The sequence below is a fragment of the Rhinolophus hipposideros genome (genome assembly GCF_964194185.1).
Source record: "Rhinolophus hipposideros genome assembly, chromosome: 12".
NCBI classification, from domain to species: domain Eukaryota; kingdom Metazoa; phylum Chordata; class Mammalia; order Chiroptera; family Rhinolophidae; genus Rhinolophus; species Rhinolophus hipposideros.
In genome coordinates, this window is record NC_138058.1 from 66684330 (window position 1) to 66972687 (window position 288358).

General features: G+C 38.7%; 4 protein-coding genes and 1 pseudogene across 10 annotated transcripts; 2 read left to right on the top strand and 3 right to left on the bottom strand.

The window, feature by feature from the left end:
- Window positions 1-3478: 3478 nt before the first annotated feature.
- On the bottom strand, window positions 3479-31072 carry GEN1 (GEN1 Holliday junction 5' flap endonuclease). Of its 2 annotated transcripts, XM_081069236.1 has the most exons (14): window positions 30643-31072; window positions 22632-22807; window positions 21774-21960; window positions 18427-18603; window positions 16842-16952; window positions 15185-15258; window positions 12424-12515; window positions 10908-11058; window positions 10583-10619; window positions 10417-10497; window positions 9377-9507; window positions 7671-7732; window positions 5394-5534; window positions 3479-4859 (listed from the first exon to the last, which is right to left on the bottom strand). In XM_081069236.1, exons 2-14 carry the CDS (start codon window positions 22790-22792, stop codon window positions 3577-3579), a joined length of 2688 nt encoding a protein of 895 aa, XP_080925362.1. In that variant the 5' UTR covers window positions 22793-22807; window positions 30643-31072; the 3' UTR covers window positions 3479-3576. The 2 variants fall into 2 exon arrangements, with proteins under 2 accessions (XP_080925362.1, XP_080925361.1); XM_081069235.1 differs by lacking the exon at window positions 30643-31072 and having other exon boundaries at window positions 22632-24874.
- Window positions 31073-31157: 85 nt separating this feature from the next.
- SMC6 (structural maintenance of chromosomes 6) lies at window positions 31158-96048 on the top strand. Of its 5 annotated transcripts, XM_081068526.1 has the most exons (28): window positions 31158-31376; window positions 31847-32078; window positions 37587-37729; window positions 42297-42414; window positions 44496-44601; window positions 50396-50532; window positions 51145-51206; window positions 54628-54708; window positions 55381-55482; window positions 58637-58756; window positions 58850-58948; window positions 61856-62002; window positions 62278-62366; window positions 62542-62706; window positions 63214-63392; window positions 64462-64666; window positions 67420-67534; window positions 68736-68896; window positions 73533-73668; window positions 74570-74650; window positions 75654-75824; window positions 80212-80349; window positions 81388-81533; window positions 84629-84754; window positions 87848-87953; window positions 92322-92474; window positions 94161-94258; window positions 95543-96048. In XM_081068526.1, exons 3-28 carry the CDS (start codon window positions 37592-37594, stop codon window positions 95655-95657), a joined length of 3294 nt encoding a protein of 1097 aa, XP_080924652.1. In that variant the 5' UTR covers window positions 31158-31376; window positions 31847-32078; window positions 37587-37591; the 3' UTR covers window positions 95658-96048. The 5 variants fall into 5 exon arrangements, with proteins under 5 accessions (XP_080924652.1, XP_080924653.1, XP_080924655.1 ...); XM_081068527.1 differs by lacking the exon at window positions 31847-32078 and having other exon boundaries at window positions 31163-31376; XM_081068529.1 differs by lacking the exons at window positions 31158-31376; window positions 31847-32078 and adding an exon at window positions 31442-31709.
- A 6383-nt stretch (window positions 96049-102431) lies between these two features.
- VSNL1 (visinin like 1) lies at window positions 102432-188124 on the bottom strand. Its single transcript, XM_081068530.1, has 4 exons — window positions 187726-188124; window positions 153896-154062; window positions 104933-105148; window positions 102432-103489 (listed from the first exon to the last, which is right to left on the bottom strand). The coding sequence occupies exons 2-4, from the start codon at window positions 154055-154057 to the stop codon at window positions 103292-103294; spliced, it is 576 nt and encodes a 191-aa protein (XP_080924656.1). The 5' UTR covers window positions 154058-154062; window positions 187726-188124; the 3' UTR covers window positions 102432-103291.
- Window positions 135128-135447, bottom strand: LOC308505812 (large ribosomal subunit protein eL36-like; annotated as a pseudogene). Its single transcript has one exon. The product of its transcript is annotated as a large ribosomal subunit protein eL36-like (transcript).
- A 24468-nt stretch (window positions 188125-212592) lies between the features above and the next one.
- Window positions 212593-279199, top strand: RAD51AP2 (RAD51 associated protein 2; the record flags this gene model as incomplete). Its single annotated transcript, XM_081068858.1, has 4 exons — window positions 212593-213702; window positions 214840-215836; window positions 216179-216262; window positions 279036-279199. The coding sequence occupies 4 exons, from the start codon at window positions 212593-212595 to the stop codon at window positions 279041-279043; spliced, it is 2199 nt and encodes a 732-aa protein (XP_080924984.1). The 3' UTR covers window positions 279044-279199.
- Window positions 279200-288358: the final 9159 nt, after the last annotated feature.

Sequence of the window (288358 nt, forward strand, 5' to 3'; positions counted from 1 at the left end):
TATTTAGGATTCCCCTTATGCAGAAGGATTTTATATACAGCAAGTGCTCTGCCAACATGACTTTTCTAAAACAAAGTGAAACCTGATTCAAAGCATTTTAAATACCTTCAGTGGAATTAAAAAACAAAAACAAAAACACAAGTAAAATCACAACTTCAGACAAAGCACAGAAATACAAAAGTATTCCAGGTTTGAATCTAATTTTACAACATGGCATAATGTATTAGGATGGTGCAAAAGTAATGGGCTTTTTTTTTTTTTTAATATTTTATTTAAGTGTTTTTCCAAGATCCATCAGCTCCAAGTCAAGTAATTGTTTCAATCTAGTTATGGAGGGCGCAGCTCACAGTGGCCCGTGTGGGGATTGAACAGGTAACCTTGTTAAGAGCACCACACTCTAACCAACTCAGCTAACCGGCCGCCCCGTAATTGCGATTTTTGCAATTATTTTTAACCTTTTAATAAGTACTAGATTAATAAAACAAAATTTCATCTCCAATCTTGAGAAAATCTCTTCACCTCTCTGGACTTTTCTAATCCATAAAATAATGACAGTGCACATGTGGAGTGAGGCTAGACTATATACATTTTAGATATTAAAAAGAGCTTGGACAGGTAAAATTCTACACAATTTGTTTTTAAGCCAGCTTTATTGTGATATAATTCACATACCATAGAATTTGTCTTTTTTAATTACAATAGAGACCAATAAATACCACAGAATTTGTCTTTTTAAATTACACAATTCAAAGCTTTTAGTATACGCATTGTTTTGCAAATATCACAATCAATTTTAGAACATTTTAATATCACTACCCACTCATCCCTCAAACCCATCTCATTGGCAGTCTTTTCCCTTCTCCCTCCTTAACCTCCATCCCCTCTCACCCCATCCCAGTCCTTGGCAACCATGAGACTTTCTGTTCCTATAGATTATAGATTTGCCCATTTGGAACATTTCCTATTAATTGAATCATACATGTGGTCTTTTGTGACTGGCCTTTCACTTAGCACATTTCCAAGATTCTTCATGTTGTAATATTTATCAGTACTGCATTTCTTTTTATTGCCAATATTCCATTGCATGGATAAACCACATTTTGTTTATCCATTCACCAATTGATAGGCATTCGGGTTGTTTACACTTTTGGGCTATTATGAATAACACTGCCACGGACATTTGCGTACAAGATTTTGTGTGGATGTATGTCTTCATTTCTCTTGGGTTTATACTTGGGAGTGGATTTGCTGCATCATATGGTAACTATGTTGAACTATTTAAGAAACCACCAGACTTTTCCAAAGTGGCTCCATTTTATATTCCTACCAGCAGGTTTGAGGGTTCCACTTTCTCCACATCTTCACCAACAGTTGTTATTACCTGTCTTTTATATTCCAGCCATCCTATTAGGTGTGAAGTGGGATCACTGTGGTTTTAATTTTCAGATGACTAATGTTGAGAATTTTCTCATGTGTTTATTGGTCATTTGTGTATCCTCTTTGAAGAAAAGTCTATTCAGGTATTTTACTCACTTTTATTTGACTTAATTGAGCTATAAGAATTCTTTACACAAGTCCTTCTAAATAAGTCTTTTATCACATTTAAGATTTGCAAATATTTTCTATTTTGTGGATTTTCTCATTTTCTTGGTGCCCTTGAAATAGTTTCTATGAAGTCCATTTTACCTAGTTTTTTCTTGTTGTCTGAGCTATGGTAACAAACCAAAGAATTCTGGCCTAATCCAAAATCACAAAGATTTATATCTGTTTTCATCAGTTTTATAGTTTTAGTTCTCGAATTTAGGTCTTTGATAGATTTGAATTATTTTTGCACATTGTATGAGGTAGGGATCAAACTTCATTCGTTTGCATGTGGATAACCAATTTTACTAATAGAATTTGCTGAAAGACTATTATTTCCCCCTTAAGTTGTCTTGACACTTTGGTAGAAAATCAACTAAACAACGATGTGAGGGTATATTGCTGGATCCTCAATTGTATCCCACTGATCTACATATATGTCCACCTTTATTCCATGACAACACTGTCTTCATTACTGTAGTTTTGTAGTAAATTCTGAAATCAGAATTAGGAAGGGCGAGTCCTCCCATTTCTCTTTTAAAGATTATTTTGCCTATTCTGTGTCCCTTAAATTTCCATATGAATTTCAGAATCAGCTTGTCAGTTTCTAAAACCAGCTGGAATGGATGGGATTGCAGTCTACAAATTAATTTGGGGAGTACTGTCATCATAATATGAAGTCTTCTGATCCACGAACATGGAATATCTTTTCATTTATGTAAGTTTTTAAAAACTTCTTTCAACAGTATTTTGTAGTTTTCAATGTATAAATTTTGCACTTTTTTTGTTAAATCTATTCCAAAGTATTTTATTACTTGTGGTGCTGCTGTAAACAGAATTTTCTTAATTTAATTTAGTGTTATTCACTTCAAGTGTATAAAAATACAATTGATATTTGTATATTGATCTCATATGCTGCAACCTTGGTGAACTCATTTACCAGTTCTAAGTTTTTAGTGGATTACTTAGAATTTTGTATATATAAAATCGTGTCATTTGCAAGTAATGATAGTTTCACTTTTTCATTTCCAATCTGCCTTTTTGAGTTAAATGAATATACAACTTAATATTTGGAGATACTGAAGTCAATATTGCACAGATTTATTTTTTTAAAACAAAAGTAAGGTGAAGAAAGAAGTGCTTGAGATAAAAAAGTGAAAACAGAAAAAAAAAAACCAATAAATTAGCAGGCAAGAAATCTGGTTCTCACGTCATTATTAATTAGCTGTATGACCCTGAACAAATTTCTAATTCTCTTCTGGATATCTATATCTATATGTATATATATACACATCTATGTATATGTGTATATATATGTATATGTACATATATATACATATATATATTTTTTATTTTTCAATTTGGCATAACTGTTACCTTCTGAGGATGTGTAAAGAGTAGTTTTCTTTAATTTATTCAGCATTACAAGCATGATTTTTACTATATATATATTTATCATCTTACTCCTTTTCCATTTTTTCCCTTCACAAGAGAGAGTAAAGTTACCCAAAATGAAAGGATCCACTGAAACTATCTTCACATTGAGAGAAAATATAACTCCCATGAAAAGCATAACAGAAGACATTGCGAGAGTGCAGGCAACTATAAACGGTTATTCTCTTGGGAACAAGCTGAAACATAAATACTTCGGAGGCTTGTGCAAGAAATGAGTAAAATGGAGTAAAAGGATGAAACAGTTACTCTGCCTAGTGCTATACTAACATTTTAAAGCTATCACTGAAGAATCACAAATAAAGATATAAAAGATGGCAAAAATGTTTTAAAAATATACATTATCTAAAGTTTTCACCACAAGGATCATCTTTTAAAATTGAAGTTTTAAGTAACTGTTTAAAATTACAATTTTAATTAAAATGGCAAAAGTGTCTCCTGACATTACATTTTTCTGCTAAAGATTAATTGGACACCTTCCGTCTACCTCTGGTAATGCTGATGGTAGTAGAATAGTTACACTTCCATATTTTTAGTTTAATTTCAAGTATTTTGGAACCTTAGTTTTAATCTCTGCCATAAAGGAAGAGGACTATCCAAACAGGCATCGTTGTTTTCCTTACGACACTGCTGAAAACCCAGAGAACCCGTCCCTACATCTGGGAAATAGTTTTCTTCATTTCTAGCTGTTTTATAAGCCTGGACGTACTGTTCAGGTTTTTGAATATGTATCTGAGGGTTACTCGATGTGTTGACATCCTTTTTCTTGAATTGGGCTGGTTTATGCTTCTGAGAACTCTGCTTTATTTTTTGAGTTGCATTCTTAGCTTTCCCAAATACTGGGACACTTTCCTCATCAGAGGAGTGTCTGTCAAGACAAACACTTTTCTTCATTACAATTTTCTGAGTGTTCTGCATATCAACTTTTCTTCTCTGATCTAAAAAGCTATTTGGTGGTCCAGCTCTAATGTTAGAGGCCTCTACTATCACATTATTGACAGAATAAGGTATAGAAGTATTCACTTTATAGTTTTCTTGAAATGGCTGGTCTCCTTTTAGAACTTGACCGTTTCTAGATTCATTTTGCAAATAAATTCCTACAAGACTCTTTGAAAGATGTGATGGACAATCAGAACTACTGTTAGCAACACAAGATTCTTTGACTGTAAGCAGGGACAAGATGTTCAGGTCAAAATCTGGTTGTACTTTCTCCTGAGGATGCGATGAGTTTCTAAGCATTCGCTCCTTTAAAGGCAAATCCTGAAGATGTAAGTCAGTGAGGCCAGAAAGCAGGTGCTCTTCAGGGTTAGTCTTTCGAAGATCGCAACCCAACACTTTATTAATGTTTGTGGTGCACCATCTTGGTTCACAAGACAATTGTCCTGGGGTAATTTTAAAGTTATTAGGGATGGGTGTTTCAAGTTCTGATTTGAAACCGTGAGAGAAAGTGTTCCTTGAAATAGCTGGAGAATTACTAAAAGAAGTACCTTCCCAGTCAATGGTGCTCAAGTCAAGATCAGCAATCGCAGATACATTATGGGGTGAGGTATTGGGTTGACTAGATTCTGAAATCAAAGACTTATTGACAGCTTCAATTTGCTGCAGAGCCAAAGGTCTTGAAGAAGATATTAACTGTTCTTGTGTATTCAAACCGGAAGAATCTTCAGATAAAAGCAAACTATTCAATGATGCAGAAATAGATTTCTGCGGTAATGAAGAATCACGGAAAATTTCTAAATTTAACTTAGAAGAGATTTCACATATGGGTTTTAAAGTCATGTCATCTGTTTCTGGCAAATTGTTTTCTTTAGACTTGGTTTTCATGCCTGAAAAGAAAAAATATATATATAATTAAAATCAATTTTATTTAACTTGAGTAAATAAATAAACTAGAGATCAGACTGAAATCTTCTATATGAGCAATATTTGCATTTTTGTCTCAGTGCATTCCAGGAAATTGTGTTATAAGTAATTACAATACGGTAATTACTAAAAAATATTACAAAATATTTTCTTGTGGAAACAATGTTATAATCAAATTATTTTCCTCACCAAGCTCTGGAAAACAAAGAAAATATATTTACAATCCAAAATACATTACACATAATAGCTGCTCAGTAAGTGGTTAGTATAATTATTATTTTTAATATTTGGTTAACTTATCAGACACAGAGCAAAGCTGTTTAATTTTAGCTTTTGAGCTTTAAAGAAAGTAGGTCAAGACAAAGAAGTAAGGGTTCTCCTGACTCTTGATTTTATAGAACTTTCAGCAAAATTTAGACAAGATAGATTCATATAGAACAGATAGCTCCCTATAACATTTGTGTATGGCATAAAGAACTATTAAATGTGATACTTACTTTTTTGTTTCTTCCCTTTAATTTCTAACTTTTGTTTTTGGTAAATAGCAACAATCTCAGGATAAGCTGCTTCAAATAATGATTCTTCTTCTAATGTTTGTAGAACTAATTCTCCATGTTTATCTTCTATAGCATAATGTTCTAAAAGATTAAAAATATAGTAAAACAGCCTTAATTACAGATTTGAAAAAAAATAATTTTTCCAGGTAACTAAGCTTACCAGGTAAACTAAGTACTCCACAAATGGATAATTCACTGCAAATCTTGCTTTACAACATCTCTGTTCTAATAATTTATTGTTCTAGTACAGAATTGATTTTCTTCTGCCTGTCAAGAGCTGGAAGGAGATTAGTTTTTAATTAGAACTTTAAATTCTCTTGCTTCAGAGATAGTAGGAGCAGCTTAGAGGATAAAAACCTTTGTTTAGATAAGGTTAGTTGGTTTTAATTTACTACAATAAGTGTTAAAATTCCACATAAAGAATGGGAATACAGTTGCCAAAAACTTCAATATTAACTTTCTTTAATGGTGTCTCTACACAATTTTCCCTATACATACGTATGTATGATAAAGTTTAATTTTTATGTCAGGCACAGTAAGAGATTAACAATAATATTAATAATAAAACAGAACAATTATAACAATATACTATAAAGTTATGTGAATGTGGTCTCTATCAATGTATCTTATTGTACTTTACTCACGTTTTCACTTAAAGGAAGCATGTTATGCCTTCCTTTGGCATATCTGAATTGCCAGCATCACTACTCTTGCAATTTGCGGCCATTGTTAAGTAAAATCAGGGTGACTTGAACACAAGCACTGTGACACTGTGACAGTGAATCTGATAACCAAGATGGCTACTAACTAATGGGGGTGGGGGGTTGCATATACAGCATGGATTTGCTGGACAAAGAGATGATTCACATCCCAGGAGAGACAGAGTGGGAAAGCATGAGATTTCATCATGCTACTCAGAATGCATGGAATTTAAAACTTATGATTGTTTATTTCTGGAATTTTCCATTTAATATTTTTGGACTGCAGTTGACTGGTGCTTGTAATTGAAACTATGGAAAGTAAAACCATGATAAGGGGCTTCTATTATACTATTTTCCAGATTGTTGTTTCAGAGGTTATCAATCTCTTGAGGATGTACCCAGGTTTAGGGGACTCACAAGCAGCTGATAAATGAAAATGGAAATGATTATATGGAAAATACAATAAGATACATAAGTAGAAGACTAGATTTTTCCATTTATCCTATATGAATGCAAAACTGCATGAGAAGTCAAACTATAATGAAAATATTAGTTGATGAGTTTAAAGCAGAAACAAATGAACATAGGTAAATTTAAAGTGTTTCTTGGTTAAACTAGCTTGGGTCCATTTTCTCCCTTTAAGGGATAGTTCCCACAAAGATAAATGAAACTGGGCACATAATTCTCAGTTCTAAACACAGGAGATGCACTGCTAAAGTAGGTTAATGCCATTTTCTTTCCTGAAAATATACTACAGTAGTGGAACTGTTCTTAAACAGTTTTCCAAATTCTTCAGCTTCTATTTTGCTATTACTGCTTAGAATGGTTTATCTAATTCTTTAATTTCAGGCTTCAAAGTTAATCTACAACTTAAACCTTCAATGAGAAATCAGCTTTCTCATTCACACATAACCATACAATCTAATTTCAATGCCAAATATAAATGAACTTGGGATTCTTTTCCATTTTAAATGATCTGGTGCTTTCTTTGTCTTCAGTTTTGGAGCTAATTCTAAGAGTTCACTGTATTTCTGTCTGTAGCAAAATAAGAGGAATTTGACAATTATAAATTCCCATGAAAACTAAATAAATTCCCATGAAAACGAAACTATTTGCAGACTGAGTCAAGAAAGGAAAGAAAAAGTACGCAGATGACCCTCAGCAACTTTGATTTCTTTAGACCCAGCTACATGAGGAAATCCAATGACCAGACCATTTGTAGCATCATTTTCTTGAGAAATATAAATCAAAATTATTTCCATATTATTTTCTTAAACATTAATTACAAAAATGCAAATTTAAGACATGAAAATAAAATTACTTAAAAGTTTTTCATATTTATTATTAGTCAAAACCTATTTAAATAGCACAACTAAACTATGAAATTAATCTTTGGTGCATATGATAGATTTCTTCTTTATTTCTTACACACACACATATGTTTTACATATGTGCACAATATTTGCTAAACATACATGGTTAAATTTTATAAACTCTCCTTAAAGTGAATACATACCAGGCTTTTTCCATTCTATCTCAAAGCAGTGAACTCCATTTCTGATCCGGTTTTTAACAATTCTGAAAAAACAAATTCATCTAATGAGGTCCAAATGCACAAATTACTTGGAAATTTTCAATTTGCAAATTGAATAGTTCAATTTTCATTGACTTTTATTCTATTTTTAGAATATCTTTAGAATATTGTAAGAAATACCACAGTTAATTGACTAACTTATTCAAAAGACAATTTTATTGTTAGGTTCACAGAGCTTATAATTATTAGATCCTATGAGTAGATTGTTCCTTTCATTATTGTTCAGTATTCCTCCTTTACGTAATAATTATTTTTGTTTTAAGGTCTATTTTGTTTTTGCTAATTTTGCTCTATCACTTTAGTAAATATTTACCTGGTAAATCTTTTAAATCTCTTCATTTTCAAAATTTGTGTAGTTTTATTTTGCATATGCCCTATCAGCAGAATATTGCTGAATTCTGTTTACTCATCCAATATAATGCCTTTTAATAGATGAGTTTAATTCACTTACATTTATTTGATTACTGACATAGTGGGACTCATTCATACATCTTATTTTGTGTTTTCTGTTACCAAGCTTTTCCTTTGCTACTTCCCCCTTCCTCTTTCCTGTATTCTTTTGATTTGGTAGGGTCTTTTCTCCTATTTTATGTATTGGTTTGGAAGAGAGAGACTGTATTTCTAATGTTTTAGTGGTTACCCTTATATGTTGACATGCATACTTTAGGTGTTTCATTTGATTATCATCATATACAGAGGGTGCCAAAAAAAGGTATACACATTTTAAGAAAGGAAAAAAGGGTATTAAAATTGTAATACTCAATATATACTGATAACAAAAGATGAATACAAGTCAGGTATATACATTTTTTTGGCACCCCGGTATTAATCATCAAGCACTCTGCAGATATTCATTTACGTCCACATTTTTTTCAGTCAGGTTATTAAATTAGCTAAATATGTTTTATCAGTTTTATGTTGACCACCGTTTCTTGTTATCTACAGCTTCCCTCTGGGTTCAGTTTTCTTGTTGCTGAAGTACAACCTTTAACAGTGGTTTTAATAAGGATCTGTGTGTGTAAACTCTCCGTCTTCCTATGTCTGAAAATGCCTTACCATCCAGTGAGTAATATTTTAACAATGTCTAGCTTGTCAATTACTCAAAGCTTTGAAATATTACTCCATCATCTAATGGCATCTATAACTGTCATGAATTATGTGTGTTATCCAATTGTCTTTTCTTTGTAGTTTATCTTTTTTTGTTGATACTCTCCTCTATACTTTTTATTTTGGAAGGCTTCAAACTTTGAGAAAAGTTGTAAGAATAATACAAAGACTATTCACACACCCTTCACTGAGATTCACCAATTCTGTTTCAGTCCCTCCACTCACTTTACATTTTTGTTCCTTTTCTGGTCCATTGAGATAGTTGTCTGATTAAGCCTAGCTATATCTTTTTATACTTATTTCTTTTAATAACCTATTATTACTACGTGTTTGAAACAAAAGTGTGTCAAAGCATGAGTTTACTATGTTCTCTTGACTGCAGGCCCTGAAAAAGCTTTCATTATTCCAGTAGACCTTTTCTTCATCTTTATAAAACAAATATCCCACTACTGAAGATATTAAGAATATTTTAGATCTTATATTCAAATGGAATCACAGAGCTTTCTTCATACAATTCATACCGAATAGGCTGTAGTTGATTAGAGTTCCTTCTACCAAGCTTTCTTTCTAGCATGTCATAGTGGGTCAAAAGCACCAACAATTTCTCACATGCATAGTGATTGGGCCACTCCATTTTGTCAAGAGTAAATCTCTATAAACACAATAAAAATAAAACAAGGTTTTGTTATGTCTTGGAGATGAATAGCACTCTCAGTTCAGAATTAACACAAGTTAAGGTAGTATCAATAAATATTCCCAGAAAGAACAAGGAGGCAATATTACGTACTAATTAAGTACGAGGGGGTCTCAGTTTAAATGCCAGCATGGTATTTCCCAGATGTTGAGTAAATTACTTAACTTCTCTTAGCCTCAGGTTTTCCATCTGTAAAATACACCCAGCTCACAGGTTATAAAGATTAAGTGAGATTACATGTAATGTGTTAAATATAATAGCAGTGAACATTTTAATGTTTAATAAATGTTGGTTGCCATTATTATAACTTTGTTGGGAGGGGTGAGCAATAAGTAGTTACAATTTACTGAGCCTCTCTGTTTCCCTAGCCATTATATTAGGGGTTAATATAAATAATCTAATTTAATCCTCAGTGACATTATGAGATAACTAATATTATTTCTGTTTTGAAGATAACACATACCCGGTGTCACACAGTAAGAGGCAGACTGTCCAATTTTAAATTTAGGTAACTGACTACAAATTCCAATGTCCTGGTACACTATACTGCTTTCATAACAATATACTTGATCCTGACATTCTCTGGTTGTTAGCCCTTCTCCCCCAACAGATCCCTGAATACAATATATCTGTATATGGTATTTAAGGTATCTTCTAAGAAACAGCATAACTGTGATTTGTCTTATGGTTTACAAAGTATGATTACTGTGTGGCAAAGGAATGAAGACTAGAAATTGATGCTGAAGAATATCTGGGCAGTCAATAGCTGTCTATTTTAAATCTCTCAGACCTATCAAAGTGATTATCCCTTCTTATTTTCCTAGTATCCAACTTCATACTGTAAAGTAAGAACTTATTTTCAGATACCTGAAACAATAACAAATCAGGTCTTTGGTACCTGATTTCCTTGACCAATTTATCCTTGTTCAAAAGGAATTCTTCAATAACCTAGCAATAGAAAAGAAAATAGAAATTGAGGCTTCAAACTTTTTGTAATGCTTCTGAAATAAACATTTTAATTATTAGTTATTACCTCATGGAATGGGAATCCCTCACAACTGCAAGCTTTTCTGAAAATAAATTATATACACGTTATTAATACAATCAGATTCTGAAATCATCTCATCCAATCTCATTTAATGAACAATGTCCTTGTATAGTATCCCAGTCATAAAGCTTCTCTTTGAATCACTATTAAATAACTGTCTTCTGAGATAGCCTAATTTTTGAACAGAATAAAAAAAGGATTTTGTAAAATGTTACTAATTTAGATATGGGGGAAGATTATAAGGAAATAATTCAACCACAGGTGTCTAACTAGGTCATGCCAGAAAAGAATACATTAATAAAACCCTTACTTCCTGATATTGTTCTCCACGGCAACCAGCTGCCTATCATACTCTGTACGGTGCCACTCACAAGGACAGCGGGATTCACAATCATGAGGTTCACAGGATTGGTCAGTTTGACATAATTTGCATCCATTATGTTCGTGATCCTTAGGTGAACCTTTATGGAGATACAAAGAAGTATGATTTTTCACTGCTTTTTAGAATTATCTTCCATACACATTTGTGTGTGTGTGTGTGTGTGTGTGTGTGTGTGTGTGCCTTTACCCGAATTCTCAAAATTGAATACTGCCTAGCACAGTGCCTAGCATATAAAATGGTTTCTATACATTTAGTTTGAATAGAGTAATAACCACTAAGTAATTCTTAGGATAAAGCAGATCCTGAGCTATTACTCTCACATGATACTATTTTTTTGTTTCTGTAAATTACTCTGCAATCTGAAACTGTTAATTTGTAATTTAAAATTATACATTTATAATTTGGAATTATAATTTATAAAATGGAAAATATTGTGGTTTATTTGGTAGCTACATACAAAGAAAGTAGGATATAATCAGTAGTAGTAAAAAGATTATTTACTTAATAGAGTAATTCAGGAAATGGTTTCTTTAATGAGAATATTTAAAAAATACAGCAATTAATTACCTCTGCTAGTGTCTAGCTCTCAGTTACCTGTACAGCTATTTTTAAACTATGCTTGAACATGAACAAATTATAACTGTGGCATGAGTGTGCAGTCCTAGTTCCCTTCAAAAGGAAAGCATGACTACCTTCAACATTGTTTTGAGAATACAGAAGACACACATAATGGATATGACCTAAAATCATCATTTATAAGGTATCAACAAACCACAAAATGGAATCTTATCTACAAGAACATTTATTCTTTCATGATTTAACAATGCTAATGAAAACATTTTACGACAAATAGATAAAACAATTTCTTTTAAAAGATGAGCTAACATGATTTCCTAATCTCTCCTGGGTGTGAAAGCCCTTCTTATCTACTACATATCAGTGACATCATTTATTTTTTCCTGCCAAGACTAATGAAGAGGAACCAAGCTATTTTTAATAATAATGAACATGTATTAGAAATCAGTTTTAATGCATTATCTTCACACACAATAAAAATGCCTATAGGACAATTAAAAATCATTTAAGTATATAAATACAAATCACTGATATAAAAAAAAATGATTTAGCTGCACTTTCCCTTAAGACTTACTAGTATATTTTTTCTTAAAATGGATTTCTAGATTGAAAACATAATTTTAATATCTAAATAATTTGGTATCATAGTTTAAAACTGCACTAATCCAACATTTATCATTTGTGTCACATTATTTCATTCAATTAACATTGATTGAGCACGTACTATGTAATGAGACACAATTCCTGACTCTGAGGATTCCCAGTCTAATGGGGAAGATATGTATATAAAATGTACTAGAAGAACAGGGGTGAAAACATGGGTATCCAACACTAACACTCTAAGATATCATTCTCTATATCTGCTTACCTGGATGGGAACACACAGAACAATGAGCCAGTTTTTTAATAACTAGTGGTTGTTGATTAGAGTAACAAGATTTTTCATTCCATTGAGTAAACCTTTAAAAGAAGATGGTTTAAAAATATATATATACAAAAAATAACAAGGTCATCAAAATGCCATGTTCTCAAATATCAAGCTGTTCTGTTCCCTTCTACCTGCCTACTTATTCTTCCTTTGGTGGTAAAGTTGCTGGCCCAGACTGGGAAAACCCTCAATTTTAAAATGTGGCCTCAAGGACAGAAGAATTCCAATAGGGGAGGAGAGAGAGAGTCAAAGGTGGGTAAAGGGGAAGGGGGAGAGTTGAAGAGGGGAAAGGGAAACAGGGAGGGAGGGGGGAAGGGAGAGAAGGAGAGAGGAGTCAAGGGAGAGAGGGGGAGAGGGAGAAAAAGAGGGAGAGAAGGAGAGAGAGAAGGGGAGGGGAGAAGGGAAGGAGGAAGGGGAGAGAAAGAGGATGTGTGTATGGGTTTGTACTCATAAATTCATTCAGCCTTTTTTTGTAAACAACAGTGACTTAGTCATACACATAGGGAGAATGATTTGTATGTCTGTTTTTTTATCTCTTTTCTGTGTGCCAGAGTATAAAACAAACAGAATCATGTATATGAACGCTTCTGTATATCAAAATAAGGGTGAAAGTCAAAGTATAAAACTAAGTAAAACATTAAGCTTTTGGGTAAGAACTATTTAAAAAAATCCAGACAATTTGAAATTATAATTTTCTTAATCTCTTACGCAAACAGCAAAGACATTATCTGTTTAATGAAAAATTTTAAGAAAAATGTATACTACTGCTAAAATATCTACTAAAAAAAAGTTAACTTTTGGCTAAAGTTCCAAGTCAACATAAAACCAGCAGGAGGATAGTTAAGTATTTATCGTAAGATGTAAGTGTTCTGAATTGTTTCTCTACTTAAAGAAGTTAAAGTTCTAATTAAAAGCTAAATTATCTCTTCAGTTCATTGTGTAGTAAACTGGTACTAAGAATTACCATTTAGCTTTTGGAATTTCTAACTCATGTACTACAAAGATCAAGTACAAGCGTGCTAAAAGTTAGCATTAATTGCTGCTGGCTGCTGGATAAATAATAAATAGAGCTTCAAAAATTAAAAATAGGGGGAAAGTCAGTCTAAATTAGTCAAAATTAAAATCACAGATAATTATAAGAAGTGTAATTTCATTATTTTCAAATATTAAGACCAGCATTTACTAAAATGTTGCCAAATACACGAATTTGCTAATACTGTTTCTTTTTTCCTTTTTTTTTTTTTTTAAGGTGGGCGCAGCCCACAGTGGCCCATGCCAGGATTGAACCCGAGGACTTTGGTGTTATTAGCATCATGTTCTAACCAAGTGAGCTAACCAGCCACCCCAAGCTGATACTGTTTCAATAAGACAGGTTTGTAGTTAGCCAAGTACCACATTTGCTTGTTTTTCCTTCTTTATGTTACTTTTCACAACTCTCAAGTGATTCCTTAACTCACCTCCATGCCCAAGTATACCTTTCTTCCTGCTTTGGCATAGTAATCACTGATATCAATAATGGATTTATTAAAGTCTTACATCTATCAATAGCTCTATAGCTGCAATAGAAGCATTAAAGGAAAGAGCACAGTGACTTGAACGGTTTTTTCATGGTCATGTCTTCTTGATTTCTACAATTATTGTTTCCTTTTATGTGCTCACCATCTCAAACCTACTGGAGACCAAGAACGTTTTAAGTCTTCCAGTATCCTACTGTGTTTCCCCAAAAATAAGACCTAGCCAGACCATCAGCTCTAATGAACCTTTTGGAGCAAAAATTAATATAAGACCCAGTGTTATATTATATTACATAAGATGCGGTACTATATTATATTGTATTGTATTGTATTGTATTATATTAGATTATACTCAGTCTTATATTATATTAAAATAAGACCGGGTCTTATATTAATTTTTGCTCCAAAAGACTCATTAGAGCTGGTTGTTTGGCTAGGTCTTATTTTCGGGGAAACACGGTAGTTCCTTTCTTTTCTTTATTCACTCTACACTTTGTCATCGTTAATATTAATTTTTGCAAAACACTGCTTTCATCAAGTAAATATAATTCACATGCTTTCAAAACTAAATAGCAGTTTGTAAATTTCAATATATTCTGTATCTTGTCTCAAATCCTTAATTTATGGTTTGAATTAATTAGACTTAACGTATTATTAAATGTATTAAATTATAGATGAAAGGGCAGTCAAGTAAACATTTTGATAAAATGTTACTATTAAATATTTGTAACATCAGGCATTTCATTTATAAAAAATAAATTCAACATTAAAGGTTTCATATCAAAAATAATTTTAAACGTAAAATTATTTTACTGTTATGTTATCTTAACATTAAAATAGTAAAATGGTAAAATAGTCTAAAATAGCCTGTGACACATGCCCATGGTTATAAATAAACTCATTTGACATCTTATTACTTGTGTTTGCAATGATCTAATAACATTGAAAAAATACAGTATGTCTTCGGATATACATATGTGTTAATTATATATATATGTTATATATATTTTCATCCTTTCTTTGGAAAAATTCAAAATAAATAAAAATAAGTGATTTCAAATAAAAATATAAATCAGTTTAAAAACACAAACTCCTTTTTGGAAAGCATAATACTTTTTGTAATATTCACTATTAAGCTCAACAAGAATAATAGTCTAATGTCACAAGAAAATGTAATTTTTAGTTACCTCTGTAGTAAACTTTGCCCTTTTAAAATCTGTAAAAGTTTTAATGCTTGCTCTTTTCCAACGCCAGGGACTCCCTTTTAGAAAGTGGGAAAAGAAATTCGAATGTTAGTCACTAGGTAATGAATAAATAAAGTATAGTAAGGCCATTAAATAAGATTGTGCAGCTGAAAGAATGAGGTAACTCTAAGCAAGGAGAGGAAAAGACGTGCACGAAACATTGCTATGTTAAAATACTTCCAAACTAGTTAGTAAATAGCTACTCCCCAAGCATACTGAGTGCCTGCTGGCAAAGGGTCCTCCTCTCTAACCTTAATCCTGTTCCCAAATTACAAGGATCCTGCTACTATTAATAAAATGGTAGCACAGACACAGTCCACAAGCCTATGTCTTTGGCCTACCAGTTATACACCACTCTTCTTGTATCAGCATTTAGCTGCATCTTAAATTTCTGGAAAGCAAATCATGTTAGTATGTAGTCTCAAAAATCTTTAAGTAAATAATATAAATAGATGGCAGTTTTGGTTACAAAGCATACAAAAGGTCAAAATAGCTAAGACTAATGTACAATGTAACTCCACTGTAACTAAGGTTGCTTTCTATGAGTTCAAGTTTGCAAATCTTTTCTCACATCCAACATTGGGCTGTTTCTAGTCTTCATAAATACATATGGGAAATAGGAATATTCTACTGCAGAATGACAACTGAAATAAAATAATTTTTTGTGTTATTTAAAAGTCTTTCCCTCGTGCTTCCTTTATTTACTAGTTAAAAAGATGTTGATTTCTCTATCTGGTCACCAATGACTAAATTAGAAATTAGGGTTAATAATTTTACTATCCTGCTAGTTTTTCCTCTCTTCTAAGCTCTGGGGAAAAATAATTCTATGTCCTCCTTCTCTAGATGTCTCTTGGGGATAGAGTACACAGTATTATAGGATAATGAGGGATTTAGTAAGGATACAGAGATGATTAGTAGAGACATAATGATGGGACCACATGGTAAGAGCTACAAGTCATTTTATATTTTTAAATACAGCATTTAAGAATGGGGTTATCCTCATAATTCTTACTTCATCACTCATCTAGTACACCTGTTTGTTACAGTATACTATGTAGTATATCTTAAGATATAAATAAAAGGTTTTTATAACAAAAGAGAATGGGATGCTAAGAGGCATGGAAGGATGAATGGCTTATCTCAATAGTCATGTAGCCTAGCAACAGTAATAATAACACTGAGCATGTGCACAGTGGGAAAGCCGGAAGAAAACCAGAAACAGACAAAACAGTGATAGAAACTAATACTGGCATGATAGAAGAAAAGAGTAAGCCCTATATTTCTTTAAAAGGTTAGTTGAATTTGAATGTGAATCTCTTAATCTAGTCTAAAGTAATGGTTTACTGAGATTCAAGCTGTGGTTCTAGTTGTTATTCTTTCTATTCTCCTTTATAACATTCAGTGTCACAATGAGCCAGCTTTTCAATGCCATTTGAAATGCTGATTATTTTAGTTACTGAATAGTTTATTGTGCCAAAAATTATATTCTAAATTAGACTGTTAATCATATAACCGCATTATATTCCTATTTATGCAGCATGTAAGGTATCAAAAAAGACACACTAGGACTAGTAAGCAGATAACGACGATTTCAGGGTACCTTTGGAAGATAATCGCAGCCTAGTAGTATTGCTAGTCCCACCAGAGCATCTCTGTCCAGACCTAGTTTACTTCTGATAGACGACATTGTGTAACAGTCAACGTGTGGGTCCTAAAAGAAGGTACGGATTTAATTTAATCTTCAAAAAGTAAATATTTATACATTAAACAACATTACGCAACATAATTTGTCAAATTTATCTCTAAATGTTTATTCCTAAAAGTTTAAATAGGAAAATTATCCTGATCACCAGAATTTTCATAGAATCTAACACTTTAATATCTGGAAATAAAGTCATAGTTTTAAAAATGGCTTAAAAATAAATTATAGTATTCAATTTTTTCCTCTTTATTGTTATTTGGTATCTACAAAAGTAAATTTTCATCTTGCAAAATGAAATACTATAAAATGTATATTACTGAAAGTAAATATTCCCTGTAATTACATTATCTAAAGTTAACTGTTATTAACAGTATGGTGCATATTCTTCCAAAAAAAACTTTCTTTAATACACATGTACAAATTATTATTAACTATATATACATATTTTAAATTAAATGTATTGTGATGATAATGGTTAGTAAAATTACATAGGTGTCAAGTATACAATTCTATAATCCATCATCTATATATCATATGGTGTGCTCAGCAACCAGAGTCAGTTCTCCTTCAATCACCATATACATCGACCCCTTTAATCCTCTTTTACTACCCCTCTCCCCTTTTACCTTCTAGTAACCACTAAACTGTTTTCTGTGTCTATGGGTTTTTGTTTCTTTCTTTCTTTGTCTTGTTTACTATATTTTTAAGGAAGATTGTATAAAAGTAGTATTTTGCAACATTTTTTGGCCACTAACATATCTGGATATCTTTAATGTTAATAACGCATACTTTTTAAATGACAGCTCACTCTCACATTAGGCAGTATTTCTCACTCTGAGGCAGTATTTCTCAATGGGGACACTATCAGCATTTTTGGAGAGATAACAGAATTGTCTGGCAAGAGATTCAGCTTCCCTGGCTCCAGTCCACCAAACGTCTGTAGTCTCCCTCTTGCCCAACCTTGAAAGGCCCGAAATGCCCCCTAGCAGTACCGCCCCAGCTGAGAACCATGTCTGTATTCAACCATTCTCTATCAATGGACATTTGGGTTATCGGCCAAATTTTTGTAATTACTAACAATGCTGCAATTAATATTCTTGTACATATCTTTCCTTGTATATTTGGAAGTGTTTTTGAAGATAAATTACTAAAAGTAGACATTCTGGGTCAAACCAATATATTCCATAAGCGATTTTATAATACATTGTTGAAACTGATTTAGAATTAAACCATGTGAAACAAGTCAAGAACTTAGGAGAGAAATGAGCATTTCAAAGAGAATGAACTATGTGGCAATGATATACATTTTTTTTAATTTAACAGACTTTATAATTTTAAATTATAGTAACCATTTTATTTAGCCATTGCTATGTGCCAGGCTTTATGGTAAGCACTTAAATGCATTATTTCATTTAATTCTTTAATAATCCCTTTAAATGAAGTGGTTTGTAAAACAAATGCTGACAGAAAAGGAAAAAAATACCTTGGTATTCATAGTGAAGTTCCTATAAACTGTCTGGGCCCCATAAAGGAAAGCGTCTCCATCATTGGTGAGGCAGCCATCCACATAACCACTGGCATTGAGGTACGCACACATGGCTTCAGCTTCCCCAGCAGCTTGGACCCAGGGAATTCCTAAGCATTCCAGCAGTTTGAGACACTGAAAAGAAAAAGTAGATGCAAGAACATTTTTATTGCTGATTTTGTCAGCATTTAACTTATTTCTATGTTACAAATATTAATAGTCACTATTTAGGTATTTTACAAATTGTGATATCTAAGAAGCAATTGGAAACTTGAACACTGATTACTTTATGGCATTAAAGAATGATTGCTAGACTTTTAGGTGTTATAATAAAATTTTTACTATGGCTATGTTTTCCTTTATTTCTTACGACTCCTTATCTTTTAGACAAAGGTACTGAACTATTAAGAATGAAACAACTTTATATCTGGTATTTATTGCAAGATACCATGGGAGCAGGGGAGTTGAGGGATAGGAAAACAAGATTAGCCAAGAGTTAATAATTGTTTAAAATGGAGAATGAGTTACTTTTGTGTTATTTTAAAATTTTCTGTAATGAAAAGTTAAACATTTTTAATGTCAATTAAGAAGAAATACATATTCAATTAGAAATTAATTTAAAAGTTACTTTAAAAAATAATGAATATTCAATTTTCATTGTTTTGCTGAATGGTAGGTACCTCAAGATTCTGGAAATTATCTTTAAATGATTAATAATTCATCACATTAAGATTTACATCTGTAAAACAACAAAAATTCTTCTCACGTGATGATCAACCTAATAAGTCTTCCACAGAAGATGCAATTATACAATTTTAGCTTGAAGCCTTAAAGTTCACTTCTTTTTCTCCTATCTCTTCTGTAAAAGCAAACTCTCAGATTGCGGGACAGCACGTAGAAGTCAGTCAGTTATTGATGTGTTCCTAGAAAGTCAAATATTTGTGCAGAACATTCCTGTCAATCTGCTGATGCATAAATAATCCTCTGTGAGTTTTTCTGGGTTATGAATTTAATCCAGCTGAGCAGCTTCAAGTTTAGTCTCACAGCCTAGCACATTCTTTTTGTCATTCTCATATTCTATCATTGAAGAATACTGGGTAGGGTTAGGAAAAGAGACTACTTGTAGTTTCTAGAGACTGATGGAATAAATATCTCTTTTGCTTTAAACTAACTGCTTGCATGCGATGTTATATGAGTCTCTGCCAGATGTTGCCCAAGGTGGACAAGGTTCAAAAAGACAAATTACTATGTCAACAAAAGGTACTTTTCAGGACTTTGACTGGCTGACTTTAGGGAGGTAGTTTTGTTACAGGCATTGCAACACCATAGTTGCTTTGACCTTCCTCAAATAAGAAGTAGCCTTTCATAATAAACAACAGTCTGAAAGTTATCTCAGATTCCTGTGCCATTTGTCATTCTAACTCTTTTCAAAAACCAGCACAAAATTTGTGCTGAGGCTGGTTGTAAATTTCCCTACCCTACGTCTCCATCATACAGGGTGGAGGTGGTACTGGAGGAAGACTTATCTGAGCTTTTCATGCTTATACCTAAGTTTGTAGTGGATTAGGACAAAGTAGGACCTAGTAAGTGAGGGTATAGAAATACGAAAATTAATAATGGGCAGGTAACGCTGAACAAAACACTTAAGAAAACCCCGATTACTATAAGAAAGAAATAGGAATGAAGCAATTTTCTCAAAAAGAGATGGACATCTTTTTGCTTTGTAGTGGCTATTTAATGCCATAAGTATGTGGACCATGTTTATTTCTAGGAACTGATTATACAACAAATAATTAGAATCCAGTACAGATATTTTCTTCAACTACTGATAAGGTGGAAGACTCACTAATTGAAAACTATTTTCTAAAAAATCACCTAACAATAAAAAACAGAATTTCAAGAGAAAATGATTATTTATACAATGCCTTTTAAAAGAAATGAAAATTTTAACCAAAATTAAAAAGAAAAACAGGGATATGAATTAAAAGCAGATATGACTAAAAGTTTATAACCTTAATATGTAAAGAACTTGAACAAAAGAAAAAATCAAAACCTCAAGAGATAAATGGGGCAAAGAAATGATGGCCACCATCCATGAGGGGCTAAAACTAGATTAAATGTTTAACCTCACCATTAAAGGGGCAAATATATATTAAATACTATGTATTATAAGCATTTTTATGTATTACATAAACAAAGAAATATCTTTGATTTAGGATACTAAATAATACAAAGATAAACCTCTTATCACCCAATATTCTTGTGGGTGAAAAGAAAAACTGAAATTGTTTATTTCAGACCTTTACTAGTGAGTAGTAATTGGCAAGAGCTACAAAATCTTGCCAATTACTTTCTTTGGTCTATCCATCCTACTTTGGGCAATTTCATCTTAAAAATCCCAAATCACAAGAAAAAGCTATGTACACAAAAAATGTTTACCATAATTCCACATGTAATAGAGAAGAGCTGAAAAGTAAGTAATACATACAATTATGGGGAATGATTTTATAGCTTCACATTTGTTGCACAACCATTACAAGTTACGAATTAGAATAGAATGTGGCAAAAGGGAAATATGGATAAGATACATTAAGTGCAAAGTCCAAAATAAAAATTATTTATGCACTTTTATGGCAAGTTTTAAAATATACATATATACATTTGAAAAGAGACAAAATAAAATGTCTAAGAAATAGTAGCTTCCTATCGTTTTAATAACATTGTATTTCTTTATGGATGTCTCTTAACTTTTATAAAAATATATAACATTTTATAATATATAAATATATTAAAATATAACAATAAGTACTTTTAAAAATTACAAAGCTCAAAGGAAAGCCAAATATGTATTCAATATATGAACTAGCATCAATCCTGAATGAGTGAAGTATGAATTAATGATATCTCTCTCTATTCTGGGAATTCTTTAAGTGCTAAAAGATGTCACAAAAGGCAGCATGTATCAAGTCCCTACTATGTACTCGTTGCTTTGGTCACTAGATGTTTAGATATTTTCTTTAATTTTTACCACATTCCTGCAAAGTATTACTAGCCTCATTTCACGGAGTAGGAAATGAGGCAGGTACAAATTAAAAATCTTGCCCAACACCTGAGAGTGTCAAAATGCCAAAGCCAGAACTTGAACTTAGGTCAGTTTTACTTCAATATAAACTCTCTTCTCTATGCACTGGCCGTTTACATACAATAAGGTCAGTGAGTATTACAGATGATTGTGTAACAATCTTTATCAGAATAAAATGTTCTAACACATCACCAGAATTATTAAATCAGATCTGAATGCTTACCTCTCTTAAGACTGATTTAAAATGTGATCTTCCTGTTTTCTGGGACCATGTTTTTTCAGAAGGCCCATATCGAATCTGATTCCTTTTGCTTATGACTTCAGCTTTCAGCTTTGGGGGCTCCCCTTCCATAACGAATACTAGTTTTACATCCATTAGTGTTAAGTATGAGATACGAAAAAATAAGTTCCTGAAATTTAAAAAGTAGTAATATATTAATCATCATATAATGATAATAAAAGTCAACATAACAGTATGACATAATGGCAAGAACACTAGACTAGTATCTAAAGGGCTATAAGCAATAACATTTTATTACGATTTTACTTTCACTGGCCTGAGAAAGTAACGAATGTTCTTAAGCAAGGGAGATGTATGATTATTCCACTTGCTATGTGGAAAATGGTCTGGAGTTGGAGGAGACTGAGAGACGAGGGAGGGAGTTGGTGAAGATGTTATTTCAGCAGTAAAGAAAGCTGATGCTGGCATTCACTGAGGAGAACCCTCTGGACATCGAGAGAGGTTTATGAATACAAAGTATATTTTGCAAATAGAACTGGCAGGACTTCCTGATGGATTGGACATGGAGCTGGGTAAAATAGGGAGAGAATGGCTCCCATATTTCTGGCCAATGGTCACTGAAGCATCCAAGGGGATATGTTAAACAGGCAACTAGATATGTGAGTCTGGAACTCAAAAGGTAAGAGGCACGAATTTGAGCCATCAATATAGAGATGGCAGGTCTAGATATGTTAATATATTTTAAAATCTCAAAATGTAAAACAAAAGAAAGTGAAAACAAAACCAAGACATCACTGCTTATTCAATCATACATTTATATTCTAAGAACTTTTACTATACCTGAGGTGGGGCTTCATGACTGTTCCAATCATTTTTTTGACTGTCTGTGCTTCACAGACCCAGAGACTCAGATCCACGGCAATAGTTTTCCCACTAAGACTATGCAAGTGGATGTGTTGCTTAACAGGCTCCAAAATTTGCCACAAGTCACTCACTCCCATTCTGGTTATTATCTGCTGTTATTTGAAACACACTTTCAAAAACTGTTAAAAGACACAGAAGCTTAGAACAGGAATTCAAAAACTATATTATGAGCTGGTTTGGGATAATTCAGAACTATTGAATCAAGAACATCTGAAACATTAAAAATGGTGGTAAATGACTTACTGACTACAAAAATACTGAGGCAGCTAATGAATTAAAAATTATTTGCAGATTGCAGTGTTTTAAATTTGTCCTTAAAATCCACTCATACGACCAAATATGGGTTTCTCTGCAGTACTGAAAAATAAAGTTATTTTTAAATGTAATGTAGCTCAAATATCAATGGTTCCCCTTGTCCCTCCTCATTCTTTCCTGTTGTTTTCTATGTCCTCTTTAGCAGTGGCCAAGAATAAAAATTTCCACATGGTTACCTTAATATTGTATGAAATTTAGAAAAGAAAAAAATTATCCCCAACCCCCCCCCAAAATGGTGATAATTAGTTGTTCTAGCTAATAACAAGAGCTAACAAATGTGAGATGGGTAGAAAAACAGGGATGCTGTAAATCATGTATACTTTCTTGAGAACTCACTCCTTTATTTACATGCCTAAGGAGGGAATAGGAATAGTCTCTATCGTAATCAGGAAATACAAAACAGTAGCAACAACAACAACAGAAAAACAAAAGCAAGGAAGCATGCAAAGAAGCAAACAAACCAAAGAGAAAAATAAGAGGTTAATGAAGGAAAACTCATGAAGACAGAAAATGCAGAATTGGAGGAATACAGAATAATGTTTTTAAAAAGAGCATTGACTGGCTTTTTAATTGCAAGGTCACACATGTTCGTTATGGAAAAATAAAAAAATCTTTTAAAAGAAATAAAAATGTTTAAATTACCTATATGTGGTATGATAAAAAAATATAGTGTTTAAAAAATTACTACAATAAAAGACACACTGCCATTAATCCCCCTCAAAATACTCCCTTCGCTTCAAACACACTTATCCCATTGTTCTTGCCAATTTCTGAAGCAATTCTGGAAGTCCTCTTTCGTGAGTGTCTTCAGTAGCACTGTTGTGGCTGCCTCGATGTCCTGAATCGATTCAAAACATTTTTAACTTTCATGGTCATTTTGACTTTGGGAAAGGGCCAAAAGTCACATGGTGCCAGATCCGGTGAATAAGGTGGATGAGGACACCCATAATGTTTTTATTTGACAGAAATTGAAGTGCCAGAAACGATGTGTGACACAGAGCATTGTCATGATGGAGGAAGAAACTGTTTGCTCATTTCTCAGGTCGTTTTCTATATTGTTTCTTAAATACTTTAATAAGCCCTTACAATAGTCACCATAGTGTTCCTGGATACAAGCTCAGCTTGTATCATTCCATCAAGGTCAAAAAACACAACTACAAGTAACATCACCTTGATGTTGTATCTTGATTGACGGCTTTTTTCGCACGATGAGTACTGGATGATTTCCACTGAGAACTCTGATGCTTGGTCTCAGGATCATAACCATAGACCCAAGTTTCATTTCCCGTGATGACATGTCCTAAAAAGCTGGAAGTGGTTCAATCATGCAACTCCAACAAAATTGACAAACACTGTTGCTTTTGTCTGATAGTCAAACCCTGTGGAACGAATTTCGCACTCACTAGCCTCATGTTCAAATCCTCAGAAATTTCCCTAATAGTTAGTCTCCTGTTTGACTGAATCATTTCGCTTACTCTTTCAACATTCTCTTGGGTTTTTGATGTTGAAGGACACCCTGATCTCTCCTCTTAAACCGATTCACAACCATTATGAAATAGCTTGAACTGCTTGTGAACAGTCTTCATGGGCACCACAACATCACCATAAACTAATTTTACATTTCGTTTCTTTAGCACTTTTTTGCAGTTTGAAACAAAATATCATGTGAATGCCTTGTTCATGATGCACGATTTAGGGCACACTTTAAAAAACACCTTCTCTCAACCGTAGCTCACACCCAACTGACCCCACTGAACAAGGTGAAACTTGTCACAAACAGTTACTAAGGTTCAATATGCTGTTTCCCATATTGAGGATCCCTGCCTTTTGATCACACCTCATATACAGATTTAAACACAGAGAAAGCAGTAGGTAGTTAATAGTAGTTCAGTGGCTCATATTGTCTACTTCACATCAAGAAGCCCCACTGGTTGAATGGGCATTGTAGCATAAATTTAGAGTTAAGATTTTCTCTCTTTGTTCATGTAAAAAGTTGCAGTTAATTCTGGAAAACGAGTGGGGACGCATATATTTTCTAAGGCATTATTATGAAGGGAAACAAGACTTAAATTATTAACCATCAGAACACACAAAATTTTTAAAAATATTTAAGTTTTGGAGTAAAGTTCTTGTTAATAGTTTTGCTTTCATTTTGTTTGTGACTCAAACTGGATACTGGAGTGAATTAGTATTGAAGGAAATTAATGTACGTCCTCTCTCTGGAGGAACATTATTATAACTGATCTTATTTCATTTAAATGTGATCATGACTGTCAAAATTTTAAATGCTGGTATCTTCTGATTTAGCAATATCTCTCCTAGGAATATATTTTAAGACATGCTCTTAGGTTTGGGAAGATTTATATACAAAGATATTTATTGTAGCACAGTTTATCACAGACACTAAGAAGAACCAAATGTCCATCAATAAAAGTCATAACTTTAAGTAAATTATGGTATGTTCATACAAAGGAATAGGTAATGCAGCCAGTAAAAATGGGATAGATTTATATGCACTGATAAAAAAAAGTCTTTAAGTTTTAAAACTAAAAATATGTACAAAGTAGGTTACATATTAAGGATGGTTGAAGGTGAGGGATGAGAAGAATTACTCTTCAAAATGTATTCCTTTGTGCTGTTTATTGTTTTAAATAACCATAAAAATGTATTATTTTCTAATTAAAAAAAGTTTTAAAAATCTGACCCTATTTGTAAAGTGTTGGGAAAATAAAAATCTTTACACGGCTTACTTCCTGCCTAAATAATAAGTAACCAAATATGGATACAGTTGTTGGGCCAAATTAAAATGCAATCTTCTGCAAATTTATGTATACCTGAATATCAAATATGAATTCAGTATGGCTTTTCAAGAAATAAAGAGATTCACACGTGCTGGTTTTCTTTAGAATGCCTAGAACCTCATCATGGGGTCTTAGGCCAGGAGCATCTTTTCTCTGGCTCTTCCAGCTCTAAGTTCAATCCTTCCTCTCATATCGCTAATGCTTGATTACATAAATTGACTGTAATGTAAATGAATAGAAAAAAATGACGATCATAATGTAGTGCAGTATTGTTTATGATGGCACACATAAACACACATTTATATATAGGACTGTGATGTAGACGGTATTCCTTCTGAGGGTTGTGGAAAGAAACAAAGAAGAGAAACACTAATGAGGTAGACTCTTAATTTTACAAACCTTAGTTCTCTAAGTACTTGAAGCACATTAGGATCATTTTGTAAAGGATCACCTTGTAAAGATTTTTATGTATAATAATATATTATTCAGTGGGGCATGCCTAGAAAAATATAAACCCAGAATTGACTTTATTAATGCGTTAAGGTCCCTTAAGTAAGATAAAGAGGGCTTTTATCCAGGCCCATAAATAATATCCTTACTATAACATGATCATTACACTTAACACTTAATTCGTATTACTCTAGCTTCTTTTGTCTTAAATAACCCTGGTTTGAAGAATGAGCATTCACGGTTACCTTACAGAACTAGAACTGGTAGTCCAACAGATTATCAGTGATGTCAACCTAGGACATCGATTTTGGCTATTCTTTTATTGTAATATGAGCAAAAGACTACAAAGCTGTAACAACAGCTACTTAAACACAAATGGTACAAACAATGTAAGCAAAAAGAAAAGGAGTCAGTAACAGAATTATCTGTTCGTTCCCAGAAAGTAAAATTTGAGATAGTGTTCTCTCTCCACGTTTCCTTAGTTACGTGACATTTCTAGATAAATGTTTCTTTCATTGCCAATCCCGGTCACCATATTTTTAAATCTATCTCAAAGCCTCTTAAATCACTTTGGCATCTTAACCTAGTCCACACATATCTACTGAAATGGATTTGAAAAAGTTTAGAGTCTCTTTTGGGCTCCCTAAGCACACTCCTATAAAGTAGTAATGCTCCGCTATGTTTCTTCACAACCATGGAAGGATTGCTATTGTGAAATAAGCTTTTTTCCCACTGTTTTCTGTGAAGGATGGGAATCAACGGGACAATAGGACAATAGGAGCTAGCCTCTCTCAGATATGCCCCAAAGAATACTTTTTCTCTTAACAACTTACTATTAATGAATTTCTATTAGAACTCCTTGAATCACTGCAAGACTTTTTATAGCCTTCACTACTTTTAACCAAAAAATAACAGATTAAAACTATGCCAAACAACAATATTTAATGTTGTTAAATATTGGGTTGAGGGTAGGGATGGGAATTGGAAAGTGCGCAGAAAGACGGAAATATATTTAGAGTGACTGAGAGGCAGTTTACACTGGAAAGGACATTATTGCTGAGTCCCCTTTGAAGACTCTACAGTGAAGGAACTTTCTTTTATTCTCCCTAATATTATTTATCTCACAACCTCTGATAACTCCTCTAAGCTCTTGACTAGAACATCTAATCCCTACTTTATCTTCACATGGATGCATAAAATGCATCTAATTCTTGATTTCAAACGCTCTCCTCTAAACTGTTTTACCCTTAGTCCTTCCCAAATATCCGGGTGCTTGGGCCCAAAACCTAGTCATTTCTTATTCTTTTCTTTGTTTTGCTCTCCAACAGCAACTTACTCATCAAGTCCGCTATCTCCAAAATCTGTACTAAATCTCCATTTCTAACGATACTCTCCTCGTGTTACCTATATATGACTGTAACAGTCGCCATATGACTGGCCTTCTGCTTCTACTTTTTACTGTGTTCCACCCCACACCATCATTCTCCCCATAGAAGCCAGAGTGATGTTGTTTAAAACCCTAAAACATTAAAATCATCACCTCTCTGGTAATGGATAGTGAATTTCCTTAAAGGTGACAAAACCTCTGTTTGTCACAAGCTGATTTACTTCTTCATATACGGTGCTATCTTATAACCAGTTGTAAAATGCAAAAATAAAAACAAGTAAAATAACATAAGTTTTTTAAACGTAATACATTCTTTTAAAATACTATTTTAGGAGTATCTTCAGTATATCTACAACCTAAGTTATTTAAGTTCCTTTTAAAAACCACTCATGTTCCTTATGAAAATTACTCACAAAAGCAAAATAATGTTTAAAAGAATACCTCAAGAGTTCTGAAAGGATCAAATTATGTAAAATGTATATTTTATGAAAAATAACACCATAACTTATTTTAAGAATGCAGAAGTAAGACAAAATGTCTCATTTCCATAATCTATTTTTCTTTCTTTGTCACTTTCTTTGTACCAGCCGTTCCTCTGAAGTGATATTAAGTAGAAAGTGTAAGACTGTAAAAGCATGCAAAGTTCTAAAAAGGGACAGAATGCAACAGCTTTTAAGATACTCAAGTACAACTACACACAAAGACAGAACAGATGGTTCTTGCATGAGGTCATGATCAACCTGATGAGGTTACAGGAAAATAGCTCAGTATTAAATAAAATTTAAAAATGCTGTACATATCAAACTCATCCAAAACTCTGTATAATTGTTTTGCTTTTAAATTTTTAGTAGGATGAAATTTGAAATTTTTGTGGTGTGAGATGTGGTTAGTCTCTACTCATCTTTTATAACGTAATAATTTTATTGACATCAGTATGATCATGCACTCAATGTATATTACATATAAAAATAGTCTACTAACATTCACAATTAAGAATTACTGTGACACAGGAATACTTATGTGAATCAAGTCAGAATAACTCATAACAAATAACTGTGTAACTTACTAGTGGCTTCAGTTTATTTAGTTTAGAGAGAATGCTGGACTTGGGAAAGGAAACCTAGGAAGGTATTTAACAGATCTTCAAAATGATAGGTATTAATCCAGATATCCTTTGAATCTTATGACCAATTTTGGTAGCTTGGCACTAAAAAAAACACCCAAAAAACCCAATCACTCCATTTTGGATATTATTGCTTGATAGAAGAAACATAAATTTCTAGTTTAAAGAAAGGACTTAAAAATCCACTTCAGGTTAAAACAAAAACAAATCCTTTGATGTAACCATATGGTGCCCATAAATCAATTTATGTTCCTAAACTTCCTTAAAAACTAATAAGGTTTTATTGGTTAATTATAAAACGGAATGAGGTGAGAAAAGCACAAAACCTTGCTAATTTCACTAATGAATCAAATTAAAGAACATAAAAAGGGGTCAGTGGTTTGATTTATGCAAAAATACACATTTTATCAAACCAAGTTTTCCAAATGCTTTAAGCAAAAACATTAGAAACAAAACTTACTTTAACAATAACGTGGGAAATACTTTAAATTACCTTATTCCCATTTAGATGACTGTATTTTCATATAAAGACTAGTAAATAGTGTAAAGTTTACTTCCATACAGAATTGTACTATGTGGGAATTCCCATATTACTTCAGTAATTAATGCTGTTTTTCATTATTTCATCAGTTTTATTTTCATATGAAATTAAACTCTGAAGTATAATAAAACCCAGGCTTAACTGCCTTGTTATTAATAAATATTTATTAAATGCCTTCCATTTACCAGAAATTCTTCTAGGTGCTGGCGATACCACAATGAAAGATCAAGCGCTGCACTTAAGAAACTTAGTTGAGGGAAAGTAAAGATAAAAGAGAGAATTATAACAATGTGACAAGTACAGGCACGTAGGCAAGGAGAGTGAACTAGCGTATGTAGAAAAAGAGGTACCTTGGCTGCAGCGATCAAGGAAGGCTTCCTGAAGGAAGTGGGATCTAAGAAGAAACCTCCCAGCATTTCCCCGTTTACCAACAAGGACCCCTTAGGCCAGACGTTGTTCTGTACTTTGTCATACTTATTGTATCAAAGAAGAGCCACAATAGGAATACAATGTATGTTGGCTTAGCTTTAGAAAGGAAGGGGTGAGTTCGGTGGAAGAAATGTCATCACCGGAGACCAGGCGTGTGACCCCCGTGTCCCCGGGGGTGGCGGGGGTAACGGTGAACGCCCCTTTGCCCCGTGCGGACAGGCGGACAGCGTGTCCCGTGAGAGTCGCGAGAAGCCACTAGCGGCAGGTTGCAGCCGGGCGGAGAGGGCCGCGCGGAGCGAGGCCAAGGAACCTAAGCTTCACCGGCGCTCGCTCGCTCCCCGTCAGTCCCGACACGTGTGAAGGCGGTTCACAGCCGAGGGCTGGCGCGGCGTAAGGCGGCCGCAAACACAGACGGCGCCCTCACGGAATCGCCGTCACGGACGCGTCCTCGGACCAGGACGTTCACGCCGAAGAGGAGGCACACCCTGCGGGGACCAGACCCTGCGGGGACCAGACCCTGCGGGGACCAGACCCTGCGGGGACCAGACCCTGCGGGGACCAGACCCTGCGGGGACCAGACCCTGCGGGGACCAGGAAGGCTCGCGCGGGACGGCCTCGCACAGCGCGGGAGTCTGCGCCACGACGCGCGCGGGGGACGGCCACGCCGGGCGCAGCGGCCTCGGCGGACCCGGCCGAGCGGGAGCGGCGGGCAGACTGAGTCCTCCCCGCGGGAGCGCGCAGCGGCGGGAAAGGCGCCAGGCCCGGGAAGCCGGCCGGGGACGGCGGGGCGACGCGCACGCAGAGCTCGTCCCTGCCCCGCAGGTCACGGAAGCCAGTGGCAGGCCGGCCGGTGCCGCCTCTCCAGGTTCCGCGGGACTTACCCGGACAGCCCTTGCCCTTTGGTTTTGGAAGACGCCTCTCCGTCGTTCAGCAGTTTGGCGGGAACCCTAACTCAGAACCTCCAAGTTTCTGAAGGTTTTCTTACCCAAAAAAGTTTTTTTTAAAAGAAAGTAAAAAAGAAAAAGGGAAAACTTTCTCGTCCCTTTCTCAGACTAGCGTTTGGGGCTTAGCACCCCGACCCGGAAAACTCCAGGAAGCACTTCAAATGTAGCGCCTTCTCGCACACGGCCCCGCCTCTTCCGGGAAGTGACCGTTCGGGCCGCGCGCTCGGCTGGGCTTCCAGCCTGCCCGTTTTACGCATGCGTAGAGCTGTTGCGTGGGGCTCCGATTCATCTTCCTCTCATTTAGGCAAATCAACACCGCCCCGCCGCACCCTGCGTCCTGCCGCGGCCTTGCCCGACACTTCTACCCACTTACCCCGGCCGCCCAGGGGCACTTCCGGCCCCTCCTTCAGACCACAGTGGCGCGAAAACTGCGAACCGCGCAGGCGCGGGCGGAGTCCGGCGGGCGGGGGGGCGGGGCGCAGGCGCGGAGCGTCCCGCAGTGGGCGCCGGGGCGGCCGGGCTCCTGCGTTCTCCCGCCGCCAGCGTTCGGGTCTCGGTGGGCCAACGGCGTCAGGCCGAGGCCGAGACGCCCCCAGGGGGGCTTACCCGTCCTGTTGTACCGCGACAGTCCCGCCGATCGGGTTCTTTGGGGAGTCTTCGACTTGTTGGAGGTAGGGTGAGGGCGCGCGCCTTCGCTCTCCCTTGCTCCCGATCCGGCCCCCTGTCCCTGCCCCCGGAGCTGGCAGCCCCCGGTCCATCTGGTGGCTGCCGGGTCACCGCAGCTGCCGCGGGGTCCAGGGTGGGCCCCGTGGCCCCGGCGGGCCGGGACCTGCGCGCTCTGCTCCGCGGGCGGCACGGGTCGCCTCTGCCGCGGGAAACTCGCGTGTGTGCGCTGGGCCCTCCTTCGGCGGCCCCTGCGGCGAGGTCGCGGATCCCGCGTCGGGCTTGGGACCGGCCGCCCGGCCCCAAATGGCCCTTCGGCTTTGAGAAGCAGCTGGAAGAGGGTGAGGGCAGGGGTTGAGACTGCGCTCGGGAGTCGGGTCTTAACGCGAATCTGATGATACCTCCCAAGCAGCACCTTACGTGTGTCTAAGGGACATAGGCAGACATCACCTAAATTGGATTTGTGGTTAAATCCCAGTTTCGTGAAAAAGCAAAACGGTGCTCTCTAGAAGAATTAAATGGTGATGTTTGGAGCTTTCGTGATGGCCTTTCTTTCCCCGCTTGTGGAAGTTAACTGGAGAACGATCCCCGTTGGGAATTGCGGAATCCAGGACTCCAGGGTCGCGAAGGCGCTGTAGGACCAATGGTGCTTGATGCAATTTTGTGACGATTCCTAGAGACGGCAGTTACTTGGTGTTCACACCCTGAAGGCAAGTTTTGTGAGCGCTTGCAACCCTGAGTATATTTCACGCGTTGGAGATTAAAAGCGAGTGTTTTAAAGACAAGCTCTTCCGGAATGTATAGTCAAAAGAAAAACAGTCAATTTCTGGCTTTTAGATGGCTGCTGGGCAGTCTTTTAAAATATCCAGTGGCATATGCAGTGGCCTGAGGATGATTCCACGGGGGTGCGGGTGGGGACGGACCATATTAGAGCTTGCATTATACTTAGATTTACTTCATCGCATTCTATTGCTGTATGAAATATACAGGTAATTTCATGGTAGAATGTGCATTCAAAATTTCTGGAGTGGGTCTAAGTACAAAAAAGTTTGGAGATCACCAGACTGTAGCTTGAAAACATGTTTTTGTAGAAGACAGAACCAGTGTCGTGTGACCCTGGGCAAGTCCATACCACCTCTTTCAGTTTCAGTTCTTTTTCTGTAATTGGAGAAAATAGTATAGTCCATAACTCACAGGATTCTTAAATATGTTAAGTAGGGGAGTAGAGTGAGAGATCGTTTTAGTTATACCTCCATCTGTAATTAGTAGCATTAATTGAGTCTGGCAAAAAGTAAGTACAAACGACTTATGAAAGTTGTTATAGTGAAAAATAGATTTTATTCCCCAAAGGTTTATTTTATCGAGTGCCTGGACGTAAAATTTTATATAGAATCTGCCTGAATCTTGACTATCATTTTTAGACCTGGGTTAGGAAAATCAATCAAAGCTGCCCTTGGCTTACTTTCAGGAGTTAATAAGTAACACAATTTTACCATAATAAGTATGCATTATATTTAAGGCTATTTAAATGTTACAGTTCTATATACACACATATTCAGATATCCAGATGACTGAGGGTCACGTGTAGTCACTTACATTAATGTTAGCATTTTAGGTTCACTAATGAGACACATCTTTTCTCACTGGACGTCCTTTGCCTGGCGAGCAAATTCAGACTAATTTCTGTAGCTTTCTCAGCTCTACTCCCCAGTTCACCTCTACTGCAGAGTACATTTTGCTACCTACTGGCGCCTCCATCTCAGTATCGTAGGAGCACTTCATGCTCAGTGGTTTCAAACAAAATAAAGATATTATTTATCTTCCCTCCTTGCCAAACCCGCTTTGTCTACTTACAACGGCATTTAGCATTAAGTGTGAAGATTGTTTCTGAAAATTAAGCACTAAGTATGTTGCTTAATTCTGATATTTCATTGTAAAGAAACAAATATTAAAAACTATGAAGAGCTTTGCGGGTGTATTGAAAATCCCAGAGGTATTTTTCCCTCCCTTTTTGTGTATTACAGAATATTTAAAAAGTATTTTTGAGTGGAAGGGCATCTGGAAGCAATTTTACTGTTTTGCCCATATCTAACTCTCAAGACATTTATGTGTTTATAAAAATCCATTATCATGAAATTACAAAGTGATCCCTATTTTAAAAGGTAGGGTCCTTCAGTGTCTTTTAGGTGTGTGTTACCATGGCAACCTCGTAGCAAACTGCACATCCCACGCTAAGCACAGCAAATAAAAACCATCATTGCCATGTAGTGCACTATCTTCTGTGTAGTAGAGAATCTTACATTCATTGTAAGAAGCTCATCACACTTATCTTTGTGTACTCCCCAAATTTACTTGAAAAACTGCCATTTTGTATTAATGGTAAAATATTAAAATCAGTCAGCTGATATCTGAGTGCCCACTAACTGCAAGATCATGTATTAGGCATTAATAAAAACAGTGTCTAAAAGGCATTTAAGATTGTGAAAACCAAAAAGTAATGTTTCTTTTTTGCTCTTCTGTAATAAATTTCTACTCAGTAATTGAAAAGGGAATAGAGAATAGATGAGAGAGAAGAAAGTGTTGGGGGAAAGTGGCCTGGTGGTATTCTAGGGAATTTAAATTAGCAACAAGCTGAAACTAATATACATTGATTCTTAGTATTAAATAATTTGAGAAGTATATTTGATTTTCAAGTTTTGAGTTGTATAGAGATTCAAAATAAACAATAAATTATTTGTGAGAAAAATGTTGAATGTTATGTACTTGTGACTCTAATGCTAATATTGTCTCTAAAGGCATTTGTTTAGGTGAAATGTCCTTTGGATCTTAACTAGTATACCTTTTAAATGATATTTAATTTATCAGAATAAAGTAGGTTCTTCATTGCCTTCAGGATAGGATCAAGTCCACGTGTTTTAATGTTGACAACAATTCTTCTCAAATTTCAATATGCTTATGAATCATCTGAGATCTTGTTAGAATGAAGATTCTGATTCACTTTGTTTAGGGTGGGTCCTGAGATTCTAGTACATGCCTGACATAGGAGATGTAAGTGCTACTTGCTGGTCCTTGGACTACACTTGGAATGTCAAGTCTGCTGGTCATTCTCTGCCGCTCTAACTTGCTTGCTTGCTAGCTATGCCTCGTAATTTATGGCACTGTGTCCTAGACTTGCTTATAGAATCCCCTACTACAGCAGCAGTTTGCAAAGTATGGCCCAGGCATCTGGGAGACTCTTTCGCAGGGTCTACAAGGTCAAAATTGTTTCATAATGATAGTAAGATGCTATTTGTCTTTTTCACTTTGATTCACTTACACTGGAGTTTTCCAGGCTTTATATGAGATGAGGTGATGTCATTGCTCTGATGACTGATACAATGTGTACTTGTGTGTTTTTTGTTTTAAAAGTTTATCAGTTGTATTTTGTTATATGGTAAATATTGATAAATATAAACAAAAGCTCTTTGAGTTCCTTAGTACCTTTTAAGACACCACCTTTGAGACCTGCTGCCCTGTGGTATTGGGCCGTGGACACAGAGACTCCATCTAGAACTTAACCAGAGCTCTTTCCTTGGTGGCAGGGACTGCTGAGCCAGAGTGGGAGTTTCAGCTGCCCACATGGTCCCGGTAGACACTGTAGTGGTGTGGCCTCCTTACCTCTCTGGGCCGTGGTAAAAGGCCTCCTTTGACACCATCAAGGGGGAATGGGAGTAAGTAGCACTTTATTACTGCCTGGTGGGGTGGATGTCTAATTTCTCTAGGTGGTCTCCACTGCAGCCATTATCGTGGTTCCCTACTTGGCCTCTGTAGCCTTCTCCCATACAAGCCCAGTGGGATGTTGAGATGCCTCCGTCTCAGGCTTCACCAGGGTGGAAGTCCAGGTTACCAACATGGCCTTTGCTGGCATGGAGGAGCGGAGGAGGAGTTCACTATTTTTTCAGTGATACTTGGCTGGAGTAGAGCAGTTAGTGCCTGAAAGTTTTCTGTCTTGTTAGGCTGACCTTTTCCTGGACCTTTGGTTAGAGAGAACAAAGCTTTCATCAGCCCCACACATACCCCTACTTCTCCTTCACCTGTTGGTGTTTCCCCAGTTGCTATCTTCAAGTCTGGGGTATTCGAAGCAAAAACTCAGGGGAAACATCACGGTGTCATTCCTTGGGTACTGAGGTCCCTAGCCAATTTACCTCCTCTTTCAGAGTTTTCTTGTGTTTGTTTTATATATAATTTCTAAGGTTTTTAGTTTTACTAAACAAGAGGAGGAATAGGGAAAGATTCACCTAGTCTTATCTTCCTGGAAGTGGAAGTCTCTAATTGCTTTTTTTTTTTTTTTTAACTCGCACTGTGAAAGAACTCTAGCCCCACTACATACCCCTTGTATTTAGTTGTATAAAAATTTATGAATAAACATTAAAATAGTCCCACTAAAGAAAAACTAGATTTGATAAAGCAAAGAACTGGTATTTGGAGAAAATGTTGAAAATTTCATTAAACAGTATTTGCATGACCGGAGTCCTGACTACAGTTGACGATTTTACAAAACAAGGTAATTTTGTGTAATAAGTTTGGGGCTTTAAATTGTTAATATTTTGGAAAATAAAATTATGGAAAAAATGATTCAGGAAGATACAGTGAACCCATAAAAACCAGTATACAAAATAGAAATTAAAATGATTTTATAAACCAGCTTTCCAACAGTATCCCCTGTCTAATAGCTTTAAGCCTATTTCTCACTTTTCAAAAAACCTTCAAGTGTGATGCCATAGAAGTGATTTCAGAGCATTAAAAAGATGGGGAAACTACTCATTTCACTTAATGGATTGTCAAAGATTGTTCCCCAAAACAGTTGCTCCAAAATATATATAGAGGTTTGATATTTCTGAAATTGGTTCTGACAGGATACGTTTAGAAAGCAGTGGTTAAAAAAAAAAAAAAAAAAAAGAATCGCTGAATGAATACCTCTCTGTCACCCTCCCTTTCTCTCGCATTCCTCCTTGGTTTCAGCCCAGTTCTGTTTCTGCCCAGCTACTTCCTGCTCTCTGTAACCCCACTCAATAGCCTCTCACGCTCCCAGCACACACATACGCTGAAGACTGGCTTTCTACCCTGTGTTGCATGTCATATCCTCTAGGGAGGCCTGACTAGAATCTTTCAGTTGAAATTCATGAGAAAGAAAATCTCATTTATTCTTCTGCTGCCTGGGTACCTGCTACAAACAGGGTTGAGATCGGGTATTACTTAGGGACTTCACTGAGTTGAAACTAGAACTATTCTCATATTCTTTTCTTGTATGTTAGAAAGTTATGATTACCTATGTCATGGATTTTTCTGTATTTATTCAGGAAACAGTTATTAGGTACCTATCTGTTGCGGTCTTAAATGTATTTTAAAGAGAAAAATGAAAGAGGCAGTCAGTAGTCATAACCTTTAATTTCAATCACAGACTATCAGCTTTGACTTGAGGTGCAGTATTCATAAGTTTAGAAAATCTTGTATTATTTTAAATATATTAATTTTTTAGGTATAAATTTTATACTCTTGGTAAAAAATAGGCAATGAGTATGAACTTTCTTTAGGGAACAGTTAAGGGAGACTACTGGTGCTAGGCCACACTGCTTCAAAATATGCTTCTTTGGGAAACTAATTTAAAATTGAAAGTTTTATCTGATTCAGTATTACTTTATAACTCATAAAAGTTGGATAATTGCTCTGGGATAATTTTAGAAGGCATTTTGCCATCTCTATTCATAGATCTAGGAAACTAGAAACCACGGTTACACAAAACGTTTTTTTACCTTTTGTGAGGTTAGGAGTCAAAATGTTTGGGTAGGCCCATATCTATAAAGTTATGGCCATGAGTAATTGAAGTAAAATCAACTACTGTAACACATGCAGATAATTTAAAACACACACAAATTTACCATCTTCTGTAGGTTAGAAGTCTGGCATGCCTTCCTGGGCTAATATCAAAGTGGCAGCAGGGCTGTGTGTTCCTTTCTGGACACTCTAGGGTAGAAAGTTTCCTGGCCTTAAGTTCGTGGATCCCTTCCTCCATGCAAATGATATTTTCACTTTTTTTTTTTTTTTAATAAAAATGAATGAACAGTCATAAAACCTAAGTTTTGTCTGGTTTATTTTAATTTTAATGTATATGGAACAATCATATGGATGCTGTACTTGATTTACTTCATTGTTACTGTAATATTTTAATATTTGTTCAGACCTGATGGCCAAAAGAAAGGAAGATAATTTCTTCTCTCCTGAAAATGCCAAAAGACCAAGACACGAAGATCTGGAGGATTTTGATAAAGATGATGATGAAGATGAATGTACACCTTCTTTCATTAATGGTACTTCTACTTTGGTAAGTATAAAATTACAAAATTATGGTTTTTGATTAGCATGTTTCTCATGTCTGTATGGTATACATGTCATACTCTTGATAATTCAGTATCAGGAAAAGCAGTATGATTTTTAAAAAGCTGAAGTAAAATAACCTTATTTTGAAGGTTTTGTTAATTAGAAAAAATTAGTATGGAAAACAGAGATACAAAGAACGGGTTCTTTGGAAAAATCAATAAAATTGACAAATGGCAAACCTCTAATGAAACTGAAAAGGGGGGAAAAAGAGAGAAGGCACCAATTTCCGATATCAGGAATGACACAGTAGCTATGACCACAGACCCTGAAAACATCAAAAGGATAATAGGGGAATATTGTTTACAACTCTACACACATAAATTTCACAACTTAGATAGAGTGGACCAGTTCCTTTAAAAGCGCGACTACCACAATTTACCCAGTATGAAATAGATAATATGAATCATTTTACAAGTATTAATGACATTTAATTCACTGTTTAAAAACTCCTATTAAGAAAACCTTCATGCCCAGTTGTTTTGACTGCAGATTGCATCAAACATTTTAAGAAAAATGAATGTGAATTCTACTTAGTTTCCAGAAAATAGAAGGAGAGGGAACACTTTCCAATTCATTATCTTGATACCAAAACCGGGCAAAGAGGGTAGTAAAAAAGCAAACTACAGACCAATATACCTCATGGATACAGACAGAGATTATTAGCAAATAGAATTTGGTAATATATAAAAAGAATTATACACCATGATGAAGTAGGGTTTATTCTAGGCATGCAACCCAGGTTTAGTATTTGAAAATCAGTCAGTGTAATTCACCATTTTACCAGGCTAAAGAAGAAAAATCACACGATCATATCACTTGATGCAGAAAAAGCAGTTGACAAAATTCAACATTCATTCATGATTAAAATTCTCAGAAAGTAGGAATAGAGGGGAACTTCCTCAGTGTGATAAGGAGCGTTGACAAAAAACCCTACAGCTTATGTCATACATAATGAACTGTCTTTTTTCCTATGATCAGGAGCAATGCAAGGATGTCTGTTCTCATCACTTTTATTTAACATAGTACTGGACAATCTAGCCAGTGTAATAAAGCAAGAAAAAGAAACAAAAGGTATACACGTTGGAAAGAAAAAAATAAAGCTGCCCCTATTTGTAGATGACCTGATTGTCTGCCTAGAAAATCTCAAGGAATTCAAGCAAACAAACAAACAAACAAACAAAACCAACCTCTTAGAACAAATAAGTGCATTCATCAAGGTTGCAGGATACAAGATAAACATTCTTTTTTTAAAAAAGTCATTTGTCACTAGCATTGAGCTTCAAAATATAATACCATTTATAGTCGCTCAAAAAATGAAATACCGGGCTGGCCAGGTGGCTCAGATGGTTGGAGCTTAGTTCTCCTAACACCTAAGGCTGCCGGTTCAATTCCCACATGGGCCAGTGGGCTCTCGACCACAAGGTTGCCTTTCGATTCCTGCAAGGGATGGTGGGCTCCGCCCCCTGCAACTAAAGATTGAACACCGCACCTTGAGATGAGCTGCCGCTGAGCTCCGGGATGGCGCAGTGTGTTGGAGTGGTCTCTCAACCACAAGGTTGCCTGTTCGACTCCCGCAACAGATGGTGGGCTGCGCCCCCTGCAATTAACAGCAGCAACTGGACCTGGAGCTGAACTGCGCCCTCCACAACTACGATTGAAAGGACAACAACTTGACTTGGAAAAAATCCTGGAATTACACACTCTTCCCCAATAAAGTCCTGTTCCCCTTCCCCAATAAAATCTTTTAAAAAAAAAATGAAATACTTAGGTCTGAATCTAACAATATATGTACAGGACTTATATCCTATGCTGAAAACTACAATGCTGATGAATTGAATCAAAGAAGATCTAAATAAATGGAGAGAACGTACGACGTTCATGGACTGGAAGGCTCAACATAGAAAAGATGTCAGTTCTTCCTCAAAAAGATTTGTAGGTTTAATGTAATTTCTATCAAAATCCCAGCAAGATTTTTTGTAGATATACACAATTTTTTTTCTAAAATGTATCTGAAAAAGCAAAGGAACTAGTATAGATATAACAGTTTTGAAACAGAAGAGTAAGGAATAAAATGGGAGGAATCAGTCTACCCAATTTCGAGACTTATGCTATACCTACAGTAAGCAAGACCATGTGACAAACACATGGATCAATGGAACAGAACAGAGAATCCAAAAATAAACCCCCACAAATCATGATGAACTCATTTTTGACATTACAAAGGCAATTCAGTAGAGGAGAGATAACCTTTTTAGCTAATGTACTGGGGTAATTAGACATCTGTAGGCAAAAAAGTAACTTCAACCTAAGTCTCACGCCTTATACGGAAATTAACTCGCAATTGGGTAATAGGTTTAACTGTAAAACGTAAGACTATAAAACTTTTAGAAACAAACATAGTACAAATCTTTGGGATCTAGGGCTGGGTAAAGAATTCTTAGATTTGACACCTATTGTACAACCATAAGATGAAAAAAATGATAAATTAGACCTCATCAAAATTAAAAATGTTCCTTCTGCAAAAGATCCTGTTAAGAGGAAAAGTCAAGCTTAAAACAGAGGAGAAAATATTTACAGACCACAAATCCGACAAAGTACTAGTGTCTTGAATATATAAAGAACTCTCAAAATTCAACAGATAAAAGCAAATAATCCAATTTGAGAATGAGCAGAAGACATAGACATTTCACTGAAAAGCAAGATATAAATGGCAAGCACCTGACATATTCAACATTATTTGTCATCAGGAAAATGAGATAATAATATGAGATAATAATACCACAATGAGACACACAGATTGGCCAAAATTAAAAAGAACAAAAACGAAACCCCTGACACACCAGGTACCAACAAGGATGCAGAGAAACTGGATCATTCATATATTGCTGGTGAGAATATAAAATGACACAGCCACTCCGGGAGACAGTCTGGCAGTTCCTTTAAAAAATTTATCATGTAGCTACCTACCATACAACCCAGTATTTGTACCAGAGAAATGAAGATTGATCTTCACACAACAATCTATACAGGAATAATTTATACAGCTTTGTAATAGCCAAATACTGAAACAATACATATGTCATTTGTTGAGCGAATGGTTGAATAGACTAGTATATCCATACCGCGAAATACTACTTATCAATAAAAAGCTGTGAACTGCTAATAAGAGGCAGCAATACAATTATGCTGAGTGAAAAAAACCCAATCTCAAAGGGTTACATTCTATGTATTCCATTTATATAACATTCTTGAAATGACAGTGTTACAGAAATGGAGAACAGATTAGTGGCCAGGGGTTAAGGAGGGGATGGGTTGGGTGGGATGTGGATGTGGCTGCAAAGGGGCAACACAAGGCATCCTGTGGTCATGGCAACATTCTGTATCCTGACTGTATCAGCATTGGTATCCTGGATGTGACGCGGTGCTCTAGTTATCAAGAAGCTACCATGGACAGAAACTGGGGGAAGGGGTCAGGATGTCTGTGTTTCTTCTTACAACTGCTTCTGAATCTACCATTAGATCAAAACAAAAAACTATTTTTACAAATCTTTCACCATCATTTCTGGTCACCATGATTTCTGGTATGCTACCCATACAAGGATATAAATGCTTACTGCTTTTTAATAAGTGGTATCCAGAAGAAGAGAGCCCAGGGAGTTTTTAAAGAAATTCTTTGCAAAGCTAGAGACCTTAAGTGTTCTTCAAAAACATTGGAAAGTTTGGTAAAATATGGGTGATTTATTTTGTTATTTCTAATTAACGAGGTATGCCACTGTGCCAAACTCTTGATTAAAAAATCATTTGTAAATCTTCTCTAATTTCTAACATATTTGCAATACGGGAGTTATTTCTGTTTTACAGATTTAGAAACCATATATACTTTATGCATTGCCAAAGTCACACAGTTATAAGAAGTGACAGACACAGAAAGTCACATGAAAAGCAGGCTTTACCATTTAAGAACGTGTTCTCTTTAAAGTCTCTATATCAGGTTCAGTGTTCAAACCATCCCATCTTTTAGGGGTGTTCTAAACATGGTTCTGTATTTTACAGGAAGTTTCCATATACCAGTGGTTCTCAACCAAGGGGATTTTGCCCTCGAGGGGACATTTAGCCATGTCTGGTTATATTTTTGGTTGTCGCAACTGGGCGGTGGTTACTGCTACTGGCATCAAGTGGGTAGAGGCTCGGGGTGCTATCAAACCCCCCACAGTGCACAGGACCACCCCCTCCAACAGAAAGTGATCTGACTCAAAATGCTGGTATTTACATTAAGAAACCTGAGATACACTTATTAGATCCTTTCAGGACTTTAGAATGTGTAGTTACTCATATAATGTTCCCACTTCATTTCATCTTACTCATTGATTGAAGTTAATGTTGTTCACTTTCTGTGGCTGTTTTCATTGAAAACAACTGCTGGTCTTTTCTCCTGCCAGCAATCGCTTGTATCATTAGAATGAGTGAATTAGACAGATTGATTATTTTCTCCCATTGTTTTTATTTAATAGACTGCCGCAGAAGTTGGAATAATTGAGAGCATTCAGCTAAGAAACTTCATGTGTCATTCAATGCTTGGACCTTTTAAATTTGGTTCTAATGTCAATTTTGTGGTTGGCAACAATGGAAGTAAGTACTTTTACCTTCTTCTTTAACTTTGAGCAGTACTTTGAGATTAGAATGCATTAACTTTTTTAAATAGGTGATTATTTGTGCTGATAAATCTAAGCTTTATATCTACCTTGTGATCTTGAGTATTTTCAGTATTCACCACATGTCTACAATTTGAGAAAATAATGAGTTAACTCTAGGTTCATTGTTTATGCAATAGGGATAGACGTTTCTTGCTTTTGTTTTGAATCCATTTACCTTGGAATTCATACCATAGAAGAGTGGACGAGCTATCCTTGTTGCATCTGAGGCAGCCCTGTGTTTTCCCATCTAGTAAATGTTGTAACAAAGCATAAATAAAAGTGCCATGGGAATCCAAACATGAAAGAAGCTAATTCTAACTCTTGTGGCCATTGAAAGCATTAAGAGGAAGTATGATGTTTATGTTGGGACTTGACTGAAAATGATAGATTGTTTAGGTCTAATTGAGAAAGAAACTGAGATGTTCTAGGTAAAGAGTGGTCATTGGCCAAGGTTTGGAGGGCAAGAAGTAGATGTGTGTGGACAATGGTTACCAACCTCATAGGGCTTGTTCATACCATACCTGGTAGGAAGAGGCAGAAGTGACGCTGGAGCGTCAGGTTGTAGATAGATGATACTGTTGAAGATACTGTACATGATACTGTTGAAGAACTAGAATAAAGATTTTGGAGTTTGATTCAGAAGTCACTAGGGAACCAATTAAAGTTTTTGAGAAAAGTAAAATCATGATCAAGATTTGTGAAACAAACTGGCCACGTTGTAGACACTAAATTAGAAGGTGGAAGACACAGGCGTTAGACCAGTTCGGTAGCTTTTGTGATAGAACAGGCATGAGGTTTCCAGATGGACTGAGCCAGTACACAGGGAGAGGAGGCTTGCCAGAGTCTACAACTGGTAACAGGGCTGGCACATGGAACTAGGTGTGTGTAGTTCCACAGTCTGCTGAGGTGCTATTTGTTTTCCCTACTCTATAGCCAGTCAAGAGAAAAGTTACTTTCAGAAGGAGAGAATAGACAAAGGTATCAGTGCTACAGGAAGGTCGCACGGGACAAGAAGTGAAGAAAGACCAGCGGGTTTTGCAGTTAGGTCTTTTCTTATTTTTGCCTTTTGAAACAGTGATTTTATTAATAAAACTTAGAAAGAAGTAATGTAAGTAGTGGAGGCAGTGAATTTAGAAGTGAAGGGAAAGGAGAGAGTTAGAATGGGACTTGAAAGGCATTCCAGGAGCTAAATTGGGTTAAGCAGTGGTGTCTTTTGGTTAATTTGGAATATATTAAGGAAGATGATGGGCTGATAAAAGTTGATTGAATTGATTGCTCATTCATAAAAGGTATGAATACATGGTAATTTTGTAGATGTTGGAATTTTTGTGGTATTTTGTGTCTGTTAGGGTAAAAAGAAATACACTTTTCAGAGAGCTAACAAATGAATAATATTCAAATTAGGAGTGATAGTTGTCCAAGTATTACATAAAATACCTATCTGTATGACTGATAATTTTTCATATTTAAGTTCATTCATTCAACAAATATGTGAATACGCCTATTATGGGTAGATATTGGAAATACAGCATTGAATAAAGTAGACAACCCTTGAATTCAAGCGTTGTTAAAAATAGTTCCTGACTTCTAAGAATTCATGGATAAAGTAAATTGCAATCAAATGACAATGTAATAACAATTAGATGAATTAAGTATATATGTATAGTTAGATAGGTCATTTAATAGGTTGATGAGCCAAGCTACAGTGGGATTTTTTTAGTTTGGAAAGGTAACCATTTTTCCATTTCCTTATTAGTGGCATAAATTTAATTCCTAAAATGTACTAATTTTTTCTAATAGCAGTAGCTAAATATTTCATGATATATACAACTTTTTTTAATTTTAAGTTTGCTGTTTTGGCACTGGAAGAAAATTATAATTGAAGTATAATATTTTCTGGGTTAGGCTAATTCACATTTTCATTCAGAAATCTTTTTACCTCAAATTGTAGGAATTGGCCTTTCCTTTTCTCTCTCTCTTTAATGAATGTGATTTCTTCAACACCTGTTTCTTTAGGTGGGAAGAGTGCAGTACTTACAGCTCTCATAGTTGGTCTTGGTGGAAAAGCAATTGCTACTAATAGAGGATCTTCTTTAAAAGGTTTTGTGAAAGATGGACAGAAGTAAGTGTTTGCTTTCTACATGTATTTTTTAGTTCTTTAGTAAGAAGCAGCTACCTTTGAGTCCCAGTTCATATAGACGTTATAAGAAATGAATTGGCTTCTCAGAACTGGAGCCGAGCTATCTTTTCATTCCTTTCTTTTGACCCCCATTGCCAGCATGAGTCACTGTTGCCTGTTATTCTCATCAGACAGAAAGCTTGTGTAAATTACTGCCATGTGCCTGCCTACCGACAATCTTATTTCTGTTACCTTTCTGGAAGACCGAGCAGCGGTAAATACATGTACTTGGGTTACCCATTGGACTTTCCTTCCTCTTGAGCCAAACCCAGCTTTAGCAGGTACATGTTGGTACGACACAGCCAAAGCCAAGATGGCCCTGCACAAAATCCCTGCCTCTTGCTCTTTAAGAATTCCAGAAAAGTATTATCTCTGTTTTTATATCCTTTACCCAGGTGGTTCACCAGTGAGTTTCACTTGAGGACCACAATCACAAGTCAGTTTGTGGTCCATCTTGTCCCTTGGTAAATGGTCATATAACTACCCTCTTTGGCTTTATGTTTATGTTTCTTTTTGTTATAGTTTGCCGTCACATAACTACACGATAATTGTCCAGTTTACATCGTCATCGACTTGTGGCCTTTTGCTCATTAGGAGCTCTCTTCAGGATGATGTCCGTGTTCTTTTTAATATTAATACTACCTCAGACAGCTCTGCAGGGACCCTTGTTTCTCCTGACAGCTAGACAGCCCAGACTTTGTCATAGCTGCCAGAGTGAGGCTGCTTCCCCTGCTCATTCCTCTCTCACAGGCCTCCTGCCCAGAACATGGGGGACTTTGATAATTAACAGTGATGTCTATTTTCTCATATAACAGACTTTCCTTTGCCCCATGTTATATCCATTTAGTTTATCCCATTTTAGTACCAAAAAAAAAAAAAAATAGAACAAGGGATGTGAATCAGGATTGTGGGTATTTTTATGTATCTCTCAGAAACCTGTCAACTGATAATTGTTGGTGTCAGTTCAACAATCACAGGAATCCCCAGTTTGGGGTATGACAAAGGAAACTTAGTTCAGAGCAAACAGCTCAATAGTGTTACAGCTCAGTTACAAAATGGCATGGCTGTGAGGCAGCCCTGCAGCCAGGCCCCTCTCTGGCTAGACCGCTCAGCTCTTCTTTGCTATACTCTGCTCCACCTGTTCCAGTCCGGTCACATCCACTCCACTCTGCCCTGCTCTACTCTAGCAAGACTCCTTTGGTGGTGTTTCATTTCCAGCTGGGGAAATGCAATCTTCCTCAGCTGTTAATGGAAAGGGAAAGTGTGCTTTCCAAGCCAAAGGGGAACTGACTTACATAGACATAAGTCCCCGCCCCTAGTCCCAGATTCATCCATCCTTATGCACATAACTCCAAATCTTTGCAGTCTGATTGGTGCAAAAGGCACTGCCCTGATTGGTCAGAATGGAGCCACTCTGATTGGTTGGTGAAGATGCTGATGAGGATATAGCTGCACAACTCCTATTGGATGGGGAGAGCCTCAGTCCTATTGGTTGCAATAGTATTCCAAAGTCTCCTTTATAAGGGCTGGCTTGGATGGCAGGAACACTGTACCAGCAGGCAGTTCAGTGTGGGGGGCAGGCAGCTTAGTGCAGGCTTCTCTCTGAAGTACAGTTTGCATGAGAGGCCTCTGGGTAGAAATGGCTGTTAGGCTCTGCTGTTTGATTTTTTTTTTAATTTGAGCATATTTAGCCACCAGGCACCCTTCTTAGCAGGTATCTTCTTTCTCAGGGTCCTTAAATCTTAGGAATCTTAACCCTAAGTCAGGGTTCCAAGTTGCCTCAGCATAAGCAGGGAAAAGATGCGCAGAAAGTCACTTCCCATGACTTGTGGCCTTGAAAAAGAACTGTTTGGTAACAATTCTCCAGCATATTTCCTGTCTCTACTTATCTTACTTAAAAGGGCCGCAGCCCAGCAAGGTCTTCTCCCCCACAATCCCCAAACAAAATTATGTCTGAAGTGAAAAATTCATTATTTTAACACTTAATTGTCCCAACTCAGTTTCTATTTATTGTACTTAACTCTGCATTTCTTAGTTGTCCAATCACCTAGTCTACCTAGCCAGATAACACGTTGATCTTTCAAATAGAAGCTTCAGGAAAAAATTATTTTTTCTGTATCATTAAATGTTTTATGTCTCAATTAAATTATATTTTTTCTCATTTGGGAAGCACCTGGACCAAAGCAGAAACTTCTTTCTGAGACTTAACCTTAGACTATTGCAGGGAGGGAGGGAGAAGAGGGGAGGGGAGGGGGAAGAGGAAAGAAGGAAGCTTACACAAATCAGGAACTTTTGAGGACACTGCCTGTAGATAGGAACGTCAGTATATTTTAATCAAGTTAATAGTAGTTAAACATGAGCTCTAACATGAGTTCAGTCTCCTTTTTACTGACCTTGTCTGAAAAAGTAGCTATAAACAGCTTTTCCAGACCCATTACTATTCCTGTTGCCATCCCCTTCCTTATTTAAGACATTTGGTATGTATAAAATTCCCCTTGTAGTCTTTGATTCTGTCACCATGTTTTTACAGAATCAACTCACTGAGCTTTTCAGTTTTATGCATAGTCTATTCTTCATCTAAAATCTAGGTGGCTCTCCCACTTTGCCTGAAGAATGGCCGTCAGTCTAACACAGATGTGAGGGAGTCCTGAGGACTCTGCTTCCCCCCAGGCCAAACATTACACTCTCCCTTTGTGACTTGGGTGTTGGGCTGCCCGTAGAGATGCTGCTCCTGCACGGTCAGGAGAAGCCCAAGAACTGTGCCCTGAGACCCCTTCCATGGGGCGTGGCCCCTGATCATTCTTCAGCCCTTTCTCAGTGATAGAGAGACAGTGAATCCATTCTTCTTCTACATTTCCTCTCGCAGTGACCCAAGGTCTTACGCCCCTGGCTTTTCAGGTTTTTCCTGAACACATTCAGTTCACTGTCCCCTCCTTGGCCTTCCTGATGATATTAGCCCCGGTGGCGTGAGGGTCTTGGCACCAGACCTGTTTTGCCATCAGCTGTAGCATTGGGAGGGGGTTATGCAGGGACGAAAACTCATACTCCTGCTGGACATTCCTGATTTAGTTAATCGAGGTTACAGAACTCACTACGGCTCCGCAGAGAAGGAGCGAGTGGGTCTCATTTTTACTGTGTTTTCCTTGTTCCTCGATCCCATCCCCATCGGTATGTGCTGCTGCCAGTTACTTTTATGCACATAGGTTCTTCCAGAGTTGAGAAAGAAGCCACATTCTTACTGTGCCACTACTTGTTTGCACTGTCATTCTTAGAGAACTCTCAGTGATAATCTGTCACGTAAGCATCTCCCGTATTTGCAGACAGTGGGTTCTATGGCCCTTGTCCCAGATGCAACACCAGTCTCATTAGTACATGGGCAAGTTAGCGCCCCGCTCAGTTGTCCCTCTCTCCTTATGAGCACTGACTATTAGGCTATTTTCTCAAGCCATAATTTTTTTAATAACTTTCTTATTTTTAATAAATTCGTATAACAACAGGATTCGGTGACTTCAAAGTTCTCACAACACTAAAGGTAACTTTAAAATGAGAGCAGTAGCTGGGAAGGAAAATAATAAAGTAGAGATTTGCTAATCAATTGAGATGTTTGATAATTCACTTTATTTTAACCTGTTTTCCTGAGGTACATTCATTTAATACTAGATAATCAGACTAGTTAATGAAATCAATATTTTTTGCTCCATACCGTAGGCCAGCTGCCCTTTCCCATCCTGTTTCAGGTAATGGTTTCAGCTTTGGCTGTTGATTAGAATCAACTTGGGGGCCTTTTAAAAATCCTGTTAGTTACAACTTTGCAGGAGAATATCTGTCTTCATTAGATATTTATGACTAAAACACACACACACACACACACACACACACACACACACACACTCCCTCCCTCCCTCCCTCCTTCCCACTCAGGGTAGCTTTAGAAAAGATTTACTGTAAAAATGCTGGGGTATATATCTTAGAAGCTTCCAGGAGGAAGTATAATCGGGTTTCATGAGTGACTGGAAATGAGAGACCTGAGAACCAAGTATCTTTTGTCTCTGGGTCTTTCTTTTTTGGGTCTCTGGTTTCCTCTCTGTGTCTTTGTCTCTAGGCCTCTTGTCTCCCTCTCTCTTCCTTCATGTCCATGCTGCAACTCTTCCTTTATACCACCTCCCCCATCCTCTTAGGTCGTTGGCTGTACTTCTGAGTTGTGCTCTCCTCTCTTTCCCTATGACAAATGGGTGGGGCTTTGAGTGTGTCTCTCTCATTGTCTCTGAAGTATGTGTGCTCTCGTCGTTCAGCCAAGTTTTTGTTAACTCTTTATATTTGCAGGCATTTATGTCTGACTGTCTTAGTTTGGGGGCTGTGTGGGTAAGGCAGTCCTCCTGTGTTCTAGCTGTCTCTGATTCACTGCCAGTGTCTGTGGGTATATGTCTCTGTCAGTCTGTCTGTGTGGTTTCCCAAGAGCTTAACCTGTTCTGTGCTCCTGCTTCTCTCTAGTCTCTGCAGACTTCATACTTGCTTATCAGAGTGTAGTGCCCCAAATTGGTTTCTCTCATCCCAGAGGCCTCATAACTTTGTAGCTCCAAGGAATAAACATCTTTCCACTTGCACGTGTCTAAATTTGAGTTTGTTTTTAAAACTTTTCATTTTGAAATCACTATAGATTTACCGAAGGGTTGTACAGTTTTCCTGTACACCCTTTACCTAATTTTTCTCAATGCTGACATCGTCAATAACTATGGTACTTTTATCAAATCTATACAGTTAACATTGGTACAATATTGTTAACTAAACTACAGATTTTATTTGGATTTGACCAGTTTTTCTGAATTTGAATTTTTAAAGGAAAGAATCTGGCTCAGATAGTGTCAGATTTCTCGGTTTAGCTCAGCTTCTGGAGGAGAGGATGAGGACTGATGCTACGTCTGCTAAGCCCTCTGTCTGCCAGGGCACTTGTAAAGGAGAGGGTGGGGGAGCAAGAGCTTGAGCAGACCCAGTGTGTCTAGTGTAATATAAGTTTACAGTCAAGTTCATCATGAGAATTTTTAAAGTATGTATTTATTGATGTCCTTTATTAACTTTTTTAAACCAAATCTTACTTTAATGGAAGTTAGAATAGAAAAATATTTTTCCCCCTGTAATGTTAAAATACGCATGACTATAAATGTTTTAAACTTCAAAAATAATTCCTGTATCATACCAATAACTTTAAGAAATTTTGAGATTTAGTTTATATTTGTTGGTATCAGATACTTCCATTTTTTTGTTGCCAAGTAATTGAAAAATTAAAGTTGCTTTCCTTGATTCTAATCCTCTTAGAAAATGTTATTACTTCACTATAATTCTTTTTTCATCATTAAAATCCTTCTGTCAGTATGATGCTTTATTATATAATTTAGAGTAATCAGGCAGTATAATATTATGTATTGCTTACAGGAAATCATAACTTATTTACTTGATTTGAAACAAATACAAGTTCAATGTTTTTTGTGCAAATGTGGTAAACTATTGCTAAACTAGTCAATTACTTTTTATAAAGCTTCTCTTATTTTCAACTTTAATTTTTTGTTAGGCGTAATATCTTTAACATTATTCTGTTTTAGCCTGTAAGCCCTGAACTACTGGTGTAAAGCTACTTTTCAAATGAATTAGCCAAATTACTTGGAAGTTTTGAAAATTATGATAACCTGGTATTACAGTTGCAGGTCCCTTCATGTGACTTAGCTTAACCTTATTGCTTTAGCTCAGCAGATATCTCAATAACATTGAGGAACAGAGGTGACGATGCCTATAAAGCAAATGTGTACGGTGACTCTATAATTGTGCAACAACACATCAGCATGGATGGAAGTCGGTCCTATAAACTAAAAAGTGCAACAGGTTTGTTAAGAATATCTTTTCATTTCATATAAAATATTAGGGAATATCCAGTTAAAAAGAGTTAAGTGATTATGCTGGTATTCATTGAAAGGGCGCTTCTTATCACTTGAAACCTTTTTCTTGTAAGGCGATTGGTCAGTTGCATGTATGTATATACAGACAAATGTTCCACATATGTAGTTGTACCATAGGACATTGCTATAGCAAAACCATGGTTGGCAGATCTGGGGTTCATTTGAAATAGGCTATGCCATTTTGTTCTCATCTGCAGACCTCCTTTCACCTCTATCACACGTGGAAAGAGATGGTTTGCAAAAGGTGGGAAAGTATGTAAAGGAAGAGGGGTTGAGTGTTAAGAGACAGATGAGAAGGAACAGAAAATGTTTAGCTGCAAGAAGAGAAGCATGATCACTGCAGCCATGCTTCGTCCTCCTCTGTGTACTTGTGTCATGATTAGTGTATTACCCCAGTTCATTCAGATGTGTGTATATTCAATGGTACCTTTCTTCATGATAAGGAAAAGTAATTAATCTGTATGCTTATAAGTAATTGCTCATTTTTTCCATATGTGTCTTAGAAACAATCTGGTCATTTTATGTTTCTCATAACCAGGCACCGTGATTTCTACTAAGAAAGAAGAACTGATTGCAATTCTTGATCATTTCAACATACAGGTAATTGCTAAATTTGTGTTTCTAATTAATTAATGCACCTGGTTACTTTTTAGTGTGATTTCCTTTGTTGTGTAGAAAGAATTAAAATAGCCTCATATGAGTAGATTGAGCACAGGAAGAATATGTATCACCTTTATTAGTGAAGTTCTTTAAAATTTAGTAGAATTTTCAAAAGATAGTACCATTACTATAACATCTTTAATTTGATAGAACAGTCGAGAACCACCTAGTCTGTACCCTATGTGCTAAAATGAATGTTCATAAAGGCTGAAAGTCACTTTGCTTCTTGCTCTGAACTACTGGTGTAAAGCTACTTTTCAAATGATTAGAGATTCTGCTATTCTAGTCAGAATAGCATCATAGTTTCCAAAACTCAGTTGCTAAATTCTTGTAGAAAGGAAATTTATTCCAGAAAGATAAAGCATTTTTTAATGTATTTTGGAGATATTGGTCAAACCTGTAGGAGACAAGGCTTTTGAGTACTTTCTGCTAAGATATTTTGACTGAATAATTGGAAGTAGGTCACATATAGTCCTTTAACATTAGCCCTGGAATTGTCTTTGGCAGTCATCTAATCCAGACCCTTTATTTTGTAGGTGAGAAATTGGGAGCCCTAACAAGTAAATGTGCACTTGCAGTTGTCTAGGCATGGTTACTCGTAGCTCCTGGATTGGGATCCAGGCATACTCATTCTAATGCCCTATCCATTTCACCACCCTACCTCATTCCAAGGTTGAAAACACCAAGACTAGTCACCAAGGAAGAACAGTTACAAGTCTGGGTCTCTTTCCCAGTCTGCTTTTGAACAAAGCTGTCCAGAAAAACTTTCTGTGATGGTAGAAATAGTCTGTATTTTGCTGTCTGATTGGAGTAGGCTCTTGAACACCTGAAGTGTGTAACTGAGAAATCAAATTTTTTATTTTGTTTAATTTTCCTTAATTATTTAAACAGCCACATGTGGCTGGTAGTTTCCATATCAGACAACACAGGTTCAGAAAAATAATTATTAAAATCTGGAGCAAAGCAGATACAGCAAATAAATTTGAGACTAGAATACAAAGAATTTGTTAAGCAAAATCAGGAAAACCAAAAGTTAGAGTTCATAGACTCATAGTCTGTATTGGAAGAACCTTGAAGGGAGAGCATCGAGTATAATTTTCACACTCCATACTTACCTGGTGGGGAAATCACCTATGCCTGAGGCTTCTGGTTCCCTCTGTAGGCTGCTGTACTTATTTAGAGTTCTTATGATGTGAAAAGTTGAATGCATCTTGTTTTTCTAAGCTCCCTCTTCCTTGGGGAACATAAAACATGTTTCTTTTTTTGAAATACTTCAAGTTTATTTTAACTCCTGTAGTCCTCTTGTCTGATTGAGTTACCTAAAGGTTTAAGTTCATTGATCAAAATACAGAAGGTCTAGAGCTGTACTTATCAGTCAATACAGGAGCCACTGGCCACTTGAGCACTTGAAATTGGGTAGTCCAAATTAATATGTGCCGTAGTGTGAATTACACACCGGACTTTGAGACTTAATGCAAAGGAATAACTCAATTTTTATATTGATTAGATGTTAAAATGATAATATTTTGGATATAAAATTAAAAACATATTATTCAAACTAATTTTACCTCTTTTTATATTCTTCATGTAGCTACTAGAAATTTTAAAATTACATGTGTGGTTTGCATTGTCTTTCCATTGGACAGTGGTGGTCTAGGAGGGAAGGGAGTATTTGTCTTTAAGTTCCTGGTTATATTTGTCCCCTGTGGTTCCTCTTATCTTTTTCTGTGACTTTTACCTGCTAGTGCTTGCGCCAGGGTCTCAGTAGGTAAAGCTGCAAGAGTCAAATAATTCCTAGAGTAGTGTAGGAACTACTGTGTTTCCCCGAAAATAAGACCTAGCCGGTCAATCAGCTCTAATGCATCTTTTGAAGCAAAAATTAATATAAGACCAGGTATTATATTATTATGTTATATTATGTTATGTTATGTTGTTATATTATGTTATGTTATGTATGTAATGTTATGTTATGTTATGTTATGTTATGTTATGTTATGTTGTTATACCCATCTTATATAAGACCCGATCTTTTATTATAGTAAAATAAGATTGGGTCTTATATTAATTTTTGCTCCAGAGGATGCATTAGAGCTAATTAATTGTCCAGCAAGGTCTTATTTTCGGGGAAACACGGTAGAAACTCCAGTTCAGAAATAATGAAAAGGATGTGGAGAAAAGATACAAACTTTGGGGAAAGCCTTTAATCCCAAGTTGGTGGTAAGAAGTCTGCCATTAAAGCTAGTGTATTTAAGAAGTTGGATTCACGGTGAAATTAGGATGCAGGGCAGGCCTTGTAAAAAATATGTGGCAGTCAGAGTCTGATCTACCTTTATAATAAGAAAAATGTCATATGTAAAGGTTTCTTTATGGATTTTTTTATTATTTTAGAAAGGAAAACCCAAATTTTTACTTAAAAGGAAGATTTCAACTATCATATGCTAACAAAGTACAATCAGTATTTTACATATGGTAAAATGAAGGAGTTTTAAACTGTTTTCATTTATATTGGTCTTACATATTCTGTAACTTACACACAGGATTATTTTCTAATTTAAATTGCTTTGTATTAACCCCAAAAATACAGGATATAAAATCTGAACCTTTTTGAAACACATTGTCTTTTTTAAGAAAATTTTTCAATTATAGTTTGAACTGTTACTATACTTTACTGTTACTTTAACTGTACTTGAATAACTTGTAAGCCATAGGTGGTTTAATTCAAGTAATGGCTTATTTGAAATGGCTCTCCCCTCCAAAATACAGAAATGACTTCAGGATTTCCATTTGTTTTACAATGTCTTCATTAAGAAATAACAAACGGGAAATCTGAAAAACTGCTGTAAGAAAAATAAATAATACTTGTCATCATAATTCTGAGGAAAAAGTCTAACTGAATTGCAATTTTTATATTTGGAGAAACTAGCTTGCCCAAAGCTACGTAGGAGGGTAGAGACAGTCGGAACAAGAACTCAAGTCAGCCGTCTCCCAGTAGGGCTTTTCCCGCAGTGTCATCCGAGGGTTAACTAGCATAGGGGTGGTAGTCTATAAAACGGATGAAAGAAATGACAACTTTCTGAAATATTTCTTCAGAGAATTCTTGTGCTTGTACACAACCTCATTTAATGGCAGAATATTTAATTTTCAATATACTATTTATTTTAGTATCATGAAATACTGAAACACTTTCTCTGTGTTATAACATTTTTATTTGTGTATTTACCCTAATGCTCTAACCTATGGCCAGTACTTAGCTTTCCTGGCCGCACCATAGGTTAGATGTATTGTATATTTCAGTGCATTTATCTTTAAGTCAGTAGTAAAGTGAGGTATTCAAAAATAACCTTTGTTTTGTTTGTTTTAGGTGGATAATCCAGTTTCTGTTTTAACACAAGAGATGAGCAAGCAGTTTTTGCAGTCTAAAAATGAGGGAGACAAGTACAAAGTAAGGAGCTCCAAGTAAATATAAACTTAACAAAAGAACATATTTATAGATCAAGCATATATATTAGACGTAAGTCCTGTTCACATAATAAATATTGAGGCTTTTTTATTAAGCCACCTAATTAAAGTAATATTGTAAGACTAATTTAGGAATTTGTTAAGTAAGATGGTAAGTTAACATTATCAAAATGTTAATTTTTTGGTAAATCCTTGCTTCTACTTTCTGGCTTTTAATTCTGAGGGAGAATAGATTATTATTTTCTAAAATTAATCTTTAAGGAAATACAAAGGAGTAATTGGCCACACATACATAATAACTTTGAGGCCTTAAACCATGCACTAACATCAAGGATACAAACGTTTTCTCTGCTTTCATCTTTGCTTAAAGGATGGAAGAATTAGTGAAAATGAGCTTTTTAAACGGTATGACTCTCACACCAAAGTCTTCTTTCATGGGGTTTTAAGAGCTTTTGCAAATAAACATGTAGATGTGAACAGAGTAGATTAAATACATTTTGGGTCTGAAATAAAACATGTTCTTTGTGTTTATGTGGACGTGCTTAAGTATGTTTTTCATGTCTTTTTTGCAAAATTGGTCTACAAGTCTTGGAGACCAAAACTTTTTTACAGTTTCATGGAAGTTTGCAAACTCTTCTTTTCCTTTTTGATACAGTTCTTCATGAAAGCAACCCAACTTGAACAGATGAAGGAAGATTATTCATACATTATGGAAACAAAAGAAAGAACAAAGGAGCAGATAACTCAAGGAGAAGAGGTTTGTCAACACTTAATGCAAATTATTTTGAGATCAGATTCCTATAGGTCTTGTAAATGGTATTGTAAATTTATATACCTACATATAGATATCTATCTACATTTTTATAGCACTCTATGAAGTATATGAAGTATAGCTTTTATATTAAGGGTATTTATTAGCCTTTACTTTTTGTTTTGTAATAATGAGTATGTACACATCTTACTTCCTCTGTTAAACTCTAAACTAGAGGACAGGGCAATATCTTACATTGTTATCCTTTGATATACGACTCGTGGTTCTACAATAAGATATCACGAATTCCCACTGAAAGTTTAAAAACTATAATATTTCTTTGGCTGGGAAAATGAGCACAAGCCTCAAGCGGATATTAAATATAATATGCATTTGTAATTACATATGGTAGATGACTTTCCTTACAGTAGTGAACTGTTAACTTTCATTAAGCACTGATTGCTCGGTAGCAGCTGTCACGTTGGTACTCTCCAGCTTGGCAGCTGTGCAGATTTGCTTGAATTAGAAAACACTCAAACCAATGGGACCTACTTAAATTTGTTTTTACATCTGCTACACTTTGTTCTTCTACTTCCTTCTTCAGATTCCTGTCTGATAGTCAGAGATCTTCTGTCTGATGATCAGAGACCTCAAAGTTATAAGGCTCACGTTTCAACTATTCATCCAGTATACTAAGTCCCAAGAATTTTTGTGTTTTTCTCTATCTTGTTCTTTTTGTTATTTCATCAGTTTTACACAAGCAGCTTTCAGCAACTCCTTAGCTTGTTTTTCTGAGATAGAATTGTACCAATGATCGATCCAGATCAAATTTATTAGCTTTTACACTGACCTCTTTACTTGTAAGTTTCTGAGGAATGCGTATTTAAAAATTGATCTATAGTTGTATGGTTCATCAAGTGAAAAGTCAAAAAGCAAGGATGAGTGTATTTGTTTTTACTCCCCAGATTATCCCTTCAAACCTGGTATGTGGTTTACTGTAAAGTAGATAATGTAACCCACAGAATTAATATAGGATACTTCGGTGGAGTGTTAATGTCATTATTGGGGGAAGGCAGTATTTGCATATTCAATCAAATGTACATAGTATATGTTACATTTAGTATTTTAAAAATAATAAATCAGAACTTGGAAGAAATTTGTTTGCTTTAGGCAGCTTGGGTTTAAACACCCACTTTCTCCATGATATACTTTATCATCGATTAAAGGTATTTTGATTATGACTTAAGAAGTACTTCCCTATGTCATGTAGCAGAGTTCCTTATGTAAAATATGCACTTAATAAGAACTTTATTTCACATCAATTAAATGTCCTGTGTTGCTATACAGAAAGAATAAATGTAGAAAGAGCAATAAAGGTATTATCATTGTCCAAAGAGATGATGGTGACATAAATTACGGGATAGTGGTAATAGTAATGGAGACAAGAGTTTTGAAATGATTTGGGAAGATGTTACATAATAACAGAGGGGTAAAGTTGCGACAGAAGCGATATCAAGGGTGACATAATGACCTTCACATTAATGACCTGAGTGGTAAAATAAGTTTAAGACAGGAAGCTTCGGAAGAGAAACCAGTTTTTCTTTTCTTTTTTCTTTTAAGAAAGATGATGAATTTCATTTTGAACATACTAATTTTGCGCTTATAAAGCATCCAAGTGGAAATATAAAGTGAGAAGTTGGATACGTGAGTTAGAAATACAGAAGTCAAGTCTGGCCTCTAAAAATTTGGTTGTCTTAAGTATATTATTGGTATCTAAGACACAGAAATGACTTAGATTGCTGAGGAAGAGAAGAAAGTGGGCCCTGGCCAGGCCTGAGCCATGAGAAATGCTCATGGAAGCCATAGAAGCCATGGGAAGAGAATTTGAGAAGGAAGTAGTCACGACTGTATTGAGTAGGCAAACCCACAGCAATGCACAGATATTCAACTGTACTTAGTGCCATAATCTTCATCGATGTCTGTGACAAGACGAGTTTCAGTAGTGAGGAAAACAGAAGCCAGATTTATGGGGCTAAAAATGTGAGGAAATGGAAGAGAGAATTTTCATGAAACATGGATGGAAAAAGAAGACTTAGAGGATGAGGTGGTGCCTGGGGATGGGGGGCAGTGCTTTTGTTTGTAAGTGGGAAAGATGAGTGAGTAAAGATTTAAATATGATAAAGGAAAAAGTCAGTGAAGAGGGTGAAATGAAAACAAAGATGAAAAGATGAGATGAAAAATCAGCTAATTTAGATCTGAGAAGGCAGAAGGGATTGGTGCGATTCAAAATATAGGTAGGAGATAGGGACTGGGCTTAAGTATAAGGAAGCCACCTCTTTGTAGCAGGAGGAAGAGATGTCAGCTTTAGATTTATAAATAAGGTTGTTGGAAGTTGGAAGACGTTTATCTCTAACAGCTACTAAATTCTCTGAAGTAGGAGGCAGAGAAGATGAAACAGGGATTAGTGTGGCCGGGGTGTATGAGGTTTGAAGAAAATAATAACGGATTGAAATAATCCTGGAGAATGGGAAAGTGACTTGGATAGGTAAACATAGTACAGTGTACAAAGATGTACAATGTAAGGCCCTAATTGAATATGTAATCATGAATGAGGGGGTGAAGCTGTCTCCCCAGGTGTACAGAGTACAAAGTCTAGGATCCACTTTAGAAACTGACCTGATGTCATATTTAATAATTGTTTAGTGATTTTTATTTATTAATTATGAGAGAACTTTGATGAGAAAAATTATACCTAACTTGATTTTTGGAAATAAATTTTCGTGGGTCTTTCGTTATGTTTGGAATGGGTACTGGTATACTTTGCCTAGAAGAGCAAACCAATCTGTGTATCAGATATGGAATAGAAAGAAAATGGGACACTGAGTTTTGTGCCTTTGTCTATATTGTGTGGTCTTCACCCTTTTATTCCTTTGTTCTTCATCTGAAGAGTACTTGGCCATTTTTATAGTGCAGCAATTATCAAAATTATTACACCTAGTAAAAGTATACCAAAGAACCAAAAACGTTTTTATTTTCACCTTAAAGAAGTCATTTCCTAGCAAATCTTTTTTAGTATTTGTTTACGCAGTGTATTTAAAAGAAATACATTTGCAAAAAGTCTTTTCAATGTTAATAAGAAATATATCCCTTTTTTTTAAAGCGACTTATTGAGCTGAAGCGCCAGTGTTTAGAGAAAGAAGAGCGTTTTCAAATGATTGCTGGTTTAAGTACAATGAAGACTGATTTAGAACGCTTGAAACATGAAATGGCTTGGGCAGTGGTAATTTTCACTTAATTGTTTGTTCACATATATTTGCATTACGCAGAATATATTTGGTTTCAGTTAGTGATTTGCTGTATAATTTCTTTTTAGGTCAATGAAATTGAAAAACAATTGAATGCCGTCAGAGATAATGTCAAAATTGGAGAAGATCGTGCTGCTAGACTTGACAGGAAAATGGAAGAGCAGCAGGTGATTAGTTTTTTTTTTATACAGATTTAGTAGGTTGAATCTTGAAATTGCTGACATTAGACTATCTATGACCTACACAAGTAGCAGTTTCAACCTATATTTTTGGGTGCCCAAAAAATGGATACACATGACTTGTATTCATCTTTTGTTATCGGTATGTATTATTAGAATTTTAGTACAGTTTTTTCGTTTCTTAAAATATGTATACATTTTTCTGGCATCCTCTGTATTTATTTGTATTTGAATTTATTACTCAAGTGAAGCCGACCTAAACTTTTGTTCAGGGACTGCTGCGGCGACTCTTTTAGGAAAGAGTATTCTGTTTGGATGTCTTCAGCCTGTTGAGGTTAGTGATTCAGGACTTACATTCATGAGTGTGGACAACGGTACTTTGCTACCAATTAGAAATGCGAGATCTTGAAGCTTTTCCTCTTGGTTTCACTAAGGAGTAGAAACATAAAAGGGCTGGGGAGTAAAGAGTGCTAGGATAATAGTGAGTTAGAATAACATTAAAGCTAAGTATCATGAAGTGGAAGATTTCAGAACAATGCCCAGGGATTGCTGGTGGAACTTTTAGGGAACTGAGTTTTAGGGCCCAGAGCTATCAGAGCATTTCATATGGGTAGAACCCATGTGGGATAAGTTGTTAGGTCTGTTAAGGTCAATTTCGATTTCAACCTGAGAACTAAGAGCCCAGGTAGAAACTATGTTATTTATTTATTTAAAATTCAAGACAACCACAGAGTTCTCTGTGGTTGGCGGTAATTTTCTGTTGGTGTCTTCCACATGAACCTTTTACTATATAGCAGATCCACTCTTTATATTCACCTTTCCATTCTTTTTTTAAACAGCTTTATTGAGCTATAATGCATGTACCATTGACTTCACCCATGGGAAGTTTACAGTTCCGTGCTTTGTTAGTATGTGCACAGGGCCTTGCAGCACCGCTTGGGGACCGTAGTGCCGAAAGCAGAGTTCCTCGCCTTCCCTTTCTGATTAGCGTGGCTGACTTACCTCCTAGTATCTTATTCTACTCAGGAGCTTTTGGCCCTCAAAACTGGGTGTGGTATAGGATGTGATGCTCCCCACCTTGCTTTTTCCTATCTGCCCCCAAGATACATCTTTTTCTTTTAAGGGTAATGACATTAATCCATCAAAGGTAATTGATGAGTCTGAAAATAACAGAAATGCTAAAGGTGGTACGTTTACTTGGTGATCTTTAGGCTGGATTGTTTACTTCTTCTTTAGGTAGTTAGTAAATGAAAGTTTAACCCCCCTCACTTCTCTGAGCTCACATGTGCATTACTGAGAGAATATTCTGAAATTTTCACCAAATTCTTTCCAGCCTCATTTCTTAGCTTGTCCTAGGGAAAGACCTTAAGTTACTTCCCTCTTTAGATATTCCCCTATCTGAAAATGGAGACTAGTTGAGTAGTAGATGTGTTTACCTTTTTTTCAGCTGTGAAAAGGAGGATCGTGGCACGTGGTGACACGTAGTTCTGTGGGTGTTTGTGCCACTTAAGTGCTTGGGCACTTCATGCAGTAAATTTCTGGAGGGTAAGGACTGTCATATTTATATCCTTCCCACCGTGTCTTACATAAAACCTTTCACATAATATATGCTTGGTTATTGATTATAGAATGACTATTGAATAGGTTTCTGAAGAAATAGTGTCTAAAGCAGACTTAAACTTGTGTTAACCTAATTTAAAATGGAAAATATGTAAATTATGTTTAGTTTGTAGAACACACAGAACAACTTCAATTTTTATAAAAAATAGATTACATTATCAGTGTTTTCATAATAGAACTCACTATCATTCTGTGTACTGCTTCCTAAATATCCTACATATTGGTCATTCCCTAACCTTATCTCGTAATCAAATGTTTATCTGGTACACTTGATTCAAGTATCTGTCTTTTCATCTTTACTTTAAACTTAGCACATTCTGGACACTTTAAACTTAGCATGTCTGGTTGAATAGCTGTGACAGAGGCAGTATATGGCTCACAGATCCTGGAGTATATACTATTTGGCTCTTTCTAGAAAAAGTTTGCTGATCCCTGATCTAAATTGTTCTCATATTTGTTCCTTCAAATCCATTCTATTTTCAGTGCCCCGTTTTGTCCCCTAATTATTTTTGCTTCCGAATATAATATTAACTTCTTCCTGGAACCTTTCCTTCCATTTTTTCCTCCACCCTGCCTTTCAAGTGTTTCCAAAGTGGTTTAATGCACAGATGTGGTCATACCTTGTTCCCTGTTGTCGGGAGGGTTAAACTGTAAGCTGATCCTTGTGGAATTCAAAGCCCTTCTACCCTGTCATCTCATCTCCCACCACCACCTTCTCAGTTTAAGCTCTAAAAATGTTTTTAATTCCTAAAGTGGCTATTAATCCCTTTCCATGTGCTTTTCCATGTGCTCCTAACACCTTTCCCCAACTCGTCTTCTGGTGCATTTTGATTAATTTTTCAAGCCTCAGCTCAAATGCTACTTGTTCTTTGAAGGCATTCCTGACTTTTTCTGGCAAACCTATGGGTTCTTCTGTTTCCACAATTATAAACAGATGTACCCTACTTCAGCATTGCTGTATTCAAACTGTAGGATTTATTTGCATGCCTGTTTCTCTGCTATTATTAAATTGTGTCTTTCTTTAATTGTATATCTTGAAGACAGTTGTTACTGTATCTTTGTATTCCAGAACGTAGTACATTTGTTGGAGATATGGAATTAAAATTTAATTATATTTTATTATTTTATATAATTATGTTTGCTTACCTAATATCTTGAGTTTAGTCAGAGTGAAATTAAGTTTATTATTGGGGTGTGAACTATATGTAATTAAAAAGTTTTTTCTGTTTATTAAATAAAAATAAAATATATTCCAACGATGTTATTTTCTTAAAGGTGAGGCTCGATGAAGCAGAAAAAAAATACAAGGATATTCAAGATAAACTGGAAAAGATTAGTCAAGAGACAAATGCACGAGCACCAGAATGTATGGCATTGAAAGAAGATGTTATTGCTAAGAAAAGGGCCTATAATGAAGCTGAGGTGAGAGAAATTTTCCAACCTGGAATATTAAAAACTACATGGCAAATATAAATACTGTTCATTTATTTTTAAAAGTAGAGGTTTTGTAATTGAGTAGAAATCTGTGTTGCTTTCAGACTTTAAAAAGTGTAATGGGTTCAAATGGCCATCTATGTACTTTTCTTAAAAAGTATATTTCCTCGTGTACTCAGGCTCTGGTTTGAGGATTTGGTGAAAGTGGACTTGAATGGGATATTTGCTTGTTCATTTTACTAAAGTGTGTCTCATTGGTTTAGGTTTTATATAACCGTTCCCTAAATGAGTATAAAGCATTAAAGAAAGATGATGAGCAGCTTTGCAAAAGAATTGAGGAACTGAAAAAAAGGTAAAATAGTTACTTTGCAATTTTAATGGTTACCTCAGTAATAAAGTAATCTAGGTGAAAGGGAGTATTATGTTTTCTGTATTATTGCTAAAGGAATTTTATCACCGTGCTTTATGTTTTTTAAATGTTAGGTTTTTTCATTTAACATTTTCCACTTTGGATTATTTATTGTTAGTGCCGATCAATCTTTGGAACCTGAGCGGTTGGAAAGGCAAAAAAAAATATCTTGGTTAAAAGAGAAAGTAAAGGCCTTACAGGATCAAGAGAATTCAGTCAATCAAGAGATCGAACAGTTTCAACAAGCCATAGAAAAGGATAAAGAAGAACATAGTAGAATTAAGTAAGTTTCAACATGCTTACAATGATTTCTTTCAGTTATTTGAAAGCATACAGTTTTGCTGTTTACATCAAGAAAAGATTTTGTTTGTTTCTTGTACATAATAAGGGAGATTTTAAGAAAACCTTTTCTTTCTCTTTTTTTTGTTTTTTTTTTTTTTTGAATTTCTGTAAGAGTTTATTTGAGCCAAACTGACAACATATGCTGGGAAACAAGATCTTAAATGCCCCAAAATCACTTTTTTGAGACTTTGCTTATATTTGTAGAGTTGACCAACTTCTGGGATTTCTAGTCTTCATCAGTATTGCACCTTTTTTTTCATGCTAACTTTTGAGGATTTCTGACTGTTTTTCTCTAGTAACACAGTTATTTTCAGATAAAGACATCTGCTTTTAGTTTTTAGGGTAGTTGGGTCATTCACTGGTGTGCAGGTGTTAGGGGGAGAAAGCTGAATATTTCTCTGTAACTGTATCACCTATCTGTTCTGTTTTTTCTACTTTTATTTTTTAGGAGAGAAGAATTAGATGTGAGGCATACACTGAGCTATAATCAGAAGCAACTGAAAGACTTGAAAGATAGTAAAACTGATCGACTGAAACGATTTGGCCCTCATGTTCCCGCTCTTCTTGAAGCAATAGATGATGCTTACAGACGTGGGCAATTTACCTATAAACCTGTAGGCCCCTTAGGTATTTGTCACCATTTAGTCAGGATATAATAAACATTAGAAAAAAGTTCTTATTTTCAGGAAAGAGTCTGTTGAATCTAGTTTTAAAACTGTTGTCAGAGAGCTATGTCGTTATCTGTGGATTATAATTGTACTTATTTTAAATAGTGCTAAGAATTACCTACAACTTTGTAACTTTCTTTTGTGTCTTAAAGCATAAAATAGTCAAAAGAAAGAGAACTTAGGAAAAGGAACAGTAATTATAGAGTTGAATAATCTGGTTCTGATTTTTTCCTGAATAAGTAAATAAATTAATTTGAATGTAATTGATTAGTAGGAAAATTCAGTGACGTCAATATTATAGCTGAAAGGACACTCACCACCTGAGTTTTATGTAACCTTTATAAAATGACTTAACTTTTTCTTAATTTTAGGATGGACAACATCGTTTCTGAGTCTTCTCACTGTAAAATCTGGGGTTATTTAATTCTCCCCACATGCGTGACATTAAAAAAAACAACAACAGTTGAGTTCTCCTGAAGAGTTATCTCTAATTCTGTACATCATTAGGTGAAAATTATGCTGTAAATATAAACATATTTTGTTAGTAAAGTACTATATTACTATATAAGTACAGTATTACATACTGTATTAAGTATTGTAGTAATGTCTCTTTATTTAAATGATACATAAATGGATACCAGGATCCATTTCAATGAATGAGGATTTTTTTTCCCTCTCTAAATCTAAAGTTCCAATATTAATCAGTTTTACAGAAAAAATAAAGAATCTGTAAATCATGATTTTCAAAACACCATGCAAAGGCTGGAATAGTGTAAACGTACATAGAAAAACCACTGTTGGTTTACATTAGAGTAGGAAAGTTTTTTTCACAGTTTAGTGGGTTTTCTGCCCAGTGGATTCAGTGCGTATATGGAGATTTCCCATTCAGTTAAAGATTTGTAATGTCATTGAAGCTGTCTTATACGAAAATATTTTAAAATCATTATGAACTATATAGAAAGACAGTCACGTGACTATTTCATGATGAGTATTTATGGGCCATCTAAATAATTTTCTCTCCCTTTTAGGAGCTTGCATTCACCTCCGGGACCCTGAGCTTGCGTTGGCTATTGAATCTTGTTTAAAAGGACTTCTACAAGCTTACTGTTGCCATGACCATGCTGATGAAAGAGTACTTCAGTCACTGATGAGAAAGTTTTACTTACCAGGGACCTCACGGCCACAGATCATAGTATCTGAGTTTCGGCATGACATGTATGATGTAAGACACAGGTAAGGAAGGCATCCGTAATTAAATACTGTTTCTGGTTTTACTTAATCATGTGCAGGGTCAGAAAGAATTAAAACATGGTTATGTTAACCATATCTACACTACTGCTTTGTAAAATGTCATCACTTCTTTAATTTCAGATAGCCACTTCTTTAATTTCAGATAGATAAATAAGGGAGAGACTCCCTGTCCTCGAGGTCCTTATTATATGGCGCCTTTGTAGGTGACAGTACAGTGAAACAGACGTAGTGTGGCTTAGAAGTTATGCCGATGACAGAAACGAAGCAGACCTAGCCAGATGAAGAGGGGGGTGGTGAGGAAGAACTTGGGCACCCGATCTTCACAGGGCTTCGCAGATTCCATAAAGAGCGCTCTTTGTTTTCTTTGAGGACACTAACAAACCATCTCAAAGCACAATCACTAAACTGGCCTCTTCGCTAGCTGCTGGTGAGATAGCCACTTTCCTTTCAAGAATATATATTTTTTCTAATGTGTTTTTTGTCAGCGTTGATAAATTGGATCATAAGATGCAGATGTGGTTCAGATGAGGGAGTCATTAAATGTGAGTACATAGGTTAAGGCAGAAATCAGAGAGAGGAAAAAGGATTAGTCTTCTAACTGATGAGTTTGTTAATTGCCTTCTAGGCAAATAGAATTGTATGTGCAGAATGCATGGAGGCATGACATCATAAATTATTCTGGAAAAAGTAGCATTCGCAATATAGATAGGAATAGAGTAAAAGAGATAGTTAGGGCAAAATCAATTAACGCTTGTTACTTGAATGTAAAAGAAGGAAGAATTGAGGACGACTGCTAGGTTTCTGGCTGGCGCTGACTGCCTCCCAGATGTGCCATCAATTGATTTAGGAGAAGGATAAGAAAAGAGTGGATTTGTCCAAAACAGATAAGGCCTGTTTTGGAATTGTTGATTTTCAACTTTTAGACTAGAAATAAGGATTTGGGAGTTAAGAGTAAAACGTTTTCTTTGTCTGCATGAGAATTTGACCTTATTTTAATTTCTAGCTTTGATCCCTGGTTTCTAAAACCTAATGAAAGTGAAGTTTCAATACACTGCTTGTGGTGAAAATGACCACTGACCGGTTAGTTGCATCTCCCGTGGGACAATGTCCAGTAGACATTTAAAGTGAACATGCATATAAGCCAGTCTCTTCTGATCTCTACCCTAAAAAACCCTGCTGTTCCTAGAGTCTTCTCCATCTTCATTTTTCAGTCGCTCAAGCCAAGGCCCCAGTCATCCTTGACTTCTCTCTGCCACCCCATATCCTATGAAAAAATTATATCCCAAGTCTATAAACACTGCCACCGTAGCCACCCTGGTTCGAGCCATTATCACGATCTTCCTGCTGATCGTCCTGCCTCATGTCCCCTGCGGCCCCCACTCTGAGTACTGAAGCCAGAGTGAAGTCAGATCACGTAGTTCCTCTGCCCACAGCACCCTGTGCGTTCTCTTCCTGCGTAGGCCTTACCGCGGCCTCTAGCACCTTATGATCTGGCCTCGGACCAGCTCTGCTGTTCTTTCTCCAGCCCTCGCCTTGCTGCTCAGTCCGCCATGCGCACTGGCCTCCCGGCTTCTCTGATACCCCCTCGCAGGGCCCTAGTTGCTCTCTTTCAGGATGCCAGTGTGACTCTTTCATGTCCTCTCATGTCTACCCAGTGTCACCTATGAGGCTTTCCTAACCTTTTTTGTGTGAAAAAGCACTGTATGCCACGTTTTCTTTATCTGTCTTCCCTTCCATGGAATGTAAACTCCATGGGGAGAAGGACATAGTCCGTTTGTTTATTGCTGTCTCCTTATCCTCTGAACAGCACCTGTCACATAGTAGGTGCTTAGTAAATACAGGTCAAGTTAATGACTGAATAGGTATAAAACATATATCCATAGATACTGCCTTTGTTTTAGAATTCTAGCATTAAGAAAGTACTAAATGCCATGACCGTTTTCCCCTCAGATATTCATTGCTCCTGTACCTACTGTTCTTGGTATGTCCGTTATTCAGTGATGTCAGTAGTGCAGGTGTTGAAACTTTTTAGTTGAAAGATTGAATGTCTCTTTAGGGAGCCCAAATGGCAGTTCATATTTTCTGTGTTCATCATAATCTTTACTTCAGTTTTTCTTGTCTCAGAAGGAAAATTGTTTAGCTCTTTAAAAATGTGTTTTGATTAATTGACTTTTATACTTACGTACAATACATATAAGATTTAAAGAAATTGTAGTTAGGATAACCGGAAGTAGGGTATAGTGTGTAAGAATCTGCATTGCATAAATGTTGAATCACTATGTTGTACACCTGAAACTAATATATAACATTGTATGTTAACTCTAATTAAAAAAAAGAAATAAGAAGAATTTAGGTTCTAGAGCTGAGCTGTGTGGTTTAAATCTTAACCCAACTATTTAACTAGCTCTGTGACATTGGGGAATGTATTAAACTCTGAAGCTTCCTCATCTGGGAAAAAAAAAAAATGGAGAGAGTATTATCTATCTCATATGGTTGCTAGAAGGCTTAGATGATCTAATATTATAATATTCTCATAACAGTGCCTAGCACCTATTATATAAATGTTTGCTAGGTAAATAAAATAAAGTAAACCTAATCAGATGTTTTCAACTGTTATTAGGTATTTTTCAGCACTGTATTGTTATCTATCATCTGCTCACCCATTAATATAGATATGTATATTTATACATAATTAAAGTTTGTTAAGTTAATCCTTATGTATTTTTGTCTCCTAGAGCTGCTTATCATCCCGAGTTCCCAACGGTTCTGACAGCTTTGGAAATTGATAATGCAGTCGTTGCCAATAGCCTAATTGACATGAGAAGCATAGAGACAGTGCTCCTAATCAAAGTAAGACCAGATGCCTGCTGTAGTTTGTTATTTAAAAATTTTCAAAACTGAAGTTGGTGATATAAATTCCTGTTCCCCTCCTATATCATAGAGTTGTTGATATTTCATCCTTGTACTTTTACCTTGTAGGAAGGTCTGTAAAATAATAGAGAGCTGGTGGTTTGTGTATTTTCTGCTGCCACAGAACCTTATAATTTTCAGCTATACTTAAAATAATTTTATAAATATATATTCTTTCGCTGCATGAAGGTATAATTTTTTTTGCTCATTCTTTCTTGATTGGCTGCCAAATCCATTTACAGATACATGTATTATCATTCTACTTTTTAAACAAGTACTTTACTTGATATTTTATTAATTTATTTTCTTAAACTTTGAGTGCTCTGAAAATCAATACTCTTTATCTGTATATGTATTTTTATATTCTTGTTGGATTAGATCACCATATTGTGTTTCATCTTACTGGCATAAATTTGCTGAGGAGGAACAAGGAAATACAAAACAGAAATCTGTAACCAAGACAAACGTAACAGAATCTGTTTTCCTCATTAATAGAAACTGAGAAGTAATGGTATAGGTCATCCAAATGTATACACATATTACAAATTCATATTGTAATTATTTGTGAGCTTGGCTCTCATATTTTAAAAGGATACTTAAAAGAAAATAATGATGTTCTGTTGTAAAGATCTGTCCCCAGAGAGGTTGATGAGACCTCCATTAAGCCTAATTCCCTTTTTTCTTGAGTGCTTGAATATTTCCAGCCTTCCCCAACGCAATTCAGTTTATTAATCTTTATTGGAATTTGCTCTTCATTTGCTTCATTTCTCGGATGTAAAGGCATTAAAATAAGATTTGTATGAATTGGTTTAAAGTAAATATGTTTATGTGAAACGTTAGTTAAAATAATTTTTAATTTTAAATAGATAGTAATATTAGAATTTAACAATACAGTACAATTGGATTGTCATAAAACACTATTTTCTGTGTTGTTTTAAAGATTTAATAGTTTTAATTCTTTGAATCTTGAAAGTTGTTTTTCAAATTCTTTTATTTAACTTTGTGAAATTATTTTACTTGAATGTTTAGAAAATACTTGAATCTTAAAATAATGGCGTACCTGTCATTATTTTGAAATTGTGTGTATCAGAAATGCTTTGGCATAACTTAGGAAATCGTATTTTTTCCACTGTTTTTTTAGAATAATTCTGTAGCTCGTGCCGTAATGCAGTCTCAAAAGCCCCCCAAGAATTGTAGAGAAGCTTTTACTGCTGATGGTGACCAAGTTTTTGCAGGACGTTATTATTCATCTGAATATACAAGGCCTAAATTCTTAAGCAGAGATGTGGATTCGGAAATAAGGTTGGTTTGCACTGTAGCTTTGCTGTATTATTTCCACTGTTTCCTTTGTGGTTCAGTTCCTTTCATATTGCTCTATTAGTAGTTATTTCAGTGAAGAATTGCGAGTAATCTGTTTGGTTTCAAAAGATCATTTAGCTGTAGAGTTCTAGGCTGATGGTTATTTTTTCATCACCACTTAGACAACAGAATTCTGGGCCAGGATCACAAAGTGTGTTCCCATGACCAGCTGATCTGCACCGGTTAATTACCTGACTGCAAGGAGATGAGGAGCTTAACTCAAAATATAAATCAGCTCCATCACTCTTGCTGAACCCACGATAAATGCACCCATTGTTTAGTTCTGCTGCTTTTTCTCAGTGAGAATACAGGTGTGCTGGTTTACATTCTGGCTCAAGCTCTGTAGTATGTCTCCCACTGGTATGTTGAGTTGCACCGTTCTGTAGATCAACAATGTCTAGGGAAACAGCTGCTGGAGGAGCGAGATGGAGAAGTTGAATGAAAAACAATTAGATGTACTTAATGAGATTCGAAGCATGCAAAAACAATTTTTCGCATGAAAACATGATTTCCCAGCCACACTAATTCAGTTGATGAATTGACAGGTTGGAACTGAATTAATGACCTAGAAGACCTCAAGTAGAAGAAGTTGGACTTATATAAAAGAAATATCTAGGAAATTTGAGTAAAAGTGAAAATATTCTAAATGACTTCCATATCTAGGGGAAATGAGATCTCTTCAAGTAATGTTAGTCATTTTATGAGAGCAGCATAAAGGTTGTGACATTCACACAACATAGTGTTGTGACATCCACACTGAATCTTTTTGATAGGAGAGATGACAGTTCATATAAATGTGCAAATGCGCCTGTGTAAAAATGACTGGTAAAGTGATAAGTTTTTGTCCCTAGTGCCTTGACATTTATATCAGGCCTTTCTATTATATGATATTCAAGCAAATGTGAGCGTAAATGAACAAACCGTATCATGGTGGTGTTACCTTGTGTAATGCGTACTTTCACTTTCCACAAAAAAATGCCTCCTGCATTTGTATCTGAAGTCTTAAAAAAAAAAAAAGTATGGCACTTTTGGGAAAGATTGTACGTGTATCTCAGCAGCAAATCAGGAGCCCAGATTCTAGTGTTTTAGTAATAAGGATTTAAAATTTACATTGCCGTTGATATTTGGCTTTATATGTAGCTGTTAATGTGTAGCAGACAAAGATTTTGTCTTAATGTGTAGCAGACAAAGATTTTGTCTTAAAAGCCAGGTGAACATCAATTTTTAAAAAGTTGTTTCCTGCATTGATAAATTTTATCTATTGAAAATATACCAAGTTCTGAGTATATTTATGACTTTTCTGTCTTCCGTTTGGATCTGAACCACTATGATAATTGCTGATATTTGGAAGTTAAAAAAAATTCATTAGTATTTTTTAAATGCAGAAAGATATAAATTGGAAAACAAAAGGAGCACATAATCCCATTTCTCCATAGTCCGTATTGATATACTTTTAAAATAATTAAAAGTAATATATGCATATGGGTAGAAAACTCAAATGGTATAGAAAAGGATACAATGAAAAGTGAAGCCCGTTGCTCTTATACCTCTTTCAAAAGTAAGGGAATAGTGTAACAGTTTCTTATATATTTCCAGAACAGTTTATATACTCGTATCATATACATATGATCTTTTAAACTGAGATATAATTCACATGCCATAAAATTCACTCTATTTTAAAGAGTGTAGCTTAGAGATTTTTATCATATTCACGAGGTTGTGCAACTATCATCGTTGTCTAATTCCTGAACATTTTTATCACACTGGAAGGAAAACCATACCGATTAGCAGTTATGCACCTTTCCCCCCGCCCCCCAGCCCCTGGCAACCACTAATCTACTTTCAGATTTGTCTTTATGGCTGAGTCTGTTCTGGATGTTTCAGATAAATGGAATCATAGGCAACCTTTGCATCTGGCTTCTTCCACTTGGTATAATGTTTTCAAGGTTCATCTCGACTGGGCTCTGTATTAGTATGCCTGTGGTTTCTACATCTCGCTTTTTTTCTCTCAATATTTCATCATGGAAATCTTTCCATGTCAGCACATTGAGAACTGCCTCTCGGTATGGCTGTACATAATCTCCTTATCCACGTCCCGACTGGTGGACATAAGGGTTGTCATTTTCTCCCTTTATGACAGTGCTGCAGTGAGTACCCACGTGTATCTTGGCAGGCTTTCGAAAGTGTATGCGTAGCCTAAATTGTTAATGGTGAAAATGCTTAGTTAAAGGATATGCATATTAAAATTATTTAATAGCTATTGCCAAATGACTTATTGATTTATTAATATACATTTTATGGTTCAATTTTAACTATTTAATAATATTAAACAATTGCTAATCTTTTAATACTTATTACAGAGCTTTAATATTTATTAAAATATATTTTAAATTTTATTTTATTATGTAAATTAATTATTTAATAGTGATTGCCAAAGGACTCTAGAAAGAGATTCCCCAAGTTCCCCTCATATTTGAGTATTTGAAGAATGCTTCTCTTTACCCTCATCATCTCAGCACTGACAGATTCCTATTGATGAAAAATGGCTCTGGAATTTCAGAGAAGAGGTTATCATTCCTTTTACATAATGCACAGAGTGGTTTCTTGACAGACAAAAGGTTTCAAGTCTTAACAATAGGTACGACTTGGTTTTATTATCCCAATGTGGTTTCCTATTATGAAAGTACACATCTGGGGAAAAGAAATGTGTGACTAAGTTCTCCAGATAATTACCAGTGTAGTTACTGCTTTATACAAGAGCACAAAAAATTATCTGAATTTTTGGATTTTCAAAATACTGTAACATTTTAATATTAATTTTCTGAAGTACGTTTTTCAGATTTTATTCTTTTATGTTCTTTAAAACAGATACTGGATGAGGACCTAATGTGCCAGGCCCTGAACTAGGCACAAGATGCAGCAGGATACAAAGTACAAAAAACTTTCTCTCTCCTGGATCTTTTATATTAACAAGGAGGAGATAGACTATAAAGGAATACTAACTAGGTCAAGGTCAAGTGTCATGGAGACAAGTACAGCAGAGTAAGGGCTAGAGAATGAGGACTGTACAGTTTAGATCGGCTGCTCACTGAGCAGAGTGTATTCATCCCACACATACAATTCACATTTACTGAGCTCAGTTTCCATACATATTTCATTAGATAGCACATGTTCTTTCTCCTCGTAAAAAGTAATTAAAAACAAAGGGGCAACACTATATGAAAATATGTAGCAGAAGTTGTCTTAAAGGAAGGTGTAAAATTTAGCAATTTTGTTGTAAAATTTACCACTTTTGTTTATATAAATTGTTTGTTCTTTAAATTTATTCTCAATAGTCAAAAAATGTTTAATCACAGAATATCATCTGTGCTCATTTTGTTGGTTTTTATTTGTGGTTTAGGTTTTAAGTGTCCAAATTTGTTTACTTGGTAAATTTTTTTGTTGTTTTTAACAAAATTACAGTTTGTTAGTAAAGGTATAGATTTGTATATAATAAAATAAACATTTCTCTTTAAATCCTGAGGAGCCATCTTAAATTTTTACATCTGTCCCCACTTTTACCAGAAATACCACAATTATTCTCCTTTCCTCATTTTTATCATTCATTTATCATTTGTTCAGCCAACAATTATTGATTTATTTATTTTTTTTAATTTTGAGAATTTCAGCATGGTAGGAAAAATTGAAGGTGTTGTATTATTTTATGTACCCATAAAAAAGAAAAAAATGCTGCTAATTGAACTATGAACTGAAAGATGATTTTAGAGATGTTAAAATGTGGGAAAGTATGCATCTTATTGAAATATGGCGTACACTCTCAATCAGAGAAGTGTTTATTAATTTCAAAGGTGGTTCTCTTCCACGAGGCACACAACTTTGGGAGACAGATGCTTAGGTCAGTGAGGCAGGAAAGGATCACTTCTGAAGACGGTGACTCTGCTGGCATGGAGACCCTTTACGGCTTTGGCATTTGCTTGCTTTATCCTTCCTCCCTTTTCATTGTCCTCTTCTCCTTCCCTTTCACTTATCACATATTCATAGCATTTATTCACCATCAGTTAGTGTTGCTGACTATTAATTTTATCTTTTCATCCCTCTGTGACTTTGTGCATTTCTTTCCATCCTCTCCTCTAGTTGGTCCAACTGTTGAAAACTTTTCCAGAATATAATTCTGTTGGTCATTTCTTTCAGACTCACTCTTACGTTCTGTGGTAAAATGGACATAGAGTGTCCTGTTCATATGTTAATGTTCTGGTTATTTCCTGATTTTTTTCCTTTTTGTTTGAATCCTTCATGTCTTAAATCTGTTTCTACCGCTACCTACCTCTGTGCACAATGCCTGCCTCATGGAAATCGTATCATAAGTACTTATTGAGATAAGTGAAATTTGACTCCAGTTTAGATGGCTTTTTGGAAATCTATTATTTTTGTTACTAATAACTTGTAGGAATATAGAACTGATTTGATTGAATAGGGTTTTCAAATAAGCAATTAAAAATAAGCTTTTCTTTGTAAAGATCTGAAGTATTTGTAACATTCAGAAATGCACTTAGAGTATTTTTTATCCTCTCCTATCAAGCGACTTGGAGAATGAGGTTGAAAATAAGAAGGCCCAGATATTAAATCTTCAGCAACAGTTGTCTGCCCTGGAAAAGGATATTAAACGCAATGAGGAATTTCTTAGACGGTGCCAACTACATTGTAAAGAGTTAAAGGTACAAACAAATCCATACATCATTTTGTTATTCTCAACTTATCACTTCCTAGTTATTTTAAAAATCTTACCGTTAGTTAGAGGAGTAGTTCTCAAAATTTTTTGGCCTCAACGCCCTTTACAGTCTTAAAAGAGCTTTTTACATATGTGGGTTTTATCTGTCAGTATTTACAAGCTTTAAAAATATTTATCAGTTCATTTAAAAATAATAATAAACTCATGTGGTAACTAACATTTTCATGAAGAATAACTGTGTTTACCAAAACTATTTAATGAGAAGATTGACATTTTTATAGTTTTGTGAATCTCTAATATCTGGCTTAATAAAACTCAACTAAATTATCGTATCAGCTTTTGTAATCAATCTGTTGCAATATTACATATCATAGAGTTATAAACCTCCTGTAGACTTGTGAGAAAATGATAGCAAAAATGGTGAATAATGTCGCAGTGTTTTTATGAAGATAGTTTTGACCTCATGAACCCCTAAAAGTTTCAGCAGCACCTGGGAGGCTCTTGAATTGTTCCTTGAGAACCACTAGATTAATCTTGCTATAACTCGAATCTGGATGTTTTAGAAAAATATTTTCTCCATGCATTCAACATTGTCATCATTTTAAATGTTCAGGTGAAGTACTTACATCTTTTTTGCTTGGGAATGGATTACAATAAAGGTGATCATGGCAGACTTTCTATATATATATATATATATATATATATATATATATATATATATATAACTTCCTTTGCTTCATTTAGTACTATTGTGTTTCTTTCATAAAGTACAGAAAGTAAACAGTACTATAGTTCATGAAAGTAGAGTAGAACTTCCTTTCCAGGGTGTTTATTTTTATTTTTTTATTTACTTTTATATTACTAAAATCTAAATACTTTTCTTTCAGATGAAAATAAGAAAATGTATTTCTGAAATTCGGGAACTTGAGAATATAGAAGAACACCAGTCTGTAGATATTGCAACCTTGGTAAGATTCTTTTCCTCAGTTTAAATTGAATGTTTTAAAGTATGAAAGTGTCATTTAGGTTAATAGCATGTACTCTTGGCTTTTTTACTTTTTTATTTTTTTATCCTTTTAATTGAGGCTACCTTTTGTGATTGTGCTTTCTCCATTTACAAATATGATGGAAACTACCCGATGAATGGCCTTTACATTCCTTAATGTTTCACATACATATCTTACATGCGTAATCATTTATTTTGTCTTTTGCTACATGAAATACAACCTTATCAAAGCTTAATTGTGCTTTTAAACAGTGGTATTTTAAACCAAACTGCCTAGCATAGTATTTTTTTCAGGATTAATTATTATCAATATTAATGGCTGTCTCTTCGTCAAAGAGTTGGTCTTTGTAGTTGGTCTCGATTCATTTTTTTCCAAGTAAATGGTTTTCATTTTAATTCACCGTATGTTTAGCAGGCAGCATAGTAAGTGCTGGGGGATATAGCAATGAACAAGAAGAGCAAGTCCCTGCACCAGGGAAACTTCCTCTAATGACAATTTGTCTTCATTTTTTTATTAGCAATCTTTTTCTCTACTTTTTGGTTTTTTTTTTTGCTTTAATTCTTTTCATTGACAGACTATGTTTTTTAAAGATATGGGCTATGTCTTGTTTATTTTTGCTAACTTAGCATCTACCACGCTGTCTGGCACAAGGTAGACATTTACACGTACTATATTTTGAAAGAAAAGTGAGTAGATAGAGTTATTCCTTTTGATTATGACCTCAAGCACAGTATAGTTCAACTTGTGTCCTAAATGTCATCCCTTCTGATTTTTGAACCTGTTTTCTTCTATTTCCTAATTTATCATGATGGGTATGAAAATATCCTAGTGTTCTCTGTATTTGTCTTCGATCTGATTTGCCTACAGCCTGTAGTTTCTCCTCTCTCAGGATTATTTGTACTATTTTTCTACCTGATAAAGTAAGTATTTTAATTAACTCTATATGCTCTGTAAATGTAACCAGGAAGATGAAGCTCAAGAAAATAAAATCAAAATGAAAATGGTTGAGAAAAATATGGAACAACAAAAAGAAAATATGGAACATCTTAAAAGTCTGAAACTAGAAGCAGAAAACAAGTATGATGCAATTAAACTGAAAATTAATCAGCTATCAGAGCTAGCAGATCCACTGAAGGTATATATTACCGTTACTCTATTATATATGTATCTCAGGTTTTAGTTTTATATCCACAGTGTACTCACTAGCTATTGCCCTAATAGAATTTATGGTTAAATGTAAATATAGCCATATAAAAATAGGATGTAAACTAGATTTTCATCATTAGATCAATTACTCCTGCTCATGCCTTTAGGACAATAAATTGCCAAATTTCTGTTTCTCTTTATTTTGTGATTATTTTTCCCTTCCTTTTTTAAAACTAGAGCCAGGGATGTCTTGTCTGTCTGTAGTGTTTCTGTGTTTGCCTGTTCTGTTGTCCCACCTTTCCTTCAGTAACTGAAGCATTAGTTGATATAAAAACCAACTTGAAATAAAGTGCTATTCAATTCCAGTTTATTGGAGTGTCCCAGTTATATTTCAGCCTGAATCCAGTTGATTTTTTTTTAACAAATCCTTTTTAAAATCAAATTTAAGGAAATAAAATTATTCATCGGTTAAATTGTGTAAATTTCCCCAAGTTGTTTATTATCGTAGTTATCAATAGCTTGTCATTATCATTTTAATAAGTATCTCAGTTCTCAGAACTTCAAATTTTATTTATAAGCACTGAGAAGAATGAATAGTATATCTTAAGAGGAGGGGGTTATGTTGATGATATCACTCTAATGTACCCCGTTTTTTGCAGGAAATTACCCCTGTGAAGCAAAATTTATTTAGATATTTTTAAACTTTAAAAGAAGTTGCACGCATATAAATGTTACTGTATGTGTGTTCATTGAAAATTTAAAAACCATAAGAGGTAGTTTAGAGAGTATGAGAGGAAGTTAGAGGAGGAGCTGCATAGAAACAGCTTCCCCTGCTTTGGGGTGGCTTTCTCTATAATTGTTGCCCATAGAACTGAGCTTCCTGCCTGCCGTTATAACCCAGATGGTTTAATTGTTTTCTATTTGATATAAAAATGAAAAATGGGAAAATGGACTGATAATTGATTAAGAAGAATGTGTAATTTCAATATTAAAGTTGTGAGGAAGGAAAAATTATTAAAGATAATTTTTATTATTATCTTTAATAATAATAAAGACAAGAAAGTGTAATAGTACAGGAAATAAGAATTTTTTTAAAAAGATCAAAAGTTGAAGATTAAAAAAGAAGACAAAACTAGTTTTTAAAATAAAATAGAATAAGAAAGAGTAAAATAAATAAATGTTAACGTTGTCAAAGATAGACCAGGTAGATAGAATTCAGAACTCCGGAATTAGAGCAGTGAAGTTACAGCCAAGGTAAGATGAAAAGAATTTTTTTTTAACGGGTAAAGGATTGAACAGGTGACACAATCAAAATGATGAAATATGTGCAAACAATATAGGAAAAGAAAGATTAGCACCTAAATTATTTATCCCAGAAAGCTTAAAATTAAAAACAGGAAAGGATGAAGAGTAAGCTGTGTTCTGTTCTTTTAGGGACCTCTAAGCTAAAGCAACTCCTGGAATTGGGAGTCCGTAAATAAGTTCAAGAGCAGAAAATATGGGCAGAAGGCAGTGAGAATTCTTGCTCTTAGCTCTTTGCCTTGGCTGCAAATAACGAAAGCTAGGAGGTGAGTCCTTTAGTAAACCTGCATGCAATCAGCGGGTCGCCAAGAAGTTTTCCTTCCCAATATCACGCCACACTAGCCACCAGTAACAGTAGGATCAAGAGGATTTGGCTAACAAAATAATCCCCAAGAAACTGCAATCATATATTAGCAGCTTTTAGATAAAATCTGTTTGCTATCAAGACGTTTGTGCCTTTTGTGACAGAGGCGTGAGAAGTAGAGTCGTTGACTTGACATGAGGAATATTTTTCCCACTTTGAACAGTTTATTTTGATTTACACTGCAAACTGAATGCTTTAGTTGCAAATTAAATTTGTTGGACAGGGAAAGGGACCCATATTGAGCCTACAAAGGTAGAGGTCTTCATTATTGGAGTAAGATGGCCTCTCACTTTCTGACACAGATAATGAGAGTTTATTGGGATCAAGGGTGACTGCTTTTGAGAATGCCAAGATTCAATGTTTTATAGTGTTTTAAAACCTCATAATTGATGTAGGTTTATATGAAACAAGTGACAATAGTACATACATGTGAAAATTTATTCCATGGCACTAAGTAACTGAAATTGGTTATTTAGGCATCCAAGACAATAACATTTTTCAATGATTCTGTCCCCACTGGCATTTTGGCCTGTTTTTAAAAGGCGTAACTTCTTTTTTTTGTGTGTGTGGGGGGCCTGTTACTTCTTAAAAGTTAGAAATGCTACAGGTTTAGGCTACATCAAAGCTTAATTTCAGACCTAATCCATCCTAGTCGTGTCCCCAAAACCAGGATGAATGTCATTAACTGGATTTTAATATCTCTAGGTCTCCATTTCACCATCAATAAAATGAAATGAAATGAAATACTCTCTTGCTTGCCTTTTAGTTTTAATTTTGATGGTATCCAGGACATAAATGTATTAAATATACAAGGACAAATCAAACAGCCATAATAAATGTGGAGAAAGGTATATTAACATCTATAGTTCTTTTAATATTACTTTACAATTTAAGTCTTTTCTTACCCAAAGTTGCTAGGAGGCAAGATGAACCAGCACAAATGTGTTCTAATATAATTTACCCCTTTGGCTCCCTAAAGCTGGCATTGGTTGCCTGCAGCAAATGTTGGCCTATTTATTTGGACACTTTCTACCAAAAATGATTAGAAAACTTAGTTCTCCTTTTAGAAAACAATGATTTTATTTCAGAAACTATTCCATTTTCAAATTGTAATATTTCCTACTACATAAATTGTACCCATTTTTTAAATTCTGTTTGAAGTAAAGGAACAGTTTACCATCCTTCATGTAACAATATTTTTATGTTTAATAGAATTCTTTTATAAAAGCTATGTATTATCAGATATCTACCATGGGGTGGTAGTTTTTCTAGCAGTATGAGCAAGATGCAATACATTGTATTCCTAGGTGAGGAAATAGCCTACATCCTCTGTTATATGAGGTAAATATTTTTCACATTTAGATACCTCACAAGTTCTTTTTCTTTTTTGGGTTGTCTCCATATATTCTGTCTTTCATGATGCTGTTCCTGCTGTTTTGGTTTGTGTTTGTTTCTCTGTTTATAACTGTAACTCTTGAGGCTGAACATGATAATCATGTAAATGGCCAGTTCTAGACTCAAAAAACAAATGAACTAAAATTTAGTTTGGTGATTCTTAAGTCAGGAGCCTTTTTAAAACAGTTTTATTGAGATATAATTGATAAACAGTAAATACAGTGTATGATTTTATAAATTTTGACATGTATGCATCTAGGACACCACACAGTTAGAAAAAGGAACAGATCCTTTATGCTCCAAAGTTTCCTTGTGCCCCTGTCATCTGTCCCTCTCTACCCCCATGCGTTGTCTCAAACAACCATCAGTCTGCCTTCTATTACAACCATCAGTCTGGTTTCTATTAAACCTATAGTCTGCACATTCTCTAGAATTATGTGTAATGGAATCACACATTATGTACTTTTGCTTTTTTTCGGTTTGACCTTTTTGAGAACCTGACACACACTGCCTAGCAAAACAATGTATACACTATATTTTGAAAGAAAAAGTGAGTGAATAGAATAAAAGTTATTCTTTTTGATTATAGTACTTATCCATATTTTTACTTGAAACAATTCATTTTTATTGCCGAGTAGTATTCCATTGTGTTTGATATACTACAATTTGTTTATTCATTTACCTATTGATGGACATAACGGATTTCCAGTTTGAGGCTATTACACATAAAGCTGCTCTAAACATTTGTGTACAGGTCTTTGTATATCAAACCTAATGGACAAACCCTCTGATGGACTAAACTTATTTTGGTGTTTCTTAAATCAGGGGCCATTTTAAAAATTGAGATTCAGGTATTCCAGACCTAACATAAAAATCTCCAAAAGTGGAGTCTGGAAATCTAGGTATTTTTTTAAACTTCCAGATTGACAATAATGCAGTCAATTTGTAGATTGTTGTTTGAGAAAGCTGCCATGATTAATGGCTGTGTGCATATATCATCTAAAATCTTTCACCAAGCTTTGCCTCCTTTAAGTCTTTTCAGGCTAATGTGACTCCCCACAAAACTATCTTGTTTACCCAAATAAAGTTGAAAGAGCCATAATATATGGAGACTTCACATATAAGTTTGAATATAATAACGTAACGTCTTAATTTGGGGAAACTGCTCACTTCCATTCCGACACATCTCTAACACGTCTTGAAGCAGCATAATCCCATCTGCTTTATGGAGTTGTCAGTTAGGGTTATAGCTATGCTAGTAATTTTTTAAAAAACCATCTTTCCTTCAGAGATTATTTTGGCTTTATTCAAACAGGATGAATTAAACCTTGCTGATTCTGAAGTGGATAACCAAAGGCGAGGGAAACAGCATTATGAAGAAAAGCAAAAAGAACACTTGGATACTTTAAATAAAAAGAAACGAGAACTGGATATGAAAGAAAAAGAACTAGAGGTTACCCATCATTTTTTTCTTTTATGTTTTTGTTTATAAACTTAATCATTATTTTTTTAAAGTACATTTTTCTTAATGTCATGTTTCCAAACATAGACAAGTTGTCTGATGAATATCTGTTTCTTGTATAGAGTTAACAACTGATTTGGTGAATCAAGAGGAGGCGGTTTAGGGACACTGTAGAGGGGACATAGTAAAACAACATGAAGAGGCCTTTAGGCAGGACTGCAGCAGACCTGCCTGGTGCCTCTGAGGGATTTGGAAAATGGCACTCCCTCACAGTGAATAGAACTCCTTTAGCTCCTTAGATGCCTGGCCTGGCAAGGGGATAGCAGCTTTAGGTCAGAAAAAGTCATCCGTGCCTCTAAGTAGTTTGGGAGTGGGCTGGGCTGGAATTCAGCTCCTACTTACCAGACACCCTCTTGACAGCTGTGAGCAGCAGCCCTGTTTTTGGAGGAGAATAAGGAGAAGACAACTTTGGTCTAACTAGAGGAGATGGATTCCAACTTTGCTTTTATGTATCTTAGGAAACGATTTCAACTCTGTAATCCATTGCCTTACTTGTTCAAGACTTATTATATGGAATATTCTGAATGTAAAATAAGTACTATGTATAAGAGTGCTTTGAGTATTTTTTAAATATATTACAAACACGAGGGTCTTATTATTTATGTTTTTAATACTATTTGGTGTTCAGAGTCCTTCCTAAAACACACAGAAAGCTATGTCTGATCTCAGCGCCCTGGGTGCCAGACTTTTCATAACTGCTGCTTAAAATTTGTTTCACAGGAAGTTAGGGAGGTCTTACAAATTATTAAAGTTGTATACAGTAACGTAATTTTCTCTTGAAGATTTATAATGGCTCTGGATTGTATTCATAATATAAAGCTCAGAGAAATAACACTGATACGAAGTGTAATTAAAATATATTTTGTGAACATAAATTTAGAATTTTACTTTGCATTTTTTGGCACTAATAGTACAGTGAATTGTTATATCAAAGAAGAGTTTTAACGATATTAAACATTTGTGTCTTAGGAGAAAATGTCACAAGCAAGACAAATCTGCCCAGAGAGGATAGAAGTGCAGAAATCTGCATCAATGCTAGACAAAGAAATTAATAGATTAAGACAAAAGATACAGGCAGAACGTGCTAGTCATGGAGATCGAGAGGAAATAATGAGGTAAGTGGTTGGTAGCTTTTCTACTTTAGTATGTTATCAAGACAAAAGACGTTTACATGTAAAGCTTACATTTGGATAAAGTGTTGCTATGGCATATAGTTATAACTAAACTAGTCTTTCAAATACATATTATTAATAATTAACTTTTTGTCTTCTGAATTATTATTAAACTCATTACAGTATGACATTTTAACATAAATGTCATTTTTATACCTATAAGATTCATATCGACATGAAAATGTTCAGCTTTACAAGTAATCAAGAAAATGCAAATCAATACAATTAGAAGTAATTTGCATATACATCCAGATGGAAGGAATACTTCATGTCAGTGAGATCTCAGTGAAATGGGTATTTTTATGTTACTGGTGAAAATGGAAGCTCCAGTATGGTTAGAGCACAGGTTCTAAAGCAAAAGTATCAGTTTGAATTGCTATTCTACCACCTCTTTATGTGACTTCAGCAAATTATCTAATCTCTGAAACTTCATTTTCTCATCTATAAAATGGGTATAAATATAGTACTTCCCATGAGGTTGTGAAGACTGAGATAATCCATTATAAATAAAATATACAGGATGCATGGTATGTTAAATATTATTAGTGTTCCTGAAATATATTAAGGCAGTTTATGTCAAAAACACCTTGAAAAAATTTTAGTTTGCCTAAGAAATTTTGTTGCAACATAATCCAAATGAGAAAAATAATTTATATTTGGATAAGTTTATTGCAGTGTTATTTATAACACTGAAAAATTAGAACTGTATTCAACTGTAAGATAATGATTAAATTATACTAGAGAATTATAGGTGTTACACTTTATGAAGAACTTTTCCTATAAAAAAAGGCTGAGAAACATGATAATTGTGGAGGGTGCAGCTCACTGGCCGATGTGGGATTCGAACTGGCAACTCCCAATAAAATTAATTAAAAAAAAAAAAAAAGGCTGAGAATAGGAGTGATCTCAATTCTATTTTCAGAAAACATTGGAAAACCAAAATAGTAAGAGACGTTTCTCTTTAAAGTAAACAATAAAGTGTTTTAAAAATACAATGTAAAAAGGCATAAAATGAAAAATTTTATTTCCTCTTTATTCTCTTCATCATTTTTTTCTTTTTATCTTATTAAATTAATTTATTAAGTATGCTTTCAGTGTTTCTGTATGCAAATGCAAGGTAATGTGAGTAGGTTATTTTCATCCTTGCAGATACAAAAGGTAGCACACTATATAAACTTCTACAGATTGCCTTCTTTTATTTAATGATATATTTTGGAGGTCTTTTCATATCAGTAAATAGACAGTTTCTTGTTTTTTATAATTCACAATATTTATTCATTTCCTGTTGATGGATAGTTTAGTTTTAATCTATTCTTTTGCTTTTATAAGTAATGGCACACAATCAGAAATATGTTATAGTGTTTGTTTCCCCAAAGCCTAAACAATCTGTGATCATCTCATATTTTTTGCTGATGGATAGCTTTCCCCCAAAAAAGCATACACCTCAGTGTAATTTTAATTTGCGTTTCACTTAAGTGTGGTTGAACATTCTTGTCTGAAGGACTATTTTTCTATGAGCTGTTTATGTACTTCCTCATTTTTCTGTGAATATTTTTGGTGTGAGGAATGTATTTATCTTTTTCCAGATGGCTATGTAGCCATTTTGAAAAGTTGTTTCTCCTCTACTTGTTTCCTTAAGAATGGCTGTATGAATAATATTTTTGTGTGTTCAAAACTGTTTGTCTCTGACTTTGAATTTGAAAAATAGTTTAGCCTAATACAAAATTCTTTGTCTCTTGAGTATCTGTTTATAATAGTACTCACTTATTAAGTCCTATAACTTGTCCAAAATGTCATATTCTGTAATCCTTTCCTTGGTATACACTGCTTTTTCAGTATGTAGATTTAAGCCTTATTTCTTAAAAGTTTTCTTATATTTTCACTTTTACATATTTTTTGTTCTGTTTTTTAGTTTTCTTTCAAGATCTTCATTTATACATACGTTGGATATCCTTTTTCTTCTCTAGTTATTTTTGGCTAATCGTTGTATCTGTTTGTTTCTCCCCCAGTTGGTTTGCTTTACTCATTTCTGTTCTTTATGTCTGTCAGTATGTTTTCTGTGTTTGTGTTTGAGCCCGTGCAACATCTCATTTTGTCTTATCTTTTTGTTGGTGGTGTTGTTAACCTGCCTCCCACCTTGAGTTCTGCACATTCTCACTTCATCTTCTCCTCTTGTCTGATTATCACCTTCTGTTGTTTTACCTATCTGTCCTTTTAGGTCTTTTATTTCTGCTTTGAGGTATTCCTTCCTAGTAGCACTTGTGTCATATTTTGTTTTGTTTTAATTCATGGTATTCATTACAGTTTTTATCTGCTTTGTTCTCACATCATTGTTCTAAGAAGTTTTCTTTGTCTACAGAGGGAGTGTTGCTGCTCTTTCGTATGCTATGCCTGTGCCTGTTTCGTTACTCATATTTTAATTAGTTGGATTTTCTTGGACTGGGCATTTGAAGGAGGATGGGACGGGTAGCTGTGGGAGTCTTGGCTAGGGTTGCCTTTCATACTTCATCAGGAACTTTCTCTCCCTTTCTACAACAGTTGTTGCCCTCTGTAATAGCACTTCTGAAGAGCCATGTCTTCTCTGCCTCTTTGACATTGTTTTGTTCACTGGAGTTTGGGGCGGGGAATCCTATTCCTCTGTCCTGCAGTGGCATCTGTGCCTGAGGGAAACGTTCCTTGCTTTCCAGTGTGAGCCCTTCGCTTTTAGAAGGTGCATACTTGCTGGCCTTCTCTAAGATCTGCCACCTCTGGGCCCCACTGGACTTTCCCTCCTCCTGGACTTTCTCTGCCTTCTCCAAGATTGGACTTTGTTCGTGCCCCTCCCCCATCCCCTGCTAAGGTAATAGCTCTTTCCCACTCAGGGCAGCACCCTCTCATTCTGAGCATGTTTTGTGTGGACATTTATGAAGCCTATTGCTGGGCCCCCTCAGCGCTCCCTGGACTCTCTATTCTTTCCCTTTAAATATACTTGAGATTTTACTTTTCTTTATGCTTCTTTGAATGACATTTATTTACTTAATATTTTGTTCATTAAATAGGCAGTACCAAGAGGCAAAAGAAACCTATCTTGATCTGGATAATAAAGTAAAGACTTTAAAAAGGTTTATTAAATTACTGGAAGAAATAATGACCCACAGATACAAAACGTACCAACAATTTAGAAGGTAAGTGCATTAAAAAATATTACCACATATTACACATTTTTGTTTTGGCTTTGTTTTCACTTATCCCTTCTTTAATAAATATTAAAATTAAATTAAAAGAACTTTACAGGATTCAGTTAGAGAAGAAGCTGCCAGTGCTTACTTTTGTCAGCGAGTATTTGCAGTCCTCTAAATCAGAGAATTCTGGATTTGAAAGGACCTTTACAGTGAGCTTGTCCACTTTTTTACTCCATTAGAAGTCCTTTACTAGGTAATTCATAGATGGCTGGTCATTATCTACATACAGAGGTGCTTTGAATGGGAGCTCATTGGTTCTGAGTCAGCCTTTTTCCTTCCTGGACATTGCATGTTCTTCAGGGATACAAGGTTTTGATGGACCTGTTGAAGCACTACTGGAGTTGATTTACCATGATCAGCGGGAATGGTGTAGCTTCATGGATGCAGAATCTGTTGTGTTTACTGCTGTATCTCTAGTACCTACTACAGTGCCTGAAATACAGTAGACACTTGATATATACTGGTTACATGAATGAATACAGGATTAGGGAAACTGGGTGTTAGTATCATACCCAAAATGTACACGTGCACCGGGGTAAATTGACCCCAATGAAAATCACAACAACAGAAATAAACTAGAGGGCAGTTTATAGGGAGGGATGGCCCTTGATATGCTTGGATCCAAGAGAACCCTCGTCTCTGCACTTAACATATTTTCCCCAGAGGCATTCCCTCATGATGTACTTTCTGCCTTACCTATCTTTATACCCAAAACTCTGTCGTCTTGAGACCAGAGAGAAAAAAAAATATCTAGCTCTAGGGCATATGAGGACATTCAGATAAAGCCAGAAAGAGAAACAGGCTTTGCATGTTTGACCGTATTATGTAACTAAACTCCAGGTTAGTTTTTGAAATGTGTGTTTCACTTTTACAGGTATGTTACTAGAACTTAAATAGGGTTTGTTTTTATCCTTTTGAGGCTGCTTTTTAAGTTTTGTTAGGTAGGGCCAGAGAAGCCTTTAGTCGAGGACTAAGTTTTTCCTACCTGCTCTTCTGCGTACTCTAGTAATACTACCTTGTGTTACAAGGTTTCTCACTCTTGCGAGTGGGAATGTGAACTGTTCTCAGCTGTGGGTGACCTTCGGGGACGGCTTCTGCTGCTTCCAGGCGTTTCTCTCCCCAGCCACGGGTAGTAGCTTCACACCTATGTACTGATGAGGAGAGGACTTAACTTTGAGACTCAGGGTGCCCTCTCTAGGTCCTCCTCTGTGCTGCGCTCTCTTCTCTAGACTCTGCTTTGTGAACTGGAGGCTCTTTGGCCTCCCCAGACTCCCTGCTCTGTCTGCTCAGACAGGGAGGACTCAGGCTCCACTGAGGTTTCCACTCCCCTTTCCGCTTTCCGTAAGTAGTAAGTAGTAATCGGGGCATCCAGAGGACTCAGTTCCTTCGTTTCCCATCTTGTGTAGATTTGTTTGACTGGAACTGCCTGTGCTGTCTGATGCTCAGAGTCTGAAAACTCTGGTTTCATGTACTTTGGCCAGTGTTTTCGTTGTTGCAGACAGAAGGGTTAATGCAATGCATATTACTACATCTTTTCCAGAAGCAATAGGATTTGTTTTTTACGGTTATCCAGAAAATGTATATTTAAAATATTTTCTGTAAAAATGTTGCTCTCATAGTTTATTACCTCTCTATGTTTCTTTATCACTGATATGTTTTATATTGTTTACCCAGTCTTAGGAGGTAGAATAAGAATTATCAAATTTAAAAAGTTGTCTGTCTCCATCTTGCTATTTTATGAGGAAAGTCTCTCTTTTAGACATCTCGTAAGTGGAAGCAACTGAAAAAGACACATCAGTATTGAAAGAAAAAAATTAACAGAAAATTAGTTGCTCTGGCACAAAAGAAAGCTCAGGCTGCCATTATTTTCTAGTGTGGAGATTTAATGCAGTTTAGGAAAGGCATTAGAGCAAAGAACAGAATGATAGGTACTCTAAAGAAGTAAGCCTTTCTCAGACTATGTCCAACAGTGGAATAAAATAAAACTAAATTAGAATGCTTCAGTTACTGAACTACATTGGGAAAAACTTTAATAACAATAAAAAGAAATATGTTTGTCACTTATTCCTAAAATAAAAAAAAAAAAAAAAAAAAAAAAAAAAAAGAAGTAAGCCTTTGACTCATTAAGGAGTGAAAATTTTAAGAAAAATAGCCAGTCTGTTATCTTTCAGATCTTATATTCTAAATACCATTCTCCACCCGAGAGGAATCAAGACTCCTCGGAGAAATGGCTGATTCCAGCACTAGGCAGGGAAGGTGCAGATGATCTTGCTATGCCAGAAAGTGAGGAAGTGCTCAAGGAAATGTGGAGTCATGACACAAGAACATAGGAGGCGGAGCGAAGGGGCTCCCATTGGTTGAATCGGGCAGTTTGAGGACCAAAATAAATAAGTAATAAATGATAATCCAGTGAGTAAAATAAGAATCTGTGATTCCATCCTGACAAATAGAAAGGTAGATAAGTAAATAAATAATGAAGAAGAAGGGAGAGGTCTGCCTTACAGTAGAATACCGTCTGATAATACACAGAGAAGGCACGGTGGCATTGTATGGTGCAAGGCAGTGCGTACAGCATAATAGATAGAAATGATTAAGAGGTTGTTGCCCTCACCCTTTCTGCAACTATAAAGTAGAGAGGAGACAGGCAAATGGATAGGTCTCTTACCCACTATCTTAACACTGCTAGTTTAATCCTCTCAAGGACAAGATCGATGTCTTCTGTGTTAGGGTGATGCCTTATAAAAAATAGCTGATGAATTGACACATCCATATGGACTGACTCTAATATAATGGGACATATTAAATGTATGGTGACATCTTTGTTCATTTTATAGATGTTTGTGGTAAAAAATGTAGAGACACAAATGAAATTTTAAAATGATGGAAAAAATCACCTAAAATTCCACTATTAAATTGGCAGCCAGTGTTAACATTTTGGCATATGTCTGTCTGGTCTTGCTGGTTTAAAGATCATTTTGAATATATGCTTCTGTATCTTTGTATTAATTTTAATGTACCTAATTTCTTTGTTTCAAGGTGTTTGACTTTACGATGCAAATTGTACTTTGACAACTTATTATCTCAGCGGGCCTATTGTGGAAAAATGAATTTTGACCATAAAAATGAAACTCTTACTATATCAGTAAGTATGTCAGTTCTTTGCATGGTAATTATTAGGAAAAGTAGCTGATGCTTTGCCAAAGTGTTGAAAATTAAGTTGACCTTATTGGCTAAAGCTGTTGTTGTATTTTTTTATTTTTAACATTTTTCAATATTTCCCCCAGACAACCACATTATTTTCTTAGGATAAAAATCAGGAATTTTATTTCAGTGACAAGTGTTTACCTTCTATTCCCACTCCACTGATTTCTTTTTTAAATTATGTGGGACATTAAAGAAGGGCCGTATTCTCTGGTCTCCCCCTGTAGGAAGCCAAGAACAGATTTCTCAGAGAATGTTCTGCCCTATGTAAGTGTGTTTGTACTAATTTTTGAAGGTGTTCCTAGATCTGGCCTCTTTTGGACAAAGAAAGCCACCGCAGCCAACTTTGTAGTCTGTGTTTATGTATTCTTTCATAGTTACCTGCATTGAAAGAGGGAATGTGGGATACAACATCAGAGCTGATACAGTTGGGAGGTCAAGAGCAACTGCTCATGCTAACTATAAATAATTGGAGCAAACGTTTCAGATGATCGCTTCCTACTCTTAGTTGCCATAAATCTTATGCTTCTATTTTAATACTTAGAATAAGTAAGAATTTGTAATACGTATATTAAACACAGGACTCATATCTGAAATTTTTAAAGAATAATAGCAATAAAGAAAAAGAATGACAGCGCGTTTAAAAATGATAAAGAGGCTTAAACAGCAACTTCAGAAATTAAAATATCCAAATGGCAAATAAGCGCATGAAAAACTGTTTAGTGTTGTTAGTCATCAGAGAAATACAAATTGGTACCCTAAGTTACTATCACGTTGCTATGTGTGACTGAAATGAACAGGGCTGGTCGTGTCTTGTGTGGGTGCAGGTGTGGACTGAGAGCTGCTGGTGGGAGTCTGATTAATTTGGGAGAACTAATTTAGAAAGCTGTCTGGTGCTGTCTATTAAAGCAATTCCACTCTTCAAAAAACCAGTAAAATTCATCTGTGTGGTTAAAGTCAAAATAGTGGTTACCATTTGGGGGTTGGTAGTGACTGGGAGAACACACAGAAAATCTACTGAGATGCTACAAATGTTCTGTCTCCATCTGAACGATGGTTACCAGGAGTGTGCTTGTGTGTGTGTGTGTGTGTGTGTGTGTGTGAAAATTTGAGCTGAAGACTTAAGCTTTGTGTTTCTTACTGTATATAATTTGTACTCTTAATAAAAATGAAAAAAAAAAAGAAAGTATTAGGAGTGTTTGGGTATAATTTATCCCCAGAGCTAACTGGGCAAGACAACTGAAGCTACTAGATTTTCTGACTTTATCATCCCTGTAATTCAAAAAGAATATTACTGCTTTAAGAATTACAGTAATTAAGAATTACTGCTTTAAGAATCTAGTTATTTGGTCTTCATTTTTCAAAAAAGGAAACTGAGACCAAAGTCTCATGAAAGGTTAGTAATAGATCTGGGATAAAATTTAGATCTCCATAATTCATTTAGGGTTTTGTTCATTCTACTGATACAAAAATGCAGTTTCAGAGCGAAGGATTGCATCCTATTACTTAGTTCTTACTTTTATATGGGTTTTTTTGTTTGATTGGTTGGTTTGTTTTTTTACTGCTTATGTTAATGTTGCTTTTTCATTTGGATTTCCATAGATGATTCAGACCTACAGATGATAAATATAAAATTTCAGTGTATGTTTAAATTCAGAATTTTTTATAATGCTTAGAAAATTTTTAAAAATAAATGAAATCTCATTGAGAGCTATATAATTTTTCATAGTGATTTGGAAAATATGTGAAGCTATGTGTCTGCTAAAACACACGATAAAACGTCATGATCTAAAGTCGTTGCTCTTTCTCTTTCCACGTTGTGTTGCATATATATGTGTATGTGGAATTCTGTCAGAGTGAACTAATGTTCCTTTAACCGTCTTCTCAGGAAATTGTGCGAAAGTTGGCTATTTATTTCATTAGTCGCTTTTTTAGTGTTCCCTTGAATCCTTATTTATTAAAGGGGAATTTTTCTAAGAGATTTTATGAACTTCAGCTCATTGCTGCTGTATTCTTTGGCTGTGTGAGCCTATTTAAGTTTTGTGTCTTTTTGACATTCAGTAACTGCTTCTAAAGCCGTTTAACCACTAGATGTCACTGTAATACAAGTACAAAAGATTATGTAGGCACTTAATATACAAAACAATCCCCTTTACAGTAGCATCAAAAACAATAAAATACTTAGATTAAGTTTAACCAAGGAGTTGAAAGATCTGTACACTGACAACTCTAACACACTGATGAAAGAAAGTGAAGAAGCCACAAGTAAATGGAAAGATACCTGGTGTTCATGGATCAGAAGAATTAACATTATTCAAATGTCCTGACTACCCAAGGCTATTGATAAATTCTGCACAATTTCTGCCTAGAGACCAATAGCATTGTTCACATAGAAAAAATAGTACTAAAATTCTTACAGCACCATAAAAGACCTCAATAGCCAAAGCAATGTTAAGAAAAAAGAACAAAGCTGAGATATCACACTTATTGAATATTATAGCTTTGTAACATAGTTTGAAATCTTGTCCTACAAGAAAACGTAGGGTAGAAGCTCCTTGATACTGTTCTTGGCAGTGATTTTTTTTGGATTTGACACCAAAACACAACCAACTAAAGCAAAAATAAACAAGGGAAACTACATCAAACTAAAATGCTTCTGCACAGCAAAAGAAATGATGAAGACACCTTACGGAATGGGAGAAAATATTTGCAAACCATATGTCTGATAAGGGGTTAATATCCGTATATAAGGAGCTCATACAATACAATAACCAAAAAAATCCAATTTAAAAATTGGCAAGTGACCAGAATAGATGTTTTCCAAAGGAAACATACGAATGTCCAACAGGTACGTGAAAAATGCTCAACATCTCTAATCGTCAGGGAAATGCAAATCAGAGCCACAGTGAGATATCACCTCACACCTGTCAGAATGCCTATTATCAATAAGACAAGAACTAACAAGTGTTACTGAGGATGTGGAGAAATGGGAATCCTCATGCCCGTTGGTGGGAATGTAAATTGCTGCAGCCACTATGGAAAAAAAGTGTGAAGTTCTCGAACAAATTAAAAATAAAACTACTGTATGATCCAGCAATTCCACTTTTGGGTATATATTCAAAGGAGGTGAAATCACTATCTTGCAGAGATATGTGCACCCCAGTGTTCATTGCAGCATTATTCACAATAGCCAAAACACGGAAACAAGCTAAGTGTCTGTTGACAGATGAATGGATAAAGAAGATGGGACATATACACACATGCACACACAGTAGAATAGGAAATCCTGCCGTTTGCGGCAAGAATGAATGATCCTTGAGGGCATTCTGCTAAGTGAAATTAGTCAGAAAGACAAATACCGTATAATCTCACTTATATGTAGGATCTAAAAAAGCCGAATTCATGGAAGCAGAATGGTGGTTATCAGGTATAGGGACCTAGGGAAATGGGTGAAGAGGTGGTCAGAGGGTATGTGTTATGTGAGGTGAATACACTCTTCCCTATGTTTCCTTCTAGAAGTTTTGTTTCATGTCTTCTGTTTTTGAGTCTTTAATAGGTTTCGAGTTGGTTTTTGTGAGCGGTGAAGATAGAGGTCCCGTTTTATTCTTTTGCATGAGAATATCCAGTTTTCCCAGCACCATTTATTGAAGAGACTGTCCTTTCCCCACTGTATATTCTTGGCTCCTTTGTCAAGTAGTAGTTGACCACATGTACATGGTTTATTTCTGGGCTCTCGATGCTGTTCCATCGGTCTGTGTGTCTGGCTGTATGCCCATACAGCATGGTGACTATAGCTAACAATACTGTGTTGTATACTTGAAAGTTGCTCAGAGAGTAGATCTTAAAAGTTCTCACAACACACACAAAAAGGAACTGAATTGATGGATGTGTTAACTAACGTTATTGTGATTACTTTTCCATGTATACATATATCAAATCATCACATCCTGTACCTTAAACTTCCAGTATTACCCGTCAAGTTTATCTCAGTAAAGCTAGCGCCGGGGCGAAACTAACAACTTCAGAAAGATGAGTTTAAGTTATTTATTTTCATCACTAACATTTGCCTAACATTGCATTGTTGTTATTAAGCCTTTGGAATTTTAATATGTTAAATCAGGTTATGGTGAGAAAATGTTTTCAATTTGATTCTCTTGCAGTAAAACAAAAAACACCGTTATACTCGTATAGCTGACTGTTTTACTATAAAGGATTTCAAATGAAATAGATGTCATAACGTTAGCCAACCGTTTCTGTAAAGAATTTAATGACTTTCTCTATAACTTTTTTTTTTTTTAACTCATTCAAGGTTCAGCCTGGAGAAGGAAACAAAGCTGCTTTCAATGACATGAGAGCCTTATCTGGAGGTGAACGTTCCTTTTCCACGGTTTGCTTCATTCTTTCTCTGTGGTCTATTGCTGAATCTCCTTTCAGATGCCTGGATGAGTTTGATGTCTACATGGTAGTGTTAAATTTTAAATTCTCTAATTTTTTGGGTGGGAAGTGGACGTATATTTTGAAAGGAAATAATTCTTTAGGTTACCCATAATAGAAAAGATTCTGCCCGGGCACTTGAATCCGTGCTAAGTGGTAAGGAAGAATTAAAGAATTCTAGTTCTTGTGCTTGCTACCCTAATACACCTGCAGAGACCCTGTCCTGGATTTCGCCCCATCAGAGATTTCCTCACCCACCACCAGATGGACTGTCCTTTGGCCTCTTCCCCAGTTTATTTCCATCTTCTGTTTTAACCAAAAATTCTAAGCAGTTCACCCCCCTTGCTTTAATTAATGCTAGCTGCTGTTCGTTCTCGCCCTTCCTTCATTGTCTCTTTTCAAAGCACAGTAGATAGTAACACAAGGGGGTAGGAATGTTTGACTTCAAAGTTAAAAAACCTAAGACTGACACCTGTCTTTGCCACCAACTACCTAAATGACTTTGGGCAAAGTATTTGTCCTTTTCTGATCTCAGTTTTTTCGTCTATAAAATAAGCTGTTATTAATCCTACCTACCTCACAGGATTGTAGTGGGGCTTCCAGCGAAGTCTTGCATGGTGCAGGCATTAGTAAGTCCTTCCAGATTAACACATCCTTCCCTTTACTTCTCCATGCCTCGTTCTTTCCTGAATCCACTGTAATCTGTTAGACTACACTGCAGCAAAACTGGTTTAGCAAAAATCACAAATGAACTTTTCATCTTACTTTAATTCTGGAAGTATTTGGTACCACAAATCTATCCTCCATCTTTTAAAATGTATCTTCTTGCTGGTTTCTACGTTCCTCTTACCTGCCCTTATTTTGGTGCCCTTAAATGTTTAAGGTCTTACTTATTGTTTATTTTTGATACTATTGTTGATTTTTCTGGATACCATACCCTGCCTGTCCCTACATACACAATACACACAGTTCTCCACACTGCTACCTACATTTGCGTACCTCCCAGATCTAAGTCTCTCTCGCGACATGTCTCTTACCCTGTAGAACCATATGCCCAGGTACCTGTCAGACGTCATCCAGTAAGTGACCTGTCTCTCAAACTCATCATATCTGAGATTTTTTATTACTTAACTCAGAAAATGTAAGCACACAGTTTAATTCATTTAGTTTCAAAACCTGTTATAACTAAACATTATTTTTCTATATACTGATGTGCTGTTTAACTTATTTTAAAGATTCAATTGAGAAATTGGTCTGTAAATTCAAATTGGTTTCCATTGTACAAAATTTAGAAGGTGAAGGGGGTAGGAACAGAATTTTTAAAACACCTTAATCATTGAGGGAAAATTTGAGAGAGTAAATTTACAGCTAGTCACGTGTGATACTCTTTTGAGTGACTATTACTGTACAAATGAGATTCATCCTATAACATTGTGTCTTTTGAACATTTTCTCCTTTAAAATGCTAAGTGTGTTTGTGGGAGGGAGTTATGCTTATAAATACTGTGACTATAGAAATGACCTGGAAGATGTATGTATTCAGTTATTTTCTCCTAATAGTTTTGGGTATTATCTTTCCCTGTGCTTGGCATCGGAGATAAGGTAATGGATGATCCCTGGATAAAAATTCAGGGCTTTGTAATAGCCGCAGAGTAGCATTTGTACAGGAATGTGACTCACAGTAAGCAACCCTGCCTTCTGCCTTTGTTCTTCAGGATATGGTTAACCGGAGAATTGCAATGGACATGATCCTGAAGATGGCAGATTCCCAGCGTTTCAGACAGTTTATCTTGCTGACTCCTCAAAGCATGAGGTAACTTTTAAAAACTCGTGTGTGTGTGTGTGTGTGTGTGTGTGTGTGTGTAATATATATTATATATATGTGTGTGTATATATATTATATTGTACATATTATGTATATATATGTATATATATATCAAGTATATAAAATAGGAAAAATAAATCTTTTATACTCTTAATGTTTTTTTTAAAGATCTTATTGGGGAAGGGGAACAGAACTTTATAGGGGAACAGTGTGTACTTCCAGGACTTTTTTCCAAGTCAAGTTGTTGTCCTTTCAATCTTAGTTGTGGAAGGCGCAGCTCAGCTCCAGGTCCAGTTGCCGTTTTCTAGTTGCAGGGGGCACAGCCCACCATCCCTTGCAGGAGTCGAACTGGCAACCTTGTGGTTGAGAGGATGCGCTCCAACCAACTGAGCCATCCGGGAGCTCAGCGGCAGATCAGCTGAAGGTGCCCTGTTCAACCTTAGTTGCAGTGGGCGGAGCCCACCGTCCCTTGTGGGACTCGAGGAATTGAACTGGCAACCTTGTGGTTGAGAGCCCACTGGCCCATGTGGGAATCAAACCCGCATGGAGTTAGGAGCATGGAGCTCTAACCGCCTGAGCCACCGGCCGGCCCTATAATCTTAATTTTTAAAGTGCAAATGCATAAATGACCAAAGAAATGAAAAAATTAGCCCCTGGACTGGTTCCGGAGATCTAAGATTATTTTGTTTTTTTACATATTTAAAATTTTGTTTGTGTCCTGTCCCTTCTTAACAGAAGCAAGGTTGATTTGAATGATTATTGGGTTGTTTCTATTCTATTTTCAGTCTTCTTGTCTGTGGTTATCGTGATCAACTAATGTAAAATAATTTTAGTAATTCTATTTCTCTTTTCCTGGTTGGTTATAAGTACCAGTCTTTCTAAAGAGCTCTACTTAAGGTGTTAGGCCCTATGTCACTTATAAAGTCAATATTCCCTCTCTAAAGTGGTCACTTTGATCATATAGGGATTTAAATTTGTGATTGGAAATATTCAGGTTAACTCCTTTCTGGCTATACAACAACAGTTAGAAATAGTTGATATATAAATTGCCTTCATTTTCTTTTTCCTCCAAACTGAAAACCCATGGCACTTTAATTTTTAAAAATGAAAACAAATTTCCTTATTTCTCCTGGAACTTCAGATATTCAACATGCCCCTTATTAACAGATAACAGCCATTTAGATTCATAGTTTCATGATATAGTGACAGAATTTTTTTGTAATGTAAAAAAAAATTCCTGGAAATTTCAGTAATTAATTTTACTTCCTCTAGCTCACTTCCATCAAGTAAACTGATTAGAATTCTTCGAATGTCTGATCCTGAAAGAGGACAAATGACATTGCCTTTTCGACCTGTGACTCAAGAGGAAGAAGAAAATCGAAGTTGATTTGTAACTTAATATGCCATATCCTCATGTTGAAAGATTTGTAAAAGGAAAAAAATTCAGGGCTATTTGATGGAATAAAATGAAACTAAAGATATTCTCAAATAAAAGAGATTACTCTATATAGCTTACCACAATAAAATATGTAAATAAGCCAAACCAACTACAACTGGCAATTTAAAATTACTATTACTTTACTTTGAGAAAATCAGTGTCATTGTACTGGTTTTAAATCTTTTTAAGTTTGTTTCTGTGTTTTATTTTTAACCATCTACTTTTATAGATTCTTTTTCAGAAGTAAAATTTTGTACATATATACATGTACATATCTGTTTCATTTGGGTTCATTTCTATAGTATTTTGTAAGAATTAAAATAAAAGTTTAATTACCTGATTCTATTTAGTTTTCCTTTTCCAGAATTGTACATTCTCATTGCAGGGGGTGGGTGCACAGAGTGTGTGGACAGGGACCAGTTCACAGTGGGTTTTTGTCTGGTTTTTGCTTATTAATTATGAGGCACACAGGATTGTAAAAACTTTGGTCAGAATCCCTGCACACAGGTGATTTTTAACCCTAGAGATACGACCACAGATTTGGGCTGTACTTTTAATTACTGTATTTCATCAAATTTAACATGCCGTCTGTGAGACACTTACAGAACGCACTTAGGAAGCACTAAAGCACCGCCATTTCAGACACAGCGCCTTCTCTCTGTCCTTTCACTGTCGTCCACTCAGCTAAGGGTCTAACCCGTGTCATATTGGGTTATGACACAGTTCTGCACCTTGACCTGCAGCGTGCTTGCCTGGTTTAAATACCTCAGTTTTCAATCCAGGGGCACACATGCTCCGGCTCAGCTGACAGAGGACACGGGCCGGAAGACACTGTAGACCAGGCTGAGGGGAAGGCCAAGGAACACTGGGGCGGTGGGGGCGGAGGCTGTGGGGGGGGAGAGGGGGCTCCCCTTGGAGAAGGAAGGAGGCAGGGGCCAGGGCCAGCCTGCTGATGGTGAGCTGGTGAGCTGGCATCCATTAGAAGACACATCCTGATTACAGAGGTCTTAAAAAAAACAGGCCTCTTAGAATGGTAAAATATAGTGTATGGAAGAAATGGTATTTATGAGCTTTTTTTTTTTTTTAAAGAAAGCATGAATAGGACTCCTGCCTTTATTTTCTGTTTGATACCAGGATTAGTGTTAAAACTGTTTTAAAAGACATGGATATCCAACAAGAAGCATTCCCTATATTGGTGGCAGTCAGTACTTAGGAAATTGAAAAGGAGGTGTTTTAGGGGGAAAAGCAGTATTTTAAAAGCAGCACCTCTTCAGTAGTTACTGTGAAAAACCGGATTTTGTTTTTTTATTTTGGTGGAGGCAGGGAGTTTTAACTTAGTCTTAATGAGATCAGCTGGCAACTGAGAAGTCCAAAAACTTGTGTTTTTCTAATGTAAGAATTTACAGGAAGAGATGTTTTAAATATCCCCCAGCAACCATACAAAGTCTGATTTTTTTTTTTTAGTTACGTTTATAACTAATGTCCATCAAACTTATTTTAACGTACATGTGCTTTTCAAATAAAATGTGAAGTAGAATATGCATTTGGCATAATTTCAGTGTCTGAATTTTTGTCATGGTTTCTGAATGTTGTGATTCTCAATGCAGAACGGGAATCAGGTACCCAAACATCTTACCGACTTGAAGATTATTCATTGCTTTGGCCTCACAAAGTTTTTATTTCAACCAACCTAAATGAAAATATCTTCAAAGCATGTTCTAATTAATATTAACATCAATTAGAATAAAAGAAGCAAAGGAAATTGTTCATTTAAAATATGTGGCACTTCTGAAAATAAAACTTAGAGTTGATATGTGTTGAGTGATTTAAATACATCACACAAGTGATTCCTCAACCCCTAGTTCAGAGCAGCTGTGACTGAACTAAGTAAGGAAGTCCCAGGAAACGAGGAAGAAATGCTTCTTGAGCCTCTAAACCCTGCCTTCTCCAATCTTTGGGGTGGACATGATGGAAATCATTCTTAAAGTGACAAATGTGATGAGGTTTTGTAAATCAAGGTGTAAATAATACAGTTATTTAAACAGATAATCCACACCAAAGATTCTGGCATTGCTGGCTTAGGTATTTTTCAAGTTTCATCTCTCCCTGCCTCCCATTCTTTAGTGTTTCGGTGTTTTTTTGTCTTGTATTTGTTTTTGCATGTCTTCAAAATGCCTGGGCTGTTTATATATGCAGACCCAAATGCTTCAATTCTGAGTCAGAAACTATTGGCCATGACTCATGAGCTGGAACAGAAACATTGCCGACTACAAGGTGACAATTAAGTTCTCGAACTTGTTGCAACGATGTTGCTAACCTTTTTTGATATCAGAGGGATTATTCACTAAGAATTTATACCAACTGGACAAACAATTAACCAAGTTTACTATTTGGAAGTGCTGAAATGGCTGTGTGAAAAAGTTAGACGACCTGAACTTTTCACCAACAATTCTTGGCTCTTGCATCATGACAATGCACTACCTCTGTGCACACAGCACTGTCTGTGAGGGAGTTTTTAGCCAGTAAACAAAAACTGTATTGGAACACCCTCCCTCCTCACCTGATCTGGCCCCCAATGACTTCTTTCTTTACCTGAAGATAAAGGAAATACTGAGAAGACATTTTGATGACATTCGGGACATCAAAGATAATACGATGACAGCTCTGATGGCCATTCCAGAAAGAGTTCCAAAATTGCTTTGAAAGGTGGACTAGTCACTGGCATCAGTGCACAGCTTCCCAAGGGGAGTACTTTGAAAGTGACCGTAGTGATATTCAACAATGAGGTATGTGGCACTTTTTCTACGATGAGTTCACAAACTTAATTGTCCGACCTCGTATGATGAAAACCCAGTGATCCAGAGTGTCTGATTAAAAGTTTGAGTACAAGTTAGATTGTGGTACAAATTAGAATTTATTATGTCCTAAGTCAATAATTTTCTGGTTAGATATATGACGTTTATATGTTACATAGATGCCTATACTTTGACCAAGTCAGATTTTCAGGAGAATTGGTTTGAAACTTACAATTCTAAAAGTTTAAACAGTTACTGAAATTCCATGACTTCAACTAAATGACCATGGACTTGAAGATACATAAAAATACTTAATAGGAACAACTTTTTTAAAAAAAATAATAATGTGGATATAAATTAGATGTTTCTTTGAGTCAGCAAATGAATTTTTTTTCTTAATTATATATAATACTGACACGTAACCTATGGTTAGGGCATCTGGATAGAATGCATGCAGACTAAGGTGGCCTGAGCATACTCACTAATCTGCAAGCTCAGCAGGACTGTTGCTGCCTAATTTTTCTCCAGTTTAAGAATGTAGAGATTAATTCGTTATGAATGATTAAGTTCCTGCCATGTGCTAGCAGGTACTTAAAGTACTGGGAATACTACTGTGAGTTATACGACATCTGCCCTCATGGAGCTTACAGTCTAATTAGGGAAACAGTAACGTATATGGTTTCAGATCACGGTAATTGCGATGAATAAAGCAGAGAGGAGTTGAGAGTTGAGTGGTATTTCGGATGGAGCTGGAGCGTTAAGGGATGACTTTGCTGCAGGTGACTTAAGCAGAGGCCTGAAACGAGTGGGAGATGCAGGGCGGCAGTTTCCGGCAGAGGAAATGAGTGCGAAGGCCGTAGGGTGAGGGAGCTTCGTGAGCAAGAGGGATGGCAGGGAACGAGGTTCAGAGGCGGAAAGAAGCGAGGTCAGCTGAGATCCTAAGCACATTCTCAGACCTGATCCAGGAAGCATTTTCAAAGACTCGCTCTGGCTGCTGTATGACTAGATCAGGAGTGGAGTGTGCCTAATGTGGAAAGAACAAGCAATTTGGAGGCTCTTACAGTGGTCCAGGTAAGAGGTCATGGTGACTTAGGCTAAAATAGTGGATATAGAAACATGCAAATTTGAAATCTGGAGGCAGTGGCACTTGTGGATGAGAATGCTGTGGAGTTTTAAAGTGGAATCAAGGGTAATTAGCCTGGGCCCTAAAAACCCCAATGAATGGTGGTGTCATTCATAGAGATGAGGGTGTGGAGGTGGAGTACGTACTGGTACTAGATGGGTAACTACACTGGAAAGTGTAAGAATGAAAAACAACAGGACTGTAGAGATATCTATTTCACGTGCAAAATGCTGGGGGAAACCCAAATTGTGTGCTCAAAATATTTGAGAAACTCTTGCTTACAAGAAAGGCCCTAAGGAGACATTGTGTCTGTCATGCTGGGTGTCATGCGGCGTCTCTGGTCCCGCTCCCCACATAGGAACACAGGATATGGTGAGGCCAAAAAGGACACCCACGGAGCCATAGATAGGGGAGTCATACCACTATAGTCTCACTGGCGGCTGGTTTGGAGACACAGGAGCAGGAGCCACACGATCCGCAACCCACCGTCTGCTTCTCTGCCAACCAACCACACTTGCTAACTGCAATCTGCTCTTGCCAGCTCAGCCACCATCTTGCTAGCCCCCATTTTTCTGCTAGCGTAGCCACAGCAGTTATATTAGTGGCCAATGGCTCACTGGTTACAGCTGACGGCCAACTAGCCACAGCTGATGGGCATCCAATCACAGTTGATGGCCGTTTACTACCTGAGCCAGCACCTTTCCACGTGAGATCGAGAGCCTGGAAACCACTCCTGGCTCTGTCCCCACAGGCCCTCAAGCCAGAATCCCCCCGTGAACCCGTCTCAAGTCCATGACCCACAGAGGCCTTGGGGGATAACGAAATGATGCTTTTTGTTTTAAGCCACTGAGTTTGGGAGATGAATTCTTGTGAAGCAAAAGTAACGGAAACGTTCCCATTACCCCCTACCAACCATTATCATGTGATATTCCTCTTTATTTTACATGACTTTGATGTTCTTTTGGGAGCATGTATTTTTCATTTATATATATCACACTGTGCAATATATTGTTTCTTTTTTATCGCCATTCAGCCGTAAAAAAAAAAATTAACGACGTCCATGTTGCTGAGTGTACATCAGTCTGTTGCTTCCAGCTGACGTGTGGAAAGCCATAGGATACATTCCCATTTCACTTACAATTCCTCCAGTCATGAACCCTAGAACTCTAATTCCCACACCACAACACAGCTGTCCCAGACACCCTGGGACACGTCCCCTCTTGGCCCTCTGTGAGAACATCCTGGGGCAGTGTCCCCGCGAGGGGGATGCTGGGCCCGAGGGCAGTCGTCTTATTCTGCGCCAGGACTGCTGGGCTGCTGTGTGGTGGCTGCGCCGTCCACACTACCAGAGCCCTGAGGGCTGGAACAAGCCAGTAACAAAATGTCCCCTTGCTGGCCCGATTTCTCTGTTTTGTTTATAAAAAGAATCCGTCAGTCTGCTGGTAGCTTTGTTTTCCGTAAGTGTTCCGAATATCCATGTGATTCACTTCCGATCTTAACTTCAAATGTCACCTACCCACCCTATCACACATCATCACTTCTGCCTCCCACCACTTTCCATCCCTCTTAGCTTGCTGTGCATTTCTTCATTGATCATACAACTGGAGTGTGTGTGAGTGTGTGTGTGTGTGGTTCCTGTCTGTCTTCCCCCGGTAAGAATTAAGAATGGTGTCGGGTGCATAGTAGGTGGTCAGTGACGATTTGCTCTGAATTCATTGCCCAGGGTGACTCCAACCGAGTGCTGCCTTCCCAGCACCTCATCCAGCCCTTCCTCTCTTAGTCGGGCGAGAGTATCCGGAGGTACTGAACCCCCCATCTCTCCCTGCCCCCACTTTGCACTCACCTAGCACAGGGGTTAAGGGAACTGGGACATTGAATTATTAGCGCTTGGAACTGTTCTCTGGGGGCAGGAGTTTGGTTGTGTCAGTGTTTCAGGCCCTGTCTGTGTCCTGAGTGTTTGCCCTGTGGTTTCTTGTTGAATGGATGAATGGGATCATTAGGCCCTGGTCTCTGGTCTTATTTAATGATCGTAAGACAGACCAAGGAAGAGTATTGAGGGGGGAAAGTGCCCATTAAAAATTAATACTATCGCACCTTATTGTCTGATATATACAAGGTACGTGTGGCAAATTAAATGTAATTAAAGTGAAATGAGAAAGTCAGTTCCTCAATCACACCAGCCATCCTTGAAGTGCCCAACAGCCCCGTGTAGTTGGTGCAGATACACACGTGTCATCATCACAAGGTTCTAGACGGCAGGCACTGCAGAAAGAAACAGCTTCTGAGGCACATTCTGAAAATACAAAACCTGCCTTCAGAATTCTTGATGGACTCTCTTCTGCCTTTCCTTCTCAAGGTTGGAAGGGTCAGAGTTTGGCTCCATCGTTAAAAATAACAACTAGCATCCTTTTGATTTGGAAAGAGACGTGTTCCTTTCTCCGGGCTTTTGGGGGAAACGTCTCAGCCTGCTGAACGTGACCTCCTCAGAGCTGTGTACAACTAACGCGCTATCACCCCACAGTCACACTGAGATAAAAGTTATGTTCCTATAATGAGCATTTTTTTGAGAAAGAAACGTTTTTATGTTTCATATAAACTTGACATGCCGTGTGAATTGCCCCTCTTTTGAGGGCCAGGATGAAGAGTCGGAAAGTTGCTTTTTTCCCCTTCGTGGTCATTAATTCTTTGAATTCCAAAGTTGCATGTGTTTAAGGGTAGGTTTAGTAAGTTGTTGTTAGCTGACCCTGATAATGATGACCGTCTGTTTCAAATTTAAAATTATGAAATAAGGATTGAGGGGAAAACTCAAATGTTATAAATTTATTTGGGATATCATATTGCCACCTCTTTGTAAGCCTTTGAAAATTCAAGCAGAAATCAATACATTTCCATCTTTTTTTTTTTTACTTTCAATAAATAATATCTTTGTGTATATGTCTCTATAGATAGATAAACTTAATGAGTCATTTAGCAGGAATTTTAAGTTTTATACTGCATTAATTCCAAAACACCTCGTTCCAGATTGATAGGATGCAAATGAGGTAAGAAGTAAGGCAAACCTAAAAGGCATGCAAGTGTAGTACATTTATATTCACTGGTAATACAAGCTCTTGTGTGTGGGCCACACAGAGGAGCCAAGGACTCCTGTGCGTGTGTGTGTCCAGTACTATTTTACAGGAGAATGGTGACACAGCTGATAATTAAGTTACATTACCGTGGGGGTGGGGGTGGGGGGTCTCAGTGCTACTAACATCATGTAATCAAGGAGACAAGAGCATTAGCAAAACATGAACAAGAAACCATATAACTCTTTGTAGCACATTTCTGGACAGGCTTTGGAGAAGGAGGGTTTCTTTATGAAATGGTATTACACATATCACATTGCAGCAGGTTGTTGGTTTGTTTTATAATATATGCTTTTTAAAATTCATTAGCAAATGACATTCTCATGCACACAAGTGTTTCAAACACAAGAAGCAAGTCCATTTATAGGAAGTCCAAGCAATATGTGTGTGTGTGTGTGAGAGAGAGAGAGAGAGAGAGAGAGACAAAGAGAGAGAGAGAGAGAGAGAGAGAGAGAGAGAGAGAGAGAGAGAGAGAGAGAAATAGCTGCAGACTGAATGGAACATTGAGATTTCTGTGCAGTCCATTGTGTTGACCTTAGCTCATTTCTGAATGTCGCACTGCAGAAGTAATACAATGGAAGGGTCGCTCTTGGCAGCTTCTTTGAATTCATCCAATGTAATCTGGTCGTCTTTGTTCTTATCCATCTTGCTGAAAATCTTGTCTACTCGCTGCTCAGGCGTGAGGCCATCCTCATTCATTTTCATCATGATCACAGTACCCACCATTTTGTAGATAGCCTTAGGGAAACAAGAAGCAGACCGTGAAGTTTTCCTATGATATGACAAAGAATTTACTTCAAAGGACTCCTTGAATGGTTTACGTAAGAGTGATAGCAATCGGCTATGTGTGAGTCTCGTGATCAATTGCATAGAGAAGAATTTTGGATGATTCCTAGGTTTCTGGCTGGAGAAAATAAGCAGAAATTAGCTAGCTCCGTGGTGAGATCAAGAATCATGGATTAGAAACAGGCAGAGAGGACAATGATGGGTTCAGTTTTAAACACATTGAGTTTGAGGTATAGATGACAGTCTAGTCATCAATACTAGGAGGATTTAGGAAAAGATGAAATGCGGTCCCAGTTGATAAGGAACTTACAATCTGTTAAGACAGTCAAGCAAGGTGGGCCAGAAATTTTAGCCCTGAAAGAAGTTCGTGTACGGAGGGAGAACTGTGGATTAAGGACTCTGTCCTTAAAGAGTAGAGTAAGAAGATTCCAATTGTCCCATTAATTGTACACAATTAGTTGTCAGTGTGGAAATTTCCTAGGTAGAAACAATTTTTTTCTTAGGAAAGTGCCTTTAAAGAATAAATGCCCATCTACATAAAGACTTGGAGACATAAAGACTCATGGCAGCACAGTTAATAATAGCCAAAAAGTGGAAACAACACAAATGCTCATCAACTGGTAAACAAATTAACAAAATATGACATATCGATACAATTGAATACTATTTAGCAATAAAAAGGAATGAAATAAATCCTGCAACAGAGATAAAAAAGGATGCCCGACAAAAAAGGCCATGTACTTACATTGTTTGATTCCACTTACATGACATAGCGATACAGAAAGACAAACCCATGGAGACAAGGTAGACCAGTTGTTCCCGGAGTCCAGGGGTGGGAACAAACAGGTGGGCAAGAGGGATCTTCCCCAGGGGAATGAAAATGTTCTACAAGTGGATTATGGTGATAGTTGCATATTTTGCTAAGTTTACTACCGATCATTTAATTGTACAGTTAAAATAGGTGCTATAGATGTAACCCAATAAAGTGTTTTAAAGTGCTAACTAGAGGAGTCCTGCAGCATCTTATGCCCACAGGGCGAAAGCTGGTTGGAGGAAGAGAGCGACATGGAGGCGGAGCAGCGCTAAGGCCGGGGCGGGAGGACCTGAGTCCTGATCCTGTCCCTGCGCCCGCGAGGTTTCTGTTTGTGGAAGATCAGTGTGTGAGTGTCGGGTTCCAATGCTGCCAGTAGACAGTCAGGCCCGGGAGCTTGGACCTGGGACCCTCCCCAGCCCCGCGCTGGAGCAGCGTGCAGGGACAGGAGGACTTAAGCGTGGTTGCCACTAGCAGAGCTCCTGGCGGGAAGGAAAGGAGGCCGCCGGAGGCCCGTGCCCGAGGATCTGCGGCCTGGACCGGGGGTGTGGCTTCCGCGCCCCGGCCTGCCCCCCAGCACTGACCTCGATGATCTCCAGCATCTCCACGCGGGTGATCTTGCCGTCGCCGTCCAGGTCGTACATGTTGAAGGCCCAGTTCAGCTTCTGCTCGAAGCTGCCCCTGGAGGTGATGGACAGGGCGCAGATGAACTCCCGGAAGTCGATGGTGCCGTCCCCGTTCTTGTCGAAGGTGCGGAAGGCGTGCTGCGCGAACTTGGAGGCGTCGCCGTAGGGGAAGAACTGCAAAGCAGAACACACAGCGGGCGTGGAGGGGAGGGATCACGGGGGGGGGGGGGGTCAGGCCGGGGGCTTAGCCAGCACAGACCGACCGACGGGCCACAGCACCTGGGGACGGTCCCCAGGCCGCCGTGCAGGGCACGCGACAGGCGCGCCTGGGGACCAAGAGCAGGCACCGGGGCCACCGCCGCGTGTCCTCACAGGCACCTGCTGTTTCCTGTGGGCAGAGCTCGTGACACGGCTTTCGGTTGGCAGGGCCTGCAGCCTCATCGTGGCGTCTCTGGTCACCGTCCCACAAGGACTAGGACTGGCGCAGGGAGCAGCCCGCTCTCCCCAAACGGCGGTGCTCCAGGAACTGCCACGTGCCTCTCAGGGTGGAAATGGAGGCTCACCGCCCCGCGGGACCAGCGGGACATTGCCCAGCCCCGATGGTTTCTCCTGCCACCGGCTCCCTGTCCCCCGCCCTCTGTCATCGCTGGGTGTCCCACTTCTTTTTACAAGGACTTGTCTTTTGCAGAACAGACATTTAAAACCCATGAAAAATAGAATATGACTGGGCTTATTTTCAAGAGAGATAAAGTGTTTGTTTTTTTTCCCCCTCAGAATCAACTGTTGGCAAGGGTTTCTGGGCAGACAGAGGATGGACATAGGAAGATAAGGGAGCTCAGACCCTTGAGAAGTAAGGCCAGGGAGAAGGAGGCAGTGACCTTGGACACTGAACATGAGTCTAGGCCGGTCACACACAGGGAGTTCTGATACCTGACCCTCTGTGTGCCCCAGCGAAGCTAAAGGACATTTTCCAGGTGGAGAGTAGAAAACAAATAAACCTCAAAGAGTAGAAACAAATAACCCCCCCCCCAAAAAAACCAAAAAACCCCCAAAAACCCAAACGATGTGATATTTAAAGCAGAGACACCTATGTGTTTCTGGATGAATAAATCTAGCCAATACAAAATTGAGAGCAGATTCCTGAGGATGTCACTGGCATCCCCGCCCCTCCATAAGATTTGCCACTTGCTGGTGGGACAAGGCTGGCCAGCATGCCCTGGGGCTGTCTGTCTCCCTTTGGGAAACCCCAGTTCCTCTTTCTCGCTGTGCATCGTGAGCTGGGACCTGCTGAGTCCTGCAGAGAGAGCAGGCCCTGCCGCCGTGCCTCTTACACCTAGAAGTACCTTGGAGGGTAGAAAATTTCCCTCCAGAACTTAAATGTGCATTTCTCTGTAAGGACCCCATGCATGAGACCCAGCAAAGGGACAAGCATAGCGAGGGGTGGAGGTGGCCTACGCTAGGGTTTCAGTAGCACCCACGTCCAGACACCAAGATCTGTTCCGGCTACTATTGCTGTGTAATAAACCACCCTAAAACTCAGTGACTTAGAACAACAATCCTCTTATTAATCTCAGAAAAGAAACATTCAGCAACCACTTCTGTTTTCATCAAACAACTTATCTTTCTATGGCTGTGAGGGACAACTTTCTCCTTTGTTTCCTCATTCCCTAAACACATCATTATTTCTGCTATCCTCCTCCATTTTTCATTATTCATCAAAATCCACTGAGGTCTTTCTCTGGCCAGGCCCCGTCTTAGGTGCTGGGAATACAGCGATCAACTCCTCACTGTCTCCATGCTGTGGGATCTCGCGGTTCACGGAGGAACCCAGTGTGACATTTGCAATGGTCCTGTTATCTGCAAAGAGCTGGAGCAGACAAGCAGCTGTCTTCCTAAAGATCCAAACTGAGTGGGTGCTTTCAAGGAGGGGTGTTATGGAGGTAAAAGTCTTCCTCTTTCACCTGCGGGGCGTGTTGCCACTCAGGGGTCTGGGTACCTGAGGATAGGCTGCCAGGTGCTGAGTTGTGAACCAAGCAATTTTGAACTTGAAAATGTCTAAATAGGTAAGTTTGATCCTCAGATGCTCAAACTATTTTTTTTATTATTTTTTTTTTACTCACAGCAGTTCTGACACCAAACGTGTTGTTGTTGTTGTTTTCTCTCACAACAACCAATTCTGGGACTCTGGACACCAACTGGGTGTCCTACAATGCAATTCAATTCTGATACTAACTGCCCAGAGTGAGTGCAGACCCCACAGACTGAGGGCTCGGTCCCACAAGGCTGCCACACTTTGGACACCAGCCACAAGTCCCAAGTTGCCACAAGCACCTCTGATAGACCTGCTATAAAGTTGGGGGTTCCCTCAAACCCCTCATTTGAAAATTTGCTAGAATGACTCCCAGAATTCAACAAGACACTTAATTTACTATTACCGGTTTGTCACAACTCAGCAACACCCCAATGGGGAGAGGCACAGAGCAAGGTGTGGGGGGAGGGTGCATGGACCTTCCACGTGCTGTCTGGGCGTGATACCTTCCTCGTACCTCAATGTGGTCACCAATCTGGAAGCTCCTGAACCCTGGAGCTTAAGGGTTTTTGTGGAGGTTTCATTACACAGGCACTGATTAAATCAGTGGCCATCGGTGTTGGAACTCAATCTCCAGCCCCTGAAGTTGGGGTGGGCTGAAAGTTCCCACTCTTGAATCACGCTTTGGTGTGTCTGGTGACCAGCCCCCATCCGGAACCTGTCCACGGACTCCAGTCACCAGTCATCTCATTAACATACAAAAGACTCTGTTATCACTCCAGTGAGTCTAAGAATCTCAGAAGCTTTTGCATGAGGAACCTGGGACAAAGACCAAATATGTACTTCTTATTGTATCACAGTGTGCTATGTGCCTTGTGCACGAGCCGTCTTACCCTTAGGCGGGTGCTGTGTGCTGATGTGCTCATCAGGTAAGGGGTGTCGCGCCGAGCTGGCACCTGTGAAATAGCCTAAGATCAGAGCCCCTCTGAAGTCTTAGGTCTGTTCTTCCACCAGCCTTTCCATCTGCACGAACAGGAGACCACTGGCTATCATTTTTCTCCATCTGTGAAGGTTTCTGACACTGGAATGCTTTGCCTATCTTATTTCTCACAGCATACTTTTTTTTTTTTTTGAATAGCTTTCTTTTTTTCTTTTTTTTTTAAATTAAATTTATTGGGGTGACAATTGTTAGTAAATTTACATAGATTTCAGGTGTACAATTCTGTATTACATCGTCTATAAATCCCATTGTGTGTTCACCACCCAGAGTCAGTTCTCCCTCCATCACCATATATTTGATCCCCTTTACCCTCAGCACCCACCCCCCACCCCCTTACCCTCTGGTAACCACTAAATTATTGTCTGACTCACAGCATACTTTTAACGTAAGGGATTATCTGGCAGCTTTATCTAAAAATAGCTGGGCACCTTAGATCTGTATATTAAAAATTAATTTAGGTCTGGAAATGCTTGAGAAAAAAATCGATTGTAAATTTTGAGCTATAAAAGTTACGTGTGCCTTGCAGAACGTCTGTTTGCTGACTTTTATAGCCAACGTGCTCATGTTGGAAGGACTCTGCCCAAGTGCCCTCACATTTTTGGCGGGGCTGTTACCTTTAGAAAATTCATCCTATCATGTTCTGAGTGCTCTTGAGTTTCTCAAAAGTCAGGGCAATGCTCCTTCTTTTGATGAAATGATTCAGCTCTGGCTGGATCATCATAGAAAAATGAAGCCACACTCTTCAGTCTCTAGGAAGAAATTGGGGGCCTGAACTCGTATTTACTTCTCTAGGAGGAAAATAGTGCCTGAGAAGTACAAGTATTATTTTTGCATATTCTGGCTTGCACTGTGTTTATTTTTTAAATTCAATGTATTTTGCTTCAACACCTGTATTAAAATGTTGATGTGGAAATAATTTTTGGTGGCATTAATCTCCTTCAGGGATCCCTCTCAGTAAAGCCTAGCGGGTCAAGACTTCCTCTGCTCCTCTCCACATCCCACCACCCTCCTCGACTTTCCAGTTGGAGCGTCTCCTCTAGCTTATCCCCCTCTCTCCCCGCTGCCTCGGCCGGAGCCCCGTCTCGCATGGGTTCTGGCCCCGGTCTCCTAAGTCCCTCTTGCCTCTGCTCAACTCCAGGTCCAACACCCATCGCCCACAGCATGGCTTCCTGTGTGTCGCTCAGATTGTGTCATTTCTCTTCACAAACTCCTTCACTTGCCCTCAGGCTCACTTGCCCTCCAGAGGCTCGCGATGGCATAGGTTGAATTCTAAACTTGTAACCCTGTAGAATGTGGCCCTTTGTGGTCACCCCAACCTGCACGCATGTTCCTCACAGCTTTATGCCCCTGTATCTCAACTGTGTTCCTAGGTGTCACCAAACATGCCCCTTGCTTTCATATTTCATATGCCTCCTCGTCCCTCCCCATCTCATCTTGGCCAATGAAGAAATCCCACCTTTTCTTTATATCCAACCGAAATGCTCCCTCTGCTGGGTTTGTGCTTCACTAGTTCTACATGAATCTTTCCAAACCCTCTGTTTTAGACTATAATAAGCTCTATTCTTGTCTCTGTCCCTCCTGGCCTGTGTGACAGTTTGCTCATCTCTGCACCCTGCTAATCCCAGCTCTTGACCTGGGACCCCCAAGGAGAAGCTCCATAAATTGCTGGGGAGGCTCTGTGGTCTCACAGGTCTTTGTATTTGTTGTTGTGTCACTTCTCTGAGCATCTCACTTTCATCTGGGAAATGTGAATCCTGCATTAACCAAATGCTTTCATGTTCCATGAGGGAAGACAAGGGTTTTCACCACAACTGAATGGTATTGAAAAGTATTAAAATATTACTCATTAAAATGTCAACGCTCCCACTCCCAGAATTCCCTATCCCACTTCACTGCTTTATTTTCCTCAAAAGCTGGCCACCATAAGACATACTGTAATTATTTATTTGTTGTCTTTCTTCCACCATAGGAAATGTAAACTCCGTGAGAGCAGAGAGCCTTGGCAGCTTTGGTATTTGGTTCCCTGGCCTAATTGCTGAGTAGTAGGTGCACAACAATTACTTGGTGAATGAAGGAGAGAGTGCATTTCTTTCTGACTCTTTTTCCTAATAACTGTACTGCATAGTTGAAATAGATCACACCACATTCGGTGTCTCCCGGAATCCTCACACAACCCAAGGGGATGGTTTGGTTTCTTGTAAGCTTCTCCTTGGTGACAGAGAAGCGGTTTCTAGGACAGAGGTTAAGCACCATCTGCCATTCCTACTTATTTAGGGGATTAGTTATTCAATACCTATTATTGAACTTAAATTCCCAGAGAGCAAAGCCTATTTGCTCACCATTGTATCCACAACACGTAGCACGGGAGCTGCACACAGTAGGTGCTAACTATGATCCTGCTGAACAACCACATGGAAGGAGCATCAGAGGTGCCAACTTGAGGGTGACCAGGTGATCAAAGGCTGCTGCCGAGAACAACCACCACTTATTGAACATTTATCATATTCCAGCCAACTCTGTCCAATAGAACATCTTGTGATGATGGAAACATTCCACAACCCGCCCTGTTCAAAATGAGAGCCGCTAGCCATCTATGTCAACCATTGTGTGAGGTGCTGGGAATAAAAATAAAAACAAGCCACAGACATTGAGGTCAGAGGAGGCTGCAACCCTTGAGATGGTGCAGGGGGACAGAAGAACTGAATGTTCTAATATTATTTAACTTACACATCAGTTTCATCGACCATCTGTGCTCGTGGCTTCTGTATTGACCAGTGTGGTCTATGCTAGGTCACGGGCGCTCACCATACCTCTTTCAAGAGGCTACCTGAGCTCCATTTCATGGACACGGCAACCTGGACTCAGAAAGGTCCAGCAAACTCTTAATTCTCTTCCCACTGTGTCTGTGGGGACAGAGCCAGGAGTGCAGTTTCCAGGGTCTCGGCCTCACATAGAAAGGTGCTGGCTCAGGTAGTAAATGGCCATCAACTGTGATTGGATGGCCATCAGCTGTGGCTAGTTGGCCGTCAGCTGTAACCAGTGAGCCATTGGCCATTAATATAACTGCTGTGGCTACGCTAGCAGAAAATGGGGGCTAGCAAGAAGATGGTGGCTGAGCTAGCAAGAGCGGATTGCAGCTAGCAAGTGAGGTTGGTTGCAGAGAGAAGTGGACGGCAGGATGCGGATAGCGCGGCTCCTGCTTCCTGTGTCTCCAGCCCAGCCTCCAGCGAGACCATAGTGGTATGACTCCCCTATCTGTGGCTCCGTGGGTGTTCCTTTTTGGCCTCACCATATCCTGCGTTCTTATGCGGGGAGAGGGACCAGAGACGCCACATGCCACCCTGCATGACAGTGTCAGTCTGCGGCAATGTCATACAGAGAAGCAGTGAGAACTGTTCCTGGCCTGCTGAGAGAGTGAGAACATACAAAATGCAAGAAGGTTGCAAGTTAGGGAAAGAGAGTTTAATGTGCCCCATTTGTTGGAAAACTCATGATTATCACACCGCACTGGAGTGGGCTCGGTTCTACAACTTGTAATGTGTGTTGTTTCATTTAGTCCTTGGAACACAACTTACTGCTCTTAACTGTGTTGTGGAGGAGGAAACAAGCTTCAAAGGTCCAGGCATTTGGGGAGGTTCCTGTCTATCCGTGGCAGAGGCAGGAGGTGAATGCGGATAGCTCTGATCATTTCTGCTACATCTTGCTGTTTCTCTTAATCCAATATTAGCTGAGGAAATAAACCTAAACCCACATTTGATGAAGCAAACGAATTTGTTGCGTTATGTAATTCTTAGCTTCCCTGGTCTCTAACGCTTGAAATCCTCAGCGTGGGTATTTATCGCCACCTTCTGGCATCCTGTGTGTACTACAAGGAAATTAAACCGCCGCCCAGGGACACTTTTATGAGTCATTAATGCAGCAAACATACATTAAGCAGCAACTGTGTGTCAAGCACTGTTAGGTGCTGAATAAAATAGAAAAAGACATAGAGCATTAAGGATAGTGGGGTTAGTCGATATTAACCAACTACATGAATAAGTATAAACTTACACTATGATAAATCGCAAGTGTGTAGAGCTGCAAACAAGAGTCATGGAGATGATACGAGTATAAAACTTAAAAAAAATTTAGTGTACGGTCCCCTCCCACTCTAACATGCAGGCTGCCGACAATTCATAACTTAGGAATGGTGTCGGAGTCGGAAACGTCTGGGCTTACACAAGTCTAGACTTCTCTGGACTGTGCTCCACGCCCTTGTTTCAAACCAACCAACATGCAGGGGGAAAAAAACAACCAAGAAAATGCTTGAAGTCTTTGTCTCTCCCCAGGCAAACAATAGGAGACTTTCAATGAATTAACCAACTCCCACAGAAGACACTCCCCTACAGATAGTGGGCCAAATCCTGTATTTTTTTCTTTTCAGTAATTCATCCAGTTGTATTTAAAAGGTTTGTTGCCTCTAAGGGGTGCTGAATATGTGTCCTATCCCCTCCCCGCCCCCCACCCCAGGCTCCACTCAGGAAGGCACAGAAGGCTGTTTGGTGGCTGCCTTCAGAAATGGCCTCAAAACACCGCACTTCATCCCCTCATGCAATCTTTCCTCTGCACCACCTTGCTGCCTGCATATCGTATCCTTCCAGCAGCTATACTAAGTTCAAAGAAAATATTGCAACGTTTCCCTTTAGAAGCTCTCCCTCTCCCAGTGTCACTGGTGCCTGCCTCCCTTTGATGGAGGATGGACATCCCCTTAAAGAGCCCGGCCTGACCTTTGGATGGAGGGAGGTTTGCACAAGTCTGGCCTTGGCCCACTGTGACGGCTGATGTGCTGTGTCAGAAGTGGGTGGCAGCAAGGCACTGAAGAGGATGGTCTCTCCAGGGCTCTGCCCATGGCCCCGCAGCTGGCTGATGCTGGGCAGCCCTCAGACCTCAGAATAGATTTCTGCCCATCAGTCTGCCTGAAATAGAGCTCATGATGCGATCAAAGAACAGAAGAGCATTTTTGGACGGCCCCGCTGCTCTGTCTTGGACAGAGCTGCCATCCAATCCCTCACAGAATAGTCCCTCTTAAAACAGCCTTGCTCAGGACAATTCTGTTTCCTTTGTTCTCAAATGTCAGAAGCCTATACTGTCTGGCTTATGAACCCACACACACAATCCCCTTCCCAGTGGTGGAGTCTTCTTTATTGCACCCCTGAAATATGGCCCTGTGCCTCCGCGGTCATCTGCCCGCACCTCTGCTGGAATTCATCAGGGCACTAGCCTCCTGTGGATGACCTGGCTGAGTGCCCACGTCCTCAGGCCCTGCTATGCAGGCAGTCATTACCGTTTTGGGGATGCCTATCGGGGGCAAGAACCTTGGCAGGATCACAGGCTACTTCAGCTTGTTCTTCAACAAGTTTAGCACTTGAGGGCCATTATTCTGGATTAAAGACCTGGCATACAGTGGTACCACGAGGGGGGTGGGGCGGGCTGGCTTGGAACGCAGCTCTGTTTGTGGAATGCTGCCTCTCTCCTGTACCTGGCGAGTCTGGCCAGCCTTTGACGCTGAGCTGCACTCCACCACCTCCACAGGAGGCTCCAGAGGGCTTCGCCTCAGCCCATCTTTGTGCTTCTCCCTCCCCACGCAGAGCTCCTTTCTCCCTAGTGGACTCTAAGCTAAAGGGAGGCAGGGTACGGCATGGTTTTGTCCCCCACTGTACTCCCTGGTGCCTAGTGCAGGGCCAGGCTCACAGACAGTGCTCAGTGATTACCTGTCCATCAACAGGTGACTCAGCACTGCAGGCCTTTTTCAAGCCCGAGGAAACTGTGGCACACCCACCCAATGAGCATCAAACGAGCTGAAATGTGTTCTGACGGTTCTTCACTTACTATGCTAGAGAAGGCTCACCATTTGGCCTGAAAACTTGTCATTTCCCTCACTGCTTTCGCTGGTGATTCATGAGGATATGAATCACCCCCAGAGCAGTATGTGCACTTGGTCACGTGACTGGGAAGAGGAGCGAGGCATCTCCCCTTAATTAGAAGTAGTGAGTCCAAAAACTGTTTCCTGCCAAAGTGTTCATTCAACAGATACTCACAGAAGTCTAGTTGGTGCCAGGCTCTATGCTGAGCTCTGTGTGGGCAGGAGGGAGGGTGAAGAGAGGTAATGGAGAATCAGGGTCATGTATAGGACCTGGCCCCTGCTTCAAGCAGAGTTAACCAATCGGAGGTAGATGTAGCTGAAAAAGGGAGCTGCCTTCCACTTGTGGGCTCTCGGGGAGCAGCCTAGAGACACACCCACCCAACACCCCCAAGATGGATCACCCAGATCCTGAGGGCACTTCTCAGAGCTGCCCCTTCACTTGTCCTCTGGGTGACAATATCTATTTTTTACAGCCATGGTTTCCTCAGGACTCCAGTCTTTATTCCAAGGCAACCACTATTACCTCATGGTTCTTATATAACCACATCTATTTGAGAAGAAAACGAGCTCTGAACTAAATTTCTAGAGAAGGAGCTTTTGCCTGTTGGGAGTGGGGAGCAATTTTCATTTATGTCCTAAACCAGGTCCCTCTGTGTGCATACTGACCCCTGTTCCATTGCCCTGAGAAGGTCATGAACTCCCAGAGAAGTTCTGGTACGTTTCTATGGAAAACTCCATACAAGCAATAGAAATCCAGACTCCTCACTAACTTTCAGCTCTGAGACTTGGTCCTTTCCCCACAGTGCTGAAGGAGTGTGGTATCTTTGAAAGAAAGCAGAAGCCCACCAAGGCTAATGAGAGGCCGAGGTGGGATGTGAACACTCACTTTAGAGTTTACCATGAGAAACGCCCAAACCGTCTCTACTATAAGGGAAATACTATGCTTTGTTTGCTCTTTGTTGTCTCCTCACCACTCTTGGATTAGGATCTGGTATACTGAAGGTGCTTTATAAATGCTTAGGACGGACAAAGGAAGCAACTTGTTGCAGAGGAGAGGATGCTGGGTTGAATGACAGGGTGTGTCTGGGTGGGACTAAAGTCAAGCCATTTTGCCTCTTAGGACATCCATTTCTCTGCATATAAAATGAGGGAATGAATCAGGTAAGGGTCAAAATTCCCTTTAGTTATGTTTTATTTTTCTGATTCTGGAAGTAAAATCCAATTAATTAATTAATTAATTAATTAATAGAAAACAATGAATGTGACAAATGGATGGTACTTTCCTGATTTGGGATTTGTCATTAACCAAAGCATCTACTGTCCCCTGTGCTGGTATGTCCTAATTACAGGATAAATTGTGAAGGAAGGGTGACTACATCTCTGTATCTACCATGTTTCCCCGAAAATAAGACCTAGCCAGACAATCAGCTCTAATGCATCTTTTGGAGCAAAACGTAAGACTCGGTCTTGTTTTACTATAAGACCGGGTATAATACAATATAATATAATATAATATAATATAATATAGTATAGTATAGTATAGTATAGTATAGTATAATATAATATAATATAATATAATGCAATGCAATATATTACAGTATAGTATAGTATAGTGTAGTATAGTATAGTATAATATAATACCGGGTCTTATATTAATTTTTGCTCCTAAAGACGCATTGGAGCTAATGGTCCATCTAGATCTTATTTTTGGGGAAACACGGTATGGATATTTATCTCTATCTTTATGTAATACCTCTATCTCTACCCGTACTGGAAGTGACACAGACCCTGAAGGATACTCATTGGTTATTCTGACTTCAAAACCAAATGAATTCTCTCTCTACTTCTGTCCAATACCCAGTTCGCATTACAAATTGGATCAGTGACATTTTGATTTGGGACAGAGGGCTTCCTCCAGTACTTCTCTTGCTGATAAATCTTGAGCCACCAACATAAATCAGCCCACCGTTAGCACTTACTACAAAACAGGAGGTCAACTATAGTAAATTACCTTCTGGAAATTGTCGTGAGTTTCCATTTAAAGCCAATCTACTGGATTAGAAAGAAGATTGTTTTATCAATTTAAAAAGGAACTCCTTTTTGAAACTAGAGAAGAGGTGAGGCTCTTTGAAGGTGCTTGGTGGAAGGCTGGTTGCTGTGGGGAAAACTGGATGAGACTCTTCATTCCGTTGTTCTCTTCAATTATTTCAACTGCAGTGGGCAGAACAGCAGATTTTGCCACTGACTCTGAAACTGGTTATTTATTGCATCTCGCCAGCTCCTTCTAGAATGAATTGGTCTATTCCAGATCCACTCCCATTTTGCCCTATACCCAACTTGTTTCAGAGTGACAGCATCAGAGTGACAATGAGAAGAATGTGCAGCCTGGCTGCATCTCAGTTAGAATCTACTGCAATGCTGCAAGCCACCTTGTCTGTCCCTACCCCTGGAGAGGGAGCCCTGGACAACACAGCTGGTGACAGTGGTAGCTTGATAGTCTGAGCTAGGGAAGTTCCCTCTGCAGAAGCTGAATGTGTTTGTAAGAAGTGACATATCCAGGGCCACTGCTCGGAAGACATGCCCTTCCATTTCCTGGAAAGGAGGAATCTTCCAACCAACTCGAAAATGATACCCCCAAATGTATTACTGACATATCAATAACTTCCACCCAAATTACTCCAGGGACGTGGAGTCCCATCTTTGTCACCAGAGGTATAGGAAAAGTTCTGGCTGCAGACCAAGAAATGAGCAAAGGAAATACGTCACGTAGAGAAATAAGGGTCGTGTACCACGGAGGGGGTGAGCTTTGTGATCACATGGGTCTGGACTGAATATCAGTTCTGCAGTTGACTAAATATGGGACCTCGGGCAAAGGGGTTTTAATCTTTTTCAAAGCCTTATTTTATTTGTATAAAAAAATGGGTGGGGGGAGAACTGGCTGCTGGGCTGGGAATCTTTGGAATTTAGAGGGAAGCACAGAGGAATTGAGTCAGGATTCCTGACTGGGATTGGGTACCAGTTCTTCGGGTAGAGAGGAGCTGTGCAACTAGGGGCGGTGGGCTTTCCTTCTCTGGATGGACCTGGTAACAGCGCTGTGAGGATTAAGATGATGTACGTAATGACTCCCGCGTAGTGCGTGGCTCATACATAGTAAGTGCTCAGCAAATGAAAGATGCTATGCTATTATCGTTATTATTTTGTGTTTCAGCAAGGCTGTATGCTATATGTGCCAGGAATATAAAAACTGAGGAACTCTAAGAGATACAAATAAAGGAAATGATTTCATTTCATTTTTTTAATGGAAAAATATATATCAAGCGATCAATCAATAATCACCTACTATGTGCACCCACTGTGTGCCAGGTGCTGGGCGAGGTGCTGAGAGAGATGATGGAAAGCACAAACTGGGCCCGGATTTCAGTCTAGTTAGGGAGGCAGACACAAAGGTACCCAAAGTTAATTAGCAACACAAAGCAGCCAGGGATGGGCCTACTGGTGCCTTCTGGTAGGATATGTACACTGTATCCTGGTTTATAGATAGATAGATAGATAGATAGATAGATAGATAGATAGATAGATAGATAGATAGATAGATAGATATATGTGTATATATATATGTATATATATATATATATACATATATATATATATATATATATATGTATATATATATACCTTCCTTTTGTCACCTTCAAGCATATAAAGAACCCAGGTCAACCAGAGTCCAAATTTACTCAAAACCAGTAATCCTGCTGAGGCAAGGAATTTTGCAACGTGATTGAAGCTGAAGGGGTAGGGAGCCTTCCTCACCCCTCCAGGGCAGCAGAGGCAGTATATCCTCCTCTCCTCCCCCAACCAGCACTTAGTGGAAGAATAGAAATACCCGACTGGACCTTCAAAGCAAATCCCTGCAGAAAATCCCCAGCTCTCTCTCTGCTAGAGCTTGCTGGGCGCCAGAGGTCTGATTCCAGAAGGGAGTGCAGCACACAACCCACAACCCAGAGTCTAGGACCTGCTGGGGGAAGGATGCGGGTTTATCTGGGAAGAGCCAAGAGAGGCCCCAAGAGTCAGAACTCAGGAGCACAAAGAGCAAGAGCATACAAGCCCCTGGAGAGGGCCGCCACACTCAGGAATCAGACCCCCTCCCTTTCTTATCCTCCCTGCAGAGCCTGAGACAGAGGTGAGCAAACCTTGCACAGAGTTCCCTGGGGAGAAGCCTCCTCTGCTGTCTCTCCTCCCAAACTCGGACTCCTTGACTTTCCTCTCCCTGGCAAGTAACCCCAGCAAGGACCAATTTAGACACTGGATCTCAGGACACAGGGCACAGGGGCAGTCTCGGGAGAGCCTGCCAGTGGGGGCCACAGCTGGAATCCTCCCACCTGAATGGGGAGCCACAGCAGGCGGCCAACTGAGGCTCAGACCTGGAACCACATCCTGCAGGGTGTGACCCCAGAGCAGAGGGGCAGAGTCCAAGCCCAAGCCCAAGTTGAGACTGTGCTGCTTACTGGCTGTCGAATGTTGGGAGAGGGACTTAGCAACCTGGGCCTGTAGCCTCTTGCGTAGATAGAATCAGGCAGCTGGCTCTCTGTGAGCCCTAGGATTTCTACCAACTCCTACGATTCTAAATCTGTACAGCGGTCAACACTGTACTTCACAAGAGATGCTGATTTAATTCAACTTCTACAGCGCTGACTGGGCCAGGCGGTAAGCACATCATCGATACTTCACCACGAAATCCTCCAATCACCCTCTGACCTAGGGGACACAGCTAGCCCCATTACACACGTCATCTGTCCAAGAGCACACACCTTGTCAGGAGCAGACTTTGAACCTGTTTGGCTCCACAGGCTGTTCTCCTAGCCACCAAGCTACTTACCTCTGATCTAACAAATCCAGGAACACAGACACGAAATGGGGCAAAATCCCAGCTGTGCCTCTGACCCTCACCACAGACGCACAGTAGACCATCTGCATCCATGCTAGTCAGACAGGGGTGGCAAAGAAATGGGGTGGATGAGCTCAGTATTCTGACGCTCCCTCTTGGCCCAGGCGCCAGGGATTGCTCAGGGCTGGTGGGCTTCGGCCGGAGCCAAGGGTTCTCGACCTAACTTCTCAGCATCTTCCCGGCAGCAGGCGGTTATGTGGGAGGGCACCGGGGAAAGTGCAGCATCCACTGTGCAGACAACACAAGGCACTCTCCCTGCGCTGAGGGTCTCCACTGCGAGCTTAGCGCCATGCCTGGCACAGTTCCTGCTCTCACTGGTGGGAGCCAGAGCTCAGCTTCTGTGCAAGAGAATCTCCTGGGGGTCTTGTTACAATGCAGACTCTGATTCCGCAGGTTTGCGATGGGGCCGTGAGGTCTCTGACCTCCCCGTAAGGATGCAGAAGCCGCTGGTCCAGAGATCACAGTGCGGGAGGCAGCAGTGTGGATCCTGGGCACCCGGCACTGGAAGGAGGATGTCCGGGCAGGCCTGGAGAGCTCAGGGGAGGCCTGCTGGAGCACGGGGGTGCTCCAGTGGGGTCCTGGAGGGAGCAGGAGGTCAGGAAGAACTGTGCATTTGCGGGGCGTTGGGGGCAGCCGACACAAGGTGGTGTGGGCAACAGAAACCAAGGGCCAGATGGGGAGAAGCCATGTGTCTGCTGAGCCTGCCTAGGGTGATGCTGCCTAGGGGTGGGGGGCAGAGGACCGGAGGATGGAGGGGGGCTGGGCTGGGGCTGAGGAGACTCAGCTGGCGGTTTATACACCGGGTGAGGTGGCAGTCCTGACTCCTGACAGGGAAGCAGTCCTCTCACATCTCCATATTTATGTGTCTTCATGGAAAGCAGAAAGCGGAGAGCAGCTTGGAGAGAGGCTCCCCCGGCTCCCCTCTGCCAGGCTCATGAATAAGGCAGAGCCTTTCCCAGAGCAGAGGGGACAGGAGGCCACGGCTGGGCAGCAGGTGCAGGAAAAGAACTGGGCAGCCAGCCCTCAGCAGGGGCGTGGGTCTGGGGTCTGGGGTCTGGGCGGGGGCTCTACCGGTGACACCTGGAGCATCAGAATCATGTTTGCGCTCCATGCCTCAGTTTCCCTGCCTATAAGGAGATTAAACAGAATGGCCGCTCATCCCAGGTCTCACTGTCTGTGGTTCTACCACAAAGAAAGGCAGATGCTTTGTGACAGCTGAGAACACTGTCCACATGCAATGTCGATTATGAGCCTGACAGGAGCCGTCCCCTCCGCTCTGGGAAAGGCCTGGAGGACTCTCCTCAGGGAGACTCAGCTGCCTCATTCATGAGCCTGGCGGAGGGGATCCTGGGGAGCTTGTCTCCAGGCTGCTCTCCACTTTCAGCTTTCCACTCAGAGAGATACGTATGAAGATGTGAAAGCCTGGGCAATATAAGACAGTGTGAGCCACAAACACAAGCGACACAGTCATTGGAAATTTTCTAGTGACAGTATTTTAAAAAGGTAAAAAATCAAGTGAAATTTGTTTTCACTATGTATTTAATTAACCCCCTATATTCAAAACACATCACATTCGATCATGTCACATGTAATGAATATTAGTTATTAATGAAATATGTTACCTTTTTTTTTGGACTAAATCTTTGAAATCGGTGTGTGTACCATGCTGCTGGCACAACTCATTTCCCACCAGCGACACTCTGAGTGCTTGTGGCCCGTGGCTATCGGAGCTTGCAGCTCTGGATAGTGTGTCCAATGCAAAAGAATGTGTTTTAATCACCCCACTTCTAGAAATACTGGTTATTGCTATCAGTGGACTTCAGGAACATGTACATGTCACAGTGCAAGCGTCCACTGTGGGTTAGGGAAGCAGGGGTTTGTGTGTTAAGCAGGAAAGCTGTGAGTCTCTGAGAAAAGGCCATAACCTCTCAGGCCTAGACACCAGTTTCTCTTCCTGCCTTCAGACACTCCAGGCTTGTAGGCCAGTGAGTGGCCAGACAGTCTGGGCCTTCTGCTTGTGTGTGGAGGTTGGAACAGGTGCGAGGATCCATGTTTCCATTCCAAATCCAGATACCTAATGCCCTCATGTCTGGGTAACACCTTCCATTTCCCCCAAACCCTGGCCTGTGTTTCCCCAGGTTCCATATACCAGGGACCACAGCGTTCACACTGGCTTTACACAATACTTCTATTTCAGAAATGTCGCTCTGGGGAGGAGTTCTCTCCAGCAAATCCTGATTACGCCCCCGCCCCTCCTCCAGCCCCTGTCGAGAAAGCAGTATTTATTTATTTTTTTCCTTCTCTGAGTAGGAACAGGGGACACAGCTTGACTCTCTGCAGCTGCAGTGACTGCGTCAGATGCCAGCTCCACTTCTGAAATGGCCATGTGACCTTGAGCAGGGCACTTTGTTTCTGTGCCTCAGTTTCCCCTGGGTGTGAAAAGACCAGCCCGTGAGTGGTTAATGCAATAAGCATTTTGTACAGTGCCAAGTACATAGAAGATGCTAGAACAAAAATTTTTTAAAGTAGCTTTTATCACTTTCTCTTGCCCTCAGGACCATGGATGTCTGTTTTGGAGCCCACATTACAATTCGTGCCATCTCTAAGAAGGTACTTCTGTCCCAGAGAAGTGTAATTGGCCACACATTGAATCACATCCATACTCTAGATGTTCTTTTAAGTCTTTCTACCTGTTTTTACTTAATTCTTACAACAGTCCTATCGGGTCAGGCTCATAGATGAGGAAACGGAGGCACAGAGAGGTAAAGTAAGTTTCTCAAGGTCACACAGTAAATGGCTGAGCTGAGATGTGAACCTGGGAAATCTACCCGTAGTGCCCTCACTGTTATGCCAGAGGCAAGACTCCCAGGGGAAGGGATTTTGGACCTTAAACTCCAAAGACAAGGACGGCAAACCTGGGTAGAAGCTTTTAGGGCAGCCATAAGGATGACCTGAACCCAGATCCTGCCACGGGAACTCCGATCAGGAGATATTTGCGATTTTTCACATGTTGCCTGCCACCTGTTTCCAGCCATCCTGACAGGGCCCTCGCGGCCCACAGCTTTCGGTCTACTTTCCGGAGCGTCACTCCCAGCAGGCCTCTGAGGTTCCTGGCACCAGAGCCCTGACTATAGTCCCCGGAGGGTCCTTCTGGAGGCGGCGCACCAGGCTCTGCAGCTCGAGTCCTGCCTGTGGACCCTCTTCTCCTCCCGTGGGGCCCCTGCGGTTGCAGCAGCCGGAGAGGCACTTAATTCCCAGCTCGGCCCCACAGGCTGTTGCTAAGTAGCTGGTGTACGCGGAGAGATGTGGAAGAAAACCCTCATGGTGACAAACACAAACCCTCATGTGCCCAGAGCTGCGTGCACAGGCGTGTGTGTGTGTGGGAGCTGGGGCTGAGCCTCCCTCCCGCCCTCCCAGGCCCGGCTCCAGCTGGAGCTGGCTTCCCCCTGCAGCGGACCCGGGACCGCGGAACAGACGGAAGCACAGAGGGAGAGAAAGGATGCCGCGCGACTCAGAGCAGGGAGGTAACCGTCTTCTCTCCTTTGGTATTTGTGCTCCCAGATAAACCAAAACAAACGCACAGAAGCACCTGTCTTCCTCCTCTCCCAGCTCCTACCTGAGAACCTCATTCTTGCTCGGTTGATAACAATTTCCATGCAGAGGGGAAGTGAGGGTGTGAGGGAGACAAAGGGGGCCCTAGTAAGTCTTTGCCTGGGACCCATTTTTCCCCATGTATGCACTGCAGGCGCCTTCCCTGGCCGGGGCAACGCCACGCGCCACCATGCTCTGTGGCTCTTCCTCCAGAGCATGTGTTGAGAAGCCCCAACTGCAAAGGCTGGGAGAGAAGACCCAGAAGCCGGAGTGCCCTCCCTCCCGGTCACCTGCAATACAAAGCTGGCCTCTCGTCTTGCCAGGACCCTTTACATAATCTGTGGGACCCAGTACAAAATGAAAATGGGGGCCCTTGTTAAAAAATTATCAAGAATTTCAAGATGGCAACAGCAGTGTTACACCAAGTGCCAGGTCCTCCTAAGAGGCTTGTCCCCACACTGCTGACAGAAGGAGCTGGCACATGTGCAGATCTAATTCTTCACTTGTTTACTGAAAGCTCTTTGATGGCCTCCCCACCACGCCTCCCACAACCCAGGATTAAAGTCACCCTGCTTAGCCCAGTCACACAAGCCCCTTCTGGACCTGCAAATCTTTCCAGCTTCATTTCCCAGCCCATGGCTCTGCACTCCCATGCCTGTACTGATCTACTGCAAATCCTTCCAAAGCACTTTTCAGGCTTTGCCCACACTTTTCTCTCTCGCTCCTTGCTACTTCCCATTAGGCCTTTGTCACCTCCTCTGAGCTGTCTTCCTAGACTGCTCTATCCCTTCAACACTAGAGCCCACACTCTCCCACACCTAAGCTTCTCCTCTGAGTGATGACACAGCCCTGCCTGCATGGAAGTGTTCAGGACACTTCCCTCTCATCACCGTATTTGAACAGTTCATATGCCTGCCTCCAACTCTGCTATGAGGTCCTTGAAAGAAGGGTTATGCCCGACTCATTTATGTAGCCCTATCTCCGAGAGTACAGTGGGTATTCAACCAACGGCTCTTGATCACTTCCATCTGTCATATACAGTTCTTTTCTTATTTTATATTAAATTAATAAAGAGATTCTTTTACACGTTGATTTCTACATTTCTTTCATAATTCTTCTCCAAAGAGCAATCAGTTTGATGTATAACTGAAGGAAATTCAGCGCTCACATTTTGTAAAAATCACTTTTCATTGAATGAAAATAGCAATTTTTTTTTCTGACTATAAAGACAAAACCCATTTATAAAGAAAAAAATTTAAAACAATTAAGGAATAATTCTCCCCAAACCTACTACTTAGAGAGAGCCATTGTTAATAGTAACATTGTTCATTCATTGATTCCACAAGTATTTATTGAACATTGACTGTGTTTCCTGAATTGGGGGGACAGCAGTAATGCATACCCACAAAAAGCCTTTCCTTCATTCTAGTCATTGATTTTGTATGTGCCCACATTTCATCGCGCACACACATGTACACACACAGGCACGTATATTTGCAATTTCTAACTAGATTTATTCATTTAGTGATAGGTCATCTTTTCTTGCCACCAGCTTTAAATGTATGACCCTCTTTTTAATAGCTGATATGTTCCATACTTTATGTAATCAAATCTTAACTCTCAATTATTTAAAACTTCACTGTTATCAACACCTTAGTGAAATTATTTGTTTATTCCCATAATTATTTTGGTTATCTCCCAAGGTAGATTGGTGGTGAAGAGTATACACATTTTAATTTTGAAGCATATCGCCAAATGACACCAATAGTTAATCAGTGCTCATTTGCCCTGCAACGTTGACAACGTTGGGTGTGAATACTTTCCCTCCTTTTATACAAGAAAGATGACATCACAATATTATCCAAGCAGTTTTGCATTGCTCTGACTTTTAGTGAGGTTGAATATCTTTTGTATTTCTTTTGGGAAAATCATAAGTCAGCTTGATTGTAATTGTGTTTTTCTTTTCTGTTCTTTTTTTTTTTTCTGTACAGAGCTTTGAACTTTTAGGTAAAGCCCATCAGTATTTTTCCAAATGGCTTCTGGTTCTGGTGTCATACTGTTGAAAGGCCTTCCCCAAACTGAGATTCAAACTATTCCCCTATTCTCTGTCTCTGTCTGTGTCTCTCTCTCTCTCTCTCTCTCTCTCTCTCTCTCTCTCTCTCTCTCTCTCATTTACCTTTGAATATTCACATGTATTCTGAGAATATAATGGCTAGACAACTGATACACGATTTAATGAAGATCCTTTTTTTTTCCTTACTGGTTTGAAATGCCACATTTACGCCGTGTACTGGGGACCTATGTTTAAACTTGTTATTCTCTTTCTTTGGCTGTCAGTCTATTCCTCTGTCAATACCAGAGTGCCTTAATTACTGCAAGTTTATAATATATTTGAATATGTGGCAAGCATCCCATCTTCTTCTTTTGATTATTATTGAAAATACATTCTCCCAAAGGAACTTCAAAATCATTAAGTCAAGTTGCAAACCAACTAAACCCAGTGAGATCTTGATAGAGATTGCTTTGAGCTGCTCCATTCATTTAGGCAGAACTGCATCTCTGTAATACTGAGTCATCCTATCCAAGAACTAGGAGCGTCCATTTGCTTATTTCTGTTTTATTTCTGGAAGCTGATCAGGCTTCCAGAGTGGGAACAGCCATCTCCCTTTCTCATGGAGCTCAGAGCCTTGAAGCTCTGGATGGAGGCTTTGTGCTCTCACAATGGCCCAAGAGAGACTCTGGGTTGGAACTCCCAGTGGTCATTGTGACCCACTGCCAGGTAAGCCACATTTGCTGGACTCAGAGGGGCTGACACAAAGAAAGGATTTAGGAAAATCCTGCTCCAGAAGTCAATGTGTCTTTCTCTGGAGAAATTGCCACAGCCTAGGTCTCAGTAGGGATGGCCAGCAAGTCCTTTCCTGAGTGAAGTGACAGGTGGTTAATGTGGGCACACCTCCTAGAGTGGGTGCATTATGTAAGTTTCTCTTGTGTCTCCTCACCAACCCTGGAGTCCTGGTGTGGTCCCTGAGGCAGGGAAGGAGTTGGGAGTTCACTGACCTGCCCCAGGCAGGGTAGTTGGTGCTCTGGGATTGGCTCCTACACCTGTTTGCCTCCAAGCCTTTCCTTAAACCACCCTGAGCACCAGGGACTTAAGAACAGCCTGAAAACCCAGACTGGGGGTGAGTGGAGATTGAGGGGAGACAGGTCAGGAACTGCAGTCTGGGAGCCCAGAAAGGGGTCAGGGGAACAGATTCCCGAGGGAAAGGCAGAGACAGGACATGGGATGGGGTTCCGAAGCTTTGCCTGGCTGAGCCCTGCATTGAAGGCAGGCATTCTCTTTGTCTAGCAGAAGCCAGGAGTTTGGAAGTTCAGACAAGAAAGAGTTGAGACTCTGTGATGTGGGGGAGGCAGGATCAAAACAGATGGGACACAGGAGTGAATGAGGATATGGGGGGGGGGAGAGAGACAGAGAGAGAGAGAGAGACCCTCCAGCGCCTAAATGCAGGTGGCAGAGAGCAGGCTCCTGAGCCCCCGTTCCACACGTACACTGGCGGGCTGCAGACTTGGCAAGAGGCAGAGCGCCCTGTTCAGGTCAAAGTCCAGCTGCCAGGACCCAGTGCCCTCCCTGGCTGACCCTCCTAAGCTCAAGGACCTTGGATAAAGGAAGCAAGACCTCCTGACACCCTCGTGCTGGATATCCTGCTGGAGGTGCTGCGAGACTTGGAGGTCTTTTTTTAATTCTTTAAAAGTATTCCAACAAAGTGGACCCCTCATCCAGACACCTAGATTCCTGCAGTCTTCACAAATCTCTTTTCTCCCTGGAACAATTACTTCCCCACACCTCCTGCCTTTCATCACCATCCAGGGCACTGATAGTGGTGTTTCTAAAGCACACGTTTCACAATGTCACTTTTCTCCTTAACAACTTTCTTATCCTGTCTTGTCCAGAGAAACAGTGTCAACTCTGGGCCTTCAAAATGGGGTACTGATCTCTTAGCACACTCTTCCTCTGGTGTCCGTGAGACACCAGACACACTAAATTACTTGTTTTTATTCAAATTCTCCACATGCGTCCGGTGCTAGGTTAACTTAACAAGCGTTCGATATCCAGTATGTGTCAGACATGGTACTGGCTGCCGGTCAATGCAGAGTTAGAGAAGAGGCAGCTGCTGTCCTCCACAGCTCACAGTCTGTCAGGCCTTTTCTTACTCAGGCTAGAACCTCTGTCCTGGATTTGTGTGTTTTTTTACTTTTTAGGTATCTTTCTCTTAGGGTACATCTCCTATGGTGTCTTATTTTACAACTATGTGTGTGTGTGTGTGTGTGTGCCCTGATAGGCTCAGGTATACGCCCCAGGGGAAAAGGCCATCTCTTGTGTGTCTCTGACCCTCAAAGCACAGAGCAGGGCACAGGGAGGTGCCTCATGGAAAGAAGGAATAACTGAGTCAGCCCTAGGAGCAATTACAGGCTTGTATGTGTGTAAGGATATCTGAGTGCGTGACGTGTCCTTCTGTGATCTCCTGAGGGACACTGAGGTAGCCATAAGCAGTGGTGGAGTGGAAGGGGGCCAAGTGTGGAGTCGCACGGGCCTGGGTTTGCATTCTGTCCATGAAGCTGTTTGGGTACAGTGTCGATGCAATGAAATGAGCTCTGGGACAGGCCAGGAATAGTAGTAGCCCTTGGACAAAACAGCCCTTTGCTGCTGCTAGAAGTCCTCCTCAGGGCTGACCCCATCCTGAGTCTCGGTAGCAGGCAGGTCGGACCAGCAGGCCTTGGCAATGCGCAGACCTAATGGGAGTGGGGCTGGCCTACAAGCGCCCTAATTCTTCCTGGTGTGAATAAATTCATGAATCGTCCCAGTGCCTCTTCTGAGAATCCCAGTGAAGCTTCCAGCCAGTGATAGGTTTTTCCTGGTGTCCTGGAATTATGGCCAATGCCCACAACTGGGAATCAGAGATGCTAAGAGCACCCCTCACTCTAACTTTGGAGAGCTGCTGGCAGCTGGAGTCAGCCATACGCTGGTGGAATTTACTAAAAGGTGCCAATTCAAGAACGAGTCCTGCATCCAACCACCCACCACCACCAAACAGACAATCAACTAACTTCCCTTTCCTGAGAGCTTCTTTATTATTTGAGTTTTAAAAAATTAACTCTTTAATTTATCTGGAATTTTGTGTCAGCACGAAGGAGAGGATCTGAATTTATTTTCCATTCTCTCCTCACGAAACAACCAACCAGATATCCAGCAGTCATTATTCTACGATGGCATCAGATCACATACTGCATCTTAGATGTGGGAAGGTGGTTTCGGACCTCATTGTTTGTGCCAGTTTTATGTTGTGGCACCAGTTCTGTGAGTTTTCATTACCGAAGTTATAAAACACGTTTTCATAGCTGACAGAACAACTATCCCATTTATCAAAAAGTCAGCTGCTCTCAATATTTATTCTTTCAAGTGGACCTCAGAAGAACCTAAAATTGACAATTGTATTACACCAAAAATTAATTACAGAATAATTGATATCTTTATAACACCCGTAGGTGATTTGTTTATCCAGGAATATCGTATTTCTCCCCATTTACTTAAGTCTTTTTTTTATGTCCTTCAAAGTGTTCTGTGTACAAGTCCCACACTTTTTTTCTAAAGGTTGCTTCTACATATTTTATTTTACTGCTGTTATAAGTGTTATCTTTTTCTAACGTTTTCTGATTTGCTATGGATCATATCTAGGAAAACCGACTGTTATATACTTAACTTATACTTAGCCATTTAAAATTAATCATTATTAATCTATTTTTTCTGTTGGTTCTCATGGAACTGTGGGAGGCTATGTGGTCCCAAAATAATGGTAAATATATCTCTTAATTTCTGATGCTAGTGCCGATTTCCTATCTTATTGGATAAAGGAGAATTTTCTGCAACAAAATTAAGTACAATGGTCAACGATCAAGTATGTCCCTTCTTCAGTCTTGATTTTGATAGACGTTTATTGTTAAACCTACACCAATGTAGGCTGAAGCTAAATCTTCCTCAAATGAAAAGAATTTCCCTCCATTATTAGATACTAAAGTTCCTCCCCCCCCCCGTTTTTGGGGGTGCTGTTATTTTTAAATGCATCTATCTAAATGATTATATGTTTTTAAAAAATACTGGTATAATTATAAAGTATTTATAGTTTTCCTAATGCTAAACGACCCTTAACATTCTGGGGGGAAAATCATACTTGACTGTGGTCAATGATTGCTTTAATATGCTTTAAACATAGATTACTAGGATTCATTAAGGAGTTTTCTATCTGTGTCTAGAGGGAAGATTGGTGCTAGATTAAAAGAGGAGCTGGAAGAAGACTGACTACTATGCTTCTGGGTATGATTTCTGTGATGGATGGGGGGAAGGAGAAGGCAAGAAAGGATCCAGAAGAATTGGGGAGAAAGAATGAAGATAGGAGGCAAACTTCACCTGTTTGGGTCATCTTCTCGCATTGTGACTTTTCCCAGTCTTCCCAGCTGTCCTGAAAAATCCAGTGTAAAAATCAGTAGCTTCTGCAGAAACTGCTGATTTTTACTAGGTTGGCTGTGAAGTGAGATTCCCTACGTGAGATGCTGGCTATTGTTTTAAGATCTCTATCCTTTATAATTTTCATGTTAACTTGCCTTATTCTACTTATTAGCATTTGATTACACAAATATTCTCTTATGGCTTTATTATGTTTATATGTGAGACAATTATAATTGCATTCCTTAGAAATAATGTAGCATTCAAATGAGCCTTCCCCAGTGAGTTTAAATACAGATGTTTCACTCTACCTTTTTTTATCAATTTATCGTGGGTTAGTCTGTGTTTTCTTTCTTTTTTTTTTTTTCCATACAAGCAAGAAAAGATTGTGATCTTTGCTTTTTTTTTTTTTTTTTTACTATACACCTTTGATTTCTGAGGCTTGGAATCTATTTGTAATGTCACTAGATCAAAGGCAACAATGGGTGTGAAAATGTTTTTTCTCTAAAGATAATATTATGACTAGCATATTGCTCACCCACCCGCCCATTCTTCCAGGGGAGCAGAGATGACTGCATTCTGTGGTGGCCCCTGGGTTTTAATTAGAGGCTTGGTTTGTGGGCGAGGAATCCTAGGCCAGTGCGAGAGCCAGTCCTCCATCCTGAAAGCCTTCCATGGGAGGCAATCCACTGGGGGCTCAGCTGATCTTCCCGGAGGGAGGAGGCGGGGCCACTCCCATCTCCCACCTGGAACACCTGGCAAGTACCACTGGCCTTGCTGCCTCAAGCTTGACTCTCATTTTGCCAATCCATTGTCCGTACTGCTGCCAGAACAAACTACTTGAAAAGGGGCCCTGTTGACCTCTCCAGGGTTTATCTCATTCATACAGCGGTGCCCTGCCTGCCTAATCGATACTTTATCTCTAGCAAAATGAACTTTTGTACTTGCCAGTGTACCTCCCAATGTATGACAGGTAGTTTCTCACCCCCACGTTTTCCCCATGGAAAGAAAGGTTAGCTTGTCCTCTCACATGGATACTTGGAGAGCTGCCACTCTGACACTTCCCTACCCCTTGGCATTTTCTTATACAGCCTCTAGGACTCAGCTCACGTAGAAAGCATGAACTCAAAACAAGGTTGAGTGTCCCATCCTACCTTCATGCCTGTTAACACCGTAACCTGGACTCTGTGGCACTAACCACACTATTGTAATCACTCAGAATAGCCCTGTAATACCCCGGGGATCTTGAGAGTAGGGGCTGCATCTATTTTTTTTTTTTTTTTTTTTTAAGATTGACACTAACTCACCTTCGAATCTCTGGTATGTAGGACAGTTTCTGGTCATAGTAGGTGCCCAATAAATCTTTAGTCAATCAATAAATGAGTTACCCTCATTTTTTAGGTGAGGGGAGTGTGGGGACAGAGCCAGGAGTGCAGTTTCCAGGCTCTCGGCCTCACGTGGAAAGGTGCTGACTCAGGTAGTAAATGGCCATCAACTGTGATTGGATGGCCATCAGCTGTGGCTAGTTGGCTGTCAGCTATAACCAGTGAGCCATTGGCCACTAATATAACTGCCGTGGCTACGCTAGCAGCAAACGAGGGGCTAGCGAGAAGATGGTGGCTGGCAAGCGTGGATTGTAGTTAGCAAGGGGTTGGGTGGTTGGCACAGAAGTGGACGGCAGGTCGCGGATCGTGTGGCTCTTGCTTCCTGTGTCTCCAACCCAGCCGCCAGCGAGACTATAGTGGCATGACTCCCCTACCTATGGCTCTGTGGGTGTTCCTTTTTGGCCTCACCATATCCTGCGTTCTTACGTGGGGAGCAGGACTAGAGACCCCACATGACACCCTGCATGATAAATGGCGCAGCGAGCAGGGTACAGTGCCGGCCAAAGCTTTCCAAAGGGCGGTGGAGCAGTTTGTGCGTATGAACACTCAGTCTCAGGAAGACCAGGAGGAGCAGCTACGGGAGAGCTGGACCCCGTGGAGGGGTGGGAAGACGTGGACGGTTCCCTAACCAGCATAGGCCGGAGAAAGTGAAAGTCATTGTGGCCCTGTGAGCTGGGAAGTGCTTGCTGAGGCCGGATGCGGGACTTGTAGTCCCAGGAGAAAATGCTTGCTGAGTCCTCAGTGGAGAATGCAGTCAAGGTCGTCCCTCACCCGCAGGACAGCCCTAGCAAATGACTATGGACTCTGGGGAATTGCCTTCCATCCCTGATTTGATGGACAGCTTGACTGTTTGCTTGGGAATGTACCACCCGGTAGTGGAACTGGCGGATGTTTGCTTCCTGTGTCTTGACCGGCCGCCATCGAGAATATGTAAGTACCTTGGCTGTGAACAGCTGTTGTTCCAGCATGGTGCCCTGAGAGGCCCAGAGAGAGTGGCAGTGCTCTGAGAGTCCTGGATGTGTCCAGGAAGTCTGGCTGTGCCCAGAGAGGGTGGCAGTGCCCTGAGAGGCCCTGGCTGTGCCTGGGGAGACTGGTGGTACCCTAAGAAGCCCAGGAAGTCTGGCTGTGCCCAGAAGCATTGGTGGTGCCCTGAGAAACCCTGGCTGTGCCCAGAGAGCCTGGCTGTGTTCTGGATAATGCATTCACCTCCAGGATCTGCGCACAGGGCCCCTTGCGGAAGACGCTTGTCGCGCAGATTGTGAGGCGAGACCCTATAGTGGTGGAGTGTGGGCACAGACCCAGGAATGCAGTTTCGAGGCTCTCGGCCTTACGTAGAAAGGTGCTGACTCAGGTAGTAAGTGGCCATCAACTGTGATTGCATGGCCATCAGCTGTGGCCACTAATATAACTGCTGTGGCTACGCTAGCAGAAAATGGGGGGCTAGCAAGAAGATGGTGGCTGAGCTAGCAAGAGCAGATTGCAGTTAGCAAGTGAGGTTGGTTGGAAGAGAGAAGTGGATGGCAGGTTGCAGATAGTGTGGCTCCTGCTTCCTGTGTCTCCAGCCCAGCCACCAGCGAGACTATAGTGGTATGACTCCCCTACCCATGGCTCTGTAGGTGTTCCTTTTTGGCCTCACCATATCCTGTGTTCTTATATGAGGAGCGGGAGCTGAGATCCTGCATGCCACCCTGCACTACGGGGAGGCTGTAAAAAGAGCACAGGGTAAGAGAAAGGACAGTGCGTTCTAATATTGTGACTTGCTGACTCTATTTCCCTGCCTAAAAACAGGCCTTTTCTAAAAAGGCAGATATGAGAAAATCTATGTGACTGAGGGCATCGAAGTCCAAAATGCCCAGATTTTTCCACCAGGGGAGCCTTAAGAATAGAGAATACCTGGGGCCTCAGCAGACTCTGGAGCTGCTACATTTGAAGTTTTACGTTTACATAAAATTTGCATTATATTCCCTAAAATATCTTCTTTTAAAAATTGAAACATACAAACCAAATGTCCATCGACAGACTAACGGATAACGAAAATGTGGTATATACATCAAATGGAACATTATTCCCCGACGTTACAGCATGGATGGACCCGAAAGTCAGTCACAGAGGAACAAACACTAAAGGATTCCACTTAGATGAGGTATCTACAATAGTCCACCTTATTGTAGCAGAAAGTAGAATGATAGTTGCTAGGGACGTTGGAGGAGCCAACAGGGAGTTGTTTCTCATTGGGTACAAAGGTAGTTCTACTAGAATACCAGAGACGTGCTTGCAACATACATGTGTGATCTACTCACACTCATCAAATTGTGTACATTACATACATCAAATGTATGCAGGTTTTTGTGTATCAAGTATACCTCATTAAAGCTGGAAAAAACTCGAAACCTGTTTATAATACCTACAGTGAACCGCCCTTCAATCTTCAAGTAAAAGTAGCATTCCCGGAAGATGGCTGGTTCTCCTCTGCCTATGTCCACCCAGATCACAGCCATGTGGATAGAGACCACGAAAGAACAGGACACTGATCCTGAATTCAGAGGGATTTGGATCCAATTCCAGTTCTATTACTTATTAGCTGCGCTATTTTAAGCGAATGGCTTAACGTCTTATGGCATGGTTAGTTGATAGTGTCAAAATAGTGTGATGGCAATGTTCCAGGGTCTCGTGAGGGGTCAGTGGGACAGCCTGGGAGAGCATCTGGCCAGGGCGGTCACACAGTGGGTGCTCAGTGCTAGTTCTTCTCCTTCACCCCTGAGCATCGGGTTCTCCCACCCACTCCCAACCTAACGCATTTAGTCACGGGAGAATGACTGCAGGCAGTAGCTGGGAGAATTTAGGGATGACACAATGGAAAGCATTCATGAATACCTGGAGCCATTCCTTCCTCTCTTCCCTCACCTAAACTCACTGGGCCAATTCACCGAGTTTCTCATGGCAATTTCCTCATGTGTCAATTAGAATAATTATACCATCCTTGTAGAACTTTAGTGAGGATTAAATGAGCTACGTGTCTAAACATTTAGCAGCATGTTTATCACATAGTAGTTAATCGGTATGTGGTAAATATTATCATTCTTACAATAATGGGTTATTGAGGACCCGCACTCACAGAGCCTGGTTGTAGGAGGCAGAATAATGCTCCCCCAAAGGTGTCTATATTCTAATTCCCGAAACCTGTGAATATGTTACCTTACATGGCAAGGGGACTTCACAGATATGATTGAGATAAGGATCTTGAGATGAAAACATTACTTCTGGATTATTTAGATGGACCCAATGTAATCATAAGAGTTTTTGAGAGAGTCAGAAAAGGATACGCTGGCCTGTAAGCCAAAGCAGACAGAGATGTAAAGATGTTAGACTGTTGGATTTGAAGATGCAGGAAGGGCCATGGGCCGAGGAATACAGACAGCCCATGGGAGATAGAAAAGGTAAGGGACTGGAATGCCCCCTGGAGCCTCCAGAACGAACACCCCTGCCGATAACCCGATTTTAGCCCAGTCAGACTTCTGACTTCCAGAACTGTACGGTTATAAATTGGTGCTGTTTGAAGCCAGTCTGCAGTAACTTGTTATAGCAGCAGTACGGAAGCCGATACATTAGGTGACTACGGCCTTGCACCCAGACAACAGAATTAACCACCAATTCCTCTGATCTCTAGGTGCTGTGACAATAGCTGGTCCCTCTCACACCTCCCTCACCTGCCCCTCCCCCACATCCCTTTGGCAGGTTCATAACGCAGTCTGAGCAGGTGCTGTCATGCCTGAAATGTGCCACTGGGAACCATAGTTCATCTTCTCTGGACAAAGGTAGAGGCAAAAGTTGCAGGGATATGTGTGTGCCCACATGTGTGTATGTAGATAAAGGCATTTCAAAACTGAAAATAATGCCACATGATGGGGGCCGTATTCTAGCCCTGCTCAACTCCAGAATACCCAACCTGGCAAGCCCAGGATGAGAGGCAGTTGCCATGGAAACAGCATCCCTTGGCTTCTGCTCACTGCCTCCTCAGCACAGCTCTGCCATTGTGCAATCCAGTCACCACGCAGCACTTGGCAGCTCCATACCATGGTATGGTCTGCATACCTTCAGGCCGGGGCACTTCTCCTATTTCCCCTCTTTCTGAATTAACTGTGTGGATTCTAGAAGCCAGGAAACTGGTTTGAGAACTGGGATGAGAGGCTGCAAGCTACGCTGGGCAGAGGACTGGATTTAAGATCTCCTTGTTAGAGTCCTTTCCCTCCTGAGCCCCAGCTTCTACTTTGGTGCTCAGAGGTTTGGCTATGATGACCCCTAAGAGTGTTACTAACCATTGTGACATGAAATTCATGGGGAGATGATACACTTGGACCGAGGAACAAGAGCTAAAGAACGGTCAGGATGGTGGCCATTTCTCTGTGTTCCTGAAAACCAGCCTTCCCCACTGGAGAAAAAACCCCAAGGGGTAGTTGAGTGGCAAAGAAAGCTGCTCCCTGTGTTATTCACGGGGCCCACCTTCCTGAGAGGAGGGTCCCAGTCTATAGGGAATGAGGTAGGGGAATGAGCAGTGAATGCACCCCACTGTGGCCTGTCCATCGGGGGACCTCCTGCTGCTGAGATCTGAGGGCCTTGCTTCCTGTATTATTCCTTAGGGACCACATCAAAGCTCTTCAGCCCTGCTACTGGCCAAGACAGACTCTGGAGCCCAGATAACACAAGGCAGGAGGGACTCCTCAAACCAATCTAATTAACCAGTTAACTATTTTTGTTTTGTTTTCAAGTTTCCAAAAAGGTTTTATTATACACAAAAGGGATGGGGCTCAGTCCTTCTTGGCTGCTGCCTTCCTCATGGCTACAAAGACATTGCTCAGCTCCTCTCTCTTCCTCTTGGCTCAGATGTGTGTCTCCACCCTTTTCTTGACGAACTTCAGGGCCCGCTTGTCCTTAGAGACCTTGAGCAGCTCCATGGCACACCACTCATAGGGGGCCAAACCACACACCTCTCGAATCATGTCCCACATGAACTTGGTATGTTTGGTGAGGCGCCCGCGGCGGCGGCTGTGCCTTGGCTTGCTGTGACGTTCTTCGTCACCTTGTAGCCCTTGTTGAGGCCCACGGCCATGGGGTAGCGCAGAGCCATGGCTGCTGCTCCTCAATGGCTGCCGCGGCTTAAGGCCCAGTTAACTTTTCTAAAGATGCTTAACCGGTTCTTGACCTCCGGGAGCTCTAGTTCAGCAGGAAAGCTAAGACATGCGCACAGTAACGCAATCCAGGGTCTATGCGGGGCTCACATGGCCAAGCTGGCCTGTTTGGAAAGCAAATTAATTTTGCTCCATCAGCTCACACCACCCTCCACTGCACCACCAGCCAGCAACGGGGTGTTTGGAGAAGTCCAGTCTGTCCTTCCCCGTCTTTGTGGGACTTGCCACAGTGCTGCTGAGAGGGTTCAGGGAGCTGGCAGGGAGGATGGGGCAAGGCTGCCCTATGCCATGTCGTAGCACTTCACCGTAAAGAAACGAGTTCATCAATGAAATATGAGAGCTCGACAGGAGTCAAAGAGCTGGCTGCAGGGCCACTGGCGGCCAGAAGCAGTATGTGACCTGCTGGGCTCCACTCTGTGATGATGTTCACAGTGTGTGAGCACCTTGTTCCCTGCACAGTGACCTCCCAGCGAGCGTATCACAGACCAAGAGAACAGCTTGAGTCCAGGGCTGGAGGTGCAGCGTTGAAGAATGTTTGGTGACTGCACTCTGCCCGTGTTAGCGCACGGACTAGTGCACTAAGAAAGTCCCTTGGCATGTAGTGTAAGTCAACCACCTGCTGTCCCTTCCCCAATTTGTTGTTAACTTGACTTTTGTTCAAGGCATCAATGTTTCCAGCCTAAGGCAACAAGTGATGATTGGACTAAAAACTAATCTTGACAATCCCATTGCTTGCTTTTTAAATACATGTACATCACACACACACACACACACACACACACACACACACAACATGTGATATAGTTTAGGCCAAAGAGACAGAAGAATAAGTCCACTGAAGATGGGTGGGTAGGAGGCACTTCTTGGAAATACTTTTATTTCCTGAAAAAAAGGGACAGAATGATGATGTGATGCCCGGAACTGCAGCAATCAGCTTGTATCCATGAGGAAAAGGCCAAGAGAATCCCAGAAATGTTCCAAAGTTATGATTCCATGCTAAACAAATGTCTGTCTCCAAACTTCTATTTATGTGTGAAAAATAAACTCCTGTCTGTTTGAGCCACTGTTTGTTGCATTTTCGATTCCTTGTAGCCAAGTTTCTGAGACAGGCTCAACAGAAGGAAATGGAATTTGTATATTTTCCTCTAGGCAAAGGGACCCATGGAAGGGCTTTTGTTGTTGTTTAAGATTAGTTTAAAATGAAAAGTAATACATGTGTGTTATGAAAACTTCCAGGTAATAAAGAAGTATATATAGTAAAGAGGGAAGGGCCCCATCTAACCAACCTTTCTTGAAGGTAAACACTATGAGAAAGGAAGGGTGTGGGGAGAATGGTGTGTATATTTTGCAAAAACAGGATCATGCTCTACAATGTTTTGCAATGGCTTTTTTTCATTTAATAAGATAAGATAGCATGGATCCAGGCGGGTCTTGGGGAGAGGTAGGATATTGTGGCAGCTGTACTTAAGGAAGATGAAGCTGACATGCTTCAGTAATCCATAAACAGGGCATAAACAAAACCGATAAAACCTCCTCTGCCTCTGAAAAGAACGAGGGGACACTGAGACGTGTTGGTGACTTCCTCCGTACAGGCTCTATGTTAGGTGTTTTCGTTTAATCTCAGCTGCTCCGTGAGATTATTCTTTTTACAGTTGAAGAACCAGAGGTGAACTTGAAATTGGAACCTGATTCTACCTGACCCCAAAACCCCTGGTTCCTCTGGTTTCCCAACAAGCGGGTTTGTATTTTTCCATGGGGTGGCCCATCAGAACTGTGCCCACGTTTCATGCTGCCAAATGCAAATATTGGAATTGCCTTGATGGGGAGACATAATGCAAAGTGAGTGCCCAGAGAATCTCTTCCTGGTGGGTTTTGCTAAGATGGCAGAATGTTCTGGGCATGACCCTGAGGCATAAATGCCCCCTTTGCTGCTGGGCAAAGTTGAGTAAGTGAGGCAGGGACAGACTGGCACAGGTGTGGAGGAAAAGGGGGACAGGAGGAGAAGGCCAAAGAAGTGCCATGTGGAGCCGATCAGGCTGGCTTCCCTGCAGACTATTAAGCAAAGGTCTTGGGAAAATGACAACTGGCACAACTCATAGTGAGGGGTAATTATGCTGTCAGAGGCACACTGGTGCTCAGGGCTGGGAAGACGTGCCAACAGGATTCATTGTGAATATGTAATTTGCTGAACATTGTTAAGCCAATGTGTCCCCCTACTGGGAAGTCTGACAACAAGAAGAGTAGTTAACGCCCCCTCCTATGCTCCTACAAAAGCAAAGGTGGTGAGAGAAGCCATCAGTCTTCTCAAGCCCTCAGCTGTGCCCCAGGGGCTCTGCTGGTATATAAGGACCTCCCAGTGCAATGCTTCCCCTCCCTCAGCAGCCCTGGGGAACCTCACCCACTTCAGAGCTCAACTCTAATCTGACCTCTTCCAGGACTCTCTTCTGACAGCTCTTCCCCATCAGGTGAACCAGCTCTCATCCCACTTTCCTAACCTCATGACTTCCCTTTTGAAGGGAAAACTGAGCACATTTTGCCATCAAGAGTTAACTGTTTACGCCTCACACCATGGACTGGGAGCTCTGTTGAGGCAGGATCTCATTTGATGGATTTCTAGTTCTTGATCACCTTACAAAGAGCCATTTAAATGCCAGGTGCTACTTAGGTTTCTGTGGAATGAATGAATGAATGAATGAATGAATGAATGGTGGAGAGAGATGTATCCTTTTTTTCTAGGCAACAGGACAAAAAGTGAGGTGAGCAGTGATCGACATTAAGGAAACTTTGGGGGTGACAGCCCCAAGAAGAGCCCTTAGAGGTTCTGTTATGTAGTCCTGATGCCTTCCACCATGAGGGAGCAGGCCCAGAGAAGGAAGGTGTCTGGTCTGAGGTCTCATGGGTGAGTGGGGGGCTAAAATGAGAACCGTTGCCCACTAGTGCCCAGGAGCCCAGAGCTCCCTCGCTGCCCAGGCCGCTTCTGTTTACCATCCTGTGGCCATCATCGGAATTTGGCCATAATGATCTCAGGAATGTAGACACATGTATAATCCATCAAATGTTTTCCAATAATTTCACTGTACTTTTCAACTGACTTTTGAAATTGTTTTCTACAATTCCTATTTCCTACCTCAGTTAATATTTTCTGTATACTCACGAAATAACCCCTCGTTGGAGATTCAAAAGGTCACCCTGCAGATGCTATGTTCACACAGACAGCCGTGATCTTTCTTTTCCACCTATACTGGCCTCCCTGGCCATTCGTGGGCCGTGACGGACTATGGGGGAAGGATGTGCATGCAGTCTGAGCTCCCGAAAGTGAGAGAAGAGAGAGGAAGATGGGAGCAGTGAGGGTGGTGGATTTGGGGGTGAGGATAAGAAGGGGGGTGGCTTAGGGAAGAACAGGAAGGAAAGGGGAAGGTGGGGTGTGGAGGGTGGGCATTGCGAGGACCTTGAGTCAGGGTCGAGTGTCTTATTCATCTCTGTGTCCCCAGCACAGAAGACTGAGCCGGGGCCTGGTTTCAGGAAGAGCTTTGGGAACTCCTTGTTGAGTGAATGAGTGAATAAACGAATGAACTGCAGAATGGGCCAACCACCTTCTGGGAAATAAAGCAACTGCCATCATCCCAGTTGTCTGTTCCCATTCAGTGTCATATTAAAGCCCAGCGGTAACTTGGGATGCATTTCAGTCATCTTGGAGCTTTTTCAAAGTATGGAAGTTGATCTCCCCTCCTTTATACAAAATCAGAAGAAGCATGGGTAGGACCCCTCTAGATGCTTCCAGGGGTATGCAACCAGAAATAAAAAATGCATGCCCCTGAGGTTAGGAAGCACTCTTTTACCACTCTTTTAGACTCTTCTAGTTTCCCTGGCCTCTTGGAGATGGACTTGCAGTGGCTGTAGATTAATCTCTTTGGTGGCATATTTGGGGTGATCCATTCAGTGAGGTATGGCAGAGCTGAATATCTACTTGGATTTTCCCCAACCACAGAAACTATTACTCAGTGTCCCCCCTTCACCGTCACCTCCGCACCGGGCTCTCTGATTAAGAACTAATGGAGTATCGATAGAGGAAGTAGGAGGCCTTTATACTGGGGGACACTTTGGGAGGGGAGATCCCTGCTTGTCAGTCCCCCACACTAGCCACAGGGAGCACACAGCTGTCTAGCACCTTTTGGGGCCACTCTGCTTCCCTCTCCAGGGTTGAGAGCTTCACCCCAGCAAAGGACCACACTGCCAAGAGATTCTTTTGCCAAAGCAGCCAAAGAAAAGGAAGGCCAAAACTTTCAAAACATCTATCCCTTCCTCACACCTAACACACACACACACACACACACACACACCACCTGGAATAAAGGACATGGCTTGCGAAATTCCCACCCCTGATCACTAACAAAGCCTTGCCTTGCCCACCCGGGTGATGTGATGTGAATTTCAGCACATAGAGAAGGTCTCCACAGGCCCTGAAATCTCACCATTATTGCTTTGGCTTTCCTCATAAACTATAAATCCCTTAGTACGGTGTATGCACTAAGTCTAATCAGTCATTGATATGTTAGTATAAATCACTTGATTAGAAACATGTGGGGGAGCAGGTTTGGGTGAGAGGAGTAGGTAGGCATGAGGTGGGGAGACTATGAAGCTCTAGAGAATGAGGCCCAGAAAAATGAAAGTGGGGATGCTGGAGACAGAGCTGGCTCATGTCACACTTGGGGTCACCACTGTCCTCTTCAGAATAATCATTCAAACCTCTTCCTAGATGAAAGAAAGTCCACTTTTGGGCCCAAGTCAAGCCCTACTTCCTGGATGAAGCCTTCCCCCAAAGCAGCCAGATAAGAGTATACTACTGCATATGTTATATGGCATTGTCACCCTGCATTTTCTCTCTATACGAGCTTGGTCTCTCACACAGTTGAAACCCTCACACCAGGGCTGAGTGAGGTGTTGCTAGCTCCATCATTTAGATGAAGAAACTGCGGCTCAGAAAGTTTATGTAATTTGTCCCAGGTCACACAGTGACGTCAGAGCTGGGAATTCCAAAGGCAAAGTCTATACCGTTCAGCTGTTTGTTAGTTGTCTGAACTTACATACATTACTTCTCTCTCTTTGTGCTCAGTTTCTTCCTCTGAAAAATGGGGATAGTAACATACCTAGTGCAAAAAGCTATTGTATTAATTAAAAGAATGAATACATAGAATACATACAAAATAGTGCCTGGCACATCGTAAACGCTACATAAGTGTTTGCTATTATCCTTAGTTACTGTTATTATTCAATATTGGTTCCAAGGGATTCTAGCTCCTCTGTTTCTCTCATTGCATCTATTGGACACATAGTAGGAACTCAGTAAACATGAGCTCCCTCTCTGTTCCCTTTCTTTTGTCTTTCTGAAAACTGCCATCAGGACCAAAAAACTGTCACAACTGTTTGTTTATGGAACAAAGATTTTCATGTTCTCTGGGAAAAGGAGCCAACCCTGGCACTACTGGATCAAAGCAATCAAGAGTTCAGGGCCTCGAGCTGTGGCCCTCGCCTGGCTCGAGTTCAGAGGAAGATTCCTTGGAAACACACAGTGGAGATGGAAAGCCAAGGCCCTGTCACCCGGATGCTCCCAGTCCCATATCACTGACACATTGGGACCCAACGTCATGTTCTCAGTCTCCGACAGGGCTGTTCTGATAAAGGGCTGACTAATGGGCAGGAAGGGGAACATTTTTGCCAACGTGTTTGTTTCCATTAGATTATGGATGTATTTTTAGTGTGGCTGAGAAATACCTAGGATCTTGCCTTGCAAGATGATTTTGTGAACTAAGAATAGAAAACAATAAATCTTGGCAGAGAAAGAGAGAGAGAGAGAGAGAGAGAGAGAGAGAGAGAGAGAGAGAGAGAGAGAGAGAGATCGAGAGATCACAAATATTTGCTGCTCTCGGGAACTCCTTCTTTTCATTGCCACCTGGTTCCCTACGTTAAGATATGGCTCAGTTATTATTTTTTCTGGAAAGCCCCCCTGGAGCCTCTTCTCAGCACCACCCAATTTTTTATGGCATCTAGCACAACATTTACCTCACTGTATCATCATCGCCAGTTTACTTCATGGTTCCCCACATTATCTGGGATCCTGGAAGACAGGGATCATGGCCACTGGTTCATTTCAGTATCCTCAGATCTTAATTTGAAACTTGAAGAGTATATTCATTAAATAATATTTAATGAATAAATAAATGTATACAGAGATAAATGGATAAATGGGTGGATGGATGGATGGATGGTTGATGGATGGATGGATGGTGGATGGATGGATGGTGGATGGATGGATGGTGGATGGATGGATGGTGGATGGATGATGGATGATGGATGGATGATGGATGATGGATGGATGGATGGATGGATGAAATGCAAAGACCAAACAGTCACTCTGCATTGGTAAACACTACTATGAGTGTGCTTATAGGTCCTATGTCTCAGCATCTCTCACTCATTGTTAGGTGTTTGTCCCTCATGTGATATTGTATTTGCCTAATGCCACCACAGTCTCACTCTTCATGAGATATTCAAGTCATGTGGCAAATAAATGCCTCTGCTGTCAAACTGACACAAGGAGAGAAACAGAAACATGAATCATGGTCCAGCAGCACACCCTGCAGAGGCACCCCACTGGGGCTAAAGAGTGGGAGAGTAGGTGCAGGAAGATGGTAGAGGTGACAGGAGGGTCTTACGCTAGCACATTATGGACAATAGCTTCTTATATTTAAAAAAATAAACCCTACTGCCTGACACAAATGAAGTGACCAATCATCAGGATCTTTGTGGTCAGAGGTTAACTCTATTTGAATGAAGCTTCTAGTGTGTGAGACAGAGAGAAGCCTGGGGGAGGTTGTCTGGTGTGGCCCAGGTAGCAGAACAGCATATCTTGGCACCACCCAGTCTTGGTAAAGCAGAATCACACACAGAGTGAGTCCATTTCTGCTTGTCATGACCTCAGATCCCATCTATAGGGAAGCTCAAATAGCTGCACATCTGTACGTGACCTTGAGAAGACAGGCTAACAGAAAGGAGCACTTAAATATGTACCTTCTGAGCACAAACTACTAGTGATCCCCCAGTATCCAGTATTTGCTCCTTCCATGGACTCTGGGTATATGACAACCCAAAAATAAGCCTACTTTCCCAGTGTCCCTTGCAGCTAGGTGTTGCCATGAAACAAGGTTCTGCATGTGGGCTGAGGTAATGTGTGCAATTTCTGGGTCTTGCACATAAAGATAAGGGTATATTCTCCCATTGCTTCTGTCTTCTCCTTCCCACTAGCGGGAAAGTGACGCTGTGGTAAGCCACTTGGGGTCACGTGAATCAGAGCAACACCCTAAGAAGGAGCACCAGGAGAGAAGGAGACTGAGTCCCTTTAGGCTTACAGAGCAGAGCTGCCAGGCCAGTTTGGACTTCCCATGAGAGAAAAAAAATATTCTTCAGTTATGTTGAAACCTCATGAGTCTATTGCACTCATTTGGACTTTTATCCTAACTAAGGCACCCACATAAATGAATTAAATGTCTCTCTGTGTGTGTGTGTGTGTGTGTGACTACACACACATACTCTGGAAGATCTTCGTTTCCTCCATTGACAGTTATAAATTCAACAGAGTTTTGGTCCTTCAAGGCAGTGTCATTCATCCATTTAAACAACAAAACATGTTAACATATGTCCCTAACCCAAAACAACAGAGCATCTTCAATGTATTTGAAGTCTTAAGAGGAGATGATCAGACTAATTCTTAAGAAAATGATTATCTCTGCTTGATATATACTATTGTGTTAATTATCAACTGGAATTCTTAGCTACCCAGAGCTTTCTCCATCAGTCTGACTACTAAGATATGTCTATTTAGGTGGCCGACCTAGGTGTCTAATGCTACTCACTTTCACATGTCCCCACCATGTCCTTATCCTGAACAGACAATATTTCATCCAACTCATTTCATCCCTTGACTCTAAGACATCCCCTGACTCTTCCCAGTTGGTCTTGTCTTATGCAATCTCCCCCAAAGCCAGCTAGATCCTCATCCAGGGAGTTACCCTGGCAACCCAGCTGTGTCATCTTGAAGGATGTCTCCAGGCACCAGCTTCTGAGTCTGCAAGAGATCTGACTGGGGCCGAGCTGCAAAGCCACAACGGATTAGCTTTAACACATTGTCATCATTTATTGTGCTCCTGGTAGACATGTCACATTTTTTTAAAAGAACATGGATAAAAATAAGTCCTACCTTGACTATGCAGTGAGATTTACTTAGAAAGCAGACACGGCTATCTATTTTCATCTCTGTCTTTTATGGTCTACCTCGCATTTTTTTCTAAATGAAAATCCTTTCAGTTTTCACATTTTTCCTTAACAATCTCATTACCGACTCTAACATAAGCAGTCTAATTTTCAAGTCTTCAGATAGCTTTTTTATATTAAACATCTTGAGTTTTTACATTTTATCCTTTCATTTCCTATTTGGGAAAATAGTATTTAGGACGTTCATTGACTACTCTCTTTGCTGACAAGTGCCTCACACATGCATAAGAAACGTAGCTACCCACTTGACTCTGAGAATGGGGATACTAGTATGTTATCCTGTTATGCTGCACCCTCCTTATTTAAACATTCTATATCAAAACGGTTCATTACGAATCTCTGTTGATTTATTATTCTGGATAACATGCTATAACACGTTTCATTCCTTTCATTTATTCTTCAAATTGAATTTCAGTTAAGCTATAAGACAGAGTCCTTTATTTAGTCATTAATTTGCTTTATCAACCAACTAATTTCTGTTATTGGGAGCTGGGGACACAGAGATGAATAAGACACAGTCCCCACCCCCATGGGTAGTTGGATAGGAAAACTGCCATGAGGCCAACTGACCTGTGATTCAGAGACATACATGTCTAGCAGAGATCTAGTGACAGTTCCACTTGGTTTCTAGATTCTTGACATTAGAAGGGAATCTGAGAGGTCATATAGCTTTCTTTCTCATTTTACAGAGGAATAGACTAAGGCCCTGCCTACCTTTCCAACTCCTGCCCTTCTGTCTCTTATCCCCTCATTTCCTCTGTTCAGCCACATGGAGCTTCTTTCTGTGCACTTACATGGAGTTCACTCTCATCTCTACCTTGGTACCATATTTAATTAATTTCTATGTCTCCGGAGAAAAGTAGGACATAATAGCTCGAAAATGGCCCTCTGTCTCTCTTCCCTTTCCCCAAGTTCCCAAAGCTCTGACTGACCCATAACCTCATAACTCTTGGGTTGTCCTTGCGTTTGTCTGCTTGGAAGGCTTTCCCCTCCCCCTACCCCCTCCAACACACACACACACACACACACACACACACACACACACACACACACGGATGGCATGGGACGTCCATGCGTGTCCTACCTGCGGATCCTCCCAGAGTTTAGTGCAGCAACAAGGTACAGACAATAAATGCTTGATGAATGCCTCAGTCAACTCTGGTTCTAATTCATTCGCTTGAAGGCAGCCTGGGAGCTCCTACAGCTCCACTCACTGAGTCACTGGGAACATTTGCAAGAAAGTGAAAAATAATTTCCCATTCCTGGTACTGTCATTATGTTGTTTTAAGAAGAACACAACCCCAAGTCACCACAATTTTCATGGTCATCTTGCACATCCAGGAGGAAACCATCTGTCCGCCTTGTCATCAACGTTCCGGGCTTCAGGACTCCGCCGTCACTGGAAGATCTCTGTGACTGGGCCCCACTCCCATCTCCAACCTCACTTTTCCCCTGGTACCTCTTTGGTCATCTGACATTTCAGCCAACACAGCTGCCTGCTGTTCCCCACACCATCCCCCTGTCTCCCTGCCCTGTCCCCTTGCTTAGGTTGTCCCTTCTCTTAGGAATGCCATCCTTGCAGCTGCTACTCCTACTTATATTTTAAAGTATCTTGAAATCTTCAGTGAAGATATTTATATAGAAATTCGCTAGGCTAGAATATAGGCACCAGTCTTGGGACAACTATCGCTTTCTCTATTATCTCTTAGCTATCAATATAGATTGTTCTACTCGGCTGCAAGCCCTTTAAAATGAATGAGCCAGTCTCACTGAAACTGCATTCCTCATAGTTCTTGGCTGCAGACTTTTATAGATACTACCCGGTAGTGTTTATGGAAGGTGGATCACTGCTAGTAACTTCTCGGTATTACTATCTACAAAGGGAGTTCAGTCTCTTAAGACAGAGTTAATAAGGCCCCTGGACATTTCATAGATGGATTTAGGGCTATTTTACGGCGTACCTCCCCCAGCTCTCCCCAGTTACACCAGGACTGCATTTCATATGGGAGGGGAGAAGCCGACATAGCACAGCAAGGATTCACAGCAATTTCAGGGCAGTCACAGATGGGACCTCAAGCTCCTTAACCACCCTCAGAGACAAACAAAAGTCCAAGAACCATTCCCAGGGGAGACATGAGAGCAAATGCAAATAGTAAGATGGAGAGTTTTCTTCTGGCAAGTGCTTGATGGGTCACGGGACGGGAGAGGGGAAATGCTTCACAACAACGTGGGTCAATGGTACCAGATACAAGTCCCTCTTACCCTTTCAAAGGGGCAGAAAAACCCAACAATGTGAAACAGATGTACAAGGAGAGATCCAGACATGATTTTGTATCTTCAAGTCGATCCTGTAGTACACAAGGGCTATTTCTTCTTCTTTGGCTCTATTTCCAATTAGAAATGGATTGTCCTTTAACAATTAGCTGCAGATAATAGCTAAGGGGAGAGTGGGTCTTCCTGGCTTAAAACCTCCATAATCAGGCTGGAGTTGAGACACATCCTTTGGGATGTTAAATGAAGCCATTAAGAAACTGCTCCATCTTGAACTGCCCCTCCCCTTTCCAAGGGCTTCAGTTTCCTCCTATGTAAATAGAGGGTGGGATGGGATGTGGGGAGGTAGGGAGTAGAGTGAGAGCCTTCTAAAGGACTATTTCCAACTTTATTCTGAGAACAAAGGAGTTGAGGTATCATCTAAGAGCATTCCTTTGGATATCATGGCTACAATGGCCATTGATATCTCTCTAACTGACACCTGCCCTATCACAGGAAAGCAAAATCCCAAGGTGTGGAAGCCATCCAAAAGAATTTCACACCCCTTGAGACAGGAGAAGGTTATCACTTCCAACCCTCTGGGATAAATGCTCTCTCTAATGCGAGACACACGGGTAGCTAGCTGTTCCTGAGACAATCTCCCTGTAATAAAATGCCTTTGGAACCTCACATGGGACCTCATTTTCCTAGAACTGTAACTTTATTGTCATCTCTTCCCGGAGATTTCAGACCCCAGCTCTCGTTCTCCACACTAATTCGAGTTGAAGTATAGCCTCGATGGTGGCAAACCAATGTGTTGGCAAACATTACAAACGGAAATGAATTCCCAGGTTACAAACGGAAATGAATTCCCAGGTTCTCACTAAAAATCGCAGCATCCTCACCAGCTCGATCTGGACGACATTTTGTGTCTTATGTAATGTCTACTTCTCAAAGGAATGAAAATGCTTTTGTATATAGCCCTGCCCGACAAATTTTTAATAAGGCTTACTCCTAATTACCTTGTAAGCACAAGCAAAATCTGTATCCCTGAAAACCGATCTTCCCAAAATAGTTTTTGAGCCAAGACTTTTATTTTCAAAATTGATTTGAATCTGATATTGAGAAGCCACAATAGCCATCTGTGTCACATTTTCTTTTAAAATAATATTGAATGGGGGAGCCAGCTCTTGATGCTGCTGGGAGCCAGGGCAGGCCACCCTCAGATATCCCACAATAGCATATTAACTATTTTGAATTAAAATCACTTGAGAAGTGGCAGGGGCCGAAGAAGCTGTTGGACCTTCCTCTGTGTCTGTAAATGCAGGAAATAAGCCTCCACTTGAAAGGTGCCTTCTCTGCCATAAAAGGGCTAAGGTGCAGAGCAGTCAGACTATAGACCAGACAACCTTATCGCCAGAGAGAGAGAATGCAGAGCTGAGAAGCTCATATAAACAAACCCTTGTCGATTGTACTCATTTACTGCCCTAAGCCTCCATTCTATTTAAATTCCTTACTAACAGCATAACCCAACACCTGTGTTCCTTTGTCTTGTCAAACTCTCCACAAATTTATTGTTCCTTTTTGTAAAGGGGAAATAAATGGCCTGCTCAGCTTCCCTCTCAGAGAATTATTCTTTTAATTCTCTCCATGTGCACATAGTAAAATTTGAGATTTTCTCCTGCTATTCTGCCTTGTGCCAATTTTATTAGTAACCTAGCTGTAAGAACTCCAGAAGGGTAAAAGGGGGGATTCCCTTTCCTGGACAATGCCATAGCCCAAGAGACTGGGGCTGTTTGGTATCTGGAAGTTCTGCCATGCCCAGGTGCCTAAATCTAGCAACTGATCAGTCTTACCTGGGTAAGATGATTCACTGTTTACAAAGCATATGAAGTATGCAAGGCTCAGAGTATTATCCCCATTTGACAGATGAGGAAACAGAGAGCCAAGTGGTTTGTCGATTTATTTAACAAACCTTTAAGCATCAGACTCTTCCAAGTTCACATGGCTAGTGTATGGTAGAGCCAGGTACATCGGCCTTCTGATTAAACCACATCGCATTTATTTGTATTCAGGCAAAACACCGATAGCGATAGTGTACGCTCTGGGGAATGGAAAAGGGCTCCAATTAATGAGGAGGTGAAAAAAGCTTGTAGAATTGTGCGGTAAAGCCATAATGTCCTTGCAAAAGGAGATGGGGGGACCAAAGTCTTAGGAACCCAGAGGAGGAAGAGACTCTTCTGGCTTGAATGAGGAACTCATGGAAGGCTCTCCCAAATTTTGAGAAATGAAAAGCATTATAGAAAAATAAGATGATATTCCAGTTCTATCAGGCTTTGAGCTTATTGAGGGTGATGCCCAGGATAATGTCTGTCTTACAGAAAGCACAGGGGAAATGAGTCTTGAATGAATGAATGAATGAATGAATGAGTCCACTCTTCTATGGATAAGCTGGAAGTGCATTTTTGAATGACCAAATTACAGAAACTCTTCAGGAAATGACCACTTGGAAGGATATGGAATGACTTGGCAGAACTTTTACATGCAAATACATTTTACTAAAATTCAAACTGTTGAATCAGGGACGATCAAATTGTTCTCTAGCCCCCACCAACCACCACCACCACCTGCCTCAGGTACAGGTCCAAGTTGCCTACCACTCCTGAGGAGTAGTTTTGGTGCAATGGTTTTTGCTTGGTGGAAAAGCAGAGGCTTAGAACTGGACTGGCACAAGAAGAGCCTTTGGCCATTTTGTTACATCTGAGACTTTATCTCTTTCTTCATCTGCAAAATCATAAGTAGCAGGGACTGAGTAGGTGGAAGTGTGTGAGGGACACCGAGTGATTGTGGGACTGAATAAAGAAGGCCTTGAATGCCACACATCATCCTGTATGGCAGTAGGGGACTGGCAAGGACGCTGAGCTCAGTGTCTAAGAATCTACGATGGGAATGAGGCTAGCATAGCCCCGTGATGGGTCCTGCCCTGGTTGCTATCCCCTCCTGGAACACCTGGTAGACTATTGATTAAGGTACATTTTCCAACTGAAGCTCAATAGATCCTCTTCTGTAGACCATTTGTGCTGCCATTGGCATTGGCATGTGAAAGAAAACCTATTTTCCATCTTAGCTCTCTGAGAGTAAACGAGTAGGTTATCAATCATGATGGCAAAAGCATCTTGTTCTAGGTTGTAAATAATTTTCACTTGGCTCTGTCCTTTGGGACTCCATCATTGAGGTGATAGGATAGGGCCTATCATTTCCATATTAAAGATAAGGAAACAGATTCAGAGAGGCAGAGATCTGGCAAAGGTAGCACAGCTGGGATTGAATCTCAGATCTGTCAGATTCTAAATCTCATGATCTTTTTTAACTGCCTCTGAACTGCCTTTTCACTTCAACCTGAACCCACCCAAATGGTCCTGATGAAAACAACCCTGACAGTCAAACTCCAAACAATTTTCAGAATCCATTTGGGGCTTCACAGGACTCTGCCAGCTCTGTTACATGGTTTCTTCCGCTTTGATGTCACAGGGACTAATCAAAATAAGCTGGCATCAGCCTTCCAAGGAAAAGGAGCTGGGATAGGGACACTTCCTCACACAGTTGCTTGCTCTTCCCCAGGGTCGGTTTTCTTTTGAAACTGTGGCCAGTTCAGAGAAAATATAGTTCAAATCGCAAACTCTCAATCTTAGTTTGTGTTCTTGACTTGGCAATCACTCTGATTGTCAGAAACAGGACATTCTCATGAGGGAAGACATCAGGTACTTGGTTCTTCATGACAAAATGCAAAAGCTCCCTTTCCAACCTGTCATAGCAGTGCTGGGGTGGGGATGATAAAACATCTCCTATAACCTCTGTGCCCGGAGACACAGACTTCCCTGCGTGTGCCAGAGTGCCAGTGCATTCCTGACAGAAAGCATCCTTACATCAGATACAGAGGGCTCTGGGTTTGCACATGAGAAGTCTGTGACAGAGAAGAAACGGGTACTGTGTTAGTCTTCTAGGGCTGCCGTAACAGAGGACCACAGACTGGGAGGCTCAAACAACAAAAATAAATTTTTTCATGCTTCTGGAGGGTAGTAGTCCAAGGTCAAGGTGTTGATAAGGTTGGTTTCTCCTGAGGCCTCTCTCCTTGGCATGTAGATGGCTGTTTCCCACCTGCACCTACACATGAACTTCCCTTTTGTGCATGTCTGTGTCCTAATCTCCTCTTCTGATGACATCAGCCATGATGGATGAGGGCTCAGTCTAATGACCTCATTTTAACTTAAAATTACCTCTATCTCCAAATACATTCACATTCTGAGGTCTTGGAGGTTAAAAAGTCAACGTATAAATTTGGGGGGGAGGAAGGCACAGCTCAGCCTATCACAAGTATCAAGCTTGAAAAAGGTAAAAACTATCTACTCAGAGACATTTTATCCTCTAAAAAAACAAAGAGAAAAGTCCTCCATCCCTGCATTAATTGACTTCTTATTTTAATATCCCACTTTGAAATTAACCTCTTCTTTCCACTCTTGCCCCACCAGTAAGCATTCAGGTCATTCTGCCTTATATTGTGGTTGATTGTGTCCTTCTCCTTCAGCCCATGAGACCCTAAAAGCAGGCAGGACTGTCCTTTAGTTACTTCTCTATGCCTCCACCACAAGGCTTCCTGAGGAGATCACAGCCAACATTTAAGATATTCACTCAACAAACGCTTGCTGATGCTTGTTCTGTGGCAGGCTCTGTGCCAGCCACTGGTCTAATGGTGACTGAAATGCGGTGACAGTGGTTTATAGGACTGAAGAATGAAAGCTGTATCAAACCAGGAAGGACCATGCCCAGATCTGTGTTTCTCAAAGCTCAGTCCAGCAGATAGATGGTGGAGGGGATGGAGGGGGTTGATGAGAAGCTGCCATGGGAATCCAGCCGACAGGAAGGGTTGTGTGCTGCGGTGAGAGCCAGCGTACCCATTTTTAATGTCCGTCCTGCCTTCAGTCTGTTTGTGACACTGGACAAATTGCCTCATTTTTCTGGACTTCAGTTTTAAACATTCTTAGACACAGACTTCATGAAAGAGGTCCTTTATATTTTGGATGCAGAGGCTTCTAACGCTGAGGGTTTGTGGCTCCTGGCCTGGCAGAAGGGCCTCTTCCATTATCCTGCCCCTCCCGACACCCTCATCAGAATTGGTTTTGCAGCAGCGAGGTGACTCTGCTGGAGCCTGAAATGGGTCAGGTCGGCGGCAGTAGACATGCCAGGCTGACCACACAGACAGGAGGGCAGAGACCTCGGGCAGTATTGCTCGTTAAGCTGGATTCCAGGATGGCTCAGGGTCTACACTGAGCTAGATGGACCCACTGAAAAGTGCTTATTCGCCAGGATCGGGGCTGTGTCTTGCTGAATATTTGTACTTTTCAGCAGCATTAAAGGAAGATTTTTCTTGTCGGCCCCTCTCCGGGGCCTTATTATATAATCCACATCTTTTTCTGTGCTTCTCCCTTCCAGGGTATCAGATGTGTCTTTTTTTCTCTCTCTCTTTTTTTTCTGTGCTTGTGGTATATTCCCTGTGATTCTTCTTTGTATTATGTCCTTGGACAACTCTGGAAGGAGAGGAAGACTTTGCCTACTTTCTGACTATTTGATATAAGAGCTTGAATATGGCTGTTAAGAGGCGACCCAGAACCCAGACTCCACCAAGAAAGTCAGATATTCCCTTCCTGGAACAAACAGAGCCACTCTGGGGTGGAGTGGGGAAGTGGGGGTGGGGAATGATGATGGTACATACACATCATTGTACCACAAAACATTGAGCTGTGTTTAATGTTTCCATCCTTCCCCCCTCCCCACACCTGGAGGCGGGTGTGTTTTCAGTGCTGAGTACTTCCAGTATGTAAATGAAATACATCATTTCCTGCCTTTCAACTATTTCTTCAAAGGCAAAAGTCCTCTCATGTTAAACAAATAGTGAGGGACACTATTTAGCACTCAGAGCTCTCTTAAACATAGAATGACAGCTTGCATAACCTTTAGTAATAGGGAAGTGGCTTTGATAAATCTTATTTGTCTGTAGTTTCCTTAGGGCTGAGAGTAAAGACAGTTCTGAGGCTCAGGCTAACTTCTGGGTGACAAAATAGTAGACGAAATGACTCTGAAAACTATGAAGAGTGGTCTGTATAAAAATCTAGGAACACGCATACCGCCACACTTTTCTGCAAAAACAATTTATATCAGTTGAATAATAAATGCATTTCTCAGCACTTCTATATAAAAGATCTTCACATGCTAAAAACAAATTACTCAGCTCTTCTTAGAAACGTCCCAATGATCTTATAACCTGCACACCGGCCAGTATATGTGTAGCTTTCTACACCCATTTAAGGAGATAGTTTTGTATATACCTGGTACCCTCAGGTGCTCAGCTCTGGATGAATGATAATTCTGGGTCCCTGACACTCGTCAGTGGTCCATGCAGGGTTAGTGAGCTTTTAACAATGACATAAGTACCTGCAAACTCATCACCCAAAACCATAGGTATGACTTTGACTCACTCTATGTGTTACCAAGTGGCCGTACCCCCATCTTATCCCTTCCTGCTTCCCCACTTGATATAATCATCAGTCTGAAGCCCGTGTTCACCACTCACTTGCTTTCCTTTTTATATGATTTTATTGCATTTATTTATAGTCATAAAATATATTTTTATCTTATTTGCGTTTCATTTGGAATATTGAGACTTAGTTTTTGCACTTAATGTTTTTTAGTGTTGCTACAGTTCAACTGCTTTGACTGCTGTGTGGATATGCTTGTATAACACAGTTTATTTTCCACTCTCGCTTTGATGGGCATTTGGGTTGTTTCCCAGCTTTGCTATGGTGAACGGAGCAGCTATGAGCGTGACTATTATTATACATGTCCCTTCTTGTACATGGATGGGCTACGTCAAATGATCAACTGCAGGATATAATGACAATGTTTGCTATTTTACACAATCACTGCCCCACCCCCATCCTCCACACACATACACACACACATGTGGATGTTTCATATTGCTCGAATGGACACTTGCTACACATAAGTGATAAAATCAGTATTGCCTATTTGGTATTTTCATCAGAGAAAGTTAAAAGAAAAGCAATGCATTTCTTCCACAAGGCTCACATAGAAGTACATAGACACAAAACGAAAGGCCTTAGATCATACCAAATCTAGAACCAACACAACGAATAAACTCAGACAAGACAAAACCATACCACTGCCGTAGAAACGGTACCTCCCGTGGTAGTTTCATCTAATGTCCAGGGCAAGATTAGCTTCTAGTACCAGATGCTGGGTTAAGAGCCCATGTGGTAGACATCGACTCCTGCATGTACACCGGAACTCCCACCCCCTTCTACGTGCAAAGTGGTGGGTGGGCTCTGGGTTTCTTTCTTATTGGCAAATAGGAGGACCTTTCTAAATCCCTCCCAAATATTTTCTGTTCAACTAAGAGAGGTCCAGATACCTTTAACAAGCTGACCAATAGTGTAATTAGCAGCTTGTCAATAAGTAACAGCAAACAACATTATCCGAAATTTTTCATGTTCTTTCACTCTCTAAACTCTAGTGAAGTGTTTTGATTGAACAATGACTCTTCTTGTTCAGAAAATGCTTGACTTATCTCTGGAACAAAACACACCCCTTTGCATTTTTTAATTTGTCCATTTTTCTTTTTGGGTCAAACAAACTGACTACTTTGAGTTACAATTCCACGTGACCGTGACACTACATTTTATGAAGACGATGTTTTCTGGCCTGAAGGGAAAAAGAGGTTGGAAAACAACTTACCTTCACGTAGAGCTGCTGAAATTCCTCGAGATTCAGCCTCCCACTTGGGCAGTCCTTGAGGAATCCTTTGTACCACTGCTTGAGCTCATGCTCGTTAAACTCTGTGCTCTTCACCAGGTCCTCCATCACTTCGGGGGCCAGTTTGCTATTCTGTTTCCCCATTGTGCCTGAAGAAAAGCAAATTAATGCAATTAGCACCATGGCTGTGGTTATTTCCAACTTGATTATGAGCCAGGCTGGAGTTCCCAGTAGTTCTACGGGTAGGAACTCCCTCCAGGCTGTGTGATCAAAGCCTCCCCAAGTCTATTTCCTTCTATTTTGTATTCTAGAAAAGAGATGAACTCTTCTCACCGTTCAAAAGGCTGTAGGGCTCCTCCTCTGTCACGTGGCATCGTTCACATGGCATTGACTACAATATGGCAAGGCAACCATCCCTTTTTATGCTACTCATGTAAAGTATGTGGAAACTGTTTATATTCTCCTTCTATGTGTTGAGTCCATTAGCATTTGCTGCCGAGGTGTCTAATTCCACATTTACTTTGTGGGGATATTAAGTGGGATTATTGACAAGAACAGTAAGAAGGCTTTATAGTCAAATGATCAAATGTGGCTTGGAAAATCTGATCAGCAATTGTAAAGAGTCTCAGTTGCTCTAATTTTAAAATTGCAGCTTTAAAAAAAAATGGAAACAGCTCTTTCTTATTAGTCACATTAATTCTCTATTTCTATTCTCATTTTCAGAGACTTCCTACAACATTGTTTTCAGTGTTGACCAACTCTTGGTGAATTTTTTGAAAGATTGGTTGGTGAGTTTCAGCTGACATAATTTCATTCTTTTATTATTGCTGCTAGTAAGTAAAAATAATGGTACATAAAATAATGTTACCTTATTGATTATGTGTCAGGTTGTATGGCCATTATCACAGTAGAGCGTAGGTAAAAAAAAGAAAAAAGAAAAAAAGAAAAATGGTTTGGAGTCATTCCTGATTTTTACTCCTGATTTGGCCATTTACTATGTATGTTACTTAGGGCAATATTAATTAACCACTTTATCTTCAATTTCTTCCTTAACAAGGCATACCTAGTAACAAAACTCTTTCAGATTTACTGTGATGGCGAATTAAGAAATAGGTAAGTAAATAAAGATAGAAAAGATACCCCAAAATTAAAATAATTGGTGTATTAGGGCAGAAAAACTAAGGATGATTTAAAAAATATTTTGCCTTTTACGTTTTGGTTGTATAATTTAAAAACCGAAAACAAAACAAATTAACCATAGGTTGATTTTAAAAAGTCCAAGTAAACTTGAATATCGGAAGGACTGCCATGATAAAGCAAAGTGTCACAAGAACTTTAAAATCCTGTTGGAGGAGACCGAGGTAGATTTTGAAGAATTCACCCAAGTGGACCTGGTCCTTCAGTGTGCTTGAGATGCATTAGCTCCCAGGCTCTAGGCAAGTCTACACTTGCAATAGCCCAGAGAGGATAATCTCATCACATACTTTGTTATTATGTTTTTTACCTTCTTAAGACAGATTCCACACCCATTGTCAGTAACGTGCCCTAACATCGAACAAGACTTCCACCGAAATGTAACCAAACCACCACCACCAGGGAAGGCTTCTTCCTTGGCACCATCCCAACAGCACACAGCAGGGTGGGGGGATACCATTAAGATGGCTATGTGTGTTCTAGGTTCTTCTGTTTGAGGATTAGCAACTATGCCCTTTATCATGGAGCTTCTCTACTTATTTTTGCTCTTAATTTCAAGTTCCAAGTCTCCTATTAGCAATTATCTCTTAATTATGTTACCGTGGAATTCCACAGCTGGATATGGAAATCAAGTGGGTACTCAGGGGTCAGGTTTAATTAATCTAGCTAAGAAAACTGTAATTCATGATTATCCTGATAATCAAAAGACACATTACCAAGACTTTCAGTACTTCACGTTGTTCTTTTCAGTAGAGAATTACAAATTTTCTTTATTGAACTAGAATCTCACCTAATAATAACTGCTACTGAGTACTGAGTGTTGGCTGTGGGGTAGACACAGTGCTGGGTCCTTCACGAACTGGCTCTCTGACCCTGTGACAACTCAGCAATAAAGATAATGGCAGCTCTCTCAAGATCATACAAATAATCCACGGCAGAACTAGAATTTGAACCTGGCTTTGCAAGACACCTATTCAGTCACAGAGAGACAGGTGGATGCTTATTTTAGGAGAAGGAACGGAAGGAGCAAAAACAGGAAGTTTTGAGAGGCTGAATCAGTGTCTCTTGGCACTTAAAAAAAGGATGAGAGAAGAATCAGTCACTGTGCCAAGTCCTTGTTTGGAAAACACTGTTAGATTTACCAAAACCACAAGCTCAGAAGTGGGTTTGTATTAATGATGGGAAAATGGATTAAGGGTCATTAAAAACCGCCTCCCCAAAGGCCTTTAGAAGGTCAGCCTGTCAGCTTCTCTTTTAGGCAAAGAAGTTTGGATTCCTTGTGGATCATTTATGATGCCTTAAACCGTTCTAGCTGCCTGGGGAGAGGGTGGTCTCTTACACACACAGGAACCATTGTCGGGACCATGAATCATAGTTCTGGAGATTCAAATGCACAACTTCACGCTTCTTGGTTACAGTTCAGGGTTGGCACTATCATTCAGGTGTGCCTGGCATGGGTGAATCATGCAGAACATCAAGTTCTGAACTGGCACTGAGTGGCACAGACACTGCCCTCGAGGTCTTGCCTGGATTAATGATAAGCCTCCTTACTGGACTCCAACCCACCTTCCTTCGCATGGCTGCTTGAATGAATTTCTGAAATATAAGCCTCACCATCTAATCCTCTCCCCAAAGCCCTCAACAGTTCTCCACTGTCTACGGGATGCAGCCCCATCTCCCTAGTGCGGCACAGGTCCTGTCTACTCATCTTCGTTTTCTGTCACTCTGTCTTTTCACTTTGTATTCCAGGCAATAATCACTCATTACAGGTCCCAGGGCTTACATGCTTCCACAGGTCCATGCTTTGTACACACTGTTCTCTCTTCTTCGAATGACACCCTCTTTGGCTGCTCAGCAGACTCTTTCTACTTTAAGTGGCCCCATCTCACCTGCCACCTCCTCTGTGAAAACTGAGGACTTTCCAAGGCCAACCCAGGCATCCTTGCTCCAAGGCATTCATCCATCCCCCTTCCCTTGCAAAAGCTTCCATGATCATTATTTATTTCTCTATTTCTCGTTTCTTGAAAGCGAGGACTACCTTTTATTTATCATTGCATCCTTGGTACCTCATATGAGGAGCTCAACAAATATTTTTTGAGGGAATAAATGAATGCGGGCGACTGAAGTAGGTATTCAAGGACCATGTCACTGATCTTCATCACGTTGTGATATTTGATATGTTTCTTTCTGGGAAAATCAGCCTCATAATAATCTGTATGTGAGGAGAGTCAACGTAATCATAAGTATAAACATAAAGTGCAGGTAGCAGATGGCAGGAATGTTTCAATGAACTGTAGAGAAAATAGCCTGCTCTCCTGGAGGTTGTTTCCTTGTCTTTCCTCATCATTAAATTTTGAACGCCTTGAAGGTGGGACCCATGTCTTGTATCTCAGTACCCTCAGTACTTGGCATACAGATGGTACTTAGTCAGGTTTGATAAATGAGTGGAAAAGCATCCATGGGTTCACGTTCCCCACCTATATCCTTTTGTTCTGGGGCTGCGGTGATATGGGCCAAGCGGTATCTTACATTATGGAACCAGGATGACAGAAAGGGTAAAAATGACAGTAAAGCTTATCAGGTTCCCATCCCATCCCATTATGTCATGGAATGAAAATATTCCATGACATAATGTGAGGTAGAGTTCACCCAGCGATTTGTCGCTGATTCTGTGATCTTGGGTCAGATCCTTTCCTTCCCTGTTGCACAGTTTCCCCCTTTGAAAAACCAGATGATGTTTACAGCCCTTCCAATCCCACCATTTACTGATCTGCGACATAAATTTTGTAAATAGGAAAGTTTGAGTCACATGCTTCCAAGTGGCTTGTCTCACAAGACTAGCACACGTGGATTCTTGACCTGAGAACCCGCCAGTACTTGAGTGCTTGTTACCTCACAAGGGAGGGGACAGAAACTGGAGTTATTATTTTAAAGCTACATTTCCAGGCTCTAAGGAAAGATCAGCCCAGCCCCAAACCAAATAATTTCTCACTGCTTGAGCTGCAGTAAAGAGAAACTCAGTGCTAGGCACAAAATGGACTGGTGGAGGGGTTCTGGTGAGCAAGAGAAACTCACCAGGGATGGGCCCTTGGCTAAATGCCCAGCACCACTTAATTGCAAATATCCAGAAAAGACCACATTCTTATACACTGCAGTTTACAAAAGGTTTCTGTGCAACATTTACCCATATAACAATGCTGTAAGAAAGAGATAATTACCATCCCTTTTTACTGATGAGGATTTTGAAGCTCAGAGAGATTAAGTAATTTACCCTAGCTCAAGCAGCTAGTGAAAAGCTTTGCACAGAATGAATGAAGTTCCTGGGAGCCCTGTTGGTTTCTCATGCAGGCCGTCATTCTCGCCAGGATTCTGCAACCATCTCCTAACTGGTCTTCCTGCTTTGAGTTTTGCCCACTTCTCATCCACTTCCTACCCTGTCTTGATAGCAGGATTCCAGAGCAGAAGAGGCAGAGCATGTAAGAGTGCCCTTAGGAAAGAACTGGGAGACTTCTTGGAGGAGGAAGCAGGCCCACCAGGGGAAGTGAAGCACCCAAGAGTGTCTTTCCTCCATAAAGCCTTCTGGTCTTAAAAAGGATTCAAATAGAATACGTGTGTGTGTGTGTGTGTGTGTGTATGTGTGTGTGTGTGTCCCTGAGGTTGTCCCTTACCCATACTGATATCTAAGTTCAGTTTCCCGGGACACAACATGGTCTGCTGCGTGCAATGAGGCACACAGAACAGCAGGTCCAGCTTCTCCTGGGCCAACAGCCTGGCAGAATCTTGGCAAGATTCATGTAAAGAGTGGGGGGGGGGCTGAGATGGAGTGGTCCAGCCACAGGCGCAGACTCACGGCAGGATGAGCACATCAATGGGGAAACAGCCCTGGAAATAGGGCTCAGAGCTGAGGAAGGAAGGGCTTTAGGGGCTCAGACGAAAGGCTATGGAATACACGACAGTGCCAGGTGTGGAAGGAGTCTTGAATGAAAGCTGAGCTGGTTTTAATGTCAGATTACCTGAGTCAGCCTTTCATAGATCAGGTGCTCTCTTCAGGTCCTGGGTGCTTCAGCTGAACATGGAAATAACTGAAAAAGACTAGCCTTGCTCATACTTCGACTCCTGCCCAGACTGCCTTTTCTTTTCCTCACCACCTGTCTAACTCTTACTCCTTATGTCAGGCTTGATGCCAGTGCTGTCTTCTCCACGACACTTCTCGGCAAGTGCTCATGACTTTCTTCTTGTCCTTGAAAGCATAGTTTTGTATCAGTAATGACCCGTGGCCTGCTTAACTCTGAGCAGCTCAGTTTGGCAGACATGGATTGATGGGCACCGTCTATGAGAAAGGCCTTGTGCTGGGCATTGTGGGATACAAAGACCAGACGGGGTTCCAATCTGGAGGACTCAGGACGGAATGCAGGAGACAGTCTCACCTCCTGGAATGTGGGGCATGGTGACATGAATGCTCATAGCACAAGGGCCTGAGGGACAGCTTCTCGCCAGACCAGGCAGCGTCACCTGTGACTGATCCCTAGGCAAAAGCTCTTAAACGGTGTATCCCACACTTGCCTGAATACAAGAATCACCCTTGCTTGTCTTGTGAAAAACATAGCTTCATCCTTTGAGGGAAATCTGTACTTTTAACAAGCAACACAGGAGAATATGACTCTCAGTCAATTTGGGAAGCACTGATAAAAACATGAATAAAAATCACAGTAGATGGCCTAAAGAGAAAAGACCCAAACCAGCATAGACATAACCCACATTCTCCCTGATTCCTCACTGCTCCATCTGACGTCTCCAATATGGTTTTCAAGATCCTGCATCGGGGACTAAGCATTAAGAATTTAGAAATCACACAACTAGGGAAGACCAACGCCTGAAAAGATTTGCCTCGGGGCTCTTCTGTTGTATGCCCTTTGGTTTTAGGTTGGAGAGATTGAGGTTCTTCTCTAAGATCCCATGGGCAACCGGTAACAGAGCTGAAATGAGAACCCTGCTCTCTTGATCACTCCCTCAGCATGCTGTCTGCAGGCCAAACACTCAAATCCTATAAGCCAGGAGACATGTTTATCTCTGTGCCAGGATGTTGAAACAATCCCCATCACCACCACTGATGGATCCTATAAACAAATGACGTTAGGTTGCTTGTTTCCAGGGACTGTTAAAACAACCCTGAAAACCAAGCCTCAAAGTTGCCGAGCACATTGTGTGGGGTTTTCTCTTCTAATGTAGGCAAATATCTGACATTCTGGATCTTCCTGCTCCTCTCTCCGCATCCTTCCAAAGTCTAGTGCTCACAAGCCTCCAGCAGCATTTGCCAGAAGTCAGGGAAGGCACTGATCACAGGCTGGCATTTCATGCTGTCTTTGGGGACCAGAGCAGTTTCAGAAAAGGGGAGAAATCCTTTCTCATGGCATTCTTGGGTGACTACCTCAAACCCTGAACCTCATGAGATTATAGCTGAGAGGCTGGCCCACAAGCATGCAACTTGTGGGGGGCACAGGTTATACATTTGGGGACTCAAGATGAGGAAATACTTATTTGATGTGTAATAAATGAGGAAAAACCTTTTGATGGCAGTGGCAGTGGCACTATTAGAGCAAGTGATAGGAGTTTCATTCTGGAAGTATAATAAATACACAAGGTAAAAACAGAAGTGGGCCCCAGGGATCGATGATCTGATCCAACTCCTTTGTTTTCTTTTTTCTTTTTCTTTTTCTTTTTTTTAAATGTATTGGTTTTCTAGAGTATTCCTGGGGAGGTTATGGGACTTGTGCCAGGGAACACAGCATATTAGTAACAGAGCCTAGCAGAGCCCTGGCTACTTCTGAGCCTTGGCAACATGACTCAGAAGCTGCTACAATGCCCAGGCCTATGATGTCTGGGCACCGAGATAGACTGAAGGTACTATGCCCTGCAGTACTGGAGGGCCAATCCATGTCCCCATGACCAGGGTGTGAAGAGTGGCCTCCCTCCCAAGGCTGCCCCTCTACAGCTCAGAGGCTGATTTCCTGAAGGGGTCCCACAGCCTGGGCTGGATGGGCTACCCTGACCCAAGGACATAGCCCTCCAATCTGGCTGGGTGGTTCCAAACGAAACCCACCTGGTAACGAGGTGGCCAGATGCTCAGGGACTCTGATCTGCAAGGGGTCAAGTGGCCTGATCCGCCTTGGGGGTCAGACTCAACTGCCCCCTTCTTCTCCTTTCCCAGGCACAAAGAACAGGTCCCAAGTCCTGGGAAGTACGACTTAGACCAGAACTGCACTTTGGTCTGGCCCAGGTGGTAGCTAGGACTTTGGAAAAGTTTCTGCCCACACTCACTTTTCCTTTTACCACATCTTGTGGGTTCCATTGTGTCGGTCAGGACACAATGTCATATTTTTCATTTGTACTTAGTTTAGTGGAGAAAAAAGTGTGCTGCAGTCAGACCTGAGATCAAATGGTACTCCTGCTGTATACAAGGTGTATGATTTGGATAAGTTACTGAGCCCGTTGGCGCTTCAGTTTCCTCATTTGTCAAATGGAAATGATGACATTTACTCACTGGGTTGTTATGAGAATTAATGAGATAACTCATTGAATTCTTTCCAACAGTGCCTTCCATGTAGCAGATGTTCAACAAACAATAGCTATTATTTTCCGCATCATGGGTCCCAGCAAACTGGGCAGGTCCACAAGACAGAGAGGTGGCCATTTCTAGGTTCAGGTCTAGACATCTAGGAGTCACTCTAACCTGGATACCTACACCAGGCCTGGTATATGTAAACAGAAGTCCATAAATTGTGAGACATGGAGAATTTTACTGTGGTCCTATGTACTCTCCTCCCTTTTCTCTGACTTGACAGAGAAAAGTCATCTAAGGACCTCACAGCTCTGACTAAGCATCAACTATTGAGTGAAACTTCCATCCGATTCCTCGCTCACCCGCTGAACAGAAGTGTGAGCTGATTAATAGCTGGTAACCTTTTATCTGGGAGTGTTTCAATCAGCCACCCACTTTTCCGCATCTTATTTTGACTTCCCTGCGCGTCTCGTCTGTGACTATTCTATGTGTTTCTGAGAATCCGTTTCTATGAAAGGAAACGGGCCGTCCCCGGCAGTGTCAGGACCTCTCTTAATTCAGGGAGGTAACAGAGGAAATGCTTTCATTAATAATCACAGCCTTCTGTCCAACAGATTGTGTTCTAGTCGTGCTGCCAAGTCCCAGTGGGGAGGGGCCGTGGCCCTTAGCTCAGAGCAGCGGGGGGCTGTGAGAGAGAAGAGCAGACCAGTGGCCTTCACGTCACCTGCACCGCCGAGCCATCAGGCTACGAACAGCCGTGAGCACTGGCAGTGCCAGCCCTCTCCTTGCTCTCGGACGGAGGACTCGGGTACCCTGAGGGGTGAGGAACACGGCCAAGTGCCTACCGATAGTGGAGGAGTCACTCAAATCTTCTGACTCTTAGGCTCTTTCCCCTCTGAGAGCCATGTACCCACCCTGTTCCTAAATTGTTATCTGTACAGTAATTCAAAAAAGTACCTGAACACATGTGGGTGAGTCTGAAGTACAGAGAACTTTGAAATTTTCATGGAAGGGTAGCTTTATAAAAGTAAAATATTCTATTTAAAGGAAGTGTGATACTAAACTTATTCAACAAACTTTTTCTCAATGTTATCACCTATTACAAAGGTAAATATGGCTCCCAAATTTATCTCTGGGGCAAGCCTACCCAGAATACTAGATAATATATCTGTGCCCCTGCTAGACATTTCTACATTTGTATCCTATAACCACATCAAACCCAACATATTCTCTTCCTGTACTTCTCTCTGGGTAAATAGCGCCGCCATCTGCCCAGGGATCCATTCTGAGCCTAGAGTTATCCAGGACTCTGCCCTCTCCTTCACATTCCTGTATGTAATCAATCATCAAGTTAAGTAGTCTGAAGACTACTTCCTGCCACTCTCAAATTCCGCCTACTCTCTGTTGCCATTACTTCAGATCAGGCCATCATCATCCCATCTCTCACTTTGATTATTACAATAATCTCCTAACTTGCTTTCCTATCTAAAGTTTTGCCCTCCTTAAATCCACCTTCCACACTATAGCCAAAATGATCATTCTAAGCATAAAATCTAATCATGTCACTGCCTTGCTTACCCCCTTCAGTGGCCTTCCATTATCCCCCATCTGAATCCAATCCTCAGCATGGCATTCAAGACTGCTCAGCTGGGCCCACTCTGGGCCTGCCCCCCCCCCCCCCCCCGCAGAATCTCTGTAGCCTCATCCCTCCCCATGCTCCTATCTGAGACTCCCTCCAGCTTGTTATCTCATCTCAAACCTCTCTGGTTGTGTACTAGCTGTTGCTTTTGCTTTAAGGAAAGTCCCATTCGTTCCACTTTGATCTTCCGTTAAACTCCAATCCATTTTCCCAGACATAGTTGAGGCACCTCATCTTGGCGATTTTTATTGTCTGGCTTCCTCTTTTGCACCCTGACTCTTGTACACACTGCTGTCACCACACCACCTGCCATGGTGGTCACCTTAAATCATGCTTGCCATCTCACCAGACCCAGGCTTCCTCAAGGGCAGAGTGATTGTCAGGTTCGACTCAGCACCCAATTCCAAGCTTACCACTGAACAGGTGCCCAGAACATGTGGTCAAATCAATTAATTACAATGTAATCCCTGTCAACAAAGTGCTAGAGCTTATCAGCTGAATGACAAGAGAGAACCTATGAAACAGAGATCCAATATGACTGTACTAAGGGTCTCTATGGAGAGACCAGCAAAGTGGAGAGGGGGTGGGAGGAGCAGAGAAAGAGGAAGAGGGGGCATTCAAGGAATCAGCAACAAAATAACTTCAGGAGCTGAAAAATTGTGTAAAGAATTTTTTACAAAGTGGTCCTTCAAAATTATCTCAAGGAAATAATCACACAAATCTGCAGAGACTTTCATATAAGAATGTTTGCCTCAGCGTTGTTTAAAACAATAAAAATAAAAAGCTTTTTATAAAACGATCTAAATGCCTACCATAGGAAACTGGCTAAATAGATTTTGGTAGAACTACACAATGGAAATTATGAAACCATCAAAAGTGATAATGTAGATCTATATTGATTGATATGGGCTGGTATAGACTCATGTCATTTATTTAAAACACATAAATATGCAAAACAACTATGTATTTTCAAGTATAAACACTTACCTGAGGACATGTATTAAAAGCAATAGAATGGAGGAGGGGAATAGAAGTGAGTACAGAAGATAAAAAGTATGTAATAACACACAAGAGGGGCTTTGTGTAGCCAAGGATGATACCGTGCCATAAACAAAGGAGTACGATTGATTAAATAAGTGTGCTTATTTTGAGTTTTGAGGTCCAAAAGAAAAAAGAGAAGACAGTGTAATACACTAAGTAAAATAAAAAAAACAAGTCACAAAATGTGTGTGTAGTACGGGCTTGCTTTGCTCTATACACATGCTCAAGCTTGTGTGTGCAGGAACTTTGGGCAGTATGTAATTTACATCAAAATCTCAACAGTGGTTACAACTGTGGGATGTACAATGGTAATATTTCACTCCTCAATATCTCTCTGAACTTTTTATAGGGAGTACATATAACATTGATAATCAGAAAAATAGATATATAAATAATTTTAACCAACGAATAAACAACGTGCCTTGTGTTCACAAAACAATCAATCTCAGGAATGCTGGAAAGACAACTCTTTGGTGCTTTCAATTAAAGCCACTCCCTTTTCAAACAATTAATTCCCAGCAATATTTTAGAGTTCCCTTGTAGGCCAAAGACTTTTACTGCTGTGTTTCATCCTGGTTAGTTCTGAATTAAGTGATGAATATGGAGGAGAAACTCAGTAACATGAAGGACAAGTCTGTCACCGGCTCACCCATCTCAGCACTCTGGAGAAGCAACAATGGGGAGACGCAGTGCTGTGGGTGGATCTCTGGATGAGAGTCCCTGGCCCTCGGGATAACCATGTGGGAAAACCTCTCTGGGGCTCAGTTCTGCCTTCTGTGAAACTGATGGTAATAATGCCAATCTCTTGTGTTATCACACGATTTAAATGAGACATGTGATAGGAAAGAGCTATCCCATGTTCACTATAATGACTGACATTCAAATTTGAAAGGTAGAAAATTGAAAGATAGAAAAAGATGATGATCCCAAAGATTATCACTTATGGGTGCCTGAGGTCCACAGAAGGTCCTACTTAAAGGTCAAAGCAAAGAACCAAGAAGGTGAACGGGAGCATAACTTGTCACCCCAAAATATGTCTCTTTGGCATAAGGGTCCTTGTTGGCTGATTATTTTTAAGAAAGAGCAGGCACAGGAGAATCTCTGAAAACTGAGTGGAAGTTACCCTTCTGAAAGAGACATTTATAGGGGAAATCTCTATTTGTAAGGCTGAATCTATCTTTGTACCAGGAAGTAGGAGATGACTAAATCTCTAGAAATTTTATTCATAGAGAAGGCATCTGACTTAATCGGCATAACAACCTTACCCTTGATTGCTGTGTTTTTTGCCTCATAGCCTTCCAGAACTGGCTTCCCTCCCAACCGACATCTTCTTTTGTCTTTAGCTGGAGATGGTGGTGGCTTGGGCCATTTTGAAGAGTTACTCAGTTTTCCTGGGTATCTCTCAGGTACACAGGAGGTATACATGTTATTTCACTTCTGCTTGTTTTTCTCCTGTTAATCTGTCTTTTATTACAGAAGGGTCTTAGCCAAGAACCTAGAAGGGTAGGTGGAAATTATATTCTCTCCCTTGGAAACAGCAGTATCTCTGGATACGTCTGTGGATCAGCCTTCCCTGATCTCTTTTCAGGAAATGGTGATTTACCTGAAGGGATAGTCCACCATTCTGGGTCCTCAGCCTGGAACTGTTGGCCATGAAGCCAGCTGAGACCCTCAGGAAACATTTTCCAGGGCCTTCCCAAATGGCCTGCGTGGGTTTTCTGGGCTTTGACAGGTTCATGGGATGACACCTTTCCCTAAAACACCAGAGCTGGGTTTCAGTCCCAACTCTGCCAGTGTTATCCTGTGTGACCTTAGCAAAAGCCAGCTTCCTCCTTGAGCGTCAGTTTTCTCATCTCCCAAAGTTCTATGGAGGTTCCCACCTCACCTAATTCACCAGGTCACTGTAGGGAACGAATCGTGGAGGTGGTTTATAAACTGTAAAATTGTTCCTAGCTCTTAATCTAGTGCACTTTCCAGGACATCTCAGGAAAGAAAACAAAACCCAGATATATGTAAAGAAGTGGGTGTTGTGAGGCAGGGATGAAGAGAGAGAGTAAACTGCAAACCCCATGCATGAAGGAGCAAAGGTACCTGTTGATGACACCAGCCAACAGAAGATTCATAAAGAAGCTGGAGGAAGGAGGCAACCATGTGCCCCTTCTGGGAGCTTTGGGAGGTGAAGGTACAGGACATATTTACCAAAGGCTGAGGGTGAGTGCCGCCCCTCCCGTGAGGTTCCTCTCTTTGATGTGTTTCTCGCTCTGCTTTATGCTCATCCCGTCCTTGCTGGGCCTTTGTATAGTCTCCAGCAAGGCTGGAACAAAGCGCTTTATTGTGGGCCATGAAAAATTTCTTGGCTGAAAGGGCCAATGCCAAGGCTGAGAGGGCTAAAATTAGACCTCCTGGTTCTGTTTGACTTGGCAGTTGTGGGCACAGGCTGCTAAGGTGGCATTCTCTGCCCACCTCCCTCCAGGCTGTGGGCCTTCTCAGAGCACAGGTAACATGTGCTGAAGGAGAGGAAGTGCTGCTTCTTCTGCCACCCCGCGGGGTGACAAATGCTTCTGGGCCCGGGTCACTGCTACTTGAGCTGTATGTTAAGTAATATTTAGTTTGAGGGATATGTTTCCTCATCAGCTAATCTGCCGATTAGGATAAAACCATCTCTCTCCTTCCCATTCATAGAACACTTTTCCACATTGAAACCCAAAGGAAATCTTCAAGGCAATCATATATTTGAACTTTCTATTTACCTCTGCCTAAGAATTTGCAGCTTCACCTATGTAACCCCTGCAGAACCCAAAGACCCACGTATAAGGACCTCACATCATGCTGTGCAGTAGTGTCCCCTACAGGAAAGAGCTCAGGCCTTGGAGTTAGACAGATGAGGTGACATCTCAAGCTCTAGCACTTCTATTGGATTGGAAAATTACCGAAGTTTCCTTACTCTTTCCATTCAACTTTAAATTGTGAGTGTTCATGACTACCTCAAAATATTAAATGAAATAAATCTATATAAGTGATATTTTAGCAGTAGTAATCACGGCTTATCTTATCAAGTACTTACTATGTGTTCATGGATTATGCTTTCCATCTTCAATTTTATGAAGTACATACCACTACGTATTCATTTTACAGTCAAAGAAAATAAAGTTTAGAGAAAGTAAGAAAATTGCCCAAGGTTACACAGCAAGAAAATGGTGGAGTTAGGATTTGAACCCTGGAAGGCTCTTAACTTACTGTTAGTTACTCTACCTTATTAAAGGAAATGAAAAACAAGAAGGTAGTTCCCAGGACAAACACTGTTCCTTTCCATGTAAAGGTTACTCATTCTCCTTCCTTGCCTGGGTGCTGCCCCAATCTATGCATTTCTTTACCCAAGCCAGGCAACTTTGAGAATTGGTCGGTTATCTTACAATGGCTTGCTTCTGGACCCGAGAAGGTTGTGGAGGGGCTAGGATGCTAAATATAAGAGCAGCGGGTTGAAGGAACTGAGAATTTTAAGCCTGGAGAAGCAAAGACTCAAGAGAGGAAACTTGAGCGCTCCTCAAATAAGTGAAGGATTTACTGGCACAAAAATAGACTTATAGATCAGCATAAAAGAACAGAGAGTCTAGAAATAGATCCAGCTATACATAATTACTGAATATATGATCAAGGAAGGTTTTCAGAACAAGGGGGAAAGGAAATATAATTTTGTAGGTGATGCGATCATCACCACTTGATAGCAATTTGGTGAAAAAAGTAAGTCAGAACCACACTATATTAACGTCTTTGAAAAAAGTAAGTCAGAACCACACTATATTAACGTCTTTGTAAAAATCATTAACATTTGAAACAAACAGCTTAATATAAAACTTAAGTCGAAGAAAACAATTAGAAACTAAAAATATGCTAGAAAAATGTTAATAGCCATTGTGTATGTATACACATAGCTTTATGTATAAAGCAAATGTCAGTTATTAAAGAAACTGTTAGAATCAGAAGGGAGGAATGATCACAGTGTAAATTGATAATTCATACCAGTGCAAACACAAATAATTAATCCAGAGGAACATGTTTAACCTATTTATTAAGTTTAAGTTAGACTTTCTAAACATAAAAGCAATGACAGAAACTATAGAAGATAAGATTGACGAATATACAAATTCAAAGTTTAGGGAGTCTAAAGACACCAGAGAAAAAGGAAATACCAAAATGGGGGAAAATATGCAACATAAATGTCTTTTAAAAGATGCTTAAAAATAAATGGGAAGAGGATATAATAGAAAGCTGGGCAACATACATGAACAGACTATGAACAAAAGATGAAATATCAATGGCCAAACTCAATCTTACAAATAATCAAATATGGTAAAATTGTATGTTGGTACACCCACTAGAAAATACTAGAAATCAAGAAGCATTAAATGGTAACACTTTTGATTCCTGGGGACGCTATCTTAAAGAAATAATCCAAGAGAAAAAAAGTTGTGCACAGGGATATATTTAATGAAATTTTATTTAATAATGGTAAAAACTCTAAAACTGAAACCATTCGCCATTAGGGAAATGGTTAGTCAATTAAGGCACGTTAACTCTGTGGAATGTAAAATTGTGAGTATTATATTGCATCATGGCAAATCACTTATGATATGCCAAATGGTAAAAACAGACACACAATATTCATTATAATTACAACTATTTACTGCAAAAAATAAAGTCAGTTGTTTTCCTCTCTTCTTCTATACAAATCAATAAAAAGTGCACACTGTGGGGGGAAATCATGCTATGTATCAGGATACAAAGATGAATGAGAAGCTGCTTATTTCCTGTGGAAACCAATGACCCAATGGGAGAAACAGGTAATATGTAAAAAAGTTAATTACAATTTATAATATGTAATGATAAGCACATTCCTATAATGTACAAAATTATATTGTAACACATTAATGTTAAAGAGTGATAGATCTCCAAAAGGTTACCATATTAACATATTAAAATACGTTTTTGGAAAAAAAGTCTTTGTAAAATCTAATTAATCTTCCCTGTTATAAAGTTGAGAAGGCTGAGGTCCAGAGAGAGTAAATATACAGATCCTAATTTAGATCAATGCTTTCCTTTTCTAGATGAGAAACAGAGACCTACAGAAGACACAAGCTTTTTCTAAGAGTATGAAAGATATAGTTCTAGAGTCTTGTTTCCTGATTGCAAGTCCAGTGTTCTCTTCAAAGGCAGCTTTCACCCAGAATCCAGCAACCAAAATACCATGTGGGGGACAGAAGAAATGGCCTTCTCCATTCTCTAGAGAAGCATAAGGTAACAGAGGATATAATGGGCAGGACCTCATCTCTGTCTCAATAATTCGAGGAAGGCATGTGTTTGCAAGCCCAAGTCAGAAACTTAGGAGTCAGCATATGCTTCTCTATTTCTTGTTCCCTAGTTCTAACTAGTCAGAAACTCTGTCATGTTTAACCATGAATTTGTCTTCTGCTCTCCATCCCATGGATTCTACCTTACTTCAGACGCTCTTTTTTTTCTTTCGCAACAACTACAACTACCTAATTAATCTTCCTGTTTGCAGTCTCTACTTTTCAGATTTATTCTTGACATCACTGCCCAACTGATTTTACTAGAATAATTATCTGATCATTTCATGCGTCCCTGTTGCCTAAAGGAAAACTCTAAATTCCTCCATAAGATCCATAGGGGCCTCCATGATGTCAGCCATGCCTTTTTCTTCAATTTCATCCCTCACTATTCCTACCTCCTACTGTCAGACTCAAGCTCACATTGAATTTCCCATTTCAAAAATGTCTCAATATTTTATCAGGCTTCTGTTAGCATAGTAGGCACTTGTTGAATGGAAAAATGAATGAATAAATGAGATAAAGGAGATTTAATAAAGCCATTTCTGAATGACATTGATATCTTGGCTAATTAATCCTTTCCAGCCACGAGCTCTATGACAATGGGTTGTATGTCTGTCCTGTTCACTGTTTTATATCCAATAATTAACAGTTGAGTAAGTGAATGAATGGGTGGATGAATGAATAAAACTTTGTACCAGAGATTTGTAAAGCTGTGCGGAAGGGCAGAGGAAACAATTGGCCACATCTGTGGGAATTAAGGAAAGCTTCACATGAGAAGCAACCTTTTGCAATGGATGAATGGGGATTGTCAGGTAGAAGTTAGAGACACAATGAGTGCAAACGAGCATAGCATGTTCAGGGATCAAGGAATAATAGACTACAGCTTGAAAGCCTAAGACGTGCAGGATAACCTAATGGAAAGGGTTAGACTGTCATATTCAAATCCCAGAGTTCATTCTCACTCTCGGCATGACCTCAATCAAGCTATTAGACCTCTCTTAGCGTTCATTTCCTCCTCTTAAAATAAATTATGAGGATTAAAGATGAGATAACATAGAAGAATACTGAATATTGCATGGCAGAGAATAGGAGCTCTCCTCTTCCTCCTCTTCCCTATTTTTCCTCCTCTTCTTCTTAGTATGGTTTGGTTTGGCACAAGTGTCTTGGACATGAGACTAGGGGCCTCTTTCAGATCTAAATCTAAAAACCTCTGGGTGTTCTCTGTGGGCAACCAGCTCTTACCTACAAGTGTCCCGTATCCTACTCATGCATCAGACTAATGCAAAATAAAATCTTTTTGGTTCCAACTCAGATTAAAATAGGAAGGGCCAATGGAACTAAAATGTATTCATTTGCTAGTTAGTTTCTAAAGTTTTTATTCACTTGCTATCTCCATCCAAATAATCTGGCCCCTACTGAACTCTCAATAGGGAGATCACATAATTTATCATCTAGAGAGCACACTTTGTGAAAGAAGGTGCTATTGTTTACACCAGGACAACAGGCATTATTTAGGACTATCCTGAACAAAACGGGGTGTACGGTCACCCTACCTCTCCTACTTTACCTCCTACCAATCTCCCTTATCTACAATGCTGCAGCAATACTCACTTTGTGGCTTTCTCTTTAACATAGAGTTTATTCTCACGGTCGATCATTTGTATTCATTTTTCTTTCTTCTTAGAACACTCTTCCCCCAACACCTTTCATGGCTGACTTCATACCCTTCAAGTTACTGCTCAGATGTCACCTTTTCATTCTTTCTGTTTAAATTATTAACACTTGGCTCCCCTCCAACACACTCCTAGTGATTATCTCATTACTTTGTTTTATATTCTTTGTAGCCTAAGACTATCTGAACTTCGCTAATGTATTCATTAATTTATATGACTATGTATTGACTGTCATCTTTCACTAGACTGTCACCTCCAAGGTAGCAGGAGCCTGGCCTGTTTTGTTTACCATTGTTTATATCTATACCTGTCCCTGGTACTGAGTAGGCATGTAACATTTATAAAATCTTAACTGTCTATAATTTTTAAACACAAGCTACCTTTCCTGATATTGACAGCCATTGATAGTTTCTATATGGATGTGCTCGTTTCATATATCAATGCAAAGCGGTTGTCTCTGCCAAATTGTTTGAAAGAAAAGTCAACTTTAAGTTACCCAAGTACCTGAGCTCAATAAGGATATACACAGTCAGTAGAGGTCTTAATCATTGCCAAATTCAGGGACGAACGGAAATAAACAGCCTTAAATCAGATTAGAGGCTATGTCAATAGGAATGAACCACGGTAATATTACTGATCTCATCATTCAAACCACCATTGCTACCATCTCTAAAGTCCATGCGTCAAATGCTACCTATGTGGCAATATTTAGAACTTAATCACCATAGTAATACACTCACATAGGTATCATTATCTAAATTTCATAGATAAGATGATTCACATAACTCAGACTATTTCGTGACAGAGCCTGATTACAAAATCCACATTTTTTCCTACGGCACTCTTCTCATCTTATTCGATAAAGATTCTTTAATCCTTTAAAACCTCATGCCAGCCACATGCAGTTGTAAGCATTTCCTTGCCATTATCGTATACTTTGGTCGCTGTTCTCTCTGTCAGTAACAGCGTGCCTGCTCCCCTCTGCCCCTTGTCCAGCTAATTCCTAGTCTTGGCATCCCCCAAATTATCCCATCTCCAATCCCCACCCTATGGCTGTTTGGGTTCTGTGTGCCCCAGAGGCACTCCTGCAGCACTCTAGGCTTCTCTAATGATTGTTCTTAACAGACTATCAATGATCTGTCTCCACCGTTGTAATGTGAGTTCTGAGGGGGCATGAACAATGTCTGTACCCCAGAGTACATAGTAAGTACTTGCCATATATGTGTTGAACAAATGAAAACCACTTTTAACTTACAGAGGCCCTTGGGCATGTTTAAAGACCCACATGTCTGTATCACATGAAAGTGACCAAGAGTTGAAGCAGAACACCTGACACACAGGTGCGTACAGATTTCTTTATCTGGAAACTGTCCCAGTGACCTCTGCTTCAGACTGTGGTTCTTTTGGAGATGTACTGACATCAAAAGCTCTGTTGTTGTCATCTTAATGAGCCCTTGGGAGTGATGGATAAAGTGGGAGATGCTAAAACCTGTGAGCAAAGCCCATTCTCCTCAAAGAGAAATGCAGCCACCATCTCATTCTCAAGGTCCAGGGACTGTAAACATATTTTAACAGCAATCCCAGGAGGCTGGGTTGGAAATCTAGACCTCAGGGGATTTCCCTGGAATCTGCTACTTCAAACAGCTCAAAATACGAGTAGGTTAACATTTTCTTGCTGCATCATGTCGTTTTCTTCCATGGTACTTCATCTTATTTGTAATTTTATGCTATTTTATGATTATTTGTTTAATATCTATTTCTCTAACTAGACTCTGATCTCTACGAGGGCAGGGATTATGGTTGTTTCAGTTCGCCCTACATATGTAGTACTAGGCAAATTATTAATATGTATTTGTTGAAAGAATGAATGGATGAAACAGAAATAATACCTCATTTGAAAGCAACATAGTGAATATAAAAGCAACCAAGGTGAAATAAGGAGAAAGTAGAGATGTTTTGGATCTTAGAGCTATTACTTACAAACTTCTTGACTTTAGGCAAATTGCTTGACCCCTGTATCAATTGCTTCATCTAAAGTAGAAATAACATTATCTCATTGAGTTGTTGTGAGTATGAATGAGATGATAGGTATGTAAAGTGAAGCACCTGATAGAGTGCGCAGCACAGAGGAGAGATGAGATATGCCATGAGTGTTTACAAACATTGCAGACCTCAAAAAGCATCTCTCCCTCTTTTCCCCTTTGTTTAATGAACTGTGGGGAGTTTTGGAACACCTGAACATCAAAAGGTGTAAGAATCTGTCAAAAATGGAAATTACTCAGATGAGTAAACCCAGGCAGATGTAAGGTCTTTTTGCTCCTAAAATATCTTCCTCCTGTGGCTAGAAATTCCGTCTCTTAGAGAAGCATTGGGACCATTTGGTGTCCTTTGATTCATTCAATGCACATTTATGGAGCATCTATGGTATGCTATGCACTGGACTTGGGAATACACTGGTGAATTACATAGATGTTCAGTCTAAGAGCATTGCTTATATTTAAATAAATCCTGAAAGGACCTAGAGGCCTTAGTTATTCACCCATAGCACTGTAAACAATAATAATAACTATCTGGCATTGGACATTTACTCTGTCCACATCTCTGTCCTAGAGATGCCTTAGCCACAATCTTATTTGATCTTTATAAGAACTATGCAAGACAGACTTAATGGTTTCCATTTTTAGGCAAGGAAACAGCAGCCATGCAACTAGTGAGTGGTAATGCTGGGGTTAGAATTCAGGTCTATGTGACACTATAGTCATGCTCTTCCTTCTACCATGATGTCTGCCAGCCAGTCACTTTAATGTTCTAATTGACTTAAGAAGGATAAATTGGCCTTATTTTAGAATTTGCTTCTTTTTATTAGACTGTACCCATATATGACTGTCCGATTTACTAAATATGGTTCTTATAATAACTGATATAAGTGTACAGGTTCATAAACGCTGGGTTTTCACTGGCACATGGACACGACCAGCATCTGGTACAGAAATCTTTGAGAAATTAACATTAAAATGGAAGCAAAAGTCAGGATCCAGGAGGTTTTGTTTTAGACCAGGAGTGTCAGATTCATGGACCTTGAACCACACAGAAGCATGGATGTGTTAGTATTGGCCAGTTCTCTGGATACCACGTTTCAAAAGGCAAAGATAGTAGGTAGGTGTTCTGCGTGGTCCGAATATCATCATTTTAACAGTCATTTAGTACCTGGCCCACTTTCGAGGCCTATAAGAGACCCAGAGATTAATACCCCCTGGGTCTGCTTTCTGGGAATTCACAGGTCAGGAAGAATTCTCATAGACGTGGTGAAGAGGAGGATGATGATAGCGGTAGTAGTGGTGGTAACAAGAATGATAATAAAAGCAAAGTGTGCCATGAAGACTGTAGAAACCAGTGTTCTGGGATCTCAGCCTAGATTTGGCTCACTTTCTTATTTCCTGCTTCAAAACAAAGTGACAGAAGTGATGGAATTTCAGGCAATTGCAGATAGGTTTTGATCAGAAGAGACTTTTCAGAGCTTCCAAAAGGAATGCAGCCATCTGCTCCTACAGTTGGCCCTGAAAAATCACTAAGTAGTTTAGATAAATTTTCTGCAAAGTACTAAATGTTATGATTCCTCAGGCCAACTATTCTCTAGAATCCCACCCTCTGTAGCTAAGCAGCCGTCCCAGCCTCGGTTCCAAGTAATTACTCATTCTGCTAGAGATGCCCAGAAATCTATGCCGAGGACGTTGTCCAGGCCACGCGTAACGTGGTAGTGAGCTGTTGGCACAAAGGTGTTCCCCTTGGCGGTATTTAAAAAGTTAAAATGTTTAAAAATAAGAGAATAGTGAGGTAAACATTGTCCATACGTATAATGGAGTGTCATGTCTTAATATGACATTTGTGAAGAGTTTTCATTGTAAGGGTCATGTTTAAGGGAAAAAAGTAGGACACAAATTTTAAATGAGTAGACTCAATTAGAAACAATATTTACAACGGAGACAAATATAACCTATAAATAGCAGACTGTAGCTGATCTTATTCTTTTTTTTCTATGTCTTGCTTTCCAAATTTTCTACAATGAGTAAGTATTATTTTTTCTTAGGAGAAGGTATTAACTCAGTACTTAAGAAGAGCAAATTCCCAGCTCTCAATTAAGTTCGTTTAAGAGCTATTATTGTATAAGAGTAGGGAATGGAGGGAGTGAGTATTAGTCCATGAATTACCTGGAATTGCAACAGCAGTTCTCTTTATTTCTAGTTTTTAGACTTTTGTTGAGTTTGTAAAACTAGATAAAAAGTCCTCTGAGAGAAAAAAAAAAAGCAATCTCTGTCTCCTTCACTTAATGAAAAAAGAAAAATTCTGCCCTTATATGTAATCCTAGACAACCACAAAACCGGCATATTCTCACTGTTATAATGAGACAAACTCAGTCACCATGAAAATAATGAGTGGTGTCGCTAGATCCAAATTCAGAGAAATGATGGGATTCTTGGTTCTCTACATGAGAACCAAGATCTACAACTCAAGAGAAGCTGACTGGAACACTGTATGGATTTTCAGCCTTCCTTCTATGATATCATCCCCCACCGAGTTCCCAGCCACAGATATATATAATCTTAGAGACCTATTACAAAAATCGAGTACTCTTTAGCAGAAACCCCTGGCTGGCATTTTAGCAAGTGATTCCCACATCACATAGAAGAAGCTGCTTGTTTCACATTTTCTAAATAAGCAGGAACAAGCAAAACGAGAACATTATGTTACTGTCGTTGTGCTACGAGCCTTTATAAATGCAGTGTTCTGAATTCAAACATTTATGTTCTAGATAAAGTACCCATTATCTTCACAAATGGTTTTAGATGTAACCAATGCAGGAGATGGCATGTCAGCTATACTCGGCTGTATACTTCTTGATTATGAATTCATGCCATTTCTCGATTTAAATTAAAAGCTTTTTGAGAACAGCAAATGCTACTTCATTATTAAAAATGGAGTGCCAATTAAATGCTAGGGTCCTGCTAGGACTTTACTATATATTATTTCTAGTTTTCACAACAATTTTGTGAGACAGGTTATAATTTATGTTTAACAAATGAGAAGACTGAGGCTCAGAGAGATTAAATTATTTGCCTAAGGCCACACAGCCATTAAGGGATGGAGTCAGAATTTACATTTGGTTCTGACTTACAGTCCAGTTTTATTTCCATTTTCCCATGTTGCTGATGTCTAATCTTTAGATTTAGATTATTTTATTCAGAATTTCTATTTTCTGTACTAAGAAACTGAGACCCTGAGGAATGAAATGACGTGTCCAAGTTCATATAAACAAAAAGCATACTCAAATCTGAATCAGATTAATTGCCTCTATTTTTTTACTTGTTACCCCTGCAACATTATACTAATCTCAGCTAACATATCATATTTTAATTTTTTTCTGTTATTTTCAATTGACCTGAAGTTAAAAATATTGTACAATATTGTCATTTCTCTGAATTGTAGATCATTTTAAAGTCGCAAATTCCCTTCCTTTTCATGTGGGAGACCATACAGAACTATACACATGCCCGTGGGGAGGATTCAGTGCCATTAGGCATTAACCACTTTGGCACAACTGTGGTCAAATTTCCATCCAGAAACAAAATGGGAGTGATCTCAAAGGATCAGTAGCCAAAGCACTCCAAGAAGTTTCTTCAAGCTTCTTGGCCTACTATTCCATTTTTATCCCTTTTAATTTTGCTTAGGAAAGGAAATTCATTGAACACCTATACATGCCAGAGACCGTGCTAAGCACTTTCGTAAACATTATGTTATTAATCCTCCCAATTAATCTCAGGGATATAATTTCCATTTTACAAAAGTCAAATGACTTTTTCAGAGTAACTGGGCTCCTCTTTGAAATCCTGTCTCCTTTAGCTATCCCACACTTCTCTCTAGCGAGAAGCATGTCTAACATAAATGTCTTATATAAAACAGGCGGCTGTCTATTAGCCAACTGGGATGTGTAGAACTTATTTGGATCCTGATTCAGATAAACTATAACAATTCTTATGAGATTTGAACACTGACTAGGTATTTGATGATATTAAGTAAATTTTTTTTGGTATGTAACAGTATTGTGGACATGTTTTAAAGAGTCCTTATAGATATATATTTAAATATTTATAAATGAAATGATATAATACCTTAATCTGTTCAAACTAACCCATTAGAGGGAGAAGGGTACATGGAAGTTCATTATATTATTCTCTTCAAATGTGTATGCTTTCCCCATTAAAAAGTTACAAAAGAAACCCACAAAAGTCTGTGTAGATTGGTAGAGAGAGCCCTGGATTTAAATAACTCCTTTCTCACTTAGTTATGTGACCTTGGACAAATTACTTTCTAGATACAGTTACTTAGTCATAAAATGAAGCACACTTTGCAGACACTTACCTTGCAGAGCTGTAACGTGCACTCAGGGCAGTACTGTGTGCAAATATCCACACTAGTGCCCTGTACACTCTAACTTCTTTACAACATTTAAGTTAATATTATCACAACCTCCCGTTTTATAGAAGAGCTGGCACGTACATAAGTAATTAATATGAGTCCAGATATAATAAGAGCATTGAGAGACCACTCTTGGTTGGATGCTCCAGGGAAGAATCAGAGGTTGATAATCAGAGCTGAGGGCAGCTCGCAAGGAATGATTTCCACTGTCCCTGAAGAGAAACTCTTGTCCCTGTTGTTCCTGCACTGAGCAAGCAGAGTTTGTCCAAATGGATTCTCTCTGGACACATCCCCATGTGGGTCTCTTTTGCTTCTCTCATGGGTTTCTCTGCCCTTACATTGTTCAGATCTATACACATGTTGATTCCGGGAATGGAAGGCCCAGTAACCCTCATTAGCATAAAAATCTTATTTCCAAAGCATTCCTGCTAGAGGACACACACGGGCATGACCATGGTGGCCCTTTTATTCCATAGGAGTCTCTCTGGAAATTGAGGTATGCTCAATACACTGAGACATGGCTGTGGGCTCAAGTTCTACAACTACAACATGCGAAATGCTGAGAAAAATATAGGAGATACAGGTGTATCTCAAATCTTAAATCATTTAGGTTTTCCTGCCACAATTATTTTACTTCAAAATTGGTGTGTTTTTTTTAAATGTAATTGTGAAGACCTGGTTACAGCTATCATAAGTTTGTCATTCTATGCTAGGAGCTAAGGTGATGGAGGTTAGGGGATAGGAACTTATTTTAGCAGATATAACCTTGATGCAATAAACTGCACAAGACCAGTACTTTGACTCTTAAATTATATTTTTTATCAAAGTTAAGCTAAAATTCGAAAGTTGAATGATAATGATAAATTTCTCATTGTCCCACGACACTATAATCTACAGAATATGTTCAAAGTCACCTCAGTGTCACAATAACTGCTAACTAGAGAAGGTAGGTAATCTCATCTTTATTTTCACTCAAGGAAACTAAAACTCAGAAAAGTTACTTAACTTTTCTAGGACATCACACTTACAATGACTACAGCACAGCTGTGATGCCTAAAACACATCTACCGTAATGACTCCTCATTTTATGTACTTTGCATTATGAAGTTCAGCTTTTGTCTTTCTAAAGCAGCTTTTCCAACTGGGTGCTTCAAAACCACAATGAGTTAGTAATAAATATCTTTTTAACATAAATTCCCTGAACAAACATTGGAAACAAGGTTAAGCAAAGCTAAATCGATACTGGGGTCTTTATAACAGGACCACTAGGATTTATTATTAATAGAAAATGTGCACGGGGAATATATAAGAATGGGATATAGGAGGCATTATTTCCTTCAAAAGTGTTCCCACAAAATTCTTTGAGAGGAAATCAATGTTGGAGTGACTTAGAAATATTTCTTTAAAGAGACAAAGTCTAAAACATCCTTACCACCAAATTTAAACCACCCTCCCTTTTCAACTCTGCCACTTCATCTAGAATGAGGAAACTTTCAATAGGTCTTCTTCTTAATGTTGTCTCATAAGCACTGATTTGCTAGTAAAGCTATTTGCTCTTAAAGATTTGGCTTAAAAAATATAAAACTATCTATGCTAGTATCTTGAATTTATTGTGTACATATCATGCACATATGTATATATGTATGTATTTGTATGTATGTGCACCTTTCCCTCACCCCTGCTTTGAAATCCATTTGATGCTCTTAGCCAATAAGCATTAGTGTACACTTCTAGAGACACTCAACAAATGCAGGTTCTAATAGGCTAATCTGGACTCGAACATGTTCCGTAACATGGATTGTGTGCACCACTAAGGGCTCCCTTTCTGCTATTTATTTGGTGGTACTTGATTGACATTTATACGATGGACAAAAGATATGTGAGTGATAGGCTAGACCTGCTACAAAGAAGTTAAATAAAGGTGTCATCAGAATGTTTCCCAGGCACCCAGGGCCTCAGAAGAAAAGGTAAAGGAGAGAGGATAAAGGTCAGAAGACAATTACAGGCTGGCAGGTGTTATCGGACATTATTTATGAAGAGCTCTATAAATCACTGGTGTGAGAGAGGCTTGTTCACTCACTGAATGCTGGTCATTAGAAGCTTTGGCAACTTTAGTAGGAGGCATGTCTTAAATAAATGGAAGCGCTCTTCCAAAGAGATGCAGGGACATAGGTAGGAGTTAGGACGTTGATTCAGTGAGTACACCTTTTCTAAGAGCACACTCACCATGCTGTCTGGGATGTGTGTGTGTTAGCTATTATTAACACCAGAGAACTTGAGCAAATATACTTGGAAAGAGCAGAATACTTAGAGACTAGGAGAAATGGTAAATGCAGATTGAGGAGGATGGGTAGGAGGGAAGGTGGAGGCCTGGAGTGAGGGAAGAAGTATTTACTACCCACTAAGCTCTTTTAGGGGGTATATTTATAGGTATATATGGTCTTCAACAGTCCGTAAGGTAAATAGGTAAATATATTATCCCCATTGCACAGGTAAGAAAATAAGCCCCACAATTAATTAGAACCAAAAGTCCTACCCAATTCTGTGAATCATCCAAGACTCCTATTATACAAAAGAACCTCAGGATTTAGGTGCAATTTTAATAGACTTCAAAGGGAGAAAACGATGCTCATTTTTAACTACAGATAAGAAACACACTTAAAATCCCCTAGTAAATGTGATAGGGACTAGGAGAAGAGAGAAAAGGCTTAGGAAAAGGGAAGTCTCTCAGAAAAGCTAAAGACAGTAAGGCCATTTTGGCGTGTGTGTGTGTGTGTGTGTGTGTGTGTGTGTGTGTGTGTGTGTGTACGCGCACATGTATGTAGAGGGCTGGAAACAACATTTCAGTGCAGTAGAAAAGAGGAGTTGGGAGGTATATTTTCCTTAGCATAAAAGTCCTGGAGAAAAGAATGAAAGGGTAGATCACATAAGAGTCATCCCACAGAAAAAACACTGAAGGATTAGTCATGAAATTAGTTGGAATAATAAGGGAGGTGAAAGGAGAGTATATCAGATAACAATCCCTTTCTTTGGAAGGTATCAAAGGATAGAAGTATTATGGTATCATATTTACACTAAACGGTGGGGATCATAAAATGTTTTTCTTGAAGTGACTCACTGGAGGCTTGGTTGGGAGTCGAGGGCCACATTATTTAGCTACATTGAAAAATACTTAATAGATGACCTTAAAATATGTTCAATAAGGAAACAAACTTAAAAATCTCCTGTTAGTTCCATATCCTGTTGTGCTCAATTTATATGGTAGGACAATGATGGTAAAGAAAAGGTATAATGAAAAGGAAATGCATTTAAAAAAAGAATAATAGAAATGGGAAGTTTGAGGTCTCAATGTAGGTATGTCTTCTATAAATTCTCCCCTCAATGCATCTATACCATCTTATTTCACCTGATTTACTGGATTACATTTATCTGTCTTCTTCGTTAGCCATATAGTCCTTGAAGGCTGGGATTGTATCTAATTTAATGTTGATTCCACAGTGACTACACGGTGCTTGGCTAAACAAGTAGCTATTTACTCAGTAGATACTTTTTTTCTAAGGTAGGTTCAGCACTGTTAACTGTTCACTGCTCTTAATAGCTCAATTTCTTATTCAGAGGTTCCACTATGAATGGGATTACTACAATTCAGAGACTAAAGGGGTTTATGAACCATTGATTTCTCATGAAAAGGATGATAATGATAATAACTATCATTTATTGCACATTTTCAATAATGAGGCATTATATTATATTCTTTACATATATAGTCTTCTATTTTCTGTCCAAGAATCCTGTGAACTACTATTTGAAATGGAAACTGAGGCTGAGAGGTTAAACAAATTATTCAAGGTCATAGATCTAATAAACTATGGAACTGGGGATTTTTATGTAAGTATATCTAGCTTGGAAACTCTTGTTTACATTTCCTCTCATTTCTTTTGAGCCAGTTGAAACGTTAGTGAGGGTTGAGGAATTTTCCCATTCACAAACTAAAATGAGGAAAGATTAAATGGATGGTTTACATCTCACGCTGAGGAAAGAATACTTTTATAAACAATTTAATAGAAAAAATAATAATTTTGTATTGAATTTAAACTTATTTCACAATTTCTCTTTTATTTTTCATACAAATTTCCTATATGAGAAGAAAGCAAACATCAAGCATGTTACGTATAAATTTCAAAAACACTTGAACTTCTGCAATAAACAAAATTGATAATTTTCCATTAACTCATGGCATCAAATGTCAAGAAATTCTAATAAACAGAAGTGGCTAATTGAGTCAGACTTGTACAGCACTATTTGATACATTAAAAATAAAATATTATATTAATAATCATGTCAACTTAATGGGACTCCAAGAGACATTTCATTAATAATTTAAGGTTGGGTTTCAAGAAATCAGAGATAAACATATTATTCACAAATTAATAAAATCAATGCAAAATATAAAATACCAGAGACTCCTGTAGTACCCAAATCTACTATTCTAAGAAAACTTTAAGTGCAATAAACCTTCTGAAATAAGAAACAACAGAAATATTAGGATCTAGTTGTTTGAATTAGAAAATCTTCACCTAAGCTCCAAAGCACATTTTATACGTTAATGATTTGCAAAAAAATCTATTTACATTCAGTTCCTCAAAAGTTCATAGTCATTCAGAGCCTAAGAGATAATAAACAAGATGCAAAGAAATGAGAAAAAAGTACATTTAAAGTGACAGACTCAGAAAAATCCCTACATGAGCAAGACTAAATAAAAATAGGATTCATTCTATAGAGCTATAATAATTATAAGCAAATTTAACTGATTTGTTAACTTTGCCTTTTATGAGCAATGCTTCATAAAAATGAAATTTTTTTAAATTAAGAGATACCTACTTTCTATACAAAGTTTAGCAATTATTGTATTAGGTATATTGAGCTTGAAGGCCACTTGGTGGTGAATGAGAGCATGCCAAGTCTCAATTGTAATTTAGAACAAAAGGAAATAGATTGTTCACCTGAAAATAACCCAACATATGGTTAGAAATGCAATGCATTGTCTTGTAAAAATATTAACAATTGGTGGTTACATAGCAGGCCATCTGTGTTAGAACTGCAGTGAAGTAAAGCAGTGGAGAATCCAGAGAAAGCATAAGAATCAAGATGAATTATCTAACTTGCATGCTTTAAGTGAGCTGATCAGGGTATAGAACACCTCTTTCATGTATTCACAGGCACCTTATTATTAAAGTGTCAAATCTCTTTGAGGCTTCTCCAGTAATTTGCTATTCCATTTCTGTTTCATTCATTAAGTGGTTTAAAGCACCCCCAAAATCCCCATTCCTGAAGTCTCAATGAATCAAGCTGTGAGCAACTCAGACTATTTTGATTCATTTAAAAGAGCATAAGTTATCTTTAGAAACAAACTGTAAATGAGAAATGCAGTGCTGTGGTCCCTTCACAGTGGGAACGTGTTAAAATAATTCCATAGCTCAAGAGACCCATGATCTAAATAAGTGGTACCCATAGCTACCTACCATAGTTGAGGCTTACATTCCCTCTTTGAATTATTAATATCAATTCTTGAAAATAGATCAAAATAATTTATATTTTTACTTAGTAAGAGATAAAAGGGAGGATACTCATGTGAGTGGAGTAAAAAAGCACTCTTAAAGGTATTAATATGTGCTTTTATATCTTTCTTGAAAATAAATTATAATTTTTAGTCTTTTTTTTCAGTGGCATAAAGATGTTTAAAACAGTGTTAATTATGTACATGCTTTTAGTAGAAATGATTTATATCTTGATATAATTAGTAAGGTGCATACAAATGATTCTTGTTAGGACAAATATTTAATTGACAAATATAGAGTATCTACTATAGAAGACATTGTACAGATATTGTGGAAATCTGAAAAAGGTCATTAAAATCTCTGTCTTTATGGACTGTGCTTTCATACTGTAGATATGTCTTTCAGATAAAAATGTTTTTATGTATTGGAAGGATAGATTAGGTAATTTACGTGGATCCCATCCAACTCATGTACTCTTATTGTTATATGACTGAACCACTGGGATAGTAGAAATATCAATCATGTATTAATTTATCTCTATCATTTGATGCTTTAGGAAAATTAATATATCTATATCTATTAAATATTTGTGAAATGGACATCATCAATTTCAACCTTAGAGTAACTGACTGTGATTCCTTCTATAAGAAGAACCTTCTTATCGTCCTAAATAATCACTAATCTTAGGAGCATGGAAATCACTCAATACAAAGAAAATGATCTGTAGAATGACATTAAAACATATTGGTTTTGTAAATTAGGAAACCATGCATTTGTTGTTGATGTTATACTTTCATCTTATTCTATGAAACTCCTCAGGGAGCTCTTCAGCAATGTTTGGAATCCATACCTATATACAACCCAAATAGAAAATCTAGAGCTTGTTCAGGACAGCGTTTCTAATCAAATTATCCTATTACACAATGAGATTCAGAGCCTTGCAAATCAAAGCAGAGCACTTAGCAGCTACAAGTCTCTGCTGCCTGCAGAGGCTACGCGGTGTTTAAATGAGTAGACATACCTGTTTCCAGAATGGGATAGCAAGACCAGGTGACATCTGACCGTACGAGTATGTGTTATGGACAAACTCTTACCCAAGACAGAGCTCATCCCAATTCAGTAAAGATTTACCAGGAGAAGAGGAGTTCTGTTAAATTGTTAATTGGTGAATGTGTTGAGAAAGTCACCACCTCCTTTCCTCAGCTTCCTCAACAACTTCCAAGAGTATTAACTACTCTTTGAAATGAGAAAGAGACTTACTCAGACTCAGTCTTCCTCAAGCCTGCCCTAATGCCTCAGCTTTTTCAGGTAAGAATTCCTGGCATTTCCCTGAAGGGGACATTTGCGGTGGTTTGGGTTATCTTTGCAAGTGCCTGGGAGATGACATTGTTGAAGAAGAAACAGGAGGGCCTGGATTATCTATCTTTAACAAGCCTAGAGCTTTACTGTATAGGCACTCAGGAAATTTTTATGGAAGAAAGGGAGAAATGGAACAAGCAAGGGAGGGAGAAGACAGAAAGGAGGAAAGAGAAGGGCCAATGAAGCAGGTATTACTGCCTGCGTTGCAGTCTCTGTCCAGCAAGACAGAGAAGAAAGCTGTGCAAGCGCTTTAAAAGCTCTAAAGATTTAAAAGATGCACTGCTGGCCTCTATAGTGCCTGGTCAGGTTGAACCAGTCAAGCTCTTTTCCCTTAGTCCTCCTGCCCCCGCCCCCTTCTCTGCAGGTGGCTTCATCGGGAGGATTTCCATGAAGGCCAGATTCAGGCATCTTGGATTTGAGTTCTGCCTTCTAGGAGCCATAGATGAGCTGGCAGAGCCCAGGGTGTGTTTATACTGCAGCTTCCTTAGTCCAAAAGGTCCCAGTCCCTGTAGCTGCAGCAGTTCAAGGGGAGACAAGATAGCAGAAGAGTGAGTTTGGTGCCTGCAATGTCTCTGAAGGCTGGATTCTCTGAAGGATTCTGGGAATAAAGCAGGGAAGGGATGGGTGGGCATGGGCAGTCCTCAAACAGGAGCTGACGATTCTGATTTAGCCAGTTTTCTCAAAAACCTCCAAGAATTCTGAAGAAATTGACTAAAGTGCAGAGAAGGCTGCAAAGGCCAGACTACGCATCAAATGAAGTGGGTCTATTAGAGTCGAGCAGCAACAGAAAAGAGAAAGAGATCTTACAAGAAAGGAGAAGCAGAGAAGTGCCACAGTATGTAAAGGAACCCTTGGGATTCTGGAAAGGTGTGCTGGGAGCAGAGAATCATTTATCTAAAGATTTCGGCAATGTCACTGAAGATGCTAAAAGTGCAGAGAGAAGGGAACATTTCCACTGTCCATTACTTTTTAATTGTGTATTCCATAGACTAGTAGTCTATTGACTTCTCCCTAGCTCATGGGCCTGGGACTCAATTCCTCATCTGTAAAACAAGGGGTTTGGACTAGATGCTTTCAAAAGGTTTCTGCCTGATGTGACCCTTCATAACTGCCAGCCTGTGATCCAGGGTCTCTGACACCAAACATCTATAAGCTTCCTAGCAGATCCCCCCTTCTTCTTCCACCCTCCATTTATCATGCAATGTAACATCTGCACCATTTAGGGAGCTGATTCCCACTCTCAGTGATGACTGGGAGTGTGGCTCAATTGTGACAAATGACTGGTCCTTCTGCCCTGGAGTAAGGAAGGGAGGAACAGAGAAGGTAGTATGATTTATTCTTTGGGTTTCCACGAGAGGATATTCTCCAATTTCCTATTTCAAATCTCACCCATTGAAATAAACTATACATTCCTTGAAGGGATTCTAAATAGTTGGACTGACTAGAAGGCCAAAGAGTCCTCTAATGATCTGCCCCACTTGGGGGAAATTTATTTCCTTTCATCCCAGACATTTTATCTGCTTTTTCCATGGAAATCCAGCACACACTGGCCATGCTTCTGTCTTGTCTGTCTGCCTCATGCCATTCTGCCAACCTGCTTCAGTGCAGCATTTCCTGGGGTTATTAAACATCCAAGCTTAATGTGCGTGCACTCCTGAGTGGGGTGTTCAGCAGTGCAGAGCAGAACCCATCCCCCACCACTCACACATGTGGGCACTTTAGATGGTAGTGGAGATAAAATGGATTTTCACAAGAGTTTCCTTTTGTATTTGTCTTAACCTGAAATTTCTTTCAAAATATTAATATGTAGAAATCCAGCTCCCTGGTTCCTCTTGTCTTAAAGTGGGATGTGACACACAGATAGTATACACTTGTGTTTTCTATACCCACAGGATTTCCATTTCATTTTAGTCCCCAAAATATGGACAGGAGGGCAACTCTAGAAAAATGGATTCCGACCCTCGCATCTCACAGGGCACTAATCCGTGCAGTGCAGTGCTGAGCACTGGCAAGGGGCATCACCATTTCCTCCCGTCGCCTCCTCCCCCCATTCACCAGCACCTCAGACTTCCACGGGGGGTTGACCTTGCCAAGACCCTTCCTCTGCTTCTGGGCAAGGAACAACCCATTTCAACTCAAAACACAAAACGACCTTTTCTCCTCTAAAGAAAACACTACCGAGTGTAACAGGGCTGGGTTCACATTTCCCAGCCCTGCACTCCGGAATGCAAATACGGCAGGCAAAGGTAGGCAACTAGTTCAGGTCTGACGCCCTATTCAGCCGCTCTGGGTCTCAAGACTCCAGTAGAGACGGCTGACTGTGCTGTGCGGTTGAATATCTTTCTTTTTTTCTGCCCATTCACCATCATGACGAGAAAACAAACCCGAAAAATTATCTACTCATTTCTCAATACTGAGAGAAATGTGCCCTTTTTTGCGCCTAGCTCGGCGGTTCTAAACACTAACATCCCGTTTGGAAACCAACCGTGATTTCCATATTACCTCGTCCACTCAGTTTTACTTAGCAAACACCTCCACTGCTCTTCCACGGTGAGAAAAATGGTGCACCAACCCCACGAATGACAGGTTAGTACTTGACTGCAACCGCTCAATAGTTTTATCGGCAACAGGAAAACTTCACAATCGGTCAATTCGTATTTAAATCGCTGTAAGGAAATCCTCCCATTTCCAGACTTAAAACTGAAAAAGCACCTCGGTTTCACCTTTCTTAAATCTAGCCTGACAGCCCCCCTCCACGCATACAAACACTCCTTCTCTCCCCTCCCCCATTATTCCAAAAGGCCCCTCATGCATCGCACATTCGGATCCCCAGCTTTAAGCAAAGCAATTGTCACCATGCGTGTAGACGCATCTATGCAAAGTCTGTGACAATAGCTAAAGCATCTCCCAGACAACTGGCTGCACTACACATGCAGAAATGCAACGAAGATTGTATTTTCCACTTACAGTGATAGCGCTGCGCACGGGCACTTAACGAAAATGATAAAACTCAACAGTTCTTTATATATATATGTATATATATATAAATTCGGACAAACGGGTAAGCCGTCTCTGTGCGTGGTCCTCTCGCGCTTTTTTTTTCCCCCTCTGGAGCTCTAGGCTGCTTAAATTCCTCTTGGGTCGCGCCTTCCAAGCCCAGCCTCCGCGGCAGCACGCTTGGGTAAGTCTCTGCTGCAGATTGGGAATCCCATAGAAAACCTGGGGTCGCTGGAGCTGGATGCGCAGGCGCGCGAGCCGCTGCTCGCCAGGCACCCCCTCCCGGTTCGTCTTCCCCGCCTCTTCCAGCTCCGCAGCCCCAGCTTGGAGAGCTCGGGAGCCGGTGTCCAAAAGCAGCCCGGCATTGGCGCATGCTCAGTTGAAGGAGCTCGTAGTTTCCGCGGGCGGATTCCATGTCTCCAGATTTTAGCTGAAACTGGAAAGGAAAGTAGAGAAAGGGATTCTGGCTGCCGGAGCAGCCGCACCTGGACAGGCGCGAGGGAGGGCGACTTGGGCTCACCAGGCCCCACGGTTACTGAGTCTGGTGGTGAAGCCTGAGGCCAGGGACACGTGGAGCCTGCTTTTCCCGCCTCAATCAGCCCAATGGGTCCCTGGCCCACCTTTTGTCAGGCTGTAAGGTGAAGGAGAAAACTGCAGAAACCCCTTTTTCAGAAGGAAGCATTCCTGGCAAGCTATGAGCCTGTCTAGGAAGCCCTGTGAAGGAACCCTGATGGGGGGCACTTTGCTTGGGCCATTTCATCCGGGGATCTATGTTGGGAGTACTGAGGCCCGGCCTGTAGTACCTCAAAGCATTGGAGAAATGTGTGTTTAAAGGAGCTGGACCCTAGGATTCTTGTCCTGTGTGACCTTAGGCAGATCATGCCAACCATCAACACACGTTAATAAGTGCCTTCTGTATGCAATTTAATGCTGATTGAATACGCTTTGAGTGGGATATGGAAGAGGGGACAGTGGAGGGCGAGGGAATGAACCATCTTTGGAATCTGGGGTCGAGGGCTTGAACTAAGAGATTTTATAAAACCCCCTTTTGTGTCCTTGAAGGAGGCATACATTTGCCAGTCCTCCCCGGCTCCCCACTGGCCTGCCAAAGCCTAGAAGACTTGGCAAAGAGTAGCGCCCAGTAAATGTTTGGTCTCTTCCCTACCAAGAAAGCAAGGGGAATCCACAAATGTCCCCAACCAGATCAGTTTATTCAAGTGTGTATGTTTGTACTTTCATTCATTCAACAATTACTCATTGAGCATCTACCTACTGACTGTGGGGCACTGTTCTTATGCTTTGGAGGTCCCACAGTGAGCAAAATACACCCCTCCTTAAGTGTATTTTCAGGTGGGAATTTTATTTCCAAGAAAGGGAAGTTCTGGCAGGGCGGTGAAGATCAGTGTTCTCCTTAAGAGAGCTTTACAATTTGCCAAGAGCCTTCACACACCTCATCACCAGGAAAACTGCAGATTAACCTTTTGGTTCTGAGCACATCAAGACCAGAGCATCTCCCGTGGCAAAAGGACTCTACAATGACAAATCTCCGCTGCCACGGAAGAGCTGCTTCTAGTTGCAAGCGAGGGTGTCCAGCTTCCCAAAACTTGAGGCCAAGACCAGGGGAAACTCGGCTGCGGGAATCTGCGGCAATCAAAACCTCGAGCTAGGTGAAGGCCTTGGGCCGTGACGCCTAATCCGCAGCTTCGCGCTCACAGCCAACCTGGCCGGCCCAGGAACGCGTTTCCTTGGGCCAGAAGCCCCGGGAAGGTTGCGCAGAGGGGGAGAGCGCTCTCGGGACTCCCGGGACACAGCTCGCCGCGGGTCCCCTCCGGGCCGGGCTCTCCCGTCGGGAGCTGGTGGCCGCGGAAACCCGGAGCGCGGAGCGGCGCGGAGCAGGCAGGGCGCGCGGAGCAGGCAGGGCGCGCGGAGCAGGCAGGGCGCGCGGCCGCAGCCAAGCCTGTTTGGAGCGTGCAGGACGCCAGCCCTGCGCTTTCCGGCCGCAGTGCGCAGTGCGCAGCCGGGCTCGCTCGTCCAATTCTTTTTATTGCTTGGCATGGGGTCGGGCAAAAGTCAGTTCTGATTTAAGTCGCTTTGGTTGGCCACGGAGACAACCTCCACAGCTTTCAAAGTAATTTGCCGTCTTTTGTCGATTTGCCCCGTTAAAGTGTTTTACGGGGGGCTCTCTGGTTTCTCGCTCGTTAGCAGTCTTCGCGCGGCCATCTGCCTCGACCGAAGGGGTCGTGATGCCGCGTCTCTGCTTGGAGAGCTCTATCTATTTGTTGCGCCCTGAAGGTTTCTTTCGCGGCAATGTTCGGTGTTAGATAACTTACTTTGAACGCGTGTTTAGGAAAAAAAATGGACACTGATACTTTTAAACCATGATCTGTTGTAAGGGAGATTTGATTTAGATGGATGTGCTTTTTGGTAAAGCAGCTTTGTCTAACTGGGCACGCAGGTTTTTTTGTTTTGTTTTTAGTTATTTGCACTGAAGAGTTGTTTGACGTCTTTAGTGTGCTATCTTAATCTTAACTCTTAATCTCCAGCTATTATGTAGACTTATCCTTTTAGGCACTAATATTTTGTTGTTAAAAGAATTTTTTTTTGATCTGCCCTTCGGTCGAGTTTTCTGTGCCGTGGAAGTCACAGGAATGTCATAGATAACATGCCAAAGGAATGTTATCTTTCAAATTACATAAAGTAATTCCCGTCTTTAGGAGGGTAGAATGAATTTGAAGAGAGGAATGTGGTAGGGACACTGAAAAACAGGGGAGCTCTGTGTTTCTTTCTTTAATCGGGTATTTGCATCTGTCACGGGTGATGCCCGAAGACCAGAGGTGCGCTGCCCTGCGCTGCTACGCGCCCTGCGGTAGAGGGACTAGAAGGCTGCCCCAAGTTGAGAGAAGACTGCCACCAGCCATAGTCGTTGTCCCGTGTCACTTAAGGCCAGGTCCCCAACACTGCAGGAGGCGTGGGGAAGGGAGGGAAGAAGGCGCTATAGGGAGGGAGTTGTTTTTTGTTTTTTTTGTTTTTTTCTGGAGTGCCTGGTAGAATCCTCACTTGCCCAGAAACAACTGAGGAGCTGTTGTTTTTCTTTCCTCAGTTGCAGATTATATTCTTTTCTGAAGTATCCTTACTTCTACTACCTCACTCTTTCCCAAATTCAAACAAACAAACAAAATAAAACCAAGAACGGCTTTTTGGGCATACTCAACTTCTTTTAATATTTCCATCCACTTTAATTGTGGCATGGCCAAGTTGAAAACTGAGAATGACAGGAGAAATGCAAAATGCCAGCAGTATAACAGGTCTAAGCTTGTGGTCCTGTGAGCGAATGGTAATGTTAGTTATTAGGTAGACATATTGTGTATAAAATATATGATCCAAGAAGGGTGGAACTTAAGGCATGGTGTCATTTAGGAAATTGGAAGAAAAACATAAGTGTTAGAAAGTGAACATTAAAATGAAAACAGACAGGATTGGAAAAATGGATTTATACTCATTTAAATTCATAAAGAATAATGACAGCAATTTTCCTGAATGAGTAAAGTGTCCTTGTTTTAGGTATTAATCCTCACAGAGATCTGATATGTAAGGTGATTATGTTTATCCTGATATTTATCCTATTCTTAAAATATATGGATAGACCACCAAAATAGTTTCTTAAGGTCAAACAGAAAGTTATTGGATAGACCAACACGATAAAATAATTTCTTAAAGTCAAACAAGAAGTTATGCCTAGAATAAGACCTTACAGTAGTTTTTCTGACACATGAAGTCTTTCACTGTATAATGATGTACTCCTTTTATGTGTTTTTCAAAAATAAGTGGAAAGATGCAAGACCATTAAGGAGTTTCCCATGCAATTAGAGGGAGCGTTCCACGTCTCTCTATACAGAAGAGGGATTAACAGTTTCAGTGGACTGGGTTTATCATTTCTTCCAGTCCACTCCTGATTTTCCTCTGTAATCCATGATTGAATCTAAATTCAGTTTGAAAAATCACTCTTAGCTGTGTCACCAATTTCCCTTAAAGTTTGAACAATCCACCATAAAAGTTTCTTGAGTCCCTGCTGAATGAATTATCGTCAAAGCTTTGAGTTTCCTGGAAATTTCTTGGAGTCTCAGAAATGGTCATAGCAAATGCAAGTGGTCTGCAGCCTTCTATTCTCTCATCTACGTTTGGGCCTAACCTACAGATTCATAGCAGTGTTTTTAAGCGGGAAATTTTTACCACTATTCTTAGTAACAACATAAAAGAAATAATGATAGTAAAATTGGACCATATATGACCCTATTTCTTTTTTGTTTTATTTATTTTTGAGATCTTTATTAAAAGATAGCTAACATACAATATATTAGTTTCAAGTGTACACCATAGTTAGTCAACATTTATATACCTAAAGAAGTGATCGCCATGATAAGTCCAGCAACCATCTGACACCATACCATACTATCACAGTATTATTGACTATATTCTCTGTGCTGTGTATTACATCCCCATTATTTGGTTTATACTGGAGCTTTGAACCTTTATTTCCCCTTTATCTTCCTCCCCTTTAAAAATTTTTCAACTATACTTGACATTCAGTATCATTTTATGTTAATTTCAGGTGTACAGCATGGTGGTTAGACATTTATATAATTTAAGAAGTGATCCCCCTGACTAGTCTAGTACCCACCTGGCACTATACATAGTTATTACCTTATTATTAATTATATTTCCTACACTTTACATCCCATTGACTACTTTGTAACTTCCAGTTTGTATTTCTTAATCCCTTCACCTTTTCCACCCTGCTCGCAACCCCCCTCCCATCTATCACCCTGATAAATCTAGTACCCATCTGACACCAAACACAGTTATTACAACTATATTGCTTATGCTATACCCTAGATCCCCATGACCACTGTGTAACAACCAATTTGTACTTCTTAATCTCTTCCCCTTTTCCACCCACCTACAACCCTCTCCCATCTCACAACCATTAAAATGTTCTCTGTATGTATGAATTTGTTTTTGTTTCCTTTGTTTATTTTGTTTTTTAGATTCACTTACAAGTGAAATTATGTGACACTGGTCTTTTGCTGTCTCACTACACTCAGCACAATACCCTCCATCCACATTGTCACAGATGGCAAGATTTCATTGTTTTTAATGGCTGAGTAATATTCCATTGTATATATGCACTACCTCTTCTTTATCCATTTATCTATTCTGGGACACCCAGGTTGACTTCACATCTTCGCTATTATAAATAATGCTGCAATGAACATATGGATGAACACGTCCCCTCGAAGTAGCATTTTGGGGTGTTTTCTTTTTTGATAGTTATTTTTCTGGAGCTTTGTTTTATTCTTTTATTTGGGACATGTTTCTTTGTCTCCCAATTTTGGGTGCCTTCCAGTGTTCGTTTCTCTGTGTTAGGTAGGGCTGCTTTGTTCCCTGGTCTTGGTAGAATGGCCTTATGTAGTAGAGGTGTGTGGGGTTCAGTGGTGCAGTCTCCCTTTCACCAGAGCTCGGTGCTCCAGGTGTGTCCGTTGTGTGGGTGTGCCCTCCTGTTATAGTTGAACTTTAGTTGCTGTTTGCACATCAATGAGAAGTATTGACCCTCAGGCTCATTGTGAGGTTGTGAGGACTCGCCATTACTATAGTGAAGGAGCTGTTATGTAGGGGCTGACCCTATGGAGTAGCAGGGTTCCGGTGCCTGCCCAGTCTGCTCTTTGGGTGTCATCTTTGGAGGCAGCTGGGTGATGCTCCAGCTCATTTTGAAGCTGACCTGGCCACCTGGAAGGGGGCCCGTTGCAGGCTAATTTCAGCCACAGCCTGGACCCTGCCAGGAACCACCTGGTTCGAGCCACAAAGCAGTCCACAGATGGCCACCACCTGTGCTGTGCTTGCAGGTGCTTGAGAGGCCAAACTGTGAACCAAGGCTCGCTGCCACTACTGCTGGGCTTAGCGCTGCTCAGCCAGAGGAAGGGGCACACTGCTTGTTTGGGTTTTGTGAACCTTTGAGAAATTTTAGGATAGTCTGCAGCATGAGCCAAGACAAGCCATTTATGCGGAAGGAAAAGTCACTGAAAGCAGCTTGGGTGGGCCCGGATGTTGCGTGGGGCGGGCTCTTAGGAAAACAGGGCCAATGAGCAGTGTTAGCCAGGTTGATGGAGACTGGATTGGGTGGCTGCCTGCCTGTGCATGCTGGGAAGGGGGAAGACTCAACGAAGAAATAATGTCTTCCGCTCGCTCCTCCATCCGAGAGAAAGCTGCCCCTCTAGCCCTTGCCCTGCAGCCAGATAACTCAGTTCCTGCCTTTCACCTTCGAGCTGCTGTCCCAGCGCTGGAGTTCAGAGCCAGTGAGTCTGACAGCAGGTAAGTTCATGCACAGGCTCTTTAAGAGAGATCGCTGGGACTGCAGCTGCCCTCCGTCTCACTCAACCACAATCTCTGCTGGTTTTCACAGCCAGAAGTTTTGGGGACTTCTCTCCCTGGCTCTGGAACCCTGGGCTGGGGAGTTTGGAGTGGTGCTGGGACCCCTCACTCCTCTATGGGGTAGGGGGGAACGAGTGCAGCCAAGATATCCCTCCCAATTTTTAATGGTCACATGCGGGTGTGAGACCAGCCTGTTCTGCGTCTCTGCCCCTCCTCCTACCAATCTCGAGGTGGCTTCTTCTGCATGTCCATAGTTGTAGGGCTTTTGTTCAGCTAGACTTCAGGTGATTCTCAATGGTGGTTGTTTTGTAGGTTAGTTGTAATTTTGATGTGGTTGTGCAAGAAGGTACGCACAGCATTTGACTCTTCTGCCATCTTCACCAGAAGTCCCCTATTTCTTTTCTTCAATGATTTTTTAGGTGTCCTCTATGCTAGGCTATAGTCCTTTTCAGTTGTGAGTAGCCATTGCAAATATAATTGTGGATTCATATTCTGGAACATCTATGCTTTAAAGACCATCTAATCCCCAAGAGTCTTCAAAAGCCCATCTTTCCTAAAGCAGATCTTACTAACTTGTTTCTCCCTTCAATTTCTATTTTTCTTAATATCATTCCTTTGAATTTTTAATGAGACTCTCAAACTCAACAGAGAGAACCTTAGCATAAAATTTAAGAGAAAGTAAAGATAATGAATTCTACACTCCCTCTGAGACAACCAACAAAAACAAAACTCACATCTTTTACCAAAAGATACTCATATTTGGATTTATATTTTCACCTACTGCCTGAAAGAGGAAAGAGACAGTGGGCTCCCTCATTTTAAGTGTTATCATAATTCTCCTTTAAAGTGCACTGTACCATCCTAAGGAGGTTCAAGAAAAGAAAGAGTGACTATTGATAACCTTTGATTTTTATCAGAATGTAGGTTTAGTACCTGTACCACAGTCTCTAAAAGAGTAGACTTTAAAAAAAAAAAAAAAAAAAAAAAAAAAAAAACTCAAGTAAACTATGGTGGTATTCAACGGTGGACACAAGCCTACTTTGTGCCAAGCAGTATACAACCCTATTTGCATAGCCCATTTTACATATGCAGTGGAAATTGAGGCAATGTATATATTAGTAATATTTCCAGATGCCGCCTTCATTTAGCCTCAACTTCTTCTTCATCCCATTCCAATTAATATTATGATTTTCCTTGTGTAAATTACTACTTCTTTTAATCCACCTAATATATCTATGCGGGATAAATGTGGTGAATACTGTGATCATCTTATTTTTCTTCAAGGGTCACCCATTTCCTCCTGAGAAAACTTCAAACCCTAAGTCATGTATGTTCAGAATCTTCCACCAAGTAGTAAACTGCTACTTCGCTGCCTTAATCGCAGAGCACCTATTTTAGGGCAGGGTGGGAAAGGGTGGGGAGGAAACAGGCTCAGATAAAAGTTTACCTTTTCCAGCATTCATGCATTTTCCTCTACTGCCTGAAGGAGAAAAGACACAGAAGAGGGATCTTTTTGTTGTTGTTCTTACTATATTTCTCCTTTAAGCTCATTTTACAATCCTAAAGAGGGAATGTTCGAGACCATTGATGATCTTAAATCCAGACATTTCTCTTGCTCGCCACTTTATTTACAGCTGCCTACTGAACAGCTTCATGTGAATTTCTTACAAATACTTCAGATTCAACAAAATGATTATCTCCCCTGCCCCTCAGCCTCCACTGATCTGCCTGTGCTCCCTAGCACTTTGAACGTGCCCACTATCAAACCAGTCCTCTAAATCAGCACCTTACGTGTCACCTTCAGCTCCTACATCTTTCTCATTCTCCATCAACTCATTACTGAAATCTTACGAGTTTTGTTTTCGGAATGTCTTTCAAATTTATCCCTCACTGCCACTGTATTAGTTCAGCTTTTCATTATCTCCCTTGTGGGCTTGTTCTTTTCCATTCTCATAACTATTACAAAAACAAATCAAATCACATCACTCCCTTGAATAAAACCATTAAGTAGCTTCTCACATTAAAAAATAACAATTCCTTCGCACAGCATACAAAATCCTTTCTTTCCTGGGTCTTGAATACCCTTCCAGCACTGTCTCCTGCCATATTTTTTTAGTATTTTATGCTTCACTATACGGTTGGGCTGTACTTTTATTTGTCTGTGCTTTTGCATATGCTCCTTCTCTCTTCTTGGGAAACTTGTTTTCATTGCCTGGATAATTTCTACTAATCCTTCAAGTTCAGCTGAAGTATTATCTCCTAGCAGAAGAATCTTTCTCTTCTTAGCACATAGCAGACAGTTTACAGTGTAAAGATTAACTAAGATAGTATGTATGGGACTACTTTACAAACTGTGAAGCTCTATTTAAACCTAAGATACTATATGAAGGAAATTTGTCTATTAATTATTAAGTGAAGGCTTTATGTTGTCTACTTTTTATTTCAAAAGGCAAAATGAATATAGTACATTGGTGTAAGAACCGAACTCTTGAACTGTTTTGGCTAATGTATGGGCTTTTATTGAATTTAGAGATATCATTATCCTTATTTTATAGATCAGATTATTAACTCCTTAGAAAGGCCAAATTATAATGCTTTCTAGAAGTCATGTGGCTATAATGTGGGGGAGCTGGATGCAACCGAATTCTATTTTTTTGTAACTACTCTCTGATACTGACAAAACACTCCACTAGTTTCCATCTTTCTTAGTTTCCGGCTCTTATTTGTCATGATAGAACATGCACTAGTAAATTATAATCAAGGAAGGAGGTGAGTTACTGTTAGAGTAGTAGAATCTAGTCATGGAAATTTCTACACTTAAACTGAAAATTGTATGCTTACTAAAGCGTGTCTTATTTTTAAATTTTGCCTCCAGTCTCACAGCCATCAAAGAATCCACTTTTATTCACATTGCTTGACATATAATGAAAACAGAAATGTTTTTGTTGGTTAATTTTACATAGTAGCATTTCTCAGACAATCCACTGATATTTGATGATTGAAATGCAGTTTGCTTTATTATTTCAGACATATTTGGTATATTTTGGATTTTAATGAAAGAAACAATTACAATACAACCATTAAAAGATCACATAGTGAGAACAACTTCAGCTTTATGTGTTTTACATAAATAAAATTTCCATGTGTGATTTTATTTGAAGAGAAGTTTTCACTGCCATTTTTTTTTTTAACCACTAAGGGACTAAAAATGGCATACATGGAAATAAAGAGAATTGGAAGGAAATTTTTACAATCACATCAGAAATAATAAGAACTTGAACCAGAAAAATAGCAGTAGAAATGGAGAGTATGAATTTGACAGTGTTAGAGTCCATTGAACAGAATTTGGTACTTGATTGTGTATGTAGGAGAAGCTAAAGTCAAACATAATCTGGAACTGGCTCTTTAGGACAGTAGTCTTAGTTTTAACAGAAACAGAAGTTCAAGTTTAGAGGAAAGGAGGGAAAGATGATGAGCTTAACTTGTGGACACATTTCTTGCACTTGAAAGGCTATGGGCATCCAGGTGGAAGAGTGCAGCAGACATCAAGAACTTGTAGGTCTGGAACTTTGGTGCACCAGAAAAATAGAATTGGTAGTTATTCATATACAGATAGTAGTTGAGGCTATGAGGCTAGATATGATCGGCAAGGGAGGGGTATAGAAAGAAGGGACAAGAATGGTGGAAATTTAGGAATCATTTAAGTTTGGAAAAAGGAATTTGGAAGTTTATTGTGGACTTGTTATTCTCATTATTTATTTGCTCGCAAACTCCTGGAACATAGTAACTGTTTTATTCATTTTAGTATTTTTCAAGCAACACTTAGGATATTGTCTTTAAAAAAGTACTTGTGGGATAAAATAATGATTTTCAAGGGTCCGTACGTGTATCTAAAAGTATTTATGGGATAAAATAATGATTTTCAAGGGTCCATATGTGCACCTAAAAGGGCATATGTTCCATAGTTAATAAATAAAATAGTAATAATTTTTTCAAATATATGCATATTGGTTGAGTTGTTTTAGAAAGTAATATTTAATTAAACTGATGATTAATTTATCTACATGCATATGCATACTTATGTCTATCTGTCTATCTTATCTATCTATCTATCTATCTATCTATCTATCTATCTATCTATCTATCTATCTATCTATCTGCCTATCTGTCTATCTATCTATCTGTCTATCTACCCATCTGTCCATCCATTCATCCATCTATCTATCTAATTTTTTGTTGTCGTATATGGGGTCTGAAGTAGATACGTTTGGAGGAGTACGCCTAGCCCACAAGCCAACAGCTCCCTCACCTCTCTATTAGTTTAAAGAAATATATCCGTGGCTAATATTTATCGCTCGATTGGACACCAGAGACTAGTGAGGCCAATTTGATTTTGTTCCTGGAAATTTGGACTTGACATGGAGAGAGTTGTGTCAGTTTGTCCATGTGCCAGTAAATTTAATATGCAAACTTTTCCATCAAATTTAGCTTAGACCATTTCCTCTATATTCTACAGAGGGTCTAAATTTTGATTTCTTTAACACTGATTTGGTTTTCTATAGTGTTAATTTTATTCTTTTATGTCCAGCGCAGATTTTAATTCTGGTAACACATTTATATGTTTTCTCTTTCAGCGTTAACATTTCTGAGTTCATTTCATTTTGTTATCTCCCTGTTTAGTTCCCCAGAGGCCATTTCTTCTTTTTTCTTTTCTGAAGATGCAAAATAGCTGTCTTCTAAAATTTCCTTCTGTTTTTTATAGAATATCAGTTTTAGAAAATTATTTTTTCCATGAGTTTCTAGAGTAATACTCTCTTACCTGTCTTTGCATTTTCAATGCATAGGTACCATGTTGTTTATCTTTACTTGGAGAGAATACTATTTGGTCTAGAATTTTACCAACAGAATTGAGTGTATTTCATTTAGATACTCTCACTGTTCACTGGGATACTAGGAATTTCTCTCAAACCTAATTGTAAAAGGCGAGTAGATATGCATAGCCATCAGTTCAGTTTGTAATTTCTAGTAAGTATTTATCTATTTTGTTCTGTTGAACTAAGGTTGGACCTATTTTTTTCTATTTCAGGCCCCTTGGCTAAGGTAAATAGTTACTGTTGGTATTATCTCTTACTTCTTTTTTTTCTTATACAGGGGTGATAAGGAGTAAGACTCTGGTCTAGATGTTTTCTATGGGGTCAACAGTGGGATTGAATAAAATTTGAGGCCATTTATACTAGTCTGGTTTAAGAGATGGGATATATAATATGCATTCCAAGAACCTATTTCGTAATCCATCCTCACACAGTGGAAGTTGAAATTGCCCTCAAATTTATCTATCAAATTCTCTTAGCTTTAGTTTACAATGTCAGTGACATTTTTTTTGGTCTTTTTCTGTATATTTTGATGGGTAGTATATAAAATATTGCTCTTCTGTTTCTGTATTAATCTAGAAGAGGCAGTCTATTGTGTGCTTTCAAAAAAGTAATTAAGAAAAACAATTTTCCTTTAGTATACCATAAAAGATGAACCAAATGCAGCACGCCGTTACTACTGTGCTCAGCCAGCAAATATTTATGGAACATCTACTGCTAGAAAATGAAGGTTCAAAGGTTAATAAGACATGGTCCCTGCCCACAAAAGGCTTTTAGTCTGTTCCAGGAGGTGGATGAGTAAATAGATAATTACAAAACAGTTTGATAAATTCTAAATTCTATTCTAAGCAAAAAACATGGGAGAATATTGGTGGGAAAAGAACCTAGACTATGAAAAGGATCTCAAAAGTGATGATGACTGAGGTAAATCTACAGTTTCAGTTGTGCAAAATGTTAATGAGTTGAAGCTACGTGCCAAGAACTGCACAACCCTTATTTAATACAATTGAAGTTGTTATAATTAACAATAGCAGCTTGTGTTTTCATAATGCATAATACTCTTCAAAATTCTCATTCTATTAGATATACTCATAATATTCTTCATCAAATCTTCTTTACAGCCCTGTGAGGTAGGTAGTTTAATTAGTAGCTTAATTTTGCTGTTGAGGAAATCAAGCACCAGAAAAGTAAAATACTTTCTTGTAGAAAAACAAGTAAAATTCAAATTTCTTTATTTTTAATTAAATTTTTATAATTATATATTATATCTAATGTGATGAACTCAGAATCCATAAGAGAGCATATCATAAGTTTGAAATTTTTTACCTTTCATCAACGAACGACTTCAAATTCAAAATCCTTTTAAACAATCCATAAAACGTTGAAATATTTTTGAAAAAAATCTCTAAACCAAAGAAGAGTAAGTAAACTTAGGATAAGAAAAAATGTTTCTTAACAATCGTTTATCACCATTTAGGTAAGAAGATGAACTGGATTAAATAGTATTCCTCAAAATTCATGTCTATCCAGAACCTTAGAATGTGATCTTATTTGGAAATAGGTTCTTTGCAGGTTAAAATGAGGTCATTATGGATTAGAGTATGCCCTAAATCCAAAATCACTGACATTTTTACAAGAGAGGAAAGACACAGACATACTCAGAGAATGTCAGGTGACTATGAAGGCAGAGATTACAATTAGGCACAAACCAAAGAATGGCAGCGATTTCCAGGAAACACCTGCAGCTAGAAGAGAGACATGGGGCAGATTCTCCCTTAGAGCCCCCCAAAGGAATCAACCCTAGTGACACTGATTTCAGACTTCAGCCTTCAGAACTGTGGGAGAACAAATACTTGTTGTTTTAAGCCACTCATTCTGTGGTATCTTGTTACAACAGCCCTAGGAAATTAATACAGAGGATAATTGCATTTAAATATAGCATTTGGCAGTTAATTTTTCAATAAAGATATTCTGGCAGTGAGATAATAGAAAGATTGAGTTTTCTTTTCTACAATAGACATCTCCATACCCCCGTTATTTTCCCATGAAAATCACTGGACTTTGAATTAGGAGACATAGATTCAAGAACCAACGCTGCTACTTATTAGACATGGTCTTGGACAAATCACTTAAATTCCCTTCATGATTTGATTTTTCTCATTGATAAATTGAGAAAGATTAAAACTCTACCTAAAAGTAGGGCTCTATAATTAAAAAATTCGAGATATTAGGCATGCACAAAACTCTGGATAGTAAGCTAATAGTGCTAATTTGCATCTAAGATGATATTGAGCCAGTTTCTTCCAATTGAAAACTAAATTAAATTCATGGTTTTGGTTTTGAGTTCATTTAAAATAATTTCCTTAGAGACTTTTCATATTGTTGCTCATGAAAATAAGATTAGGTACATTGATCACAGTGCTACTGCTAGAAGTAATACAAATTCCGTTTAAGATTTCCCAGGCTAGTTTACAGATGTTGTAATAAACTTGAGTATTAATAACACTAAAGTTAAACAATATTTTGAATTTAGACTTATATAACACTTTGCCAATATAATTGTTTAAAAATAGTCTGTACTTTTTAAAACAATATTACAGTACATGTAATATTTTTAGAAACATTCATTGACCTTATTGATTCTGGTTGTGCAGAATGTAGTATAGTATTAGAAATTCAAACATGTTAATTGTGGATTGGATGGAAAATAAGACATTAAATAACATATTAATTGTATTATTTCTTTAATGTACTGCACACCCTTCATATTCATGAGGGATAGATATGTCCTAAGACCTCCGGACTCCCTAATATACAAATATCACCCTATAATAAAATTGCTTTGTTGGTATGGCCATAACATCACCATAATATTACCTATTTATAGAGTACTAAATTTTAAAAAATGCAAACAACAAAGCTACATTGAACTGCACACGCTGGTGACCAGTTGACAGACTTATATTAATTTAGTTATCAATTATAAGCACCAGCTTCATAGTTACATAAACTTCACATTTGTGCTTTAGCAAAATGACATTACTGTCATTATAACCTTCAGGGTCATTCACAAAGAGCTACAGCCCATAGATTAAATCTATACAGGCCATATTCTATTAAAATCCTGCTATCTGGAAACATTAAAATTTTCATATATCATTGTAGTACTTCAAAAATAAGTAATTAAAACTTGAGATCCTGACCATTTTGAAAGCAATTGGAGTCCAGTGGATGAAGGTCAGTTTTGAAACAGCTAAATTTTATTCTTTGGTCTTTAGAGATTTAACATGCATTTGTAAAAAGAGACCTTTCTAAAGAGACCTTTTAAAGAAATCGAAGCTCTTTCTCTTTAGGAGCTAATAAATCTATTAATCTAAGAGGCTGTACTATTAGTGATATTATTTATACACGTGCTCTTTTATCCTAATAGCTGTGTGAACAATTTCTCACTTTGGTCTAGAGCAGGGGTGTCCAATTTTTTTCAATGTTTTTCACTAAGGGCCATATGCGGTAAAATACACAAACAGCCTGACTACTCACTCGAGGTGAAGTACATATTGCCTCACCTGGTTTATTTAAGTAAACTAAATATATTTTTGGAATTTGCTGCAGGCCAATAAAAAATGGATTGCAGGCCACAGTTGGCCCGCGGGCCACAGTTTGGACACCCCTGGTCTAGAGGAAAGAATATAGTAACTCTGTTTATTTCTTTAGAAACTACCAGTGTTCATCTGAGGAATCTGTATCTCTCAAGCAGCTGCTAAAATAACTTGTAGGGTCACTTTAAAACTAAGAATGCCTTATCCACAAACATTAAGGCCGTTGAGACACAATGTCCCTGATGCTGTCAGGTGAGTACTTTTATTTCATTCTCGGAATATTTCTTTTTGGTCCCTTCTTTGGGAAGGATCACACTGTTTTGTGCTGGTGCATTTTATTCAAATGGTATAAATGAGTGGAAAGATGCCAAAGATGAATCTCTTTAGAGGAATGACAAAATCTTTTTGCTTCAGAGGAAGAAAAAATTGTGCTCTTTGGTGGTTATTGGGGTGCTCTCCTCCTGTGGGATGAAGTAGGGCTAGGCAAAGTAACAGGCTGTAGCAGTGATTTCTGACCAGACACTAGGTCTGAAGTTAGAGTGGAATAGAATTCTTGAACAGAGTCTGAGCAGGGCAATATGTTCTCAAAGACCTGACTCGCTAAGAGCATCTCCAGACCAGTGTGATTCCCCAACCTCTAAACTGTAGTATTCCTAGAATTCCACCTAAATTAGTTCCTCTGCATAAGGTATTTTACAAGGGGTTGGCAGATTCCCACCAATGTCAGATTACAGTGTGTTGCTGAATTTAGAGACCTGTAACGTTTCCTACTTATTCTTCAAGGTCTTATTCAAATATCGTGAAGGCTTTCCTGATGACCTATTCCAGAATGATATTTCCTTTTTTTCAATTGCCAGTAGGCTTAAGATCCTTAAGAAGAATAGAATAATAAATGAAACATTACCATGACGCATAGTTCTCCTTTTAGATTTTAATATCCAACTATATTGTAAAACTACTTAATACAGAAACTGTGTCTTGTACTTCTACTTTGTGTCATTCAAAATGCCAAGTTCCTGATTCATAAGAGAACTCAGAATTTATTTGGTTGTTTAATTTCCTCCTTCTCTTTAGTTTTTATTCTCAATGGGTTATTTTTCTGTGATTTCACTGTCCAGAAGAATTAAAATTCAGTTGGAAAGTCTTGTGATTGGGAAGATTATTTTTACAAGTTAATAATGATACTGTTTCATAATTGGTCCAGTGGGTGTGATAGATAATTCTCTATTTACGGAACCCCAAGTAGTGGAAAACAATGTTCTCATACTGATTTTAAAGAGAAAATTTGACATCTTCCAACAGGTGATTATATTTATTATTCAGTAGAGGTTTGTACCAGATAAGATGAAATATATTCTAAAAGTATTTAAACTAGTAATTTAGTGTTTGAGTTAATTTCCATGAACACCATAGGATTAGATTTATGAATGAAAGAGGAAATAAAATTTGAAAGGAGGGAGTTTCTAGGTTTATTTGACTGGACAACAATTTTTGCCACTGGCCTCAGAACTGGAACTGAACCATCTTTTGGCAACCATCTTTTGGCAACCAGTGTAATCATTTACAAGCCAAGAAATAGTTTATATTTTTCTTTATGTAGTTGTCCAATTTTTTTTTTGATACTGAAAAAGGAAAGTTGTGCTCAACTTTTTGTTTTCTCTCTAATTGTTCATTTGGTAACTGCCCTAGACCTGATCATAGCTTTTCAAGGCCTTTGTAAAAGTTTAAGTAGTTTTTCCCTTGAACACTTTCTAAGGGAAAGTCAAATATTTTCTTACTTTGAGAGCAATTGTCTATATGAAGATAACACTGAAATCCACATATTTATTGATTTAAAAATTCTTTGCCACTCATTCAAATGAATTTTTCTGAAATTAATTCCAAAATCAGAATATTAAACCTTACTATATTAAACAATAAATTATCTTCAAGGAGATACCATTTAAACGCATCTTGATGATGGGACGTCACAGTAAAAATTCTGCCAGCTTGCAACACTCTCTAAATCAGACTACATTAAAGCAATAATCACACTTTGAAATCACTTTTTTAAAGCCACGCCAGTCATAAAAAGAGATGAAGTTTAATTTCACTGAGAGTCAAGAGGTTTTTATGCCCACACAGAAGTTATAGGTGTCATGTGATAGTATATTTAAGTAGCACAAAGAATAAATTATGTAGTTTTGTTCCTTACCATATATATTTAGAACAATAATTACAGCAACAAAAAGTTGCTGAGCGTATGCAGTTCAGATATTTCTGTCCTTCACAAACATGCCAATTCATTTTAATACATATGCTAGGACAAAATCATCTATATTTACAGCCCTTACCTATAGTTGAGCGTCATTTCTGCTTTTATAGCTAACAGTCTAGTGCCATAAAAAAGTCTAGCAATTTCTTTGTGCAATATATCTAAATCCAAACTCTTCACTTTTATCTTTATGATGAATTCTTAAACAAGTCCAATCTTTCCACTCCTTTCTTTTATTAATGGAATCTCTATTTTCCTAGTCATCCAGGCTTGAAACCTTGGACTCATTGCTGATTCCTTCCCCCTCCAGTAGCACAGCAGTGATCAAATCCTAATGATAATTTCTTAAAAATATGATTTCTATTTGTTATTCCTTTTTATTCCTAAGGTTGATGCTCAAATGAAGTCTTAAACATTTCTGGTTACATTATGGCAAATTGCCTCCTAAATATTTCTGCTAAAGATGGCATTGTCTCCCATTTGTTTCCAATTCATCCTAAATGTGGCAACTATTAATAGATGAAGTCTTCTATAATGCTATTTTACATATAGTATCTTTCTCCTGAAACGAACCCACAAATATAGTCTTTCCTATGGCATAAAGTCGGCATTTTTCTTAGCCTGGTATTCAATGTTCTGTCTCTTTCCTGTCTATCTTCCACTTCCTTGAGAAAACATTCTCTCATACACACGTATACTCACGATTGCCAAATATCTTACACGTGTGTTGCTCACACCTTTGTTATTATCTGGAATATATTCTACTGTTCTGTTTATAACCAAATCATAAATCTTCTTTGTGATACCTTTAGTCCTACTCTAATCCTCAATAATGCAATTCTTTTGAACTGCAAGTATATAATATTTATATAACCTATTTAAAATTACAAAGTTAAAAAAAAACTTTTATATTGTCATTAAATACTTTTTTATTGTTAATGCCTTGTGTCTGGGTCACAACTTCTTTGTATAGCACCTGGTTTTGTATAGTACAATATTGACTGTATAACACATTCTCAGTACTAACGACTATTGCATTGGGTAAAAACTGGTTCCCAGAGAAAGTACCATTAAGTCCTCAGTAATGAGAATCTCATTTGGCTATATTTGATAAAGCCATTTAAAAAACTATAAGTGATGACAACTGAGGCAGAAAAAAATCAGGATATATATAACAAAAATTGCTAAATTTATTATTTTTAAATGGGGATTAATAAATGTGTATAACAGACATTTTTAAAAAGTATAACTAATATTGTATTTGAAAAGTAGAGTGTTAGCAATATTTCAGTGAAGATATTTAATACATTTGGAAATATGTAATGGTGTGTATTTTAATTTCTTTTCTGATACATCTAGAGAGAAAAAAATCAATGTAGTAAAGAATTATCTCCTACGGGGCTCTCCATAAAATAAAGAAGAAAAAAAAAACTGAGCAATTTGACAAATCAACGAAAAATTTGAAAGTAGCTGGGAAATCTTCTTAAGTGATTTAAAGGATGGGGTAGTCTAAGGATTTTTATTCTAGAATGGTTAAAGATGCGAATGAGTTACTATTAACAACTGTAATACTTATGCAGAGTTTGCTCTGAGTAAGAAACTATTCTACATGTTTTGCATATATGAACTCATAAAATCCTATAAGCACCATATGAGGCGGGGACTATTACTATCACCTCATTTTATGTTGAGGCAATTGAGTCACAGGGGGTTAAGAAATTTACCCAATGTGATGCAGATATTAAGTAGTGAAACCAGGATTCAAATCCAGACAATTAGATTCCAGAATCTATGCTTTTTTTTCTTATTTTTAAATGGAAATAAGGCAGACATACAGAAAAGGATATCATTCATAAGTATACAACACAGTGACATCACAAAATGAACCTACCACCCAGGTGAAGAAGTAGAGGATTAAAGAGTGAGGAAGACTTCTGGAGTACAGAGTCTATAATCTTACAGTCTTAGCTACTACTCTGTGTTGCCTTTCAGTGAATTTCTGGGCATTATGCTCCACCTTTAAAGTTCTTTCTATAATTTCAGTTTAAATTGGTTCAGATTTATAGTGTTCATTCCTAAAGAGCAATAGAAAAAAAAATAAACCAAAAAGCATGAAATTTGAGCATATTTTCTTGCTGGAGTCTGAGTGTTTTTTAAAGATTTTTATTAAAATATAGCTAACATATAATATTATGTTAGTTTCAGAGGTACGCCTTAGTGAGTCAACATTTATATACTTACAGAAGTGATCACCATAATAAATCCAGCAACTGTCTGACACCATACAATGCTATCACAATATTATCGACTATATTCCCTATGCTGTGTGTACATTACATCCCCATGACTTACTTGTTTTATACCTGGAAAACTGAACCTTATGCCCTTTCACCTTCCCCCCATTTTAAATTTATCAATTACATTTGGCATTTAATATGACTTTACATTAATTTCAGATGTACAGCATAGTGGCTAAACATTCATATAATTTAAGAAGTGATTCCCCCTGACTAGTCTAGTACCCACAAGGCACTATACATAGTATAATTGATTGTATTTCCTATGCTGCACTTTACATCCCATTGACTGTTTCGTAGCTTCCAATTTGTATTTCTTAATCCCTTCACCTTTTTCCACCTTGTCCTCAACCACCCTCCCATCTATCACCTCGAAAGATCTAATGCCCATCTAACACCATACAATATTATTGACTGTATTCCTTATGCTATACCCTGCATCCCCATGACACTTTGTAACAATCAATTTGTCCTTAATCGCTTTCCCTTTTTTCACCCACCCACATCCCCCCTCCCATTTGGCAACCATCAAAATGTTCAAATGTTCTCTGTATCTATGAGTTTGTCTCTGTTTTGTTTGTGTGTTTTGTTCTTTAGAGTCCACTTATAAGTGAAATCATATGGCATCTGTCTCTTCTTTCATTTGGGACATGTTTCTTTGTCTCCCCATGTTGGCTGCCTTCCTGTATTGTTTCTCTGTATTAGGTAGGGCTGCTATGTCTCCCGGTCTTAGGAGAGTGACCTTATGTAGTAGGTGTGCTGTGGGGCTCAGTGGTGCAGTCTTCCTGGTCATCTGAACTGGGTATTTCAGGTGTGTTCCTGTGAGGGTTGTGTGTGCCCTCCTGTTGTAATTGAGCCTTGCTTGCTCTTTTCACAGCAATGGGAAGGATTGATTCTTGGTCATACATTTTTTAAAATCAATAATTATCCTCTTACAAGATCCACTAATACGTAGAACATTTTGAATTCAGTTATGAAGAATATAGCAAACCCATTCGTTACAATTAGAGAAATTCTGGGGCATACATTCCACTTCAGAGAGGTAAGTTTCTTGCTGTATTATAGTTTCTATTTAGATTTAGGTTTTAAAAATATCACTTAGCCTCTTCTAGTCCCTCCTTGTTTGTCATCCTGACTGGTTAGCTCTGTCTGTAGCCAGATCCCTTGGATCAGTGACTTTCCTGATTGGTTCATCTTGACTTCCGTCCAATACTAGAGCTATTTCTCCACTTTCTTTGTCTCCCAGGAAACATAGCTCTATTTTTCTGGCTCTTTGGTCAATTTTTGTTTTGTAGTTGGAACCAGTCTTTTGAGGCTGCCTAGATTCCGTTTTCTAACTTTAGGCAAATGAACCAGCATAAGCCAGAGACTGAAATTCTGAAAGGGCCTTATATATTTAAAGCATGAAGAAAATGTTAGTGCTGCAGAAAAGCAAGTTGTGTTGTGGAAATAGACATAGATGCTGACAAAAACAGTTTGGAGATGAACTATGAAGAACTTTGAATCCAAATTAAAGAGTTTGTATTTTGTTCTGTAGGTATCAGAGTCGAAAGAAATTCTTTAAGTAAGAAGTAACAAAATGATTCATATTTTAAGAAAAGTCTTATAGTAGTGTTGGGTAGAAGTTAAGGGGATACTGGTAAAAAGATCAGTTATTACAATGTTCTCAGCAACAGATTATGATGGCCTGAAATACGGTGAAACAATATGGATAAAGAATAGAGCATTAACTTCAGGGTTATATTTGATGTGGAATCACTGAGACTTGATGAATGTCTGCATAGGGGTTGGATGCTGGGGAAAGACAGTACAAAAGAGAAAAAGTTATGAATAGCACTAAGAGTTTCTAGTTTAGTAGACTAGGTAGATAATAATGTCATTAGTAAAAATTGAGAATAAGGAGGTGGTTTGCAGTTTAAAGTATTTGTACATACATTCTCTCATTTAAGATTATACTTATGTTATAAATTACCATTATTGCTTTGCTGAAAGGTTAACTGCATATGTGGATATACACAGCATCATGGTTTTCTGAAATATTTTCCCACCTAGTGCTTTTTAAGTGACTTGATAAAAACTGCTAGTTGTGTTATTTGTAGCCATATTTACTTTAAATATTTTTAGTAAGTAATGATTTCCTCTCTAACCTCCATATTTGGTTTAAATATTTTTGTTAGTGGTTCTTATTAAGTATTAAAATATATTCGATCACCTTGTCAATCTGAAATAAAATTTTAGAGTTAGCATATTTTGTCACCATTTATTTATTAAAAGACATAAAAGCGAAAAAATGACTTGTCAAATATCTGGTCCTACCGTGAAACTTAAACGATGTTAAAACCAGTAATATTTAACGTCATGTTTTGGCCTTTATGATGATCTCAAGCAAATGTATGGTTAACATATAAAAACAGAACCAAAACAAGAAGCTTAAAATACTCAAGACACTACTAGAACCATTTAGATTGGTACAGGTATAATAACAGTAATAGCATTCCATTTTTCTCATTCACTGAGGTACTTAGTGTGAAGCACTGGGGATAGAAAAATGAATAAATCTTTGCCCCAATTGAGGCTAGTGGAGGGGTTGTAAACAACTCAACACAGTAAGATGTTTTAAGTGTTATAATATGGTTGAAAATAAAGTTCTATAGGAACACAGATGAAGATGCGAGTAATTTTACCTGGGGATTGGAGAGAGCAGGGATGCGGTAGAGAGCTTTCATAGTCCAGTCAACTTTTGGTAGGGACTCTTTACGGCTGAATAGGAATTTGTCAGGTAGAGAAAGAGGACATTGATGGAAAGGAAATAATTCTGGTTTAGGTAGCATGGGGCAAATTGTAAGAAAAGAGGAAGCCGAAAAGCTAAGGTAGGACCTAGTCATGAAGGTTTGCCTTACTGCAATAAGGACATTGGACTTGAGGCATCCTGAGGCACTGAATGACTTTCTGACTTAGTGCTAACAGGAGCTCCTGTCATATTTTCAGTATGGGGTTTACCTCATTAACTTATTAATTGTTTCATTCATTCTGATCTGAACTGTAATAAGGCACCAAGCTGAAAGGAATGACAGGTGCTATCGTTAATGCTCAGTTTACTGTTATTTAAGGAGTTAGTGGCTTTCAAAGGAAGTGCTGGCAAAGTGATAGAAAAATGTGACAGTTGAAAAGGGCTTTGAAGAGTGAGATTTGAACTAGTGTCATTTATATTTTAATTATGATGATTTGATTAGAACTTTTTTCATTTCTCACTTATAACTAATGTATTTTCAAGGTATCATTTGAAAAATAAAGCAAAAACACACATAAATACTGTATTTCCCCGAAAATAAGACCTAGCCGGACAATCAGCTCTAATGCGTCTTTTGGAGCAAAAATTAATATAAGACCTGGACTTATTTTACTATAAGACTGGATACAATACAATACAATACAATATAATATAATACAATATAAGATCTGGTCTTATATTAATTTTTGCTCCAAAAGACGCATGAGAGCTGATTGTCTGGCTAGGTCTTATTTCTGGGGAAACAGGTAGTATAAGTACAAAAGACTTTTTTCAGTCTTCATTGCTATAAAGTTTCTTCAGAATAGAAGAAAAATCCATACATTTCTATACACCTGAGAGTGTCTTAGACATAGGTCTCAAACAATTATTGAGTTAAATTGGATATTTCTGGATTTTATTTGAATTCTAGTCCTTAAACAATGCGTAGTTTTGAAATAATGGTGAAATGGAGATCTAAAACATAGTGTGTTCTTGGGCAAACTGGCAAGATGAAGAGACAAACACCAAGTTACAAATCACTCTAGAATTACAAAGTTAGAGCATTTACTTTGCAGATAGAAAACTTGTTCTCAATATCATGTTAGGGCACCAATTACAACTACCGTAGCTGAGCCAGTCAGTTCTATGGCTGGTCACACGCACAGAACAGACTGCATTAGAACGGAATGTAGAATTGTGGAAATGTGGAATAAAAAAGCAGCGGAATTTAAGATAGATAGAAGTAGCACTTTGAGCACTCGTTGATGTATACTCTGAACCACTGCCACATTCTTAGAGTGTTGAGGAAGTGCTTATACTACAAATTTAAGCAAATATCTCACAGGAGGAATTTAAAAGATAAACTAATAGCAAGTCCCGAGCGTTAGAGCCTCACTACATCTAAGAGTATTGGCAAGACAAGAGGCTTATGAACATCTCATCGCCTAACGTAGTGTGTCAGTCGTATCTTGCCACGTGTGCTCCCCTGGGTTCTGAAATTAGGATGACCGTTGCACATTATTGTAGTTCTTTCATTTTTATTCAAACTTAACAACTTTGAAACAATCATCGAGGGGATAGAGGTATTTGATTACTAAGCAGTAATGACCTGTTTTTTTTTTTAGTAAATATGTATGTAATAATAATAAACATTTTGAAAAGCACTTTTCTTTTTGAGTATGGAATTCCCCAAAATCAAAATTGACAGGTAACAATAAATTTTCCTCAAAGCAGAGGAAAAGTAACATTTACAAAATTTATTAGGTATGAGTCAGAACTGTATTATGATTCATGCTTACGATAAATGGAATAGCTGAAACATATAATTTTTATCTTTCAGTGTTTTTTTTTTTTTTTTTTATCTTCGGTGTCGGGGACAGAAACCCCACAGTGTGAGTGTAAACTATTTCCCTATGGTCTTAAAGTGAAGAGTAATAATCATTTCCACACTCTTTTTCCTGAAATATTGTTTCGGGAAAGATTGTTCAGTGCCAGTGATCTTTTTCCCCCAAACACACTTTATTAGTGAAACGGAAATCTGATTTCAAACGCCACTGGGATGATTAAGAGCCTTTTAAAGTTCATCCACACACAGAGAAGTTGGGTCCGGGGCTTGCACACCTGCAAGAGTTTACTGGACAAGACGCTCTAGAGCAACTGTGGACAAGTCCCCTCGGAGGAAAATACGGAATTTTAGAATTTTAAAAGTACAGCTGCTTCTGTTCACAAATTAAAGAAGACTAATTGACATTCTATCGTTCCTTCTTCATTCTGACAGAGAGCAGAAAGAGATTTAGAACAGCTACAGTCCGGGCATTAGCCAGAGGTGCTAAAAATAGACAACATAACGGCCGCTGGCAGTACGTGCTTGGCGGGAGAGAACCCGGAGCTCGCAAGGGTGGGTGGGACGGGGGCAGGGCCAGGGCGGGGCTGAGACGGGGGCGGGGGTGGGGCGTGGTCAGGGCGGGGCTAGCAGTGAAGCTGTAGCTGAATGTGGGCCCTAAGGGGCGTGTCAGGGGCGTGAGCGGGGCGGGTATCGGTGGGGGGAGGCGGAGCGTCTTCGCTGGGGCTAAGAGACTGGAGCTTGACAGAACCTCGGACAGATCCTCTCCGTTCTGTCATGTCGCTCGCGCCGCGCAAGCGGCTGGTTGCCAAGCTCAGGGAGCCAGTCTCCCCTTTACTGCCTGCTGAGGACCCTGATTCCCGGCCCCCCAGTAATAAGCGGCTCCGTCCTGAGGAGCCTGGCGGTGTCTCTGAGGCGAAATGCTGGCTGCCTTTGGTGCCTCGCTTGTCTGAGGAGGAAAAAGTCTGGGAGTTGTCGCCCCGACCTTTCAAGGCGCTCCTGGTTTCAGGGAACGTGATTTTCGATAATTCCACAGCCTTGCAAGTGGAGAAACCGGGCAGTGAGAGGCAGATATGTAATCTGAGGGGCCAGCAGAGCACATCGGAGATGGAGGGTTGGGAGCAGTCCGCCCCCTCGCGCAGCTTGGGTTCCGAGGCGAGGGCTCCCGGAAGTGCCTCGGCAGCAGGACGGAGCGTGAGGCGGGTTCTCAGTGAGCGCCGCGGTGGCGGAGCCCCGGCACAGGCCCGGCAGCTCCTGCCCAACGCCTCTGCGCACGGCGTGCTCCGCGCTAAAAAGGAGGACGGAGCACGGTGTCCAGTCCAAGGAAGAGACGACGGTCCGCAAGACAATAGTCGGATCCAACAGACGGCAAGTCTATGTTGGGGTGTTACCTTTGACAAGGAAGCTGAATCCCCGTTTCAGGAAACTGAAAACATATGCAAAGCGGACTCGGTCATGCCATCAAATATAAAAGAAAATAACACCTTTTCCGTATCTCCGCTAAAAATACCAAAATCTCAAAACAAGCCCAGCAAGGAAATCGCCAAACCTCGCTATTTTAGAGCCAGCGGCACAATACGTATCCCTGAGTTTTCAACCGATTTGAATGACAAAATGGGTCCTGTCTACTTCAAGGAAATAGCAAAGGAAAAGAGTGACGATGATGAGACGTATGCTAGGGATTTCACAAACATGTACTGGTCCCAAAATAGACCGTATGTTAAGAAGCAAAAGTTAAAGGATGATAAAAAATTTGCGGATGCAGAAAATAGTTTTTCTGAATGCTATGAAAGTAACCACCAGTCACTCAGCAACCAAAGTGTTTGTGTGAGAAAAAAAGACCTTATCAGTCTCCACTACTATGACCACAGTAGTACTGCGTCTGATGTAAGAGACTCGGAAAAGAATTTTACCATAAAACTACAAAATGCAAATTGGGAAGAAGCAAAAACATGCCTGGGCAGTGACATATATACCAGATTAGAAAAATCTCAAAGCTGGGACTGTAATATGAGACATATTTTGAGAAAAAAGAGGGAAAATAGTTGGATTGTGGATAATTACAAAACTAAATGTGAAAATATGAAAACAACTGGAGAAAAATTGAATTTGCTATGCTTACTAGAAATAGATGTTTTCAGCAAAGTAGATTATTATAATACAAAAGCCATGAACACACATGAAGAACAATCAAAGCCTTTCATGATAGGAACACTGAGTCACCAAAAGGCTTTAATAAATTGTTTTTGGTTAAATGCTGAAGGAGAAAACAATAATATGCTACAGTTGAAATATTATACTACACAAAAAGGCTTTTATTTAAGCCATATGTTTGAGAGTTTCATTACAGAAAGTTTTTGCTTCTGTGAAAATATTTTAGGAAATGAAAAAGATAATATTTTAAATTGGTATGAAATTTTGAAGTGTATAAAGCAAATTGATATTCAAAATCTAATAACAAGGAATATGAATGTCAATAGAGAGACTAATATTTTAAGCATATATTTACAAACCAATGTTTCAAAACCTCTAAATATCATATTGAAAACCAACAAAACTTCTTTGCTCAGTAACTTTGACTTTTTACCCAGAATTGAAAATGAGTCTAAATTAGAAGTGGGATGCATTTTCAAATGGATGGTGTATTTGGATTATCCAAAAAATGTGGTGAAAAATCATATTGTATATCTAGGAAGGACTTTAACTTTTTCAAAACTATTAAAATATAATATACAACCTATGTTAGAGAAAAGAAAGCTATTTAAAACTGAACAAGTTTTTGAAGAGTCTAAGAAAAACCCCATCAATTTCTTTGGTATGACAACTAAAAATATACATTTTCCAATTTTTGAAATATATGGACTTTCAATGGACTGTGATGACATGGACAAAATTTCTTTGACAAAAGAAATTAGTTGCAAGAGTAAGAATTGTCCTGAACAAGTCATGAATATGGAAAATTGGGACCACTGTAGTACTAATATAATCAAAACACATGTTAAGTCTCTTCCTGAATTCACACAGAACAGCTATGAATATATTAAAGAAAAATTTTATGGAATCAACATTCACAACCAAGATTTAGATACAGAAAGAAAACCGGAGCATAATAAGATCAGTAGCTTTAATTTTAAGTACATATTTGAAGACTTCTTCAATATTAGGCAACAAGCCATGCTGACAAAACCAAAAAATTCCACAATCATAACTCAGGTGCTCAATTTTGAGAGTTTGCTGAAAAGTGAAATTGAAAGAAAGAAACATGACTTAATTTTGAAGGAGGAAGAAAAAGCTACAGCACAAATTTTAACAAGCAATTGCCAAGTTCATAAAGATATTAAGATAAGAAAGAAAGAGAAAAATAGTTTTGATTCAATGGATGGCATGTTTTCTGTTCAAACAGTTTCCTTAATGAGTAAGAAAGTAAATGTGGAAAAAACTAAATATATTAATCAAAATAATCTAGCTGACAGAAATAAAGATGAGAGTATTTTGCAAGAAAGTGAGTTAGCTAATTTAAAGCATTTTCATCCAAAGAATGACTTTGCAGAATGTGTTAACTATCAATTTGAAACTGATCTGAGCACAGAGAACAATGAATGTTTTCAGGACTTAACTGCCAAGTGTTTATCAACAGAAGCTCTGACAATAGCCAAAGATTTTGAGTTGAAGAGTAAATTTGATTTAGTACTTGAAGAACTTCGTATGTTTCACGAAATTAGTAAGGAAAATGAAAATCTAAGTGTCATGGAAACAAACAATGGGCAAGGAAATTACTTTGGAGAAAATAATGGTGTTGAGGTAAAAATGGAGATTAAAAAAGATTTGAAAATGGGTACAGTCAACAAAATATGTGCATCTTCTTTGCTCTGTGATACTATAGCAGTTCCTAATATGCATAAAAGACACCAAAGTTTATTTAAATGGAAAACAGTACCCAAAAATAAACAACAGGAAGTTCCTAATGAATGTTGCTACCCAAGAACATCAGAGGAAGGATTACTCTACTCTTCTGAGGAAGGTATAAAAGTAGTTTTAAAATGTTTTTTCCCATGATAGAAAAACAATTGCTGCTTTTTTTTTTTTTTTCCTGTATAGGCCAAATACACAATTTTGGCAAAAAGAAGATAAAGTGTAAGGCAATGTTTATTGATGCATATTATTTTCCTATGAAGGGCTGTTCAAACATTAAATAATACTGAACTTGAAGATAACAAGTGATAAAATTTTTAAAAGGAGCTTCATCTATCTAAATATTAGGAGCCAATGGAAGGAAATGTTTCTGAAATAGTAATTTGTTTATAGTATAAACATTTTATATAAAAGTTACTTTTTGTTATAACGTATTGATCTTTATTTTCAGATTGTGAGAAATCTTCACCTAAAAGACCTGCTTTTTTCTCTGATGAATTTAAGGAAGAAAAATCTAATTATTTCCTGAAGGAAGGTAAGATTTTTGGTTATTTTCTAGAACACCTTCTAAGATGATTATTGCATTCTTGTATTTTTAGCATGAGGCAAATATACTTAGATTGTTAGAAAACAAATACAAAGATTTAATACTTTTGTAAACAACAATTTACTGATGCAAATTCTAATAGTTAAAAACTGGCTAAAAATTAAAATGCTATTTTAGAATATTAGATATATAATATTATTGGTAAATATGCTCTTCAAAACTGTGTTTAAGTATTTGCAGGGTTGCATTGCAATAATTGTGTGGTAAGATAGGTGTTGTACATGTCTAGTATACAGAAGATGCACATTTTAAGAACAGAAAAATTGTATTAAAATTGTAATACTCAATATATACCGATAACAAAAGATAAATACAAGTCATATGTATACATTATTTTTGGCACCCCCGGTATACATCTAATGTATGTAACATTAATTGGCAAAACCACAAAAGGCAATTAGTTAAGTTCGATTTCCATTAATGAGATATCACTCCTAACTATATGATTATTATCAAAGTTCTCCAGCCTTTAACTACTATGAGGCTCTTTATATGGACATTTAGTAATTTATAAAATTTAGTATCATTTAGGTATATTAACATGATTTATGACTATGGCATTTAAACTTTTGATTACTATTAAACAAATAAAACTAAAGAAAAGTTAAACTAACCTTATCCTTTGCCTAAGAGGTCTCCAATATCAGAATAAAGCACATCAAGTCTAACATATATTCTAATGTATAGTACCAATGGGGATGAGGCAGGAGTAGGACAGACCCTAGGGAACTGTTTTCCAAAAGACTAAATTTTCATTTGGTCAGAAATTGCTGGTATTAAACAACAAGACTAGATCTAGAAAGAATAATGATGTAGGTGAAATATATTTACCGAAACATCTTCAGTCATACATCGTCTCTCAAAACATTTTCCTGGCTTCTCATCAGTAGAATGCTGTCTCTGATACCTTTATTTAGTCACTTCAGAACTGCATCATTTCCTCTTTTCTTAGCTTACAATGAAAAATCTTAAAAATTAATCCAAGTCCTGGAAGATCAAAAGCCCACAGGTAGTCTCTTGTTACCTGAATAACGGGAATAAATGAGGGAACAATATTCCGTGAGATTAAAGCAGGGTGGCACAATTAGCCTGGAAAAGATAGGAGTTGTTTTTTTCTAGGACAGAAAGAAAGGAAGACATTGGGTTTATTTTATTTTAGAATGGAGAAACATTAGGGAACATGCACCCATATTTATCATCGTGCTTATAATTGTGATCATGAAATAGATATACTTGTATGAGCAAGATTAATTATGTGCACAAATTGGAAAAACAATGTTACATTTGTTGGAAATATATGAATTGTGCCTTCACAATGAAAAGTACTTTGTTGTCATAAAATACGAAAAATAATGTGTGAGGTCAGCCAGAATTATTTAATATTACATTAGGATAGTTGTCTTGGATTCACTTTCAAAGTACACAAAAATGGGATGTCTTCCTGAAGCTTGTTAATATCCATAGTGTAAAGGAAGAGATGAGAGATACTGAGAAGTGGGGATAAGAATGAACTAACTGCTTAGGAGGAATAGATACCTATTTATGCAGTGTATTTAAAGGCATTGGGAAACTCCTGATTGTGCTGAAATGTTTTTTAAATTAGTTTCAGGTGTACAAAACAACATAAGGATTAGACATTTATATACCTCGCAAAGTGGAAACCCCAATAACTATTATCCATCTGACACTGTACATAATTATTATAATATTGTTGACTGTATTCCCTATGCTGTACTTTATATCCCCATGACTGCTTTTTAAAATTATAGTTGACATTCAATATTATTTTATATCAGATTCAGGTGTATAGAGTAGTGGTTAGACATTGATATAATTAATGAAGTGATCCAATAAGTCTAGTACCCATCTGATACTATATATAGTTTTTATAATATTATTGACTGTATTTCCCATACTGTACTTTACATCCCTGTTACTATTTTGTAACTACCAATTTGTATTTCTTCTTTTTATCTGTTTTCTTTATTATTAATTTCAGGTATTCAAAACAACATAATGACTAGACATTTACACCCCTCACAAAGTAATAACCTCAACAAGTCTACTACCCATCTGACACCATAGATAGCTATTACAATACCATTGATTAGATTATCTATTTAGTGCTTCACATCCCTTGAATATATAAATATATATACCATGCACAGTTTTACAACATTTTTGACTATATTCCCCTCACTACACTTCATATCCCCATGACTTTTGTAACTACCAATTTGTGCTTCCTAATCCCTTCACCTTTCTCACCCATCTACCGACCCCCTTTCCATTCAGCAACCATAAGTTTGTTCTCTGTGTCTATGAGTCCATTTCTGATTTGTTTGTTCATTTATTCTGTTCTTTAGATTCCACATCTAAGTGTAATCATATGGTGTTTGTCTTTCTCAGTCTGACTTGTTTCACTTAATATAAAATTCTCTAGGTCTATCCATGTTGTTGCAAATGGCAAGATTTCAGTTTTCTTTTATGGCAGAGTAATACCCCATTGTATACATGTACCACAATTTCTTTATCCAATCATCTGTTGATGGGAATTTCGGTTGTTTCCATATCGTGGCTATTGTGAGTAGAACTGCAGTAAACATAGGGGTGCATATATTTTTTCAAATTTGTGTTTTGGATTTCTTTGAATAAATACCCAGGAGTAGAATTGCTGGGTCATAAGGTAGTTCTATCTTTAACTTTTTGAGGAACCCCTGTGCTGTTTTCCATAGTGGCTGCACCAATTTGCATTTTCACCAACAGTGCACGAGGGTTCCCTTTTCTGCACATCCTCTCAAACGCTTATTGTCTGTTGATTTATTGATGATGGCCATTCTGACAGGAGTGAGGTGGGATCTCATTGTGGTTTTTATTTTTATTTATCTGATGATTAGTGACATTGAGCATCTTTTTATATGTCTATTGGCCATCTGTATGTCCTCTTTGGAGAAATGTCTATTCAGGTCAGCTGCCCATTTTTTAATTGGATTGTTTGTGGCGGTTTTTTTGGTGTTGAGTTGTATGAGGGTTTTTTTTTCTTTTTTTAATAAATTTTGGATATTAATCCATTGTCAGATGTATTATTGGCAAATATCTTCTCCCATTCAGTAGGATGTCTTTTTGTTTTGTTGATGGTCTCCTTTGCTGTGCGAAAACTTTTTAATTTGATGTAGTTCCATTTGTTCATTTTTTCTTTTGCTTCCCTTGCCTGAGAATATATATCAGTAGAAATACTACTAAGGGTAATGTCTGAGAATTTACTTCCTATTTTTTTTCTAAGAGTTTTATGGTTTCAGGTTTAAGTCTTTAATCCATTTTGAGTTTGTTCTAGTATATGGCGTAACAAGGTGATCCAATTTTATGTTTATTTTTTTGTATGTATCTGTCCAGTTTTCCCAGTACCATTTATTGAATAGACTGTCTTTATGTGCTGAAATATTTTTGATACTTACCCACTTCTCACTGTGGTGACTCCAATTAGAGTTTCTACTACTTATTTCTCCAGTGCCTCCTGTCAGTCTTTGTTTCTGTCTCTTCTCTCTGTGGTGTGGAGAAGGCAAGTGTTTTGAAATTATTTTGAGCATGTGTTCTATGCACCCAGCCATTGTGCCAAGCGCTTCAATGTCATTTAGCCTCAATTCTCCCCTAACCTGAAAGTATATGCGAATGACTTTGGTATCTTGTTAAATGATTCTATCATGGAGTAGGCCAAAAGATTCTGCATTCCTAACAAGCTCCCACAAATGTAGATGCTGCTAGTCTGTGGACTGTACTTTGAGTTGCAAGGATTTAGGAAACAACTGAGTAAGTATTATTTCTAAAAGACAACTAATTAATTTCATGACATATTTTTAAACATTGATTTTTAAAATGAGAAATTTCTGGTAATGTGCTTGAATATTGTGAATCATTAAATGATACAAAACAATACATTAATCCAGAGTATAGCACTAATAAAAGGGATTATAATTTATTTAATAAAAAGGTAGGAAATCCAAGGAGACAAAGATGCACATTTTCACAATCATAAGTTAATGATTGTTTAAGGGTATATGCTTTGCAAAAGGCCTGCTGTTGATACAAATTGGTTCAGTGATTTCCCACGCATTGCAAATTACCAGATGTATCTGTCATATTAGAATATGACAAAGGAAAGCTATACTTTGAAAAAGTAACCAAATAGATAATTATGGCTTTGTTCTGAAATAGTAATCTCATAATGAAGTACACTTAGCAAAAATTGCTGAAGTTATTTAATTTATAACCAAATCAGACATGCTTCAAACAATTTTGTTTTATTAGGACAATCTCCTTTTGTTTAAAAAATGGAAAAAAAATCTAGCAATAAATTTTTTCTTTATTTTTTGTAAGTAACTATAATTTTAATGTTACATAAAGTATCATAAACTCATTTATAGCTGTTTTGTGTTGTTTTCTCCCTATTTACATACAGTTAAAATCTGTATTTTATTTCGTTTTTGTAAACATGGATTCACACACACATTCGTTTGCTTCAACTTAGAAATCATACTGTTTGCCTTTTGTCAGATTTAAGGTTAGCTTGATTACACTATTTTTAGTATAATATGCTTTTCTATTAAGGTCATACTAATTCATGAAAGCTTGATACATTTTCATCTGCACATTTATATCTCACTGTTTATTAAAAAAAAAACTGTCAAAGTTAGAGGTATTTTTGTGCTTCATTATGAAGTATAGGTGACACTATTTGCCTGGTTAACTGATTTAGTAACAGACATTCTTCCATGAAATATTTTGAGAATGATAGTGTGATGTTATATAAAACTTCAAAATCAGAGCCCCCATTGATACATAAGAAATGAAATACGTTTGTGCTCTATTTTTAATAATAATCTCTACCAGAAGCCAAACTAATCATTAACACTATAGCCTCCTGTTTAGCTTATAATAGAAAAATGACATGGTCTTTAGATACACTATATCAAGTCAACTTTAAAACCTATGTAGTTTTGTTGTTGTTGTTAAGTCAGATTGCCTGACTGGAATGCTGATTTTATTCGGTTGCTATTTTATAGAGGGTAAGTTATTTAACTTATGTGCTGAGGTGTCCACATTTTATAATTGGAGATAGGATTAAGTAAACTAATTCATGTAAAACACTTAGCTCAGTGACTCAGTAAGGGTTCCTAGTATGATTAGAAGTTAGCAAAAACTTTATAAGATTAGAAACTATGAGTAATTTTTACTGTCTTATTTCCTTATATTGTCTTATATCTTTAGGTAGTAATTTTTCACATGGAATTTCAAGAGTACTACCTCTTAAGACATGCAGTCGACCAATCAGAATTGGTTTGTCAAGAAAAGCTAAGCTGAAACAACTTCATCCCTATCTAAAATAAATATGTTACGAGAAGTTAAAAGAAGATATTGGACTTTAATATTTCAAAACATTTCATATCTGTTAATCTTTTGTTTATTTCTTTGGATAAATGCTTCTAGCTTGGGAATTTTGAGCTTTCTTCATTATAAAGTATAGAGAAGGTGTGTGTGTGTGTGTGTGTGTGTGTGTGTGAATTATTTAATTATATTTAAACATTATATAATATTTTATTGATGTTTTCATGTCATATTAACAATATGCACATTAAAGGTTTTTGTGATGTAAAATAACTTGGCAGTTTAGTTTTCATTTTATATATATATATATGAAATGCTTTTGTGAAGAAGATTGATAGCTTTTATAGGTTTCTCAAAAGGATCCATAACTCTTCAGGTAATGAATCAATATTCTAACCCACTTGCCCTATTTTTCAAGGGGGAAAAATAGAGGTGCAGAGAGTGTGGGTAAATTTTTCAAGATCACAAAGTTAGTATCAGGATTAGGATAGAGGCCCTCTCCTCTGTACCATTCTTTCCCACTTTTTTTTGCATTCACTTTATACTTTCTACTCCACCTCCCACAGTCTATTTTTGGCTCCAGAGTAGAATTGTGATCATGTAGTCAATATTTATTATTAATTTATTTACTCTTAGAACAAATATATTTTAATACTTGTATTATCGTGTTAAGCTCAGTGATAGAATACAGAAGTCATGTATGAGACCTTGCCTTACAGAGTTTACTTCTATGCTTGAGATTGGAAGAGAAATATAAGATATATGTGATTTAAAGGCAACCATCAGTAGAATAATACTTTTCAAAATACTAGACAGAGAAATAAGAATAAAATGAGATACTTGGCAAAAACTAAGGAAAGAAGGAAGCATCAAGAAAACATGAAAAACAGAAAGCATGTAATAAAAGGAAGACTGAATGTATCAATTAACAAAGTAAATGTGATTGGATCAAATTATTCTATTATAAGCCAAGATTCTCAGACACACTAAAAACCATCTCAAAATCATCTCTACTTATTTATTTCCATTTCTTACCATGTATTATGTAACTTCAACATCCTGTCCTAATTTCAATTCCTCCCTTCACCCTCCCCAGAACTCATCACCTTTTCACGTTATTATTTGCACCTTGCAAGAAAGAATACAAATCCTTGAAGGCAGGATTCTTTTCTCTCCCCCCACTAATATCCCAGAATAGTTCCTGCTCCTTGTGTACCCATAAAATATTATTTGAGTAAATGAATGAATAAATTTCTATATCTGCTTATAATTGCTATGTCTTTGTGAATTCTTAATATCTTTATGACCTTGAGCAAGTCCTCATATCTAAAGGGGATAACATCTCATGGGATCATTGTGAAGATTAAATGAGCCAATATTTATAATATCTCTGATAACTACTCAATAATGTAACTACTCAACAATGAATAATAGTTCACTGATACATAGTATATACTCAATAAGTTTTTTAAATGTTTTTACTTTTTCTTGAAATTTTTCCCCCTGGATTCTGGATTCAATTATTTTCAGGAATATACCTATTCCTTTGCGTTTTATGAAGATATGCCTTTTACTTTTTTTTCTGCAATGGTCCTCATATTCCTCTTTCTTCTTTTTATTATTATTATAAACCCCATGCTGTAATTTTCTTTTATCTTTATACAAGGCAAATCTCATCACAATCAAGATTTGTCTTCATAAACCGTGGTCTTTTTCCCTGCTCTATGTTGCTGTGTGTGAATATTTTATTCTGTTCTCATATCTATTTCTTGAGGGCAAATTTATATACTTCCTGTCTTATCCCTAATCGTTAGGAAGCTTTATAGATGCTGTCATCTTTTCTCTTAACAAATACCATATAAACTTACAACGACTACTGGTTCTTTCATACTCTGAACTTTGTGGTAAGTTTAAACTCCTAGCTCATACAGTACTGCTTACAGTGGTTTTCCATGCCACTACCCCATTACTACTTCCATCTGTAGACCGTTCTTTGTAAAAATTTTGGGAAATTTTACACCTCCCCCAATGTAAAACTTGTTCCTGTTAGTGTCATTACTCAAGCACCCTCCCCCCAGTACCTCTTACCCTAACATACATGTATACACAAAAACAGACATGACCTCCCTGCCTAGGTCTACAGAGTTCTTGTTTCTGGAATTAGAAAATTGGAGGCCAGGAGGGAGGTAACATTGTAGGTCTTATGTTTTTGTGTCTTCATAGCCAGATTTGGAGAGGCTGCTTTGAGGGATGTGGTAGAATACGTTTGAAATTGAAACCCAACCTTCCTCCACCTTATTCTTTGTACCTTTGTTCTCAAAATGTGAAAGTTGAAGTCTTTCAGATCAGAAGAAAAATATTCAAAGGATGAAAAGTCACTTCAAAAAATACTTGCTTTTATTCAACCTTAGAACAAATCTCTGTGTTACTTCAGTTTAAAGTAACAAGCTTTTGGATGCATAACAGCGAGCGTGAGATGAGAAGCAGAGCCTGATAGTAAATCAACTTGAAAAAGTTATATTGATAGTACCTTAAGTATGCAAACTTTTGAGTTAATATTCTCTGTTTCACCTTATTTACTTAAGCAAAATGGAAATCAAAATATGTAATGAAGTTGATCTTTAGCTTCATCTAATTTGTCACATAAAAGAATATTTATAATGTCAGCCATCATTTTGGAAAGCACAAACATTACACATTTACACAGACAAATAATAATTTCTGGCAGAGTTTATACTACTAAAAGTTATCTTTTGAGCTTAAGGGACTAGAATATAAAGATATCAGTAGGGTTCCAAATTGTATTTTATCCACTTTGTTGTAAAATATATCATAGTTTGAAACTATCCTTGCCAAATAGTCCTATTTCATTTTTTTCCTTTAAAACACAGGCATGTGCTATAAATTCAGAAGAAATAGTCATTAAGCTATTGGCAAATGGGCAAAAGCTATCCAGGCTATGGGCAAAAAAATAAATTTAGGATCTAAAATGTCTCTGTAATTATAATGTTTCCATAATTTTATAGATTTTATAATTTTGGAGAATATGTGATCTTGCATCGGTGTGGTACACGTTAGTTACAATTGTTAAAACAATACTGACATTATTAACTGAAGATCATAGTTTATATAGAATTCATTCTTTGAATTTTGTCTAAGGCATAACGTCATGTAGCCCCTGTTACAGTATCATACAGAATAGTTTCAGTGCCCTAAACATCCCCTATGCTACACCCGTTCGCCCGTCTTCCCTACCCCAGAACAAGACAACCACTGATCTTTTTACTGTATTTATCGTTTTGCCTTTTCCAGAATGTCATATAGTTGGAATCATACAGTATGTATTTGCAGATTGGCTTTTTTCACTTAACAATATGCAATTAAGATTCCTGTAATCTTAACTTTTCTAGTGAGGGATCTTCTAGTAGAAGACGTAAATCCCAAATGTTTTAGGCCTTCACCTTCCATCATTATATCTCCTTTTAGAGAAAAAGACAATAATTCTAGTTCATTTTAAATTATGGCTGTGTCCTCTTATCAACTTTTGAAAATTTTTCTCATGGATTTTCCTAATGAGGATTCTTCAAAAGATCTTTCCTGTCAACATTGGTAAAAGCTTCCTTTGAACATAGGCATTTCGAAGCATTTTAAGCCATGACAAAATGGCTCCAAAGGAGGTTTTATCTTCTATTTTGTTAGCAAGAGCTGCACGTAGGACCCGAAACGCACCAACAGACTAAATGGTCAATATCAAGCAGGTGCTGTGAAAGCCTATGCTAGGCTTGGAAAATTTCTAGTAAGTGGAAATCAAAAGTACTAACCAATATAAGGGGATATTTTAATGTGTTACCCTTGCGATACCTTGCATAATAAATATCCTATGATATGCTGCGTGGACATCAGAATACTATTAGTAATTTTAGTTCTGTGACTACATGAATGATAATAACCATCAAGTATTTATTTAGACTCAGTAAATGTCTAGCTCTTTGCCAGGTACTGGGATATGCATATATATTTGTCAAATTTAGTTAACAAAAATTAAGAGGCAAAACTTATTAAACAACTAAAAGAGGAGTTAGGAGATTTGAGGTTTCATTCTGACTTTCTTCATGACCTTGAATTTGCCATGTAGCCTCATTTGGCTTTCAGATGATTCTTCACTTGGCTTATTGTAATCACTAAAATAATCTCTGCTGTTCTGCAAATGAAATACCTTGTGGGTTACTAATTGGAAATAGAAGAAGGAATACCAAGAGGAAAGACAATATAAATAACAAAGAACATGAAAATTTTTAGGTATTTTTGCAACTTTTATTTGTCATTAAAGGATGATGAAAAAGCATAATAATAAAGATTAGGGTAGTTATTGTTTATCTTTCATGTTTCTTAAATAAAAAGTATATGATGTTTCCTAACTCATTAATTTATTCATTTATTTATGTCCTCATCAAACATTTATTGAGGGCATATCATAAGTCTGGAACTGAACAAATGACCTCATTTTCATAAATTCTCTTATTTATAAAACTCAAATCATATTACTCGTAATTCTTTCTATACAGCAGCCATTCTTTTAAGGGAACCTATCCATGAAATGGTTTGGGCCTACCTCACAAGAAATGTTTCTTAAATTATTTTATTTTATATCAATAATAGGGATAAACCATAGGAACGGTTGCTTGGATTTTCTGAAGTCTGTTTTGAACACAATCGTATGGATGTGACCTATTTTTCACATCTGGAACAAAGTTTCAATAGCTTTAATGTTTGTGATTTTGGCACTTGGGGAGTGGAGTAGGTATTATTTGATTGATTTTTATGGGGTTAACATTAGAGATAATATACATGGAATGTCTAGCGCAAATTCTGGTACATTGCAAGTATGTAATTAATAGCTATTATTATTAATATTTTAAAAAAGAGCTTTCTCATCCCTTATAGGTATAAATAAAAAGATTACCGATAGGGTCTCCTGCTTTAAGGGATCCTACCTATGAAGCATGGGCTGAGAAATGTTTACTTTTATGCTTTGAAGTTTACTATATGTTTTGAATATTTACTTTTCAGAACACTTTATTAATGCCCAATACAATCATTATACATGTTTAGACTAATCTATTTAAACATGTGTGATATACTGTGCCATGTCCCATGGAAATCCTTTCACTATTAACAGATTATTTAAAAAAAGATACAGCCATTTTTTATTGCAGTAAAATGTACATAATACAAATTTACCATTTTAATCATTTTTAGGTATACAGTTCAATGACATTAAGTACATTCACACTGTTGCATATAGCACTTTTGAACTTTAATTAAAAATGTATGTTTTGCTCAGTTTTCCTCTTTTTATCACAAGAGTAACATCATAATTCCCTAACAACAGAAGGGAGAAAGCTTTCACTTTTGCAACTCTTTCTAGTTTTTGACTCAAACTGATTTTGTGGTATAATTCTTATCTATCGCTAACATATTCCTACGTCTTTGACCACTGCTTGGGAATTTGTTAGAACTTGCATGTAAATTTCCTTTGCTTAACAGTTTTTTGTTTGTTTGTTTGTTTTACAAAGTCAATACATCCAGAGAAAAGTTTTAAATTGGGATAGAATAATAAAAGTAACTGAGATTTTACTTGAAATGAAATGAAATTTATAAAATAATTCATAACTTTTAGGCGTAGAAAAATACTGTAAATTGGTAAATTAAAAAATACGTAAAATATTGTTAGATTAAAATAGATAAAACATTATTCAGTTGAATAAATATTCCTTGAGTTTTTGATATACTATGCAAACCACTTGGTAAATACTGTGGGCGTTAACAAAGATACACAAGATGTGAAGTTTTAATCTAACTGAAGGGAAAAACATTGACAGATAATCCAGAATGGAGAGAACAATCTGAGTGCTATGGAAGAGCAGAAATTTGAAAGATTGATTCCGCCTGGTGAGGAAGGATTTACATGACACATGCAGAACTTAAGCTAAATCTTAAGATTTTTAATAATTATGGATTAGGGTAGAGCAGAGGAAATTTTATTCAGAAGAGCATGAAGATGAGTAATTTAGTTTAGCTGAAGATTTATCAATTTGTTAAGTATTTATTTTTTGTTTATTATTTTCATGTAAAATCATGGGGAATTATAGATTTAAAGTATTTTGAAGAACTTAATTCTCTTCTTACTGTGTAATGAAAAATTATTTTATATTTTGAAGTCCCTTTAAATTTGGAGAATTTGATTTGTGTTCAATAAATCAGAAGACTAAAAGAGACATCTAAGATAGCAAGCAGTATACCGGAATTCCAGAATTTAGAACAAATTAATTTTTAGTACTTTACACATTATAGCCCCAATAAAAAATAATTAATGCTCTTATTTTCTAGTGATTCATATGTCTTTGGTGTCTCTCTAAACCTATGCTGAGGGTAATTCAAAAGTAAGGCATACTCCTCAAGCTTCCTTCTTCACCTCCATCCACCTTCTTCCCTGCTGTTTTTCTATTTTTTTCCTTCTTTTTATGCTGATTCAGTTTCTTCAAAGGTTTTCTTTGCTTTTATGACATTTTCTCCCTTTTCCAAATAATATTCCTTTTCTAAAACACTGATAGCTACCATCTGCTTCCACACAAACTTTTATAATGCTCTTGATGGAAACTGGAATCAAAACTTTTAGGACTGAAAAGGAACTCATGATCAATACTTCCATAATAGTATAAGATTTATTACCCTCAACTGATATTATACACTTTACTGGACTGTCTCCCTTCCTAAACTATGAGGTCATTGATGGTTAGGATTTAACTTTTATCTCTGAATTACCTTCTCTCTCAGTACTCAATAATTATTTGAGAAAAGCAAGATGAATATTTATTTCAGGCATCTCTCTTTAAGATATCTTTTTATCCTTTCTGTCGTATTATAAGAACTCAGAAAATTTAACTTTATCTCTTAAACTATGCTTAATTTCCTTTCCATTATGCTTGTTTGCAGAATGGTAGCTGGTTTATCATTCTCATTCTTACGTGTATTTGTATAATTTTAAAAAGTTTAGAGTGCTTTCTATATTTTGCCTCATTAAATCCTCTCACTAATCCATTGTTATCCCCATTTTCAGAAAATGAAATTAACAGTTAGATTGAGTGATCTTTTCAAGTAAGCCAATTGTAAGACTAGATCCTAACACAATACTTGGCACGTAGTAAATGCTTCTTGAATTGAAATGAGGGCTAACACTCTTCCCATTAACTTCATAACTGTCACCTGCTTTTTTTTGCTCTTCTTCTTTCCTTCCCTTTTTTCCCCCTTTCCTTTTTACCGATAGCTACTGTGTGCAAGACATCAGGCTAACTCCTGGATCTACAAGGGATATGATCCGTGGTTGCTTTGATGAGCCTGACAACCTGACTGGGGAGACACAGGAGACATGCATTTAAAAAGTTAAATAAAAATAAATTCTCTTCTTTTCTTAAATCTTACGTGTAAGAAGTAGAAGGAAGAAATCCCCTCCCCCCCAAAAAAAATAGAGATATTTTCTATCCATAGTGTATAGTATCTTAATTAATCAACTGTTTCAGTCCTCTTGTCCTTCACTTCTGCTCTCTGGGATCATTTCCCAAATACACTGCTTGCATGTAGGCATTTTTCTAGACTCTGCTTTCTGAAACCCTTGTGGTGATACTTCTCATGCAAGAGATAGGGAAATAAAGGCTCAGAAATGTGAGCGAATTTGTCAAAGTTCACATAGTGCTAAAGCCAAGACTAGAAACAATATGTCCTGACATATTTTAATTGCTCTTGTGATCACATCATAATTTCTTTCCACATTATTGTTTGGCTCAGCTTATCAACGCTATTTACGGGCTAACTGTTTTGGTTATTATTAGGGAATGTTAAAATATGACAGGGAGGCATATGCTAATAAAATGCGTGGGTTTCTAGAATGCCAGCAAAAACTGTTTATGCCACGGTTTAAAAAATTATTTAAAGACTTTTCGGTGTTCTACCATCTGGAATGTCTACAAAAATATAAAACTATATCTCAAGTTGACATGACACTTAAATATACATATAATTGTACTTCTATAAGGTTTGCCTAACAAGAAGTATTGTTAAAAACTTTCACCAAATCTCTATGTTATTCAGTATTTCACAAAATTTGAAGATCATTTTAAGACATAAAAAGGCCATTGACTCTGGGAAAAATAACTCACATTTAGTAGAGCTCAAAACTGTTGATCAAACGTGTTGTAAAAAAAAGGATTTGGAGGTATCTAAAGGCATCTATAATAAATCTGAAAACTTATGAGTAGGCAGAAATATACTGCGGCTTTATTTGGTGTTTACCTTGGCCTATCTGTAGTATTACATATTCCAGAAGTTGGAAAGAGCACGGTGTTCTGCACAGACAGATCTTCTGTTTCCATCTAATTCACAGTTGCTCTTAATGAATTATAAACTCATGCCAACTAGGAGTTGATGCATTAATCCATGGTAATATTTGTGAAAATGCATGTGAACACAGTGAGTGAGTCATCCTAGAATCTGGATTATTTTGCTCAAGAACAAAAATGTCAGCAGGGTTTCTGCAACTGTGAGCTCAGAAAAGCATTAAGCTTCAGCTTACCTAAGAAAAAACCAGACTTATCCACGTGGTGCTGGATCACAGATTTTCTATGAAAGTGGTGGTTCTGTTCTAAGGGGGAAAGGGAAAGTAGAGGTGGTTTTGCAGACAGACAATAGGACAACTGGTTCTGGGGGACAGGGACCAAGCTGTGCTATGCTAAAAAGTATTCACACCTTCCACCCATACAAGCAAAACAGAAGCAATTATTTATTTTACTTTACTTTTTTAAAAACAGGCTTACAAAGGCTTTGCAAATCCAGGATTACATTTCCGGAAAGTTTAAGGGATGCCCTTAGCTAGGTTGAAAACTTGCCTCAGAAAGAGGTTTTCTTGGTGGTGCTGGCCCACTCATTGTTTCCAGGCTCCTTTTCTTCTCCTTAAGGCCCATATAATATGTGACAAAGGCTTGTGTGTCATGTAAAATAACTTGGACTGTATCTTAAGAATACTGGCTAGACAAAGGCCATATTAAAACAGGAGAATGACTTCAGATATTTATTTTACCAATGAGCAGGAGTTAGGGGAAACTGGTGGCAAGAAAGACTATTTTATGAGTAATGCTATTGATATGAGATGATGGAAGATTTCACTTCGTAAGTGTGAGTGGGAGTGGTGAGCACACATTTAATTTGAGAGTAAGAGAAAATTACTCACTTCACCTGTTGATTGAAGGAATACAACATACTTTCATAGACATATTATGTGTAAGTTCTTTCTAGCATTGTTTGCTTTTCTTCAGAAACATATTGTGCTTTTAACATTTATTAACATTCATTCATTCATTCATCTATTCACTTAAATATTTATGGTACATCAAACATGCTAGATTCTATGCTCAGCAAGAGGAAATAAATATAAAGATTACGTGAAAACTGTACTTAGTGTGGTGACAGATACAAATGTTGATTATTGTTTTGGAGAAGGTTTTAGTCTATTGAAGGGAGTCTAAACTTTCTTTGTAATACGGTTATGTTTTTTGTTTCATAGAGAAAAATAAGCATTAAATAAAAAGCCAAAAATGTATATTCTATTTTTGCCACATTTCTGAATCACCTTAGATAATTCACTTCTCTGTCAGTCTCTAAATTTGTAAAACAAGGAAACTGCAACTTCAAACTGCTGTGTGCTGCTCAACATCATTAGTTATTAAGGAAATGTGAATCAAACCACAAAGAGATACCATTTCACACCCACCTGAATGGCTATAATAAGTAAGACAGACAATAACAAGAGTTAGTAAGTATGTGAAAGATATGAACCTTCATGCATTGCGAGTGGGAATGCAAAATAGTGCAGCCACTTTGAAAATAGTTTGGCAGTTTCTTAAAAATTTAATCATAAGACTGCCATATAATCCAGCAATCCCACTCTAGGTATTTACTCAAGAGAAATGAAAACATGTCTACACAAAGACTTGTGAGTGAATGTTTATAGCATCATTTCTATAGCCAAAAACTGGAAACAATCTCAATGACCATCAACTTGTGAATGGGTAGATAAAATATCGTACATTCATATAATGGAATACTATTTTGTAATAAAAAGAAACAAACTACTGACATATGCTGCTTCATGAATGAACCACCAAAACAGTATGTAAAATGAAAGCATCCAGACACAAGAGACTATATATTGTATGATTCCATTGATATGACATGTCCAGCAAAGGCAAATTTAGAGAGACAGAAAGTAGATTAGTGGTTATTTGGGCCTAGGGGTAGGGTACAAGTTTAAATGGGAATGAGGGATCTTACAGGGGGGATGAAAATGTTTTAAAAGTGACTTATGATCACAGTTGTACCCCTTGGTAGAGTTACTGAGAAGCATTGAATTGTAAACTCACAATGGGTGAATTTTATGATTTGTAAAATGTATTTCAGTAAAGTTGTTTGAAATATACTATGAGCTGTAGGGAATGTCCTCTGATTCCAGTATTCTTTGAGAGACATGCAGGTAAGAGACATAGTATGACCAGAGTCAGCGCATCTTCTGAATGTGATTTCTATGTTCTTACATAGAACCATTGCTGGACATTTTATAATACTTGTCCTTCAGGGCTTCTCATAATATGATTTAATCTCTTTTGCCTCTGACTTTAATACAAACATTTTGTCCTGGGGCACCATGTTTTCTTTTGTTTTCCCAGAAGGGTAAAGGGGTTCTGAGATACAGGAGTTGGCTTGGTGTACTCTATGGGGATGGCTCTACCTTGAGCTTCAAGTCATTGTACTAAAGCTGGATGCTTGAATAGCTAAGGAAATGCAAACAACACACTGTTAATGCCCTCAGAGTCACCCAGGAATTTGTGCCAAGTATCTTTAGATGTTATTCCCTGTAAATTAATTAGCTGTTTATAGATATTTTTTATTTTTATTCTGTTTGCCAGCCATATTTTTCTTTTAAAGTTTTTCATTAATTTCTCTTAATTCACTAAAAGAGAGACATGTTAACGCTTCTTTTCTAAGTATTTTTTTTCTTGTTTTATTTTATTTTATCTTCTATTTTATCTTTCTGTTTCGGATATCTTGTCCATTTTAGAATTTTTGATTTCTTCTTTTTGGCAATAGTAGGTGATGATGAAAATCCTTTGAAAATGTAAATTCCAGGAAGGAAAAATATTATGAAGAGAAATAGAATCTCTGGAAACTTATTTGCTTTTGTTGCTCAAGTGTTTATTGATAGATCAGTCAAATGAAATCACAATGCTGCAAAGATTTTTGCTAATCACTCCTTGAATGCATTTCCTATAAAGACTTTAAAAATTCTTTGGCTTCCATACAGAGCATTTTGTTTGCTGCTTTCAGTGACACAAGAATACCAAAGTATTTATTAAGTTAGGATAGCTAACATTTAGTTTTTTTTTTTCTTTTTCAAATCCAATTATAATTTGTTCTGTATTCTTCAAAGAAAAGAGATAAGAACCTAAAATGTGGTTGCGAGGAGCTCAGAGTGGAAAATTTCCACTCAGCACAACACATTACCTATACACACTGGTGCTAGCGTTCCTCTCTACTTATTTTAGGACTCCTTTTGTCCAGGTTAGATTACAGTTCTCCCGGACAAGGTATGGCCTGCAGGACACCTAAAGTTTTGTTGATATTACATAGGCATTTGGTAGGCTTTAGCTCTTGGTCACATCATTACGAGTGACAAACATTTGTAGTTTTGAGGTTGGACAATTAAGTTTGCGAAGTTGTTGCAATGATGTTTCTAACTTTTTTTGATATCAGAGGGATTATTCATTATGAAATTGTACCAACTGGGCAAATATTTAACCAAGTTTACTATTTGGAAGTGCTGAAAAGGCTGCGTGAAAAAGTTAGATGACCTGAACTTTTCACCACCAATTCATGGCTCTTGCATCACGACAATGCACCAGCTCACACGGCACTGTCTGTGAGGGAGTTGTTAGCCAGTAAACAAATAACTGTATTGGAACACCCTCCCTACTCACCAGATCTGGCCCCCAATGACTTCTTTCTTTACCTGAAATAAAGGAAATATTGAAAGGAAGACATTTTGATGACATTCAGGACATCAAGAGTAGTAAGATGACAGCTCTGATGGCCATTCCAGAAAAAGAGTTCCAAAATTGCTTTGAAGGGTAGACTAGGCACTGAAATCAGTACACAGCTTCCCAAGGGGAGTACTTCGAAGGTGACTAGTGATATTCAGTAATGAGGTATGTAGCGCTTTTTCTACGATGAGTTCGCGAACTTAATTGTCATACCTCATAAATCAGGAAGTGCGATAACTTGGAAATAGAGAAGAAAATCAGTAAATATTGATATTAAAAATATCTGGACAAATAGAAGAAGAGAGATGGGTTTTGGTTAAAAGTTGGATAAAATAAATTGGAAGTAAAGAATTAAGAATGAAATGGGAATTAGTGAGTGAGTGATTGGTTGAGCAAAAAAAGTGCATATCATCTGTATGGAAAAAGCAAATATTTTTCAGTTAGACAGACTTTGGATTTTGAATCTAGGTCATCCAATGACTGACTCTTGGTCATCTAATGACTTGGGCAAGACAATGAACCTTACTGAAACTTAGTTATATTCATGTCAAACGCTTGTTAGGTTTAGTAAGATATTGGATATAAAATATCTAGCACTGTGCCTCATACCTTGTAATTCTCAATAAATACTGGTAAACTGCCACCATTCCTTCCACTTTCCCTTCCCTCTCCTCATAGTAGTATAACTGCTGAGCTTCCACACTAAGTTCTGATTAGTAAAATAAATGCAGGAAATTTCGATTCATGAAGTCACATAGAATTTACTTGTTATACATACAACCTGGTGCCTGGCTGCCTTTTCATATTTGATCTGAGTAAAGACCAAATTCCATCTGGAGTTTATAAAACATCTTTCACTTGTCATTTTCAACCAGATTTTTCTGCATGTGTTTACTAGATGGTTTGAAAGCTGTAAAGAGGAATAAAATGGTGAAAAGAATTCCAAGGTGGTATGTAGATTTCTCCACTGTGACAGTTTTTTTATTATTAAAATCACCAAAGTTTATCATCAAAATTACTAAATAGATTTTCCATAAGGAAGGAATCACATGATTTTTATTAATATATTCAATTTTCTCACTAACAGAATGAGCCCTAAATTTTTAGTATGACAAATACTCCCTCTATCACTGATTGGGAGACCTCAGTTTCATTATTATGTATTTTTCAACTTTTATTATTTGCAAACTGTGTTTTATATTCTCGTCTTAATCTTCCCATTACCCATCTATTAAGTAGTAAGTGCCATGATTCAAACTTGGTCCCTGTGATTCAAAATTCGTGTTATTTTTCTGCAATAGAATGCCTTTTCTCTTTAGTGCTTTCTACCATACATAGTTTTTCTGATGTATACTCTGTACTTTCCCATATCTATGTTTTCCCCTCCCACCCCACAATATTCCCTCTGCTTCGAGCTCGTTTTACCTTACCTATTGTTCTATTTATCTTTCATGGCTCAAATGATACCTTTTCAATAAAACCTTTCCTGATGCTTCCAGCTGGAATTTTAATTCCTTTCCCGGTACTCCCAAAGTCCTGTGGACCTTTATTATAGCACAATACTTGTTCATTCTATTAGATTTCATTGTTATGACAGAGACAGTGATTTGTTCCTGTAAATATCCATTTTCTTTAATAATGTATAGAACTCCCAATTTTTAGCTGGGCACATGGCTGCCTGAAATAAAGCAATATTCTTAGCTTCTCTTGTAGATAGAAACGGCTGTATGACTAAGTTGTCGTTATTGGGATACAAATGGATGTGCCATGCTACGTGCACTCAAGGGGTCTTTAATGGGAGCTGCTGGTCTTCCATCTGTTCCTGCAGGCTGCAATATACTGGTCATCTCTCAGATTCAGGCGTCCATATTAGGCCATGCAGTAGGAGCGGTATCCTGAGAAACAGGAGCAACAAGAGAGAAGCTCAGATCTGTGATAAATTCACCACTACCTAACCAGTTCTCGCCTACTAATAGATTTCTTTTATGTCTCAGAGAAACTTCTATTTCTTTAATCCATTGTTATTTTAGGGTTTCTATTATTTGAAGCTGAATGTGATTTTACTTGATATAATTCTTATCATTCCTAGACAGCCTCTCGTCTCTACACTAACTCTCTTCCTCTCCCTCCGATCATGATCAAGAATTGCTTGAAGTTAGGAGCCATGTTTTATTCATTTTTCACATTTGAATAAACATATGTTAGAGGGCTAGACATTCATGCATTTATTCAACAAACACGTTAGTATATGTCAGGCACTATATTAGGTAGGAGCAATTCAGCCATAGATGCTTATTCTGATGGAGCTCAAAGCCAATGGGGGAGACAGACTCTGAGTAAGCAGTGTTAACAGTGAATCTCAACATTTGCTCCACATTATATTTCCCTGGGTGATTTTAAAAACTCCCGAGAACCATATCACTCCCTTACTCCCTACCTATTAAACCAGAATCTCAGGGGATGGGGCCTGGGCATTTCTGTTTTAGGAACTTCCCATGTGATTGTAATGTGCATTGAAGGTTGAGACTCACTGAATTAAACCAACAGGAAGGCATAGCAATGACTTTGACTTCATTACTAATAACTACCATGTGAGAACTCTACATTAGTTTCCTATCACTTCCATAAGAAATTACCACAAATGGGGTGGCTTAAAACAACAGTAACATTTTCCCTCATAGTTCTTAAGGTGTAATCATGGCCACATTCCCTCTGGAGGTTCTAAAGTAGAACCCTTCCTTGTTTCGTCCAGCTCCTGGTGGCTTGAGGGGTTGCTTGGTATCCTGAGCTTGTGACCACATCATTCCAATCTTTGCATCCGTCTTTACAACTAACTGTCTATCCGTGTCTTCTTTCTCTTATAAGGACACTGTCCAGGATGATCTCTTCATTTCAAGATTCTTAACATAAATCTGCAAAGACCTTTTTTCCCAAACACAGTGATATTCATAGATTCCAAAAATTGGGGCATGGATATGTCTTTTTGGTGGCCACCATTCAACCCACTTCAAGAACCTACTATGTATAAGGCACCAAAAGAGCTTTCATGTAAACCTATTAATGCTGGATGATGGTTACAAAGAGTTCTATTCTTTCTATCTTTGTATAGATTTGAATTTCCATTATAAAAAGTTTATTTAAAAAAGGGCTTCAATGTGTTTATTCTTATTTAATCTTAATTTAGATCCACGAGGTAACACTATCCAAATTTTACAGATGTAAAAATATAGACTACTTAACTTTGTCCTTTTTTTTAGAAAAAGATTTTTATTAAAAATATAGCTAACGTACAATATTATATGAGTTTCAGGGGTACACCATAGTTGTTCAAAATTTATAGACATAAAGCAGTGATCACAATAAGTCCACTGTACATTACATCCCCATGGCTTATTTGTTTTATACTTGAAAATCTGAACCTTGTATTCCCCTTTACCTTTCCCCCTCCTTTTTAATTTTTCAATTACAGTTGACACAAAGTATTATTTTATATTAATTTCAAGTGTACAGTATAGTGGTTAGATGTTTATATAATTTAAGAAGTGATCCCCCTGACTAGTCTAGTACCCACCTGGCACTATACATAGTTATTACCATATCATTGATTATATTTCCTATGCTGTAGTTTATATCCCTATGACTATTCTGTAACTACCAATTTGTACTACCTAATCCCTTCACCTTTTTCACCCTGCCCTCCAACCGCCTCCCATCTATCACCCCAACAAATCTAGTACCCATCTGACATCATATATAGTTATTATAATATTATTGACTATATACTTTATGCTATACTCTATATCCCCATGACTACCTTGTAACAACCAATCTGTACTTCTTAATCCCTTCCTCTTTTTTCACTCACACCCCAACCCTCCTCCCATCTGGTAGCCTTCAAAATGTTCTCTGTATCTATGAGTTTGTTTCTGATTTGTTTTGTTTTATAGATTTCACATATAAGCAAAATCACACAGCATCTGTCTCTCTCTCTCTGCCTGCCACACTCCATTCAGCACAATACCCTCCAGATGTATCCAGGCCGCCACAGATGACAAGAACTCATTTTCTTCCATGGTCAAACAACATTCCATTGTATATGTGTTTTTTTATTCATTCCTCTTTATCCATTCTTCTATCAATGGACACCCAGGCTGCCTCCACATCTTGGCTATTGTAATCGATGCTGCAATGAACACTTAGGTGCACACATCCCCACAAAGTAGCGCCCAAGGTTTCTTCGGACAAACACACAGAAGTGGGACCACTGGGTCTCCTTCTTTTTCTCCTGTTATAGCCCACGTTTTAAAGTCTATTTTGTCTGGTGTAAATGTGACTATCCCAGGTTTTCCCTCCTTTGTTCCATTTTCATGAAATGTTCTTTTTCCATCTCTTTACTGTGTGTGTGTCTTTCAAGCTGAAGTGAGTCTCTTATAGGCAGCATACATAAGGGTTTTGTTTTCTTATCCATTCAGCCCTTCTATGTTTTTTGATTGGAGCACCCAATCCATTTACATTAAAGCAATTGTTGATAGATATGTAGTCACTGCCATTTTATTCATAATTTTGATCTTTTTTTCCCCTGGTCTTAAAGAAGATCCTCCAACATTCCCCATAACACTGGCTCAGTGATGATGAACTCCCTTAGTACTTTCCTATCTGGGAAGTCCCTCGGTTTTAAATGATAGCCTTGCTGGGCAGAGTAGGCTTGGTGGTAGATGCCCGCCCCACATCACTCTGAATATTTCCTGCCCATCCCCTCCAGCCTGCAAAGTCTCTGGCCTTCAGATTAGGTGTTTTCTGCTACATTGTTTTGCAAATCACTGGTTTGATCCTCTGCTGCATCTAGTCTGCTGGTGATTCCTTCTAGTGCGTTCTTCATTTCAGTTATTGTATTCACTTCTAACTGGTTTTTTTTTTTTATGGTTTCTATGTCCTTTTTTTATGCTTACTATCTCTTTGTTAGAGTTCTCACTGACTTCCTTGAACATCCTTATAAGAATTGTTTTGAACTCTGTCTCTGGTAGTTTGCTTGCTTTCATTTGGTTTAGTTCTTTTTCTGGAGTTTTCTCCTGTTCTTTTCTTTGGGATGTATTCCTTTGTTTCCTTATTTTGGCTGCCTCTCTGTTTTTTTCTGTGTATTAGGTAGATCTGCTAGGTCTTCCAGTCTTGCCTGGTGGCTTGTGTAATAAGTGCTTTGTTGGGGCCCTGACCCAGTCTCTCTGGTCACCTGCTCTGGGTGCTCCAGGAGTGTCCCTGGTGGGGATTGTGTGTCCCCTCTTGTTATAGTTGAGCCTTGATTGCTATTGGCATATCAGTGGGTGGAATTGACCCTCAGGCTGATTGGCTGTGGGGTTTGGCCATGTCCACAACTTATGGGTTGCTGTACAAGGGGCTTACCCTAGTGAATGGGATTCCCCCCGGTGGGTTCTGGTGCCTGTTGAGACCACCCTATCTGTATGCCTCTTGTGGGGCTAATTGGGCAGTGCTCTGCTGTGGTCTGAAGCCAACTTTCAGGTATATTGGTTCTGAGGCCTATTGGGAGGGGCTCTGGTGCCCAGGTCACCTACTGCCTGTGACCAGCTGGAGACTGCCTGGTAGGAGTTACAAAGCTCTCTGTGATATCACTGCCTGTGATAAACCTGGAGGCATGTGGGAGAGGCCACGCTGCTAACTGAGGACAGCTGCCAGGCTTGGGGTAGCTCCACCAAAAGCCAGGACACGCCAAGGCCTACTGTCACCTGCTGGCTCCCTTAAAGTTCAGTCATTGATAAAGCCTCATGTGGCATGGAAGTTGGATGAGTCAAGGTCTCAGAGAGTCACTAGAATGGGAAGAGTTGTGGTCAGCAGGTTAATGTAGATTCTGGTTTGGTGCCAGGCCTGAGCCTGAAGCTACTCAGCAAAAGTCTCAGAGCACATGGAGGCCAATTGCCTCCCACCTGGGACCTGTGGACCCTGAGAGTTTTCCCAGGAAGAGTGCAATGTGGGCGGGGCTGGCTGCTCAGGAGACAGTGCCTCTGGCTCTGGGGGAGTTGGGTGGGTTGGGGTCCTTGTGAATCAGCAGGGTGGAGCCCTGGAGCTCCCCAGACCAATCAGATTCAGATTTGGTAGTAAAGGTAGGGGGCGGGCTTAACATATTAAATATGGTGCCTGCATTCCAGCTGCAGGGAGCAGGACCTCTCACAGGGAAAATGTCAGCTGTCCTCCAGCCCTGGCCTTAAAGCCACACATCTCAGTCTGCTCCCCCTATGCTTCTGACACCCTCCCCCGGCCCACATGCCCAAACCCTGGAGTACTGGAGTCCATGCCCAAACCATTGGAGCCCAAGGTGAGTGCTTGCAAGCCAGTCTGTGTGTGGGCCCTTTAAGAGGACGCCTGGCTTTCCCACAGCCTTCCAACCCACCTGGATGGTTAGAATCCCCACTGTCTTTCACTGCCAGATGTTGTGGGGGCTCCTCATCCTGGCACCTGTATGCTGGTCTGGGGAGCCTGAAGTGGGCCTCGGGTCCTTTGCTCCTCTGGGGGAAACCTCTAAGGCCAAGGCATCCCTCCTTATTTTCAACCACCATGGAGGTTTGGGAGGTTCGCGTCTCTACCCCTCCTACGAGTCTAGACGTGGCTTCTTTATATCCTTAGCTATACAACTTCTGTTCAGGCAGACTTCAGATGGTTCTCCAGGTTGATTGTTCTATAATTTAGTTGTAATTTTAATGTGTTCATGGAAGAAAGCAGACACAGTGTTTATCTACTCCACCATTTTGGATCTCTCCTCAACTTTGTCCTTTTAATAGAAAACAACTACTTTGATATAATCCTTGGGACGAATTTTGGCTTTAAAAATTATATCTACTAAAAAAAAAAAAAATTATATCTACTGTTAAAAAATCAATAGTGTTATTCATGGAAGCATAATGTAGTATGATGGGTCAAAGATCAGTCCCCACTCCCCCCTGAGAAAAGGATTATTCTGGGATCGTGCAGGTACTACCACACAAAGTGGGAAGTCTTGATGCATTTTTGGGGGGAGGGGTTTGCAGTCAATGGTAATGTTGGAGATCATTATACAATTAATTTCCATTAGCTATTGACTTATTCTAGGTATTCTGCTTTTGATTAAACATAAAAATGTTTCATTTTTAGTCATCACTGTTTTTTATTTCTGAAAAAGCAAATGAAAAAGATATCACTAATATTTCTTATAGCTTGAGAGATTAAGAGAACTTTCCTTTAGTTTCACAGTGTCTGGTCCCTTCAATATTTATGGCAGGCTAAAAAATATGTCTTGATGCTCACTTTTGTTTTATTAGGATTTCTTACCAGCAATGAAAAACTACTTCATATGATATGCACCGAAATATGCAGATGTAGTATATTCTCATTTTACTTTCTAAATTTTAATTTCTAATGATGATAGTTGATACTCTAGAAAGAACATGAGTTTTAGAATCAGACAGGTCTTATGTATATTTTAATTCCAGTCCAAGCACTTTCTGAAGAAGAGAAAATAATATCTACCTTATAAGTCTGGCAGGAGAATTAAATGAGACTCTGCATATAAAAGGACCTGGCCCTCAGTTGGCAGTCAGTACATGTTAGTTACCTTCCCTCCCTTTACTTACCTCTGTCAAAGGCTGATTGATAACATTGGCTAAATTTAAATTGCCAATGGAGATAATACTTTTTGCTACCTATATAAGGAGACCTTGATTATTTGGATTAAAATCTATGTTTCAATTTAGAAGGTAAGTTGATCCTAAGAAAATATTACATTTCTTTAAGAAATATTTATTATAAATATCAAGAGGACTGTAAAAATTATTTTTACAATAAGCTCCCAAGAAACTCCAGTGGTTATTATTGAAAAGAAATAATTCTTCGGCATTCATGATAATTTTGAAGATATATGAAACTTAAATGCAAGCATTTATCCACAGGAAAAAACTCCTAGGAAAAAGTGCTATTTTGTTAAATTCCTAAATTGAATTCATTAAATTTCTTAGAAAATTGTAGATATTTAGATGTGCACAATAGGTGATGTGGCTTATAATTTCAGAGAAAGATCAAAATGGGTGGAAACTGATTAAGAAAGAGTCAGGTCTTTAAAATCATTAACACCCACACGTACCCAACAGCATACAAAAGAATGAAAATAAAAGCTCAGTACCTAATTAAAACTTATACTATCTAATTATGCTTTATACAGTACCTAATGAAACATGCATACATTTAGCATGCTATTTTCTTAAAGTGAAATGTGTTTCAAATAGGAAATACATTAAAACTTGTTGGGCTGTTTTACAAATGAGACTGCATCAAGTCTAAAACTTTTTAGTAATTAAAGTGCAATTCTGTAGGATTTTGAAACTACGTATCTTTACTTTAAAAAGACCATGAAAAAGAGGGTGAAGCTCAGCTCTCCCTCTGGATCTGTTTATGAGACATTGTAATGGATGGACAATTTGACTGTATGCTTTATGCTGAATGCTCCACTGATTTAATGACAACGCCACCTAGTGACTGGAGGTCTCTGACTGTATATGCTGACGGTGAAGATTTACCTCAATGCTCTGACATGTCCTCCGACAGGACTGGCCTTAATAAGAATGTCATATATATGTACAGTATATCTATATGAAGTTCTTGTTTTGCCATCTTCCTTTTTGCTGCCTTTTCTTTGAGCACACTTCTTTCCTTTTCCATTGGGTGCTCTGCTGTCACCCCAGCCCTTCCGGGCACCATGAGATATGGTTTACTAACCCAGAGGGTTTTACGTAAATTCCTCCAAATGCTTCATGGGTGTCTTTGTGAGGGGGTTGCTGATGGGGTAGATTCCTAGTTCATCAACCTTCTCTAATCAGTCTGCTTTACTTCTTGTGCTTCCCTGTAAGATTATGTTTTAGCTCTAAAGAGAAAGTCTGTAAGCTACATTAATAAGACTTTGATTTCCATTGTAAAAAATCTCTGACACACAGAAACATTGAAAGAATAACACAGTGAACATCCAATGTCCTCTTTCAAGATTCAACAGTTGCTAACATTTTAGCCTCTTTGCAGAATCATTTCAGAGAAAATTGCACACCTAAACAGTTCAACATATGTCTTCTAAAACTAAGGACATTCTCTTCTATAGGCAAAATACTGTTATTGCACCTAGAAAATTCACAAAAATTCTCATATGTTATCTAATGCTTAGTACCTATTTAAAACCTTCCCCGCTATCCCCAAATGGCTATTATCACTGGCTTTTTTGAACGTAGAATTTATCCAATTTCATGTTAAATTTTACATCATGTCCCTGTAGTCTGGAATACCACCCCCCCCAAATAATTTTATTTTCCATAACACTGAATTACTAAAAGAGACCACATTAGTTGCCTAGTAGAATATCTACATTTTGAGTTTGCTTTCTATGGTGCCTTTTATCTTGTTTCTCTATTCCCTGTAAACTAGGCTAGGTTTAAAGACTCAATTAGATTCAATTAGTCATTTTTGGCAGAGTTTTTCACAGCAGGAGATATAAAATCATTATTAGTGATGCTAGGTTTGATTACTTGGTTAAGGCAGTAATCACAGATCTCTCTATTGTGAAAGTGAATTTAGCATGTGATCTGAAGAGATAAACTTCAGTACAATATGAATATTCTGTTCCCCATTCACCTTCTGTCTAATGGTTTGAACATCCGTTGATGATCCTTGACTGATTTCTTTTAAATATGTTACATTTTAAAACCATCATTCCTTCTATACTTATTACACTTCCTTCTATAAAAAAGAGTTTTCATTCATCAGCTGTCAGTGATGAATAAAACTGTAAAAGGTAGGGTAAATGCTTAATTATTCCCCTCCAATCACCAATTTTCAGAGTAAGCAGCTGGAATAATAGGGAACTTTTAATGGAAGCAAGTGGTTTTCTTTCTTTCTTCCCTCCCTCCCTTCCTTCTTCTTTCTTCTCCCTCTTATCTCTCTCTCATTTTCTTTATGAATACCATATTGTTCTCACAGGTTTTTATTTATTCAATGCATTATAATCAATTATAGTTACTAATTTTGATGCCCCAGTTATCCTAAAATGTGGCCAATGGGAGCACTTTTCCACTGGTTCCTACTTCCATTTGATACATTAGTTTTTGAGTACTTCCTTGCTTTCTGACAATAGGTGATGGCCCGTATTCTACTTGTGCTTGCCCTGGCCCAGACCTGGAAGCAGCCATTTTCCCACGGAGAGCTGATCCCCTTCCAATGTTTAGAAACCATTTATAGGTGGTGTTATACGGTTATATTCTTTTGTATCTGGAGCAGAACAGGCTGTTGGGTGTGTGGTCAGTGTAGTCATATAAGGTCCCGTGTTTGGAAGAACTCTCCCTACGTGTGGGGTCACTTCTATGGTTGCTACCACAAAATTCTTACTAATTCTGTCTTTGAGTTTGTGCTTTGTAAGTAAAGTGTGATGGGACAACTGAGTGCACTCTGGAGTTTGGAGCCTTTGTTCCTGCTGACTCTCATTTCCTTCCTGCCTCTCTGGATTGAGTTCTTCACTGCCCACCCCGGACCCCTGTTGTCCTGCCTGCAGAGGACTCATTCCCATTGCCCTTTCCCGAGATCCATGGTGCCCTCTGCTCACAGCAGAGACCTTGGTGTGAGCATATGGTGTGTCAGGGCCATTGTGCTTGCCTTGCAGCCTCCTGGGGCCTGGCATGGTGACCATTCTCCTGGCCCCTAGTGCATGTGATGTGCTGCCAGCTTGAGGCTATAGCTCTGTGGGGACAAGTCTCTCACTCACTCTTAAAATAGCTACCAAGCATGTCCTGGCGTGCAGGGTGAAAGATCTTTGGGCCTTCTTGTTTGGGTTGAGGTAACCAACCCTCAGAACCCGCCTCTAGGTGGCACTCAGTATGTCAGTTTAAGGACATGTAAGAGGGGGTACCTGGCAGCTGTCAGGCCTGAGAGAGCACATGCCTGCTCCATGTCACAGGGGGGACTCCTAGGAACCTCTGCACTCACCCCATGCCTCTCCCTTTGGCTCAGAGAGCTCTTTCAACAAGCTCTGTGCCTAGGAGATACCATCTTCTTTCTTCCTACCTTCCAGAGTCTGACTTTGTTGTTCCTTTTGGGCCAGCACGAGGCACCCTCTGGAATCAGCAATGAAATATAAATTGCATAATTCTGGTGATGCCACATTTGAGTTAAACGTTCTGATAGTTGTACTTCAAACTGGCATTGCACAATATAAAGATGAACTGTAAAATTTGTGCAAATAATTAAAATTCAAAATTTTTCTTTAGTTAGAATGTCATTAAACAGTAAATAAAAGTCACATGACAAGAGAGTGACAGTGGAAGAAAGGGAGAAAAGTTTATATGAGCCTTTAAGAATACATTTTAAACAGGAGATCCTCCATTTTCATTTTGCACAGGGACCTGAAAATTATGTAGCTAGCCTTTGTCTGCAGTCTTTTGTTCAGTATTATGTTCATGAGATTCATCTAATTGTTGCACATAGCTAAGGTTTGTTCATTTCCATTGCTATATAGTCCCTTGTATGAATGCACTATTCATTTCGTATTTATCATTTTTGATATTTGACTTGTTCATTTTAGCTCTTATAGAAAGAATTGCTATGAATAGCCTTATATTTATCTTTTAATGCAAAATTTCTGTTGGTTTTGTACCTAGAAGTGATATATAGGATATGCATACATTCAATATTACTGGACAACACCAAGTAATTTTCCAAAGTGGTTGTTTAACAAATAAGCTCCCAAGATTTGAGATTACTATTGTTCCACATTCTCACCAACACTGATATTATGAGGTGTTTTGTTTTTTTTTTTTTTGTTCTCCACCAAATTTTTACTGTATTTTTAAATTCTGCCCTTCTTGGAGTTCGTCTTTTTATTCTATTTTTTTTTATAGTTTTATTTTATTTTATTTTATTTTATTTTTACATCCCTCACACCGTGAACCACCCTCCCCCCATCCACCTCCACCCCGACCTCACACCGAGCCATCACATTATACACATAAAATTATAGTTGGCATTCATTAATGTCCAGCCTCTGGTGTACAATGCCATGACCAGGCATCCACAGCATCCCTGAGGTGGCCTCCCAAACAGGACACATGTCCATCGGACACCCAACAAAATCCCCAAACATTATTGAATAAGTTCCCCAAAGTAATTCTCAAAAAACCCTGAGGCCATCCTGTGGTCACCAGCCGCCCCCCAATCCCTTCACCCTTCCCCCCCATCCCCAACCCCCTCCCCCCCGCCCATCTAACAACTCTCGGTTTTTGTGTCCCCAAAACTGTTTCTGATTAGTTCATACACATATTCTTTTCTTTAGATTCTGCATATAAGTGAGATCATATGGTACTTGTCTTTCTCCTTCTGACTTATTTCACTTAACATAATGTTCTCTAGATCCATCCATGTTGTTGCAAATGATAAGATTTCTTTTTTCTTTATGGCTGCGTAGTACTCCATTGTATAAATGTACCACAGCTTCTTAATCCAGTCATCGACCGATGGGCATTTCGGTTGTTTCCATATCTTGGCTATTGTGTAAAGTGCTGCAATAAACATAGGAGTGCATACAGATTTTTTAATTGGAGTTTTGGATTTCTCCGGGTAGATGCCTAGGAGTGGAATTACTGGATCATAGGGTAGTTCTATCTTCAGATTCCTGAGATACCTCCATACTGTTTTCCATAGTGGCTGCAGAGGTGTTTTTTTTTTTTAATTGCAGCTTGCTTATAGCTTTATTTTGTATTTCCCTGACCACTAAAACTGTTGAGTAGCTTTTCATATACTTATTGGCTATTTGGATTGACTTTTTTGGTGAAGAGTGTGTTCAAGTGTTTTGTTCATTTTTCTAGTGGATTGTGTGTATTTTTCTCCTTATCATTTTGAAGTAATTCTCTGTGTATTCTGGATATGAATACTTTGGTTCTACATGTTGAAAAATCTTCCCCTTCTTTGTGTCTTGCTTTTTAAGAGTCTTTGCGGTGTCTTTCAAGGAATAGATGTTCCCTCAGTAATGAGACTGGGCAACAGAAATGGATAAAAAGTTTATTTTTATTTGCTAGTCATTTGAGAAATTTGCACAGATGAATGCAAGTTGCTTTTTTATTATGTAACCTACAGAAACATTTCTAATGTCATTTTAATGGACAATGGTTATTTATCTATGAATGTGAGTTTCCTAACTTAGATTATATGATAAACTGGACAGGAAAGGTTGATTTTATTTTAATTAAAATAAGGGTTTCAGCAAGAAAATAATTTCTTAATCAGTATCAATCTCATCCCTGGTCAGTACATTTGGTCCACTCACACAATTATCTGTAGGTGTGGCGAAAACCTTGTGTTGCTATTGATTTTCTCCAAATTTAAGGGCAGACTATGGCTGGTTTCACCCTTTCTGAGCCATGGTTTCTTATTCTTCCTTATTTTTTTTGATGCCCATTTAGTTCTGTATTTTGAAACCCAAATTTCAAGATCTCCTGACTTTGATGACCCATTCTGACAAACTCGTTTGGATCACCCTGGGCACTCGCTCCCAGGCAGCATTGGGGTATATATTTTTATCTGCAAGCATTCATTCTAAGGCGAGAGATAGGTCCAGTCATCACGCTGACCTTGCTGACTGCCTGAGCTCCCCTCACTCATTTTCCTCCGCAGGGAGCGTGTAGGCCAGAGCGTTGTGTGCAGCTGGCACTTTTGTAGCAACTTACGTAGAAATGACAAATGTGTTAATTATAAAAAAACTAAAAAATATTTGGAAAGGTCTCAGAAGGTATTCGGAAACAATATTTCCTTCCTATTCCTGACAGCTCTGATGCTGTTTAAATCAATAACATTTTTTTTTTTTTTAATTTTAGTCCCAGACACTCCATACTGAATCAGAGTGACCATTTTCCAATTAGGGTTACTTTTACGATATAACATAAATAAATGCTTTTACCTCAGTCAGTTCCTTGACAGATTAATAATAGTTATAAATATATAAACACGGCTCTTTCTATAGAACTTTCCACAAATACCACAGACGATAAGAAAACAGCATATTTTTAAAACGGAGAGAAAATACTCTCAGAAATTCACTAGTGGTAAAAATGACCAAATCACATTTCCATCTTGACTATGTGTAGTAACGCCATGATTTTCTTCTAGTCCCTCAATATTCAAAGTGTGATCTGTAGACAAGCAAAATTGGCATCACCTGTGAATGGATTGGAAATGCAGGTCCCCTACTGAATCAAACTTGAACCCTACTGAATCAAACTTTAACCCTACTGAGTCAAAATGCATTTTAACAAGATACTTGGTCATTCCAATGCACATCAAAGTCTGTGAAGCATTGATCTAAGCAGTCTACTTTGGAATAATTTCATGTTCAAATTTGCAAATTGCTAGTGACTGGGAGTGACAGTATAAACTCCAAAGGTCATGGAAATGTTGGAAGGGCAGATTTGCCTAGCGAGAATCAAATGTTTTTAAACAAAACATTTGTCTTCACTACACATTAGTGATAGGGTTTGAGAACCATGAGTACTTGGGCTTAAGTTCCTTTAAAATCCACACCTTACTGAGAGACTAGAGAGAGTTCACTGCAGGAAATGTTTGCAGCCACTTGAAAGGTTAATGTATGCCTGAAAAAGTTTATTCATCCCTGAAGGTGTTTTGATGATGAGATTGAAAATGGTGTTGCTAGTAAATCAGCTAATATAAATTACAGCTTAGTACATATTTCATATGTGGATGGTTCTAGAAGGAAGGACATACACGTATATAAAGGTTTTTTTATGGTGAAATTGTGTGTGGGTGGAGAAGAACATACACGTAAAAATTATGATATTTCAAATTCCAAAGATATTCAGATATCATCTAGGCTAAATCCCTCATTTTAAAAATGAGAAACAATTGAAACAGGATATATGATGAGATAGGTTACATAAGCGAAAGTGCTAGAACTGGCCTCCCAGACTCCTCTCCTAATCCTGCTGTTTTTAATTTACTCTACTGACATGGCAATATAAGATAGTATATGAAAAAAACCAATTGAATAATGCATATTGTCAAAGAATGCTATAGTGGTTCATAGGATGGAATAATCATTATAGGTTGGAGAAGTCACAAAGGGCTTTGTTGGAGCCAAGACCTTAAGTTGGATCAATTGCACTGCCCCCTTCCCATATACTCCCAATAGCCATGTACTCTGCCAACTTTTTAATAATCCTTGGTTTCTGATCTATAATTTATAGGTTTATTCAATTTATGTTTTAATGTCTATCCTCCTCTGACCTCACAAGAATGTAAGTTCCACAAGAGCAAGAATTTTGTCTGTGATTTTACCAATGTATCCCTGATGCCTAAAACCATGCCTGATACATGGGGACTTAATGAATATTTATGAAACGAATAAACCAATGATTGACTCATACATAAGAGTTTCATTGCCCTAAAAATCTCCTGTGCTCCACTTATTACTCCCTCCCTCGTCAAGTCCTAGCAACCACTGACCTTTTTACTGTTCATAATTTTGCAATATATACTTTTTGTATAGTGTTCCAATGATCAATTGCTGCATTACAAACCGTTCCAAATTTTTGTGGCTTTTGACACCATGGGTTCAGCTGGGCATTCTTGCTTGGACTCTCCCAGTGGCTGCAGTAAGGTGCCAGCTGGAAATGCAGCCATCTAAATGTTCAACTGGGCTCATAGTCCAAAATAGCTTCTTCACTCATGTGTCTGGAGCCTCAGCTGAGGTGACTGGATCAGCAGGGGGCTGGCCAAGCATCTCTGCCTCTCTCCCTGGCTAGCTCAGACTTCCTCATAGCATGGCAGGGTAGTTGGGTTTCTTACATGGCAGCTGGCTTTCCCCTGAGCTAGTATGCTATGAGGGAGCATGCAAACGCTGCCATGTCTCTTGAAGGCCAGGTCTGAAGCTGACACAATATTATGTCTATTGTATCCTGTGGGTCAGAACAGTCACGGTCTCAATCCACATTCAAGGGGATGGATAAGTAGACCCCATCTCTTGGTACGGAATTGACAAAGAGTTTATGGCATCTTTAATCCACCCCAGATGGACAGAAAAATGGACGACTAAGCATTTAAGTCTGAAATGAGAGAGTGATAATTATGACAGACAAAAGTATTAGGGAAGGACATTCCAGGAGGGGAAACTGTGAAATTGTATACAGGGAAAGAAAAGTCCAGAATATTCTAGTTTCCTGCCATGTAGTCAATAGAAAGTGACTTGGTGAAGCATGTAACTAGAAATATAGGTGAAAACCAGATAACGACAGCTTGAATATTATACTAAGGAGTCGCCACTTGAATCGGCAGGCTGTAACTATAAAAGAATGTACAGTTTAGACATCCAACTTTGTTAAATTTTGATGAGAGAAGAGCTTACTACTTGCGCAGCAATACATAGTTTTAGAAGTACTTTTTCTATTCACCTATTCACCACTGCAAAGATAATTTGGACAAGGTGGTAAAAAACATTATCACCTTGAACTCATTTTTCACCTGTGCCTTCTTAACCGCAACCAAAAATAATGCCTTTCTCCCCTACATCCCCATAGTACTTTCTTCAGTTATAGCATTATATGCAGTCACAGCGCGTTGTATCACGATTATTTCTGCGTGTGTCTGTTGTTTCAGTTCCGAGACAAACTCCACAAGGGCCTTTCCTTATTTTGTGAATGAATGATTTAGCTCCATAAGGTCAAATTAACATCTGGAAACTTAATTACTTTTCTTATCAGTTGGCTGGACAATTGATTCCTCATTCCTTTCCTTGATTACTTGAAATGGGGATTTGGTTAAGCTAATCATATCTTCCTCAATGTAGTTAACTAGAAAGAAGAATTAAAGTAACAATCGCTTCTTTATCTTTTAAAACATCTTTTCTTCTGTTTGAGGGTTGAAGTGCTCTTCCTACTCTGCCCCTGCCTCGCCTCATTATACTCCTATACCTGGGGTGCCAAAAAAATGTATGCACATGACTTATATTCATCTTTTGTTATTGGCATACATTGAGCATTACAATTTTAAAACAGTTTTTTTTTTTCCTTTCTTAAACGTGTATACATTTTTTTGGCACCCTCTGTATTTTTCTCCTTCTAAATGTCATTTTATGAAAGGATCAAGAATGCTACATGGATGACAGAATCTATTTTAAGGCAATATATTTATAGAAATGTTATGCTTAGTTAAACTTGAGATTCTGTAGGGGGAGGAGATCTCACAATGATTGTGAGTATAGTAAAATGTAAAATCAGATGACAGAAAGAGAAGATGTATATGAAAGAAACTCTATTAATTTTTCTTTTTATGAGAATTAACCCCTACATATCTGCTCAAATATTTGTCCATTATGCAATTTGAAATAAGAAAAGCAAAGTAAAATGGTACCTATTATAAGTGATGTAGAAAAATTCATTATGAGTAATACAACAAAGGATTCCTCTTCCATTTAACTATGTCTATTTCTGTAACATGTTAGAATTTTTACCCCTAGAGTTAGAATTGGGGCATTAGTAATTAGAGCACATCTCATATGGAATGAATTATATTTCTTCAGAAGCAGCTGCTGGCTTACACACCCAAAAATTATGATTTAGCAGCTTTAAATCTTACTCTTTTTCTCCTTTTATGAGTGATCCTGACATTTTTACTTAATCCCGTTGCTCTCTAATTTGCTCCCAACTCTAAATCAGAAGATTCCCATGAGGGACTGGCTTGCTATATTTGAATGTTTTTTTTTGCAAATAGGTGTTGGGAATTCAAGTTGAAAGTGAGATGGAAGTTCAAGGTGTACTATGTTTTTCATTCAACCTCCAGGCTTCAAGAAAGATACTAAGTTTGTCTTCCCTAAATGTGCTGTTAGCTAAAAATCATTATCTTCCCTCTGCATTTTAAAAAGTATATAGTCTCAGGATTTTTGTCTTTGTTACTGTAAGTCATAATGCCCTAGGATATGCTAGAGTTAGTTGAAATGAGACAAAGAGTCTTGAACTCTTTGTTTGAATAAAGAGTTCAGCATTTTTATGGTATTTTTGTGACATTTATGTGTAAAGGGAGAGGAAAGGGAATTCTAAAAGTGCTTCTCTGGGGGCAGCCGGATGGCTCAGTTGGTTAGAGCCCAAGTTCTGAACAACCGGGTTGCCGATTCAATTCCCACATGGGCTAGTGAGCTGAGCCCTCCACAACTAGATTGAAAACAACGAGATGCCGCTGAGTGTCCCGAGGAGTGGCCGGATGTCTCACTTGGTTGGAGCATGAGCTCTCAACAACAAGGTTGCTGACTCAATTCCTGCATGGGATGATGGGCTGTGCTCCCTGCAATTGAACATTGAAAATGGCAACTGGACTTGGAGCTGAGCTGCATTCTCCACAACTAGATTGAAGGACAAGTTGGAGCTGATGGGCCCTGGAGAAACACACTGTTCCCCAATTAAAAAAAAAAAAAGTGCTTCTCTGGCTTAAAAAAGAAACCTCATAACTATTTATAATTTTAGGAAACAAGGATGCCAATTTGAATGTTGTTACCAAGGAAAATAATAATCTTCATGTTCCAGGTGTCCCAAGAGACTCTTCTGTACAAATAACACTGCCAAGAACAGTTTCAGTAACCAAACAAAACAGATTACCGTTTTTCACATCCATTTCATTGGAGTATAAGATCGACACTTTTGTAGATGTTCTTCATTGACTATTTTATCAGAACTAGCTGTGCGAAGCTGAATAATATTTGTTTTCTGCAGCTGTAGGGAGAGAGAAACATTTTGTCCTTTCTACGTTTCTGAGATTCCTTTCACCAACATTTAGTAGCACATGCAATTTCAAAACTTATCCCTGTAATATCATTAATTAACTCCAAGAAGGGAAAGAAAGGGCTGGCCTAAGATAATTACAACTTAAAATATCGAAAAGGCATAGAGACGTTTTACAAAGCAAGCTGTGAGACATCTATGTTTTGCATTTACAATTCTTTTCTTTGTTGACTGTAATCAATACTCCATTTTAAATCTGGATGGTGTATTCTCCCTCAACTATCTTATTGCAGTGAAATACTGATTGAGCATTCCAGTGATAGAACGTTTGTTGTGCATGCTTTTAAGACCACATTGCTTGTAGCATTTTATAAGCATTACTTCTACATGTACATGAACACTATCCAGTTTATTTCATTTTGTATTTATTAATGTCCTAAAATGCTACCTATATAAATAGGTCCTTATCCTCAATATGGTGTGACTTGCCAGCTTTCTGCATGGGGCTTGATAAATCATGGTACACTCACTTTAACCGGACAGGATTCCAGTTGGAGTGCTCCTTCTAGGGAGTGAACATAAACCCTCCTTTGATGGATAAGGTGAAACTCCAAGGCACTGTTTCAGTGGAGCCTAGGTTTAGGGAAGTAGTCCTAGCACTTCTCCTTTGTTTTAAAAAGTTGGTTGGGTTCTAGATCTCTTCCATAGAGCATGTAACTCCATAGGCTGGATGCGTTGTACTCTGAAATCACCTGCCTCCGCCCTGACACAAGGAGACTGAAACTTTCCCTTGTTGATCCTTGGGAGCTAACGTGTTGCAACGTATTTTAAAACTTCAAGTTTTATAGAGAAACACAGTTGTGATAGACTCTGCAAGGGTCACCGCAATGCTGGATATAGTACTGATGTTGGTTTTCAAAAACAATTGCATCATTCCTATGACAAAAAAATTCAGAGACAACAGTCACTAAATATAGATCAAGTACTCTCTGGGGCTAAATAGAAAGTTACCAATTCCATACGTATTAATCCTGGCCAGTATCATGCCCAGAATATTTAGGAAAGGAAATAGTCTCCTACTTTTGCTGCAGATGAAAGACTGTTATCATAGGGATTTCTCTTTCAGGGCTATGTGCCGTGGAGAGCAGACCCAACATTTAGAAACATTTAAGGAATGTGTTGTTGCTGTGTCTCTGACAGAGCAGCACTAACTAGATGCAGGTGTATACTTTTTGTGTGATTTAGTTTTACATAGTCCTTGAGATTAAATGTTTTCTTTCTTACACTTGACAGTCAATGACCAAACGGATAAGTTCAGATGGGACAGTGCAGTAGTTAGAAACCATTAGCGTACTCACTGAAACACACTGGTACTTTTTGGTTTTCGGGGTATTTGTAAATCCAATATTTTGCATTGATGGAAGACAGTGGATTCACAATCTTGTTTAGTCTCTTTATTGTGTGATAGGTTTCAAATGAGGATGTATTTTCTGGTGAGAGAGTAGTCAGATCAGTTCCTGAAAGAAAGGGGTTATCAGCACAGTCCCTGAGATACATTCGTTCATTTATTCATTCGCTCACGCATTCATTCAGCTTCTAGACAATAGACAATGCCAGGGCACTATATGAGAGCAAAGGTAGGATTTAGGGAAGCCCAGTTAGAATCTAGTAAGGAATTAAAAAAAGTCAGAAGCATGGCCTTCCTGTTGACAAACACGTAGGTTGAATGCTGTCTCCTTGCATAAGTATTAGTTTCTCATATGGGTTAGGTCTGGAAGTTTGGGAAAACTTTGACACCAGGGTTGAATTTCTGTTTTTAGGATTTATTTAGAATTTCCAGGTGTCTAAAGAGTCTTACTCTGAGGAGTTTCTATTGGTTGTCAACATGCATGGGTCTGGACTCAAGTGAATAAAATAAATCATTGGCTCCTGTATCGGGAGAAAAAAAACAAATTAATAGCCAAAAACCTGTTATTATAGGAGGCTGGAATCTAAGACAAGAGACCTTGATACTTAACTATGTACTGAAAGTCAACAGGATGCGACAAAGACATTCAGTGAGGTCTGAGTTATACCTTCGTCTACTTAACCTCCATGTGAATTCAATTGTGTCCTGATGTCATTGCACTATTTGTCCAGGGCGACTGGTGGAGCTTCTTGTACTTGTGAATAGAATATGTTCATATGATTTATTAGTGTTTTGCAATAATAAAGCACAACATTATTGAGCACTTACATGTTTTTACAGTGAGTGAGCACTGGGGAAGTAATCAGAAGCATCATAGACTATCTATTAGTATCTTATGTGGGAAGTTCCTAGTCTTCTCTCTACTATAGATTTCATGTTCTAAAGAACTTTGAGCAGTGCTTCTGATCACTTCCGTTCTATTTCTGCACAAACTTTGGTTAGTTTGTGTTTTCAGGATTCATTTTAATTTTCTGCTACCCATTGATGTGGGGAAGGAAGTCACGGACGCATCTTTAGGACTTTACACCCTTCCTTCACAATCTATCTTCTTCCTTTACAATCTTTATTCTAAGCTGCATACCCAGTAACTTCATGACCATTATTCCAACCATGCAACGTGGTCATTTAGAAGTGTTTTGCTGATAGTCATTTTGTTGGCTCTCTCACATCCTGAAAATGTGGATATAACTGCTAAATTGTTCTAATGCAAACATTTTAAAAGATGGGAATAAAATCAGTGGCTCTCAAAGGAAAAGATAGGCTTTTTATTTATTTTTAGAGCTTTCTTACATTTGAAGACCTGAAAAATAGGGCATATTTTATAATACTGTAGAACAATGCAAGAAACATTTTGTGCATACTAATATTCTTACCATCCCTTTTTGTTTTATGTCTGGGCTATGAATGATGGATCAAGATGGAGTCAATTCTTTTTTTTTTTTTTTTTTCAGACTTCTGGTCTCCAGAACTAGAGGGAGTCAATTCTTTACTGCTATTAAGAGGCTATCTGAGAAATGCCAAAGATGATCTATATGTAAAAGACACCCTGAGTGCATTGGCTCTAAAAACCAATGCTCTAAAGATTATGTATGTACATGTATAATATATATAATATTTATATTCAAAATCGGGCCTGATTTTGAAGGACGACAACCAAATGAGTTGACCAAGTCAAATTGTTAGTTGTTAAAGCTAAAACTTCCGGAGAATAGAAAACGGCCACCCTCTACCCCAAAAATATAAAAGCATTTCTCTATAGAGACACGTGTACGCCAATGTTCATTGCAGCTTTGTTTACGGTGGCCAAGACATGGAAACAACCAAAATGTCCTTCGATAGATGAATGGATAAAGAAGTTGTGGTACATATACACAATGGAATACTATTCGGCGTTAAGGAAAGATGATATAGGAACATTTGTGACAACATGGATGGATCTCGAGAGAATAATGCTAAGTGAAACAAGTCAGACAGAAAAAGCAGAGAACCCTATGATTTCACTGATATGTGGTATATAAACCAAAAAGAACAAGACAAACAAATGAGAAACAAAAACTCATAGACACAGACAATAATTTAGTGGTTACCAGAGGGTAAGGGGGTGGGGGGTGGGTGATGAGGGTAAAGGGGATCAAATATATGGTGATGAAAGGAGAACTGACTCTGGGTGGTGAACACACAATGGGATTTATAGACGATGTAATACAGAATTGTACACCTGAAATCTATGTAAATTTACTAACAATTGTCACCCCAATAAAATTAATTAATTAAAAAAAAAAAAAAAAAAGAAAACGGCCACAAGTGTAGTTGCAAAATCAATCAGAGGAGACACGTTTTCTGACAACCTAATGGAAGCAAAGATTCCTCTCTGAAGCTAATTAAGCTTAAGCATTAGAGTCTCTCAACTTCATCCCACGTGGAACATAAAGGGTTTAAAATATTTCTGCTCCTTTAGAAGTGAGCAGTTTCACTGTTTTCAGAATTGCTTACAGTTATGAGATACCACCCATACACAACAAGGGCAGGAATGGAGCTTTGAGGGGTGAGAGACATTCTGTGGGGAGGGTAACAGGTTCTGCCTGCTGGGCAATATGCACAGAAGACAAAGAGGGACCTTCACTCACTCACTTCCTAACTCATATCCAGAGACCACTTTGATTTTCTCAGAGCTGCTGGGTTTCTTTCCTTATGACACAAAATATTTTAAATTAACTTTAGTATAACTTGAAGTACACACACATATATACAATACAATCATAGTAAACACTATATTTAAATGATATCATTTCATCTTTAACACAATCGCTCTATCAAACACCTCATAAGAGAACATTTATCATGCTTTGATTTGCCATCTTCACTTGAGTGTTACGAGGAACCAACACGTTTGTTCATTGAAAAGAAGACACGTAAAGACTGTGCAATGGCTCTTCATAGTCCTTCTTTTCCTCATGTTTACTTTTGCATTCTTTCAGCTTATTTCTACTTTTGTTTCATTTTCTTTCTGACACCCATTTTACTTTTAAATTATTGCAGACAGACACAGAAATTACTTTAGAAGCCTAGTTGCAAAATTATGGAAATTAAATGAAACATAGCATACTTAGTGCTGGAAATAAGAATTGCTTTACGTTATCTTTTAACTGCCATTTCTGTCAAAATTTTCATCTATGTGTTGACAATGTAGCTATTTTTCCGTCACAATAAATGTCAGGATTAAGTCCGGTTTGATGTTTGTCACAGGCCACATTGTTTGTGTCCCCCCACACCCGCAATTTATATGTTGAAGCCCTAACTTTCAGAACCTCAGAATGATTTGTATTTGGAGATAAGGCCTCAGGGGTGAGGCTACAGGCCAAGGTCAAGGCAGGGAGGATAAGTATTGTCACCCAGGTGAGCCCAGAGGACACAGCATAGAGACAAAGAGGGATTATTCTCAAACTAAAATCTAATGGAATTTGCCCTAAGTTTTGGACTTTCTTGAAACTATGTCTCTTTTATTCTTCCTGATCGTTTTCTTTTGGAATGGGAATGTCTATGCCATGTCTGTCCCATCACTGTATTTTGGAAGCAGAGAACTTGTCTGGTCTCACAGATTCACAGCTGGAAAGGAATTTTGCCTCAGGCTGCACTGCAGCAGTGAGTCTCACTCAACTTGATTTAGATGAATTTAGATGAGATTTTGGGCTTAGAGTAGGTGCTGAAAGGGTTTAAGACTTTTGGGCTGTTGGGGTGGGAGTGAATATATTCTGCATATGAGAAGGACATACATTTTGGGGTTCAGAAGTGTAATATTATGGGCTGAATTGTGCCCTACCCAAGTTCCTATGTTGAAGTTCTAACCTTCTTTACCTCAGAATGTGACTGTATTTAGAGATGGGCCTTTGAAGAGGTGAGTAAGTGACAATGAGGCAGTTAGGTTGAGCCTTAATCCAATTTGGCCGGTGTCCTTAGGAGAAGAAATTTAGACATTCAGGGAAACATCGGTGGTGCAGGCACATGGGGAAAGGCCATGTGAGAATACAGAGAGAAGGTGGCCTTCTGCAAGCCTGGAGAGAAGTCTGAGAAAGAACCAAACCTGCTGACACCTCGATCCTGGGCTTCCAGCCTTCAGAACGGTGAGAAAATAAATTCCATTTCTCAAGCCATCCAGGCTTTGATATTTTATTGTGGCAGCCCTAGCAAACAAATATAGTTTTTTAAGTCCTTTAAATTTTATGTATTCCTCTTCCCTTGCTTTTAAATTTGTTTCCTTATAATTTGAAGAAGAAACCAGTCAGTTGTCCTTCAGAGACTTCCATAGCCCAGGGTTTGCTGATTACATCACCGTGGAATTATATGGTAGTATGTTTCTTTGCCCTATATTTCCTGTAAACTAATAGTTGGATATAGAGGCTTGATTAGATTCACATTGATTTTGGCAAGAATACTTCACAGGTAGTGTTGCGTACTTTCATCAAGAAGCTCATTAGGGCTATTTGTCTCTTTTTGTGATAAGATTGATTGGTCTATTTAGGTGATGTTGGCCTGATCCTTAGATTTTAAAGGTTCCCAAGATCTTTTTTTCTAGTGATTTAACAACCACTAATGATCATTACAAGGATTCATAATTTCATTAGGGGTTGCTAAATGTTGATATGTTAAGTCTAACATTTTTTCTTCCTTTATTAAATGAAATATTTGTTCTAAAAACTTATTAACTATTCAGTTATCTTACTGTCCAATTTGCATTTTGGAATAAATGCTTGACAACTTTCTTTTATTTAACAGTTTTCAGTGTAACGTGTTGGTTGCCTAAAATCCTTCATAGGTGGCCTCTGAGTTTCTGTTTAAACATAATTATGTACTGATAGATTTCCAGTATTCAATATTTCCATTGCATTTATTTTGTGTTTCATGCTCAAATTGTTTTATCTTTGGCCAGTGTGGGGTCTCTTCATTCACTCCAAGTCTTTTTGACATGATTTTAGTAGTCTCTGGTAGCTTGATAGCCTTCTGATATGACAAGGTGTTCCAAGATCAACATTTATACTTTCTTTCCCAACCAGTTCTTCAAGTAACCCCTGTTCCTTTTAGTGAGAAATAACATTTACAGACCATAATCTTTTAGTGAACTTTAAGTATTTATTTTATATTCTATATCTCTTAATATATACGTTTAAAGTCTTTCTTAACTGTTTTTTTATATAACTTTCAGCATGATGTTTTGTTGCCTTGTATGTTTTGTAGTTTTTCATTGGTAGTGCATATTTGAAAGTTTATTTATATTACTTTTTTGTTGCTTGGATTGACAGTATGTTTCTCTGAAAGAGGTTTGTCTTTGGGGATGCTTCAGATTTGCGTCCACAATAAAATACAGCAGTTTGCCTTTATATTTTTCATGAATTTAGTGTGAGTTTAAGCCCTCAGCTCACATGAGGAAACAGATAGTGATTATGGATAATCAGGGAGAATGATTTTCTTTCTTCTCAGAACCAAGGCCAAGACAGAAAAGTATTTTTGCTCTATTTCTAAGTTTATTTTCTTTTTTCTTTCTTTCATTTTCTTAATTTTTTCTAGTTTACCTTTTTGCTGTTCCCTGAGACTTGGGTCTGACTTATGGAACCTTTGTAATTTAATTTCCCACTGTGTTCCACCTCTTTGGACTCATGTTCTCTTTTCTTTCTCCTAGACTTAATGGATTTCCTTATATTTTTACATATTAGTTTATTCCTTTCTGCAGGATTTCCAGTCATGGTTTTCAGGGTTTGTCATTCATAATATTGCCAAATACTGAAATTCTCCAAAACTTATATAGTTTTATTATGCTTCCACTTCTCTCTAGGAGACTTATCCTTTTGAGTAAAAGGTTAAAATGTAGATTACTGATCTCAGACCCAAGGATTCTGGTTTGGTAGGCCTGGGCTGGGGCCAAGAATATACTTTTTTTTTCCCCGTAAGGATCTTAAAAGATTCTGATGCAGTTGTTCTGAGAATCACACTTTGTAAGACACTATACTAAGAATTTTGTATTTTTTTTTTATCATATAGGCAATAAGGAATTAACAAATGTAATCTAGCGGGTATAAACTCATCAGTTTTAAGATTATAGTAGCCCCTTATTTGCAGGAGATATTTTCCAAGACTCCCAGGGGATGCTTGACTCTGCAGACAGTACTGAGATATATATATATATATATATATATATATATATATATATATATATATATATAAAGTTTAATTTATAAATTAAGCACAGCAATAGATTAGCAACAGTAACTAATAATAAAATAGAACAATTATAACAATATACTGTAATAAAAGTTAAGTGAATGTGAGTTTTTTCTCTCTGTGTCAAAATATTGTATTGTACTGTTCTTACCTTTTACCTTAAAGGGAAGCACTTCACAGCTTCTCTTTGGCATATATAAATTGCCAGCATCTCTACTCTTGCACTCTGGGGCCATTGTTAAGTAAAATAAGAGTGACTTGAACATAAGCACTGCAATAGAGCGACAGCCCATGTGGTAACCAACATGGCTACTTAAGTGACTAACGGCTGGGAGTATATACAGCATGGAGGTGCTGGACGAAGGAATGATTTATGTCCTGTGACGGATGTAGGGGGAGCAGCATGAGATTTCATCACACTACTCAGAATAGTGTGCAATTTACACCTTATGAATTGTTTATTCCTGGAATTTTCCATTTAATATTTCTGGGCCTTGGTTGACTGTGGGTAACTGAAACCTGGGAAAGTGAAACCACAGGTGGTGGTGGGGCAGTTTACTGAGCTCTGGTAGCACTCCATTATAGGAATGGATTAAAGTGGAAGAAATAGATGGCCAGAAGACTAGTAAGGAAGCTGTTAAAATAGTTTTAATGAAAGATTAGAGAGAGAATGTGGCTGCTTAATATTTCTCAGGTAATGTCAATATGGTTTAGTGTTGGTGTGAATATTGGATCTGAGGAAGAGGGTGGAGTCCATGATGACTCTGAGAGTTAGTCTTTTTATATTTTGAAAGGTATTTGATTTCACAGAGGTGAGTTCTGTTCAGGGCTCAACTTTTCTAAATTTAGAATTTTATGTTTTCTTAGGAAATAATGCTTGAATATGCAATGAAAATCACTTCATGACATTTTCTAAAAGAGTATGAAACACATACACACACACACACACACACACACACACACACACACACACACACACGAAAGATGCTTTATGCCCTATCACCCTTGTGGATACTCTGAGCTTGATATTTGGAAGGTAAATGTTCTGCAACATCATTGTAAGTGTTCTTCCCTTTTGGCATTTGGGAGGACCACGGACTTTTTTTTTTTTTTTAAAAGTAAAAGTAGAAAAAGTCACACAAAACCAAATGTCATAAGGGATCAAAAGCTTCTCAGAAGCTCTGTGACTATGGTTCATGGATTAAAATCAGGATAACTTTCTACCAGTTTCCAGAATAGCTTAATGAAAGAGAAACAGTGTTCCAAATATACTTGAGCAATAAGCAGCAAAAGCCAGGACAGCAGTTGCTACTCTTTTTGTCCTAAACCTCATTCAGAAGGGTGTTCAAGGCCAATTGTACTCACCTTGAATATCATTCCGTCACCTTGTTGTAAGGAAATCTTCTAATGTAATGATAAATTAGGGGCAATATGAACAATACTAGTGAGCAATCACATCCTACCCATAGTCTTTCTGGCTCTGATGGTACACTGAAAAAATAATTTTCCAAGTCCTAATTAGAATCTCTTCTGGAATTTACATTGCACACAAGCGTGATGCATTATTCACCCCTTCACCTTTTATTTCTTGGAACAGGCTTTCCATTTTAATAGCTCAGAAGTCCACAGGAGAGAGAAGTCCTAGTGAGGAAGTTTTAAATGACACCATGTTATGAACATGTAATTCTCTGTTTTTTATAGTTGTTGGCTTTCAATAGATGCTTTGAATCAGAATCTCAGAATTCATATTAAAAGAGATTCAGGAACTTTAATAGAGAGTAGGAAACATGAATTTCCCAGCCCACCTTTTCAAGGAAAAAGAGATTTTAAACTTTTTAAAAAAAATCTTTTATTTATTTTAAGGGTGTTTTTTCAGGACCCATCAGCTCCAAGTCAAGTAGTTGTTTCAATCCAGTTGTAGAGGGTGCAGCTCACTGGCCCATATGGGGACCGAACTGGCAACCTTGCTGTTAAGGGCACCACGTTCCAACCAACTGAACTAACTGGCCATTCCAACTTAGGTTCTTTTGTGAAAAGCCAACAATAAATGTATATTTTTAAAGTTTTCCTTAAGTGTTTAATCAGTCTATTTACAAACTTTCCATTCTGAAAATGACCTGTAACTTTCTTTAATATGCATTCTTTCAGTTTGCTAAGTCAGAAAAGCCCTCAAATGTTGAAGACCTAAGAAGACTAAGTTGCTGCAAGGGGAGGACCTCATTTGGCAATGATTTTATACTACATAAGGATTTCTAACAGGGAGAAGTTCATGACAGCATGGTGTTGGGTGGGGCTATGGAGACAGGCATGGGTGTTACTAGTTGTGGGACCATGTCATCTTTTTATGTCTCAGTTTATCCATCTGAAAAAATGGACAGTAAAATAGCTTGTACCTCATAAAGTTCTCTTGAGGATTAAAGGAGATGATATACTGTGTTTCCCCGAAAATAAGACCTAGCTGGACCATCAGTTCAAATGCATCTTTTGGAGCAAAAATTAATATATGACTTGATCTTATATAATATAGTAAAATAAGACCAGGTCTCATATAAGCACTGGGTCTTATAGTAAAATAAGACCAGGTCTTATGTAATATAAGACTGGGTCTTACATTAATTTTTGCTCCAAAAGATGCATTAGAGCTAATTGTTCAGTTAGGTCTCATTTTGGGGGAAACACGGTAGGTAAAATTCTGAGTGCACAGTAGACTTTCAATAAAATATATCTGCTATGCAATAAGTACTTTTCTCAGTGCAGTGCCATGCTCGTCATAAAGAGTTTATTCTAGACTTTATGGGGTAATCCTGTTCAAAGTCAATGTTGAACAGTTTTTAAAATCAAGGTTATCAGTCACTCCATTGCTGTTTGCTATTCATTGCTTTTCTCTGCGGAACCAGTGAAGTCAGTCACTCATCCCTCCCTGGAGTGTCTCATGGTTGCTGGTTTTCAATAGATGCTTTGAATCATGGAATCTCAGAGCAGTGAGGGATTTAGGGATCCTAGTTCTGTTTAACTCCGTTTTCGAGTGTGGGTGTGTTTGCAATTTTTCACATAAGATTCCTGAAGCCCACATTAAGAGAAGAAAGCAGCATAGATTTTGGAATTATAACCAAACTTGACTCCCAACTGTTTTATTGACTAATTGTGTATTACTGGTGACTAATTGTCTATTTCTCTGAGACTATTTTTCAGCTAAAAAATAAGTATGTAGTTGTAAAAATTAAATCAGATATGACATATAGAAACCTAGCAGAGTGTCTGATGCTGTAGGGTTTAATGTTAGTTTCAAGAAACTTACCCAAGATCTCAGTGCTAGTAGTATCAGAGGATTTTTGTCATAATCCAGATATCCTGTTCCCAATCTAGCATTGTTTCCATAGCCTTAATGGGGAGACGTTGTGGGCAAGGAGATTAGCTCTGCAACTAAGTCATGAATAAAGAAAGACTTATCAGATCACGGAACAATGAATGCTTGCTTTTGCCATAAATAGATGTAAAAGGGAAATAACAGATGAGGAGAGAACATTTTCAGTGCATATAATCAATAAAAGATTAGTGTCTCTTAACAAAAAGTCTCCAATAAATCAATAAGAAAAGGGGGGGAAAGGGTTAGATAAATGGATCAAGACTGCGATTAGAACATTTACAAAGAGGTTAAGCTTATTAAAGTAGGGTTTTACAGTAGGGCTTTTGAGGGAAAGTATTACTGAGTTTAAAGAGATAGTGTTTTGTTTTGTTTTACTCTATTTTCTATAGTCCCAAACACCTCTGCTGCTTCATTGCCAGTACATAGAAAGGTCGAGCACTGCCTAGCATGCAGTATGTCTTCAATACATATTTGTTGCATAAAAGAATGAGCATTTCCCCAGTCTTCATTGTCCAGTGCCATTCTGGTGGGAATTCTCCTTCTGGTACATCTTTGTTACTCAGACAGAGGCAGTCCTGCCACGGCCACCTGTTGTTCCACTTCCCCATCAATACGTTGGTGCTGACTTATGGAAACTCCACTGCTGCTCCTACTCCTTCGGTGTGCATTCCCATCCACCCACACTTCCCCCTTCCTTAGGCTTTTTACAAAATGGAGAGACTACGTCTCCCTTCCGTATTATTTATCTTCCGCTTGGCTGGGGGGGGGGGTGGAGTGGGTAGGATTCTCGTAGCAAGATTGCCTGGTTCCCAAATTCTTCAGCAATTATTGTGACAGCTCTTCCAGTGAACAGCTACAGTTCTGTTCGTCTCCAGAAAGCACACACACCTCCAGCATGTTTCTAAAAAGACTAAGCTGGGTAACAGCTGCCATGCTTTGCCTTGGTCTCCCTCTTCTTTCTGATCTATGTGCATTATTTATGAGTCATGCTACTGTGACACACTTCATTCTGTCTAGTGAATTTTCTTCAGGGGTTTTATAATTTTCTATGCAAACTAGCTCTGTGAACACTGGCTTCTTAGTCTGTTGGACACATCTTGTACATGTCTGTATTAGTCAGGATGCATGATTTTCCCCCTGAAGTCTCATCGGCTATGTCAATGAGTGTAGCCAAACATGGACATAGGTAAAGCTACAGCCTCACTCCATTCACTGAATATTTCTGAGTCTCAGCTCTCGATGAGGTAATAATAACTATTGGCAGAGTTGTGAGGATTAGTGAGATAACATAACATCAGGCATATGGTAGATAGGCTTCTCAGTAAATAGAAACCATGTCATCAGTTTTGTGAGCAGATTTTCTAGAGCTAAATATGGACTCAAGGTTAGAAAAAATAGGATTATGACAGACTATAATGGCAAGGACCCAGGCTAAGAGAAAAAAAGTACTGATTACAAAGAAAGTACAAATGGCATTGACAAAGCAAAAGTAAAGTCATCAGAATTTGGTTGCAATACCAAGTGTAGGAGCTCTTAGACAAATTCAGTGAGGAGTCTACTAAATAATGAGCTAAGGTTCTTTACCCTCTGTGCCAGTGACAATCTGTGTCCCACCTTCCAACCAGGATGCTGTCTTCTTTGCCCTCCCAGTGGTAGGTGAGCCAGCCCCAAATCCCCATTATGCCCCTTCTTTTCTTGGACCACCTCTGGTACAACTTTTGTTAGTCTGGGATCTCTGAGAAGCAGACTGCAAAACAGGATTAGACATTCAAGTGATTTACTAGGGGACATGTCTAGGAGGTAAAATGGGAAGCTGGGGCAGGCTGGGACAGCCACAAAACCATAATGATATTCTGAACTTTGTAAAGAAAAGAGGGCAGGTCGGATGAAAAAATCTTAGACCATCGGCAGTTCAAAAAAGTTTGAAAAGGTTCATGCTGACTCCTCAAGATAAATATCCAAGTCTTTCTTTGGAAGAGCCCTTATCACCCAGAAATAGACCCACCTGCCTTGGTATCCTTACCACACTCGGTCGTGGCATGTGAGTACATGCAGTGATGGATTTCTGAATATGAAGCTGGGGCCTTCAGTCCATTATGCTCTTCAGCCAAAGGTGTGAGGGGGGCACTTCTGTAGCTACCACAGCTGGTATCACACTTTGTGTTCCCATGTCCTCGTCTTGTTTAGAGCAGAATAAAAGTATTTATTAACATGGGTTTTTAGTAAGTGTACATGTTAAAATATTTTAGGATAACTACTAAAACAAAGAAGGGAGAGAAAAATTTAAATAAAAAAACAAAGAAAAGAGGAAATAAACAAAAGAGACAGAAAACTAGGACAAACAGAAAGCACAAAATATCATAGCAAAAATATATCCAAAATATCAGAATTCAAATCAATGAAATGGATTAATTTCTCCATTTTGAAAGACGAGTTTGTCAAACTGGAAGACAAACACAAAATGAGGCTGTATGCTTTTATAAGTGTCATGTCTAAAACATAAGGATCCAGAAAAATAGATGGTAAAAAAATGGAAGAGATATAAAAGATGAGCTCAAACCAAAACAACAACAACAACAAAACTGTGTTAGCTATATTAAAATGAGAAGTTTTACAGACAAACACTATCATTAGTAATAAATGGTTCAGCACCTCAGGAAAGTACAATTCTAAAGTTGTTTGCATATAAAAGACATTTAAAAATATAAACCAAAACTTAATAGAATTCAAGGGAGAAATTGATGAATCTATCATGATAGAAGGAGGTTATAACATGTATATGAGTTCAGACAAAAATATATCAGTAAGGATATATAATATTTGACCATTACAAATAACAATACTGACCCAATGGATGTATGTAGATATTTCACTTAATAACTGGAACATTTTTCAAGTACACCTGGGATATTTAGGAAAATTGACCACGTACATACTAGGCCATAAAGCATGATTCAATAAATTTCTAACAAATGATACGATACTGGAAATCAAAACCCAAAAGCGTATTAGGAAAAATGCATCCAGAAAAGAAGAAATAGACTTTGAAATAATGCATGCATTAGAGAAGAAACTTTATGAGCTAAGCACTGAACTTTAAAAGTTGCAAAATCAATAAATCCAAAGAAAGTAGAATAAGAGACCTGATGATGAGACGGTAAAATTAATAAAAACAAACGTGAAGATACAGTAGAGAGAATTAGCAGTCACTTTTTTTGGACAGAAAAAAATGAAGTTGACAATTACACAAAATTGTCAAGATTGATCAATAAAAAGAGAGTGAAGGTACAAATACATATCATTAGGAGTAAAAAGGAGGCATAACTGCATATGCTAGAGAAATTAAACAAATATATTATGAAGAGCAAGAAAGTGACAGAGATACTCATGCTAGCAAGACAGTCACCTGTATTTTATAACATAATCATGGGAGTGACTCACCACTTTTGTCATATAATGTAACTTTGTCACAGGAATGACATGCAATCTCCTTCATTACATTATATTGGTTGGAAGCAAATCACAGGTCCTGCCTACACCCAAGGGGGCTGATTGATTTCACCATAGCTTGAACACCAGGGGGCACCAATCCTTAAGGGCCACTTGAGGTTGATTCCACCACCCTGAGGAGTATGTAGTAGAAAAACCAAATGAAGCGGCTGCGTTTTTTTTATTTAAAAAAATTTTTTAAAATTAATTTTAGCTGTACAAAGCAGTGTAATAGCTAGACACTTAAACCCCTCGTAAAGTGATCACCCCACCCACCAAGCTACTACGCTCCTGACATCTTACATAGCTGCTGTTTTTAAGGGGGGTAGGAATTGGGTCTTGAAAATATTTGGATGCTATGTGTGAAATCTAAAGTAAATAGAATTACAGACACACCGAGGCTGAAGTTTATGCTTATATCCTTGAGAAAACCTTTCTTAAGAAAATTAACAACATAAACCAGTTTGCACAGAGAATAGGATGTTAATGTGTCTGGAATTACTAAGAGTGCTTCAAAATATAGAACTATTCCCGTTAGAGGAAAAACAAGTAATATATCATTTTAACTTTCTGTTCAGGTAGTTCATATTGATTCACTTCGAGAGTTCTGCTCAAAAAAGATGCACAAACTTTGCACAACCTTGCCTGTCTTGGAGTTACACAGTTTCAGTTTATTTGGGGAAACTGACCTGTTGGTACGTTAGAGAATAATAAAGATCTGACCTGCATGTTGACTTTTTTCTTTCATTTCTCTCTTAAAAAGAAAACAGCTGTAAGGTGAGTGTGTCTGCCACCCACTCGTTCTGGAGATACCTTTGCGTTGGGCTTCAGACAGTCAGGTCGAAAGGAATTGCAGTTCTGTTGGGCTCCTAGGTGTACCAGAAAAATGCAAGACAAAAATGGGTGTGTCATTTTTACAATTTGATGAATCTGTTTTTCCCTGATTAGAGATTTTCAATGAGCCTCCAATAATTAGTCTAACTCTTCTTTCCCCAATTTTTTAAACGATCAGAAATGTATATATCTCTATCTCTTTATATATGTATCTATCTGTATCTCTATCTCTATCTCTACCTCTATCTGTCCATACAGAAGTAGAGAGAATAGTTTAATGAATGCCCATGATCAAGTATCCATCTTCTCTAGTTATTAACACATTGTCAGCCGTCTTCATCTACACTCATATCCTTTCTTTCTCGCAGCCATGCTTTAATTATGTTAAATCAAATCCCAGAATAATTGACTTTCATCTGTAATATATATCTCTAAAACATAAGTACTCCTTTTAAAAATAACCACAATGTTATTAAAGTACCAACATTTTTAACAGTAATTCTTTATCATCAAATATCCAAACTATTTTAACATTTTCTTCATTGCCTAATTTTCTTTTAAAGGAATTATTATCAGAATCAGATTATTTGAATCAGAACCCCAATGAAGTCCACACTTTGTGTTTCATAATACATCTTAAGTCTTTTTTAGTCTTTTAAGTACTCTCCTCTCCTTTTAAAATTTCCTTGTAGACTTTTTTGTTGTTTTATTGTTGTTGCAGAAACTGGGTTTTGTGCTGTCTGAATTTTGCCAATTGTTTCACCATTGACTTTACCTTAACTTGCTTCTCTTTTTCCTCTATTTAGATATTGGGTTAAACCAAATGAAATTGTATTTTTGTAGGTCAAAATGATTAAATATTGGCAATTATATACGATTCAACTAAATAATTAGATCTGGAGGTGTGATCAGATTTAGCTTCAAATTTTTGACAGGAATATTTCATAGTGGTGAGAACTTTGTATTTTATCACCTCAGGTAGAATTCAATGGCGGATTTCTTCCATTTTGTGATGTTAAGATTAATCAGTGGAATCATCAGCTTGATTGAGACATTATAAAGTTTCCCATCAGCTTTCACCTAATGGCTTCAGAGTCATTGATGTTCATTGCTTTGATCCATTATTTCATTAGAGGTTGAAAAGCAATGTTATTTTTTATTAATTAACTGCAATTTTTTTAAAAAGACTAACTTTCCATCATCAGCTATTTTGTTACCCTAAGATATAGTTCATACACGAAACACAGGAAAAATGCTGAGTTTTCTGCATTTAATTAATGATTTTCAGAATTATGTGTTTCTTCACCTAGCATTCTCAGCTTTAAATCTCATGAAGACATTAATTGATTTTGATGCTCAAATAGTTCTATGTTTAGTTAGTTAGGGTCTCTTCAAGTTGGCCTTTGAGTCCTTTTGACACAACTCCAGCAGACTTTGACAGCTTCCTTGATTTTCCAATATGAAAGATCTACTATATTATTGCTCCAGATCTAGAATTAGCAATTTCTCCTAGGCAGCATAGATTGCTATGGTGGGAAATGCTATAAAAAGACAGTCAGGAAAATAAGCATGCCCATGGGTACACCTTTTTAGTGGACAAAAGGAGGAAACGCATATTTTTAAAGATGTCATAAATTTATACTGATATTTTCAACTGAGATTTATTATTATAATTTTTATTTAACTTCCCTGATTCTACACTTTTATCTCTCCTCTCACTTGGAAAGTTCTTTACTCCCAGCACCATGAACATTATCGCCTACTTGCTTTGCCCTACGCAGACATACAACAGTTTAGAATAACAACACCGATATTACCACCAATACCAGATTAAGATCTCTTGCAGTTATTTTGCTATTAGGCTATATCCTGCTAGGGACGTATAGTCAAGTTACTGTGTTTTCATGTCACTTGAAATAACTTCTGTGTGAAACAACTTAATACACAGTTAAGTTCACTTGTTTCATTTTGTTTCCAACTCTTAAGAATTACCTTTATTGGTTTTTAAATAATTCTGTATTATAGTTTTATAAAATATTTACGTGATTCCGTAACATAGCAAAATAGTAATGGAGATAATCTTTGTTCCTACTCCAGTGTGTAGATGTACTACAGTGCATTTAATCTTTCTCCTATTGAATGGACATTTTAGTTGTTTCCATTCTTTTGCTATTAAAAATAATGACATAATTAATAGCCTTGGACATGTCTTTTTTGGAGGGAAGGACAGGCATGTATAATCCTTGACGTGAGATTGCTGATTCAAATGATGAAAACATGTAATTTTACTAGATATTGCCTAATTCTGTTTTCTAGTGGTTGTATCATTTGGCATTCCCATCAGCAAGGTACGAGACTTTCTCCAAAGCCTTACCGAGATGAATATATTGCTACATTTTTTGAATTTTTGAGAGTCTGGTAGTTGAGAATGGTATCTCTGTAGTTTTAGTCTGCAGTTCTCTTATAAATGATGTTGAACATATTTTCATGTAAAAGGGCCATTTGAATTTCTTTTTCTGTTAAATCTACATTCATATCTATTCATTTTCCAATAAGGTTATTGGAGTTTTTCTTCTCTACATTAGATAATTATCCATTTACTGTCTTTTTATTTTAGACATACCAATCCTTGCCTGTCATATATTTTGCAAATATTTTTCTTTTTCTCATTTGTATTTTTCACTTTGCTTCTGATTTATTTTTGCCATAATATTTTTAAATGTTTATCCATTAAATTTATTAATCTTTGTTTATTGCTTCTTACGTAAATTTGTCGTCTTCCAGATTATAGAGAATATATCCATGCTTTGTTCCCTAATATTTGTATGATTTCAATTCTTACATTTAAATGTCTATTCCCTGGCAATTTTCCTGGTCTATGATGTGAGAAACAATTCAGTTTAATCTTTTGTATTTTTTATATTTTTAATTTTTTTAGTGATGTGACTATTTAGTTACCCCAACACCACTTAAAAACATTTTTCTCTCCCACACTGATTTGCTTGTTAAATACGTTAAATACCCATGTGCAACTTGTTCTATTTCTAGATATTCAATTCTGTTTTATTGATATGTCTGTCAATCCATGTAGAAATACCAGATTGTTTTTCTCTTAGAGGGTTTATGTTAGGTAGGGGTAGCCACATTTTATTCCGTCTCATTTTTCTTTTTTTTCAGAGATATCCTAGCTATTATTGCATATGATTATTTTAATAATAACCTTTGTAATCAACTCATGTAGCTTCAGAAAAGATGTTTTATTGTTTATTGGGATCACATTGCATTTATAATTTAACTTAGCGAGAATTGGAATCTTTTTTTTGCATTGAGTCTTTCTACTGCAAGATGTGATATGTCTTTCTATTTGTACAAGTCTACCTTTATGCCCTTCAGGAGTGTTTTATAGCTTCATTATTTTGTTCATTAGATCTTGAACATGTATTGATAGGTTTTTGCCTAGGTTATTTATTTATATCATAAACAAGAAGTTTTCTCTTCAGTTATTTCTTCTCACTGTTTTGTTTGTGTATGTGCAGTAGAGCCTGAATTATAACCTGACATTCTACACTTCCCATTTCTCTCTTTTCTATTTTATTTATTATAATTTCCTGTACAAACCGTCTTCATCTCCAGCAAAATGGTCTACAGCTGTCCCCAGGGAGACCTATGTTTTCCTTATATCTCAGCATTGCTTACGTATCCCTCCTATCTTGGTTTTTCCTTTTTCTTTCTCTTTCATCTTTAATTCTATAAACCATTCTATATCTTCTATGTCATCTCTTTCACGTATATTTTATATAGCATTTACATCTCTAAATTATTCACATGCTATACAGTTTAGGTTCATTTGCAGTTACTTTTTTAGGTCTATTATCTAAGGCAGGCCTATGAAATACAGAATGACAGGAACTGTGTTTCACACTTTTGTTTTCATATTACCCAGTGCTTTGTACATACTCTGCGCTCAATAAAATGTATACATTGATTTTCATCAAATATTTAAATTTTTTTTCTGGTTACTATCACCTTTCTTGGAAGATCTTGGTATATTCTTATCCCGTTGATTTAATATGCATAATAGCCCTTAGAGCTAAGCTGGAATAGAATGAACTTTTCTTTCTATCTTTCTTTCTTTCCTAATGTATAATTTTTATTTATCATTTTTATTTGCCAGTTTTATTTTATTGTATTCAATATTAATGCTTACTTCATTATCCTTCTATGTAGTAACATATATAGCACAAAATGTATCATAGCTCTATACCAAGATCTGAATTTATCTACAAATCTATATGTACATTTAGATGTCTTACATTTCTGGAATTTTGTTTGCTAATTAACTTTGCTGTTACTTGATTTTTTTTTTTTATGTTCCTTAATTTTCTTGGAACAGAATGTTCATTCTATTGCCAGAAGACAGCCCGCTGGAAGAATAAAGAACCTGTCTCCATAGAAAAACCTGTCCCACAGAAAGCCAGGTCTCAGCCCGGCTTTGAATTCTCAGGACTTGAATTCTGCTATTCTAAAAGTTCAGAGCTTTTTCACTGAACTCTTTGCCTTCTCTTTGTTCAAAGATCTGAGTCAGAAGTTGTCCTAAAGAGTCCTGAAGCACCTCTTCTCCACTGTAGAGAACAAGTTGGTTGGGGTGGAGGAAGAAGAGTTTGGGTTCATTGTAGTTTTGGTTGGCCTCTAACACAGGTCTTGAACTTTCTGCCCAGTTCAAACACACACAATAAGGTTCTGTCCTTGATGATTGTTGACCTTGAAACAAGGATGACAAACCTCCCTGCTTATGGATAAACCACAAATCCAAAAGTGGTAATAACTCTGCAAGCCTTTTTAAAGATCTTTGATCAATAACTAGAATAATAGATGCCCCCCCTGTCTAATCCATCTGTTTCAAAGCCCCAAATAGATTTTGAGAGACCAAAGAAAAGAGGAGTATTTGTTTGAAGAGGTCAACAAAAGAACGTGACTGTCAGTTGACCTGTGAGCTGACCCTGGCAATCAGAGATTCTTTACCCCTCCCCATCCTTGGAATATATGCTCTGCCCTTCATTTTCACAGTAGGAACTGGTTTCAAAGCCAGAATCTTTAGAGAGCAATGTGTTTTTGAAATCTTCTGGACCAAATGCATGACTGGACCCCATTAAGTCCTCTATATATGCTTTGAGATTCTGGTAGGTAGTATGGAGACTTATAAGATGTGATCAACAAATACTGAAAATGTTTAAATTTTTAAAAATTCATTACAGTAAAAGACACATTGACATTAATCCCTCTCACAATACTTCCCCTCGCTTCAAACACACTTATCCCGTCCATTCTTGCGACTTTCTGAAGCAGTTCTGGAAGTCCTCTTTTGTGAGTGTCGTTAGTTGCGCTGTTGTGGCTGCCTCGATGTCCTGAATCGATTCAAAACATTTTCCTTTCATGGTCATTTTGATTTTGGGGAAGAGCTAGAAGTCTCACAGTGCCAGATCTAGTGAATGGGTGGATGAAGATATACCATAATGTTTTTATTTGACAGAAATTGCCATACCAGAAGCAGTGTATGACATGGAGCCTTTCCATTGTGATCACAAAATATGGTGAATGCTGCTGTCGAATGCCATCCAACAGAAAAGCAGGGATCTTCAATACGGGAAACAGTGCGTCGAACCCTAGTAACAGTGTGTGACCAGTTTGTTCAGTGCAGTCAGTTAGGTGTGAGCTACAGTTGAGAGAAGGTGTGTTTTAAAGTGTGCTGTAAATCATCCTCCATCATATCAATGCTCTGTATCACACATAGCATCTGATATACGGCAATTTCTGTCAAATAAAAACATTACTATGTGTCCTCATCCACCTTATTCATGTGATCTGGCACCGTGTGACTTTTGACTCTTCCCCAAAGTAAAAATGATTCAGGACATCGAGGCAGCCATGACAGCACAACTAAAGATACTCATAAAAGAGGACTTCCAGAACTGCTTCAGAAAGTTGCAAGAATGATGGATATGTGTGTTTGAAGCAAGGGGGAATACTTTGAGAGGGAGTAATGGAAGTATGTCTTTTACTGTAATACATTTTTAAAAATTTAGACATTCACCGTATTGTTTGGTTACACCTCATACTTGTCTTGTGGCCCCCGAAGAAAGGCCTCACATGTAAGTTCCCTTACTTATCAAACCTGCTACCTACCAATTTGGAGTGGTCTGCCTCTTACATCTCTCCTTGCCCTCAGTGCATGGGGGCCAGTTTGCAAATCAAAAGTATTGCATTTCTTCCCATCTGAGCTATGAGCATCTAAATATATGGCTTTATGCTTCTTCCTTTATGGGGGGAAGGGGCATCCTGGCTCCGTGAATAGGCACTGTGGGTTAAAATAAACCTGGAAGAATTTGAATTCTACTTTTTCTTTCATGACTGTTTATTGATCATGTAACTTAACCTCGCTGGCTTTTTAAATCATTCCATCCATCTGGGATGGACTGTGAGAGAAGTTTTACAGAGAATTTTGTAATCTAGAGACAACACGTGCTATGTAAAACCACTACCAAGTTGTCATTAAGCACAACTAGGACTTAAGGGAGCTGTAAGTATGGCAAGGAGAAGCAAGCCCACTGGGTGAAATGCCAATCCCTTCATGAGCTTTAATTGCACAGAACTTGTGCCACTAATACTGCAGCTAGCCAAAGAGAGGAAAATCAAGGTAATAATTGTAGTGGGATAGAAGGATGCCTGCAGGCTGGGTATCAGAGAATAAACTCTTCCTTACAGAAAGAATAAACCAAAAGAATCTGAAAAAGTGGAAGACGTCGTGATGGTGGATCTGCAGAATCCTTCTTGTCTGTATCTGGCCCTAAGAGATCATGAAGGACATTCACACATACCAACACGGGACAAGGGAAAGCCATTACTCTGCGTCTCCGGGAGAGCTCATTGTATCTTGACCGTGCTCACTCAGATACAAATTCTATCCCGTTTTTTAAACAGTTTTGTGCCCAGAGAATCATATGTGCTCAGTAAATGTTACCGGTTATTATTTTACCTGGAAAGGGAAAATTGCTGATCATATCGATCACTACAGGCTGCAGGGTGAAGCACATAGCATGCTTCCACAAACAGGGGCCAGATGCGAAACTGTGTGTATCTGTCTCCCCCCAAGCTGACGAGAAATACCTCTGACTCTATTTTTGCCCCCGGAAAATTATTTGGAGGCTTTTGGAGCTCGCCTCATTTTATCCCTGAAAATAGACTTGATCTAGTGTAGATTTTGATTTTTGACCATTGCCTCCAGACAAAACGTCATTAGACAGCTATGGTAGAATAGTTGTTCCTGGACCTTTTTATAGAATCCACTGGGGCAAAGGTTTTCTCTGTCAAACCAGGTGATTAAACCAGCACAGAATAGACTGGAAACTCTTCTCCAGACTGTGGCTGCACACATACACATCAGATTTTCACAATATATATTATGCTTTGACTTCCCCCGACTTCCTCCTCTCCCACCAGATGGAACGCTGTCTGTTTAGGCAGCTGAGCTTCAGCAGCTCATATTTCCACCTTCTTCCTGGAAGGCTGTAAACTTCCTAAGCATAGCTCCATTGTATTGTTATCTGGGATTGACCACCAGCTATGAAAGAACCCTTTAGATCGCCCTAGGGAAATAAGCAGGGAGAAGTGCCTGCCAATCGCCATCAACATGCCTTAGTTCTTCCCATCATGCTGAGCCTTTTTCTTGTTCCCAGATAAAGTTGAACTCTTTTAGGGAACCTCTGGAGGTAGCTTTGCCAGCAGAGTGACCACAGAGGACGTTAACAACATGGAAAATTTAGTTGGTGTCTGGTGCTGTGACAGGTATTCAACATACGTTATCTCATTGAAACCATAAACCAGTCCTGAAGCTCACAGAGATTCAGTAACTTTCTCAGCATCACACGGTGAGGGTGTTACCAGGATTCACACCTAAGCTTGTATTTATTGTAATCCTGTATTTATTGTAATCAAGCTATATGCTATTAGTAATGTCAATAATAAGATCACCAGGAATCCTCAGGCTATGAAATTGCTCACATTCCCCCCTTTGTGTTAGGCAGTGTATATAATTAAAGCATCCCAAGATTAGAAAACAAACCAATAAACAAATAATTAAGAATCTAGATTATTAAGATGCCTATGGATGCTGCTTTTGCCATTTAACAATTTTATTTTACTATATTACTTAGCTACAAATAGTACCAGGTTCAATATGTCCCCTTGCTGAGAATATAATTTCTGGAGGGTGTTCTTTGCAATGGAACTGAACTTGATGTCATTAAACAGCAATTATCATTAGCTCCTGTTCTGCAGCGTCGTATTTAATGGGGCTTCACAGGAATTTTTATGATATGAAATGGGGTTTTGGTTTTCGTTTAATTCCAAAAAGAAAGTGTGTGATTATAAAAATCCACCAAAGGGTGTTTCATAACAATGCTCTCATCTCCAGTGAGCAGACAATGCTGGTTTTACGGAGACAGTGCAGCTGCAAAGAAAACACAGTTGCAGGACAGGAAGCTCAGGTTGGAGGGAAGGGACGCTGTACTGTTGTGTACCCAGAGTGTCCACAGAATGCTGAACAGTAAGTTTCATGTTTTCTTATCTGAGCAGATCTGCACCAAATACGAAACATAAGCCTACATATGAAGTGGAATCTAGTGAACCAGTCATTTAACAGGTGTTGTCTGTATAGTTTGAGCAAGGGGGGTCCCACTCCGATCTTAGTGTCGATTTCATGACCTGTGATGGATGATCCAATGTCCTGCAGAAATGTCTACAAATTCCTAGACGTGGAGAGCTCACATTCTTATGGTTGTGAGTTCAGTCTTCCCCCAAGAAGTAGTAAGTTGGGAACTATTGCTCAAAAGAAGATTGCTTACTTATTGTAGGGCATATGGATATTCTTCCAAATGGAAGGATCTCCATTATACTCACCACATCTGCTCCAAGAGATGTGCTGAGTATAAGGCAGAGCCATCTGCACTGAAGTCAGGACCAGCTTGAGCATCTTTTCTTGCCCTGGGCCCCATCTAGACCTGTCAGCTTTTCAAATCACTTGGTGAAATGACCCAGCAGAATATTCAAAAGGGGAGTATCTTACTTCTTTATTTGATGATGTCCACCAAAAACCGCTTTTTCTTGAAGCAACTTGCTCTCTGTTCCATCAATGTCATATCTTTGGAACTAACTTGTGGCACAGAATTGGGGAGTTGACAATCCAGAGTTGTCATTTCTAGGACACTAAAACTATATTTCCGTCCCTACAAAGTGAAAGTAGACTAGTTTTAGTGTTCTTTGTTCATGGGAATGGATAAAAATGCCCTTGCTCTATCAATATCTGCAACCTAGGTGCAGATAACTCCAGTAAAGGAAACCAAACTGACAAGCAGCTGTAAAACGCATTGTCACCGATTTCCTATTCCCATCAATGTTTTGCACTGGCCAAACTGGAGTTGAATTGCGGATCTTCTAGGAATTATCACATATGCGTCTTTCAAGCACTGTATGGTGGCATCTCTATGGTTTCCCTGGGGATAAAACATTTCTTTTGACTTATAGTTTGTAGGGATAAGAGGTACTGTCAGTGCTTTCATTCGGTCCTTCAAATCATGGTAGTTATTTCTCTATAGGTGACAATTCATATGAGGATTCTGCAAGTTGGAATCAGTATTGGTATTCTACACATCACTGAGAATATTTATTCTGAATATATACTTACGAACTGAGGTATGGTTCTGAGATGAGGTGGACATCAATAAAACTCTATTTGGTGATGTTGCAACAACTATGTGTAGTGCCAGGGTGTACTCGATTAATTGGGGGATAACTGCGTAAATTATATAAATATTTAACCACGATGCTGTACATCTGAAAGTAATATAAAATAATATTGAATCTCAACTGTATCTGAAAACAAATAATTTTTAGAAACTGTTTGAATAAAGGATAAAGGGAAATAATCTATAGTTGTCACCATTGTATCGTATGGGTATTTACTATATTATCTGATTGGATCATTGTGATGATTAAAGACAATGGATGAGAACGAACTTTTTAAATATCAGTTTCCACTCCCACCAAGGTTATAAATCTCTTGAAGAAAAATAAGGCTTTATCTATCCCTGTGCTGCCATATGTGTCTGGCATATTGCTTGACTCATAGATTAGGAAATAAAGCAAATATATATGATTGAATTGAATAAACTTTACATTGCACATCCAGATTCCTCCTGGTATCAAAGAGTGGTGAACATGATGTGAATGTGATATTAGAACAAAGGGAACTATATAATCTGGAGGAATATTTCTGTGAAAACTTGACATATTCTATACCATATGGAAACAGGGCAAGTTAGTGGAAAAACTATAGACATGGGAATGGGAGAGAGCGCTCAGATTTTAAGTGTTGTCGTGGTCGTTATTTTACTGGATATCAGGAGAGGTCCATATTTTTCGCATCTAACACAGGTATGCATTTCAGCTAGGATATTCCAGAGTGTATAAGGCTGTCAGGGGTGTAAGAGGGTTTAGAGATCTCTGAGGTCAGTATTCTCTTTTTATAGTGAGGAAAGCTGAGGTCATGAAGTCACAGTTACTTAATGGGAAAACTTAAGTCCAATCTGTCCAAGACAAAACAGCTAGTAAGAGGTCCACATTACTAACTCTGTGACATCAACGAACCCACCAAATCCTTGTTTCATTTGCTAAGTTGTTGTAAGGGGATGATGAAAATAAAGTCCTCATTGTCTCAAAGAGAGCAGCACACTAGATGACAAATTACAGATGATATTATTGCTAAACTCCTACAGGAGAGAACTTCTCTACATTCAGTGGAATTAAGATTTTTTTCTGCTTCTAAATATTTGGCCAAATACTCGCTTATTGCTCTCTGGTACTGTTTTACTAGCCTCCTGGTAGATATTCTTTCTTTTGATGCTTTTTCTTCCAATCTAATAATACCATTAAAATATTATAACTTTCTTTTTTATTCAATTTTCAGTGCCCTGATCACAGCCCATTGATGTACCCCAGAGGCCTCTCCTCTAGACAGTTTCTTCCCTGCATTTTTTTAATCTGAGAGTATCCTCTGGGAGTATGCTTGGCCTTCAAGAGAAGAGGAGTTCTGCAGAATTAAAGTCCCAGGAATGACTGACTTTCTGGTTGGTGAGTGTCAGGAGTTGGTAGACTAATCTCCCAGCTTCCTTGCGTCTAAGTGGGTCTATTCTGAGATGTGTTTCACATTATCCTAGGAGGCCCCAGTGGTTTTGTGCCTTAATCTACTTATTAATGCACATTTATTGGCTTTTCTTCCAATTAAAAGTCACTTATCCATCCCTCACGTTGCTTGTTAGGACCACCTCAAAAATACAATTCTTGTACCCAAATTCTTGCCTTAGAATCTGCTCTTAGGAGAACCCAAACAAGTTGCAATCCTGCCTGGTCAGCCGATTCGCATCTTGTTCCTTAAAAATCGAATAGAGGTGATCATTTTATTCTATAGTACGTAGAGGCAAGGTGAAGGTTTTGCATGGTCTAAAGAGACTAATGGAAAATAAATCAGCTATGAGTCTTCTCGATTCTTATCAGAATCTTGATGAGAGATGATGAGAACTTGAACCAGGGCCATGACTGTGGACATATGGATTAGTGGGCTACAGATATGAAAGAAATCTAAGAAGTTGAACCCATAGGATTTGTAATAGTGCCCTGCCCCTTCTTTACTCTTGTTCCAGAGTCACTGAGGTTGTACTCTATAGAACCAAGCTTAAGAGATGGAGAATGATCAAAATTCTAGAGCTGTAGAGTATGTGCAATTGCATTGGATGTCCATCTGAGGAAGTTGAAAACAAGAGAGGGAGGGGCATGCTCAGAGTGATGCATCTTGGGGACTTGAGGCGAACCCTCTGTCACTGGCTCCTGGTGCTTTGCTCTGCACAGGGCTCTGTGCCAGTGAAAGCCCACGGCAGTGTTGATCCTTTAGGGGGATGCGGTCTTCAGTCCTGAGTTTTCTTATGTTGGACTGTGTTTCTTATATTTGGATTGGTGGTTGTAGTGTGTTATTTCCTTTTGACCTATTAATATAATTAATTAAAAATGATTTCTACTTAACATTTCTTGGAAGTGTTATACTACACACTGATTCATGGATGATGACATATAAACTTGTTTTTGTCTTATGCTATTGGATTTTTCCAAAAGAAATACATTATGTTTTCTTGAATCTCATAACTACCCAGAAATGACAGTACAGTAGTTATTCTCTCCATTTCACAGATATGAAGACTAAGTAACAGAGGACACATTTTATTGGGAAACATTTATGAGGGTCCTGAGAATCTGAGGGGATTTTCTGAAATGCCATATTCCATGGGCAGCACTTTCTTTCTTTCCTTACGGATTCACTTGCATTGCATTTTGTGCTAAGGTAAGAAGTCTGGAGTGAGACTGCCGGAGTTGGAGTTTAGATTCTGCCACTTGTTTTAGGTAAGTTTCTTAGCCTCCCTGTGACTTACCTAAATTCACTCACTTAAGGATTAGATGAGGGTAAAATATATTAATGTAATTCAAAGCACTCACAGGCATACCAGGCATTATTATCAGTTCATCTACAGTTATGGAGGAAGTAGTAACTGGCAAGGTCAAAATCTTACAACACCCCGTCATCCCCCCCAAAAAAACCCACAAAAAAACAAAACTTACAACTCAAATGCAAATGCAGGCGATTTTAAATGGCCCACCTTAAAAATGTACTTTCTATAGAGTCTTGGCCCACCTTTACTTGTCTCTTCAGTGAGTGGATCCAGTGGGAGGCTACTTCTTAATGGCTGAAATGAAAGTGGCTCTTGTGCCAAGCTTCTTTGCTGGTATGCAAAGAGCCCTTTGCATTATAAACACTGGCCTTCCAAATTGCTGTACTCTTTTCAAGTGATTCAGCCAACCCATTCCCCAGGTGCTGACAAAGCATCAATTCCCCGTCACTTCCCAAGAGTGTTGCCCTTACCCACCATTTTAGGAAGCCAGAGAGTTTGGAGGGAGCAGTGTATAATTATTTTTAGGACTTAGATGGCAGTACTTGAATGTGAGAGCCCGAATTCATGGATAATCCATGTTTCTCTCCCTTTTTCTCTTTCTCTTTTTTGCATACAGAGCAAAGGGTTATGGTTGTGAATTGCAACATTACCTATCAATGTGAAATTTATGGGGTGAATTTTATTAAATATGTAGATATTCCAAGCATCTTTCTTTGATGAAAGCACAGAGTTGAATTGATTGAAACTAATTTGCACAGTGTGTGGTGGGAAATGAACAATTAAAAATATAGACTGTTCTTAATATAAATATATTTTTGATCTTGGGATATTGTTTGGTTTACATCATGTTGGTAAATCTTATATTTGTCATCAAAAATATAGACTATTTCTAGGAATTTGCATTTGGAAGGTGATAAACTTTTCTTTGTATCTATGCAAACGATGTCATTATCATGGGGCAGGATTTTTCTTATTTTTATGAAACTATTACATTTTTATTGAAGTTTAGGGATTTGGGTATTTTTCTTTAGCATCATACCTTTTATTAACTTACTTGATGGTATTGTGTGGAGTATTTTTCCCTTTAATATTATGGTGACATCCTTTTGCTTCAAGCTCTGTAAGGGCTATTTATATTCCTAATAGAATATTAGACCTTGGAGGCTTCTAGAGTTTCTCTTACTGCAATCATCTACTATTAAAAGTCTGAATTGTTGGTTCTGTAGGCTAGAACAGTCAGCCTTGTTGTGTGTTATAGTTTAATATCCATCTCATAAAAACTGCTGAAAATCAATCTTCCATTTGCAAATACCTTGGATTTGAGGCGTAGGTTTGTGAGAAATCGGTAACACTTTTGACAGTTCTCTTTTGTACAATAATCTTAAATCAATATCAGTTGTGTTATTTTCTATCTCTCTAAAAATACTGGAGTATAAAGTTGGTTGCTAGCAGACTTCAAGTTTAATCCTGAATTTTCTCTTGGCTTACTCTGGTAACTTCACCTCTGTGTGTCTTGGTATCTTTATTTACATAATGAAGAGGAGGAAGGGTTTGGGTCAAACTAGAACATCTCAAAGATTCCTTTTCTTTTTTGCACTCTGATCTTACCCATGGCATATTGCGGACTATATGTGGCAGACTCAGGCTCTTATGATGATGATAGGTTGGTTGAGATTAGAAAAGAGGGTGAATTGGAGAAAATGCATCAGGTCAGACGGGACCTGGGGAAATTGAACTGTGTATAGAGGAAGGTTCTAGTAGAGATTATTCAGAGGTCCTACACATGGGCCAAAATGGCTTCTCAAAATTAGATGAAGTATGGTAATATACCTTTAATAGGATTGTGGCAGTGGGAAAGTGGGGGCAAATTTTCAGAATTGGTGCAAAGGAAAATCACAGTCAGTAAGTCATACTCAGGGCCAGATGATACAGAAGCCTGGCTCTGCATGGGAGAACCAGAAAGAGGCAGGAAGAACAGGGTCCAGTCACAGGGGATGGGTCAGAGCAGCATGAGATATAGAATAGGAAATGCTGCAACCAGGCAGCTACAAGATTGTCCAGAGCTCATCCCTGTGATACAGACACTGGGTGTGTTGGCAGAAAAATATTAATTCTAAGCTTGACCGTATTTTGGTATCATCATGTCTAAAAGCAAGAATATCTTCTTAGGGATTGTGCATGAAAAGAGGGGGAGAGTATGAATAGAACCACCAGGACTTAGCTGCCACTTTTCCTTCTGTAAAAGCTTATTAGTGCCCTTTTTTCTCCTTATTCCAACCAGGCAGAGAGAATCAGAGAAATGATGGAGGAAAAGGTTAAGTACTTAGGGAAGGAGATTTTAAAAACTGAAAGTATCTGTTTTAGCTCGAATGGGAAAGATGTTTCCTTGGTTACAGATCTTTATATGTGGTAAAATTACGGTGAAAACACTTTAGGGAAAATTACTTGATTGCTGGGAGGTATCAGAGTTTTTCAACAAATATTTCATTGAATAGAAATGGATTGAGCACCTGCTTGTGCAAAGCTTTGAACTGAGTGCTCTGGGGGGAAATGAAAAAAATTATACTACATTGTTTCCACCCCCGAGGAATTCATACTAGAGACAGAGAGACAAAACACACAAAGCAGTAATTAAATGATAAAGTAAGACTTAAATATATAGACTGCTGTGGCATTCTCTCCCCTCCCCCCCGAATTCTGGACCAAGTGAGAAATAAGCCAAATATAATGCAAAAAGGGCAATGGATTGCCTTTATTTCTAGGAGAAAAAGGTTAGAGTGAAGTATACACCATTTAACATAGATCTCAGTGGGTGGCCTGACACTGCAGTCCAGAATTAGACAGGCTCACACTTAAACAGACAATGCCTCTTTCCCCATGGAACCACTCTTTATGGACAAACTTACTTCCAAGAAAAAGAGAGGAGCTGAGTCTATAATTATGAGTTCCTTCTTCCTTTACTTTGAGATGAAATGGGTAAAAGTAGAGAGATGTCAATAATTAAGGCCCCCCTTTTTTTTGGAAAGATTCACTGTGAGTGGGGAAGAAGCATTTCCTTAACAAAGGACGACAATACAACAAATGACGAAAGTACATGCAAAGTGTCGAAGAAAGGTTTAGATTTTAAGTACTAGAGAGAGAAAGAGCAGTCTGGGCCTGAGTGTGCTTGGGAGAGTTTTATGGAACGGAAAGGACTGGAGCTGACTTCTCAGTGATGGTAATGTTTACATAGCATGGAGAAGAGCTTGCTGGTGGGATGGTGTGAACAAAGTATTGAGAACACAAGGAAGGATGGGAACTCCAAAGTGGGAGGATGGCAGTGGAAACCGAAAGAGAGGGTAGAGGTAGGAAGTGTTAAGAAGGGGGTGCTATTGAAGGGAGAAAATGTAGAGGAGAGAAGAAGGAGCATTAGGGCTTGAGGGCAGGGATGTGTGTTCTCATTCTTCTTTGGTGACCTTAGCACGACACTTAACTGCTGTAGGCTTATCTCAGTTTCCTCATCAGCATATTGGGAGAATTTGGATTGTTAGGCTCCTCTAGGCTTTGGTTAGTTAACATGGCAGGCCTTGCTGGAAAGAACTATTAAGATTGTCAAGTAGAACCAGAAAGGAAAAGCCCAGAACAGATGTGTGGCATTATTTCTATACCCCCTAAGAGACACAGAGATAGAGAAGCTTTCAGTAGTGAGCGGAGGTCTCTGAGAAGGAGGCTGTGACATTTCACTGGCTGCTGGTGACTTCTGTGGTGAGGAGCTGGTTCCACAGCACGTCGTGCAGACGGACCCTGGAGGGTGAGTTCAAAGCCTTTTGTCCTTCAATGCCCACAGCTAGGTAAGGAGCACCCCGGGTGAGCCTGGCCTAGACCTGAAGAGGCACAGCAGACAGCTAGTGGGGATGCCAGGGAAAGTCAGCGTTGTTTCGTTTCCTCACCTCCCCCCAGGCCAGCCCACTCTCAGGCAGGTTTGTCTTCAGAGACAGAACATTCTCTGGCGTACTGAGGCTAGGCACCGAGAGTGTCCTTCGCATCTTTGATCTTTCCAAATTCATAAACCTACAAAAATTTTGCATATGATGGTAGGGACTGAGCTTCAATACCCTTATGGTATTTCCCCTGCCTTTTATTATATTTAGTGCAATTGGTGAGATTTATTATACATTTTAAAGAAGCTGTGACTTAGCTATGATTTAAAAATACATATATGTTCCAAAGGGGTCTTGTCCAAAAGGGGAAAAATGGGGCGAGGTGAGGGGAAACCAATCCACAAAATAGTTGTTTTCAACTCCGACAGAATTAATACCGTGTGCATAGTCCATGGTACTTTTAATGTGAAGTGATGCCGGCTTTAGCTCACTTGCAAACAAATGACAATGCCTTAGTACTATGCAGCACTGAGTAGATACTCTGATAGAGCTGGTCTTACTGAGCTTATCGCTCATTCATTCATTTGTTCATTTCCAAGTATTTAGTGAGCCCCATTAAGCACTAAAGACTGTTAAGTACTGAGGAAACAATGATGAGCAAGACAGTTGGAATTTCTGCCTTTCTGGGATAGGTTTAGGATGGAGTAGAGGTGTATGGGAGGGGGCAGACAAATGTGAGCAAATCTTATAAATATATAATTATAAACCATGGAACTTGTTGTAAAGGAAATGTGCAGGTGCCTCAGTGATTTCTAATCAAGCCAACAATGGATTTCCTGGCCTGAGACTGCAGATAACCTGTACACTCTGTGTTCCGACCTCACTGTGTCCAACCACAACTGAGTCCTAGTTCCCTTTTCTAGAACATTCTGCCTTGGTGCTCCCTGGTGAACTCCTGTCATCCCTGCAGGTCCGTCTCCGATGTCAGTGTCTTAGACGATGTGACATTTGCACATCGAGCCTGGGGTGAAGCTACCTCCCATCCCTCAATGTATTTCTAACTGTTCCTCTAATAACCATGTGACCTGAGCTTAGACCACAGCTGGCTGTGTGCTGACCTTACTCTGCTCCCCTTATGCAGGCGTCTTCATAGACCACATTCGGTTCATCTAAAAGCTGTATCACGTTATTTAAGTATGAATTAAAAATGAGAGAGGCAGTTGCCTTAAGCCACTTAAAGCAGAAGTATTTGAAATTAGATGTCTTGGCGTATTGCTTGTTGGCACTCAGTTTCTGTAGTGGGATTTCACCAAAGGCTTCCATGCTCCTGAGCTTGAGCTCATCCCCAAATTGTCATTTCGTTCTGGTTTATGAGGAACTCTCATTCTGACCTCCCTGTACTGGAACTGGGTTTATAATCATAATATGTGCTCAACAAATATCTGCAGAACTAAAAGGAAGAATAAAAGAAAAAGAAAAAAAATAGCCAAGAAATGATTATAAGAGGAAATAAATTCTAGAAAAAACTGGTAAATAGCCAGGAGCTAAATTGTCCTCAGGGGAAGGGTCTTCAGAGCCCATCAAAGGGAAATGAGACCACAGTCCCAGTACCCAAAGCATTGGGAGGGAGTATCCAGACACGGACAGACACTCGCTTACTGCCTCAGGACTGTGGTCCCTTTCCTTCCTATGCGCTGGAGACTTCTGTCCTGCACTAAGGGATCAGGATTGACATGATCAAGCTTCTCAGAGTGCGGGGTGGGGAAGGGGAAGTGTGGGGCACTGGGACTTTAACTGAAAAATATGGACACCCTTCCATGGAAATAAGTTTTATTCTGGGAGGAGAAGAGCACCACGGTATCCTGAAGCAGCAAATGACTTGGGATATGGAGTGGGCAAAGCAGAGGCAGGGTTTTCAGAGGTAGTTTACAAACTGGCCTCTTGCAGCTAAACTCCAGCTGTGTTTTATTGAGCTTTATTTTTCTTCAGGTTTCAGATACAGCTCAGCTGCATGGGATGTGCAATTTCAGTTCTCCCTGTGAGTAAGTAGCGAAAAGAAAAGGTTCTATCAGACAACAGCTGTTGTAGAACTGGCTTGGAAATTTCTCAGCAAGCTGTACCCGTTGTCTTTTACTAAGTCAGTTTCTCTCTGTCTCTCTCTCTCTCTCCTCGCCCTCCCTGTCTGTCACCTGTTTCTGATTAGCATTGCCATTGCTGCATCACTGTAAGCCCAGGAGGAGAGCCTGGAGACTCTGCTGCAGAATTCTCAGCATCGGCTCTCTCCGCAGCCTCTCAGCCATTCCTTCCCCACCACTGAGTGCTGAGCCATCATTTCCTAGAGAGCGAGCAGGCTGAGTGCTGCATTGCAGTAGAAGCATTTAAAGAACCTGAAGTACTGTGAGTTTGTCATCCCCTTAACCATTCATATGGGTGTGCCATGCATGGGCTATGGACCTGAGAGACCTCTGTGCATTTATGCAGCGGAACGGGGGTCCTTCTTGTGCTGGGTGCAGAAGCAAACTATAGCCCCCTGGGTTTGGAGACTGCACAGGGTGGCAGGAGATAGGATCGCTTATTGTTCCCAGCCCATCAATAGAAAGGAGTGGCAGCTCAGTGGTGGAGCTTTGGTCCTTTGCATTCCGTTGTGTGGTTAGCCACGGAGAGGGCGTGAGGGCATGCCTTCAGTTGTCCAAGCAGGTGTGAGATGCTGGGGTAAGGCTAGAAGCAGAATCACTTCAGCATCTAGCTGAGATTGGGCTAGCACCTAATGCTCACAGTGTTTATTAGTTATTAATGTTTCCTGGGAAGCTATTCTGCATGAGACACTGCTCTGGACAATGCTGGGAAGAGTCAGGGAAATAAAAACTGGTTCCTGGGGCTGTCCATTTGCAGAGAAAAGGGGAGTAAGTTTGAATGAAAGCTGTGGGTGTTCAGTACCCAGCATGGGGTACGTGGATCAGAAAGGAGATAAGAGGAGGCAGCTAAGGTGGAGAGGCCTTCCTGGAAGAAATGGGCCTTGAGGCAAACATTAGAGGGTGAGAGGACTCAGGTGGCAGGAAGCTGGAGCCCTGCCAGGCACCCTGCAGACTGGGAGCAGAGAGGGCTTCTTCCTTGAGAAGGTTGGCCCTGCAGGAAGAGCTTCATTTCTCCACCCCATTAACTCAGGAATTTTGTGAAAATGAGGCAGTATTAATCCAAAGGATGGCTATGGGGATTTCAGTACAATTTAATGCAATTATTCAATGCACTTACATTCAGTACGAGGAACATTTATTGACCACAGTCTGTGTAGAATTGTGGAGAATACAGGGATGAATACGATCCAGCCCCTGTCCTCAATTTGCACAGGCCTGGCAGGCAATCTTATGCCCATTGGACTGTGAATGGGGCTGGAACCAAAGCAGAGGGCTGTGTGCTGCAAAGACAAGGGTGTGGATGGAGGTGGCAGATCTCAGCTTCTGGTCCTGTCCTGCTTCTTGGTCTGGTTTAACCTAATGAACCTTTAGTTTCTTTATATGTCCAAGGTGTGATCAAGAGATACAGTGAATGTTTAAATAAACGACATTTATTGTAGTAAGAAACACATTGCCATTAGTCCTCCTCAAAATACTCCCCTTCACTTCAAACACACTTATCTGATCACTTATCCCATCATTATTGCCACTTTCTGGAAGCAGTTCTAGATGCCCTCTTTCGTGAATGTCTTTACTTCATTCTCCAGCATGACGATGCTTTGTGTCACACATTGCTTCTGGCATATGGCAATTTCGGTCAAATAAAAACATTACGGTGTGTTCTCATCCACATTATTCACCAGATCTGGCACCGCCGTGTGACTTCTGTCTGTTCCCCAAAGTCAAAATGATTCAGGATATTGAGACAGCCATGGCAGTGCAACTAAAGACACTCACAAAAGAGACTTCTAGAACTGC

Excerpts from the sequence above, each read along its gene's own strand:
- GEN1 (XM_081069236.1), bottom strand. The coding sequence starts at position 22,792 with ATGGGAGTGAGTGACTTGTGGCAAATTTTGGAGCCTGTTAAGCAACAC. Across the intron at positions 12,516-15,184 it reads GGGCAAAGTTTACTACAGAG|GTTTACTCAATGGAATGAAA; the intron begins GTAACTAAAAAT and ends CTTCTTTTAAAG. Across the intron at positions 5,535-7,670 it reads GATAGAATGGAAAAAGCCTG|AACATTATGCTATAGAAGAT; the intron begins GTATGTATTCAC and ends TTAATCTTTTAG.
- SMC6 (XM_081068525.1), top strand. The coding sequence starts at position 35,839 with ATGTTGAAAATTTCATTAAACAGTATTTGCATGACCGGAGTCCTGACT. Across the intron at positions 44,602-50,395 it reads TTTGTGAAAGATGGACAGAA|CTCAGCAGATATCTCAATAA; the intron begins GTAAGTGTTTGC and ends TTATTGCTTTAG. Across the intron at positions 94,259-95,542 it reads CTGACTCCTCAAAGCATGAG|CTCACTTCCATCAAGTAAAC; the intron begins GTAACTTTTAAA and ends TACTTCCTCTAG.
- VSNL1 (XM_081068530.1), bottom strand. The coding sequence starts at position 154,057 with ATGGGGAAACAGAATAGCAAACTGGCCCCCGAAGTGATGGAGGACCTG. Across the intron at positions 105,149-153,895 it reads TTCAGCAGCTCTACGTGAAG|TTCTTCCCCTACGGCGACGC; the intron begins GTAAGTTGTTTT and ends TCTGCTTTGCAG. Across the intron at positions 103,490-104,932 it reads AGATGCTGGAGATCATCGAG|GCTATCTACAAAATGGTGGG; the intron begins GTCAGTGCTGGG and ends TGTTTCCCTAAG.